This window comes from Lepus europaeus, chromosome 9 (genome assembly GCF_033115175.1).
Source record: "Lepus europaeus isolate LE1 chromosome 9, mLepTim1.pri, whole genome shotgun sequence".
In the NCBI taxonomy this organism is placed as follows: Eukaryota; Metazoa; Chordata; class Mammalia; order Lagomorpha; family Leporidae; genus Lepus; species Lepus europaeus.
The window spans coordinates 119,073,424-119,361,781 of NC_084835.1; the positions used below are offsets into that span (position 1 = coordinate 119,073,424).

Below are 288,358 nucleotides of genomic sequence, written 5' to 3' on the forward strand. Positions count from 1 at the left end.
TCCTAGGGTGATTCCTGATGCCATAAACAAGAGTGTCATTTTGTTAAGTCAACAACAGGAGTCACTGTGCACTTACTCCTCATGTAGGATCTCTGTCCTTAATGTGCTGTACATTGTGATTTAATGCTATAACTAGTACTCCAACAGTATTTTTCACTTTGTGTTGCTATGTGGGTGCAAACTGTTGAAATCTTTACTTAATATATGCTAAACTGATATTCTTTATATAAAGAGAATTGAAAAATGAATCTTGATGTGAATGGAAGGGGAGAGGGATCGAGAAAAGGGTTGTGGGTGGGAGGGAAGTTATGTGGGGGGAAAGCCATTGTAATCCATAAGCTGTACTTTGGAAATTTATACTCATTAAATAAAAGTTAAAAAAAAAAAAGAAACGTTTACCTAGTTGGTGCTGTGATCACCCTGGTAAGGAGACTTTTATCCTATACCTAAGCAGAAAAGAAAGAAGTCTTCAAGCATAAATTTTGTTTCCCATTTAAAACTCTGTGGCAATACAGCCATCTACTTCTTCCCTAAGAACCAATTTTGCATAAGAGTGACACAAAATGGGCTTCGGTACACATGCCATTTATCAACCTATAAACAATGCCTTTAACATAAAACAAAATCCTTTATTTGGATGCACACATTGCCAAAAACCATATAGACTATTATAAGATTTATGATGGCTATCACAGTATTCTTTTTTTTTTTCTGGCATCCACTTTAGTGCATTAGCTTTGAAAAGAAGCTGGCTTGAATTGTGAATATGACTTCAACAATAAAAGCAAAGAAATCCATAGTGTAGCTGCTTTCTTGTATATCAATACACAAGTGCATACATATTGAACCATGTCCTGTTGCTTTTAGGTAGCTGAAGGTTCATCATAAGTTCAAACAAAACGCGAAAAATGCTGTCTGAAAAATTTAGGTGTTTGTAAATTGCGGAGTATTGGTTTACACAGTGCAAAAAAATGGGAACAAATAACCTAGTGCTATATTTTTATTACATTGAAACAAGAAGTGTGAATTTTAAATATAGTTTAATAATGAAACTTAAATATTAGGCATAGTGTTGGAAACTCAATATTTGAATTTCAAGCAAACCTTTAATGCATGTTTTTAAAAATTAAGACATTATATTATTATGAGTTAGTAAGAAATTAAAAGAAATTAATACTTGAGAAATGGAGCTGGACTCCCAGAAATATAATTCATACTTTGTAATATTCTTGCATCAAACATGACATTTAAACTCTTTGGTTCAGATATAGGTATTTGAAATTATAAAATTATGGCACTTTGTTTGACCACCCCATATTGCCATTTATTCAATAGATGAGGAGCCAAAAAAAAAAAAAAAAAAATCAAAAAACACAGGCTTCTTGTCCTCTACTTGAAATTAATAAATCAATCACCAAAGACTGGAAGTATATCTCAAAATAGTCAGAAGGCTTAGAAAACATTATCTTATCTAATTACATTTCAATATCATGATGATCAGTTTCAACATTAAAATGCTATTATTAATCTTCATAATACTACTTGCATAGGCAACACTCTCTTATCATTTTGCAGTTGTGAATCCAAAATATAAGGGTAAATGAATTAATCCAGGTCAGAACGAATTATAGATTTTAGCATTGAGAATAAAATTCTGATCCATCTGATATTCAAAACCATAGTATAGGCCAGCGCCACGGCTCAATAGGCTAATCCTCCATCTGAGGCGCCGGCACACCGGGTTCTAGTCCCGGTTGGGGCACCGGATTCTATCCTGGTTGCCCCTCTTCCAGGCCAGCTCTCTGCTATGGCCCGGGAGTGCAGTGGAGGATGGCCCAAGTACTTGGGCCCTGCACCCCGTGGGAGACCAGGATAAGTACCTGGCTCCTGGCTTGGGATCAGCGTGATGCACCGGCCGCAGTGTGCCGGCTGCTGCGGCCATTGGAGGGTGAACCAACAGCAAAAGGAAGACCTTTCTCTCTGTCTCTCTCTCTCACTGTCCACTCTGCCTGTCAAAAAAAAAAAATAGTATATTGGAACTCATAAATTAAAATACTAAGATGACAAAAATTGAGTTGATGACAAGAAAATTAAGCGTTCATTTTGTACTGGAACAGTAAAATTGTACTAGAACAGTAAAATTTGGGCATGTTACATGAAGAACAATAATCATAAATTTTAGAGGCTTGTTTTAGAAATGGCATCTTCCCTCAGAGTAAGAATATCTAATTAATTTTGTATAAAAACCTACGTCACTTAATTTAACAAAATATGCTATATTAAAACTTTTGCTAACATTTATCATGGAACTTCAACTTGTGTCCAGGATCTAGCCTAATTTCTGCCACACAGTAGTTGCTCAATTAGTGTTAAAAAAACCCTCAGACATCATATTTGAAGAATGATCTATACTTCAACGCGGACATTCATATTTTGGTTTACTACTTATTTGTTTTTAACTGTAAAAACACATCAGTTCCTTTAAAATTCATATTTGCAGCAGAATCATACATTAATATATTTTAGATAATCAACCACTAAACACCAAATGTGCTAATATTTTGTCAAAAATGCCACTTTTATTTTGAATTTTCCCATAAAATGCTTTTTTCTATATTTAGAGGTAACAATGTAGTAGAGTCAAAAGTTATGATTACAGTGTAATTATGACAATGCTGAGATATATATAGGGCAAGCATTTGGTGCAGAGGTTAAAAGGCTGTTTGGGTAGCCTTCATCCCAAATCAGAGTCCCTGTGTTCAGTCTCAGCTCTGATTCTGATTTCAGTTACCTGCTAATGCACACCAGGGAGGCAGTAGGTGGTGTCCCAAGTAATTGGGTCTCTGCCACTGATGCAGGAGACTTGTGTTGAATTCTTGGCTTCTGGCTTTAGCCTGGTTCCTTCATAGCTGTTACAGGAGTTTGCAAAGTGAAGTAGCAAATAGAAGGTCTCTGGTTTTCAGTCCCTCTGTTTCTTTCTGATTTCAAATAAATTTAAATGAATATATAACAATTTTAAACAGAATCATATATGAATTTTGTGTGAACATTGAATTCTGGAAATTTAAGTCTTCTATTAAAAAGTAAACTCTAGGCTATTATTTTTATAACCTGAACTTTACTTCTATGATTCAATTAAATTAAACTTTGTGAAAAATGAGTGTTAAATAATAATGGATCATTATCAGGAGAAAATGATTTTGGGAAAATAGATGATTTTAATAAATTAAATGGAAATTCATCTTGTAAATTTATAATACTGCATAATAATAAATATGGTGATATGCAGTTATACATCAATACAAGATATTTTTACATGAGGTTTTGGACTAAAAAACATGGAAGTAATAATGAAGTTCAACAACACGTCATGGCAGGATTGGCACTGTGCTTTTCTCACATTAAAAACAGTAAAAATCAAATGTATCAAAAATTTGAATGAATTAACCTTTTTTGTGAACAACAGAAAGTATGACACATTTCCTTGTAAATATCTAAATCAATACCTTAATGTCTCAGTCTAAAAGAAGCATGGTACTTAATTTCAATAAATATAATTCATTTTCTAATATACTTTCTCTATTATAATATCCCCTCCTGCTTTTTTTCCCAACTGCTGAGACACATTAAGTAGTAACTATTGTGCTGCATTTTGAAATTAAAAAGATTCATGCTTTTCTAATTAAAAACATTAATCAATGTATAATACAATTTCTCCATAGAAGGCATCAGGCTCCACACACTGGACAAATTACTGATTATAGGAGTAGTGTAGTAGGCACACAGATGAGCTTGGAGCAACTTGAAAGAAGAGAATGTAAGACCACTCTTCTAAATTGGAAAAACAGACCACAGCAAACAAACAACAAAATATAATGAGGATCTTTCAAAGGGGCACAGGACCCAGTAGAAAAGGTTCCAAATGACCACGGCTGGGCCTATTTAGAAACAAAATAAATAAAGTAGTCTTGGGCTGTATCTCAGGGTAGGACATAAATAGCCATGCCGTCAACTAGCATAAACAAGTGCTTGAAGAGAATAGATGAGGGAGAGAGAAATTTCCCATGCAGAAGCATTCTCGATAATTGATGTACATACTCCAGCTTCCAGTCGGGGTTTGTCAATGACCAGTCTTGACCTGAACAGTGATTTCCTTTCAAGAGGAGTGTGCAAAGGATAAAGAATGTGCAACTCTAGAGAAAGTGGAAAGGCACTGTGTGAAGACTCAAGCCAGCAGTGTGCCCTCCAGGAAAAAAGGGTGGCAATGACCTTGTCCAGTGTTGGGAGGATCACCAGGAAAAGCTCAGCTGAAAGAAATTTTAAAGAATACTTCATCGCTTCCCTTCAATACTGTTCATCAGAAATAAGCATAATTTGAAAATCTATCACAGCAAGGGATGGGGGGGGCAGTCTGAGGGGACATCACCAAAGAACTGTAATATGATATCCCAAGTAGAATCAAAAAGGGCAAAAAAGGAAATCAAAAAGGAAAAAAAAAAAAAGGGCATTAAGTTAAAAACAAAATTTCTAAAAAAATTTTTTTTCAATTGATTCATAGGCTTTTATTGGGGTTCTGCTCCTGTGTGAGGTTCACCGGTCCCAACAGAGCGGGGGCTGGGGAAGTCGCACGTCAGAGATTGGGAGAGCTCCTTTTATAGATTCAGGGCATGGGAGTTAAAGGTTGAGGTGGGTCTGATCCTCATTGGTTGACCTTTAGGCACCCACAGGGACCTTGACAAGGACTTTCTTCCCCAGAAGTAGGTCTCTCCATTCCCGAAAGTGTAGGCCTTCCCTCCTTGCAGATCCCAAAGCTGCCATCCCGACCCTTTGATGATAGGAAAGGGGATGACGATGAGTCTCTCTGGCTACTTCCTGCTGACTGGGGGCGTGTCTACAGGGGCCCGCTGGGGGTATCTTGGGGCTCCACAGGGACAGGCATGTATGGATGGAGAAGCATCTGGTTGACTGCCTGGTTGCTGAAGGCCTTGGTTCATTCCATTATCACCTGCTGTAAACATTTAAACAGACACTGTATTTATAAGTCAGGGTGAGAATAGTAACCAATGATCCTAAGAGTGGCGTTAATGAAAGGATTTCATAGAGGAGAGGAAATGAGGGGGATCTCTGGACCCTTGTGAGGATTGTTTGATGGATGTGGCTTAAATCTGATCCCAGCCAAGACTGGGAGAAAGGCCACTCAACTTTTGCAGGTAGAGGGGTTTGTCTGTAGAGAAATTCTAAATAATCATACAACGTTAAGTGGAGGAGAGGACCATCAGTACACACAGGTTGGGAGTAGAGTCAACTAAGTTTTCTTTTTTTTTTTTTTGACAGGCAGAGTGGACAGTGAGAGAGAGAGAGACAGAGAGAAAGGTCTTCCTTTTGCCGTTGGTTCACCCTCCAATGGCTGCCACGGTAGCGCACTGCGGCCGGCGCACCACGCTGATCCGATGGCAGGAGCCAGGTGCTTCTCCTGGTCTCCCATGGGGTGCAGGGCCCAAGCACTTGGGACATCCTCCACTGCACTCCCTGGCCACAGCAGAGAGCTGGCCTGGAAGAGGGGCAACCGGGACAGGATCGGTGCCCCGACCGGGACTAGAACCCTGTGTGCTGGCGCTGCAAGGCGGAGAATTAGCCTAGTGAGCCGCGGCGCCGGCTCAACTAAGTTTTCTGATTGAGAGGCAAATAGAACCTGACACAAAGGGCTTGATAATAATCTGGTGGGCTTTAGGCCTTGTAAGTTAAGAGGCCCAGACCTATCTATCTCTTCACATGGGGTATATCCTAAGGGAGGTGTGAACCTCCTTGTGGAAGGCACTCTGTTGACTTCCATTACCTAACTGGCCTGGGAGGAGAGCTGGCCAGGTGAAGGCAGGTGGTATCTCTAACAGGAAATTTACAGTTCTGCCTGCAGCGTTGCTGACCCTGCTTGGCTGTCTCCTCTCAGCAGCAGTGGTCACCTTGAAAGCTGGGCCGAGTGAAGGGCTCTTCAGCTTAGAGCCAATAAGATCTGTGGCTCTGACCTGGGCATCCTTCGACTCCAGGGCAGGTCCATTTCCAGTAATCCAACTCTTGGCTGGCAGAGCTGCCAGGGCTCTTCACAAGCTGACTTCTGCTGAAACCCAGGCTTACCACATTGAAAGCCACTGCAGTGGACTGGCCTGTTGGGTCTCCTTGAGGGCAGATCACTGTACAGAACAGCCATTAATAGGCTGCCACCAATCTTTCCATTTCTGATGCCCAGCTTTCTTTTCCTCCTGGTTTGTGTTAAAGCAGACCAGAGGATGCAAGTCAAGGGGGTGCCAGTCCCAGATCACTTACTGACAATAGCAATATCAAATGAAAACTTAGAAAGCAGTTTCAATCATTAGATAACAAATATAGCAGTGTCAATTAAACTTTAACTGTTTTTTAATTTACCAATTGATTCGAATTACTTTCTGCTCTTAGTAACCTCAGATAACCATGCTTTCAGTTGGTACCTATAAAACATTATTGGCTTCATTTGTTTATAGCACCATCCCAAAGTACTGAATACAATAGAAGTGGCTGGAAAAGTCCATCAAAACCTGTAAGAGGACAGCTAAGCACAGAACCAACAACGCTTTAGTTTTATGAGCAGCAAATCTGATATATAAAACTGTGGATGACAAAAGGCTTTCAGTTGCCACGTTTAAAATTATAAACTTATTATAAACTCAACAAGAGGCATGTGCTTACTTCACATAGGATTTTACAGAACATTTAACTCTTTAGGCCTCTGTAGCTTTCTCATTAAGATTCAAGATTTCTTTCTTTCATAACCTTCTGTGACTTTCACACACCCTCTTTAACTTACTTGAAACATTCCTTCATTTCCATTCCAGTCTAGAGTAAACTAGCCATCAGGATGAAGTCAATCTTACAAACCTTGTCCTTTTTTTTATTTAAAATAACTCTTTTCTTTTAACCTTCCTTACCAAATGCACATTTCTATACTTGTGATGTTTTTCATCTGCCAATTTCCTTGATTTATGTTTTGAAATAACCTGTTAAAAATCTCAAAATTAAGACATTTTTAAATAAGGTAACACATTAAGTTTCAGCCTGAGTTACTCCAAGCAATATTGAACTCTTTTCATAGATAGTTTATAAACTAACCCCAAAAAATTTTTTATAGAATGTTACCTAATTTAAATTAGCAGTTACACCTAAATGACCTAAGATGCCGACATGATATATCTCTACTTGAATTTATTTAAAATTAAAATTGCATTCATCTAAAACAAGTACTAATTACCCATTGCTGTTTCATTGAGTATTGATTACCCAGAAACCTGTAAAAATAAATTGTAAAAATAAGTTCAGCAAGTTACAAAGCAATATTTTCAAAGGTAGTGATCTTTTTAGATTCAAAGAAAGGAAACCAGAGGAGGAGGCTAGAAAGTCACGTGTCAGGAACAGGTGCTTTTAAAACTTTGCTGGAGGGTGGCCTGGGAAGCAGGAGCAGTGAATCCCACTAGGATTTTAAAAAATTATAATTTAAAAAAATATAATTTTAAAAAATATAATTTTAAAAAATTATGCTCTAAATAAAGCGTGGGCCTTTGCTAATGATAATTTATCAGCATTGGTTCATTAACCATGACAAATGTACCATACCACTGCAAGATGCTAGTAATAAGGCAAACTGGCTGTGGAGAGTATGGGAATCTCCATCCTAGTTTGCAGTTTTTCTGGAAGCCTAAGAAATTCTCAAACATTGTTTATTTAAAAAATAAGTATCCGGGTGAGATTTTTTAGAGCAATAGCACTGTTTTTCTCAAATTCATATGTACTGTAAAGACATTAGAATAGGTAAAACAATTTTCGAGGTGAGAAAGAATTAAGTGGAGGAATCAATTTACCTGATGTCCAGATTTGCCTATAATATAGCCGGAATAACCAAAAGCATTTACAGAGAGGGCAGGCACTTAGATAGATGAAGCAAAAGAGAGAACTCAGAACCACAAAAATATGCCCAATTGATATTTGACAAAGTTTCAAAAGCAATTCAACATGGGAAGGACCAACTTTTCAAAAAATGGTATAGAAGCAATTAGACATTCATTGCCAAAATATTAAATTTCCACCTAAGTCTCATCATGCAAAAATTAATGCATAGATTTATATATATATAAATCACACATTTAGATTCATGATATAAAACCATAAAATCTTTCAAGAAAAAATCTTGGAAATTAAGACTAAGAAGTGCTCATATTCCTAAAAACAAAAGCAAGATCCATAAAAGAAATAATGTATTGGATTTTGTTAAAACTGGAAAAAAAATACTCAGCAAAGTCTCTCTTAAAAGGCAGAACATAGGCTGGCGCCATGGCTCACTTGGCTAATCCTCTGCCTGTGGCTCCGGCACCCTGGGTTCTTGTCCCGGATGGGGAGCTGGGTACTAGTCCTGGTTGCTCTTCTTCTAGTCCAGCTCTCTGCTGTGGCCCAGGAGGACAGTGGAGGATGGCTCAAGTGCTTGGGTTCCTGCACTCGCATGGGAGACTGGGAGGAAGTACCCAGCTCCTGGCTTCGGATCAGCGTAGTGCCGGAGTGAACCAATGGAAGGAAGACCTCTCTCTCTCTCTCTCTCTCTCTCTCTCTCTCATTGTCTATAACTCTCTCTCTCTCACTGTCTAACTCTGCCTGGCCAAAAAAAAAAAAAAAAAAAAAAAAAAGAAAGAAAGCCAGAAAATAGAAACTACAGATGGGAGAAAATTTTTTTGAAACAAATCAGTATCTAGAAAATATAAAGAACTCCAAAAACTCAACCTTAAGGAAATCCATTGGTCTCATTTGAAAATAAGTCAGACGTCAAGATATACTTTACTAAGGAGAATGCACAGATGACAAATAAATAGATGAAAAGATGTTCAACAATGTTAGCCACTATTCCTTTATTTTGATATTAATTTTATATGAGAGAAGAATCACTTAATGAAAGTGACAGAGACTGGTGTTTCCTAAATGATAATGAGTAACAGTCTCATCAAATCTAAACCTTAGAGATGTTTAATTATATCAGTAACATTTTAATTTGTTTGTTTACATTATACAAAATAAGGCATCACAATATTATGAATGATTTAATATCAGTACTTTGGTGAGGAAAAACCAAGAAAATATGTTTTTGAAGAAAACAGGATTGGATTAGCAAATGTGAACCAATTCAGAGATCTTAGTATCAAGCTTTAGTACATAAATTCAAGGAGGCAAGCAATCACAGAATGTCATTCCAAAGGTCAAAAATCAAGGGAGGAAACAAATCAAATTACAGATGTAGTTATTGTAGGTCTTGTTTTTTTTTTTGTATGTCTTATACACCTCCATTCTATTAACTTCTCTATCTGGAAAATGAATGAGATAGCCTTTTGCTTTTCTTCCTTGTAACATTTTGATGTAGGACAAGGAACCCAGACTAAACAATTTGCTTGTCATTTGGGAACTGACTATCCAAATATAGCTTCACTGAAGGCTATATTATTTTAAATGATTTAAAATAAGATTTTAAAAAGATGAGATAAAATTTTGATATAATATTAGAGTGGATACCATTTGTTTGTTATATCTATCAAATACTATCTTAAAATTTATAATTCACATTACATTTATTTATTTACTTACTTATTTTAAAGCTAAAGAGGCAGACAGAGAAATCTTTCTACTGGTTCTCTTGCCTAATACTTGCAACAGTAGGGACTGGAGCCACACCAAAGCTAAGAGCCTGAAACTCAATGGAGGTGTCCCACATGGGTGGTAGGACCTCCACTTGAGCCTTCAGTTGTTGCCTCCTCTGGTATTCATTAGATGGAAGTTAGAATAAAAGCACAGCTGGGACTAGAAATCTAGTGATCTGATATGGGATGCAGGCATCTCAAACAGTGTCTTAACTACCGCATTAAATGCTTACAACTGCACCACATTTATTTATTTATTTATTTTCCCCCAAAGCCGTTTATTTAATGAGTACAAATTTCATAAGTACAACTTTAGGAATATAATGATTCTTCCCCTCATACCCGCCCTCCAGTCCGCCATCCCATTCTCCATTAAGAAAAAAACAATAACAACTACAAAAAAAAAAAAAAAAAAAGAAAGAAAACCTGTTCCTTGACAGTCAAGACAAGGGCTGTTCAAGTTATTGCTTCTCCAAGTGTCAATTTTACTTCTAAATATTTCCTTTTAGGTGTCCTACTAGTTATCACAGATCAGGGAGAACATACGGTGTTTGTCCCTTTGGGACTGAATTATATCACTAAATATGATGTTTTCCAGATTTCACCATTGTGTTGTAAATGACCGGATTTCATTTTTTTTAACCTCTGTTTAGTATTCCATAGAGTACATATCCCATAATTTATCCAGTCTTCAGTTGATGAGCAGTTAGGTTGATTCCATGTTTCAGCTACTGTGAATTGAGCTGCAATGAATATGGAGGTGCAGATAACTCTTTTATTTGCTGATTTTATTTCTGTTGAGTAAATTTCCAGTAGTGGGATGGCTGGGTCAATGACACATCTATCTTCAGATTTTTGAGCTATCTTCAAACTGATTTCTACAGTGGTTTCACCAGTATACATTCCCACCAACAGTGGATTAGGGTACCTTTTTCCCCACATCCTCACCAGGATTTGGTGTTCGTTGATGTCTGTATGAAAGCCATTCTTACAGGAGTGATGTCAAACTTCATTGTGGTTTTGATTTGCATTTCCCTGATGGCTAGTGATACTGGGCATTTTTTCATGTGTCTGTTAGTCATTTGGATTTTCTCTTTTGAAAAATGTCTATTTAAGTCCTTTGCCCAATTCTTAACTGGGTTTTTTGTTTTGTTGTTGTAGAGGTCTTTTTTTATTTTAAGATTTATTTTATTTGAAAAACGGAGTTACAGAGAGAGGTAGATACAGAGAGAGAGGTCTTCCATCCACTGGTTCACTCTCTAGATGGTCACAACAGCCAGAGCTGTGCTGATCTGAAGCCAGGAGCCAGGAGCTTCTTCCGGGTCTCCCAAGTAGGTGCAGGGGCCCAAGGACTTGTGCCATCTTCTACTGCTTTCCCAGGCCATAGAAGAGAGCTGGATCAGAAGAGGAGCAGCCAGGACTAGAACCGGCACCCCTATGGAATGCTGGCACTTAAGGCCAAGGCTTTAACCTGTGCTGGCCGCTGTGGAGTCTCTTGATCTCTTTGCATATTCTGGTTATTAATCCTTTATCAGTTCCATTGTTTGTAAATAATTTACCCCATTCTGTCGGTTGCCTCTTCACTCTCCTGAGTGTTTCTTTTTCAGTACAGAAGCTTCTCAATTTGATGTAATCCCATTTGTTGATTTTGGTTTTGATTGCCTGTACCTCTGGGGTCTTTTCCAAGAACTCTTTGCCTGTGTCAATGTTTTGCAGGGTTTCCACAATGTTCTCTAGCAATTTTTTCTCGGATTGGTATGTTTGCTATTTGGCATTTGTGGGGATACTTACTGGTTTCTTCTTTGATTTTTTTGCTGTAGTGGCTTTTATCTTTGGACTATGTCCGACTGGATTAGTGGACTGTCTGCTTTCAGGGAATAACTAGAGGTTTGTGGTGGGAGTGGCCAGGGAGCTCTTTTCAGTGCTCCAGGGTGAAGGGCATGTCTGAGGTGACACAATCAGGTTTGGAATGGTAAATCTCCTATTTTTATTTTTTTTTTAAATCAGATGGGAGGTTTCTTCTTGTCTGTTGGTGTAGACTCAGCTGAGCTCCTCTCCTCGAAGGATACCAGTCCTGGGCACTAGCCCCAGTATATCATTAGTCCACTCTGCCACAAGGATCACACAAAGATTCTGTGCAGTCCTCAGTATAAGCTCAGATTCCCCAGCAACGTCTCTGGCCAGGTAACCAGGGAGCCCTGATCATGTGGCATCTCCCACAGTGACTGCCCAGTGTCCTAGTCACACCCTAAGTCCTCCACATAGCCTCAGTGTTTTCACAGCCCCAGCACACAAATCTGCCACAGTCACAGGCAAACAGCCTCCAGTTTGTTCTCCCTACCAGACTCAGGAGTCTCTACTTGGCTCACTGCAGCCATTATGTATATCCAAAATGGTGCCTGCTCTCTGTCAGCTTGTTACAGGGTGACTTTGGATGATGAGCAGAGAGAGATAAACATGCCCTGCCCCCCTTTTTTTTCTTCTCTAGTTGGTGGACACACTATCCCCCATTGGGCTACAAGTCAGATTCCTTCTAGGCTCTTCCTGTAGCTTTTTCTCCAGTGGCTTGGGCGACTACAGTTTGTTCTCATTTTGCTCTCCAACACTGGTGCAGAGGCTCTCAGCTGCTGGGTTTCTAACTTGTGGGCATATTCACCCTCCACATAGGTCCACTGTGTTCCTCCAATATACGTAGGGTTTCCTCTGCTGTTTTTTCCCCAACTCTTCCCTGAGACTGCACTCCTTCCACTTTTTAAAACTGTCTTAAAGTCTTGAGCAGCAACCGCCTTCCGCCATCTTAACCCAATCCCACTTTTTTTTAATTTCATTTATTTTGGAAGCAAAGAGAGACAGTGAGGGAAGACTCCCATCAGCTGACTCACTACCTGAATGCCACAGAAGTGAGAACTCAGTTCAGGTCACCCACATGGATATCAAGGAGTCAGTCACTTGAGCCATTACCACTGCCATCCATGAGCAGGAAGCTGGAAACAGCTGCAGAGCCAGGACTGGAATCCAGGCACTCCAAAATGGATATGTCTGCTACACTCCTGGAGCAAATCCTCACTCCTGTACCACACTTCATCCTCTTCTCTAAGTATTATGACAACATAATGGAAAAATCTGTAGGATGGAACATGTTTTCCTAGCAATATTAATTGCACTATAGAGCAGAGGAAAATAATTATCTGAGAATTAAAATGTAATCCTAAAAACAGACTTAAAAATATGTCTTTAACAATTAATAGCTTTTTTTAGGGGCTGGCGCTTTGTCTCAGCTGGTTAATGCCCTGGACTGAAGCACAGGCATCCCATATGGGCACTGGTTCGAGTCCTGGCTGCTCCTCTTCTGATCCAACTCTCTGCTATGGCCTGGGAAAGCAGTAGAAGATGTCCCAACTGCTTGGGCCCCTGCACTCACATGGGAGACCCGGAGGAAGCTCCTGACTTCGGATCAGCGCAGCTCCAGTTGTTGCGGCCATCTGGGGAGTGAACCATCAGGTAGAAGACCTCTCTGTCTCTACCACTCTCTGTAACTCTGTCTTTCAAATAAATAAAATAAATCTTTAAAAAAAAACAATTAATAGCTTTTACTCAGTATAATAGGATCAAAAACACATATTAAATACAATGACTACAATGGCATCACATGGAGGAACCAATAAATCAACTCCCATTGGAGGGTTATTGGCTTTAAACCAAGACTGTAGAGGCTAATATGAGTTGCTTCAGAATGAAAGACTATAAAAAACACTAGTATTTTCTTAGGATTTCTTATTTTTGCATAGCTATTATCTCCAGGTATATGGATCTAATATGCATGAGGTAAAGTTTCTAATTGCAGGACAAAAGAGAGAGAGAGAAGAGAGAACAAAGGCAAACGGTAGGTTTTAAACAGCATATTTAAAACAAAAATAATTGCTATAGAGCTGTGGCATACCTGGAAAAAGAAGCTTACAAAATTTCTTAAAATTTTGTCCTTTATTAAAATGATCTTGAAATGATTCTTGACTGGGCTGATGCAATGGTATATTTGAGAAACTCTATCAAAAGGAAGATATTCCTAAACCAAAGGTGATTTAGTGTGTGAGGAGCACAGGGACAATAGTGTGCAATGAGCATTTATGTGGGTAAGCAGGTGTGAAAAAATCCTCCAGGGAGCTGAGTGTCAGTGAAATGAAATAGCTCAGGCTCAGAGGACCTGTCTCCCCTCTGGGCCAACTTGTTTACTTGTCTGCTGGTGGTTGCCTGAACTTTTAAATTAGAATTTTGATGAAAAGAAATTTCCTGCCTTAAAACCATACTTTGCAATCAAAAAATGGACTCAAGAGAGCAGCTTTAAAATTTTATGAAGATATTTTTAAAAATCAGATTTATTCTATTGCATATTTCATTTTTCTCTTTGCTTTGCATCACTTAGGAGAAAATTAATTTTTGAAAATAAAAGTGGCCTCTAATGTCTTCCAAACTGTTTTCATTGTGCTTTATACAAATTAAGTCTGGTAAGTTAAACTGCAGTTGAGATTTAGTGGTGTTTAAACATTGCTAAGGACTGGAAGAATGCAGTCCATTTATCTCTTTTAAAAAGAGCAGTATGTCAGTTCTTTTTAAGAATATCCTCTATTCATTAAGAAATATTGTCTATGTATAGATACATATTTTGAGTACAAGAAAAAGCAGTATTAAAGAGAAAAATAATGTTCCTTATGTGCTTAAGTCATACTGAGATAGTAAAAAATGCATTTTTGGACTTTGTATACATTTGAATATGTAAACACAATATGGAAAAACATATGGAAAATAAAATACATTTACATAAAAGCACTAACAGACACTCCAAAAAATGGAGGAACAGGTGATGGTAGAAGAGTCTTGTAAATCTGGCACTTAAATTTCCAATCTCGTCTGACATTTATTCAATCACTGTTGCTGCAAATATCCATAGTTCTCAGTATGTGTTTATTGGGATTTTTGTTGTTGTTTGTTTGTTTGAGAGGCAGACAGAGAAGAAGTTTCCACCTGCAGATTCACTCCCCCCATGCCTATAATGACTTAAGCTGGGCCGGGGTGAAAGTTGGGTTCTGGAAATGCAACCCAGGTCACACATATTGAGTGGCAGGAACCAAATTATTTGAGTCATCATTGCTTCCTGCCAGGATCTTCTTTAGCACAAAAGTAAAATCAGGTGCACTGTGTCTCAACTGACAGACCAAACACCACCCAAGTTATTGTTACTGACACAAATTTTTTGGTGCATCACTGAGTATAGTTGTAATTTAGCTATCAAAACAATAGAGACAATTACATATATTAACTCACTTCCTGGAAACAAACAACAGAAGAAGACATTTCCATAATGTCTTCAAGCTCTAAAACAAAATGTACTGACTAAATTGAGAGATAAAATGTTATTAAAATTACAGCATGACAAAAAGGGACAGTACAGATGTAACAAGATAAAATTGAGTTAAAAATGAGAAAATATCAAACATTAAATAAACATGAAATCATAAGGAGAAAGAAAAGGTTTATCTTAGTCATAGAATGCTAAGGATTCCATGAGGACCCTCCAGGAAAAGCTAGGCCTGGCAATACAATCACCATCAGTAACTGTAAAAACAAACCGCTTATTATTTAAAAAGAACTATCATCAAATTTGAACAAGAATTTCTTCAATCTGAAAAGTACATCCTCCAAGAGGTACTGTGGTTAATATCATATTTAATGATGAACGTTTGAAGATATTCCTCTTCAAATAACTGACAAGCCAAAAGTCTCAGGTCTCCTCATGCCAACAATGTTGGGCTGGAAGAAACAGCTGCTAAGGTATGCAAAAGGAATATAAAATATCAAACATGAAAAAGGCTTGCATTGAGGCAGGCTGACCCTCCCAAGCAGTACCCAAGTATCTCAAACAAAGCTGAAGGAACTGAACGATGAGGTCAGTAGCCCCTCAGGATTCAACACTCACATTAATATATTTCTACGTTTTAACAATGGATACTCAACGATGAGATTTAGAGTAGTGCTTAACTTGTATTAAAATATGGAATAGAATTTTCTACAATTTATATGAATGATGTGTACTCTGAAAAAAGAATAAAACATTAAAATAAATTCAGGAAGAATTGAATTAGTGAAGAGATACACCTTATTAAAGAATTGAAAGACTCAATGCTCTTACGAACTCAATGATCTTCTGAATGATGTATAGGTTAAATATTATCTGTCTCAAACTATTTTTACAAATTTTCCAGCACATTTTGCATTTGTAGTGGGAACACAAAATACCTAAATATCTACAACATTAAAAAAAAAACTCACCAAAATGAAGATCTTGCATTGTTTGATTCTGAAAATAAAATGAAGTTTTAATAGTCGCTATAGTATAGTATTTGAGTAAAGATAGGCATATAAATAGGAAATAATGCATAATTCAGAAAGGTATTTTCACAAACAAATGAAGGTCAGGCTATTATCTTAAATCATGAAAAAACTTTAAATATATCACAGAGCAAAAACTAGACCTTAGATAATATTCTGTAAGAAAACTTAGGGGAAAATTTTGTGACCTTATGGTGAGCAAATATTTTGTAAATTCTATGTTTATAAAATCAGGGCATCTGGAAATGGGTGAAGAATTTCAGAATTGATACTGTTGCTCTTTGAAAGATGATGAAATTATAAAGATGATGATGATAAAATGGGAAAACAAAGTAAACAGTGGGAGGAATTCTTTGCAAACACTTATCAGGTAGAAGAATTCTATCTGTGATACATAGAGAATGATAAAAATAAAATATTTGAACAGATTATTTGTCAAAGAAATGACTTAGTACAAACATGCACATAGGAAGATGTACTTCATCAATATTCAGCAGAAATATGCATATTTTTTTCATCTTTTTTTTTAACTTTTATTTAATGAATATAAATTTCCAGTGTACAGCTTATGGATTACAATGGCTTCCCCCTCCCATAACTTCCCTCCCACCCGCAACCCTCCCCTCTCCCGTTCCCTCTCCCCTTCCTTTCACATCAAGGTTCATTTTCAATTCTCTTTATATACAGAAGATCAATTTAGTATAAAGATTTCAACAGTTTGCACCCACATAGAAACACAAAGTGAAACATACTGTTTGAGTACTAGTTATAGCATTAAATCAAAATGTACAGCACATTAAGGACAGAGATCCCACATGAGGAGCAAGTGCACAGTGGCTCCTGTTGTTGACCCAACAAATTGACACTCTAGTTTATGGCGCCAGTAACCACCCTAGGCTGTCGTCATGAGTTGCCAAGGCTATGGAAGCCTTCCAAGTTTGCCGACTCTGATCATATTTAGACAAGGTCATAAAAGACAGAGTGAGGATAGTAACCAATGATCCTAAGAGTGGCCTTAACCAGGTCTGAACAATTATACAGCATTAAGTGGGGAAGAGGACCATCAGTACACACAGGTTGGGAGTAGAGCCATTGGTGGTAGAGTAGAGGTTATGATTACAAAGGAATGAGGCCCAAGTGTGCTAGACAGGGTCTAGAACAAAGGACAGAGTCATTATTAGATGTGCTAAGAAAGGTGCTGTCTAAGCTACAATTAAGTTTTCTGATTGAGAGGCAAATAGAACCTGATAGAAGGGGCTTGATAATAATCTGTTAATATGCATATTAACTTCATCATCTAGAATGACTAATACATTAAACTAAACAAACAAAAAAGACGATGATTATTGGAAGTATGCAGATAAACTAAAACTCAACTACATTTATTTCCTCGAGAGAAATGTAATATACATTCCCATAAAGATGTGTACATCAATGTTTACAATAGCCCACTCATAGTAGGCACAAACTAGAAGCAACCCAGGTATCAACAGGTGAAGAGACAAACAAATTTAAGTTATTCCTATAAAGGAATATTAAGCAATAAAATTCAAAGAACAAATCAATATGAAACAACATAAATTAATCTCGAAAGTATTATGTTGTGTTAAATTCTAGCAAAAATAAAACTGCTCATATAGTGATCAGACATGTAAGTACCATGGCCTGTGCATAGAGGACTGACTGTAAAAGAATGAGAAAGAAGAGTTTTTGTAGAGTAACATTCATATTTTTCTTGATTGTCGTGATGATTTTCAATTATATTTGTCACAATCCATCAATGTATGCTTGCAATAAGGGAAAATTTTGTACATAAATTTAATCTCATTTAAAACAGAGTAAAACTGCACCTATTTTTTTAGGAGCATTCAAAAATTATTAGTTTTGTAAGCTAGGAAAAGCATTTGGAAATGTTTCTTTAACTTTCTCCTTCTTGTTCTTAGAAAGTTCTCATTTCCATTATGCTTTCCTAATATGCAATTTGGGTTTGGGTTTGGGTTTTTCTACTGACAACGAAATAAGAATAATCTACTCAATGCCAGGCTTATGTCTCAAAACAAAGTTACTGGGTCTCCGTATCTGCAAGAACACAGCCAGTGCCTCCAATCTTCTCCCCACTGGAGGCCACGTTTGATGCTTCAGTCCCAGCCCAGTGGGTGTGAGCTGGAGAGCCAGGCGGTGGACAGCCCACGAGCTCTAACAGCTGGACTTTCCACACTCCTAGCCTTTGAGGTCTGTGGTTGCTATGGCTACTGGCGTGACCAAATCTGAGTTTGCTGCTGCTAAAAAATGTCGAAGAATTATAAAATAGGGTTGAAATGATTAGATTCAAACATGGATTGTAAGTGGTCTTGCCATAAGAGAAGGTGACAATATTTATTCTGTAACAGATTCTTATGTAGGCAGAATAAGTAAATATCAAATATACTACACTGTATTTTGTTTTCTAATTTTTAAAGATCTTTCATTTAATAGAGGAGAAAATTAAGAAATGTGGTTCCAACAGTTAAAAAAAAAGTGATATGCTTAACATGATCAGATAACTGTACCTGGAATTTTATCAAACTGCCTTAATATTGTGTTTAAGATTTGGATTGATTATTTTTTTTAACTTTTATTTAATGAATATAAATTTCCAGTATACAGCTTATGGATTACAATGGCTTCCCCTTCCCATAATTTCCCTCCCACCCGCAACCCTCCCCTCTCCCACTCCCTCTCCCTTTCCATTCACATCAAGATTCATTTTCAATTCTATTTATATACCGAAGATCAATTTAGTATAAATACTTCAACAGTTTGCACCCACATAGAAACACAAAGTGGAACATACTGTTTGAGTACTAGTTATAGCATTAAATCAAAATGTACAGTACATTAAAGACAGAGATCCCACATCAGGAGCAAGCGCACAGTGGCTCCTGTTGTTGACCCAACAAATTGACACTCTAGTTTATGGCGCCAGTAACCACCCTAGGCTGTCGTCATGAGTTGCCAAGGCTATGGAAGCCTTCCAAGTTTGCCGACTCTGATCATATTTAGACAAGGTCATAAAAGACAGAGTGAGGATAGTAACCAATGATCCTAAGAGTGGCCTTAACCAGGTCTGAACAATTATACAGCATTAAGTGGGGAAGAGGACCATCAGTACACACAGGTTGGGAGTAGAGCCATTGGTGGTAGAGTAGAGGTTATGATTACAAAGGAATGAGGCCCAAATGGACTAGACAGGGTCTACAACAAAGGACAGAGTCATTATTAGAGGAGCTAAGAAAGGTGCTGTCTAAGCTACAAGTAATTTTTCTGATTGAGAGGCAAATAGAACCTGATAGAAGGGGCTTGATAATAATCTGTTGGGCTTTAGGCCTTGTAAGTTAAGAGGCCCAGACCTATCTATCTCTTCACATGGGGTATATCCTAAGGGAGGTGTGAACCTCCTAGGGGAAGGCACTCTGTTGACTTTCATTACTTGGCTGGCCTGGGAGGAGAGCTGGCCAGGTAAAGGCAGGGGGCATCTCTAACGAGAAATTTACAGTTCTGCCTGCAATGTTGCTGACCCTACTTGGCTGTCCCCTCAACTGCAGTGGTCACTTTGGAAGTTGGGCTGAGTGAAGGGCTTTTCAGCTTGGAGCCAATAAGATCTGTGGCTCTGACCTGGGCATCCTTCGATTCCAGGGCAGGTCCATTTCCAGTGATCCAACTCTTGGCAGAGCTGCCAGGGCTCTTCACAAGCTGACTTCTGCTGAAGCCCAGGCTTACCACATGAAAGCCACTGCAGTGGACTGGCCTGTTGGGTCTCCTTGAGGGCAGATCACTGTACAGATCAGCCATTAATAGGCCTGCCACCCATTGCTTCTGATGCCTAGCTTTCTTTTCCTCCTGGTTTGTGTTAAAGCAGACCAGAGGATGCAAGTCAAGGGAGTGCCCAAGTCCCATCTCTAATCTTCGGTGGCCTGAACTACAAGTCTATAGTCACAGGCATGTTCTGTAGTAGTTTTTCTAAGGTAGACAATGCCCATGAGGAAAATTCAAGCCCCAAACTTCTGAAGTCAAATTAATCATGCTTAACAAGTTCAACTGTCAGAAATCTGCACTCCTGTAATTATCTTCCAACCAGGAGAAAAATCTCTTGTCTGCTTTTTCTGACTTTCTGATTATTCTTGCTCATACCAAGAGCCTCAAATCCACTTTTGACTCACTTGACCTGCCCTTAGTTCTTTCATCCTTGGATCTTCATTTAACTTCTCCTTCTTTTCTATCCTTATTTTTTCCAGTCACTTTCCTAATCCAAGAGTTTACTTACAAAGGCTGGGATGATGAATATAGGTCTTCCAAGAGATAGTCTATTTAGAAGGACAATTAAATGAAGAAAAGTTCCCCCCAGCATCAATCTTTCCAGCTTACCATCTCTGGATGGATATTCCTATAACTGGCTTTTTGTCACTGAAAAATACAAATCCTCAAAAATTTTAGTGGTTCACCTTGCCGACAGATTCCAGTCTAAACACCTGGAGTGGTGTTCCAAGTGGCCAGTGTCCAGCTCCCAGTTTTCTCCCACTATACGCCTCTCTACCTCCACTCTAACCAGAGCTAGCTAATCATCTTCTTCTTTAATACTTTGTTCCGTGTGGATATATTCTTCCCAACTGAACGATAAACTTCTTCTAGACTAGTACTAAAGCTTTTCATACTATGATTCATCTAAGAACGACCAGCAGGTTGCCATGCTAATAGCCTGGCTGGAAACAGCTATTCTCTTTCTTGGATTGTACTAATTCCAGGAATCAGAGGATTATGTCTTCCATTACCAGGTCACTGATGCAGGATTGGAAGACCCACTCACCTGAAAAAAGTGGTCACATCACAGGGTGATGCTCTGGGAAATTTCCAAGAGTGTCATACCGCAGTGACCTGTTCTGTTGGACCTTAATGTCAAAGGTACAGTATACTTAGGAGAAGTTGACAGGCTTCTGTCCTGCTTCTCCTGCATCGCCACTGACTTCTTAATCACTAAATCCAGTAGGTAATTAATTTATAGCCTCTGTTTTACTGGGGCTCTGCTTGCACCTATTGTCATTTCTTCACTCCTCCTGGGTTCCCGCGCTGGCGAGATTCTGTGGCTCTGGCTCCTCTCCCGCCGCTGCTGCTCGGCTCGTCTCGGTTGGTTTTCCACGCGGTGGGTTCCCTGTAATTCCTCTGTGTCTCATCCACAAGATCCGGACGCGTTTCCTCTGCAGTTTTTTTCTTGAGTCTTTTCCTGAGGCTACAGTAATTCCACTTTTATGAAAGTTTATTTTCCCAAACTAAGGCACACGTCCTCAGTATCTGCCATCTTGGCTCCGCCCCTGGATTGATTATTTTTATAGAAATGTAATCATTTCATCATTTTAGCAAGCAAGACTCAAAACTAATCATTTGGATAACATTTGATATTCAATATTGATGTGATTCAAAAGTATTCTAGATGTATGAGTAAAATTTTCTTTTTTTTAACTTGCCATGATTACATCTTTCTATTACTAGGATACAAAATGAGTAACATTTTTAAACACAGACATCTAAGAACAAAAAATAAGAATAATTATATTTATAAATATACCAGCTTCTATACTAAGTAATCTATTCCAATCTCATGAATCCTCATGATATAATTATATATATATATATATGACATAATTCATTTATTGTATATACATATTTTTATGTTGGTGCAAACCTTGTGGAGTGTACTCTAGAAACTTAGGAGGGATATTTGTAAGGAAATGGAGTCCAACACAGAGAGGAGACAGGATACAAACTCATAGCCAGAAAGAATTTATTCAAAGAAAATAAATTCACAGAGGCGAGTGACCAACTGCCAGCACGCACACAGACCTAGCACACATGGCAGAGGGCCCAGTGTCTTAGGTGGGGGCTAAGGGTCCACAGGGGGTTGGGGTGGGGTGATAGATGGAGGTGAGTTTCTCCATAAGGGTTTGTCAAAGTTTCAGGTGGGCCTCCAAACCTAGAAAAGAATGCAAGGGGTGGGTGGGGAACAATACAGGGTGTGAGACTGAACTGGTTTCTTGAAAGAATTCAAGGATAAGCAGTAAAATAGAATTGTATCTGCTTTCAGGTAAGGAGCTAGAGTGGCTGAGGCTTATGTCCTTGTTCCATCCATATTCTACTACACACCTAGGCTGTGTGGTGTAGCCTGTTGCTTGTAGGCTATACCTATACAACATGTTGCTGTATTGAATTTGGAGGCAATTGAAATATAATGGTAAGTATTTTTGGGAATTCATAGGACTGAAGGTTGCTCAGGCTGAGGCAGAGACATGAATGGAAGAGAAGGCCTGGAATATTCCCATAGAGTAGTGTAGACTTTAGGCACTGTTCATTCAGGCCACACTGATCATCAAAAGTAAATTACTCTTTGTGTACTGTAAATTTTGACTTTATAAACATTTATTTTTTTTTCAATTTTTGATTCCTGCAATAACCGTTAACTGAAAACACAAAACATTGCACAAGCAATATGAAAATATTTTCTTTCTTTCTGTACTTATTCTATAAGCTTTTTTGTTCTTTTTATATTTTTGTTTTTGTTTTCTAGAAAAACAGAAACTCTTTTATCTGCCCATCATGAATTTGGTGTGCTGTGCTAGTTAGACATTTTATATGCATTTCTGTATTCAATTAAAATGCAGTTCTGTTTTTATGCTTTATGGTTTTGTGTTGTTGTCTGTGAGAGTAAGACTTTTACAACAGGGTTGGAGAATTTTTTCTTCAAAGGACCAAAGAGAATAAATATTTTAGGTGCCTGTTGTCATGGTCAGGCTTCTACTTCTGGCTCATTTTCTTCTTGATCCTCCTCTTCCACTTCCTCTTCCTTTTTTCTTCCTCTTACTTCTCTTCCTTTTCATTTTCTCATAATATATTAATATATGTAAAAAGAACAAAACAATCAATCATAGCCCTTGGGCAATATAAGAATTGATTCTAAACTGATTTGGTCCACAAGCCATAGTTTAACATCCTTTGCCTTCAACTACTTGGGTACTCACATGCCTAAGCATGAGATATCCAGATTAATTATCTCAATCTCTACCTTCAAGTCCATCCCAGTATTTCCTCAGTTTTATTGCCTATAACCATTTTTAGTAACAGTTTTTGAGCTTACAAGGACTCGGATTTGCAAGCAAAAAAGCCACACATGAATGAGTAGAAAAAGTGTTTTATTAAAAAAAAAGCAGATTATATTCATTATCAAGGAAGACTTGAATAAGAAACATAGAAACAATGCAACCAACAGATGCTAAATGCAGACAATCTTCTGTCATCAGTAAGTTTAAACTCTGCAGTTTATCTGAAATCAATCAGCAAGAGTGAGAGGATCACCACTAGGGTAGCACCTGAAGCCATCAACATTCATAGACTGGTTCATCAGAGCCCCTTTATTTTGTCAGTGGTTTTGATAAAGCTTGAGATTGGGCTTCTGATTATTCAAAATCAACTGACTGCTAAAACTGTAGGTGCTCTTACTATTAAGGTCATGGAACCTATCAGCCATTACTAACTAAATACTAAGAGACACATTCTTGAGATAAGTTGTGAGTGAATTTGGATCAATAACTTGTATAGCTTAGGGAAATCTTTCATGGAACTGTGTTTCAGTCAAAAACTCTGCCTTCTCACTCTTCCTTCAGCAAGTTTTAAAACTGGCTCAGCAGAAAGAATGGGCCATCAAAGAAGGCAGTGCCTTTCTCTGAAGGGAGGAGAGAACTTCCACTTTGACTATGGCCTTGCCTAAATAAGATCGAAGTTGGTGAACTCAAGAGGCTTCCATAGCCTTGGCAGTTCATGACAAGAGCCTCGGGTGATTATTGACATCATAAATAAGACTGTCAATTGGTAAAACAACAACAGGAGTCACTGTGCACCTGCTCCCCTTGTAGGACCTCTGCCCTTAATGTGTTGTAATATGAGATTTAATGGTAAAACTACTACTCAAACAGTACTCTATACTTTGTGTGTCTGTGTGGGTGCAGTCTGTTGAAATCTACTTAGTATATACTAAACTGATCTTCTGTATATAAAGATAATTGAAAATGAATCTTGATGTGAATGGGATGGGAGAGGGAGTGGGAGATGGGATGGTTGTGGGTGGGAGGGAGGTTATAGGGGGAAAAGCCGCTATAATTCAAAAGTTGTATTTTAGAAATTTAGATTTATTAAATAATAGTTTGAAAAGAAAAAAAAAAACAAACGGACAAAAAGAACTGGCTCAGGCACTTCTCAGTGGGAACATTGATGACACCAAGTGATGGATGCAGCACAGAGCTGGAATGGTCCAAGGGGCAGCCTATTGGTGACCTGGGAAACCCTCCCATGGGTGAGCAGACAACACCATAGTCGAAGGTGTGATGATTCAGGCATTGGAAAGATGTATAAGCAGCTGTAGCAAAAAGAATACAAGAATGGGATGGTTGTTGTTAAACTACATTGATATTGTGCAGAAAGATAACGCACAAGGAAGCAGCATTAAGAATCACTGGTCTTCTTTAGAAGAGCGCAATATGCAATCCTTACAGCTTGCAATGGAAGGGCAGACACTACTGAACAGCAGGCTCAATACCACATGGAGCTGCAGAGACACAGACAGGATCTGAATGATGACTAAAGAAGACATGTTACACTGAGCCCAAGAATCTGAGACTCCAAAATATGGGTTACAAACTCATGAATGGGTATTACTGATCATACTGGGTCTGTAAACACCTCAAATCTTCTGAATTTGCAGAGGTGACCTAGTGTTCCCCAGTAAGGGTTGGTATTCTATTTGATTGGAAGTTGGCTCTTTCAGGCCAATTACTGGGGATAAATACTATCATAATTTTATTGAAGATATTCTTTTTCCTGATAAGAAAAGTAGCTCATAAACTAAGTGAGTTGCAAGAATTAGAATGTATAGAGAGGAACATTTTGAAAAACACTGAGTGTGCTCAATCATGCAGATGGAATGTATGATTAAGTAGGAATATTTGAGGGAATTTTTACAGGACATAAGATTTAACACTCTGACAAAGAACCCAAGAGATGAGACAAATTTGCTTTTCTGCATCTTGTAGGACGTTGGAACAAGCAAAGAAAATACTCAGTAAACTGGATATACATGAGCTCCCTTAAGGAGGCTAGGGGTTGCAGACATACAGGAATGGATATGGCATTCAGGTTAGAAGTCATCATTAACCGAGAGCAATAATGACTTGCTAGGGAAAGGGGCACCAACATCCCTAAGTTCAGATCTGGCTCCCTTTACAGGACAAGGGTAGCAGAGGTGGTTTTACAGAAATGGGCTTATTATCACCTATGGATGTTGGAGTTCTGGAGCCAGTTGAAGCCAAATGTTAAGATTTAATCACCAAAAGCTAGAGAGCTGAAGTGAGCACAAGGACAGCAAGGTCAAAGGGAAGTCAAGAATGTTGCCTGTTATGAAACTGTGACATGCTTAGTAGACAAAAATCATCTTTAAGGGCAAAAAACCAATGTCAGTAAGCAAGGGTGCTGCTACACAGCTCTAATCATGAAAGGGGAGGAGAAGTGTAGCAGAGACCAAGGAAAATTACTCTGACAAAATATTACCATGCCTTACTATGTGTTCAAACACTTACCAATTGCTGGTTTCCATTCTCTGAGGAGCTGTCTACCCGAAACATTATGGCTCTGGAATAGGTTCACTGAGCACCATTTACCGTTGCCAGGGAAGGACTGTGATTGCTTTGCTCACTGTACCTTGGGCTGTGACAGCTTCTATCGTTTTCAGGTGTCCAGTGAGATAGAACCCTTGCACACAAAGGTTCTATATGAGGTAGGCTTATTATTAACCCAAAGGCAGCAAGGGGATGTGGAAGCCTAGGATTCACAGTGATTCAGTGCCCCAGAGTTCTGGAAAGCTGCCCAGGGGGATGCATGTGCCCCGCTTGCCTCAAGCTGAGGGACCCTAAAAAGCAGCTGTCCCTGGGCTTCACACTCAATTGCATATTATATTGGATATTACGTAGAATACATTTACTGGACTACAGGGCCTTCACTATACCATCAAGTTCTTGTGTATCTCAGGATATGGAATTCCCATAGTATGCAACCATTGTTATTGAGGTCTACAAGTCAGCAATGGGGAAGAACTGGGTGGTCCAAGGCCTCCTAGAGACAATTTTCCAGCCATGAAAAGATGATTATCCAAACCCACACCCAAAGGCTCATACAACCATGTACTCCAAGGAATATGCATTGGATAATGGAAAACATTCAGACATCTTAAGGACCATTGGAACAGGTTATACTGAAATTTATTCAGGGATACCCAAAGTATCAATTTGTCCTCCTTTACCATAGTAGTGGGATAAGGATATAACCTGGGGCTAAGACTACCAAGAGTTCAGGTATCTCAGCTGATTTCAAAGATTAAGTGAAAATAAATATAAATAAAGTAGTAAAGAATAAATACCAGTCACAGCTCCTAGACAAACTCCAATGATGGAACTGCAATATGTCCCAGTAACCTTGCAATTTCCAAGCCTATGTGGAGTGGTAGACCTTTGTGTTGTGATGGCTGGGGTGGGGCGCTGTTGGGTGATCCTGGCTGTCAATGAAATGTGCTGTGCTCATCAATCACCGGAATGATTGGTTTGCCAGTCTCATACTTTAATTTCAAACACTGTGATCTAAGTAAAATATTTCTCTTTGTAAAGTTAATTTTTTCAGATATTATAGTGATGAAAAGCTAAGTAATACATCTTCTCTCTTTCAGAGTCCAGAAGAGCATTGTGGTCTGAAAATTATCTCAGATTTTGTTTTCTTCTTTATTCTTTCCAAATGTCTACCACAAAAGAAATTTCTTGCACATCTGATCACATCTTGATGTCTGCATCTTGGAGGACATGATAACCTGCAATGATTTTGAACATCAAACATCTATTTTGTTGTAGTTATTTTTATTGTATTATATGTGAATTATCAGGCTGCTATTCTGATGTTAGAGAAAATCTTCATTCTATGTTTCATATAAGAACCGACTTTTGCTTCCAAATTTTCACCAGTTACCACCACCAAAGACTGAAGAAATTAACAAAGAAATATAGGCTACAGGAATTTTCAGTTAGGAGAAAAGAACTAAAGCACCTACCAGATTAAGCAAGTATCTTCATAACATTCTTAAGAGTACATTTCAATTCATTTTACAGAAATTTATTCAGGGATACCCAAAGTATCAATTTGTCCTCCTTTACCATAGTCGTGGGATAAGGATATCACCTGGGGCAAGATGACATTGTTTCCACTGAGAACCCGGTTGAGTTTGCAGAAGAGCACATCAATATTCCCTTGGAAACAGACATTCAGGAAGGTTTTTCATGGATGATGTTTCCTGAGGCTCAACTCTAAGCAATTTGGGGGACACTTTTGGAGTCATCATCAAATTAAAAATTAAAACAATACACACACATCTGTATTTTCTGTCTACCTCTTCAATTCTGTTGTTTTTTATTTTTTATTTTATTTTATTTTTGACAGGCAGAGTGGACAGTGAGAGAGAGAGACAGAGAGAAAGGTCTTCCTTTGCCATTGGTTCACCCCCCAATGGCTGCTGTGGCCAGCGAACTGTGGCCGGCACACCGCGCTGATCCGAAGCCAGGAGCCAGGCATTTCTCCTGGTCTCCCATGCAGGTGCAGGACTCAAGAACTTGGGCCATCCTCCACTGCACTCCAGGGCCACAGCAGAGAGCTGGCCTGGAAGAGGAGCAACCGGGATAGAATCCGGCACCCCAACCGGGACTAGAACCTGGGGTGCCGGCACCGCTGGCGGAGGATTAGCCTATTGAGATGCTGCACCGGCCTAATTCTGTTGTATTTTTTGAGTCTCTAAATGAAAACATTTAATGTAATCAATAATGCAAATTAATTATCCTTATAAACAGAGGATTGTGTTATCATTATGGATCCCCAAAACAAGCAAATATTATTCTCAATTCATTTTAACTATATCACTTGTATTGGAAATGTTTAGACACTTGAATATTATATTCCAGTAGTGAGCCTCTCTCTCTCTCTCTCTCTCTCTCTCTCTCTCTCTCTCCATCTCTGTGTATGCCTTTCACAAGAGGTACAAATAAACCAGAAAATGTACCAAAGCAAAAACTAGTGGGTGATAATGTTATTAACATATTGTATTTCTCCTTTCTGTCTCCAATCATTTTCTGTGTTTGCTGAGCCAGGGCACTAATGAGAAAGCACAGCTTCCGTTTTCAGAAGCTGTGTTGATAGACATGCACTGAGGATCCTCCTATTTGTTTTCACTTCTCTGGCTTTAAGCGCTAACTTTAATGCTATTGTGATGGTGTTACTATTGTTGCCTTTAGAAGTTAAGCTCACCCACCTACATCCCTTCAGAGAAGAAACTTTGTTGTGAGCACAGTGACTGAGGTCTCCAGAGAGAATCTTTATTATCTTGAATCCAAAGCGTTAGCCTGAATGGAATGCCTGGTCATTTATTAACTTGTAGAGAAAATTTGAGATAGAAAATATTTAGAAGAATGTCTATCTTATAATATTATTAATCTTAGAAGCACTAGTAATTCTAGCTTTAAATAATCCCAATGTAAAGAAAAAATGCATAAACACTTTTTTTAATGATTTATTTACTGGGGCTGACGATGTACCGTGGTAAGCTGTCTGCCTGCAGTGCCAACATCCCCATATGAGTGCCAGTTCAAGTCCTGGCAGCTCCATTTCCAATCTAGCTCTCTGCTAATGGACTGGGAAAGCAGTGAAAGATGGCTCAAGAGCTTGGGCCCATGCACCCGTATGGGAGTCCTCGAAGAAGCTCTTGGTTTCCAATTGATTGGTCCAGTTTTGGCCATTATGGTCATTTGGGGAGTGAGCCAGTGGATGAAAGACCTTTCTTTCCTTCTCTCCCTCTCTCTGTGACTCTGCCTCTCAAATAAATATATAAAATCTTCAAAATAATAAAAATAATTTATTTATTTGAAAGGTGGAGTTATAGGAGGGAGAGGCAGAGGCAGAGAGAGAGAGAGAGAGATCTTCCATTTGCTGGTTCACCTGCCGGATGGCTGCAACAAGCCAGTGCTGGGCCAGGCTGACACAGGGATCCAAGAGCTTCCTCGGAGTCTCCCACATGGGTGCAGGGGCCCATGCACTTGGGCCATCTTCCACTGCTCTCCTAGGCCATTAGCAGGGAGCTGGATCAGAAATAGAGCAGCTAGGACTTGAACCAGCACCCATATGGAATGCTGGCACTGCAGGTGGCTGCTTAACCTGCTATACCACAGTACTAGTCCCTATAAACACAATTTTTAACAGCTCTACTTTTCATAACAATTCAGATTATATTGCATTTTCAACATTGTTCAGTGTCTCAGATATATTCTGTGTTTTAATTAAAAACACACATAGCAAAGTATAGGGCAAAAACAGACTAGGCAAATTTAATAAGAATAAAGTTAGCAAATTACATTTTAACCTAATGATATCACATATTCCAAATCTGCTTTAAGAACTGTTTGATGCTTCTAATTAACTGGCCGTTAGTGACATCAATCCCCTGCCGGCTTTAATCATGACTCAAACTCGAAGAACCTGGAACACTAACTACTCTCCAGGGCACATAAATTACCTGAACATTCTCCTCTTCAGGTAAAGGCTGTGACAGCTGCTTAACAGCCCATTTTCTTGCCACCCTCAAGAGAACAAATGGAGGAAGTTTCTAAAATCCGAGATGGGAGTTCGGTAGCCAGACATTACCAAAGGATTTTTGTATCTGCTAAATTAAGTCAATTAAATTTAATGCAGACTTTCAAATTTTTTATGTTTAGAAATTACACTATGGCCAAATAGGGAAAATGCTGGTGAAAAATTCATAGCACATCATAGACAAAAAGAAAATATTGGTTCAAAATGCCTCAACCCATGAGAAGGAAAAGGACACACCTATCATCAGAGATTGAGATAGCTACGTCAACTGAAATATAGAAGGGCTTTTTCCAACATACCCTTCTCATCACATATTTTTAAAACTTTTTTATAATTTTGAGGCTTTTGTTGTTTATTCATACTCACCAAGACAGTTTATATTACTTGAGAAGATTGAAATTAATTTTATATACCAGTACTAAAGTTGTGAACTTTTCATTTTTCCTTCCTCTGAAAGAGTTTGCATTATCTCTGGTTTCCCAGGTGTAAATACTGGTAGCCTTCCTCATCTCTGATCCATATCTCACTAACTGATCATTAGTGAAAAATTCACTCCACTGATTGGTACTGTTTACACTGATTTCTACTTGCCAAGACATCTGAGATATTACTCTACTGTAAGCTAGCAAATTACCTATCAACAGTTTTATGAATACTGAGACAAGACACATGATGACAAGAGATAAAGGACTGTATTAACCACAGCAAAAGTGGTTGCCCAAGTATTGGAGGGATCACACTAGTTCCCCCAAACCCATTTACCACCTGGGCAGCACAAGGTAGCTAAGGACAGAAGCCACTGCCTGCACTGGCAGGATTTCAGAGGAATGCTGGAGCCTTGTTAACAGCCCACGAGATAAGTATGCCTGGGTAGAGGTGGGTAGAGGTACTTCCATCCAACCAGTTTGCTCAGTGAAATTACGGCTTTCAAGAATGGCACACAGGGAAAGAGGGGCATACCCAAGAAAGCTTGGAGAAATGTTTACAAGTCCAGGAAGGATTATTTCCCAATCCTGGTTCTTTTTTTTTTTTTTAACAGGCAGAGTGGACAGTAAGAGAGAGAGACAGAGAGAAAGGTCTTCCTTTGCCATTGGTTCACTCTCCAATGGCCACCCCGGGCGGTGCACTGCACTGATCCGAAGGCAGGAGCCAGGTGCTTCTCCTGGTCTCCCATATGGGTGCAGGGCCCAAGCACTTGGGCCATCCTCCACTGCACTCCCGGGCCATAGCAGAGAGCTGGACTGGAAGAGGGGCAACCGGGACAGAATCTGGTGCCCCGACTGGGACTAGAACCCAATGTGGCGGCGCCTCAGATGGAGGATTAGCCTATTGAGCCATGGCACCAGCTTCCAATCCTGGTTCTAAAATTCATATGGAATCAAAAAAGATCCCAAATAGCCAAATTAATCTTGAACAAAACAAATAAAGTTGGAGGCATCCCAACACCTGACTTCAAAGCATATTACAAGCTATATTAATTAACACAGCATTGTACTGGCATACAAACTGACACACAGATCAATAGAATAAATAGAGAGCTCAGAAATTAATCCATGTACATACATTTAACTGATTTTCTTTTATGAAATTGCCCAGACAATACCTTGGAGAAAGGACAATCAATTCAATTAATGGTGTTGGAAAAACTGGATATGTATTTATCTATATGATTGGAAAAACACATATATGATTAGATCAACATCTTTCACCATACACAAAAATCAACACATGATGGATCAAAGACATAAATTTGAAACCTGAGACTGTGAAGTTGCTGTAAGAAAATGTAGGGGACAAATTTCAAGACACTGGTGTTGGTGATAACTCATTGGATAAGAACATCAAAGCACGTGCAACTAAAGGAAAACCAGACAAATGGGATCATTTCAAACTCAGAAGGTTCTGCACATCAAGGGAAGCAATCAATACGGTGAGGAGATAACTGACAGAATGGGAAAATATTTGCCAGCTGTCTGACAAAGGTTTAATATCCAGAAAACTCAGCAACAACAAAGCAATCCCGTTAAGAAATGGAATGGGCAAAGCGGGGCTGGAGCTGTGGCATAGTAAGTAAAGCCTACAGTGCTGGCATCCCATGTGGACACCGGTTCAAGTACCGGCTGCTCCACTTCCAATCCCGCTCTCTGCTATGGTCTGGGAAAACAGTAGAAGATGGCCCAGGTCCTTGGGCCCCTGCACCCACATGTGAGACCCAGAAGAGTCTCCTGGCTCCTCTTTTTGGATTAGCACAGCTCTGGCTGTTGCAGCCATCTGGGGAGTGAACCAGCAGATGGAAGACCTCTCTCTCTATCTCTACTTCTCTCTGTAACTCTGTCTTTCAAATAAATAACATAAAATCTTTAAAAAAAGAATATTATTTAGCTATAAAAATTATTGCAATTATATCATTTGCATCTTGCAACTGGAGGACATCATGCTGAGTGAAATAAGTTGGACACCTAAAGATAAATACCACATGTTCTCCCTTATATGTAGGAGCCAAATATTAAACGAAAAAAAAAAACGAAATAAAGTAATGCCTATGTATATCAGTATTGCTGCAAATATAGTTTTATCAAACTGTGTTTTATATTTTTGTTAGACACATGGTTAAAAGTTACATAATATTATAGACTAAATATTTTGTGATTATTTTAAAACTTATTGTATGGAAATGGTCATGTTTTCATTTGATTATTATATTTAGTCTTACCTATGGTTGTGCTGAACCAGGGCCTTTTTTTATTTGTTGAACTCTTTATTTATTTAGTGAGGCATTAAAGATTTGGCTACAATGTTGAATCAAGATGCTATCTCAAACAGGAAGAAAAACAAGACAGAGAGCAAAGGAAAGAAAGAAGGAAAAAGAGTAAGAGAGCAGGGGGTGGAGGAAGGGAAGTACCATAGTTTTGGAGTTGAATCTATGAACTACATTAAATCTGTTACGTTTATGTTAATATCACAGTACAACAGCTAAAAAGGTGATGTCCATGCAGACCCCTGGTTTAGCTGTGGCTGTTTTAAATGTGGTAGACGCTTGCAGCTCTTGTGACTTGCCACACTCCTGGTCTTAGTAATGTGACTCCTGCACTTCTCAGTTCTTTCTGAAGTGTACTTTACATAACTTTTCCATTATAACCCTAAACTTTAGGAGGCTTAGTCAGTCTCATGAAATGGATAAATCTTCCAGTGTGCCCTGCCTTGTCCTAGTCTCCTCAAGCCCAGCACACCAAAAGGTGAACTTCCCCTCCACACTTCCTTAGAGAATCAGCCTTTACATGGTGTGAAGCCTGTGGCCACAGGGAGCTATTAGGGGACAAAAGGAGGAGACTAATCTATTAAACTGGGCAGCTCCAGACTGCATGCTGACATTACTGGATGGGATTTACAGGATGAGAGCAGAAATTAGGCAAAGATAGTACGTGATGTTTACTTTTTTTAAGAAAGTGTTTATTGAATGAATACAAATTTCATACGTACAGCTTTAGGGATATAGTGGTTCTTCCCCCGCTACCTGCCTTCCCACTGCCACTCCCATCCCACTTCCTAAAGTGGATATAGTTTTTGTTGGGATCATTCTAGTGGACAAAGGTTGGCAGGTGGTTTCTTATTCGTCAAGTTTATGTTTTGTTTGACTGCTTTCGTGGAGTTAGTTTGCTTAGCTAGGAATCTGGCACTGGAGCCACCTTAGTCTGATGACCTCTCGGTTGCTTTAGGAGACACAGGAGAATGCTTGTTGTTCACTTTATATTGAATAGTTCAACAATATTCTGCAGTCTCATTTAGAAGATGTCACCAGTCCATAAATGCCAAATCTATGTGTTCTGTACCTCTAAGCTAGAGAGCAGTATTTTCCCATGAAAATAAAACCTTGCAGATCATTTATAAAACTATTTGTTTAAAGCACGTTTCTGTATTTGTCAGGCAATATAGGAAAATGAAGATTTAGGACCTTATTTAAAGCAGACTTATAAGACTTCTGGGATCCATTGAAATATTGAGAGCCAGCCAGAAGTCAGCCTGCACTGCACACACCAGTAGCACCCTGGGGTGCATGGAGAGAAGGATACTGCTTCATGGGCTGTGAATGAGGAAACACCACAAACCCATAATTCATCTGTGCTTGTGACTCAGCACAGCCAAAAATAAATTATCTTATAAATAAAAACAGTGTTTTAATTAATAAAGTCTTATATTATTCTACCTGAAAAGTGAAGTGTTATTACTATTAAAACTATTATTGGAAATTATTTTTAAAAATAAAATATCAAATTGAGTTTGTTAAGTAACATAGTGAACCAACTGCTTCAATGATAAGCACTATTAAACAATTATTTTGTATTATTAATTTATTTCATTATAAAGTATGTAGTAAGATAATGTTAAAAAGGTAAAATACAAATCAAAATATTTATTATTATTATTAAATATTATTAAATATTACAAATCAAAATATTTCATGCCACTGAACTTTAAACACCTTCATTATTGTTTAACATTCACAATAATTCTAAAAGTTGACATTTTAATTTGCTTTATTTCTGCAATAATAAAATTTACATAAATACACATCATGCTGGTGCAATTTGCAGCCCCCACTGCCAACTGATGCCTCGGCATCCACTTCCCCATATACTGTACCTTGATTTTATGAGCACACTTTGCTGACACAAGCTGTAGCATTTGGCCTTCTTTGAAGTTAGATCTTGGACTATCACTAATTTTGTTCACTGGGATATGAAAAGAAACATTGTCCCAGGCTTTGCTTTTCCACTTCCTTTGGTTGTTGAACTGGAGCAGAAATATTAATAACCCAGTGATGGGAGAACAGTGTGGGTAGCCCCAGTGATGCCAGCCAACTTGGTGAGGCTGATGTCTTGTGCAGCAACACACAGATGGTTACAGGGGTCGAAATTTGTGTTTTGTATGAGGCACTGCATTTTGTGTTAGCTTTGTCACAAGAACTATTTCTATACCACAATTCATTGGCACAAAGCCCAATATCATAATTGGTTTGGGTTAGTCTGCTCATATTATCAGCCTGATAACAATTATGATTATCTTTAATATCTGTTAATTGTTGAGCTATTAGACAATCTATTATCAGTAACTTTTTACATTTTTCTTTCTAAGATTGATGTCATTGTTACATGCATTCCCCTGAAGTCACACAAGTTTACTCTATTCCCTGTAAATATTCTTACAATATAACATTTCTCTAAGTATTTCTACTAATTTGAACTTGGCATCTCTCTGATACTATGTTACTTCTTAGAGCTCTCTTGGATCAAAAGTATTATCTTTAATGAAACAGCCGTTCAGAATTCTCTCTTCCTGAAGTCGAAAAAGTTATGATATTACTGCAGCCACAGTTATGCCAATGTGTGAAATGCAATACAGGAAATGCACAATGTATGCATTAATGGGGGGAAATTTGTGCTAATTTCTTTTTGATTCAAAATACTCATTAGCATAGTGTAGGAGGTGGGAACAGCCATTAAAAGACTCTTTTTGGGATGGCCACCGCCCATGACAGAGTGCCTGAGTTCTTCTGCCAACTCCAGCTTTTTCTAAAATGCATACTTGTAGGCAGCAGGTAATGGCTCAAGTAGTTAGTTCCTTGCCAGCCACATGGGAAGCCCAGCCATGGTTGTTGTGGGCACTGGGGAGTGATGAGCCAACAAGATTATCTCTCTCTCTGTCTCTGTGTCTCTCTCTCTCTCTCTATCTATCTCCCTTTAAATATATGAAAAAATACATGAATATTTTAAAAACATTCATTAAGTAAGCATGGTTTAGATTAATCAAACCATAATAAAATATTACATCTAAACATGGCACACAAAAAATAAGCTAATAAGTCAGTTTCAAGTCCATTTTGAAACATGCAAGCTTTATGAGCGAAAGCTGTATGTTTCACGTCATTTAACCTCTAGGTTACATGAGTGGCTTTCACATAGAATTCCACAGTACTTTTGAACTGAACTAAATTGAACTGAATTGAATGGGACACCTGTTGTGTACTGAGATGCTTGGTACAGACACATTGTACCGTTGGATTATAACACTATACAATCATCTATCCATTTTTATCTACCAAATTCTGCTTTATGTGATGTGAAAAATAAGCATTTATTGCCTTAGTATAAGTATTAGATGGTAGCATGCCAGAAGTACAAATTGAGAACATAAAAGTGGGAAAAATGAATAAAGGCTAGAGTTAAGTCATTGAAGGCAACAGTCAACCAGGGTTGACATCATTGCCAGTTTAAGGGAAAATGGGATTATTTTCCTGATGAATCATTGATGGAAGTGTAGAAGTAGGAAGTTGAAGGGTGAAGGAGGACGTGGCAGATGCCCGGAAACAATGTGTGTGAAGAAAAGCTTAGCTGATGAGAGTCTCTTTTGTGGAACTCTATTTACCCTGAAATCAGATTTTTTTGAGTGTATAAATCTGACCCATGAAACACAAGGTTATAAATGATGTGAGTTGCATAGCACATCACTTCTCAGTGCAGCAGAATGTGAACTTCTCTGAGGGCCACCAGGAGACCTCGCTGAACAAAGAAAATTGACTTAGTTACTTAGTTATCTGGTCTTCAGTTTAAGAAGAAAAGTTACGTGGTTTATAGATGGAGGCTGAATAGAACAGTAAGACAAGATAGGCAGCAAATACTCCATCTTTAACCCCTATGTCCAAAGGAAGTTTGTTTTGAGGTTAAGCCTAATGCTTTTTTAATCCAGCAATTTATTTTAACAGCTTTATTGAAGTATAATTGAAGAAATATACAAATTTACTGTGTACAGATGGATGCTTTGGTACAATCATACCTTGTGAAGTGATCACCACAATGTTGACTAGTATATCCAGCGCCTCACATAGGTGTCATTGTCTTCTTCTTTTAAAATTCTCAGTTACTTATTTTACTGGAGGAGAAAGAGAGAAAGGAAAAGAGAGACCTCTTCCATTCTGGGTCACTCCACAAATACTTGTGAAGATTATCAGTGCTCCAGGGCTAGGCTGAAGTCAAAGTCAGGATCCTGGAACACAGCTCAGGTTTCTGGGGAAGATAGGAGGAATCTAGTTACCTGATCCATCATTGCTGCCTCCCAGGATCTGCCCCAGCAGGAATCTGGGAATTATCAAACCCAGACACTCCACTGTGGAACTCATGACTTACCAGCCTGCAAAATACCCACCTCATTGTTTTCCTTTCCTCTGTGTGGTGAAATCACCTAAAATCTTTTCTCTTAAAAAATTTCAAGTATGTCTTGGATAATTTAATCAGTGTTTGATAATTTTCATTGTAGAGATCTTCACTTCCTTGGTTGAGTTTACTCCTAAATATGATTTTTGTTATAGCTATTGTGAATGAGATTTCTTTCTTGATTTCTCTGTGAGCTCATCATTAGCATACAAAAAAACTACTGCAACTTAACTGAATTGGTTTATCAGTTCTTACAGTTTTTTGATGGAGTATTTAGGCCTTTGCATGTACAACATCATGTCGTTTGCAAACACAGATAATTTGAGTTCCTATTTTCCAATTTTGATGCCCTTCATTTCTTTCTCTTGCTAGAACTTCTCTTGCTAAAACTGCTCTTGCAGTTTTACTGCTCTTGCTAAAACTTCCAATACTATAATGAATAAGAATGGTGAAAGTGGACATCTTGTCTTGTTTCAGATCTGAGGGAAAAAGCATTTCCCCATTTGGTATGATATTGGCTGTTTGTGATATATAGCCTTTACAATTTTGAGGACTATTACTACTTTTTTTTTTTTGACAGGTAGAGTGGACAGTGAGAGAGAAAGAGAGATGGATTGGAAGAATCAATATCATTAAAATGTCTCTACTACCTAAAGCAAATCAGATTAAACACAATCCATATCAAAATACCAATGACATTCTTTTTTATTTTTTTTTGTAAAGATTATTTATTTGAAAGGCAGAGTTACAGAGAGGCAGAGGCAGAGAGAGAGAGAAAGTTTTTTCATCTACTGGTTCACTTCCCGGATGGCCAGAATACACTACCAAGCTATAGTAATTAAAACAGGTTGGTACTGGCATAAAAACCAATATATAGATCAATGGAACAGAATAAAGACTCCAGAAATTAATCCACTCATATACTGTCAACTGATTTTTGACAGAAATACTCAGACCGTATGGTGGAGTAAGGATACTCTCTTCAACAAATGTCACTGACAGAACTGGATGTTTATATGTATAATAATGAAATTAGAGCCATACAACACATACAAAAGTCAACTCAAGATGGATCAAAGACCTAAATTTAATATCTGAGACTATGAAGTTTCTGGAAGAAAATGTAGTGGAAATACTTCAAGACAATTGGTGTATGGGATGAGTTTTTGGACGAGACCCCCAAAGCACAGGCAACAAAAGCAAAACTAAACAAATGGAACTGTATCAAACTCTGAAGATTTTGCACCACAAAGGAAATGATCAATAGAGTGTAGAGACATCCAACAGAATGGGAAAACATATTTGCAAATCACCTAACAAAGGATTGGTATACTGAATATATCAGCAACTTAAAAAATTTAACAACAAAAGAAAAACAGCAAGGAATCCAGTTGAGAAATGCGCAAAGGATTTCAATAGACAGTTCTCAAAAGAAGAAATACATATGACCAACAAATATTTGGAACAATGTTCAACAAAGGTCACTAGCTATCAGGGAAATGCAAGTCAAAACCACAATGAGGGAACACCTTATCCCTGTCAGAATGGCTGAAGTCCAAAGCAGAGTTGCAAATGTTGGTCAGAGAGGAAAGAAATGGCCATCAAAGGAGGTACTTTTCTGGGAAGGGAGGAGAAAACCTCCACTTGGCTTATGGCCTTGTCTAAATACTGATGGAGTTTGTGGAATCAAAAGGCTTCCATAGCCTAGGCAGCTCATGTCAAGAGCCTCCGGTGGTCACTGATGTCATACAGAAGAGTGTTAATTGTTAAATTAACAAGAGTCACTGTGCACTAACACCCCAGGCAGAATCTCTGTCCTCAAAGAGTTGTATTATGAGAGTTAACTATAAAACTTGTTCTCAGTGGAAAAAAAAAATGTCAAGCACACAACAGAGTGTTGGGAATGATATTTAATCACACAGATGCGGACAACACTGAGAATGGAAGGGTAGGGCAGTTATCTACTTAGAACTGTGCCTATGGAATGCATTAAATATGTCCTGCTTACATTAATAAAAATCTTAAAAATACAACAAAAAATAAAAAGAAAAATTATGCTGAGACAGTGGCATGACTGGAACAAGCCCAAGAAATCAAAGCATAGTATCTCATGGGGTTTTTCTATTTCTGATTTTTTTTCCTTTATATTTAATATTTAAAACATGAAGTAGGGTCTGAGTGACACTCTTCTGCAGTTGATTGTTGTGAAATAGGATGTGACTTTTTTTTTAAAAAAAGATTTATTTATTTTTCTGAAAGTCAAAGTTTTATATATAGAGACATAAACAGGGATCTTCCATCTACTGGATCATTCCGCAAATGGCACTAGGCCAGGCTGAAGTGGAGCCAAGAGCTTCATCCAGCTCTCTGACATGGGCTCCGGGAGCCAACTTCTGTTTTTCCCAGGCCATCAACAGGAAGCAGGATGGGAAGTGGAGCAGCTGGGACACGACACATGGGATGCCAGCATCACAGGCAGCAGCTTTAACTGTTACACCACAATGCCAGCTCCAGGATATGATTTTAGTTAATGGTTTTAAATATTATTTTATTTTTGACAATTCCCTTTGATATTTGTGTTCTATGTTTTTAAAATCTCAGTAATATGTAGATTTACTATTATAATAAATGTTTGTTTAGTGTCATTGTGCTTAGTTCACTCATGTTCCCTTTTAACCTCTTCTGTACATGCCTATTTCTTCTCATTTTGATTGCTTTTTCATTTTCATTAAACAAATTTCTTGTTAAAGTGGGACATAGATATGCAAAGTTGCGTAATTTCTAAGAGGGTATATCAGTGGTGTTTGCATAGGAAACATCCCTGTGGAAAAATGTACCAAGAAAGATGAGGAAAGAAACCATTATCAATATCCCAGCAAATTCCACATGTGCTTTCATATGGTTTATCACCACCTCAACGATTACCATCTGTCTTTATCCACATAGATTAGCTTTGCAGTGTATGAATGAGATACATATAAGTGGAATTGCACCATATCTGTGTTTTGTGTCAAGCCTTTTAAAGTAAAATTAGGTGTGTCATATTGTTATAGGTAACATTATTTTGTACATAACAGTAGTTTGTGCATGGCTGTACTGCAATTCTTTGAGAAAGAAGTTCACCATTTTTTTTTATTGTATATTGGATGACAATTTAATAAATTTTGCATTTATTAGTATATACAATCTTTAAAAATTTTAAGAACAAATTTTAATTTTTTTTTGACAGGCAGAGTGGACAGTGAGAGAGAGAGAGAGAGACAGAGAGAAAGGTCTTCCTTTTCCGTTGGTTCATCCTCCAATGGTCGCTGTGGCTGGCCCACTGCGGCCGGCGCACTGCGCTGATCTGAAGCCAGGAGCCAGGTGCCTCCCCCAGCTTGGTCACTTAAGATAAATTTCCAGAAGAGATTTTTTACTCAAACACTGTAAAACAAGAAAGTTTGTAACTTGTTGAAACTTATTGCACCTCTCCATGAATTATATAGTGCAGGATTTCAATATAAAGTTCAAGGTTAGCAAAACTAATCCTAGCTTCTTGGTGTAGAGCTAGAAGAGGAGTTTTGTGATCCTATAATTTTCTTGTGTCTATGAGTTTTTATGACAGAAAAGTGTACATATTATGAAAATATATTATGATTCATGCATGTCTTTCTGTATATCTCATGCTTAATATAAAATCTATGAAACAGCTACTGTGGGTGGATCAGAGACCTTGTTTTGCCTCACTGAAAAATCATGGATGTGCATCTAATGAGAGTGCACCACATTAGCTTAGCATTTATGTGCTTGCATACACAAGGTAATGGTGAAAACATAGTTTGGTTATTCTGCAGCCCAATCACAGATAATTTGATTTGCTGACGTAACTAGCAAACTATCACACATATTCATGCATGAAGACAGGTGCACATAGCAAGGATACACATGTATGATCACATGCACACACAAAAACACACACATGCATGTTGTTTTTTCTGTAGTAAAAGCAACTTTTTAACCAAGTGAAAAAAATGCTACTAGGAGAAAAAGTAAAGATAAAAATTACCAGAATCAAATTAACTTCTCATCATGTTGCAAAGGAAGATAATCAACTTGATGTGAAATGGAATCTCTGAACTACTGAAAATAACAGGGAGAATTATAGGATTGAACATGACTAAAACATTTATCATGTTGCTAATAAAACCACTAGTGCAGAACACTATTTATAATAGCATCTAACCATGACAATTTATAGGCCTTCATTGTTCAATATAAATTATTTATAAGTAAAATGTTATTAGTTGGTTATTTATTTTTGTCCCTGACTCTCTTGAGGAATATGATGCTATGTGAGTTTGCTCATTAGAGTCTGTACTGCCTATTTCCTGAAGGCCCTGATGATAGCTGATTTACTCTTTCAGTCAAATTAGTGCACTGGGTCCTCTACGTAGTTAACATGAATATGTGTGCACAGATCCGAGGTTGCATCTGTATGTCTTTCTGATCACAAGTGCAGTGCTGGTAGCGAGTGGGAACTTGGGGAGGCAGGCAGGTTTAGATGAGGTCTTGGGGGCCCCAATAATGGGCTTGATGTCCATGTAAGAAGGGGCCAGAGCTCTTCTTCAACACACACACAGAGATAAAATATCAGTACCGGTTTATCCACACTTTCGTTTTCCAGATTTTAGTTACTCACAGCCAGTTATGGCCTGAAAATATTAAATGAAAGAATCCCAGATAAAAGTAATTAATAAATTTTAAATTGCACACTTGAGATGTGTGGTGAAATCTTGTGATTTTTTTTACATCCCACCCAAGAATGCGAATCATCCCTTTGTTAAATGTATCTACAGTATTTTAATGAGGCACATGTTGGACACTTGGTGGCCATCTCTGTGAACAGATTCCCTGTCACAGTATCACTGGGCTTGTGTTTAAGAACGGCTACTCTTAGGTAGTAGCCTGACCTGGTAAAAATGCCAGGGCCACTCACCTGTCTTCATCTCTTGATGAAAAGATTTTGCATTACCACACATCATCACAAGAAGAGGAAGTAAGGACAAGACTGACAAGGTAAGTTGAGAGAGAAAGAGATCACTTTCAGAAGCCTTTTAAAAAAGTATATTATTGTAATTATTCTATTATTAGTTATTATAGAGCTTTTACTGTGTCATTTATAAAAACATTTTTATCATAGATAATATATAGGAAAACAGTGTGTGTATATATTATAAATATTATATAATATTATATTTTATGTAATATAATATTATATATATGTGTGTATATACATATACATATGTATATATATATATATATTTTAGAGAGAGAGAGAGAGAGAGAGAGGTTGTTACAAATCACATTTTCAGGCATCCAGTAGGGGTCTTGGAGTAGATACCCTCTGGATAAAAGCAGAGAGGTAGTTGTAGGAGCATGGAATGAACAGGAAGTCATCTGCAAGTTGGAAAGAGTCTTCATCAGAAATTGAATCTGTTAGCACCTTGATTTTTTTATTCCTGAGTCTTTCAATCTTTGAAAAATAAACACCTGTTGTTATGACACTCAGTCTATATTTTGTTATAGTAGCCTGACCTAAGGTAGATCGATCTTTCAAAAATCAAAAAAGGAGTGTTTGAGCAGCAGGGCATGGTTTTAAATGACAAAAAAAGGATTGATAAAGATTATGCTATTTTAATTTTGGAATTTAGAGTCTGTATCCTATAATGAAATATGTCTTATAATCAAAATGATTTTTTAAAGTATGGGTTTAACAGGTATTTGAGGAAAAAAAGAATAAAGGTTTTTAAGACAAAGAAATACATTAAAGAGCAAAGAGGACTAAAGAACAGTATTTGGGCTTCCAGTTCTGAGCTCAGGAATATAGAGACATGGAAAATACCCCTCAATAGGGAGGGGGAGATAATGACCTTCTCAGACAAGCATGGAAATGAGGGAGCCCGTATCTGGCAGGCACATTTTGTACGAAATGTTTGAGAAATTTCTCCAGAGCACTGACTCAGACTTATCAGTCAGTGCAAACCACAAAGAGTGTTGGAAACGGAAAAATCAAAGGAAAAATATAATCCATTTATTCTAAGTTGCTTTAAAATATTATGATTTGAGGCTGGCGCTGTGGCTCAATAGGCTAATCCCCCGCCTTGCGGCACCGGCACACTGGGTTCTAGATCTGCTTTGGGCGCTGGATCCTGTCCCAGTTGCCCCTCTTCCAGGCCAGCTCTCTGCTGTGGCCAGGGAGTCCAGTGGAGGATGGCCCAAGTCCTTGGGCCCTGTGCCCGCATGGGAGACCAGGAGAAGCTCCTGGCTCCTGGCTTCAGATCAGCGAGATGCGCTGGCTGTAGCGCATGGGCCGCAGCGGCCATTGGAGGGTGAACCAACGGCAAAGGAAGACCTTTCTCTCTGTCTCTCACTGTCCACTCTGCCTGTCAAAAATTTAAAAAAAAAGTAAAAATAAAAATAAGCTTGATGTAATCCCATCTGTAAATTTTGGCTTTGATTGCATGTTCTTCTGGGTACTTTTCCAAGAAGTCTTTGCCTATGCTAATGAGATTCCCCAGTGTTCTTTTGTTGTTCACTTCTTGTGTTCAGTGCTCTTGTGCAGCAAGTGTTCTTGCTCCCGGTATCAGTTTTAGCACCTTTGTAAAAGATAAGTTGGGTGTAGCTGCATGGATTAATTTCTGGAGCTTCTATTCTGTTTCATTGTTTTACATGTCACTTTTTGTGCCACTATTAGGATGTTTTGATTATAACTGCCCTGTAGTATGTCTTGAAACCAGGTATTGTGATGCTTCCAACTTTGTTTCTGTTGTAAACGATTGCTTTAGATATTTGAGGCCTCTTGTGTTTCCATATGAATTTTAGCATCATATTTTCTAGATATGCAAAGAATGTCATTGGTATTTTGACTGGGATTGCATTGAGTCTGTAAATTTCTTTTTGTAGCCTGGACATTTTGATGATATTGATTCTTTCAAAGCATGAATATGAAAGGTTTTTGCATTTCTAATGTCTTCTTCTATTTCTTTCTTTAATATTTTGTAAATTACATTGTAGAGATCTTTGACATCCCCAGTTAAATTTATTCCAAGGTATATAATTCTTTTTGTAGCTATTGTGTATGGGATTGATCTTAAAGTTCTTTTTCAGGCATGGCATTGTCTGTGTATACAAAGGCTGCTGATTTTCCTGTGTTGAATTAATATCTTTCACTTTCCCAAACTCTTCTAGCGTTCCAATCATCTCTTAGTGGATTAGAGTTTTGGATCTCCTATATATAGAATCATGTCATTGGCAAATAGGGTTAGTTTGACTTCCTCCTTTTCAATTTATTTCCCTTTGATTATTTTTTCTTGCCTAATGGCTCTGGCTAAAACTTCCAGGACTATAATTAAATATCAATGGTGAGAGTGGGCATCATTTTTTTTTTTGTTCCGGGTCTTAGATCTAATACTTCCAACTTTTTCCCTTTCAATAGGATACCAGTTATGGGTTTGTCATAAATTGCCTTAGTGCTCTTTCTATATCCAATTTGCTTAAGGTTTTTATCATTAAAGGAGTCATATTTTATCAAAGGCATTCTCTGCATCTATTGAGATAACCATATAATTTTTGATCTTCAGTTTGTTACTGTGATATGTCACATTGATTTGTGAATGTTGAAACATCCCTGCATACCACAGATAAATCCCACTCGAACCTTGTGAATGACCCTTCTGATGTGTTGTTGGATTTGATTAGCTAGCATTTTGTTGAGGATTTTTGTATCTCTGTTCATCGGGGATATTGGTTTATAGTTTCTTTCTCTATTGTATCTTTTTCTGTTTTAGGGATTAAGGTGATGCAGGCTTCAAAGAAGGAGTTTGGGAGGATTCCTTCCCTTTCAGTTGTGTTGAATTGCTTGAGAAGAATTGGAATCAGTTCTTTAAATATCTGGTATGCCTCAGCAGTGATGCCTTCCAGGCCTGGGATATTCTTATTGTGAGGGTCTTTATTACTGATTCAATCTCCGTGTTGATTATTCACCTATTTAGGTTTACTATGTCTTCATGACTCAATCTACATAGGTTGGACATGTCCAGGAAACTATCCAATTCTTCTAGGTTTCCCAATTTGTTGGCATACCACTCTTTGTAGTAATATCAGATGATTCATTTTATTTCTGTTTTATCTGTTTCATCTGTGATTTTCTTTTTTTTTTTTTTTGACAGGCAGAGTGGACAGTGAGAGAGAGAGACAGAGAGAAAGGTCTTCCTCTTCCTGTTGGTTCACCCCCAAATGGCTGCTGTGGGCGGTCTGCTGCAGCCAACGCACTGCATGGATCCGAAGCCAGGAGCCAGGTGCTTCTCCTGGTCTCCCATTCGAGTGCAGGGCCCAAGGACTTGGGCCATCTTCCACTGCACTCCCGGGCCACAGCAGAGAGCTGGACAGGACTCAAGGATCAACCGGGACAGAATCTGGCACCCCGACTGGGCCTAGAACCCTGTTTTAACAGTTCTTATGCTAGTGTCTATTTTGTCTGGTTTAGGATGGCAACATCTATTCTTTTTGCTTTTGTTAGCATGAAATAACGTTTTCCATCCTTTCACTTTCAGTCTATGTGTATCTTTTTTGGTGAGATGTGTTCTTGTAAGCAGCAAATAGATTGCTCTTGTTTTTCACTATATTTGGCCCGGCTGTATCTTTTAACTGGTGAGTAGACGCCATTTACATTCAAAGTGACTATTGATACTATTGATAAGTAAGGACTTGACCCTGCAATTTTTCTGCAAATATTCCTATTGTTTATTTGGATTTCTTTTATAATTTTACTGCAAGATTTTATGCCTTCACATTCTTGCATAATGATGGCTCTTTCTGTGTTTCTCTGTGTAGCACATCCTTAAGCAACTTTTGTAAGGCTGGACAAATGGTAACAAATTATTACAATTACCGTTTGTTATGGAAGGTCTTTATCTACCTTCTTTCATAAATGAGAACTTTGCAGAGTACAGTATTCTTGGTTGACAGCTTTTTTCTCTTAAGCCTTGGACTGTGTCTCCCCATTCTCCTGTATCCTATAGGATTTCTGATGAGAAGTCAGCTGTGAGTCTAATTGGAGATCCTCTGAAAGTTATGTGGCATTTTTCTTATGCACATTTTAGATTCTTTTCTTTATGTCTTACTGTGGAAAGTTTGACTACAATGTATCATGATGAAGCTCTCTTCTGGTCATACTGTTCGGAGTTCTAAGTGTTTCCTTTACTTGAATATCCCTTTCTTTTCCCAAATTGGGGAATATTTCTATAATTATTTCACTAAATATTCTTCTAGTTCATTCTTTTTACACACTTTCAGAAACTCCTCATATCTGTATGTTGGGTCATTTGATAGTATTCAATAAATCTCCAAAACTGTTTTTAAATTTTCTATTTTTTCTTTTTTGCTATTATTTAAAGATTCTTTTTTTTTATTTTTTTCAACTTTTATTTAACAAATAAATTTCCAAAGTACAACTATGGATTATAGCAGCTTTTCCCATCATAACATCCTTCCCACTCGAAACTACCCCATCCCCCACTCACTCTCCCATCCCATTCTTCATCAAGATACATTTTCAATTATCTTTATATACAAAAGATCAACTTAGTATATACTTAGTAAAGATTTCAACAGTTTGCACCCACACAGATACACAAAGTGTGTATATGTATGCATGCATGTATGTATATATATATATATATGTATATATATATGTATATATATATAAAGTACTGTTTGAATAGTAGTTTTACCATTAATTCACATAGTACAACACATTAAGAACAGAGATCCTACATGGGGAGTAAGTGCAGTGACTCCTGTTGTTGATTTAACAATTTTACGACATCAGCAATCACCCTAGGCTCTTGTCATGTGCTGCTAAGGCTATGGAAGCCTCTTGAGTACACAAACTGCAATTTTACTTAGACAAGGCCATAGTCAATGTGGAAGTCATTTTTTTTTTTTTTTGCCACAGTATCGTAGCTTTCCATGCCTGAGAAACTCTCATGGGATTTTAGCCGGATCAGAATGCCTCAAGTGCTGATTCTGAGGCCAGAGTGCTGTTTAGGACATCTGCCATTCTATGAGTCTGCTGTGTATCTCACTTCCCATGTTGGATAGTTTTCTCCTTTTAAATTCTATCAGTTAGTATTAGCAGACACTAGTCTTGTTTATGTGAGCCCTTTGACTCTTAATCCTATCATTACGATCAATTATGAACTGAAACTTATCACTTTGACTAGTGAGATGGCAGTGGTACATGTCATATTGATGGGATTGAATTGGAATCCCCTGGCACATTTCTAGCTCTACCACTAAGGATAAGTCTGAGTGAGCATGTGTCAAACTGTACATCTCCTCCCTCTCTTATTCTCACTCTTATATTTAACAGGGATCAATTTTCAGTTAAATTTAAATGTCTAAGAATAACTGTGTGTTAATTAAAGAGTTCAACCAATGGTATTTAGTAGAACAAAAAATACTAAAAGGAATAAAAAACTAAGTTGTTCCTCGACAGGACAAGGGCTGATCAAGTCACTGTTTCTCATAGTGTCCGTTTCACTTCAAAAGGTTTTCTTTTTGGTGCTTGGTTAGTTGTCACCAATCAGGGAGAACTAACCTGGCTTATTTCACTCAGCATGATGTTCTCCAGATTCCTTAACTTTGTTGCAAATGACCAGATTTCATTTTTTTTTTTACTACTGTATAGTATTCTATAGAGTACATATATCATAATTTTTTTATTCAGTCTTCTGCTGATGGACGTTTAGGTGGATTCCAGGTCTTAGCTATTGTGAATTGTGCTGCAATAAACATTGAGGTGCAGACAGCTCTTTTATTTGCCAATTTAATTTCCTTTGCTTAAATTCCAAGGAGTGGGAGGGCTGGGTCATGTGGTAGTGTTATATTCAGGTTTCTGAGGAATCTCCAAACTGTCTTCCATAGTGGCTTAACCAGTTTGCATTCCCACCAACAGTGGATTTTTGTGAATTGATTTTATATCCTGCTACTTCTTCAAGGAGTTCCAATAGTCTCTTAGTAGAGTTATTTGGATCCCCTAAATAATCATATCATCTGCAAAGAGGGATGATTTGACTCTTTCCTTCCCAATTTGTATCCCTTTAATTTCTTTTTCTTGCCTAATAGCTCTGGCTAAGACTTCCAGAACTATATTGAATAGCAGTGGTGAGAGTGGGCATCCCTGTCTGGTACCAGATCTCAGTGGAAATGCTTCCAACTTTTCCCCATTCAATAGGATGCTGGCCGTGGGTTTTTCATAAATTGCTTTGATTGTATTGAGGAATGTTCCTTCCATACCCAGTTTGCTTAGAGTTTTCATCATGAAAGGGTGTTGTATTTTATCAAATGCTTTCTCTGCATCTATTGAGAGAATCATATGGTTTTTCTTCTGCAGTCTGTTAATGTGGTGTATCACACTGATTGATTTGTGAACGTTGAACCATCCCTGCATACCAGGGATAAATCCCACTTGGTCTGGGTGGATGAGCTTTCTGATGTGTTGTTGCATTCTATTGGCCAGAATTTTATTGAGGATTTTTGCATCTGTGTTCATCAGGGATATTGGTCTCTAATTTTCTTTCAATGCTGCATCTTTTCTGGCTTAGGAATTAAGGTGATGCTGGCTTCATAGAAAGAATTTGGGAGGATTCCCTCTCTTTCAATCGTTCTGAATAGTTTGAGAAGAATTGGAGGTAGTTCTTCTTTAATGTCTGGTAGAATTTAGCAGTAAATCCATCTGGTCCTGGGCCTTTGTTTCTTGGGAGGGACTTTATTACTGATTCAGTTTCTGACTTGGTTATGGGACTGTTTAAGTTTTCTATGTCTTCCTGGTTCAATTTAGGTGGGTTTTATATGTCCAGGAATCTATCTATTTCTGATAGATTTCCCTGTTTGCTGGCATAAGAGTCCTTGTAGTAATTTCTGATGACTCTTTTAATTTCTGTCGTGTCTGTCATTACATTCCCTTTTTCATCTCTGATTTTATTGATTTGAGTATTTTCTTTTTTTTTTTAGTTAGGTGGGCCAATGGGGTGTCATTTTTTTAATTTTATTTTTTTTAAAAAAACAGCTCTTCCTTTGGCTGATCTTTTGTAATCTTTTTTAATTCAATTTTGTTGATTTATTCTCTAATTTTGATTATTTCTCTTCTCCTATTAGTTTTGGGTCTGGTTTGCTACAGTTTTTCTAGATCCTTGAGATGAATTGATAGCTTATTTGTTTGGTGCCTTTCCAATTTCTTGATGTAGGCACCTATTGACATAAACTTTCCCTTAACACTGCTTTTGCTGTATCCCATAAGTTTTGATATGTTGTGTTGTTATCTTTATTTATTTTAAGAAAGATTTTTGATTTCTCTTTTGATTTCTGCTATGACCCAGTGTTTATTCAGGAGCATGTAGTTCAGTCTCCATGTGTTGCATATGCTCTAGGGATTCCCTAGTTGCTAATTTCCAGCGTCATCCCATTGTGATCTGAGAAGATGCATGGTATGATCTCGATTCTTTTAACTTTGCTGAGACTTGCTTTATAGCCTAGTATGTGGTCAATCCTAGAGTAAGTTCCATGTACTACTGAGAAGGATTGTATTCTTTAAGTGTAGGAAGAAAAGTTCTGTAGGCATCTGTTAGATCCATTTGGTCTATAGTGTTGATTAAGTCTGCTGTTTGCTTGATGATCTTCTGTTTCATTGATCTGTCTATTGCTGAAAGTGGAATATTGAAGTCCCCCAATAGTAGTGTGCATATATGTTTATAATAGTTACATCTTCCTGTTAATCATTATATAGTGCTCCACTTTGTCTCTCTTAACAGTTTTTGTGTTAAAGTTTATTTTGTCTGATATTAAGATGGCTATGGCAGCTCTTTTTCGGTTTCTATTGGCATGAAATATCTTTTTCTAACCTTTTGCTTTCAGGCTGATGCAACTTTGTTCATAAGATGTGTTCCTTGTAAGCAGCAAATTGATGGGTTTTGTTTTTCTTAATCCATTCAGCCAGTCTGTGTCTTTTAACTGGAGAGTTGAGGCCATTTACATTTAATGTGACTATTGATAAGTAGTGACTATGCCCTGCCATTTTTCCAAAGATATTTTTAATATATACTTAGATCTTCCTGTGATATTTTACTGAGAGATTTTCTTCCTTTACCTTCTTTTGTATTGATGGCTGTGTTTCTGTGTGTAGCACATCTTTAAACATCTTTTGCATGGCTGGGCAAGTGGTGACAAATTCTTTAAATTTCTGTTTGCTATGAAAGGTGTTTATTTCACCTTCATTTACAAAGGAGATCTTTGCAGGATATAATACTCTCGGATGGCAGTTTTTTTCTCTTAGTCCTTGGGCTATATCTCGCCATTCCCTCCTAGCCTGTAGGGTTTATTATGAGAAGTCTGCTATGAGTCTATTTGGAGATCCTGTGAGAGTAATCTGGCATTTTTCTCTTGCATATTTTAGAATCTTTTCTTTTTGTTTCACTGTGGTGAGTTTGATTACAATGTGTCATGGTGAGGGTCTCTATTGGTCATGTTTATTGAGGGTTCTATGTGCTTCCTGTACTTGGATGTCTCTTTCTCCAAACTGAGAGGTTTTCTGCTAGTATCTCTCTAAAAAGGCCTTCTAATCCTTTCTCTCTCTCCATGCCTTCAGGAACTCCTAGAACCCAAATGTTGGTTTTTTTTAATAGTATGCCATAGATTCCCAACAATATTTTTTTTAGATTTCTAATTTCCCCTTCTTTTCTTTGGTTTGACTGTATACTTTCCTGTGCTCTCTCTTCCAAGTCTGATATTCTCTCTTCTGCTTCACTGATGTGTTTCTAAGGCTCTCAACTGTGTTTTTCATTTGTTCTATTGAATTCTTCATTTCATTTTGATTTCTCTTCAATATCTCAATTTCATGTTCTATTAAATTCCTCATTTCATTTTGATTGCTTTGTAAGATTTAATTTTCATATTAGATATTTTCTGTCATGTCCTGCATGGATTACATTAGTTCATGCATTTGTTTTTGATTACTTCTAAATGTTCTTATCATAAATTTTTTGCATTCTTCTTCTTGAATTTCTTCTATCTCTTTATCTTCATAATCTCGTATTGGAGTGTCATGTTCTTTTGGGCGCATCATATTATCTTCCTTATTCTTGTTTCCTCTGTTTTTGGGTTTGTTGTTTGGCATTATGGAGATATTCTTTGGTTTCCTTCTTCTTTTTTTTTTTTTTCTCACTGCTGAGGCTTTTCTTGTTAAACTCTGACTCTAGATTAAGTGCACTGTCTAGTTTAGTGAATCTTTAGAGGCTTGTGGTGGGTGTGGCCAGAGAGCTCTGTTCAATTCTTCATGGTTAAGGGTGTGCCTAAGGTGTCACACCCACGTTTGGAGTGGTAAATCTTCTCTCTTTCTATCTCTCTTTATTTAATCAGAAGGGAAGCAATTACACTTAGTTGAGCTCTTCTCGATGGTGATCAGTGCATGAGTGCTAGTCTCCATGGTTATAAAATATTTGTCTGCTCTCTCCCAAGGACCACACAAAGGATCTGTGCAGTCCTCAGTGTAAGCTCAGATTCTCCTGCAATGTCTCTCACCGAGTAACCAGGGCCTCCTGAGCTTGTGGCACCTGTCATCAAGACTACTCACGTCTCAGCTACACCTTGAGTTCTTCCACAAACCCTCAGTTTTTGTTTTTTTTTTTTTCACAGTCCTGGTTCATAAGCTCTACACATTCACTAGGTCTTAGTCTCCTGTTATTACTCCCCACCAGAGTCAGGTTTTTCTGCTTGGCTGAGGGCAGGCACAGTCCCAAGCTGGCACAGCTGTTACATATGTCTAAGATGGCACGTGCTCTATTGGTTCGCACACGTTTGTAAGGTGAGTGGATAGAATCGTGTCCATACTGTCCCTTTTACTTTTTCTCTCCTCTAATTAGGCTGTGTACTTTCCCCCACAGGGCTTCAAGCCTGGTTCCCTCTAGGCTTTTCCTGCCGCTTTTCTGTCAATGTCTCAGGCTATTGCGGTTTCGTCTCACCTCTCTTTCCAGTGCTGGTGCAGGGACTCTCGCCAGCTGGGGTCCTGAGCTGTGGGCATCCGTGCCCTCCACGTAGATCCACCATGTACCTATAGTTCTGGAAGTGTTTCCTTTGCCTTTTTTCCCCTGACTCTTCCCTGAGACTACACTATCTCCACTTTTATTAAACTATCTTTTCCTGGACTAACACTGAATTCCCTCCCTATTCCACCATCTTGGAACCTCCTGTTTTGTTTTGTATGACTGAAATATTTCCAAATGGTTGTCTTGTAGCTTAGGTATACTTTGTTCTGCTTCACCAAATCTGTTGTTAATTGTTTTCAGCACATGTTTTTATTTCATCTATTGAATTCTTTATTTCTAATATCCCATTTTGATTTCTGTTTAAAATTTCAATTTCCCAGGAAAAGTTTTGATTCATGTCATGCACGGTTTTCTTTAGTTTGTGGATTTGTTTCTGACTGTTTTAAGTAAATCTACAATTAATCTTTCAAAGTCTTTTTGTAGTATTCCATCAGTCTGTTCATCTTCACATCCTAATATTGAATTGTTGTTATACCTTTGGGGAATGGGGTTCATGGTTTCTTCTTTATTCTTGTTTCTTGTATTTCTACATTTACTTTTAGGCATTTATGGAGATAATTTTTGTTTGTTTTTTGTCTCCTCTGATGGCTTTTATCTTTGAAGTACACAAAAATTTAAAAATTTGTGCAAGAAAAATTGGACACCCATATGTGTAATTATAATAATAAATTAAAATAAAATAACTTAGAATTATACCTCTGACCCTAATAAAAATTAGACTCAAATTAAAGCATAGATATAAATAGAAGCCACAAAATTTTAAAATTTTCAAAACAAGAATACAAACAAAGAATCGTGTCTTTGGAAACTTGCAATGGTTGGTGATATTTTAGATTTAACACCAAATGTAAATTCTAAAAAAAATTGATTAATTTACCTTTAAAGCTTCAATACTTGTGAATTATGAAAGATACTACATACACAATTAAAAAAAACAGCATAATTAGAGAAGTGTTTGGAAATAATTTACTTTATAAATAATTTGTATTCAGAATATTGACAATATCCTACTATACTCAATAAGTAAAATATGCAAGAAAATACAAAAATTTTGAACACTTTATTTGAAGATACACATATGTCATTTAAACATCTAAATTATGCTGCATTTCTTGATACATTATGTGAATACAAATAAAATCACAAGCAATATTAGCAGACATTTTTTCAAAGGCACAAAGTGATAAGATAATACAAAGTAGTAACAATATTATATAGCAGTAAAACATATAGATTGCTGGCCAGCGCTGCGGCTCACTAGGCTAATCCTCTGCCTTGCGGCGCTGGCACACCAGGTTCTAGTCCCAGTCGGGGCACCAATCCTGTCCCGGTTGCCCCTCTTCCAGGCCAGCTCTCTGCTGTGGGCAGGGAGTGCAGTGGAGGATGGCCCAAGTCCTTGGGCCCTAAACCCCATGGGAGACCAGGATAAGCACCTGGCTCCTGGCTTTGGATCAGCATGCTGCGGCCATTGGAGGGTGAACCAACGGCAAAAGGAAGACCTTTCTCTCTGTCTCTCTCTCACTGTCCACTCTGCCTGTCAAAAATGAAAAATAAATAAATAAAAAATTTAAAAAAACACATAGATTGCTGACAAGTATGAAAAAATTCTATAGAAATTTTACAATTACATTTTTCAATCTCTTAAAATGGTAAAAATATACTTTTTCATGCCTCATTTCTATGTATTGACCCAAATGTACTAGAAACATATTTTTCTTTCTTTTTTTTTAACTTTTATTTAATGAATATAAATTTCCAGTGTACAGCTTATGGATTACAATGGCTTCCCCACCCCATAACTTCCCTCCCACCCGCAACCCTCCCCTCTCCCGCTCCCTCTCCCCTTCCATTTGCATCAAGATTCATTTTCAATTCTCTTTATATACAGAAGATCAATTTAGTATAAAGATTTCAACAGTTTGCACCCACATAGAAACACAAAGTGAAACATACTGTTTGAGTACTAGTTATAGCATTAAATCACAATGTACAGCACATTAAGGACAGAGATCCCACATGAGGAGCAAGCGCACAGTGGCTCCTGTTGTTGACCCAACAAATTGACACTCTAGTTTATGGCGCCAGTAACCATCCTAGGCTGTCGTCATGAGTTGCCAAGGCTATGGAAGTCTTCCAAGTTTGCCGACTCTGATCATATTTAGACAAGGTCATAAAAGACAGGGTGAGGATAGTAACCAATGATCCTAAGAGTGGCATTTACCAGGTTTGAACAATTATACAGCATTAAGTGGGGAAGAGGACCATCAGTACACACAGGTTGGGAGTAGAGCCATTGGTGGTAGAGTAGAGGTTATGATTACAAAGGAATGAGGCCCAAGTGCACTAGACAGGGCCTAGAACAAAGGACAGAGTCATTATTAGAGGAGCTAAGAAAGGTGCTGTCTAAGCTACAATTAAGTTTTCTGATTGAGAGGCAAATAGAACCTGATAGATGGGGCTTGATAATAATCTGGTGGGCTTTAGGCCTTGTAAATTCAGAGGCCCAGACCTATCTATCTCTTCACATGGGGTATATCCTAAGGGAGGTGTGAACCTCCTAGGGGAAGGCACTCTGTTGACTTTCATTACTTGGCTGGCCTGGGAGGAGAGCTGGCCAGGTAAAGGCAGGTGGCATCTCTAACAAGAAATTTACAGTTCTGCCTGCAATGTTGCTGACCCTACTTGACCATCCCCTCAGCTGCAGTGGTCCCTTCGGAATTTGGGCTGAGTGAAGGGCTTTTCAGCTTAGAGCCAATAAGATCTGTGGCTCTGACCTGGGCATCCTTCGACTCCAGGGCAGGTCCATTTCCAGTGATCCAACTCTTGGCTGGCAGAGTTGCCAGGGCTCTTCACAAGCTGACTTCTGCTGAAGCCCAGGCTTACCACATTGAAAGCCACTGCAGTGGACTGGCCTGTTGGGTCTCCTTGAGGGCAGATCACTGTACAGATCAGCCATTAATAGGCCTGCCACCCATTGCTTCTGATGCCGAGCTTTCTTTTCCTCCTGGTTTGTGTTAAAGCAGACCAGAGCATGCAAGTCAAGGGAGTGCCCGTGTCCCATCTCTAATCTTCGGTGGCCTGAACTACAAGTCTATAGTCACAGGCATGTTCTGTAGTAGTTTTTCTAAGGTAGACAATGCCCATGAGGAAAATTATATTCTCACTTTAAAACTTTCTTTCCCTTTGGTCTGAAAGGGAGGTTTTTTCTACTTACTGTATACTTCGCTGATGGCGAAGTGAATCTAGCTATAAGATTATTATTTAAGTTCTTATTTTGGCTATGCTATTGCAGAAAAATGTTAGCCATCTCTTTTATAAGGTCTAAAGATTAAATTGTGCATCCTACAGATTCCTTCATAATAGAATTATTTTTCAAAGTACTATTTATGACAACTCTATGAGGGTACTTCAAAAAGTTCGTGGAAAAAGAAAGTAGACGATAACTTCATTTTGGTCTAAGAATTTTCGAATTCACACATAATGTTTTCATAACATGCATTTTCAATGAACTTTTTTAAGACCTCTCGAACTTACACTCACTAAACATTTGACAGAACCCAAATACCATTAAAGCGGCAAATGGATAACCAAACAATAGTATAGCAGTACAGTGAAACTCTGCTCACCAGTGAAAAGTATGGGGTCATTGAGTCACACAACATGGAAGATCTATAAATGCATCTTTTTTTTTTTTTTCAAGAGAAAGAAACAATACATGGGTGTGCATATGGTACAGCAGTTAAAATGCAACTTGGGACTCTCCCACCCCATAATGAAAAGCATAGGTTTAATCTTTTCTCCACTTTTGATTCCAGCTTCCTGCCAATGTGCAGTCCGGGAGGCAGCAGAGGGGACTCAAATACTTGGGTCTCTGCCACACCTGTGGGAGGTCTGGTTGAGTTCTGGGCTCTTGGTTTCAGTCTCATCCAGTTCCAGCTGTGGGCTTTTGGGGAGGGGATCAGAAATTTTAAAAAAAGTCTCTCTGTTGTGTCTCTGTTTTTCAAACCAAATGAAAATAAATAGGTAAATAAAAATTTAAAAAAACAAACCATAACCTAAATTAGATATACCATTGTAGTTCTATTTCTTTTTTTAAATTCATTTTTAAATTTTTATTGATATAAAGAGAACAGACTCATGTATTTCCTAGGTGCAGTTCTAAGAAGATAATCATACTTCCCTCCCTAAAAATTCCCTCCCTCAATCCCCCTCCTTCCTTCTTTTCTTTTTTTTTCTTTAATTTTTGCAAATACATACTCTCAATACACTCTATAATCATGGGTATAATTCACCACTAACCTTAATACTTAACAAGTCAAAAGGAGGAAGACCACAGTTCCACAGAAGTATAAACAAGGGCTAAAAGCTAACATTTTACTAGGCTTTCTCTTTTTTAAGTAAAGGATGTTTGCGTGGGATGGAAAACAGAGCACTAATGGCCATTTATTTATTTATTTATTTCAACCAACTTGTACTATTTAATATTTTGATGGAATACAATGCCATATGTCAACTGTCAACACATGTATACAACATGTACTGATCAAAGCAGGTAATCAGCATTTCTACTTCTTTATCACTTTTTTTTAAAAGATTTATCTACTCATTTGTAAAAGCATCAGAGACACAGAGAAGTCAGATGGCCGGGGGAAGAGAGAGAGAGTCTATCATCTGCTGGCTCCTTCTCTAATTGGCCACCAACAGTCAAGTCTGGGCAAAGCCAAAGTTAGGAGACCCTGAGACAACATTTGGGTCTCCTAATTGGGTGATAGGGACCCAAGCACTTGGTCCATCATCTGCTGCCTTCCCAGGTACATTAGTAGGAAGCTGGATCAGAAGCACAGCAGGTGAGACTGGAACCAGCACTCTCATATGTTATGTGGCCATCAGGTTCACCTGTGGCTGCCTAACATGTCAGATTGGGTTCTATCGTTTTCTTAAAGCTTGAAGCATTCAAGCTCCTCTCATGTAAAATACGTGAAATCTAGCGACGTATATCTCTTGAAAAACACAGAATGGTATGTGGTATAATTGTAGGCATTGGACAGATATTTTGGCCAATGGGAAAACAGAGAAAAAAAGGAAAGGAGAGAAAAAGGAATGGCGGGAGAGGGGGAGGGAGCAATGAGGGGAGAACAGGAGGAGGAACAGACTCTCCAGGGTCGTCAGTGTATCTTTATCACTGAGTTTGCTTTTCCATTGACCTTCTGGATTGCTATGAATAGGCTCTTAGGATGTAAAGCATTGTTTCCCAGTCAATTTAAAAGCGTACAAACATATGATAGTCATAGTTTTCAGTTTCTGCAGGTTCCTTGTCAATTTATTGCCCCCTCTCATCAGACCATTGAGGATAAAAACATTAATTGGGAAGGAAGTATTAGAGGCTGCAGTATCTCAACCTTTCTGAGTCTCTGTCCAACTCCTTTCAGCTTACGTTGCACACGTCTGTGATGCTGAGAAGGGCACAGGGTAGGTTGTAAGCACTGAAAACTGTAGAGATGTGTGTTTGCTTTCATTCTCTTCCTGGTGCTCATGCTTTGTTTCCCATTCCTGCACAAATGCATTAACACTACTTTTACTTTATTAGAATAATGGAAGGATGTAGTTGTCATATAGGATTGCTAATGGATGATATTGAATCACCTGCTTAACTAAGCAAAACTAAGTTTAACCCTACTGTTGTCTTTGTTTTTCTAATAATTTCACTGTACTCATTTTTTTCATTCATTTAATAATATATCTTGGGTAATGATTTACTCATTATCATTATAATGTTTAACAATATTTACGACGTGCCACAATCATCATAATGCTTTCCAGTGAATAAAGTCTAAGCAGACCTTTGGGGATCAGTTATTTTGGTCCTCATAAATTAGGTCTGCTAAAGTACAATATTTCAACCAAAAGTGGATATTTTTCTGTCAGTGAAATAAAAAAAAAAAGAATAGATGAGCTCACCTAATGGCAGGTGTGTTATTAATGCTCTAATATCTGTCAACACTGAGGAATGAGATAGCAGGAGTCTTTAAACTCACAACTCTCTTGGGTCTAAAAGTATTCAATAACTTACTCAGCTCAAACAATTTATTATTTTGAAACCTACTCCATAAGATGACAAGATTAAATTATTCAGTCAATATTGTAGTGTTGGCTTTTGTCATGGATATATTTAATTTAATAAAAACATTGAATGATCCATTTATCAAATAGTTACCATTTTATATGTTGCAATTGTTGACACCATCTGGTTTTTCCTGGTGTTAAGAACACTAATTAATTCATGACTATAATATATTATCCACAATAAATGTCCCTAGAGCTCTGGCAGGTTTAAAAAAAATGGTCAAATGTACATCTACTAATAACATTCATCTTTGTACTTAAGGACAATACATGTGATAATGTAGGGATTCTCCAATAGGCAGTGTCTGTAGAACAATTTTGTCATTGTTTATGCTTCACTATAGGCTCATAGCTGCTATGCATTTAATTCAATGTCTCCTATATGAACAATCCTGGGTCCCAGGGGGTAATTCTCTCCAATATTTAAGCTATTATGTATAGTATAGAAATATGTAAATTTAGAAAAACAGTATTTTATTTTGGGGTGCTCTCTGGAATTTAAAATAATTAAAATTGATTTTGTAGAAATATCTTTTATAATTTAAGTCTGTGTGTAATACAGACTCTTCCTTGTACTTTTTTCTTGAATCCCTGTACTATTTGGTCCTAGTGTTCTTAAAACAATTATCTTTGAAGTTTTCAAATTTTTTGAAATTTATGTATGATGGTGGCCATTTAATTTGCAGAGAATAGCTGCCTAGTCAAGTATTCCATTAAAACATATGTTTACAAATCTATTTCCTCTAAAATTTTAAATAGTTAAGGATTTTCATAAGTTCACTAGCAACAACTTTCCGCTACATGAAAAGAAGTAGCTTTCATATAGGTTCTGATAGATATATTCAAACTAAATTAAGGTGAAACCATAAAATTGCAAGTTATTTGGACATTTTGCATTGTATTCCAGAAGAATCTGAAGTACTTTAAATGAGGTAAATCTTCTAGTTTGCAAGTGGATATTTTCAATATCTCATCTTTCAGAGGAGCTTTATTTCACTTTCTCATAGACAGTGAGTAGGCTCCTGGTTGCTATTCTTATTGTTGTTCTAAATAAATGTTTGTTGAGCCTGATTTTTTAGTGTAGCTCAAGATCCCCATCCAAGATGACTTAATGCAGAGGTCAGTAAGGAGCCACATACATTCCCATGTGTGTGGTTTACAAACACTGTGAGAAATTTCTCTGAATAAACATGTCACCTTAGGAATATTTATATTTTCATCATATTTTTACCAGTCATTCAACATGTTAGTTGTTGAATTTTCCTAACAAATATTCTTTTCATCAAAATATTAGCCTATGTCCACAAGCCAGGTCCACCTCCTCACATGCACTCTAGATACCTTAGAAATATTTTCCCAGTGAATCATCTGTGCATCCAGTGATAAAAAGTAGAACATTCACCCATATGTTTTCCTCATACTGAGTGTAACTTTTCTCCAGTTTGATGTGTAAATGTCATTAAACGTGTAAAAATATACAAATAGTTGGAAACAACAATACAACTAGACAGGAAGAAATAAATACTTTGATTATAGAATGGCAGACATCAAACCCGAGGCAAGTTCCTGTTCTTGGTGGAGATGTGGGCAGAACTGCCACCAAGGTTATGGTGACTGATCACAAGGTAAGACTTTTGGGTGCTTGGGCTGTGGCCACTTAATAGGCTGGGTAATAGCAAGTAAGACCAGCCGAGGTTCTGGAAAATTCTGAAAGACAGGCTGTGGTGGACAACATATCGAAGGTTACAGAAATGTTTTTTGAGTAAAGTTTATCATATTTTGATTTTTTTCCATATTTTTCGATGTTTAATTTGGCTTAGCAAATTGCCTGTTTAGTGTAATAAAATGGAGTGATCTGAGCACTATAAAGATTGCTAATGATTTTCTCAGGTGGACTTCTCATTTAAAGTCACGTTACCATTATCTCTTATTGACTACAGAAAAGCAAAAATATTTCTCCCTTGTTACGAAATGCATGCAAACATCTAGGCCTAATCCTTTTTGGATTTTGCAGAAGGAAATCAATAAAAAAGATAGATAAAGAGTCAAATTATCCTGTCATCAAATGAAGCATTGACCTCTTTTAGTGAATATTTAAATTGTGGCATAAAATAGATCATAAAGGATTTGGTATATTATTTATATGGAGACAGCTTTCCTGTCTCATAAACTCTTACTCTGCTGAGTGCATTGGGAAGCAAAGAGGCATGGAAGAGGCACTAAGAGATATTAAGAGTGATTATTGATTCTGAAGTCCATTCTCAGTCCTGGTGTAGGGCTGCGCCTTCCTGATCGGATAGGTGTGGGGGTGACTCTCAAGGCTCTGATCTGGCCCCCCAGTCTTGGACTTGTCAATGAGATTCAGTAACACCTAACACATCTCTGTGTATTGATCATGTCACATAGAAACAGCTCCAGCAATGTGTGGCCAAATAGCATTGAGTTTTATCCATCCTGTGTCTGCTCAATGCCTTTGCCATTCAGTTGACTGCTCTTACAAAAATCATTTCAAAACACATCCTTGTCAATACAAGTTAGCATGTCAGAAACTAGAAACACTCTCAATGAAGTTGAAAATGGTAATGTCTGTAGATATACAACCTTTGCCCAATAATTTATACTCTTAAGTGCATGTTATGTCAGAGTGATAGACCACACCCACCCTTTTTCATGTTTTCTTCATACCACAGAGTTTCTGGATTTAAAAAAAAAGTGTTTTACTGGAAAGTTTGAGCAAAAAACAGAACAAAACAAAATCCATTATACTTTCTTCTTTGAATCAGATGTTCCTGATTAAAGGCCATTTTAGAAAGTTAAGTCAAGGCCGGCGCCGCGGCTCACTAGGCTAATCCTCCGCCTTGCGGCGCCGGCACACAGGGTTCTAGTCCCTGTCGGGGCACCGGATTCTGACCCGGTTGCCCCTCTTCCAGGCCAGTTCTCTGCTGTGGCCAGGGAGTGCAGTGGAGGATGGCCCAGGTGCTTGGGCCCTGCACCCCATGGGAGACCAGGAGAAGCACCTGGCTCCTGCCATCGGATCAGTGCGGTGGGCCGGACGCAGTGCACCAGCCGCGGTGGCCATTGGAGGGTGAACCAACGGCAAAAGGAAGACCTTTCTCTCTGTCTCTCTCTCTCACTGTCCACTCTGCCTGTAAAAAAAAAAAAAAAAAAGTCAAAGTTTTCAGTGTCACACCACGAAAACTGGCAAAAATGTCAGATATTTTAAATGATGTTTAATGTAATTAATTATACATCTTAATGCAACAATGAGAGTTCTACTATATGTCCTGCAAAATCAATATTAAACTACTCTTAGTATAGATAGATACATGATAGACAGACAATGTAGGGTATCGTGAGTTCCCATAGAATTATGAAGAGTTTACTACTCATAATTACATAGTAATTGGGCAGGTGTTTGGCATGGGGGTTAAGATGCCACTTTGGATACCTGCATTAGATGTTGGGGTGCCTGGATTGAGGGCACCTCTAATTCAGCTTCCTGCTATGCATACCCTGTTAAGGCAGCAGATGATGGGGTCAAGTACTTCAGTCCCTGGCACCCACATGGGAGGCTCCAAGTGAGTCTGTGTGTTTATTGAGTTAGGCCTAGCCCAGTCCTGGCTGTTGCAGGCATTTGAAGAAAGAACCAATACATGGAAGCTATCTGTCTGTGTGTCTTTCTCTCTTCCTGTACTTTTCATATAAATGAACAAACAAAAAATACATAAATAAATATTTTTGAAAGAATATATAAATTTATATTTGTATTCACTCATGTAAGTTTAGGGCTTTCCCCCAAAGTTGAAGGGGAACTATAGAACTTCTTTTTATTTATTTATTTATTTATTTATTTATTGACAGGCAGAGTGGACAGTGAAAGAGAGACAGAGAGAAAGGTCTTCCTTTTGCCATTGGTTCACCCTCCAATGGCCGCTGCGGTAGGCACGCTGCGGCTGGCGCACCGCGCTGATCCGATGGCAGGAGCCAGGTGCTTCTCCTGGTCTCCCATGTGGGTGCAGGGCCCAAGTACTTGGGCCATCCTCCACTGCACTCCCTGGCCACAGCAGAGAGCTGGCCTGGAAGAAGGGCAACCGGGACAGGATCGGTGCCCCGACCGGGACTAGAACCCTGTGTGTTGGCGCCGCAAGGCGGAGGATTAGCCTAGTGAGCCGCGGCGCCGGCCTATAGAACTTCTTATGACAACTAATAACCTAACCGATTGTTGCCAAATTACATTCTTGAACTACTTAATAAGTGTTAACTAGTTAACATGCTTGGGGAAGGGATAAATCATGTGTCATTCATAGCACTTACTACTTCCTATTTGCCATGCAAAGGGACCAAAGCTAGTGTTGGGAGGTGTGGAGAACAATTGCACTTTGGTTTCTTTCATGTCCATTTATGGATGAACATGGTAGAAAATTCAGAAAGAATTACATAAACTTTCTAGTGAGAATGTTTTAATAGTAACATAATTTTAAATAACATCTTCAAAGGCATCCAGTAAATTTTCAGTTAAGTAAATCTGATGATACTGTTAAGAGGTACCCAAACATTTATCTTGACTTTTTTCTTCTTCGGTTCTTTCTTTTCTCAGTTTCGATTATTGGTTTGTCTGAGGCAGAGTTGATGTGTTTAAAAAATCTAGCTAAAAGATTTGTATTACTGCTGAAAAAGAGCAATGACTATGAGATTTACGAAGAAGAGATTATATATGGGTCACAATTTTGAGCTTTTTAACCTGATGACTTGTTAAAAAGTCATAGAGTGTGTTTAATGAACAATTTGGAATATTTTGAGGAGTGTGTAGGAAAAAAAAAGTAGAAGGAAGAGGAGGACCTAGACAAGGAGGGAGGAGAGAGAAGAAGAAGGAAAAGGAGAAAGATGAGGAGGAGGAGGAGGGGGAAAAGAATAAGGAGGTGGAGAAGGAGAAGGAGTAGAGGAAGAGGGGGTGGAAGAGGAAGAGGAGGAGGAAGAGGAGGAAGAAGAAGAGAAGAGGAGAGAAAGGAACTCAGAATGGATGAAGTCCTAAAGAAATGCATTTTTGGTTTTTCTCAGGGGTACATCAATTTGACCATTGTAAACACCTGTTGAATTCTACCATATGTCCAGCTTTGAGCTAACTGCGGGTATAGGGAGAAGAATACACTGATACATTCCCAAAGAAGGTGGCAAAATAGTTCATGGTTAACTAAGGCCTGCGATTAGAGGCTGACATGGCAGACAATGGAACAAAGACTATAAGTTTTGTTGGCCTTTGCCAACAAATTTTACCATGGAAAATATTACAATCTTATTTTTGAAATGCGCTTTCCTCTCAATAAAATAAGATTTAAACTATAATAGTATGAGTTCTTGAAAATCTCCTTTCTGCCCTTTTTTCACCAATATAGTCTTTAGAACTAGTCTTGAACATTTTAAGAAAGTAAAAAAAAGGCCTAAATATTTTTAATTCAGTGTAATTTTCTTATATTCTCTTTCTTTAATCAATCATTCTTAAATGGATGTGTAATCAAAGAAGCTTCCCATAGTCCTATAATATAGTCATTTGTGGTTAACATTTGCATATTTTAAAAAACTGATCCGATAAATATTTAAAACCATGTTTCCTTAAAATAATGTTCAGTATTTTGGAAAAGTGTAGAGAAATGTATAATAATTTAATATGTAGCTTATGAGAGAGGATATGGGCAAACTTATTTTCATAGCAAGAATTAGAGGCAGTTCAAGTTGGAAATTGATTATATACATTATGTATGCCCATCCAAAGGAATCATATGCAGATTTTATGGAGATAGCTTATAAAATCATGGAGAGTTATGAAAAAATATTATCCTGCTATTGGGAAAAGTGTTTATAAAACAATATGTACACTGTTTGCAGTTTGTTAAAACATATCTAAGTATAGCATGTAATCAGATATAAACTGTGAAACTGAATATATAAAGGAGAAGTGCTAGATCAAAGGCAATAATAGATATTAGATATCTAATAATAATAATAATAGTGACATCTGACACACAGCCTACACAGCAATCACTCCAGAAATGTCAGGATTTGGCCAGTTGATTAGACTGTTTTCTGTTGATCCAGCACAATAGGTAAATCTGGGTACTTTATAAAGAAAAGAGCTGTAATCAGCTCTGGAGCCCTAAGACCGTGGCCAGGGCTTCTTCTTGGCCACCGTAGTGAGGCCTCCTTCTCATTCCTGATGGCAGATGTCCTCATGCTATGAGCAGGTGCAAGAGACAACAACCACGTCAAGAGATTGGAAGCCAGGGAGATCCTGTGCTCAGGCGTGCTATTTTCCAAGAACTTACGCGTTTTAGAACTAATTCTGTGAGAGTAGCATTGATTCTAAGGGCAGCAACTCCAAATAGCTAACAATTGCCTCCGTGCCCCAACTTTTCAAGGTTCCACCATTTCTCACTTTTCACCTTGCTACCTTAGAGACCCACCAAGCTTCCAGCCTAAGAGGTCCTGGTGTCAAAACACATCCAAATCACAGAGGTTTCCCCTAATTTTGCCCATTTCCAATTAAGCACCAAATAGAGAAACCCAATGTGCTCCTACACACTCACTACCTGCTCCTCCAGCTTCAGGACTCTATGCCACCCCCTCCAATCAGAGCCCACCTGAGCCCTCTGTTTTTACTATATGGTATTTCACTTTCTGCTTGCCTTTCGGTCTCTGTCAAAATACAAGTGTCTGGTTAACTCCTTTCACCATACTTTCAATGGCAAATTTAATGTTTTTAGCTCTCTGTAAGATTTACTCAGGAATCAATTAAAATGTTTGTAATATATTTAATATACAAAATATTTAAAACAGCATATCCTACAGTCTATACATTTTAACAGTACAATACAACCTGCTGTTTAGAAATCTTGCTATTTTCATATAAACAGAACTAATAATGTGTTTGCCAGTCACATCACAGCTTAAATTTGCTAAGTTTCTAAAAAGTAACAGGAATTATTTTTATGGGAAGATTCCAGGTAATAATGAAATGTCCAAGTTTTATTACAGTTATGATAAAATTCTATTTTTATTTGTTAAATTATTTTAGGTACTCTTCAGTAGATAAAATACTAATGATTGAATCAATAATACTATGTAAATTAGAATGTCAATATAATTCATATATATTATAAGCATGGTCTTTACTTCAGATTATACGTGTAAAAGGGATATTATAAATATATAACTCTCTAAAACTTATCCTTTATGCTTTAATAATTTTAAAGGTCATTCAAATTTTTCTGTCTGTCAACTCTTTGAAATCCTTCTATCTATCAAAGCTTATCTCCGATCAATAGTCTCACTTTGATATGTGAGCTAGGATGGACCTCATTTCTGTCTATATTTTTCACAGCTGTATTGCATCTTCACCAATATCTAATGAGCTAGAGAATAATATTTATAGATTTATGTTGGTTAATGCTGGATCGATTCCATATTATTATTAAATTTGTGTTCTTATTGTCTTAGCAAGAATTCCACCCAGGGTCAAGGTTAGTATTATGGCCCAAAGACAAGCTCCTAATTGTCTTCTTTGATTATATGTTTTGTGTTCAATTTAAGAAATCTAGGGATGTGACCAGTGTTTCCTTCTATAATGTAGACTTGTTGTAGGAAGTGGCTACCCAGCCAGGAACTAGATCTACTATTTGCGAATGCATGTAGCTCAGTATAAGATATTTAATTCTAGTCAATGAAATTCAAGTGGAAAAGAAGCATGCTTCTTCAAGGCTTGTTGGCATTGGATGAGTTGTTGCTTCCACTTCTGTAGACAGAAGGCATCTGTAGTGATCTCAGAAGCCACTTGTCAATAATGGGAAATCCTCTGCTATCCTGTGTGCATAGAGATGGAGCCAACATCTTCCATCCACAGTCCCCATCAATAACTGAATTACATGTGTGCATGGAAAAAAATTAAAAGTGACTGATATTTCAGAAATTAGCTTTTGTTTAATATGTTATTTAATTTAATTGATAAAAGGTTTCTTGTTCTCTTCAAAGGCATACGATGGAGGCAGCCATTTGGAAAAGCAATTAAGATTCTGCGTGGAATGTCTGCCTTCCATACTGGAGTGCTCATGTTCTAATCCAGCATCCTGCTAATGTGCACCCCGGGAGGCAGTGGGTGATTGGCAGGTGCTTGACTCCCCGCCATCCCTATGAGAGATCCATATTGCATTCCAGGTCCCTGAATTCAGCCTGGCACAGATCTGGCTTTTGCAGCATTTGAGGAGTGAATCAGTGGATGGAGATCTCTCTATGTATTTCCTTATGTCTCAGTCTGTCTCTATTTATCTGTCTTTCAAATAAAATTTAAATAAGTAAATAGATTTAAAGGCATATAGTAAAATACTAGTTCAAGGAGTTACTAAGTGAGTCTGGGAAAATAATCTAAACATGTATTTGATTCATAAGTATAGTAAATATAATTTACATAAATATGGATATGATCAAGAACTAATAGAATGTATTTTTATTCTCATTCCAATAACTTGAAGTTTTTATTTTCCCTTTAATATAAATGTAGAAAAGATGAGAAAAGGAGGCACATCTTTCTACTGGTTTCCTAAGGAATAAAGGAGTTTGTCACCACCACAAGTCTCGGCGGAGACTTACAGGCATGCAAAGGAGTGGCAGAGGTGCGATGTATATAAAGACCAGACCCCAGGCATGCTCTAATTACAAGAAGTCTTCAGTTGACCTTCTCTGGTTGGTCCTGAGACATGGTCAGGAACAAAAAATGAGGAAACCTGCAGTCCTTGACCCACTCCTGAGTATTCTGGAAAGTTAGAAGTTTGCATATACTTGAGAGCTTCTGAAGAATTTAACATTCTGCAGTCATGAATTATATGTTAATTACTTAAAAAGATTTCTTGAGGTTCCAGGGGCCTCCTCTATTCATAGTCAGATTGTTCCATCCTAGACATATTTGACTTCTTCCTTATTTGATGCTTATCTCTGGTAAAGGCCTTGACATCATGATGACACTCTATGTACCAAAAATTCTGCTACACAGAAAAAAGTAGGTGAAGAGGAATCTATTAAAATGTAGCTAAATCTACCAAGCTATCACCCAAACTTATCCAGTCTTCATTGGCAGCTAGAAATAAGAGAAGGCTTCAGATCCACATTTGAAGGATTTATGCCCAAATTTATCCTCCAACTTTCCCAGTAAAGATATCAAATGAATGATGATACTGATCTTTTTCAAGAGTTTAGGATTATCGGAAATTGTTTTTAGTAGTACCCAATTGTAATGGCATTTTGTAAGCAACACCAAGGGTTCATTGTAATGGTTCATTGTAATGATCCTTGCTTTGATTTTCAATGTGCCTCTGGATCTAAAAGACAATAAATACCCTTTGGCCATCATCTATGAAAACCATATGCCTGGGGCATTAAGAACCCAACTTAAACAATGTCCCTTCTTATATTTTTCAGCTGCTTGATCAAGATTTAATACATCTAAATTTTCCCTTTAATTCAATTCTATTACAAAATATAGATGATCTCCTATTTTGTTCATAGATCAGTGAAACCACTAAAAATGATTTGCTTTGACTCCATCTTGGCTCAAATAATAAGTAAAGTCCAAAGAAAATTATAATTTTGCCAAAATGCAGTCCATTATTCAGGCATGCCTTATACAAGGGAGAAGTACTCTTTCCTAATAAAGACCAACCAAACTTAGTTTTCAGAAAGACAATTCATAGAGTTGATAACGGGAATGACACCCTAAAATCTATACAAAATAATGGCCCCTTAAAGTTCCCCTTAAGCGCCATCTGGGGTACCACATATGCTACTGGAATTTGGGGTGCCATATGATATCACCATATGCTTACTAATAAATCCCCAATATTAATAAGCCCAAGAGGGTTCTTGCCTAATATCTAGAGAAGAATTCTAAATACCGGCATCAATAAACGAGGCAGCATGGTACATTTTAGGCTTTTATTTAGTGCGAAAGATGCATAGGAGAGTGAGAGCTTTATTAAGGGAGAGAGGTAAATCTGGGTTCATACCGAGCACCAGGAACTAGCTATGTGGAGGGGTATCTAGGCCAGGAAGCCTAGGACAGGTGGCCCCAAGGCCACGCGCCCTGGAGGTGCAGGGCTACAGCAAGCCCCTCCAGGCAACAGGCCAGGGAAGAAAAGGGCCAGGGCACACTGTGTCTCAGGCTTTTAACCCACTTCCAAAGGGGAGTGGTTAATTAACCTGATTGGCTGGTGGGCGCCTAGGTATGGCCAGGTAGGGGCATGAGGTCACACAGGGGCATGGTGAAGGTATGGTCTTCCAGCTCACAAACCTAATCGATTTTGACCTGTATGCCTGCCTACTTCAGAGTTTTCTTTTCTTTCTTTTTTTTTTTTTGCATTTACATTTTATGTCAATTCATACACAAATATCACAAATATACAGCCCGCTGGATGAGTATATGCATTTTGCCAGAAATTTGACAGCTGCTCTCAGTTGTACAATGAGTGCCTTTAAGAAAGAAACCAACCCCCTAATCAACACTTGAAGGAAAAAAAAAGTTATATTTACATTAAGGCAACAGTTTGGATACATTTATATTTCTTAATCTTGAATGAGAATAATATACAGAATGGTCTGAAACTAGAATGCTTAAAACTTTTTGCATAGTTGAGTGCAAACTTGATAGCCTGTATTTGTTATAACTTTCCAGGGTCAAATGGTGAAAATATAGCTTGGCCACAATCTATTTTAAATTCTGCTGCTAAAGGCAAATAACTATTTTGGCAAAATGAAAGTTGCTAAAAAACTCCTTACCTTAAACCTTTTTGCACTTGTTTCTGTCCATTCTGGCTACCCCCAACTAAGAAGCAAACAACTGAAAGAGTGCATTTCCTGCCTTATTATTCAAAAATGCTCTGCCTTTCCTAATAGGTTTAGGTTTGGTGGGGGTGGGGACAGACAGCCTCTATTTTCCCTCTCAGCCTTGAGCTTACTTTTTGGGGTTATTTTCCTAAATCTTTTGTAAAGCACAGACTAAAGAAAGAAGAGATTTCCAGATGCCCATCTGGCAAAAATCAAGTCTAACTAAAACCCTCTGTGCGGTGGCTAACATCCAGCTAATGCATCATCAACAAAGACCACCAAAGTACACATGGTATCTCGGTAATGGAGCAGTGTGTAGTTGGGCCTGTTCATGGTTGTTCAACGGTAAGTTCTATGTTGTCTATAACATGAATTCTCTAGTGTTCAGGGTACATCTCTGAACAAATAGTCCACATGCTACGAGCACCTGCGTTGTGACTGATATGACCAGCAATGAGTGTCAAAATGTTCTGGAATGCAACGCATCAGTATGAATGCATTAAGTGCATAAGAAACCCTCTGCTACAGATGGAAGAATGCTCAGGTTCAGTAGCCTCTGAGAAATGCAAATCAAAACCACAGAGAGGTTTCACCTCATCTGTTAGAATGGCTCCCATACAGAAATCAACGAATAACAAATACTGAGGAGGATGTGGGGGAAAAGGTACCCTAATCAAATGTGGGTGGGGATGTAAACTAGTGCAGCTGCTATGGAAGGCAGTGTGGAGAAACCTCAGATTTCTGAATTTTGTCTACTGTATGACCGAGCAATCATACTCCTGGGAATTTACCCAAAGGAAATGAAATCAGCATATGAAAAAGTTACCCATACCCCAGGGTTTACTGCAGCCCAATTCACAATAGCTAAGGCATGGAATCAACCAGATATCTATCAACTGATGACCGGATAAAAAATTATATATATATATATATATATATGTGTGTGTGTGTGTGTGTGTGTGTGTATCTTACATTTTGAGGGAGAGGGAGAGAGAGGAAGGAATACTCCTCAACGGTAAAAAAATGATGAAATTCTGTTTTGGCAACAAAAAGCTTGCAACTGTAAACCATTATGCTTAGTGAAATAAGCCAGTCCCCAAAAGACAAAAAAACATATGTTTCCCCTGCTCTGTGTTGACTAACAGAGTACTAAAATGTAATATGTAGTAGTGAAATTGACATTTTGAGTTTCGATGATTGTTTACAGCCCTTTTCTCTATTATTGAGGAACAGTGTTTTTTTCTTCTTCTATTTGGGGAGCTCTTTACTTAGCATAGGGTTAATATAATGAGTACAAAGTAAACTGAAAATAGATCATTGTAAAACCTGAGAGTGAATAAGGGAGGAAGGAGGAGGAAGGGTGGGGACGTGGGCGGGAGGGAGGGTCAGCGGGAAGTTTCGGTATGTTCCTAAATCTGTATATATGAAACACACGAATTTTGTTTACCTTAAATAAAAAAATAAAAATAAGCCTTCTGTTAAAGGAGTTCAACTTTGAGGCCTGAAAATGTGTTTTTCAACAACTCTAAGAGTGCCTGACAAATGTGTTTTTCAACAACTCTAAGAGTGCCTGACAACCAGAAATTTAGCTATCTATTTATGCATAAGCAACATGAACAATCCTCCAGGTTTTAACTCATCTTTTTGAGAATTATCGAAGAACAAATAAAGCTTTCTCTTCCTGAAGATTCAAAATACTTATACCTGTATTTTGAGGATGATAATAAAAAAGAAAAAGAAAAAGTTCTGCAAAACCTGATTGTGTTTCTGCTGAACTAAGTTAGGTCACCAGATCCCCTGGTTCTTCCCTTAGTTCAGATATTGCTGTAAGCTGGAAAAACACAGCACTTGACAGCCAACCTATCAACCCCTATAAGATGCTATAATTCTCTCCCTCTCTGTTCTCTCTATCTCACTGCAAAACCTGAATCTTGTCATTCATTTGCCCCTGCTAGTAGGGAAAATTCGCATCTGTTTTACTTCAGTTGTGAAGCCTTTTAACAAGCTCAGATTTACTGGCTACGTTCATCAGTAACCCTACCTAATATTTTAAAGTCCATTCCCATGAACTTTTTGAAATATTCTCACAGTACTCCAGCCTGCCGTTTTACTTCATCACCAGACTCCTTGAAATAATATTCCAATCCCATCAGATGCAGCCATGGAGAACTGTAGCTGATATTACTGCCATTTTCACCTGAGTATCTTTAACAAATCAACTGTGACTTTTTATTGTCCCTTTCTCCCAGAAAATTAACTAACACTTGCAATCTATAGGCCATGACTTGGGCAACTCTAATTTTGAATTCAACATCCATTTTAGGGCAAGGCACCATACTCAGTTGCCACATGACAAATACTAATAAAGATGCTAATATGCAACTTAGCTAACGTAAGTCTTCCATTCTGACCTCCATGTGCTCCCCACTAAGTTATATTTTGTTTGTGATAGGACATCTGGTCCTGTTTGCCTCAGACTAACATATTGTGTGCTTTAGGAATAGCACTGTGAGTTGTGTCTGTACATAGCAAACATAACGTTCGATGGACCAAGATCAGAAATTCTGAGATGAGAGCTCTAAAATGAGGTCACCTTGATTATTCAGATACTCTACCTGGGAGGATGACTGATCCATTATTTATGTGAACAATGAGAAGAGTGTTCCCAATGGGGGATCACACTTATGGAAAATAGTATAAGGAAGTTATCACATTACTGATGGCACCACCTCTGCCCTACTGGAATACAGATCAATCTCAAAACAGCATGAACAGTAGAGCATCATACATAGCTCTAGATTTCTCAATGGCTGGTCTTGGGAACATTTGTTCCAAGTAAATGCTTCTTCCTGTACTTGAATCAATAAAGCAGATACAGTGGTTAAGGTTACATATTTCCCAAGGAAAAGCTACTTGACTATTTAAGATACATCTTTATAGTCTTTTGAGTTTATCTCTTAGTCTAAGTTACACAATTGAAATTCTTGGTTATGAAGTATCTTATCTCTATTTTAATAAATCTTGTTTTTGTCATAGTCATCCTGATGTTGACCTATTATATTCTAACCTGAGTTTTAATGCAATCACCTTATCATCATTTAACGTGATGGTACAACAACAAAAAGGCTCATCAGATCTTGGGATACAATTAGCTATAGAAATAATTGATCAGTCCCTGTGAGTTAAAGATAGGTATCTTTAGCTTTCCTTGAATTGTCAATCTCTTGCAAGTGAGAAGCTGACCAATGAGAGAACTGAGAGAAAAGACACTGATACCCAATGGTTAAAATCTAGGTGATATTATATGTTTGTTTGTTTGGAGCCCAACATTGTGGTGTAGGAGGTTAGGTCTGTGCCTGCGATGTTAGCATCTCACATAGGTGCTGGTTAGAGACGCAGCTGCTCTACTTGTGATCCAGCTCCCTGCTAATGCACCGAGAAAGCAGTGGAGGATGGTCCAACTGCTTGGGCCACTGCACCAACGTGGTAGACTAGGAGGAAGCTCCTGGCTTCAGCCTGGCTCAGCCCTGGCCATTGTGGTTTGGGGAGTCAATCAGTGGATGGAAGATCTCTTTGTCTCAATATCTCTCTAATCTCCTCCTCTTTCTGTAACTCTGCCTGTCAAAAAAAGAAAAAAAAAATTAAAAATAAGAAGTTTTCTTTTGTGAATTATTAGCTCGTCTCATTCCTAACTTTCTAATGGATGGTTTGTCTTTTTTTTTTTTTTTTTTTTTTTTTGACAGGCAGAGTGGACAGTGAGAGAGAGAGATGGAGAGAAAGTTCTTCCTTTGCTGTTGGTTCACCCCCCAATGGCTGCTGCGGCCGGCGCACCGCGCTGATCCGAAGCCAGGAGCCAGGTGCTTCTCCTGGTCTCCCATGCGGGTGCAGGGCCCAGGGACTTGGGCCATCCTCCACTGCACTCCCGAGCCATAGCAGAGAGCTGAACTGGAAGAGGAGCAACTGGGACAGAATCCGGCACCCCGACCGGGACTAGAACCCGGTGTGCCGGCGCCACAGGTGGTGGATTAGCCCATTGAGCTGCGGTGCCGGCCGGTTTGTCATTTTTTTAAAAAAAAAGATTTATTTTATTTATTTGAAAGGCAGAGTTACAGAGAGAGAGAGAGGAAGAGATGGAAGGGTGGAAAAGAGAGAGAGAAGAGAGAGATGGATCTTCCATCTGCTGGTTCATTCTCCAAGTGGCTGCAGTGGCCTGGGCTGGGCCAAGTCAGAGCCAGGACCCAGGAGCCTCTTCTGCGTCTCTCACGTGGGTGAGGGGGCCCAGGCCTTTGGACTGTCCTCCACTGCTGCTGCAAGCACATTGCAGAGAGCTGTATTGGAAGTGGAGCAGTGAGAACTCGAACAGGGGCCCACAGGGGATGTTGGCATTGTAAGCAGTGGCTTAACCCACTATGTCACAATGCCAGTGCCTCTGTCTTCTTAAATAACAAGCTATTAACTTTTGTTAATTATATGATATTTCTTACAAATGTTCCATTTTAGATTACTGAATGCTTTTTTTAAAAATTAATTTTAATTACAAATATAAAATTCACCATTAAAAAAAGAAAAGAATCTATGTGACAACAGAACATCGACCCGGGATCTCTGTAGCACTCAGTAGAGAACAGTCGGGACGTGACCCAGCAGCAGCCAGATTTTCTGTTATTATCCACACTTTCAGCTCAGGACCTAACAGAAACAGATTTGACCCAAGCAAATCATTTGAACGCTTCTCCTACTTACCTTCCTCATGCCAATGTCCCCTTTCAGTAGGGGTCTGGACCTTCCCATTCTCCCACTATGAAGGTTTCCAGTCTTCTGGTGGCCTGTAAGTCTGCTATGTGCAAGTGAGAGTGACTACAGCAAATTCCAAACAAGTATGCTCTGTCCCCTTTGGAGAGTCTTCTGAAGCCACAAACAAAAAAATCAGTTTCAAATTCTAAAATTTAAAGGAGGTATTTGCTTTTTTTTTTTTTTTGTATTTTCACATTTTATGTATTAAATGTAGGTACATAGTGATACAATTAGAAAATTATTTTAAATGAATACACATCTGAGGTATACAACATTTAAGTTTTATTTTGGGGCTGGCGCTGTGGCATAGCGAGTAAAGCTGCCGCCTGAAGTGCCGGCATCCTATATGGGCGCCGATTTGAGTCCCAGCTGCTCCACCTCCAATCCAGCTCTCTGCTATGGCCTAGGAAAACAGCAGAAGATGGCCCAAGTCCTTGGGTGCCTGCACCTGTGTAGGAGACCTGGAAGAAGACACTGGCTCCTGTCTTTGGATCAGCCCCGCTCCAGCTATCATGGTCATCTGGGGAGTGAACCAACAGATGGAAGACCTCCCTCCTCTCTCTCTGCCTCTGCTTCTCTGTAACTCTGCTTCTCAAATAAATAAATAATTTTTTAAAAAAAGTTTTATTTAGTTGAGAGCAAAACTAGTTCATGTTTACCATATCCTTGTAGGCAGGATAAGACAAAAACTCTTTTCTGTAAGCCCATTCCTGTGTAACTTTTGAGACTGGTTTCAAGCAGAAGAAGGAAACTGCTACACAGGAATCAAGAAGGGGAACTCACGTTAAGAAAGGAAGTTTTAGCAGCAAAATAACAGAATCCTAGAGCAGAAATGTGGTCCAGAATCCACACAGCATGGAATATGACACACAGGAAAGCATCTCAAACCCATATTTCTCTCCACTTTTGCTTAAATTCGATCATGTTATCTGTTTTCCTGAGTAGATTGTTGAAACATAGTTGTAGTGTCTCAAGGCTAAATAAATAACCTAGCCAGATACTAGCAAAAACTCCACCCTATTAAAACTTCTAGACTTCAGATATGAAAGAATGTTTCTTTTAACAGTAGTATTTTATACCAATAATGTGTTTTCTGGAGTCTCTTAATATACATTATATTCACATATGTTCATATATATCATATTTATCTCTACTTATATTTTATTTCTAAATGTATAAATCCCCAAGTATATTGTTTATTCTGTTAGTGAGCTTTAAAAAATCTTTTTTTTTCAAAAATATATAACTCCAGTTCAAATTCTATATCTCTAGAAACAATTTGGTCTTTGTCATTGATTAATAAACCCATGACAATTATGTGAATTTGTGATAGCATCTGGAAATAAAGTGGTAACAGAAACAGCAATGAATTGGTCTTAGGTAAGAATTGGATAGTGTGTAAGACAGAATAATTGAAGAAAATCAAGTTTATTGAAAGCCACTACTTTCTAAACCACGAGTAAATGAAAAGAATTATGAAAATAGTTTATTAATTGTGTGAAATTTGCTGTCAACTGATAATATACTATGTCTAATTTCATCTCATAACACATGACATAAAATGTTCAGTATCCAGTCAGCAGGTGAGAATTGTTCTCTGAGAACAAATTTTACCTTTCCCACCAGTGTAACAATTCTCACTTCCTTTATTGCTAAGTGATAATTAATATTTTCAATCCAGACGGATTCATAAAAATATGACCTTCATTATCTTTCTTTCGGAAGTCATGAGATACAAATGCCTAGAGAAACAACACTGATCCTTGGCAAAAATTCTTGGAGGTACTTTTAAAAATTATATTGTTCTTTATAATTCTCCAAATATGACTGATTCATGTAATTGTCTTGTTTTAAAAATACATTAGTGAATTAGAGACTGGACTTGAGTAGAATTAAAATGTGTGTTCACTTTGGTGAATGAAGGAGAGTGAACAAATAATTCAGTTATTCTGCTTTCCAAAAACATAACTGCCATGCATCCCAAAGCTACTATTTTTATCATATACATCATTGGAGAGTGCAGTCTTGAACTTTATAATTTTATTTAAATATATATATATATATATACATATATATGTATGTAGATAGATAGATAGACATGTATATGTGAAATGACCACTGTGTAGGTTGATGATAGGCCTCAACTTCTGATGTATTTATCTGATCACAACAATAAGACGTTCTACACTATAATGTCATCACACATAATGTCATCACACAAATGGGACAGGGCACTACACTGCTCCTGAGGTCAGCTGGACCATACTGGGAATGGCATGGTGATGGCCCAAGTGATTGGGTGCTTCCCACCCATTTGGAAACCAGGATTGAGTTCCTTGCACCTGTCTTAGGCCTGGTTCAGCCCAGATCATTGCAGGCATTTGAGAACTTCACCAGTGGATGGGAGTGTACTCTCTCTTTATCTCAAACAGGTCTACAATAAAGTGACTTGTTAACATAATCTTGATTTTGATTATAGTGTGTACACACACCCATATGTGTGTGTGTATATATATATGTGTGTGTGTGTGTGTGTGTTTATATGTATACATATATGAAAAAGAATGAGACTCTGTACCATTGATGGTAGGTTTTTGCTACTACTTCAAAACCAGATATTTATTTTCCTAGGCAATGTAACCCCAGGAGTGTACACAGTAATAGTGACCCTCATTTCTTAGGGAATGTTCAAGAATTACCATCTACCCTAGAATGTCACTTGACGTAGATATCAGGTTGCTTTTACAGCACCCTGGTGGCTGGCTCTTCATTTATTTGAATGTAAAGCAGTGTTCATGTTGCCCCAGGGATGCATCCTGTATTGTACAATATTTCTCAGACTTCAATGAGCACACAAATCAACTGGAGACCTTGTTAAAATGCAGATGCTGATTCAGTGGGTCTGGAATGGGGCAGGAAATTATACATTTTTAAACAAACTACTCGGCGATGCCCAAGCTGCTTGTTGATTCTTGAATCACCATTTCAGCAGCAGCAAATTAGGCAAGGAAATGCTTGGTTGTCACCACAGCGACTGGGAGGTAGCATGGCTCTGCGTCCGTGAGAACTCACCATGCTCTGCACCCCTTTTCCAGTCACAGGGAGGCTGTAGCTATCTGGTCACACTACAGCGAGACAGTTGCTCCCATGTTTCCTTTACCGTGCTTCAGGCAGAGATCAGAGACAAAGAGAAACCAGTCTACTCAGCAGCCATTTGCTCCTCTCCGACTCTTTTTTAAAATATTTATTTATTTATTTGAAAGGCAGAGTTGGGGTGGGAGGGAGACAGAGAAAGAGAGATCTTCCATCTGCTTGGTTCAACTCCCAAATGGCCTCTGGTCAGAGCTGGGCTGATGCTAAACCAGGAGCCAGGAGTTTTATCTGGGTCTCCCACATGTGTGTCAGGGGCGCAAAGACGTGGGCTATTTCTGTTGCTTTCCCAGGCACATTAGCAGGCAGCTGGATTGGAAGTGGAGCAGCTGGACTCCAATCTTACCCGCTATGTCATATGTCATGATGCCGGCCCTTCTCTGACTTTTCTTTTCTTTTTTTTTTTGACAGGCAGAGTGGATAGTGAGAGAGAGAGACAGAGAGAAAGGTCTTCCTTTTTGCCGTTGGTTCATCCACCAATGGCCACTGCGGCCGGCGCATCGTGCTGATCCGAAGCCAGGAGCCAGGTGCTTCTCCTGGTCTCCCATGGGGTGCAGGGCCCAGGGACTTGGGCCATCCTCCACTGCCTTCCCGGGCCACAGCAGAGAGCTGGCCTGGAAGAGCTGGCCTTTTGCTTCCTATAGGTCTCCAATCACTTGTTGACTTTTTCTCTTTTATTTCCTTCAGTTTTTCCCTTCCTTTTTTCTTTTTTCTTTTTCTTCCCATTTGTAGACAACTATCTCCTCCTGGAAATAAATGATTGGGCTCAAAATACTCTTCAGTGGTTTGGTTTTTAAATATTTTGTTTATAAAAAGGAAACAAATTTCATGGATTTAATATATACAATTTTAAAAGCAAAATAATACTTCCCACCTTCCTTCCCTCACTTGCTCTGATCCTTCCTTCTCTTCCCTTTCTTAAGTTTCTTTTAATTTTTAATGATGACATACTTTAAATTTTCTTTATAATATAATTACAAGCTTAACTCTCCACTAAATAAAGAATTCAACAAGTGGTAAGTAGAGAAATCACTGTTCCTCGAAAGCATAGACAAGGGCTATAACCAATAATCAAAATCAGAATCAAATATCTGTACTCCATTTGGCAGCACATATAAAATCAAATGTCAATTTGGAAGAATCACCTGGGGAGAGACCATGATGGCAGAATAGGGAGGGTGCTTACTGCTCTAGTCTAGGGGAAGATCATTAAAAAAAAAAAAAAAAGTGGAAAGAGTCCAATCTCAGGAAAGAGTTAGGGAGAAAATGGCAGAGGAAACTCCATGCAAATTAGAGGACACTGTGGATCTATATGGAAGGTGTGGACACACACAACTCAGGACCCCAGAAGCCGAGAGCCTCTGCAACGGCTTTGAAGAGTGAGGTGAGACCAGACTACTGGTGCCCAAGCCACTGGTGATAAAGCTAACGGGAGACCCTGGCATGAGTCTGGCTTGGAGCCCTGTGGGAGACCGTGTACCTGCCAGCCTAGAGGGGAAAAAGCGGGTGGCACATTTCTCTCTCCCTGATCACCCGGCACTGGCGTCCTGGAACTAGCTGAGAGAGGGTAGGTGCCATTTTGGACACATGTAGCAGCTGTGTCAGTTGGTGTTCATGTGCCCAGCAACCAGCAGAGTGGAGATTCCTGAGTCTGGCTGGGAGGACTGACAGAGGGCTGGGCACTCATGGCTGTGGAAGGCTCATGTGACAGGATTGAGAAAACGCTGTGGCTGCATGGGAGAGCTCAGGGTGTGAGTGAGTCTTTGGGCAGTCACTGTGGGTGGCTCCACGTACTTAGGGCTCCATGATTGCCTGGTGAGGGTCAGTGCTGTGGATCCATGCTCACACCGAAGACTGCACAGATCATTTGTGTGGTTCTTGTGGCAGTGCAAATGAATGTTATACCCACTGGGGCTATAGCCCTGGCATTGGTCTCCTTGGAGGAGAGCGGGTGAGTGTGAGAACACACCAACAGAGCACATTAATCCTCCCCTCTGATTTAAAAAATGAAAAAGGAGAGATTTACCACACCCAATTTGGGTGTCACCTTGGACACTCCCCTCACCCTGGAGCACTGAAAAGTGCTCCCTGGCCATACCTAGCACACACCTCAGACATTGATTATATTGGACCATCTTCTCTCTTATTTTTTCCTTTTCTTATTATATAGCATTTGTGTGATTAGAGTGTTAAGTCTTAGTTCTTATTATCTTTGGACAGAAGATCGTATCAGTTATTTTAAATGAATTTTTCTCTGTCTTTTTTAGCTCAGTCCATAAGTGTGTTGTAGCCACAAAAGAAAATACTTGGGTTTGCATTACTTTAAATAGTTGAAAACCGAGGTTATAAGATGCATTGTACTGTACATTTTGATTTAATGCTATAACTAGTACTCAAACAGTATGTTTCACTTTGTGTTTCTATGTGGGTGCAAACTGTTGAAGTATTTTATACTAAATTGATCTTCTGTATATAAATAGAATTGAAAATGAATCTTGATGTGAATGGAAGGGGAGAGGGAGCGGGAGAGGGGAGGGTTGCGGGTAGGAGGGAAGTTATGGGAAGGGGAAGCCATTGTAATCCATAAGCTGTATACTGGAAATTTATATTCATTAAATAAAAGTTAAAAAAAAAAGATGCATTGTGTAATGAATTAGGTTTTTATTTCTAGAGGAAATTAGAAATGAAATACAGATTTGAACGACTTAAAGGATACAAAATGATAGTGTTTGTAAGCACTATGAGCCCTTTTGTGTTCGAGGCGTCCAAAACTCAAGCGTTCACTCGATTCCCTCCTGGTACCCTGCTTCACGCGTTTACAGTTATGTTGATGTTGCGAAACAGCCGAGGTAACGTGTTATTATATCTGTGTCCACTATTAATCCCATAGTTTTCCTAGTTAGCAAAAAGCAGTCCCAAAAATACTGTTAGTGTCTTTTTTCGTTAGTATTTTACCTGCTAATGATATTTTAGATACTTTTAATCATTTTCATGAGGTGTCTATACAACTTAAAACATCACATATTGCATTTGCACTAGTTAGTGAAGAGTAAGAAACAAAAAGCTGGCTTATTGAGACAATGGATGTTCCATTAGTTAACGTTCAAAATTTTTACTACAGAAATTTTGAGAGATAGTTGAGACCTGATGATATCTATTAAATGAGCTCCTGTGACACGGAGAGGAACCCCAGAAGCAGTGGAGGACACGTGAGGCATTTGCTTGCCCTGGTTGCAGTTGTGGTTGTACTTAAATACAGGTAGAGACACACTGACATTTTTGTTCCCCAATAATCTGGAGTAGTGTCCTGCACTATCTGTACTAAAATAACTATAAATCATGGAATCTTCAAAGAAGCAACTCTATGACTATACTCTATTGTGAGCCTTTGTACATCTAGGTAAAGTTTCCATGATACAGAGTATTTGGATGTACTATAATCAGGGCCAGCACTGTGGCATAGCAGGTAAAGCCAGCACCTGCGATGCCAGCATCTTATATGGGTGCTGCTTTGTATACCAGCCGCTCCCCTTCCAATCCAGCTCCCTGTTAACGCTCTGGGAAAAGCAGCAGCAGATGATCCTAGTGCCTAGGCCCCCGCTATCCACGTGGGAGACCTGAAAGAAGTTCCTGGCTCCCAGCTTTGGCCTGGCCCAGTCCCAGCTGTTGTGACCATCTGGGAAGTGAACTAGCAGATAGAAGATCTCTCTCTGTCTCTCCCACTCTCTGTAACTCTGACTTTCAAATAGATAAATAAATATTTTTTAAAAAATTTACTATTATAAGGAAGATGTCATGGCATTATTCCATGTGCTTAAATGATAACTTGAGTATTGAGTTTCAAGAAAAAAATATGAAATGAATAATTGTTTCTGCATTAGCTATAATGTTAAATTGACAAGTTGTAACATAAAGCATAAATCTGCATTTCTCAAATGTGAACCACAGTAGGCTAAAGCTCTTTGTGTAAACTATAAGTGCTACAAATAGTCTCAGCACTGAACATGTATTGATACCTCTCAAATGAATGCAACCTTTGATACAGATGTTTTGATATGCCCCAGAAAGTATCTGACTGTGAATTTTTTAATCAGTTTGCTAATGAAGATACTTCCTGTTTTTTGTTGTTGCTGTTCCATATTTTCATGTTTAAATTTGAATTTTTACATTTTTACTACTTTTAAGTACAATTTGTTCAATGGTTAAAACGGGGTTGTCAGTGAAGAAACTTAAAAGCAGCCTCATTCACGTAACTGCTTAAGTAAAAACTACATTTTGTGTTCTAAAATTATGTCAGTTTGGCTATTTACATTACTTTTTTTTGTACTCTGCATATTAGTTACCACAAATAATGGAAAACATGATATTTGTCTTTTTGGGAAATGCTTATTTCACTAAGCATCATATGACCCTTCTTGCAAAGTTTGCAAACACCCACAAAGGATAATGTATAATTTGATTTTCCCATCAGAGAGTACTCATCGACAGATTTTATTTTTCATTGCCTTCTTTAAATTCCCTTTTATATTAGGATCTGCTCGTTATGCCTATCATTCTCAGGTCCTGCAGGGCTATTTTAATCTAGCCCATTAAATTCTTTTTAATTTCCTCAAAGTAAACACAGCCAGGTGCCAACAGTTTTCAAAAATATTTTGCATTTAAGTAATTTGATGTTAAGCAGAAATGTTTTTCAGTTTTACTTAAGTCTTGGGGCTAACATATTTGGTTATAAATTCTTCTTGGTTTCTTTTTTTCTTTCTTTCTTTTTTTTTTTTTTTTTTTGACAGGCAGAGTGGACAGTGAGAGAGACAGAGAGAAAGGTCTTCCTTTTTGTCGTTGGTTCACCCTCCAATGGCCGCCGCGGCTGGCGCACCGCGCTGATCCGATGGCTTCTTTTGTCTGGTAAAATTTCATGATTCATCTTTCGATAACTTCTCTCACTTTTCTGTTAGTTTGTACCATTTCTTTGCCACTGCTCTTCCTTCCATAAGTTTGCTTTGAAGTAAGCCATAGCAGCTACTAATAGAAAGAGAAGTTTAAACTCAGCTCCATTATCTATTTTTGTAGTAACAGCAGCAGCTCCAGGCTTCTAGTGCCATTAGAAGGCAGTGAAGGTTACAAAGTGGCTGGCCATGTTTACTTTACATGTTATTGATGTTTACACACAGTGCTATTCCTGTTTTGTTGTTTTGTTTCCAGCTGACTCTTTGTTAATGATAGCAACCCTGGAAACTCTGCAACTTAATTATCAAGGTTGGTTTAAGTAGCCAGTTTTTAAAACAATTTTCCTGCATAAAGAATAAGCTCATTTTTATGTCGAAACTATATACTTGCATCTATTCTAAATGAGGTTTTCATTAATCTGTTTTAAAATCAAAATTTTAACTAGAATGAATCATTATGATTATGACATCACAATAAGAATACAGTAATTCTGATCACTCTCATAAATGGTAAATAGGAACTTGCAGAAATCATCTTATATATGTTAGTCCAAATCATTTATAACTAGTTGAAGAATGAGACATATTGGATGATAAGTAAGGTACGTAAGTTTCAAGTATATTGGGGCCTAGGTTGTGGTGTAGCGGTAAAGCTACTGCTTGCAATCCCAGCATCCTTTACAGGTGTTGGTTTGAATCCCGGCTGCTCCACTTCTGACCCAGCGCCCTGCTAATGAGCCTGGGAAAACAGTAGAAGATGGTCCAAGTGCTTGGGACTCTGCACCCACGTGGGAGACCTGGAGGAAGTTCCTGGCTCCTGGCTTCAGCCTGGCTACTTGACCATTGTGGCCACTTGGGGAGTGAACCAGCAGATGGAAGATCTCTCTCTCTCCTTTCTCTCTCTCTCTCTCTCTATCTCTCTCTCTCTCTCTCCCTCCCTCTCTGTAACCGTGCCTTTCAAATGAGTAAAAATAAATCTTTAAAAAATGATAAGCAGATCATCCCTGAGATGGTAAGTAACTTGTCATATTGCACAAGGAAAGATGAAGATGCTCTCTTTGCTTCCTAGCCATGAGCCGGGGAGGGAACTTTGCTTCTTGGAGCACTCTACATTGTGCCTACACAAAAGTATAAGTCCTGAGGAACAAAATTTCAAAGACACACCCTGCTCTTTCTTGTACATTTTTCCTCAATGGAAACACATTTTCTTACATCTCAAGTCAATGAAAATCTTTAAATACTGTTCAGATTTAGTGCTTTGTTTCTTAAATGGTATTGAGAAGAAATTGTAATAGCTGTGCAGTTGGTCCTAAGGTCCACAGATTTAAAAGTAACAGTTTCATTTACAAGTTTGCTTCATTTTCAAGCACATTGGATTTCTGGAAAGTCCAGTTTATCTGACAACTGTAAAACATTCAGTTAGCCATAAAAGATATCAGGTTCTAGGCCCACATATTTTCAGTGGTTTTAACTAAATTGACTTTCTTCAGGTTTACTGAATGATACGTAAGATCCTGTGAAATTTTTCTATGAGGATAGACTTGGTATCTTTGTATATTAATGACAACATCAGCAGCTCTCCCAAATATTGAAATCATAAAACTGTTCCCATTCAATTCTATAATTCCCTTAGGTTTCAGTTCATAACACATGAAAAAAAATTGGTAAAGTAGATGACTGCCTTCATCTTCAGACATCATCTGATGTCTCACTGGCTGGCTCACTGGATGCCGTTTCCACCCACGGTTGCTGGGTCTCCTGGACCTCTCAGTGGCTCCATCTCAGCCACGACTCCATCCTCTTTTTTGTGTACCCATCTATCCAAGGATGTTTTCCAAATATGCGCTCCAACTTCTCCCCCTCCTTTGGGTCTAGGTTCTGATGATCCTCTGTTGATTCTCATCTTCATCTTAACAAAGACCAACATATTTTAAAACAAATTCTGCTTCCAAACCTGCATATCCCTACAGGCTTTGGTCTATCAGAAAATGCCATTGTCCATCTGGCTGCTTCTTTCAGAAACACACACATTACATTGCTCTCTTGCTGTAGCCCTCATCATCCAAAATGACAAGACTTCAGCAAGTTCATGGAAATTAGAACCAAAAAACTCACTTTTTTTTTCTGGTGAAAATGTTTGAAAAATGTGCATACAAGTATATTGGCAATTCCTACCAGGTCAGTTTTTAAAATGTAATGAAATTTCACGTCTAACTTCTCTCTCATGGAAACCTCTATTTCACAGGACAATGAGCCCTCTTGTTCACTGAAGTCATTCTCTATGTTAGTTACACATTGCCATCTTTGTGCCTGAAGATTAAAAGATACCCTGCGGAAAAGTGAATGGTATTTTAATAATGAAAATCATACCTTTCCTCTCCTTTCCCTCAAAAATTTCCCAAGAGTTCTGCACACAATTGTTATAGGTAAGTTCCATGACCATAATCACTAAAGTCCCACATTATCTGGCCACTGCCTCTCACTCTGGCATCATTTTTATTACACTTAGCCATCTCCATGTATGAAAATCAGGAAAGAACTCCTGGAGGTGTTGCAGAATGTCTTCTTCTTCAGGATGCTTGCAGTAGAGACATTTTTATCATCGGTTTTACTATAGCTCAGATGGATTGCTCAGTTCTCCAATACCATTGGTTCAACAAGCTTTTTCCATATTGCACTGTGTACAATGCTTCTCTCTCTTTGCCCCTCCCCTTCTCTTTTTAAACAACAACAACAACAACAAAAGAACTTAAAGTGTATACAAATGAGCAGCAAACCTAATTTACACAAAGAAAACAATTTGACACTATTACCACATTTGTTATACAACCTGTTTCCCTGTTTTTGTGAAACAATGAATAAGCAAGATTGAATATATTATAGAGAACACACACTGTGATGTATTTTTTAATATAGGATCATTAGCTTGCGTTTTTAACCACTGGAATGATGTAAAGACAAAGATGTTCACTCTTTTGATTAAATGGTGTTCTTTTTTTTTTAATCACAGAAATGATGGGATATTTATCACTTTATTGGGTGAAATTATATATTATGGTAATGGTCTCCTAATACTGTGATCATGATACACGAGACAAGAAACTGGGAGTTGACTGCAGGAACTACAAACAATACTCAACTCATCACCATCAGGAGAAACAGGACGCTGGTCTATATTAGCAAGGAATAGAAGTTCAGCATCTTGCCCACAACCTTATGAGACTGAACAGAGGACCCAGCTTCAGTCGCGACCTCTGAGATAATAAATGCATAGTTTCAAACCACTAAATTTGTGATAAATCATTACAAAGCAATGCTAAGGTAATATACTAATGTTGAAATCTATCTTATAATATAAATTTAAATCTATAGAACATGGGAAACAGGAACGAGAGATGTCAAAGAATAAAATCATGATTGTAAAATTATTGATCAGAACTGTTAAGGCCTCCATAGAATCACTTGAAAAGCAGCACTAGGAAAAGAAATAAGATTTTTCTCTTCTCTGGTGGATGAAAAATTAGATCATAGCATAGCTAGAGGCATTTGTGCAAATTCACAGCCACTGTGTATTTGAAGGAGTTTGCGTTTCTCTATGTATGGATGGAAGTTTCGTTGGGATCAGACCAGGTCAAAGGATGGGTAAGGTGTTCTTTTCTCAAAAATAATGTACTTGTTATTTCTTTTGAAAGGATGAAAATAAAATCAGACAAAACTTTCAAACAGCCATGCTGTAATTTTAGACATCTAAATCGCTCTCCTGCTTCAGACAATGACAACCAAGCTAAACTCGAGAGTTTGGAAATAGGACTTTTGAATTTTACCCTTTCTGAAATTAATCTTGAAAACCTTTAATGACAACAGTGCAGCTGAACTATTTGTAGGCAACCACACATTGAAATGGTGTGATTTGCTGCAACGTGGGAGCTGGTTTCTACCATAATACAGTCTTCAGGTTTCTCAGAACTTTTCTTTTGTGAATCAACATTTACACCCTGTGATCTGATAGATATTAACATATAATAATATAAATGCTATTGTGTCTATGTGACATATAGAGCATTTGCACATCCTATGCTTACATGGACACAATGGGAGACTTTTAAAATTAAAAATATCAATTCATAGTGTTATTAAAACATTGAAATGAGATAAGAACTCCATAATGATTTTCCAAATCCAGTCTCAAGATAATTATTGCAAATGAAAATGTGTAACTTGAACTTCATGACAGTTCAGGTAATAAAATGAAAATAATGAGTTGCCAAGGTTTAATTTTAAGTAAATGGAGGCATTTCATTTATTTTATTTGGGATAAAGCTCATAGAGTTTTTAAAGACACAAATGCAATTATTAAGAACTTTTAAAAAACAAAAGATGATTTTAGCTTTCTTATAATTAATTATATTTCATTTTATTTCTGAAAGTACATAACAAAAAGGGTGGAAACATTGGAGTATGTCTAATTTCATGTATTTATCAGTCAATTCTTTCAATAACATTTGTGATGTTTTCTCTATGGACAACTTCAGATCAGGGTTATTGCTGCATAGAGTCATAATTGCAATTAGGGAGACTGAAAAAATCACACAAACAGTAGAAAGTAATACAATTTTGGGTAATAGTAAATAAAAAAGTCCCATGATATATGACAAAGAATGGCTAGAGTAAAATGAGCAAACCATGTGTCTGAGAAATCATTTAGCTGCGAGTGCCCTAATAAAGAAAAAAAACAACGTGTAGTACATAAGAAAACAGGAAGGTCTTCCTATCTGAGCCTAGAACCTGGATGGAGAGTGCAGGTTCAGAGGTCATTGGCGCCCATATCACATCTTCCCCAGGAATCACTTGGATGGTCACAGTAGACATGTAGAATATCTGATGCATATGCAGTGAAGGCAATGCCTTCCATTCTTAAATTTTTAAATTTCTTTATAATTTATTCTATTTCAATGGGAAGGTATGAGATAGATCTTCCATCTGCTGATTCACTCCCCAGATGTTCACAACAGCCGGGCTGGAGCAGCCTGGAATTCCATCTGGATCTCCCACAGGAGTGGCAGAAAACCGAAGAGTTGAGCCATCACCTGTTCCCTCCCAGGGAGCACATAGCAGAGAACTCCATCAGAACTGGAGGGGTTGGAACTCAAGTGAGGCTCTCCTCTATGGGATGCAGGCTTCCCAGCTGGTGTCTTGGCTGCCTCACCAAGTAGCCATCCCTGCCTGCAGTTCTGTAATAGTCTCTGCAAAGAAAGCCTAGGTGTCAGCCAGGTTGTCTGCATTCATCAGTGCCGAAGACAGCTGTTTACTGGTAGTAGAGATTTGGGCTGTTGCCACACTTGAGATGCATTTTAAAAACAAAACCAGCCCACAATTAACCTAGTGTATATTTTATGGAGAGCCAGGTTAGAGGAGTTGGAAGGTTCCAAACATAAATAAATGATATACAGATAGAAATTATAATCATTGTGGCATGATGAATACATAATGTAGAACTATCTGAAAATGACACATGATGTTCCATTTTTTTCTTTCTTTCTTTTTTTTTTTTTTTTTTTTGCCAGGCAGAGCTATACAGTGAGAGAGAGAGACGGAGGAGAGAGTTATAGACAGTGAGAGAGAGAGACAGAGACAAAAGTCTTCGTTCCGTTGGTTCACTCCCCTAATGGCCACCACGGCCGGCGCTGTGCAGATCCGATGCCAGGAGCCAGGTGCTTCCTCCTGGTATCCCATGGGGGTGCAGAGACCCAAGCACTTGTGTGCCCTCCTGGGCCACAGCTGAGAGCTGGACTGGAAGAGAAGCAACTGGGACTAGTACCCGGCACCCCAATTTGGACTAGACCCCGGGGTGCCGGTGCCACTGGCAGAGGATTAGCCAAGTGAGCCACAGAGCCAGCCATGTTTCATTAATACATACAATCATTGCATACAAATAAGAGTATATCTTAAAAAACATAAATCCTTATGTACTAAAAATTAAAATATACTCTCTCTCTCTCTCTCTCTCTATATATATATATATATATATATATTGTAAAGTGTATGTGTGAAGAAATAAATAAGACTACTTCGAGGGAGGGTGATAAGTAGGTCGAATAACATTGCTATTAAATAAAGTTATAAATATTATGGGAATAGCAAGAATTATATTAGTTGTCAACAAATTTGAAATGTCCATAAATCAATTTTGCTTTCGTTTACTAAAGGAGGAAGGCTGAAGTCACCAGTTATATTTGTGGAAGTGTCTATTTCTCCTTTGTCTTATAACCACTTTTATTTGATACATTGATGCTCTGGAGTTACTCATAAATAAGTTTTGACTTGCTTTGTTTTCCTGAGAAATTGACCCTTTGCTGTTGTGGACTAACTCTCAATATCACTGCTAATATTAATTATTCTGCAATCTAATTTGCCTTATTGACAGAAACAGTGATGTTCTCTTTAGATTAGTGAATACATAGTGTATCCTTTTCACACTGCCCTTTGAACATTTCTGATTTTCTTTTTCTTTTTAAAATATTTATTTATTTATTTGAAAGTCAGAGTTACACAGAGAGAGAAGGAGAGGCAGAGAGAGAGTGGTCTTCCATCTGCTGGTTCACTCCCCAGATGGCCGCAGCGGTCAGTGCTGTGCTTATCCAAAGCCAGGAGCCAGGAGATTCTTCCAGGTTTCCCACATGGGTGCAGGGGCCCAAGGACTTGGGCCATCTTCTACTGCTGTCCCAGGCCATAGCAGAAATCTGGATCAGAAGTGGAGCAGCCAGAGAGAAATCCAAGATGGCGGAATAGGAAGGGAGCACACTGATATTCTTCGGCAAGACACAGGTTAATAAAAGTGGAGATACTGCAGGGTCAAGGAAGAGTAGGGGAAGAAACAGCAGAGGAAACTCTTCCGGAACTAGTGATTCACAGTGGACCTGCGTGGAGAGCGTGGGAGCCCAAGTTCGGGACACCAGCAGCAGACTCAACGCACCAGCGCTGGAACGCGAGGTGAGCCGAACCTCCATAGCCCGAGACACCAGCGGGCAAGCGGAAAGAGGAGGCTAGAGGGAACGAGGCTTGAAACTCCGTGGGGAAAAGTTCACCAGGCTAACTAGAAGAGAGAGAGGGAAAAAAAAAAAGTGACCGAAACGGACACGAGTTTCTCTCTCTCCACTCACCCCTCAAGGGCGAGCAAGACAAAGAGCAGGCACCATTTTGGACATACGTCATAAGCAGGGCGACCTCAGGTCTGCACCGGCCCTGAGCCTAGCAGAAAAACCTGACTCTGGGGGGAGGGGTGAAATAACTGGAGATTAGCATCTAACTTGGCAACCCAGTGGGAGACTGCAGGAGAATTGGAGCCCACACCGAGGGCAGCAGAGATTCCCTGTGTGGTCCTTGGGAAAGAGCTTCCAATCTCTGGCTCCTGTGGGTATATCATTTGCCTGCTAACTACCTCCAATTACATTCAGCTGTGCGGAATTACTTCCCTTTTGAATCAACAAAAGAAAGAGACATTTACCACACCTAACCTGGGAGTGTCATCTTGACACACCCTCAACCCTGAGGAACCAAACACAGCTCTCAGTCCACACCCATCTCAAGCCTCTAAGGCTCCACCAAAAGCAGACAGTCCACTTAATCTAGAGTCATAGTATAACAAGAAAAAAAAACACCACAGTGAAGAAACCAAATATCTCCAACATGCCAAACAACAAACGCAAAAACCGAGGTAACAACAACAAGGAAGACACTATGACGCCCCCAAATGAAAAAGACACCCCAACTCAAGATTATGAAGATGATGAGATAGAAGAAATGCAAGAAGCGGATCTCAAAAAATTGATAAGAACATTAAGAAGTTCTCAAAAACAAATTCTTGAACTACAGAAATCCTTAAAGGACAAGATAGAAAATCTCTCTCGGGAAAGTGAAATATTAAGGAGGAATCAAAATGAAATGAAACAACTAGTGGAACAAGAAATGGTGATTGTGACGAGAAATCATAATGAAATGAAGAATTCAATAGATCAAATGACAAACACATTAGAGAGCCTTAAAAACAGAATGGGCGAAGCAGAAGAGAGAATATCAGACTTAGAAGACAGAGAACAGGAAAGGAAACAGGCAAACCAAAGAAAAGAAGAAGAAATTAGAAATCTAAAAAATATTGTCGGGAATCTACAGGATACTATTAAAAAATCTAACATTCGGGTTCTAGGAGTTCCTGAAGGCATGGAGAGGGAGAAAGGATTAGAAGGCATTTTCAGTGAGATACTAGCAGAAAATTTCCCAGGTTTGGAGGACAGAGGCATCTTAGTACAGGAAGCTTATAGAACCCCTAATAAACATGACCAAAAGAGATCCTCACCACGACACGTCATAATCAAACTCACCACAGTGAAACATAAAGAAAAGATTCTAAAAGGTGCAAGAGAGAATCGTCAGATTACTCTCAGAGGATCTCCAATTAGACTCACAGCAGACTTCTCATCAGAAACCCTACAAGCTAGAAGGGAATGGCGAGACATAGCCCAGGTACTAAGAGAGAAAAACTGCCAGCCCAGAATATTATATCCTGCAAAGCTCTCATTTGTGAATGAAGGTGAAATTAAGACTTTTCATAGCAAACAGAAACTGAAAGAATTTGTTGCCACTCATCCGGCCCTGCAAAAGATGCTTAAAGATGTCTTACACACAGAAACACAGAAACATGGTCACCAATATGAAAGAAGGTAAAGGAAGGAAACCTCACAGCAAAAGATCACAGGAAGCTCAATTTCTCTTTGACATAGAATTAAACTCTGATGCACTGTTAGAGCAATGTGTTAAAGTAATCTATTATGTTCTCTTGATGTCTGTTAAATTCTAATTGTTCAAAAACAGCTGAATTTTTATTAAGAGCTATGGGTTATTTAACTATGTGCTTATTTTCAAAGACTTGAATAATCACCTTGTAACAATGATCAAATTTGGTCTATGTTATGTCATGATTTTAAGGAATCTTAGTTCAACCAGATATTTTGGATTTTGATGTTGGTCTATTATGCTATGTTATATGTGTGTACATATTGTATGTCCACATGGGGAAATTTTATTAAGAGTTTTATTTTAAATGGCTTTTAGATAAGATTGTCCATAAATTTAAGCTGCTAAAATCAATCAAAGATACATTTTAATTTGTGTGACCTGAATCTGTGTATCATATGTTTTAAACTTGTTGGTAGAAAGAAACTAAAAACATTTTATATGGTTGTGCTTAAGTTTACTGGTTAAACAAACTACACCATCTTAGATATTTAAGAGGTGTTTTCAAATACATGATTCTTAAAATTTATAGAAGGCATTGGACCTTCTGGTAAATGTTTTATTAAGTTCTTATCTAAGGGTTGAAACGGTTTGCTAAGTATTCATGTAATATTGCTATTGTCAGCAAGTGATCTAGGACTTGCTCCCTCATTTCTCTATTCTAAGCCCAACTTGTTCTTTCATTTCTCTATTCTCTTCAAGGTAGGAAACTAATTCTATTATGAAGGAATCTTTAGGACGCACAATTTAATCTTTAGACCTTATAAGAGATGGCTAACATTTTTCTGTAATAGCATAGCCAAAATAAGAGCTTAAATAATAATCTCATAGCTAGATTCACATCGCCATCAGCGAAGTATACAGTAAGTAGAAAAAAAAAAAACCTCCCTTTCAGACCAAAGGGAAAGAAAGTTTTAAAGTGAGAATATAATTTTCCTCATGGGCATTGTCTACCTTAGAAAAACTACTACAGAACATGCCTGTGACTATAGACTTGTAGTTCAGGCCACCGAAGATTAGAGATGGGACATGGGCACTCCCTTGACTTGCATCCTCTGGTCTGCTTTAACACAAACCAGGAGGAAAAGAAAGCTAGGCATCAGAAGCAATGGGTGGCAGGCCTATTAATGGCTGATCTGTACAGTGATCTGCCCTCAAGGAGACCCAACAGGCCAGTCCACTGCAGTGGCTTTCAAAGTGGTAAGCCTGGGCTTCAGCAGAAGTCAGCTTGTGAAGAGCCCTGGCAGCTCTGCCAAGAGTTGGATCACTGGAAATGGACCTGCCCTGGAGTCGAAGGATGCCCAGGTCAGAGCCACAGATCTTATTGGCTCTAAGCTGAAAAGCCCTTCACTCAGCCCAACTTCCAAAGTGACCACTGCAGCTGAGGGGATGGCCAAGTAGGGTCAGCAACATTGTAGGCAGAACTGTAAATTTCTTGTTAGAGATGCCCCCTGCCTTTACCTGGCCAGCTCTCCTCCAAGGCCAGCCAAGTAATGAAAGTCAACAGAGTGCCTTCCCCTAGGAGGTTCACACCTCCCTTAGGATATACCCCATGTGAAGAGATAGATAGGTCTGGGCCTCTTAACTTACAAGGCCTAAAACCCACCAGATTATTATCAAGCCCCTTCTATCAGGTTCTATTTGCCTCTCAATCAGAAAACTTAATTGTAGCTTAGACAGCACCTTTCTTAGCTCCTCTAATAATGACTCTGTCCTTTGTTCTAGACCCTGTCTAGCACACTTGCGCCTCATTCCTTTGTAATCATAACCTCTACTCTACCACCAATGGCTCTACTCCCAACCTGTGTGTACTGATGGTCCTCTTCCCCACTTAATGCTGTATAATTGTTCAGACCTGGTAAATGCCACTCTTAGGATCATTGGTTACTATCCTCACTCTGTCTTTTATGACCTTGTCTAAATAGGATCAGAGTCAGGGAACTTGGAAGGCTTCCATAGCCTTGGCAACTCATGACGACAGCCTAGGGTGGTTACTGGTGCCATAAACTAAAGTGTCAATTTGTTGGGTCAACAACAGGAGCCACTGTGCGCTTGCTCCTGATGTGGGATCTCTGTCCTTAATGTACTGTACATTTTGATTTAATGCTATAACTAGTACTCAAACAGTATGTTTCACTTTGTGTTTCTATGTGGGTGCAAACTGTTGAAATCTTTACTTAATGTATACTAAATTAATCTTCTGTATATAAAGAGAATTGAAAATGAATCTTAATGTGAATGGAAGGGGAGAGGGAGCGGGAGAGGGGAGGGTTGCGGGTGGGAGGGAAATTATGGGAAGGGGAAGCCATTGTAATCCATAAGCTGTATACTGGAAATTTATATTCATCAAATAAAAGTTAAAAAAAAAAAAAAAGAAGTGGAGCAGCCAGGACTCGAACTAGCACCCATATGGGATGCTGGCTCTGGAGGTGGCAGCTTTACCTGCTACGCTACAGTGCTGGCCCCAAACATTTCTTTTTTTAAATATAAGCTATGAAGGCCAGTGTCATGGCATGGCATGGCATGTAAAGCTGTTGCTTGTGACATTGGCATCCCATATGTGTGCTGGTTCAAGTCCTGGTTGCTCTTCTTCTGAGCCAGCTTCCTGGAAATGGCCTGAGAAAGCAGTTGAAAATGGTTCAAGTGTTTGGGCCCTGCCACCCACATGGGAGACTTGGAAAAAACCCATGGCTCCTGACTTTGGACCGGCCCAGCTGCAGCAGTTTGGGCCATTTGGGGAGCAAAGCAGCAGATGGATGACCTCTGTCTCTCCCTCCTCTCTCTCTCTAAATCTCTCTTTCAAATAAATATTTAAAATATATACAAATTTGCCTTATTATAAAGAATATGAGTCTTATTTTTCATCAAATTCAAAATCTGTAAAAGAACATGTTTAATTGGTTTTGATTATATTCTTGAGATGGCTGATTGTGAATCTACCTTCTTTCTCAAAGCTTTCTAGATACTCAATTTGTTCTTTATTTCCTTTTCCACTTTTCCTTTCTGCATGTGGGATAATTCAGTTCTTCTATTATTCTACTTTATCTATTCTATTTGCTTATTAGTTATGTCTACTAAAAACCATGGTTGCCTTAGGCTTTACAGCATACATCTTTAATTTATGACTGTCAGCCTTCAAGTGTCTATATTTAGGCCAAATCTTTGAGTGATATACTCCCAATTTTTGCCCTCATTTTTTTTCTTTGTGTTGTTTCACTTTTATATAAACTATGAAGCCTCCATGCATTGTTCCTGCTTCAGTCAATATCTCTTAGAAACTAAAAAAACAAGATATCTCTCTAAACTTGCTTCCATTGAAAACACTTTTCAATCTCTTCATTAATGAATATAGATCTGAATTTCTTCCCAGCATCCTATTCTTCTGTATGAAGGACTTCTTTGAGAAATCTCAGGTAATGCAGGCACAGTTTTGTGTGGGAGTAAAAACCTTTGTCCTTCATTCTGAAACACATTCTGAGTATATAATTCCAACTTGTTATCACCCTTCCCCCAGTATTTTAAACATATCCCTCCATTATTTTGGAGCTTGTATATTTTCTGATGAGAATTGGGCTGTAATGTGTCTCTTTATGAATCTAGGTTTTCAGACATTAAGTAGGGTGAATACGGGTGATCTTTAGTTAATATTTGTGCTGCTTGCTCTACTTTTAGTTTCTTGAATCTGTAGTTTGATCTTGAATTTATTCTGTATTATTTTATTTCACTTTCTCTTTTCATGTTGGCCCAGTTATAAGATCTTAAATTTATTTGCTTGAAAAAAGAGATATAGATTTATAGAAAGAAGAGACAGAATAAACAGAGATTCTAAGACAGATATGAAGATAGATTACCTATCACTGCTTCAGTACTTAAAAGAGCAAGTGGTTGGTCTGGCCGAAGCCAGAAGCCAGAAACTCTATCCAGGTCTCTCTTGTGAGTGACAGGGATCCAAATACTTGAACCATAATCTGCTGCTGCCCAGCATGTACATTGGCAGGAAGTTGGAATCAGGAGCAGATCTGGGATTCCAACCCAAGCATTCCCATTTAGGGTGTGGGCATCCCAACTGCAGTGTCGTAACTGCTGTGTCAAATGCCCACCTCCAGATTGGTTTTTTAGTGTACCAGGTTTTATGCATGCTCTTTATGGCTTGTTGACCCACACTTTTTTTCTTTAACTTCTATTGACTAAATAAACTTGGAATTGTTGAATACTGGTTTGCATGTCCAAGGAAGTTTTCACAAGACTTTTTGCTTATTGCTCTTTTTATAATTTACATCAGTTACTGGAATATTTCATCTCTCCAAATACAAGATGCTTTAACATACCAATCATGGTATTTTACATTCTCAGGTTCTAGCCTACGAATTTTTTCTGCCAAGTGTGTGGTACTTTGTCATGAAGCCATAGAATAGTCTACTTCCATTGATTATTTTGTCTCTTGATAGTGTGAATTTCTGTTTCTTGCTTTGTGAATGACTTATCATTTCTTATGGATTGCTGGGCTTTGTGTAGAGAGCAGTGCTGCCTAGGTTTACAGTGAAAACGAACTTGCCTTTTCTTCCATTTAGTTGGTGGTTAGAAAGTAGTTAGACTGCATTTGATTTGTTATTATGGTTATGTTCAGCATTGACTTCAAATACCTCTAAGTGTATCTTACATTGGATATGTTTGAACATGTGAGTTTTAAAAGTGTTTCTACTCCAGTTGCCTTTGTACCGTAGTGCCATGGTATTTTTTTGCACTCATTTATCTTCCTTACATGTCAAAACAATTGCTCAATGCCTAATCTTTGCACACTTGGTGAGAAAGGCAAAATTGCTTTATATTGTTTAGTTTAAAATCTATATTTTGCTGTCTCACATATCTGGTTATCATAGTGCAACTTTCTTATCCATCCTGTCCTTTCTCCACAGAATAGCCAAGCTATTTCTTGCATACATGGTGGCACTTGTCTAGGAGAGCATGCCTTACACCTCCCCCAGGGTAGGAACCTCCTTCTTTGGTGGTAAGTGGTGTTTTTCTGCTCCTTTTCTCCAGCCATAATGGTCTTTACATGTGCTGTGTGAATAATATAGTCACCACCCCTTATTCAGTGGCTTAAGCATTTTGTTCTTAGGGGAGAAGCTGAGTGGAGCTTTGTGCTCCTACAGTGGCAGCTGTGCCTCATCTCCTGATCTGCTCCATCTCAGGAAGTATTTTCTTCTCTGGAAGTGCCCATCTTCCCCAGTCTTCCTCACTAACACTCACTGACAGCCAATGGAAAATGATCTGAGTATCAATGTTACTCCTTCTTGTAGCAGGTCCCCATGATTCTACACTGTTGTGCTAATCTCCACTTGACAGTTATTAATTCATTTAAACCTTTTTAAAATTTTATACATATGTTTTCATTTTATTTGAAAGGCAGGGAGATATTCTAACTACTGACTCGTGCAAAAGCTTGCAACAGACAGGGCTGGAGCAAGCTGAAAGCAGGACCCTGAAACTGCCTTTGGGATTCCCACCTGGGTGGCTGGGACACAAGTTCTTTTTTTTTTTTTTAAGATTTATTTATTTATTTGAAAGAGTTACACAGAGAGAGGAGAGGCAGAGAGAGAGAGAGGTCTTCCATCCGATGGTTCACTCCCCAGACGGCCACAATGGCTGGAGCAGCGCAGATCCGAAGCCAGGAGCCAGGAGCTTCTTCTGGGTCTCCCACTCGGGTGCAGGGGCCCTAGGACTTGGACCATCTTCTACTGCTTTCCCAGGCCATAGCAGAGAGCTGGATGGGAAGAGGAGCAGCCACTTCCTAAACCAGAGTCCACATGGGATGCTGGCACTTCAGGCCAGGGTGTTAATCCACTGTGCCACAGCGCCGGCCCCGGAACCCAAGTTCTTGATCCATCAGCTGTTGCCTCCTAGGATGAGCATTACAGGAAGCTGAATTGCAACTGAAGGAGCTGGAATTCAAGCCAGGAACTCCAACATGGAATGTGAATGTCCCGCACCGTGATCTAACCCCTGCGCCAAATGCTTACCCCTTTAATATTTTAGTGAGACTGTTTTTACCTCTTTTTTTTTTTTTTGACAGGCAGAGTGGACAGTAGAGGGAGACAGAGAGAAAGGTCTTCCTCCAATGGCCGCCGCGGTAGGCGCGCTACGGCCGGCGCACCGCGCTGTTCCAATGGCAGGAGCCAGGTGCTTCTCCTGGTCTCCCATGGGGTGCAGGGCCCAAGAACTTGGGCCATCCTCCACTGCACTCCCGGGCCACAGCAGAGAGCTGGCCTGGAAGAGGGGCAACCGGGACAGGATCGGTGCCCCGACCGGGACTAGAACCCGGTGTGCCAGCGCCGCAAGGCGGAAGATTAGCCTACTGAGCCACGGCGCTGGCCTGTTTTTACCTCTTAAGGACACCTGCTGTGTGCTCCTTCCCTGTTCTGCAACAGGTGACCCAGAGCTCAGCTGTAATTCTTGGACTGGCCCCATCCTCTGGATTTCACACTAAATGATTGCCTGGCAATCTCAGTGATCTAACGGGTCCATGAACAATTATTTTGTAGGTTATCATACTTTTATGGGGTTATGGTAAGACAATGCATTTCCAGCCTTGTCCTAGGTGTGAAGAAGTGTCCAGTAGGCAGAAGAAGACATTATGTCGATGTCAACAGATTTACGGCAATTGAGAAGTCAGATACACTAGGTATCACAATGAGCTGGGGCTGTGATTCCACATTGGAATATGTTCTCATAATTACCACATAAATCACCACGCTTGTCCCATCAGAGAGTTTAAGACAACCTAAGCAGCTAAGAAGCACAATGCTTCTCTCCTTTTTTGTCATGAGATGGAAGGAGTATGGAAACAGACTTCCTGGCTGAAGCTCTCAGTTAACTACCCAGTTGAATCTACAAGGTGGGAACTCAAAGGCTAGAGCTGGCTCCTGGACTATATATGATGTCTCAGTAATTCTGGTCTCTATATCAAGACACATAGCACTGAGAAATCCAACTGTTGTTTTGTAATTAAATTAGGAAATGTAGGATTAAGGCTTTCTGATACAAGAGTTTGTGTCCGCTGCCTAACAGAAAACAAAGCATTTTCTAGCAATACTTGTTCACTATAATAGTCATGCAATAGTACAATGAAAATAGAAAGGTTAATGGATATAATGAAAAGGGCTGAATTAGTGTGACTGAAAGCTAAATTAAGAAGCATATCAGCTACTTGTTAGAAAATAGTTATACTCAAAAACAAAGCCGGAGGCATCACAATACCAGATTTCAGGACATACTACAGGGCAGTTGTTATCAAAACAGCATGGTACTGGTACAGAAACAGATGGATAGACCAATGCAACAGAATAGAAACACCAGAAATCAATCCAAACATCTACAGCCAACTTATATTTGATCAAAGATCCAAAACTAATCCCTGGAATAAGGACAGCCTATTCAATAAACGGTGCTGGGAAAATTGGATTTCCATGTGCAGAAGCTTGAAGCAAGACCCATACCTTTCACCTTACACAAAAATTCACTCAACATGGATTAAAGACTTAAATCTACGACCCAAAACCATCAAATTATTAGAGAGCATTGGAGAAACCCTGCAAAATATAGGTACAGGCAAAGACTTCTTGGAAAAGAGCCCAGGCAGTCAAAACCAAAATTAACATTTGGGATTGCATCAAATTGAGAAGTTTCTGTACTTCAAAAGAAACAGTCAGGAAAGTGAAGAGGCAACCGACAGAATGGGAAAAAATATTTGCAAACTATACTACAGATAAAGGGTTGATAACCAGAATCTACAAAGAAATCAAGAAAATCCACAACAACAGAACAAACAACCCACTTAAGAGATGGGCCAAGGACCTCAATAGACATTTTTCGAAAGAGGAAATCCAAATGGCCAACAGACACATGAAAAAATGTTCAAGATCACTAGCAATCAGAGAAATGCAAATCAAAACCACAATGAGGTTTCATCTCACCCTGGTTAGAATGGCTCACATTCAGAAATCTACCAACAATAGATGCTGGAGAGGATGTGGGGAAAAAGGGACACTCACCCACTATTGGTGGGAATGCAAACTGGTTAAGCCACTATGGAAGTCAGTCTGGAGATTCCTCAGAAACCTGAACATAACCCTACCATACAACCCAGCCATCCCACTCCTTGGAATTTACCCAAAGGAAATTAATTTGGCTAATAAAAAAGCCATCTGCACATTAATGTTTATTGCATCTCAATTCACAATAGCTAAGACCTGGAACCAACCCAAATGCCCATCAACAGTAGACTGGATAAAGAAATTATGGGACATGTACTCTATAGAATACTATACAGCAGTAAGAAACAACAAAACCCAGTTATTTGCATTAAAATTGACGAATCTGGAAAACAAGCTGAGTGAAATAAGCCAGTAGCAAAGGGACAAATATCATTTGTTTTCCCTAATCGGTGACAACTGAGCACCAAAGGGGAAACCTGTTGAAGTGAAATGGACACTATAAGAAACAATGACCTGATCAGCTCTTGTCCTGACTCTAGATGTACAATGTAATACTTTATCCTTTTTAGTATTTGTTGTTGTTGTTGTTCTAGTACTAGTGGTTGAACTCTGTAATTAACACACAATTATTCTTAGGTGTTTAAATTTTAACTGAAAAGTGATCCCTGTTAAATTTCAGAGTGGAAAAAGAGAGAGAGGAGATGTACAATTTGGGACATGCACAATCAGACTTGCCTCAAATGATGGAGTTAGAAATGTGCCAGGGGATTCCAATACAATCCCATCAAGGTGGCATGTACCAATGCCATCTCACTAGTCCAAGTGATCAATTTCAGTTCACATTCGATGGCTCGGATAGGTCTAAGAATCAAAGGGATCACACAAACAAGACAAGTGTCTGCTAATACTAACTGATAGAATCAAAAAGGGAGAGAAAGATCCAACATGGGAAGTGGGATACACAGCAGACTCATAGAATGGCAGATGTCCTAAACAACACTCTGGCCTCAGAATCAGCCCTTAAGGCATTCGGATCTGGCTGAAGAGCCCATGAGAGTATTGTAGGCGTGGAAATCCAAGTCACTCTGGGAAAAAAAAAAAGAAGACCTAAATGAAAGATCTCTGTGAGTGAGATCCCAGTGGAAAGAACGGGGCCATCAAAGAAGGAGGTACCTTTCTCTGAAGGGAGGAGAGAACTTCCACTTTGACTATGACCCTATCGGAATAAGATCAAAGTCAGCGAACCCTAAAGGCTTCCATAGCCCTGGCAACTCATGACTAGAGCCTAGGGAGATTACTGACGCCATGAACAGGAGTGTCAAATTGTTAAGTCAGCAACAGAAGTCACTGTGTACTTACATCCCATGTGGGAACTGTCCTTAATGTGTTGTCTAATGTGCAGTGATGCTATATCTAGTACTGAAACAGTATTTTTACACTTTGTGTTTCTGCGTGGGTACAAACTGATGAGATCTTTACTAATTATATACTGAATCGATCTTCTGTATATAAAGATAATTGGAAATGAAAAAAAAAACCTGTTGTTAAATTGGAAATGGCATAGAAAATTAATTAATTTTTTAAAAAATATTATGTAGGATCTCTGTCTTTAATGTGCTGTACATTGTTATTTAATGCTATAACTAGTACTCCAACAGTATTTTTCTTTCACTTTGTGTTGCTATATGGGGGCAAATTGTTGAAATCGTTACCTAATATATACTAAACTGATCTTTTGTATATAAAGAGAATTGAAAATGAATCATGATGTGATTGAAAGGGGAGAGGGAGCGGGAAAGGGGAGGGTTGTGGGTGGGAGGGAAGTTTTGTGAGGGGGAAGCCATTGTAACCCATAAGCTGTACTTTGGAAATTTATATTCATTAAATAAAAGTTTAATTAAAAAAATGAAAAAAACAAACCTAAAAAAAGAGAAAATAGTTATACTAAACCAATTTGAGAAAGTTTGAAGGAGATATTTATTTCAGAATTTTGATGTGAATTGATATGTCATTGAACAATGGTACAAAGCACTTGATATTAACATATCTGCAGTATACAATATATCTTAAGATATTTATATGTTACATAAAAGTAAGAAAAAAACCATCATTTCCAAATATATATATATATATATATATATCTTAGAAACTCTTCAAATATTAGACCATTATATGTTCCTGGTACACTACTAGCCATAAAAAGTCAAGAGGATAGGTTAAGTAGGTTTGAAAATAGCACAGGACTAGCTGTTTGCCTAAGAGTTAAGATTTCCAATGGGGCTGGCTCTGTGGTGCAGTGGATTAATCCACCATCTGAAGTGCCAGCATTCCATATAGGCACAGGTTGGAGTCCCAGCTGCTCCATTTCAAATCCAGCTCTCTGCTATGGCCTGGGAAAGCAATACAAAGTCCTTGGGCCCCTGCGCCTGTGTGGGAGACCAAGAAGAAGCTCCTGGTTCCTGGCTTCGAATCAACACAGCTCCAGCCACTGTGGCCATCTGGGGAGTGAACCAACAGATGAAAGACCTCTCTCTTTCTCTCTCTCTCTCCAACTCTGCTTCTCTGTAACTATGCCTTTCAAATAAATAAATAAAGAAGAAGACTCTCAAATCCTATATCTGGGTTCCAAAGATGCCTTCAGCTCTTCATTCCAGCTTCTTGCTAGACCCCATGAGGTAGCAGATACATGGCTCCAGTGAGTGGATCTCTACCACCCACATGACAGACCTGAGTTGGGTTGCTGGCTCCCAGCTTTGGCCTCAGCTATCACGGGCATTTAAGGAGTGAACCAATGGATGGGAGTGGTCTTTGTTTGTTTCTCTATTTCTCTTTGTCTCCTCCCTCCCCCTTGCCTCTCAAAAATAAATCAACCATTGAAGAGGGAATCTAAATAATGTGGTTTAAGTACATTATTGTAAATGCTTTAGAAATTGTAGCTGCCATCGTAGTACAGCAGAATAAGCTGCCACTTGTGAGGGCAGCATCCCATATGGGAATGGTGCTTGAGTCCCAGCATCTCTGCTTCAGACCCAATTTCCTGCTAATACCCTTGGGAAGGCAGCAAATGTTGGCCCAAGTACATGGGCCCATGCCATCCGTATGAGAAACCAGGATGAAGTTCCTGGCTTTGGCCTGGCCAGATGGCAGTTGTAGCCATTTGGGGAATCAACCAGCAGGTAGAAAACCTCTCTCTTTCTTCTTCTTCTTCTCTCTCTCTCTCTGTCTCTCCCTCTCTCCCTCTCTCTCTCTCTGCTTTTCAAATAAGTAGGTAAATAAATAAATGAATATACCTTTTGAAAGCACAGTAATTTAGAAGATAAGGAGATAATCAAAGCATCAGTAGATGCTATTAGATGCTTTCCAGCTCAAATTAAAATGAAGAATAATTCAATTGAGAAATATATAATTCTAGATATTTGGCACATTTTTAAGACTAAGTGGCAATTTTCCATAGGTGGGAGATAAAATAGTCATGTGAAAATATTTTCACAAGACAAATAGACATATTTCCTAATTCAGTCATCAAATGTTTAAGAGCAACATTTTGACACATTCACTCATTATGCAAATACTAATCATGTGTACAATCTTTACTTAGTATATACTAACTTGATCTTCTGTGTATAAAGATAATTAAAAATGAATCTTGATGTGAATGGGCTGGGAGAAGGAGTGGGTGATGGGATGGTTGTGGGTGGGTGGGAGGTTATGGGGGGAAAAGCCACTATAATCCAAAAGTTGTACTTTGAAAATTTATATTTATTAAATAAAAGTTAAGAAAAATCATGTGTACAACATCAATCACTTTACCTGGTGTTGTACTAATAAAGATGCATAGAATTTGACAAGTCACACTGCAAATATAGATCATTTATATTTAACTGTTATTATTAGTTATTAACTATTAATATTAGCTACAATACAGGGACATATAAAGTTAAGTGCTTTTCTGAGAATTTGTGAATGACTTCTGTGTATTTTATCAGGAAGGTAAGATGCAGAGAATATATTTTGATGAGTCAATTATTCAATGCTTATGGTCTTATTTTATTAAGTGGCCATTTGAGAGCTTTATCAGAAAAGGGCTTACTTGTATACTTACGTGACACCCAGTTCTTAAGCAGTGGCAAGCTTTCCTAAGGAAGAGCAAAAGATGCATACCAAGTCCAGACACAGGCACAGTTTTCTCTGAAGGAGCCTTCTGTCCAACAGACCCAGTTTCCTAATGTTCTTCCCGCATGGCCACTCTCATGCAATGTGATGCCTTCAGGTTTCACAGCAACAGATGAGCACTCACACTGGGCAACACAACACAGCTCACAGGAAGCTGTTTAGGTTTGGGGCTTGGATTTTATACTCAGGCACACACTGAGAAAACCAAGTGACTTCCTTCCATTCTTCAGCCAGTGTTGTTCTCCTTTATAACTTTATTTACAAGCCATCTAGATAGATCGGGTACCTTGTGCTAAATTATTTGTAACTTAGGAACTTAATCTTGTATCTTCCTTTTGTTAAAGATCTTTGTTATCTAGTAACCATCAATTTTTCTTTCCAAAGGTACAAAAACCTAGGTGAATTAATAAAAAAACACTGAATGTAAGATTTGTATAATCCACAAAAATATTTGCTGTCTTTTGAAAAGAACAATCTCTTAATAATACCAGAACCACAATTTAAGTTCCATCTTATTCCAGTTTTGATGTATAATTTTAATATGTTTCATAACTAAGGCACTCTATTATAGCCAGTATAAGTAAACACACTTTCATGGTTTAGATATTAGAATAAGATTGGTACAATTAACAAAACAATAGTATGGATTGAAAGTATGCCAAAACAATAAAAGATGATAAGAGCAGATGACATATATGATCGATCAAAGTAAACTTTTAAAATAAAAAAATTGAGTGATTAAAGGTAGAATGTCATATTGTAAAAGCTCAAGGATATTTATTTTGATATTGAGAGATAACAGGTAAAATTGTCAGACAATTGGTAATTTTGTTAATAAGAATTTTTTTAAAAAGTTGAATTATAATTCACAAGTGGGTGCTTTTTGCCACCTTCATATTTATTCTATCAACAAATTAGTGCTAAACAATATCTAGCCAAAATAGTCAGCGTCTGCCTTCATGCAGCTTACTGTCTGGTTACTATAGAACTTTGATGCTGTAATTATTACAGTTTATATATGGAGCTTCTTCAGACTTCCATGATATTTTACAAATGATTATTTGAACCAGTTTCAAGCAAGTTGTTCTTTCCATAGTGAGTGCTGATGGCCTCGACATTGAAATGACATATAAACATTAACTAAGCCAAGAGGAATAAACAAGAGATTTTAAAGACACCTAGAACTGAAAGCAAGCCAGCAAGGTTGCAAGGATGGAAGTGAGTTACATGAGATGAGAGTAAGATGAACATTGCATAGGTATGGGAGCTATTACCGAGTATTTTTAATACACACAATTATGACGTAAGTATTTTTCTTCAATTTGTTTTTATTTGTCCAAAATGCACAGAGACAGAACAGAGACATACTGAGAGAGATATCGTCCATCTACTGGTTCATTCCCCAGATGCCCACAACAGCTGGGACTGGGACAGGCCAAAACCAGGATCTTGGAACGAGATTCAGGTCTCCCATGTGGGTGGCAAGGACCCAACTCTGAACCGCCACTTCTGAGTCCCTGGGTGTACATTAGCAGGAAGCTGGAATAAGAAAAATTTGTTTTGATAAGAAAATGACTTACTTAAATTTGACTTTGGGAATGAACACTCCTTATTAGTAAACCATCTGAATCAAGACTGGACACATATTTGGAAGTTGTGGTTCTCTGGGCACAACGTGTAGGTAAACTGACTCTAATGGTGGTGGTGGAAGTGGCGAGAAAAATGCATTTTGGAAACATTCAGAAGTGAATAGTGACATTATTTGCTGTTAATTTGAATACTATGTATATAGCTGAAAGGTGTTAAGGAAATGAAAGCTTCAAAGATGACACTAAAACTTTATATATATATGTGTGTGTGTGTGTGTGTGTATGTAATGGAGGGAGGGAGAGTAGGGAAGAGAGAGAGAGAGAGAGAGTGAGAGAGAGAGATATTCCATATTCTGGTTTACTCCCCAAATGTCCTCAGTAGCTGGGGCTAAGGCCAAAGCCAGCAGCTGGGTATGCAGCCCGGTTTTCCCATGTGGGTGGCAGGAACCCAATTACTTGAGCCATCACACATTGACTCCCAGGATCTGCACTGGCAGGAAACTGGATTCGGGGCCAGAGCTTGGGAGGAAATGCAGGTGATGCCATGTGGGGCATGAACATCTTAACCACCAGGCTAACCACCTACTCTACACTAAACTTTTAGATCGGATACTGGTTTGGATGGCAGTACTAATCTCTTAGCAACAGAGAATACCAGTTTTGTGGAGAAAAATTTTGAGATATATGTTCTTTTTTAAACTTTTCATTTCAGAATCATTTTAAATTTACAAAATACAAATTCTGGAGTTTTACAATGAGTTCCCATACATCATTTTATCAACAAATTACATTTGTCACACTCTATAAACCACACCCAATTTCGCCTACTGTGTTTAAATACAAATTCATTTTTCTCTCCCACTACTACAAGCCTCTTGTAATACATGTTCTGTGTTTATATTGATGGGTTTATTTTAGTACCCATATATGAGAGGGAACAAGCAACATTTATCTTTCTGTGTCTGCCTTAGTTCATTTAATCTGATGTCTCTGGTTCCATCCATTTTGCTGCAACTGATGGGACTTCTCTATTGTGTATATATACTACATTTTCTCTCTATTCATCTGATGGTAGAATCCTTGGTTCCATATCTTGGCTATTGTGAGCAGTGCTACAATAAACGTAGTGGAGCAGGTATTTTTTTGATACAATGACCTTATGTCTTTTGGATATATATGTGAGAATTATTGTGGGGAAGTTGAATGAAAAATCAGAAATTACAGGTAGGCAACTGGCTATATATGCGTGGGCCCTTTTATGCCATTGTTATTAAAGAGACATATAATATATACACTGTACATAAGTCTAACAGAAGCCAGATCACAGTGTTCACATGGGTGGGTGAGCTAAAATAATAAAATTTTCTGGAATGAACATTTTAGTAAAGCTTGATTTAAGTGATAGAATGCAACAGCTAAAGATGATAATGATATAAAGGTTGCATCATTAACTCAAATATTTATGCTATAGCATTTAAGATCAGATCAATAAAATAACAAGTTACTATAACAAAAGATCCCATTAAATTTTATTTAAATAATACAAATCAAATAATGTATGAAAAATATTTCCAAAATTGTATAAATATTTATAAGATGGATTTGTTTTGCAATGTTTGTGAAATGGGAAAATATATCACTAATTTCCTAAAGGAAATGTAAATAATCATAGGTTTTGAACAATTAAATGTGAAGGAATTGTTAAAATTGTATGGGCTTATTTATGTAATAAGTATATTCCTAGTAATATATAGTTTAAGAACAACATGGAAACTTTTTTTTTTCTTTTTTGTTTGACAGATAGAGTTAGACAGTGAGTAAGAGAGACAGAGAAAAAGGTCTTTCTTCCATTGGTTCACCCCCCAAATGGTCGCTATGGCTGGAGCTACACTGATGTGAAGCCAGGAACCAGGTGCTTCTTCCGGTCTCCCACGTGGGTACAGGTGCCCAAGCACTTGGGCCATCCTCCACTGCACTCCCGGGCCACAGCAGAGAGCTGGACTGGAATAGGAGCAACCGGGACTAGAACCCGGCACCCATATGGGATGCCAGCGCCGCAAGTGGAGGATTAACTGAACATGGAAACTTCATAATTTCTCTTTTACTGACATTTCTAAACATGTTACTCAAATGTTCTTTCTATTCCAAACATGTGCTCATGGGGTGGGTGTTTGGCCTAGCAGTTTAGATGCCATTTGGCGTGCCCATACCCCATATCAGGCTGGCTCGGTTTGAGCACTGACTCTGCTCTTGTTTCCAACTTCGTGTTAGTGTGTACCCTGAGAGGGAGAACGTGGGAGTCAAATACCTGGGTTCTTGCTGCCACGCTGGAGGACCAGATTGAGTTCCCAGCTCCTGGTTCAGGCCTGAGAAAGGCCTGGGCCAGTGCAAACATTTCAGGCAGCGAATCAGCATATGGCAAGCACTCTCAGTCTTTCTTTGTATGGCTTTTTCTGTTTCTCTGCCTCTCTAATTAAAAAAATAAAAATAAAAAAATGAATCATAAAGTCTAAACTGAAGCTATACATTATTGCTGAAAGTATCTTATGATTAAGTTTTATAGAAAGTTGTAAAATTAAAAAAGTAAGTAAGAAAGGAGTTAAATAGTTGTCATGAGTCTCCAAAATATTAACATGCACTTTATATGTTATAGATTTCCTAATAAAAATCTGCATGTATAGTTTGATGATAATATTTGTTTATTTTTCTTTTGAGTATCTTTAGTGCAGACTCTCAGGAATCAACCTCACTAGAACCAGCATGAAAACAAATGCATAGACAGATGAAAATAAAAGTGCAATTACAACACAAGTGCAAAAAATAAAAACAAGTGATATTTCCCTTCTGAGTATTTGTTAACAATGTTTGTAACAGTATGAAAACCATTAATTTCAGTAAGCATTGTTCTCATTCCACATAAGATGAAGGTTGGAAAAAACCACTAACATATCCCTTCCAACCCTTGATGAACATTAGAAGCCATTGGGTTTTTTGCACACATGGGAAGGGTTCACTGAAATAAATGCAGACATCAAGGATGTTTGAAGTGTTACTAGCCAAGGCAGATGGATTTTTGACTGATAATCAAGAAAAGTTGATGAACAGAAGGGCTGATGTGTAATAAATACATTTATTTTAAATCCATTGAATTGAAGGTTCTTGAAAAACATTAGTAGAGATGTCCAAAGATCAGCCACAAGTATTTTATCTCATAGGAATGAAATACACACACACACACAGACTCTCACACACATACATGCAGTTCCTTGGTGCAAAATGATTTGATAACTAAAAGAAAACTAATAAACAAATAAAATCCAAGTGTGATAGAAAAAACATAGTACATACACTTGAGGAAATAGATAAAAAAAAATGTGGCAGAAAGGATTTAAGATATAAGCAAAGACGAGCATTAGTCCGTGCTGATACACTGGAATAAAAGGAAAACTTGGAACTGTTCTGATCTCAGTCATTCACTGATAATCGTTCCCATGACTGATTCTACCAAGTCATGAGAACAGATGTTGCAGAAGTGTGGTAGGTAAACTTTGGGCAGTAGATGAGGAGCAGTGAACACAGCATGACCTTTGCTATAGGACATACTGATCTGATTAGGCAATAAATTTATACCTCTCATTTATTACTTTTTAAAGATTTATTTATTTATTTGAGAGGCAGAGTCACAGAGAGGGGGAGAAACACAGACAGAGGTCTTCCATCTTCTCATTCACTCCCCAAATGGACGCAATGGCCAGAGCTGGGCCAGGTCTCCCACGTGTAACAGGGGCCTGAGGATTGGGCCATCTTCTACTGCTTTCCTCGGCCATCGCAGAGAGCTGGATAGGAGGAGGAGCAACCAGAACTCAAACTGGCACCCATTTGGGATGTGGTGCCACAGGCAGAGGCTTAACCTACTATGCCACAGTGCCAGCCCCTAAACCTCTCATGAAATGAGAGGTTTTGAGACCTGAGGGTCCTAAGTACTCTACTAGATATTACAAAGATCCAATGATCAAGAAAATAGTTTTAAAGACTAATAGGCTTATGGTATATGGTAGAAAGAAACCTGCTGATCAATACATGTGTAAGACACATGAAAAACCAATGTGAAAAATGACACCTCCAATCGATGCTGATTGGCACCACTAATAAGGACCCAGGTTTCACAATGTATAACAGCAACACCCACACACGAGTCAGACCTTTCAATAGAAACTGAAAGCCTAAAAGAGCTAGAAGCAATATAGTAGAGGTTTATTTATGTTTGAAGACTTTACTAAATCGTTGCTATTTTTTGTGTATCAGACATCAGAAAAAAAGTGTTTCTGGTGCATACAAAAGCACCAACTGCATAGACCAAGTAAAAAGAAAATATTGATAAATATTTCAAATTAATATTAAATTATGTTTATTTTAAGTAGCACTTCAACAATACCGATAAAAACCTAAAATATGTCAGAAAACCACAAATTTTAATGGAGCACATTAAAAGCTCAAAAACTCACATATAGTAAAAAATATTCAACAAAAATGCTGTGCAAATAGTACCCAAACACACCTTGGTTAGTCAAGGCCCAGTGTCAGCCAGCACTCACCTGCATTACTCAGGCTATATTACTCTCTTGAGGAGGATGGCATGGGGTAGTTACTAAAATTACATATGCAAGAGAATGTTGCTGAAATCCTAGCAATGAGGACAAACACAGACAATGATTTTCCTGTTTCTGTGGTCGAGCCACACTGCCAGCCCTGGTACCCGGACACCTCAGACCAGGTCCCTCTAAAGGATTCTATGTGAGGAGTCCTGTGGGAGATCTTAATACTTTGAAAGTCCTTCTTCCAATTATTCACAAAATGAACTCCCTCACATTCTTCATGTTGTTGCTGATACGTCACTTTTTTATTAGAACACAATCTAAGCACATTTATACATTAGATATAAAATATATTTTAAATATAAGAAAGTTTAACTGAAAACTCAAGACCAAATAAAGCATCAAGGGTGGTCTGCTTAACTTGAACAAGAGAACTAGTTTCAGACAAGCTTAGTTTTCTTATATTTTTCAATAGTCAATGAGACATTTTCCTCACTTCCTGACCGAAGTCATAGTCTATATCACAGTTCAAACTGCTTTTCATTTCTTAACAAAGAGGATGCTCCGTGAAACTGTTTATCATCACCAGGCTTTGGCTTTCTGTATTACTGGTTTTTCAATTCATTTATAAGGTAAGACACATAAGGCACAGCAATAATAAATGATAATTACATTGTTTTGCAGAAGGATGTCTGTCTGAGATTTCAAACATCAGACATGCAATATTTGTCACAATGATGAAATACCTTATTGCTTTAAAGAAGGGACATCTTGTGTTATAAAAGTAGTTTAATGCTTGAAATATTTCCCTCTTACTATGTCTCAGTGCACAGAACGTTTGAAGTACCTTTTTCTCTTTTGTATGGTGGAATCGCTAGCAAATTGCATGCTCTGAGGCCATTTACACTCCCCAGAAAAGCCTTCAATGAGAGTGTGCAGCTTGTGAAGACAGTAACTAAAGTCACTTCCCTTGACCAGCAGGTGACCCTGCGCACCTGCACACTGTTCCAAGGAGGAAGATAAAACCAGAGAATTCTTTTGATTGCTGTTCACCAGCCATATTAAAAGTGAAAGACAACAACAACAAAAAGAAATATTTTGAAACGCTTTGCAACTAAACAGAAACTTTACAAGTTACTTTTGGCAAAAAAAAAAAAAATGTACTATACCTTACTTTCCTACAAATGTAGCTTTGTCAAACTTTGTTTTATAACTGCTCAAACAAATGGCTAAGAATTATATGCTACTGTAACTTTAATGACATATGATTTTTAAAACCTACTGAATATAAGTGAAATTGAATCTTTTCATGTGAATATTATTTATAGCCCGTGCCTATATTTTGGTTGAATTATGGTCATTTTACTTTTTACTTGTTGACCTCTTTATGCGAAAAGCAGTAGGTCTTTAACTATACTATAATTAAAATATATTATTTCCAAAATTATTAAAGGAGAGAGAGAGGAAGGAAGGGAAGAAGGAAGGGGGGGGGAGGGAGCTGAGGGAGGAAGGGCAGTGTTATATTTGTTGAATTGTATCTATGAACCACATTGAATCTGCTCTTAATAACCTGACAGAAAAGATAACAAAAATTCAAAATTAATTTTTGGATGTCAACAATAATTTAAAAAGCTGACTCCTTGACGAGGTGATAAAATCAGTTTCCTACACTAACACAATATTCTTAAAAACATATTTTGAATGCCCCAAATCTTTAATATCCAATTTAGAGACACATCCTATAACTATTGATACCATTTTGACGTTTTGCTTTTCTGCATATTTTTGATGAACATCAAAAATTTTGTCGGTTCCTACTTAAAATCCATTTTCACCTTGAGTGAAGTAAGAGTAGTGGTGGGTGGGTGTTAGCTGCTGTATACAAAAGGGGAACAGAGAAGTAAACCAGGAACAAACTGATTTTTCTCACAAAACTGATATCACAGTCTAGGAATTTATATGATAAAAGTTTTAGCTTTTGAATTAAATCATCTTTATTCTGGAGCTTTAAAATAACATTGTTTAAAGCTAATCATTGTACATGTTTATAGGGTATATTATGGTATTTCATCACATGTGTACAACATGCACTGAGCTTATCTGGACAATGAATGTTTATCTCCTCATCACTATGCATAGTCTCCCATTGCAGCAAAATAGGTAGATCTAGAGGACATCATGCTAAGTGAAACAAGTCACACAGAGAGAGACAAACACTGCATGTTCTTTCTCATATGTGGAAGCTAGAATCTGCCAGTTAGAATGCAGAATATTGATTTCCAGAGACTGTGAAAGGTGGAAAGGAGGAGAAAGAGTGAGGTTGGATGACAAGTGTCAATGCACAGTTAAGTGAAGGAATAAGTTCCAATGTTCCACAGTGCAGTGGGGTGACCACTGTTCACAAACTTATGTATTTTATTTAAATATATGAAAAGCATTGTGTATGAACCCATGTGCATTTGAATATGTACATTATGGACATCTTACTTACAAAAATAGTAGTATGGCTCTCATAACCTATGTTGTACATACATCACTCATTTTTGGCTACATACAACTTCATGAAATGGCTTTATAATATTGAATTGTCTTCAGATTAAAATCTGAATGGATGGGATAACCAGATTTTTAAAAAGCTGAATTTTAAAATCAATGAATGAGGGGCTGGAGCTGAGGCACAGTGTGCTATGTCTCTGCCTGCAGCGCTGGCATCACCAGTTCAAGTCCCGGCTGCTCCTCTTCCAGTCCAACTCTCTGCTACAGCCTGGGAAAGCAGTGGAAGATGCCCCAAGTACTTGGGACTCTGCACCCAACTGGGAGACATGGAAGGAGCTTCTAGTTCCTGGCTTTGAATCAGCACAGCTCTGGCTGCTGTGGCTATTTGGGGAGTGATCCAGGGGATAGAAGACCTCGTTCTCTCTGTCTCTATCTCTGTCTGTCTGTAACTGCATCTCAAATAAAAAAAAAAATTAAAAAAACAAAAAAGAAAAATCAGTGAATTAAAAGATTTGAGTAAAATACTTTTCTTACAGTAAGTCACAGAGAAAAAATTTGTAAACAATAACAAAAACAAAAAACCCTGGCAAAAGGGTGGGAAATGGAGAAAAAATAAGTTTGAATGCACATCTAATCAGAAGCCAAGGACAGAGCAGAACAGATAGTAATGCCAATATTCAAATGCACAAGGGCTAGTACTTTCTGGCAGGGAAGAAGTGGAGAATTTACTAAATAAGAATAAACCAAGCAGAGTCACAGAAAGACAAAAATGATGTGTGTCTATAGCAGATATTCAGCAATAATAGTATTAAAAGATAAAACATACTAGTGCTTTGTTAAAACTAGTTTTAAAATATTGAATGAATATATATTTTACTAGCCATAAAGATATAATTATTAAATAATGATGTTGATTGTACAATATTATATAATGACAAAACAGTAATGATATATGCAATAATATGAGATGCAATTATGCATTAATTTCTCAATATACAACATGTTTCTATTTTGCTAACAATCACATCTTAGGGAGGATTTTTTATATCCCATAACCATAGAGAGTTTTGGCTGCTATTCAGTCTCAAGGGGTCCAGACTCAGTAGTTGCACTTGGAGCTGGCATCGTGGCACAGTGGGTTAAGCCATGGTTTCTGACCTCGGCATCCCATTTTGGACCGCCTATTTGAGTCCTGGCTGTTCAAGTGCAGACCCAGCTCCCTGCCAACGTGCCTGGGAAAGCAGTGGAATAGGCTTCAAGCACATGAAGCTCCGGCACCTACTTGGGAGATCTGGATGGTGTCCAGGCCCCTGGCTCCGGCCTGAACAAGGCCGACCTTTGTGACCGTTTGGGGAGTGAATCAGCAGATGAAAGATCTCTCTCCCTCTCTCCACCTCTCTACCACTCTGCCTTCCAAAGAAATGAATCTTTATATCATTATATTCCTAGAATCTTATCTATGGATTACATTGAATCTGTTCTCATTGTAGTAATGTCACAGTAACAGGAAAAAAGTGAAGTATCAGATGGTAAAAAAAGATTGCTCTGTGTTTCAGATTTTTGTTATTTATTTTAAATAATTCCGTAATTGTTTTTATAAATACTGTAAGGAAATATTTAAATAAATTGTGGTGCCACATTTTTGGTCCAAATTATTAAACTTTCATAATATATTTTCAGAGTATAAGAAAATACCTAAAAATAATTAGTTTTCCTGAGTACATGTAATGAATTCTGTCATATGCATTTTCTCGTATTTTCCTCTAGTTTTGGCAGTTATTTAAGAGTTTTATTTTATTGTTTATCTTTACCACAGTAAGCTTCTATTTGGATCTTCTCTGATTAAAAATGTATGTGTGGCTTTCACATAGCAATGGTTGATGACAATTAATTATCTATTTCAAAATAGCTACAAGAGAGGGTTTAGGATGTTCTCAACAAAAAATATAAGTGTTTGTGGTGACTGAAATGGCAAATATGTGAATCTGATCATTGCACATTATACATATATTAAAATGTTACACTGGACTACCATAAATATGTAGCTATCATGACTTAATTGAAGTTAAAACATATTTTAAAAATGTTGTGCTTAGGGAAGTATCTGCTATTGTGAACAAGTCAGGCGGAGCTGCCTGCACCTTGTGCTGGGGAAATGAGCAGAGTGAGGCTGGAATGCAGTCTGTGAACTTGTGCCACTTGTATGAGCTACACCCCGCCCCCAGGAACTCCACGCCATCATTGTCTGCCTTCCTTTTTTGCATGAGCACTCCCTATGCAAGTGGTCAGCAAGACACTTAGACACTTAGTGAAGTCTGTACTTCTTGGTTTTTACAAAATATGGTGATTTTATTTTCCTAAATTTTTTTAGTGCTACAAAGCCAATCTCTCTCTCTCTTCTCTCTAGACATCCAGCCCAGGGATTATTTGTTGTTTGTGATAACGAAGCAGTTGTGCACTTTCTCCTCTGACTTAGTATTGGATACTATACGTTGTGTGAATAAAATCATAGAGATATTTGCTGCTTCCCTGCCTACCTCTTTCCTCAGGGATCACGAGAAGATGAGAAGATGCATGACGGGGTTCTCCAGGAGTGCACTCACCCTCTCCACACAGCACGATGCCCATGACCTGAAAGGATGTTATTCTGTAAGGAGACTCCTCCCCCAGAACCATCCAAATGCACTTAGAATGTCCAGCCATTCTTACATAGTTTTGCATCTATGCTCTATTTCAATCTTCCTGTAGTATGATATGTTTCAGTTGTGTAGATTTTATGACGTGAGTGATATTAGTTTAGGTGAGTGCAATTGATATTCTAGTAAAACAACAAATCTAAAATAAAATCTATTAAATTCATTTGCTGCAACTAATGAGAAATGCAAGCATTTTCATGCAATGCTCATTTTCTTCCCTGCACCTCCCCTGCAGCACCTCTATGTATGTTTTAGTGTAACCATCTGTTTCAGAACTCATTGGAGTCCACATGACACCTATTACTTAGATTTATAAGACAGGTAATATTTAGCCAAATTAGCAATCAGAATGCCTGAATGTTTTAACATCATTTATAATTAACTGCTGGGTGTAATAACAAATAGGAACAGCAGCTGCAACAAAACTCCGATTAGGCAGTCAAAACAGGGAATAATTCAAATTTATGGAAGGCCCCAAACTCATCTTCAAGCCATGGAATAAGATCTCAATAATAACTCAACTAGTCCACTGCACACGAACATCCTAAAGTTTGACATAGGCGGAGAATATTTTTAACAATGATGCTATCTCTAAAATTATCCTGAATAATCCTTGAATTTTTGGAATGAGATTTAAACCTGGAGTTTCCTTATCCCTGGGTTGAAATCTAGAATCCACAACACAAATTCTGTTCAGTCACTATGGTTCTGAAGTATTTCTAGTCCTTTTTTGTTTGCTTGCTTTCAGTATATCTAGATCAGTGAAAGATGATAAAAATCCTGTTCCCAATAACAGCCCAAGTGGGAAAGCGTCATGTTGCTGACATCAGTGTACAGCTCTTCATGAAATACTTAATTTCACACATGACGAAACTGAGGCCCGGAAAGAAAAGAAGATCGTTCCCAAGCAAGTTGTTCAGAAATCAGTACCACGTCTGGGAATAAAAATAGGCTTCTCAACTAATATGCTGGTTTTTCAACCATCACTGTTGAATTTTTTTAAAGAATAATTTCATCGTTGTAAAATCCAATGTAGACTACAGAAAAGAAGAACAAATAATTTCTTTTCTTTTTAAGTTTTAATTTTATTTATCTGAAAGGCCAAGTTACAAGGGGAGAGGGAGAAGGGGAAAGAGGGAGGGAGAGGGAAGGAAGGAGGGGGAGAGAGAGAGAGAGAGAGAGAGAGAGAGAGAATTCCATTCACTTGTTCACTCTTTGAATGATTGCAACAATCAGACTGGGCCAGGCCAAAGCCAGGAGCCTGAAATTCCTTCTAGGTGTCTCACATGGGTGGCAGGGGCCCAAGTACTTGGGGCATCTTTTCTGCTTTCTCAGACCATTAGCAAGGAGCTGAATAGAAAGTGGAGCAGCCAGGACTCTAACCAGCTCTCACATAGGATGCAGGCATCACAGGTGATGACTTGACCTGCTACACCACAGTAATGTCCATTTATTATGAATTTTTGATGCTAAGTCTGTTCCCTTACATTTCTCGTTCACTTAGAGGAATTCTTCTTCAATACTACTTGTGTCTGACACAACTATCAGTCAGCAAGGGTTGTTAGTTAGGAGTCTTTGGACTGAGCCCTATCTGAAGCCACTACATAGGCCAATTTATTCCCCTAGCTTAACAGTGTTGAGGGAAGACTAGGTAAATAAGATGTAATGTATATGCCAATGAAATATTATTCTGCTTTAAAGAGAGAAGCAACTTTTGCAGTAAACCTGGAGGACATTGTGTTAAGTGAATTAAGCCAGCCACAGAAGAATAAATTCTGTATAAGTTATATATCTCCATGTATGATGTACCTGCAATAAGTTTTTATAAATAGAGAGTAGCATAGTGTTTTCCAGGAGTCAGGGAGGTGCCAGTGGATATAGTTTCTGTGGATATACTGTACAACTTTGCACCTGTAGTTAGTAATATTGCATTGTACACTTACAAATTCATTGAAAGAGCAGAGGCCAAGTTAACTGTTCTGACCACAATAATAAAAAAAGATAAGAAGGGAACTAAGTAACTAGCAACTGTTTTTCTGATATCTTGTTCAAGACTTGCAGTTTTAGAAAAGAATTTGTTGTTTAGTTTGATATTCAGAGTTACACACAGAGAGAGGGAAAGACAGAGAGAGATCTCCCATGCACTTATTCACTGCCCAGATAATCTCAACCAATACTGGGCCAACTAGAAGCCAAATGCTTCATCTGGACCTCCCATGGGGTTGGCAGAGTCCCAAACATTTGGACTATCTTCCACTGCATGTTTCACACCATTAGCAGGGAGTTGGATCAGAACATCCAGTATATGAACCAGTGCATGCATGGGTTGCCAGTATTGGTGGTGCCAGCCTTCCCTGCTAGGCCACAGTGCTGGCCCCAAGGTTTACTTTAACATAATGGGTAGAGGGTGGACGTTTCCATGAGGCTCTGTTTGAAATAAGATTGACCATAAATTGATGGTTGTTTAACTCGGGAAATGTCATGTGGGGTTCAGTGGAAGTTTTCTTCACTTGTGCACAGGTTTCCATGGTAAAGGTTCAAAGCAAAATCAATCTCATCCATTGAAAAACAATAAATAAATATGTATTGCTCTCTTGGTTATATATTTGGATAAATTAATACATTTCAACTCCTGTTTCAAACTTATAAACTCATTGTCATTAGACTGTGATTCTAGATGTGAAAAGTAAAAGAAGATAATTAGGAAAACAACTTCTTGCCTTACATAATAGCTTACTTTAATATTATGTAGTTTGTGTTTCCCTGCCGCTCTGCTACTAAGTGTATAATTTTAGCCCATGGTCTTCAGTTTCACTGTTTTTTCTTCCTACTATAATCCTTTCTTGAGCTTCATTAATGAATTTTCATTTCATTTATTGTACTTTCAGATCAGAATCTCTGTGTGGCTCATGTTTCAAGGAGGGTCTCTAGAAACAACTCATCACCACCACACTCAGTGGATAAACGGATGAACAAGTAATTCAGTGAGAACACGATGAAGCAATTGCAGGAAACAGGGTGTTTACTTTATGTTTCAAACCCAAATTAATCTTATCATACAAAAGGCATATAAAAAAGATTGTTCCCAGGAGAGATCTACCATAGACAAAGAAAATACACAAAAATCAGATGGAGGTCTAGAGAAGAATGGGAGTGCAGTGCATTCTAGCAATTTTCATTAACTGGTGAGGCCAAATTGCCTCACAAGAAATACTGAAGGGAGTCCTTCAGCCTAAAATGAAAGGGCACTAGAGGGTCCCAGGAAAAACAAAGTGTGCCAGTAAAAGTCACCACACAGGTATTACTCAAGATACATTGCACGTATCTTGTTTGTAATTTTTTATTGTCACGTATCTATTGTTAGTCTTCCTTATCCAGGCAGCATGTAGAGCGCAGTAAATTTGTACAAAGTATTTAAGTTAAATTAATACTAATGTGCACTAGATAGCTCTAAATTCAGATGGTCTTTCCACCTTTACCATAACAGATGAGTTCACACAATCTAGAGGCACAGAATAATAAAACAGTGTGGTAAATGACAAGATAGATGTACAAATGGAGCGCCGAGTCCTGCATTGAACCTAAATCAGCATCCAGGGGTTGATGGCCAATCCAGATTCTAGGTAGATGAGGCCAGAATATTCCCAGATTAAGGGGCTGAGGCATGGATACAAGAGTGGATAAAGACTTCACACAGAGTTAAGCAGCTGGGAACTCACTAATCCTGCACAGTAACACACAGAGGGCTTGTTTAGGAGGCTAGAGACAACAAAGCACAGAAGATCATTTAAGGGTGGAGAATAACCGTCCTGCTTTGAATTGACCATTTTTATATTTCTAAAAGTAGAGAGTTTATTTTATAGCATCACACCACGTTTGAATCTCAGCGAATAAAGCCTTGGGTTCACTGTATCCCTTTTTTTTTTTTTTTTTGACAGGCAGAGTTAGACAGTGAGAGAGAGAGAGAGAGAGAAAGGTCTTCCTTCCGTTGGTTCATTCCCAAAATGGCTGCTATGGCTGGCGCGCTGTGCAGATCCAAAGCCAGGAGCCAGGTGCTTCCTCCTGGTCTCCCATGCGGGTGCAGGACCTACGCACTTGGGCCATCCTCCACTGCCTTCTCAGGCCACAGCAGAGAGCTGGACTTGAAGAGGAGCAACCGGGACAGAATCTGGCGCCCCAACTGGGACTAGAACCCAGAGTGCCGGCACCGCAGGTGGAGGATTAGCCTAGTGAGCCATGGCACCGGCCCAGAGATAGTTTTGTAAAGCTTTGTTATATACCTTTGTCAAACCAATGGTTAAAACTGTTCTTGTGCTCTCTCTGTCTCTCTCTCTCACTGTCCACTCTGCCTGTCAAAAAAAAAAAAAAAACAAAACAAAAAACACCTGTTCTTGTTTATAGCTGCTGGCTATATTCCCAATAAACTGGAGTCTTTCTGCTTTTTATTCGTTAAACATCTTATTTGATGAAGTATGAAACTTTTTTAATATAATGTAAATTTAAAATATGTTGTCTCAGAAACAAAAAAAAGAAAAGGAGAAGGAAGCAGCATAGAAAAGAGGGAGGGGGAGAGAAAGAAGAAAGGAGGAATTGTCCTTAGAATTGTTTCTAGGGCCAGCACTGTACCATAGCGGGTTAAAACCAGGTCTGCAGTGCTGGCATCCCATATGGGCACTGGTTCGAGTCCTGGCTGCTCCACTTCCACTCCAGCTCTCTGCTTTGGTCTGGGGAAGCAGTAGAAGTTTGCCCAAGTCCCTGGGTCCCTGCACCAGTGTGGGAGACCCAGAAGAAGCTCCTGGCCCTAGCTTCAGATCAGCTTAGCTCCGGCCATTGCAGTCACTGGGGAGTGAACCAGTGGATGGATGACTTTCTTTCTCTCTCTCTCTCTACCTCTCTCTCTCTCTCTTCCCCTCTCATCCTCTGCCTCTCTATAACTCTGCCTTTCAAATAAATATATAAATCTTTAAAAAAAAGAATTGTTTCTACAAATCACATTGAATCTATTAGAAATTAAAATTTAAATATAAAATTAAAAAAGAGAAAATTAAACTGACTTATCATAAATGAATAATTCAATATGTCAAATAAAAAATTAGAGAGCCTTAGAAACAGACTCAGTGAAGCAGAAGAAAGAATATCTTGGGGCTGGCGCTGTGGCATAGTTGGTAAAGCTGCCACCTACAGTGCCGGCATCCCATATGGGCACTGGTTTGAGACCTGGCTGCTCCACTTACGATCCATCTCTCTGCTGTGGCCTGGGAAAGCAGTAGAAGATGGCCCATGTCCTTGGGCTCCTGTACCCTATGAGAGACCTGGAAGTAGCTCCTGGCTCCTGGCTTCAGGTCAGCACAGCTCCAGCTGTTGTGGCCATTTGGGGAGTAAACCAGCAGATGGGATACTTTCTCTCTCTCTCTCTCTCTCTTCCTTTCTGTAACTCTCTTTCAAATAAATAAATAAATCTTTAAAAGCAAGGATAGCTGATATGAAGACAAATCTCAAAATGTTTTAGTCATACAAAAACAAAGGAAAATATAGAAAAATGGAAAACAGTGCTCAAAAATCTATGGGAAACCACCAAATAACAAAATGTGTGTGTCTTAGGAGCTACTGGAGGTATGGAAAAATTAAATAGCTTAGAAGAATTACCCAGTGAAATAATAGCAGAAAGTGTGCATAATTTGGACAGATATGGACATCCAATTACAGAAAGCGTAAAGAATTTCTAAGAGACATGAACAGAGAAGATTTTCACCACAACACCTTAGAGTCAATCTTTCAAAAACAAATCATAAAAAGGATCCTAAAATGTGCAAGAGAGAAATGTCAGATAACCTTTAAAGGACTCTAGTTAGATTGACAGCATATTGCTCATCAGAAATCCTAGGAGATAATGGAGAGACATAGTCCAAATCCTAAAAGAAAAATTAAATGTCAACCCAGAATACTGTACTCAATAAAGCTCTCACTTACAAATGAAGGTGCAATGAATGATTTTCTAAAACAAACAGAAATTGTAAGAATTTTTCGCCACCTGGTGAATTTTACAAATCATAATTAACGATGCACTACACACACAGAAACAAAGAAAAAGACTCCAGGCTGGTGCCATGGCTTAACAGGCTAATCCTCCGCCTTGCGGCGCCGGCACACCGGGTTCTAGTCCCGGTTGGGGCGCCGGATTCTATCCCGGTTGCCCCTCTTCCAGGCCAGCTCTCTGCTATGGCCCGGGAAGGCAGTGGAGGATGGCCCAAGTCCTTGGGTCCTGTACCTGCATGTGAGACCAGGAGAAGCACCTGGCTCCTGGTTTTGGATCGGCGCGATGTGCCAGCCACAGCGGCCATTGGAGGGTGAACCAACGGCAAAAAGAAAGACCTTTCTCTCTGTCTCTCACTATCCACTCTGCCTGTCAAAAAAAAAAAAAAAAAAAAAAAGAAAGAAAAAGACTCCAGAAGCCCAGGCAAATAAAGCCTAAATAGACAAGTGGGATTACATCAAGCTAAGAAGTTTCTGCAATGCAAAGGAAACTCAGTGAAGTGAAGAGGCAACCAGCATGTGGGAAAGAATGTTTGCAAACTATGAAACTGACAAGACATTAATATCCAGAATCAGTAAAGAGCCCATGAGACTCAAGGACATCAAAACAAACAATCCAGTCAAGAAATGGGCAAAGAAAATGAACAGGCATTTTTCAAATGCTGAAAATGCTCAGGATAACTAACCATCAACTAACCATCAGAAACCACAATGGAGTTTTACCTCACCCACTTAGAATGGCTCCCATATAATCAAAAAACAAAACATACTAGTCAGAATTTGTAGAAAAAAGGTATCCAAATCAACAGTTGGGGGGAATGTAAACTAGTACAATCACTGTGGAAGACAGTATGGCGACTGGAATCTGAATATATGACTCAGCCATCTCATTCCTGGAAATTTACCCACATGAAATGAAATCAGCATATGAAAGAGTTGTCTGTGCCCCCTTTTTTATAGCAGTTCAATTCACAATAGCTAAGAAATTAAATCAACCCTGATGTCAATCAACAGATCTCTGGATAAAGAAAATGTGGTATATTTACATTATAGAATACTACTCAACAATAAAAAAATAATGAATAATTTATTTTGCAATAAAGTGGATGCAATTTGAAATTATTGTGCTTAGTGAAATGAACCAGTCCCCCAAATACAAATATCATATTTTTTTCTGGTATGTGGCAGTTAATATAGAATACCAAAAAATGTATGGGAATGAAATCATTATTGTCATTTTTAGCCCTTGTCTATACTCTGTGGAACTCTGGTCCTCCTACTTCTTACTTGATGAGCATTATGATTAGTGGCAAATTAAGCTTGTAAATATAGAGTGGATTGAAATACGTATTTGAAGAAACTGATGAAGAGAGAGAACTGAGGGGAGTCGGTGGAACAGGAGAGTGATGGAAGTTTAGTTTTCTTCTTGGACCTGTACCTACTGAATGCATGGAATCTGCTCAATTTATATCAATAAAAACTTATTTAAAAAAGAATAAAAGCTAAAATCAAAGAACCATGCTGTCAAACTGGAAACCAAAATGTGAAAGATGAAGCACTATAGAATATCATTTCTAGTCTTGTGATTCAGGTTGGTGAAAGACGTGCTTAAAATAAAACTGTAAATCGAATTGGATTATAGCAAATAATTCACCTCAAATTATATAGCTAAAATAATTAAAAGAGAAAATCAAAGCCAGAGGTATCACAATACCAGATTTTAAAACAGACAATGGGGCAGTTATAATCAAACAGCCAGGTATTGGCACAAGAAAAGACATATGGACTATGGAACATATTAGAAACCTCAGACATTAATCCACACAGAAATAATTTTTTAGAAGTTGTCTTCTCTATTTGACACTAGCTGCAGAGGAGATTGTGTCTGCTGAATTAACACTCTCACACAGCACAAGCCTAAACTGAAACCCCACGGTGAGCTAACTGAGAATGGCTTCATGATCACAAGTTGCATTTAAGATGGCAAACCTATAAGAATTATTTTAGTGAAAAGCCAAGGAAAACCAGTCCTAGGCAATGAGTGTCAGTCAGTTTTATAATAGCTAGTTAAAACTCTAAACTTTCTGTTTAAACTCACTTGCCATCTCATTTTGAAGACATGCACATGCATTTACTGAGACAAGCAACTTGCAAACATGATTCCATCATAGCTATGTAGTTTAAGAAGGAATTTGTGAACTAAATTAACCTGGTGTGTGGTGTGTATGTGTGGCTGTGTGGTGTATGAGTGTGTGTGGAGTGTTTGGTGTGTGGTGTGTGTGGTACATGTGTGTGCATGTGTGTGGTGCATGTGGTACATATGTGTGGTGTGTGTGTGTTAAGACATCTCTTCTGAGCACTGAAACATGCAATGCAGGACTACCTATGGAAGCCTGGGAAACACTGTTCAGCACATGGAAGTTTCATCTATAAAACTGAACGTGAACATTCTTTCAATTATCCATGGCTGTGACAAGCCATCCCAAAACTTAGTTTTCAAATGATGTATTACTTATGTTCCACACACAGATGTGTTGCATAGGCTAAGTTGGGGGGTTCTAATGCTATGATTTCAGTTATATTTCCATTGATGGGAGCCAGTGCTGTGACTCAGGAGGTTGGGTCCCACCTGTGAATGCCAGAATCGCATGTGGGCACTGGTTCAGATCCTGGCTGCTCCACTTCTGATCCAAGTTCCTACTAATGCACGTGGGAATGCAGGGGAAGATTGTCCAAGTGCTTGGACTCCCACACTCACATGAGGGACCAGGAGGAGGTTCCTAGCTCCTAGCTTTGGCCTGACAAGCCCAGGCTGTTGTGGTCAGTTGAGGAATGGACTAGTGGATGACAGACTTCTTCTCTGTCTCCCAATCTTTCTCTCTTTGTAACTCTACCTTGCCTTTCAAATAAAAAGAAAATAAATCTTAAAAAAAAAAGGAATTGCAATTGATGGCAGCTAAGGCTGGAGCTATCTGAAGGCATGACTGGTGTGGGCATTAAGGAAAGACTTCTACTTATGTTTGTGCCTCATTGACTGGAGTAGGGAAGATGTTGTGTGTCTCCTCTTGCAATGTGTATTTTCAAACAGCATGGAAGTCAAAAGATGGTCAGTTGTTTCACAATGGCAGTTTACTCCTACCAGATCTAATGTTCCACAGAGTCAGGATAAAAACTTATTACCTTAATAGCAAGCCTTGTAAGTCACTTTCTATAATACTTTCCACATTTTATTAGTAACACAAAGGCAAGCCAGAACCAACAAGGAAGATGAGCTGCACCGAAATGTGGGTTTCCCTGCAGAGTCATTGTTGAAGGCTACCTGCAGACATGAAAACCATGTGAAAGGTGGAGCATTAGACACCTTTGAGGGTAGGAGAAGGAGGAAACACTTAGGATATTAAAAAAAAAACAAAAAAACAAAAAAAACAAGCAGTGGTAGACTAAACACAGATATTAACTACAGGGAATTGTAGTAGTAGGATAAAGGAGACTTGACAAGAAAACCAAAAGATTATTGTTATGACTGAAAACAGAGACAAAGAAATCTCCCAGGAAGGATCTAAGCTCTGGGTTTGGGAGACTAAGTGATGAGGCAGTAATAAATGCAACTTAAGGTAGGGAAGGCAGTGAGAGCACACAAATCCTTCTGTTTGTTTTCTAATAAAGTCTGGTATCAAATGCCCGAGGTACTATTGAAAAGATGCTGTGGATTGGTTAAACTCTACCTTCTTTACCAGAGTTGTGATTCTGTTGTTTCAAATGGCAAAGTGAGTATAGCTCACCTTTATTTCATTTTCTTACATGCACTGGTGATGGGAATAATCAATATACAATATGAAAAAATAACCTGTAAAACATTCTACGTTAAATACATAGTATCTATCTATTATATATTTTTACTTTGGACTAAATTTTAAAAATAAATCCTTGTAAATATCTCTTCATTTAAAAGTCTAAAGCAAAATAACATAATCTATTCAACAGACCACATTTCATGATTAAAAGACTTTCGCTTAATTTTTTAAAAAAAGCTGTATTATCACATAGGTCTGTTTTGTCATTTATTTACTTTTTAAAATTATTTATTTGAAAGGCAAAGAGACAGAGAGAAAAAGAAAAAGAGAGAGAGAGAGAGAGAGAGAGAGAGAGAGAGAGAAAGAGAAAGGTTTTCCATCTGCTGCTTCATTCCCCAGATGGTTTCAAAAGCCGGGGTAGGCTGGCTGAGGCCAGGAGCCAGGAGCTCCAGTCACCATCTTCTGTCTCTCTGGTGTATTGTCAGGAATCTGAATTGGAAGCAGAGAAGCTGGTACTACATATGAGATGTTGATGTAACAGGCAGTGGCTTAACCCACTGTGCCATGACACCAGCCCCATTTTTTCTGAGTTTGTTTTTTAAAATTTTTAAATTTTTTTTAAAATTTATTTGAAGGTAGAGTTATAGACAGTGAGAGAGAGAGAGACAGACAGAGAGAAAGGTCTTCTTCCAATGGTTCACTCCCCAAATGGCCGCTACAGCCGGCGCTGTGCCTATCTGAAGCTAGAAGCCAGGCACTTCCTCTTGGTCTCCTATGTGGGTGCAGGGGCCCAAGCACTTGGGCCATCCTCCACTGCTCTCCCGGGCCACAGCAGAGAGCTGGACTGGAAGAGGAGCAACCAGGACTAGAACCTGGCACCCATATGGGATGCTGGCACCGCAGGTGGAGGATTAACCAAGTGAGCCACCGCACCAGCCCTCTGAGTTTGTTTTAAAAAGTCAAGCCTATTCCCTTTGTTCCAAATGTGGTAGTTTACCTACTTTAATGAAGCATGGAAGGAGTAGTGATGTCTCTATGGATTGCAGTGATATTTAAATGAGCTTCATTTACTTCATGAAGTAGTATTTATTCTGGGCTGAGATTTTTAAGGGTGAAAATAATGCCATAAACAAATACCAGGGGAAAGGCATTCAACAGGAGGAGCAACTGTCAAAGTCAGAGATGTTACAGCTCCCACCCATGAGGGAGAAAAAGAAAGCGGGTGAGCCTGAGCACAGCCTGCAGAGGGAGAGTTGTGCAAAATGAGATCAATTCATGCCCCTTCCTCTGGCTTCCTCTCAGTTCTCCCAGTGCATCTGTTGTAATTTCTTCATCCGGGATTGTGAGTCTGTGTCACCTTATTCAGATGCAAGCCTTCACAGAACAGAATGTATGGTCTACTATTTCCATTATGGATTTTGAATGAAGAACGTCTGGCAAATAGTATGCTCAGTGTTTAATTGATGAATGTATATTTGAAGATCACATTATATATATATATATACTTATACGTTTACATTTATATATACATATATGTGCGTGTGGTATATGTGCATGTTTAGATATATTCATATTTAAGTAATCTTATTCCACACATGTTTTTCTTATTTCTAGATGTTTAATATAAAAGATAAAACATGTTGACCAACAACTAATAATATTTTGATGGATATATGTCAAAGCAGTTTCATAAATTGCCTTGTTCTTTTAAATTTAAGAACACAATATTGCTTTGTCAATTCTTACCTAAGAAAAATGCCTGTTACTATGGAATATGGATTTATTAAAACTGATCAGTGATCTCTTTGTTCTTTCCCCATCTCTATTATTCCTAGACTCCCTACTACACCAGAATTTATAATGAAATCTTACCTGGGTTCTTCTAGAAGCAATTGTTCCCTTAGTAGCAGCAATAGCTGGAAAAGAATTAAAGGTATCCAATAACCAAAGTCATCTGATTACGTATGATAACTCACTATGACTAAAAGAGTTGGATTACCCCAGCAACCTTAGACCAATTCTTTTATATTAGATTTACTCCCTTGATTTTCCCCCATTATGTTTCGGGGGTTCAAATGTCTCCATACTCCTTAAGTCTAGAACCATTCCCGTACTGCAAACTCCAATATGCAACTGCCTGGTCGACATGGATGCATGATCCGTAACAACCATCCTAAGCTAAAGATAGCAATTCTCTGGCCCTCATAGTCCCCCGACTTGTCTCCAAGTGTGTTCCAAGGTCAGTGTTCCCATTGCAGGAAATGGCATACTCATTTTTACAGTTGTGCAGGAAAACACACACACACACAGACACCACTATCTTAAACTAGCTTTTGAGTTCATTCTCTACTCTGCCATATAGCATTACTCAATGAATACTGCTGAATCTAACCCAAAATGTACTCAGAATTGATTCTGTGAGCGTATATACACGTCAGGTGCTGCTACCTTGGGTTTAGTCTCCGTGATCACCTGCTGACCAAACTAAGTCCTGTCCTGTGGTGTGGCTCCACAGCTGCCCTTGGCTACAGCCAGGCATCAGAGGGATCTCACTATGGAGGAAGTCAGATGAAGACATTTCTCTGCTTAGGTACTCTCTGATGTTGTCTCATACCTTATTTTGTTTAAAAATCAGAGTTATACAGTCCTAGAGTCCTTACACAATCCCTTCCTCCCCCACCTCCCTCATCCCTTCTACCCTTACTCCCCAGCTTCCAGATGAGGCAGGGAGGGGAAATCCTCTCCCACTTCCTATGCTTCACCCTACTCCAGGATCAAATGCTTCTCCCTCAATTGTACAGTCTGTACTTTTTCATTTTTTTAATCCCTAAAATTTATCTTCTGACCTCCGTTCCATGCCTTTATTTACCCATCTCCCCTTCTTCAGAGTGTAACTTCCATGAGAGTTTGGATTTTGTGTTTCATCTGGAGAACTTAGCAGTGAAAATGGTCCAAAGCAGGAACTATAACAATTTATAATAATGTAATTCACTTAAGTTTGTTCAAAAACACCACCCTTGTGGTGCTGATCTATGGTGACACTGAAATGTATGTCGTTTTTGTTCTAGTCTACTTATGATTTCTTCTTAATAGCCTGACAGTGTCTGACACAATTTGTAATTTTTGTTGCATACCTTGGAAGTAGAGTCTCAGGTGGTTTTTCTGATGGCATATTTGGGACAGTAAAGTTGGTCCCTTGGTGATTATAATAGGTTTTGTTCCCTAAAGGCAGAGTACTGCAAATCTGTTCCTTCTACCTAGTCTAACATATTTCAAGTAAAATATCCATGAGAATCTATCCACACCCAGCAGGTGGGAACATTTAGTTTACATTATCGAAATTCCTGTAGCTGCGACACTTGGCCTCAATAAACAGTGGTTTATGTCACCAGTTTTGCCACAATGGCTGAGGCCAGCTGTGATTCCTCACAGAGCCAGACACCTGCAGCCTCTATTTTCTGTTACTCTCAAAATTTGCTAGCTTGTGTTCAGTGGATATAATGTAAAGTGTCACGTGATGCAGAGATGGCCTAAAAAATCTCATTACCAACATTTGAGAACCTGTGGAATAGCACATCCTAAATTATGTGATTGGACTTTTAATTTCACTTAAATAAAGTGTATATTTATTTTCTCCCAATAGAATCATCTCTTTATTTTACTGATTACTCTGTTGTAATAACATCAAGGAAATGGTGTGATGGGTTAAATATGTTTACATTCTAGTCTTCCTTTGAATATTCTTCTCCTTTTTGTTGGATAAACTCACCTTTCTAGTGAAAGGTAAGGAGACCTAATTTGAATGTGCAACTGCATTAGAGCTTTCTACACTGGAACATATCTACCTGAGTGAGTTTAACATCTTCTTGAAGATGGGTGACTCCCAGAACAGGGAGTGAAATCCCAGACTATATAACAGATAAATATTATATTTTAAGCAATTACAAGGTGGAATATTGCAACATTGTCATCCTTAAAATATTGTTCCTGATTACAGCTTACAATGAGAATTGTTATTGCTTTAATATATGAGTGCAGAAATTGAGATGAAAAGTGGCTGAAAACTGTTATTTCAATTTGTGAAAGATATAAAAAATGCAGTATTTGATCTAAAGAAAGTAGATTCACTTCTGAAAAGGCACTAAGCATTTTGTCAATATCAGCATCCAGTGATTTTTTTTGTACTTTCAGTATTACAGATTTTCAGTTTGTGTTTTTAATTTGTCAAAAAGAGTATCAAAGCATATTCATAGGCATGATTTACAGTGTTACTGTTCTAAAATATGGGATATTTATTCTTGATTTCATAATTACATATTTTGTTAATATAAATTCATTTATTACAGGTATAAATTTATTATTCATGGGCTCATTGACTCTGGAAGATTTATATTATAAATGTAACTTGAACAAGTTCCTCCTCTTATCTCAGAGCTCCTTTAACATGATTTTTTGTTTCATTCTGTTTTTAATTAGCAAAAAAATTGTACACATTTATGAGGTAGCATGTGTTTTTAACACAAAAATTTATTATGACCAGAAAATTTATTGTGTTATATATTCCATCAAATATGAATATTTTATAGTATACTTACTGTGAAATAGGAATTGAACAAATTAATCCATATTTATTAACTGAATATTTTATGATTCTAAATTATTTAACATTTGGTCCATTATTTTATTGACATCTTGAACAAGCAAGTCATAAAACATAAATTTCCAATTTGTTAGGTCTCTTTAAATTTTATGGAAATTACCTTACCCTGTCCTTGAACATTAAAGTAATAGTAGAAATCTGATAGCATTGTTTGCCTTTTGAGGATCAGAGGTATTAAAGTATTAAATAAATTTAATAAATATTAAGAATATTTTAAGAACTGATATTACTCATAACAATATTATATTTTATGGCTGGAAAAATTTTAATGATTCTTGTGTCCATGTGTGTATGTTAAATTGAGGTGGTATAGGTAATAATTGATATTGGACACAAAAATTTACAGATGATCTAAGCAACTTCTAATAGCATTTTATCAAATTAAAGCTTTTTTGTTCAATATGGCGTATCCATTGTGTCTGTTGTGAATTTTTGATCACTCCTTCTTAGAGACTGATAACTTATGTTCTTACAGTCACATAAGCACCTGATCTTTACATGAACAATGGGATTCCATGTGCCAGATTCTGCAAGCCTCCACATGCCCTAAACAAATGTCTATGCATTAATGCCTCACAATGGTGATGTAAATAATATAAAAATGGCATTATGTGGTCAATAACACAGCAACATATGTATTGAATGAAATACTACAGTAAATGCTTTACAGTTCACTTCAGTTGCTAGAACAGACACCAATGGATAATAAAGGAACATTCAAATGAATGCCATATGGTCATTGGAAGAGGGACAAGTGCTAGCACAGTGCCCTAAAGCAAGATAACACACTTTGAAAATACAAACTGAAACCATGTGGGCTGTGTAGGGATTGCTTCAGCAAGGCTTATTATCTAAACGGATCTTTAAATGTTCTTGGTTAGCAAATTTCGAGTTATATATGGGATAATTATAACATGTTTGTTAAAATCAAAGATCATCAACCCAAAGTTTACTTGAACATTTGCAAAAATACAAACACTGCTCATATAAATTGTGAGTTAGAATAACTGCTCAGGACAGTTATTATGACACATGCTGTCTATAGTTTCCAAAATTCACAAAACAAATGTTTATTTTTAACTATGGTAGAGTAATCTCATCAATAAAGAAGCTTAAAATTTTATAATTCAGCTTACTATCAATTTAAAAAAAAACTCTTATCCTACTATAGTGAATGTCTTTCAATATTTGTTTTTCAGTATTTAGGAAAAATACAATGATATGTCAATGTCATGATGGATATCGCAACGTAAAATAATGAGTAAATACATAATTAAAATCACATGCAATTTCCCCTGAATTCAAAAGTGTGTTTTTATTCAAGTTTAGGCTGTAGTTTATGAAGCATTTTAAATTTCATCGTGATTGTATTCATAATCAGCAGAGTAATTTGGTGTTTCTCACTGTCTGGTTCTGACAACTTTTCTTTCATTGTTTATACATTCTGCTTTGTTAATGGCACTCAACGATGCTTCAGTGGGATCTGCTAAGTATTTTGTCATCATTCTATTTTTTAATCTCTATTTTTGAGGATAATTATAGTTTCTCCAGCAGTTGCAAGAAATAATGCATTGAGACAATTATACTATTCACAACAATTGCCCTAATTGTATTACTTTCCAAATGATAGTAGAGTATCACAACTGGGAAAATGGCATTAATATCATTCATTCATCTTATTCATAGCTTACCAGTCTTATGTGCAGTATTCATTCTGTAGTCACACTTCCCTTCTCATTCCCTTGAAACTGCTAATACAGTCTCCATCTCTAGTTTTGTCATTTCAAGAAAGTTAAGTAAGTGGAATTATACAGGATGAAGACTTCAAAGGTTGCTCTTTTCACTTAAGATCCTGATAATTAAAGTATTATCACAAATATGATTTTTTAAAAATTTTTTGACAGGCAGAGTGGACAGTGAGAGAGAGAGAGACAGAGAGAAAGGTCTTCCTTTTGCCGTTGGTTCACCCTTCAATGGTCTCCGCGGCTGGCGCGCTGTGGCCTGCGCACCGCGCTGATCCAATGGCAGGAGCCAGGTGCTTTATCCTGCTCTCCCATGGGGTGCAGGGCCCAAGCACTTGGGCCATCCTCCACTGCACTCCCAAGCCACAGCAGAGAGCTGGCCTGGAAGAGGGGCAACTGGGACAGAATCCGGCACCCCGACCGGGACTAGAACCTGGTGTGCCGGCGCCACAAGGCGGAGGATTAGCCTAGTGAGCCGCGGCGCCGGCCAGAAATATGATCTTTTATTTTGCAGAATAGTTTTTATGGCATGGGTATTCAACACATTCTTTTGTTTAAGATTTACTTTTTTTATTTGTTTGTATGTCAGAATTACAGAGGGAGAGAGACAGAAAGGGAGAGAAAGAGGGAGAGAGGGAGCTTGTCCATCTGTTGATTCACTTCCCAAATGGACCATGCAGAAGCCAGGAGCCAGGAACTCCATTTGGGTCACCAACATGAGTGACAGGGACCTACGCACACTTGGCCCATCTTTCATAGCTATTCCCAGGTGCATTAGTAGAGTTGGATCTGAAGCAGAGTAGCTAGTACTCCAGCTGGCACCCATATGGATGCTGGAGTTACAGGTGGAGGTTTACCCTGATACACCAAACCATTGACCTATCCACAAATTGTTTAAGCATTCTTCAACTGAAGAACTATGAATTGTGTTCAGTTGTGTAGGGAACTGCCATCCACCATCCCAGAGTGACTATCATTTCACAGTACCTGAAGCAGTGTACGAATGCTAAAGTTTCTCTACATTCTCGCATCTTGTGGCATTGCGATGACTTTTTAAATCCTAGCTGTTCTAATAGGTGTGATATCTCATTGCCCTGCTACTGTTGCATGTGCCTATAAATTAACAACATCGAACACGTCATCTGAAGGAGAGTAGTCCACAAAGCTCAGGGTAAAGACACAATTAAAATATAAGCTTAATTTTGGTGTGAAACTGTTTTATGAATGCAAATTCTGAAAAACTATGCATGGATTTTTGCAGCAATTTAACACATACTTTCAATCCCATGAACTTCTGAAGTCCCCATTTTTATACTCTCAAGTGAAATGCCTCTTTATGTCTTTTCTTCATTTTCTCTCTGGATTTTTGTGGGATATTTTTGCATTTGAATTTTGAGAGTTGTTCATGTGTGGTAGATAATACAGCATTATTCAGCTAGTGGTTTGCAAATATTTTCTCAGCTTCTTTTTATTCTACTAACAGGGCATACTTTTAAACTGATGAAACCCAACTTATCTATTTTACCTTCATGCAGTGTGCTATTGAGGTCAAGTCTAATAACTCTTTGCCCAGTCCTAGAGTTGAAGAAATGCTGCTGTTTGAAATACAAATATGATATGTTTTCTCTGAATTTTCAAAGCTAATATATAGAAGAAACCTTAATTTAAGTACACAAAATTGACGTCTTGTGATTTGATTATTGTTTATAGTCCTTGTCTACAGTCCTATGAAACAGTGATCTTTCTACTTTTTTCTTGGTGAACTCTTTATTTAGTTGAGGATTAAGCTTGTGATTATAAAATAAAATAAAGAATGCTATTGCAAAATAACAGCCCAACCGTGGCTGTTGTGGGCATTTAAGGAGTGAACCAGCAGAAGGAAGATCTCAATAAAAAATAAATACATGAACAATAAGACAAAGAAACCAGCCTCCCTACCCAATCACTTGAACACGCAGCACCATCAATAGTGAGAAAGGCACCATTGTTTACTATGTGTCTCAGGGCTGTGCATATTGGATCTAAGTCCCCATTCTGGCATTTTCCTAACAGAGATAACAAATGAATACATAGAGCATATATCTTTTTGAAGAAACAAGATTTCTGTGGACTGAGATGGCTCAGGCATAACCTTTTATTTCATAATATATATCAGGCAGGAGGTAAAGTAATAGTGTAGCCAAAGAAGCAGATATGATTATGATTATTTTGACTTAATCCTTTGTTAGCAGAGTTCTGAGAAATACCAGATCCATTCTTCCTGCCAAAGAATTCTGCATGTGAATTCAACAAATTACCATATGTACTCTCATGCATGTTCCAGAAATATTGCATCATCCCAAATTCTTTCTATACACACAGCCAAACGTATTAAGAATCCCCTTAGCTAGCTATGCAATATGCTCCCTCTTCTCATTTACGTTGTATGTGAAATTCTGATATGTTGTTTGTTTCAGGCTGATCATTCCTGCTTTATACGGAGACACCTTTTGTTACTTGCTCAGAGTGGCTTAAGCTTCTGAAAGATTGTTAATTGAATGCACCATGCCCTGACACCTCATATTCCAACACATTTCAAGAGAATACTCCAGTGCAAGAAAGTCTTTCACCTCCTCTCAGGATACATTATGTGGGTGGCATAGACAACAGTTCAGTATTGTGCTCTCCATACCTTATAAAAATCCAGAGCAATTTTCCCCCACTTTCTATTGTCAGACTGACGAATTTCCTAGCAAGAACAGTGGAGTGAGCGCTGAACACCAATGTAATTCTTTCATTCTGCTGTGATCAACAGCAGCTACTCTCTGATACCAACCCTCGATTTAAGGTGAGTTTAACATGTGTTTCTTGCCATAGGGAATCTCTTCCTGGGTTCTTCATACAAATGCATGCATGTCCTTCTACCCTAAGGCCCCAGTAGGTCTGCTGAGATGGTGTTCTGGGGGGTAGTGTTTATGCTGGAATCTCAGAAGGACAGACAGAGTAAAACACAGAGCATACAAATCACAATGGAAATGCTGTGGATTCACCTGGAAGGTTTTCAAAGAGACTGCGACCAGACCTGGGGCTGCCAAGCCCTTCCTCAGACCTTCCTCAGCATGTTTGCCCTTCTCCTATCATCGGCCACTTTGGATATCACCTCCCTGTGCTCCTTCTCTGGGGTACGCAGCTCATCTCTTCAAACCCAGGGCCAGCTCCCAGATTCTCCTGCCTGAGAGAATTTAACTCCAGGGATATGTATGTTTTCCAAGTGCTAGGAAAACACCACCTTTTTAAAAATTGGTCAGCAGACACAGAACAATTGCAATTATATGACCAAACTATTAGAGAAATAAGCAAGTGTATATAATTGGAAATATACTCATAAAAGATACTAAACATCACATGAAAAGGAAGGACATGGCTAAAAGTAAGTTATAGGCATTTTAAATGCTGGGATTAATATTAGAATTTAGCTTACTTTATGAAATGACATGATATACTAGAAATCCCTATGCTCATGAGTTATAAAAATGCATTTTTATAAAAAACAAGTATAAAGGAATGCCTGCATTTAAATTTTCTCCTCTTTTCCTTACACATGATTATAGCAATTTCCTTTGAAAATGTTATTTTTAGTTCATGTTACTCTAATCCTCTGTTTTAAAGTTATTTCAGTAAAATCCTTAGTGAATGAATTCTGGCTCTACCTATGACTAGGATGCTTTTTTGGGGCTTATTCAAATCTCAGAAGCATTGAATTCCTGCTTCTCCTTAATTTACTCCCGTCACTGTCATTCATCGCAGCACCTCTGCTTCAACTCAATTTGTGCTCTGTCCTATGCAATGTGTGGTGCACATCTGCAGAACCCAAATGACTGGATGTCACCTCACCTCAATTAACTGTTCTACCTCCCGCCCTGGCAAACAGGGAAAGCAAGAGACGCCCAATCACACACTCACGCTTCCTCTGCCAAGGGCATGGGTCTGGCTCCTATGTCACTGTGCTCGGACAGAGGGAAACGACGTGTACGCACTCCAGGTGCCTTGCCTCCCGGGGGGCACTGGAACCTTCTGCCCCAGTGTCCGTCTGTTACAGTGGAGGTGTAATGTATGCCTGACAATTAAATGTCTCCTGTCCCCCTGAATATTCAAACCTGAGAAAACTGCTAAAGAGGCTCTTCCTCAGTACCTTGAGTTCATGTAGTTTGTGTGATCAGCACTGTTTCAGAAAAACGTCTTTACCACAGTTGCATGTTTCTGTGGTGGCTTCTCCATCCAGCTCATTTCACAGATGAATGAGAAAATAAGATAGACTACTTGAGTTATCTAACATATGGTGTACAATGGCCTGCACCTTCGAGAAAGAATATTTTCATAGTGCCTAAACTTTCTCTAAGAAAATGAGACCTAGCAGAGTGCCTTTGCAGGTAACGTCAACATAGAGCCTGGGATGTATGTTGAGCTGGTATCACAGCCCAGCCTCCTCTCCGTCAGTGAGATCTGCAAGATATCCAGGACCAAAGAATATTCTTTACTCTTCTGGCATCAGTGGTGGTTAATGAACTCAGGAGTTTATTTCCTAATGACTGTCAGAAGACGTGTGAGAGAACTTCAAAACGCCCATAGGAAACGGGATTAAAAAGCCAGGTTTATTTTGGGAAATAATTTTGAAATCTATACAATCTATACAATTTTCCAAAATATGCATTTTCTGTATCTATATCTATATCTATATCTATATCTATATCTATATCTATATCTATATCTATTCAGGGTAAAAGAGGAAAGGGGAATCCTATGAAATATGCCTGTAATGATGATATCGTTACTAATACAGTTTGTCATGTATCATACAAGAAATTTTAGATTTGATGAGGCTGATTTATGGGAAGCCAATATTCTTAGGAAAAGATGAAATTTCTTCCTTTAATGTAACAATTTCCCATATGAGGCTAAAGAGCATATTAGAATATGTTCCATTTGCACAAAATGTATTTGGTGAAAGACTACAAGGCAAACCAAATATCTAACCTTCTGACAGTGAAGGGGAGCTGGAAGCTTGCATGCTGCATTTCTATTCCTTGCTGTTTTTAAGCATGGCACAAATTTTGATATCAGCATTTTGAACCTGTTATTTATTACAGATTCAGGAATGTGCCCTGTGTCTGCCTGCTGTCTGGCACTGAGCCAGTTGATGATGAGGTGTTATACAATTTAAAATAGCCTAAGGAGGCCTCCTGGCAAAGCTTGGAGTTCATTCTCTCTCTCTCTCTCTGTGTATTTCTCATTATATTTTATTTTTGAAAATCTACATTAAAATGCAGTTAGATAGAGTTATATATTGGAGTGAAGCACAACACCATGATGGTTGTACATGCTATTTAGGACTGCACGCTTTTGAATGTAATGATAGTTATTTTCCTGTCAACTGCCATTTTACAGGAAAATATTAATCTCAACATGAGATGTATTCATTGTCTTGAGGGAGGTGAAATTTACAAAACTCCATAATAATGGTTCCACACAGGAGACATCTTCAGTCTGTGTCTCATGAGGGAAGATGGGACTGGGAACAAACCCAGATTCGTGGACTGTCTCTCATGCAGCAGTCACTTTCCTAGACACTGCCTTTTATATCACACCTGTCAGTAGAAAATGATATACACAAATTTATTAAATTACCAAGCACCTTAAGTCAAATCTGTTAAAACATTTTTACATGATTTTTAAAAATACCATTATGAATTGTTTCTTGGTGTCATTCAAATTACCATCGATGATAAACACTTTACAAACAGGAAAAGAAACACATAGAATACAGAAAATTAATATTTTCTGCTCAAAGTATGGCCTTCCATACATGCAAAAGTATATACGGATATTTTATTCACACAAATATTTTTAAGTAAAATGAAGACACAAAGCACTCTCCCTCACCTGCTCTCTCTTAATTTGATATTTGAATAGAGGTAATAATAACCTGGCTTATGAATTTGTTTATGCTAATCCTTTTTAAAGTTTAAAATGGCATTTGATGGATATTAAAAAAGTTTTTTGCATAATAATGCGCCATTTTCTTCACAGAAGGCAGAATATTTAGTGAGAATATTGGAATTGAGTAGACAGTAAGACAGATAAATAACAATTAAAATTCATCTTCCACACACTAACAATTTATATATCAAACCAATGTCACAACTGAATTTATAAATAAAGTCTTCAAAACAGCATCATTAGTCGGATAAAGCAATCATATAATTCCTTTAAAATAAATCTTGGTAAAGTAGCTGGACACAATATCCTTTCAATGACAATATTTTGTGGAAAGCGAAAAACATTTTTCCAAAATCAAGTCTATTAAACATATATATAAACATATATAGATATATGATATCTTCTCAAAGTGATTCACAAAGTAAAATAAACTTTGAGATAATAAAAGCAAATTCAAACAATAATATCTCAATGAAAATCTCCTTATGGTTATTTATCATGGTGATTAGCATTACCTTCTACAGTATAGTTATCAAAATTACTTGATTTGTTTTATATAGCATGCTGATTGTTTCTTGAACTCTGACCCTAGCTTTGCTATATATCATGAAATAGTTGAATTGACACAGCATGATGCAATATCCAATAGTAGTTTGCAAAGATATGTCTTTCTATAATTTACTAATTTTTATTTATGTGAATAAATAATGTTTATATTCTCCAATGGAAGTGAGAAAAACAGGAACAGAGAGAAAAAGAAAGAGAACATAAAAGAGAGAGATGATAGAGAGCTTTCATCTATTGGCTTATGACCAATTGTTCACAGCATTTGGAGTAAGCCAGGTGGCAGCCAACACTCAATCTTAGTCTCTCACATGCATGGCAGGAACCCATGTACTTGAACCATTACCTGCTGTCTCTCAGAATGTGCATCCACAGGAACCTTGATTGGAAGTGGAGGTGGAACCTGAACCTAGCCTCTCCAATACGGGATTCTAGCAGTCCACGTGGTGACATAACTTTCTGCACCAAAACACCTGTCCACAGAAAAGATTATAAATGATACTCAGTAGTTTTACCAAATACCTTTGGGGTTACAGAAAACACTTTATTAGAGGAAAAATTTATAACAGAATATTTTCATTTTTAGATTAAAAAGAAATTCATTCTTTACTTTCTTAGAGATGCACCACCATTGTTGCACTGGGCTCTGAGAGAGACTGGATCTGTGAGCCGGAGGAGAAACACCTGAAAACCAGTTCCTGACTTGAAGATTAAGTCCCAAGTTTTGCAGTGTATATATGTGAGAAGTCTCTTAATCATGTTCTCATCAGTTTACCTTCTTGCTCCTAACTTTCTCACAGTCACATGTGCACAACTGTTACCAATTTTTTCATACTTCTCAACAGTACTGGTACATTTCATGCTTGTTTTCAACGGGAGCTCATCTTGCACGTATTTAATATATTTTGTTATTTTATGATATCATTTCATTCCAGCTTTTTCCAAAATGATCCAAATCAGTTACATGTAGTTGACTTACTAAGGACCCTTGACTGTTCACCTTGTCAAACTGTATAAAAATGCTAGTGTTTTGAAGACGTAACATGGACATCTGCCTCCAATATTTCACCCTTTAATGATTGAAATGGATAACTTTATAACTGTATAAAACTAAAAAAGCTTTATAGCATCAAATAAAATATGCACCACTGATTTCTTAAGAGAGATTGACTCATTTTGGAGTGTCTTGTGGCAGGGAATACTGGCCGAATGAAGGAGATATTGATGGTAAAGATGCTACTAATAACGGCTCATCCCTGTGTCATGCTTGTGATATGTCTGGTTTTCTGATTTCTTCATGCACTCAGTATATAAAACTATGATGAACCAAATGTGGATAGAATGTGACATGTGTTGACTTATTCCTCTCCCTGCAAATCTGTTCCTACTGCAAACCCAAGCCCTTCTCATTTCAACCTGTAGTGTTCTCATTGTCTAAGGGGTGTGAGCATTCTGGAGATGGGGGCTGTCCTGGTGGGAATGGAAGTGCCTACAAGTCTCAAGCAGCCACTGGTTCCCAAGCTGAGCACACCAGCGTGCAGCAAGTCCTCCAGTGCAGTAACAGAACTGGAAGAGTTCAGCAGATTCCTGGGCATTAGGGGCTGCTGGTTGCATAACTTCCCTTGATCATCCAAAGACCTTTCTGTGACGTCATCCAACACTGAACGATATTCTGGGGCATGTTAAGTTATATTATTTAATTCTGATGCCAACCCTCTGAGATAATTACCTACATTACCCTTCTTATGTGTACATGAAAGGAAGTGCAAGAAGAAAGTAGAATTTTTTGCCCAAGGTAAAGCAGTGATTCTATGGCACAGCAAGTTCAGTATCAATGCTTTCAAGCTTTAACTATTGATAAGATGATTATACAAATTAAAAATGTGAAGAAAGAAATGGATGGAATCTATATGTGAAATAAACTATGGATCATTAGAAAATAAAATGACTTAATCCTCCTTTAAATACAAATCCAGGTTTACAACTGATGTAAATCCATACATACAATCCACTGAATAATTTTAGTATTAAAGCAGAGGTGCCAACACAATTAAATTCCAAACTTTAAAAATGCTTCATTACTGCATTATGCCTTAAGATCTATAGGTGCAGGTGTCTCACAGCATCAAGAAGTGACAATTACCTAAATTTAGTGGAGCACAAAGACTGTCAAATATAAGAAGTCAGATTCATGGATGTTGCAGAAGACTGAACTTATAATTCATTTGACAAATTTTGGACCTTGGCAACGATTAGCTTCACTACCTAGACAAGTGGTGGAAGACTGTGCAATGGCCTCTAGAACTTCTCAGAAGCAGCCATCCAAAGGGAGTCTAATAATTGCAAAACATCCCAGAGCCAACACTTGGCTGGATTTCATTGCAGTGTATCCCCTATGGCTGCTCTCTTGGATCAACCTACAGTGTAGACCATGAAAGAAGGAGCTGGCAGAAGGAGGCTGAGCTGGAGCAACCCTAGATGTCTGACCTCGGAGAATCGGAACTCCTGGCATCATTAAAAACATTCATAATTTATCAGTCAAATGGTTAAGGGGAAAAAATAAACTTGGAAGCTTTCCTTACTTTCCAATCCCCTCCTTCCAGGGGGGACTGAAATTAAAAGAGATGTGCCACAAATTGGAGCATCAGAAAGTGTGGAATAGGGAAATTGTTCTCCATCAGGGAGAAGAGGAGGCACAAACTTGGGTCTCTGTGCAGCGTTTTCTTGACTCTGGGAGCTGGAGAGCAGCCTGTCGTTCTCAAACAGGAATCATCATTGGCACTCTGATATCTTGAGCTTTAAGGATCTGCAGAAATCTGTTTCCTTTTCTTTCCTTTTAAATTGAAACAAAGAAAATGCTATTATATATTATTAACTGCTTGGAGAATCACACTTTTTTTTTCTAATAAAACTATCATTTTTCCAGATTCAAACATTCTTCTGATTAATATTGAAAACATCATAGTTCCAACTTAACAATGCAACAAAAAGGAAAGTTAAAATGTTTTTTAAAAGTACATTTACAGGGCTGGTAAAGCCACTGCCTGTGGTCATGGCATCCTGTATTGGTGCTGATTCAAGTCCTAGCTGCTCCACTTCCCATCCAGTTCCCTGCTTATGCATACGGGAGGGCAGCAGAGGAGGGCCCAGGTAATTGGAGCCCTGCACCCACATGGAAGACCTGGATGATGCTTCAGATTGCCCCTTCTCTGGTCGTTGCAATCATCTGGGGGGTGAACCAGTGGATGGAGGATCTCTCTGCCTTTGCCACTCTCTCTTTGTCTCTTCCTCTCTCTCTCTCTCTCTCTCTCTTTCTCTATAACTCTACCTTTCAAATAAATAAATCAATCTTTAAAAAAGTACATTTACAGAAAAGGCTATTCTTCTGCCTGATGCTGACACTGCAGATGTGACTTTGGGTGCTGACACAGTAATGCAGTGGTTTCCTTTGGCATGCAGTGTCCTCACTGGTGCTTCCTATCCCTACCTCAAAGCACAGGGAAGATGAGAAAGGCAGCATGGTCAGCCTGCCTTACTGGCCTGTCCATCGGTGTCTTGTCAAAATTGACACTTTACCATGAAAGAACAGAGGAGGGACTTTCCTTAACAGCAGGTGGCTAGGAAGCGCCCAGCTGCCAATATTGCCCTTCTGATTTCCAGCCTCCCTCATCATTTTCAAACCATCTCTTTCTCAGAATAGGAAGCAGTGAGAATACTGCATGGATACAGCAGTTCACATAATCTTGTATTTTCACTTTTCAAATAAGTCACTTCTAGTTATCAAACTGTAAAGATTGGATAAAATAGTCCTATAGAGTGAGGAATTGGATGTACTAACTTAATTGATAATAGAAGACTAAATAATAAAAGTTATTTGAAATAATACTTCATGAAGAATAAAAATGAAAGAGTATCTCTTTGAACTTCCACAATAACATTGTAGTACAATGCCATAAATTTACATTTCTTATGATGAATGAGAGAATTGGGTTATTTAACTAGCTAACCCCAAATCATGAGATACTATAGGGAAGTATCAATGTTTTAAGTCTTACCTGATTTCATATATACAAGAGGTTCCACTGTAACATTTATCTCTCTTTGCTATATGGTAATATACGTACTGCATCTGATATGTGCATGCTTCTCTCATAAACAGAAATTTTATAGACATAAATTCATACACAAATTATGTTGAAATTCATAATTCATCAGTTAGATGGTTAAGGGCAAGGTTAAACTTGGAGATTTCCTTACTTTCCACAACTTCCCAGCACTGAGATTAAATGGAATGTTTCACAAATTGTAGCATCATAAAGATTGAAATAGACAAAATGTCAAGAGAAAGAAAAAGCACAAATTTAGGCCTACATTCATTTATCTGTATGTATATATATTTAACTTCCATATATGAGAAAATATGCAGTACTTGTCTTCCTGTATCTGTTTACCCATTCACAAAAACTGGAATTTAGTTTTACTCTAGTTTCATAGCATTACAAATAATGTTGTTATGAAACATTGTATATAAATATTTCTCTAAACAAATGTTACAACATCCCTAGGGTACATTTTTGTAGTGCACAGTGTAATCTCAAGGAAGTAAAATCTATCCTTTGTCTCTTTTATTAAATTACTTTACTCATTACATTTATGTTCAGATTTTCTACTCCTTCTTGAGTCAATTTTGGTGATTTGCACCAAGCAGGTTTATCAATTGTCGCCATACATTGTGCATACTTTCTCTCACAGTTATTTTACTTTTTTGCAGGGTTGGTGGGTTGGTGCAGATGTCCATGTTTTTGTTTTTTACTTTGGTAACTTCTTCTTCTCTCTCTCTCTCTCTCTTTTTTTCATTTTATTGAAGACTAGGTCTTCTATATGGGTGCAGGGATCCAATTACCTGGTTTTATTACTCATTTCCCATAACTCACTTTGGTTTCACTGAATTCTTTATTTCTTTGCTAGTTTTTTATTTCATTGCTTTCTGCAATGCATTTATTCATTTAACTATTCTGTTTCACCTGTCTTCTTCCTCCAATATTTTCCTCATAAACTAACACTATTACATTCAACAATTTCCACATGCACTACATATACAGAGAAAGCAATCTTTGTCTTAAAACCAAAGTGTGTATTTCCTTTTCTATAGATTTATTCATTTATTTCAAAGTCAGATCTACAGAGGGAGAGAGAGAGAGAGAGAGAGACAGACAGAGAGAGAGAGAGAGAGAGAGAGAGAAAATCTTCCATCTGCTGGTTCACTCCCCAGATGGCTGCAAAGGTCTGGCCAAAGCCAGGAACCAGGAGTTTCATCTAGATCTTGCATGTGGGTGACAAGGGGCCTAAACACTTGGCCCATTTTCCATTGCTTTTCCTAAGCCAATGTCATGGAGCAGGATAGGAACTAGAGCAGACGGGACACCTATATGGGATGCCTGAGTTGCAGGTGGCCCCTTTATCCAGTACGCCACAACACCAGCCCCAGAGAATATATTTTGAAATATATGTTTTATTTCATTTAAACAATGAAGTGGGTCTGGTACAGTGACATAATGGGCTAAGCCTCTGCTTATGGCACAGGTATCCCATATGGGCACCGGGCCATGTCCTGGCTGCTCCTCTTCTGATCCATATCTCTGCTTATAGCTTGGGAAAGCAGTGGAGGATGGCCTGAGTGCTTTGGCCCCTGCATCCATGTGGGGGACCAGAGGAAGCTCCCGGCTCCTGGTTTTGGATCAGTTTAGCTCCATCTGTTGTGGCCCTTTGAGGAGTGAACCAGCATATGGAAGAACTTTCTGTTCCCTGCCTCTCTGTGTAATTCTACCTCTCAAATAAATAAGTAAAGAAGCAATGAAGAGAATATGGAGCCAAAAGGAGCCCTCATACTTAACAAAGTGATAGTAGCAGGATAACATATCAGTGAGAAAAAAAATAACTAAATCCTACTACAATTGAAGATCTTTAATTTTAAGAGTTTAAATACTTCACCATTCTTCACTGTCATACATTCCAAGTGGATTTGGATTAAAATCCTTAATATAAAAAGCAAATTTAATATGTTAGAAAAATGTGTTAGTAACTATATTCAAGACCATACACTAGGAAAAGGTTTCATTCACAGACACAAGAAAGCACAAAATTAAACAGTTAATACATTGTTGGATCACAAAACATTTAGTTTTTCATTTGTAAACACCACTGTTCATATCATTTGAATCAATTGGTTGTTGAGCTATTATCAAGATATAATGTTAAATGCCTGCATAATCAAAAATGTGTCTTTACTGTCTTCTTTCTTAATTGTTAAAATGTTCAATTTTCCCATGTAAAGAATTAATGAAAATGGTGTATTGGCTTTTACAGTATATGAAAATGAGTTTTAAGAAATTAACATACAGTCATTTTTATTTTAAAGTAGGTTATGTGCCCAGCATTTTCTTGAGTGTTTCATTGGTTCCTGTAAATTTTAATGTGTAATACGTTTTGATGAGAATGAGAGTAAATGCATCTCTTAATGATAAGGATGAATTTACACATTCTGAGAGGTCTTCATTATACAAACACTGACTGTGCTTACACAAACCAAGATATAGCTATGACATCACACGGCATCACATAAATCATGGGATCCTACCAAAATGTTTATCAGCAATAATTAAATAAGTGATAATTGATTTCCAATTAAGATTAAGTAGAAGATATTTGAACAATCACTTAAAAATATTCAAACAAGAAGTAGTATTGTTAGACAGAGTATATGTAATATATAAAGTGCATTAAAATAAGTTCTCAGTTACATGTTTAAATGCAACTAAATAGCACTAGATAAGTTGTTAGCAGTTAGTAAAAGACCCAAATCCTTATATATTTTTTAAGATTACTTGTAAACACTAGAGGATGTTTAATACCATTTGAATTTTCAGTTTATACTTATTCTCAAGGTGTGCATTAGTTAAATTGCTACCCTCTTAGGTAGCCACTGCATTGACTATAATAACTAGAAATACTGCCGAGAACTCTTTGAAAGGCTTCTAATATTGGAAAGCCCCTGTATCCACAGTTATGGTTTCTCACTATACTCTTTCATAAGGCTACCTTGCTCATTTACAAACTGAAAAATGTACATATTGAGCCTTTTAACAGAGGCAACTGTATCCTATGGATATTTATGTATGGGAAACTACTAAAACAATTCAAGAATAGCTGGTGATCTTAACATTCTGTAGCTAGGTTGTCAGAATGGGTAAATCTGCTTCCACAGGTGCCTTAATGTATCTGCTTAGAGGAAGACTGATACTCAGATTCCAAATCAGACTGTTCCCTGAATCAGGGCACAAACACAGTGACTGCACCCTTGTAGACACTCAGGGCAATTCTGAGTATATTTGTAGCTATGGTTCTGTGATGATACAAACCTTGATGATCTTTCTTGTATGATGTATTTATGCACTAAAGCGAAAGCCATCAGCTTAGATGGGATTCAGTTAAAGGTTTGGAGAAAATGAGCTTTCCTAGATTGACCAGTTGGGCCCTGAAACCAGAGGCAAGCATTCCCGTGAGAGTGAGACAGAAAGAGGCTTGATCTCCAGAATAACTGAGGTGGAGATAGAGCCACAGACTGGATACAGGTGAACACAGGCCACAGTACTGGGCAGCCACTAGAAGCTACACGGCACTCAGCACATTCTCCTCTCACCTGTAATAGGGAATATGGCCTGGCTGACACCTTGGTTCAGAAATCAGACTCTGTGGTTACCACAGAATAAGTTTGTCTTGTTTTAAGTTAACTCTGTGTTAATTTTTTGTGGCAGCCCTAAGAAACTAAGTAACCGTAGAAAGTGATGCGGTTCCTGGAAAGATAGTTATTAAAATGCTCTGAGTGGATGCATGACTCAGAAATGGATATTCAGCGATTATGCATCTAATACAAGCAAAATGTCAGGTCCGTTTTGTTTTGTTATGTGGTGGAGGAAAATATAAAACTCATCTATGTATCTTAATAAATAATCTCATATGCATTTTTGGGGTTGGGATCTGTAATATGTGATCACTACATTCATTCTCATAGAATAAAATACTCACTTCATACTTGCACTGCACCCTTGGTAGGATTAGTTGCCAGAGTGTTTTCTCAACTTGTAAAATAATTAAAGTGCAGGTGGAAAAGTTTCCTGCAACAAAACATGGGAAACTTCCCTTGCTGATTTCAATTCTACTTGTGGGAGTGAGCACTTTATGTTTAGATTTAATTTTGTTTTATTATAGGTTTTTCACACGGGATGAACATCCTAATTTATTATTCTATGTAATCATAGAGATATTTTGTCCTAAGAGAAAATATTGAAAGTGTTTGGCAAAATTAGATTATGTTTAAAAAATAAAAGAATACATTTATTAGAGCACTTAAAATACTAAATTAATACATACATGATTTGTAATTCCCCCTAATATATAGTATTGAAAAGGTAAGAAGAAAGCCTGCAAAAGTTTGGGACTCCATTAAGCAAACACATATTTGCATTATAGGAATTCCAGAGGAAGAAAAGATGGAGAAAGACACAGAAAGCATCTTTTATGAAATGATAAATAAAACTTCTCAAGTCTTAGAAAAAGATAAGGACATGGGGATCCATGAAGCTCAAAGAACCCCAATAGACACAATCGAAAGAGGTCCTCTACAAGGCACATTGATTTTGAGCTGTCCAAAGTCAAAGAAAAAAAGAGAATTCTTAGAGCAGCAAGGGTAACATGCCAAGACACATATAAGGGAATTCCTACTAGGCTATCCACAGATTTTTTAGCAGAAACCTTGCAGGCCAAGAGAGAATGTTGAAAGAAGAAAAAAAAAAAAAAACCTACTAGTCAAGAATTCTAGGCCCTGGAAGGCTAACCTTCATACATGAAGAAAAAGTCAAATCTTTCTCAGATAAGCAGAAACTAAGGAACTTCATCATTACTAGACCAGCCTTACAAGAAGTGCTTAAGGAAGCAGCAGAACAATAATTATCCTCATGAAAACCCACAAAAGTATAAATTCATTGATGGAGTAGATACACAAATGAGAAAGAAAGGAATCAAACCTTATCATTGCAGAGTCATCAAAGCACAAAGTTTAAAAATAACAGAGGAAGAAAATAACAGGGTACTCAAGAAAGCCAGACAACAGAGAACAGAAGATATAAGTAGTTTGTTACTTATTAATAATAGCCTTTAGTGTAAATGGGTAAATATCCTAGTTAAGGAATATAGACTGAATGATTGAGAACAAAGACTCAACTGTATGCTGCCTACAAGAAAGTCACTTCAGAAACACATTAAATAATGATAATAGAATTAGTTCAGAAAGGATATAACCATTTGAAGCACATATATACACTCTGGACACAACCAAACACGTAAATAAAATATACTCACGTCTAGAGAAAAGTAGAGACTCCACAATAGAAGGCAGGGAGGGCCCAGCGCTATGGCATAGCAGGTTATGCCACCACTTGCAGTGCTGGCATCCCACATGGGTGTTGGTTTGAAACCTGGTTGCTCCACTTCCAATCCAGCTCTCTGCTATGACCTGGGAAAGCAGTAAAGGATGGCCCGAGTCCTTGGGCTCCTGCACCCTTGTGGGAGATCTGGAAGAAACTCCTGGCTCCTGGCTTCGGATCAGCGCAGCTCCGGCAGTTGCGGCCAATTGGGGAGTGAACCAGCAGATGAAGATGCCGTTCTCTGCTTCTCCTTCTCTGTGTAACTCTGACTTTCAAATAAACAAATAAATCTTTAAAAAAAATATGGCAGGGACCTCAACATCTCACTTGTCAATGGACAGGTTATCCAGAGAGAAAGTCAGCAATGAAACATGGGAGTTAATTCGCTATAGACCAAATGGACTTAACATCTGTGGGACAGTGCTTCCCATAGCTACAGAATATACATTTTTTATCTTCAGGTTAGATCCTATATAAGGCCGCAAAACAAGGATCAGCAGATTTTAAAAACTGAAATCATATTTTCTCAGACCAGAGTGCAATAAAATTAGTAATCAACTAGAGGGACTGTGGAAACTAGAAAAATGTATGGAAATTGAACCACATACTTCTGTCATATCAGTGCATTCCTTTTACCATTCTTATCAACAATGACAGGGAGTGCTACAAAGAGCAATTAAGTGATAAAGAAAGGAGGACATCCAATTTGGAAAGGAAAAAGCCATATTGTCCCTGTTTGCAGTTGATTTGATCCTATATATAGAAAAACTAAAACCTTCACCAAAAATGAAAAAAAAAATAATAAAATGAAAATTCTGTTAAAATTGACATGATTTAAGTGAAAGTACAAGAAACAAGATCAGCTTGGAAAAATCAGTAGCATTTCAATACTCTATTAGTAACAAAACAGATGGAAAACAAACCAAGAATGCAGTCCCTTCACAATAAAAGTGAGAAATACCTTGGAATAAATTAAAACAAGGAGGTAGAAGAGATTGAAGAGACCACTAAAAATGTAAAGTCATCCCATGGTCGTGGAATTGAAGAACTAATATTTTTAAATGTCCATACTACTCAAAATTAGTCTATGGATTCAGTGCAATCCCTGTCACAATACCAATGACATTCTTCACAGAAATAGAATGGGAAAAATATTTGAAAGTTGTTCAGCTGGTGAGATGAAAAAATTCAACCCAAAAAACACCACCCATCAAATCCAATTTAAAAAGTGGGCAAATGCGGGAGTGCAGTGGAGGATGGCCCAAGTGCTTGGGCCCTGCACCCCATGGGAGACCAGGAGAAGCACCTGGCTCCTGGCTTCGGATCAGCGTGGTGCGTCGGCCGCGGCAGCCATTGGAGGGTGAACCAACGGCAAAAAGGAAGACCTTTCTCTCTGTCTCTCTCTCTCTCACTGTCCACTCTGCCTGTCAAAAATTAAAAAAAAAAAAAAGTGGGAAAATGATCTGAGTAGATATGTCTCAAAAGAAATACAAAAATGGACAACAAGACTATGAAATCATCAGGGAAAGGGAAATTGAAACTGGAATGAAATACTATCACACCTGAATTAGGATGGCTATTAACAAAAAAAGGACAACTGATGCTGGCAAGATTGTAGAGATATGGGAACCCTCACACACTGTTAATGGGAGTGTAAATCAGTGTAGCCCTGTGGAAAGCAGTATGGAGTTTCTTCAAAAATCTAGAACTAGAACTGCCACATGATCCAACAATCCCACGGTGGAGATATATATCCCACGGTGTGAGATATATATATATATATATATATATATATATATATATATATATATATTCTGGATAAGCTAGGATGTCGAAGAGATGGCTTTACTCCTGTGTTCTTTGAAGCACTGTTCATAACAGCCAAGTGTAGAGTCAACCTTAGGTGCTCCATTGGTGAATGAATGAATAAAGAGCACTTACACAAACCAGAATAGTACTTAGCCATAAAAAATGATGCAGTCCTGTTATTTGCAGCAACAGATGAGCCAGGAGTACATTGTGTTAAGTGAAACAAGTTATCTCAGAAAGAAAACTACCACATGTTCCCTCTTAGATGTGAAAGCTTAGAAAATTGATCTCACAGAAGTAGAGAGTAGAATAGTGATTACCAGAGGCTGGGAAGGGGAGCAGGGAACATGGGTGCAAGGGTGAAGTTGGGTGAGAGCACCTACTTATGATGACCTGAAGCACAGTGAAGTCACTGATTGAATAGTTGTCTGTCAAAATAGCTAATAGGATTCTGCATGTTCCCAACACAATTGATCAACCTTTGAGGTGACGGGTATGCTAATTATGCTGATCATTGCATGTTGTATACACACACTGAAGTACCACACTCTACCGCCAAGAATGTTTAATTATATATGTCAATTATGAATATATATATACATATATATATACATATATATATATGTATATGCTTTTTAAAAAAGAAAACTCCCAGTTTCGGCATACTACTCATCCTGTTTGTTCATGTATACTAATGTGTCCAAATATTCACAATTTTGGGGCTGGTGCTGTGGCGTAGTAGGTAAAGCCACTGCCTGCAGTGCCAGCATCCCATATGGGTGCCCATTCAAATCCAGCTACTCCACTTCCAATCCAGCTCCCTGCTATGGCCTAGGAAAGCAGTAGAAGATGGCCCAAGTCCTTAACTCCCTGCACTGCATGGAAAGCCCCAAAGAAAATCCTGGCTCCTGGCTTCAGATCGGCCCAGCTCTGGCTGTTGCAGCCAATTGGGGAAGAGGAAGACCTCTCTCTCTCTCTATCTCCCTGCCATTCCTTCTCTTTCTGTGTAACTCTTTCAAATAAATAAATAAATCTTTTAAAAATATTCACATTTTTTCCATGTATTTGTGTCTACATTAAGCTAAGCAGAGCTATTCTACCATCACCCACTTCCATTGCTTGTTTCTAAATAAAAAATTGGGATTCTTTCACTCACTTTTCTTTTTGTGTGCTATAATAATATAAAGAAGCTTTGAGATTCTTATATACTGTAATCTGCAAAATAGATAATAGAATGTATTTTAATGTTGTCACCATCAAAAATGATGTTGGTGAGGTGATTGTGTGCTAGCTTGATTGAACCTTTCTACAATGTGGACATAGATCAAAACGACTCAGTGTTCCCCCCCATTAACTTATAGAATCCCACTTTGCCAATTAAAATAAGCAAACTACCAAGTAAATAGATAAATAGGAAACAAATAAAACCTGGTGGTGCAAATAAACTGCTAGCTCATATTCTGAGTGGCACAACTGTGACACATCTACAAACTCAAATATGAGAGCTTTTCAGAATCACTTTACTGTATATAGATTTTTACCTTCATGTTACATGTACGTCTTAGTAAATTAATCAGCTTTTTCATTATCCTCGACCCTTTTTCACCTTGGATTATAATGTTTACCTTTATTCTAATCAACCTGCGTGCTTATATTTAAAGTTCATCTGTTATGGATAGCGTGTCTTGTATTTTTTTTTTATTTTTCTGTTGCAATATTATTTTAAAGGAAAAGTTAAAAAATACATTTAAAACATAAAAGACCCTGTCTTACATCACTGCCATAAGCACAGACTTCATCTTCCAACCATCAGTCCTCTTCACTTTCATTATCTTTGTACCTTTGGGAAAATAGCCTTTTTTTCTTGTTGAACTCCAGGTGCAAGTACTTTGGCTTCCAGCCAGTATTTTTAGTGACTTGGGCCACATCATGAAATTGTCTGCTTGGCATCCCTTTGAATAGGAGATTTAAAAAGTGATCAGTTATTATCTCACATTGGAAAATAAGGACAAGAAAGAAATTGTCTGTTTCATTTGAACTGAAACAACTTCACTGAAAAATAAAAGCAAGCAATACATGTTGTCTTAATCATAAAGCAGCATGACTTTTTTATAATAACACAATCTAATAATTTCGACCTTTAAACCATTTATCAGTAATTGAATTGATAAATTTGAGTATCAACTTGTGGTATCCAACCTCATAAGGTAAGCAAGCATATGTTTATTGTTTATAAGTTCAGTATAAATAGATCATTTTCATATTGTGCTTGCTATGGGACTCATTTGGGGTGTGTGTGTGTTTTGTGGATTAATGGACCATTTAACATGAGTCTTTTTTAGTTTTTTGTTAGAGTTATTTATGCAATTGCAGGGTAGCTTTAGCATTTCACATATGCATATTTATCTAATAACAAACTGACTTTCACTTACATTTATTACATCTGTGCAATAGAATAACTTTATGGCATGATACTTTGATGTCTCATCCTGATTTTTGAGCTATTCATATGTGTTTAAATTCTACATATATTGTGACTTTACACTCCATTGTTAATGTTTATGTCTAAACTTTGAACTTTTTTTTTAAAGCTATAGAAATGAAAAATCAAGCAATGGTATTAAGTAGAACAAAAAATAATAAAAGGAATAAGATAGTAAGTTGTTCCTGGACAGTCAGGACAATGGCTGATCAAGTCATTGTTTCTCATAGTGTCCATTTCACTTCAACAGGTTTCCTTTTAGGTGCTCAGTTAGTTGTCACCGATCAGGGAGAACATATGATATTTGTCCCTTTGCTACTGGCTTATTTCACTCAGCTTGTTTTCCAGATTCCTCAATTTTAATGCAAATAACCAGATTTCATTGTTTTTTACTGCTGTATAGTATTCTACAGAGTACACATCCCATAATTTCATTATCCAGTCTTCTGTTGATGGGCATTTAGGTTGATTCCATGTCTTAGCTATTGTGAATTGAGCTGCAATAAACATTGAGGTGCAGACAGCTCTTTTATTTGCCAATTTAATTTCTTTTGGGTACATTCCAAGGAGTAGGATGGCTGGGTTGTATGGTAGGGTTATATTCAGGTTTCTGAGGAATCTCCAAACTGTCTTCCACAGTGGTTTTACTAGTTTGCATTCCCACCAATAGTGGATTAGGGTGCTTTTCCCCACAGCCTCGCCAGCATCTGTTGTTAGTTGATTTCTGTATGTAAGCCATTTTAACTGGGGTGAGGTGAAACCTCATTGTAGTTTTGATTTGCATTTCCCCGATGGCTAGTGATCGTTAATTAACACACAATTATTCTAAGGCATTTAAAAGTGAATCCTGTACCAATGTACCAATGTACCAGTGTACCATGTACCAATGCCACCTTACTAATCAAAGTGATCTGGATTATTTCACAGCATTATGCCCTCCAGTTCTGTTCATTTTGCAGACAATGACAAAATTTCATTTTTTGGGCTAAATAATATGTAATTGGGTGTATTTTGTGTGTCTATCTGTATGTATGTTTACATATTTCATTTTCTTAATTCTTTCATTTGATGATATACACCTTGAAGGATTCTATATCTCAGCTATCATGACTAATGTTGCAATAAACACAGTGAAGTAGGTATCTCTTTGATACAATTATTTCATATCTTTCAGATAAATATCTAGTAGTAGAATCACTATATCATTATGGCAGTTCTATTTCTAGTTTTTTTAAGAAAAGTCCATAGAGTTGTCTTTATTGGCTCCACTAATTCACATTCCCAGAAACAGTAACTAAGATTTCCCTTGATCCAAATCCTTGTCAACATTTGTTACTTTTGGTAATTTTGACAATAGTCCTTATTCCAGGGCAAGATAATATATCATTTATATTTTGAATTGCATTTTCACAATCGCAAGATATGTTGAACTTTTGTACATTTTTTGGCCATGTGTGTTTCTTTTCTGAGATTTTTCTAATCAGGGATTTTGCCCATTTCATAACTTGATTGTTTCTTTTTTGTTAAGCTTTTTGAGTTTGTGATATATATTCTGGATATTAATGCTTTGTCAAATAAGTAGTTTGTAATTATTTTGTTCCCATTCTATGGACATCTCATCATTTTTCCCTTTGCTATGCAGAGTCCCCTAAAGGTGATAGAATCTCATTTATCTTGTTTTGCTTTTGCTGCCTGAATTTTTTAGGTTTGCATCCCTAGAAATCATTGCTGCCACCAATATCTTGAAGTGTATCCCATGTTTTTTTTTATAACAATTTCATAGTTTAAGTTCTTATATTTATGTCTTTGATTTATCTTTGGTGACTTTTTATATGGTGAGAGATAGGTATGTACTTTCATTCTTCTACATATGTATTTCCAGTTTTGCTTGCTCTATTTATTGAAAAGACTATTTACTCCTCCAATGTATTTTCTTGGCACTCTTGTCAGAAATCATTGACTACAATATGTGTAGTGACTTCTGATTTCTCTATTCAGTTGTATTGACCGACTTGTCAGTTTTATGTCACTGCCATGCTGTTTTAATTACTACAACTTATCGTATAGTTTGAAATCCAGTATTATGATGCCACCAGCTTTATTTTATTTTATTTTATTTTTATTTTATCTCTTTGCTCAGGATTGTTTTAACCATTCAGAATCTTTTGTAGTTCCATATAAATTTTAGGGCTTCCTCCTAATTTAAGTTTGTAAAGAATGTAATTGGTATTTTGATAGGAATTGCATTAGATCTGCATATTTTTTGAGTAATGTGGACATTTAAATGATATAACTCGAGGTATGTTTTCCCTACACCTAGACTGTTGAAGTTTTATCATGAAGAGATGGTGAATCTTATTAAATGCTTTTTTTTGCATCTCTTGAAATGACCATAGATTTTTATTCTTCATTCATTGCATTGACATAATTTATTACACTTATTATTGGTGAATGTTGAAGCATCCTTGCATTCCCTGGATAAATCTCACTTGATTGTAATGTATAATCCTTCTAGTTTAGTGTTCAATTTGGTTTGCTAAAATATTGTTGAGAATTTTTACATCTATATTCATCAAGTGTACTAGTCTGCAGTCTTGTTTTTCTATTGTATCTTTGATTTTGGTATCAGAGTAATTCTGGACTCATAAAAGAGAGTTGACAGAGTCCCATCCTAATTTTTTTGTTTAACATTGATTTATAGTAATATGATTATACTATAACTTGCTCTGTTTTTTGTTGTTGTTGTTGTTGCTGCTGCTGTTGTTGTTGTTGTTGTTTCTTAGCCATGGATTTATTGAACTAATTGAAATTTTGGTGTATAGTTTAATATATTGATCATTATTTTTCAAATGTATTTCTTTTTTAATATTTATTTAGTTATTTGAAAGGCAGAGTTACAGAGAGGCAAAGTGAGAGAAACAGTGAGAGAGAGCGATGTCTTCCACCTGCTGATTCACTCCCTAGTTGGCTGCATTGGCCCCTGCTGTGCCGATCCAAAGCCAGGAGCTTTTTTGGGGTCTTCCTTGTGGGTGCAGGGACCCAAGGACTTGGGCCATCTTCTACAGCTTTCCCATGCCATAGCAGAGAGCTGGATCAGAAGTGGAGCAACTGGGACTCAAACCAGAACCCATAGGAGATGCCGGCAATGCCAGTGGTGGCTTTCCTTGCTATGCCACATCACTGGCTCTCAAATGTATTTTTAATATCCCTTTGAGTGTCTACTTAAATGTATATATACAAATGCATAGATAGATAATGTTTTATTTCACTATGTCTTCAAGATCTATAGTTTTTTAATGCATTTTTTCATCTAGTATAAATTCATCCAATGTGTTTTTACTTATTTTTCATTCACTTTTATGCATTCTAGTATCATGAATGTATGAGTAGTACGTATCTTCCTCAATGGCTTTAATAGGCAGTTGTAAACTGTGAGAAAGGTGCAGAATAAAAGGTAAATTCAGGTAACTTAAGAAAAACATCAGTAACTGTCACCCCTCCCACACACAGTTATGCGAAGGTAAATGATAGTCAACTCAAATTTAACAGTAAAGTTTTGCCAAGTATTTTAGAAGTCATGGGTAATATAAATTCTTCTACTTTCTGATGCCCAATATCCTGTAATAGTCAAAAATCAAAAATGATTTAAGAACACAGAAATAGACAATTGCAAGTTTCCTCCAACTAAATAAATCAAATTACTGTGTATGGTCTGCCCTTTATATCTACAAGTTCTACATCTGCTCATCCAACAGTTGAGCAGATAAAAATAAAAAATACCCACCTCTGTACTAAGCATGTACAGCTGTCTCCTCGGCATCGTCCACTAGACATTACAGTATAACTGATTTCAAGGAATTTATATCACAAACAGGGATTACAAATAATGCAGAGATGTTTTAAAATACACGGGAGGATGTTTATTCATTATTTACTGAATGCTACATATACTGCACCATTTAATACTAAACTTGAGCATCTGTAGTTTTTGGTATCCACAGTGGCTCTCATAGCAATTCCTCATGGGTATCAGGATGACTCAATCTGGAATATGATTATAATTCTTACTAGATTCCACCCTTTCTATCATTGTTCCTGATCTTCATCTTGTTCTCCTGGAAAAGTTTCCTGGTGTATTCAACACTTGAAAGATCTCCAAGCACAACTGCATTTAGTAATTTCCTGTTACTTGTGGAGATATCACATCAGGTATGGCAGGAGGGTCCTGCTGGAGATAAGATCACACCGAAAAACATGTGCATGGGTCACAGCAAAAGCCAGAGTGCGCTCAGGTGCTGATGTCAGTGAAACGAGTTGTGGACTTCAGGTGCTTCTGGTGAATGTCTATTTGCTCATGGACTGTGAATTTTGCATCAGGAAGCACAGAGGTAGTGGAATTTTCAAACTGTAAATACTCGTCTATTATTCTTTCAAATTTCTTTTAAAAATATTTGGTGTGACTTTTTTGGGAATAATTTCTACCTTTAAATTATTCAGAAACCATGTAAAACCATGTCTAGTAACCCTGAAACCCACATAAAATAAAATAACAAAGCAAAGACCTCTTGAGATGTGGTGTATAAAATTGTATTTTGCTGTTGTTGATCATTTATTTGGGAAAGAACAATGCTCCCATTAATACCTCCTAAATAATACGTACAAATTAACATCAGGATAGGAATAGAGATCTTAAATTTAAATATGCTATGCAGAAAGTGAAATGGTTAAAGTTTTGTTTTTCAAATCCATGAATATTGTCAGCAGGTGGATAGATATAGATACACAAAATCACCAACCCAACTCAATTATTTAATGTAACTTCAACAGAGGAAGTCATGATTTCCATACAGCCCAAGGCAAGTTCTAACATAAATTAAGATTGTGTTTTCCACAGAGCAGGTAAGTGCCAAATCCACTTGGTTTAATGAATGATGACCAAAAAGCAGCTTCAGGAGTAGAGGGTTCTCAGCTCTTCACAGGCATGTGTGAAGGTATCTCAACATCAAGGCACCAGTCAGCAAGTTCCTCTAAGCTGGAGGCCGGCACGGAAGCCATGTTGTGTTCCAACATCACAGACACTAGTAGACACAACATCTGAACTGAAGCAGGGCATGTTAGCTGAGCCCAGTACTGACACCCAGGCATAAGTTCATGTAAATTTATCCCCACATATCTGCGACAGAAGGCTGGATAACTGACTGCACATTAAAATGTCTGTTGCAGAATGGATCTCACTGCTCCTCTCTTTTGGTTTTCTTTCCTATTATATCCTCAACTTGATTTCTAAAGTTATAAAGAAAAATTCTCTGAGTTTATTCACAACCTCATAGCTTCCTAAGTGGGGACTGATTGTTCTATGAGAAGATAATTGAAAATGAATTTTTTTTTTAAGTGGGAGGTAAAATAGCAAGGTAGCAAGGTTTATTAGGGAAGGGACATCGGTAAGGCAGATGGGCACCTCTCCAGACAGGGCCTGAGAGACTGGGTGGGTGGGAGGGCGGGGCAAGGAGCGAGATTACATGTTGAGTGGAGAGATTACACCTGGCCAGGCCAGGCGAGCGGCTCAGCAGAAAGGCAGAGGCTGAGCACACAGTCCAGTTGAGGCTGGGGGTTTTTAAGGAGATGGGTCTTGCTTCCCCACCTCTGCTTCTCTTGGAACAAAGGGCTTTTTGAATGTAAATAGAAAAACTTCTCTCTTGAAGGTCTGACACAAAGGAATTTATGGATGCAAATGTTAGACAGGAGGAAGGGAGCAGAGTGTTTGAGATGCAGATACTGGGCTGCACCTGGGAGATTGTGGAAGATTGTCAGACAGAAGGGGTGGGAACCTCCACCTGGCAGGTTATCAGGTAGAAGGGGGCAGGGCAGGATTCGAACTCTGGGCTGCCCCTGAAACACCATTGGGATGACCTTGAGATGCAGCATACACTGGACATAGATGTCTTCTCTTTAGGCCTGTTACACACACATAAGTTCATAACTGACTTCCTACCTAACATTCCCCCCTAAAGAGGTAATACCCAAAATTCTTCTTTGGGATTATGGATGGAGTTCCGTTTTCTGTAACTTCTTCAAAGCTGGCATATGGGCGCCGGGGGGATTTGGGTATTTCCTCTTGCTATCTGTCTTATGGTGTGCAACAGTCGCCTTGGAAAGACTGTCCTGCTCGGTCCAAAGGGCTGCTTAGGTCATTCAGTGGAATGAGCTGGAAGCCTTGTCTGGTGGCCATTTGGAGTTTGACAGCTTTTAGTCTGTTAGAGACAAAATGAACAAGTGTATTAAAAACACAGGGTCCAAAGAGAAACAGCAAGATTACAGAAGTTATTGGGCCAAGGAGAGGAAATAGCCAGGATTTCCATGACCAGATGTCAATTTTGATGTGAATGGAAAGGGAGCAGAGAGGGGAGGGGTGCGGGTGGGAGAGAGGTTATGGGCGGGGGGGAAGCCATTGTAATCCATAAGTTGTACATTGGAAATTTATATTCATTAAATAAAAGTTTAAAAAATTTGAAAAATTGACATACATAATTGTTGATAAATAGAATATATACTCTGGAGAGAATATCATTAAATCTAGATAAAAATAGAAACTCTTGAAATTGAGAAATTTTCAAATTTAGAACAAGGAATCTTGTGAATTATTAAATATTTTATATGTTTCTAGAAACAGTATAAAACAGTTTAAAATTTATATGCTTAATATAAATAACTCAGTGCAAAGATGTATTCAAAAGTTAATATGAGTGAATAAGAGAACTAGCATCTAATAAATTGTATTTACTATGTCAGTTCCTTAACATTTCATGTTTCTTTAAGGATATTAAAGAGAAAAATTCTAAAATTATAGGCACAATTAAAAATAAAAGTATACTATTACTAAGATAAATGCTTAAAATTTGTAGGAATAATTATTAAAATTCTAGCTTCTAAGATCAAACACACACACACACACTGAAGTGCATACATATTCATGAACATATGTATAACACCACAGAAGGAGAAATGTTTCTAAGCTAAGAAAATATCCAGGAAATATGTTCATAATTTTAATTTATCAGTTAAGAATGGTGAAAATGATTTAGCACTTAACACACTGCTTGGGTGTCTACATCCCATATCAAAGTACCTGGGTTGGAGTTTTAGGTCCAATCTCAATCCTAACTTCCTTCTAATCTACACCCTGGAAATCAATAGGTGATGACTCAAGGATTTGGGTTCCTGCCACCGATGTGGGATGAATTCCAGCCTCTTGGCTTCAGCCCTTCCCACATCCAGCTGTCATAGGCATCAGGAAGTGGAGCAGCAGAAGGAAGAGTCCCCCATCCCACCCACACACCCACACCCATACTCGCCCCTCTCTCTTTCTGTCTCCCTCTCCTTTTCAAGAAAATAAAAATAAATAATTGTTTTTAATGGCAAAATACAAGTCATATATTTAATGAGAAAATATAAATCATTAATGCCATCAGAGAATTATCTATTTTGTAAAGCTGGTAGCAGGCAGCGTAACAGTTGTAGCTCAGCATTGTTGAGTGTAAGTAAGCCTAACTTTTGTGTGCCCTCTGGGGTCCTGTCATCCAGGATGGTGGCATGAAGTATGGAGTTCCAGGTAGCACGTATAATTGTCCAAAATCTTAAGGAAGAATACCTGAATTCAGGTCCAGCAGAGAAGAAAAGAAAGATACATAGAGTCCTACAGCCTCCTGTGGGTACTGAGAGAAAGCAGGTGTCAGTCTGACACGTGGGAGTGCATGCTTGAATACCAGGGGTTCTGCTAGCCCAACCACTCTGTGAACAGTGAGCTGCATTTGTTCTAGATGACGTGCGAGGAATGGGGTGTGAAAGACCAACTTCGCTGAGAGGAGAAGCAGATAGGGAGCACCGGAAACTGTCAGGTGCAGATCCATGAATAAGACAGCGCTGAAAAGATGCCTGCCTGCCCGAGATGCATGACTGCGCCCCTTGGAGAGAGCAGCCACAGCTTTCCAGGGAAGCATTCTCTGTGGAGGAAGAGGATAACAAGGAGGAAGCAGCGCGTGGACTGATCCGCAGATTGGACAAGCCAGCCTAGGAGCAAAGTGAGGCTGCCCCTAGACAGGGACCAGAGCAGCTCTGTACCTGCAGGCGCTGAAGATCCCAGCCACAGATCCTATTTACTGAGGTGCCTTGAAATTCTAGAAGCTCAGAAAAGAAGCTACATCCACCGATTCAAAGGGCCCTTAATGACAAGGACTGACTTAAAAGGGTGGCACTGCTGTCCCCTGACCTTCAGGACAGAGGTTGGTATACATGTTTTATACCTCAAAGGTTTGGAAAAGGAGATTCAAGAAAGTTAAATGAGTTTCTTTTAGCAGATTATAGGCCAGGCCTTCACACACCAATGCTGAGTCTGCTTCTATGACACAATTTCAAACAAAGGAGGTTCTTGGGAGACTTCTCATTATTTTTAACTTTCATTTCCTCTACAGCACACATAAGGGTATAACTGGTATGTGAACATTTATCTGTATATAATTAGGGTGTTTCTAGTACTTACACACACTTCAAATACTTTGCCATTGCAATTTAAATATTTCAGATTTATAAAATAAATAAAATAAATGGAAAAATGAATTTAAAAATTACAAAATATACCATTGTGTGAAATTTTCCTTGTGTAAAGGAAATAAATTCACCTCATCTTGTGATTACAAAATGATAAACCTTTTCTATGAAATTGTGGCTTTTCACTGTTAAAGTATTTCTGTCCCCCCCAACTACTCTAAAAGACAACAAAATGACCAAGTAAACAGAACAGTCAAAGGAAACATTTTGTCAAGTACACATGCACAGTTTTATTAAATTGACTTCAATGGAATCTCCAAAAGTGAGTGTCACTGGAAAGGTGTCAAGAATTATAAAACCGTATCTTAAATTACCTTCCTTAATGTAAATGAAGTTAATGAAGCATTTCTTGAAAATGGGAAGTACACAATTTAAAAGTGAAAGAAATATGCCAATAATAAAAAGGGTGATTCTTCAGCAGATGCTTAATTAAGTGGATATCAAATTAAATTTAATATGGAAATAAGTCAAAACCCCATTAAGCTAAAGCAAAAAAATTAACGACAGTACCTTGGTCTAGTTGCAGAATCATGTAATCTTGAGGTTATAATAAAGGGTTAAAACATACATTCATACACAGGTATAACTTTTTTTACAAACTGAGATTGAATAATTAAAAAACGTATTGAATGTACTGCCTTGATAAATATTCAAGCCAAGGTAGGTGCTGGTAAGCCTTGGAGAGGAGAGTATGCTCCAAATTGCAACGCCTTTTCAATGCATCTTTAGAAAGAGCTAGTATGCCTTCACAGGAACCTGCTCATATGTTTCAACATAAAATATATTATGGACAGAAAAACATTGCCAAGTATGTGTTTATTTGTAAGGTACTGTGTTCATTTAGCTGTTTTTAACAAAGCTAATATTTCCTTTAACAACATAGAAACGTATTTCTCTCATTGAGCATTTCAGATAGTAGGTCAACTACAGGGGTCCCAATCTACTTTGGCTGTGCTTCTCTGGACCATCTAAGCATGCAAATAGAACCAAATGCACCCTCCTTCCCATCACATCTGTTCAGCTACCGGCAGCAAAAGCTAAAGTTAACTTCAGGCCACAGCTTTCAGAAAGGGCACAGCCTGGCAGTTGTACAGAGAACACTTCTGCATATATTGAAATTATCCGTCAGAGGACCAAGAGGGCCACAGCTCACTAAGGAGGTGGCTGGGTATCCATCTGCCCCACTAAATGCAGGGATCTTCTTAATAAAGAATAAGTGATAATAACAGTCCTTTCAAGAGACTGGCAGTCTCACTGTGCTTAATCAACTTGCTAGAATATGCTAGGATTGCATTTTTTCACCTTCAGAATTTGGGAAAATTGCAGCAATAGGATAATAATTCAGGGGAGGCATTTAGGGTTGCAGTAAAAGATATTGCCTGCCCCTATCTTATACAAGACTGTCTAAGTTGGAGTCCAAGCTGCAATTCCAGTTCGTAATTCTGGATAATCCACGTCTTGGGAGGGGTGGCTCAAATAGTTATGTCACAGTTACCCATGTGGGAAGCCTGGTATGAATTTCTACCCTGGCTTAGCTCTGGCTGTTGCAGCCAGATGGGTGAGCTCTCAACTTTCTTTGTCTCTTTGCCTTTCAAACAATTAAAATAAAGAGAGAAAAGAAAAAGAAACAGTATAACACACAGTATAAAATAAAATTATAAATTTATTTATTTAGAGCCATTGAGGAACAATAATGTATGCTTTCTGTGGACATCATTAATTACCAAAGTCAGGCAGGATATCTCCAAAGATGTATGCTCAGGCCACACAAGAATGACTTCTCCATCAGATTAAATCTCACTAGGCTGACACCATCCGTGTGCACAGTGATTACCTATATTTTGTGTGTATTGTGCCCATACAATCTAAACCCCTGCTTATTTCAGGAAATACACAGGTCAAAGCAAGAAAAGCAGAAGCTGTTGCTGTGGACTTGTTTCTGTACCTGGGGCTCTTACTTAAGCCAAGTGAACTCAGAAACAGTTCTTCTAACTGACTTGGAAAAGGAACCACAGCCAGTCACAGAAACCCAGCCAGACAATTGCTGAAAAAGAGTGAAAAAAACATGGAAATGTGTAGAACTAAAAGCACAAATGGACAGAGGCAGTAAACTCTGAGGAAACCCAGATGGAATGTACCGATGTCAGTATCCTGGTTGTGACTTGGAAAGAAATGGGGAAGAGTGCACGCTGGGCCTTCCTGTTATTCCCTATACCTGTATGCAAATCTGCAAGTTCCTCAAAAATTTCAGGTAAAAATTGCTATACCAAAAGTCTAATAAAAATATTTCTCTTATCACTACTCAACCATATTTACATAAGGAAAATGCTCCCTAACTTCAGTGAGAAAATTTTTGAGTAAAAAAAAAAGCATTAAGTTATGTTTAAAATAGTAGAAGAGTAGTTTGTAAAACAAAAAGGTGGACCTGTAATATTTTATATATTATACAAGTAGTGTATACCCCAAAGATACGAAACTCTGTTATAGAGATTAGTACAAAGATGACCCAATTAAAATAATTTACCTTCTTGGGATTTTATTGCATCTTAATAAAGTTGCTTTTTTGGTCTTATTTGCAGAGCACAGTTATTTAGCAAAGGATTTGTCATAGTATTTTATTATCATGCATCTGTGCTATACCCTAATTACCCTGCACTTTTTTTGTAATGAATTTGCATGACCTCCTAAGGCAATGCATTGCTAAGAAAAATAATGTATTAGTAAAAATAATTTGTGACATCAGAATCAATGCCCCCCTAGCTTTACATACCTGGACAGGTTGTGTAACTTTTCCTGTCCATAAGTAGAAGTAGATAAAGTCATTCGAGTACAAAATCCATTTAAACACACACACACACACACACACCCCAACACCTTCACCATGAAGAAGCAGGTAATCCAGAGGTCTGTGACTCTAACGTGGCCACATTGGAAGGCTTGGAAAACAACTAAAATAAATATATGTGTTATCATTTTCCATGGTCTTATATATCCATCTTTATCCCAATATTTATGGAAAAATTAGATTTCACTTTCACAGAGAGATTGTTTCTTCATTAGGATAAACTCAAATGGCTGAATTCCAGTAGCACCTGTCAGACCCTTCACAGCCTCTAGTAACATCAAAACCAAACCAACGCAAACAGAACGCAGCAGAGGCAGAGATTTCACTATGTCTTGCCCATCCCAGAATAGGGGTGCACAAAATGATGTTGACAGAAGGAACAGTGCTTGTTTGGTGGTCAGTATCCAGCTTTCATTTTGATAGAGAAGACCTAGAGAGGGAGATACGGAGATACAGCTTCTATCCACTGGTTCATGCTGAAAATGCTCACAACAGGCTGACACCGTGGCTCACTAGGCTAATCCTCTGCCTGCAACGCCGGCACCCAGGTTCTAGTCCCAGTTGGGGCGCTGGATTCTGTCCCGGTTGCCCCTCTTCCAGGCCAGCTCTCTGCTGTGGCCCGGGAGTGCAGTGGAGGATGGCCCAGGTCCTTGGGTCCTGCACCCCATGGGAGACCAGGAGGAAGCACCTGGATCCTGGCTTCAGATTGGCACAGCGCACAGGCTGTAGAAGGAAGACCTTTCTCTCTGTCTCTCTCTCTCTCACTGTCTAACTCTGCCTGTCCAAAAAAATTAAAATAAATAAAATGCTTACAATGGCTTCAGCTGGGCCAGAGTCAAAGCTGAGAACAGGGTGGCAGGGGCCATCTGAGACTTCACTGCTTTGCCTTCTTTTCTGTCTCTTGTGGTAGCTCAACACTGCCCCTGTATAAAATACCATCTTAGGTCTTTCTGGAGTCTTTCTTCTCAACCCGTTATCTATACATGATCTATGTGACTAACTTTCTGAGCTATAGTTTTGTTTCAGATCTGTTCTCTCAGTTGGGATCTTTATTTATAACTGTAAGGTATATTTCCCTGGTATTTTAATTCAAAATAATTTAAGTACAGTCTATTCAATTATTTTCCCTCTTATCATTTCAGTGTTTATTTCTGAAATATGGGAGCAGTGTTCTTGTATAATCCCAATACAGCTAATAAACATCAGAACAACTAACCCCCATGAAAAATACAATCCTGTAACTTACAGTTCATTTTCAGATTCCATTAATTTTTCAATAATTCCCTTTACAAATATTTATATTTATGGTACTGAATTGACATGTTGATGGCAATAAGTTAAGAGCTATTTTTTAGTTTTATATAATCTGGATCAATTGCTCAGGATATTGGGGGTTCCTGCATATTAATATTTTGAAGAATGTAGAGTACTTCCTTTGATCAGTTACTTTCCATTCAGATTTGGATGATATTTATCATCTTGGTTAAATGCAAGCTACAATTTTGATATGGACATGATTGAAGTGATGTTGCATTCATGGTGCATTCCATTGGGAGAATACAATGTCAGTTTCTTCTAATATTGATTACCCAGGCCAAAGGCAGAAGCCAGGAAATCACTCAGACATGACCTGTTGCCTCCCAAGAAGTTAACTAGTAGGAATGCTGCAATTGAAGCAAAGCCAGGACTCAGAGTCAGGACTCAAATTCAGAGTGTGGGCATCTCAAATGGTATCTTAATACCTGCTTTCATTATTTGCATTAGATCCATACGAAAAAGATATCTATCCCTCTTTCTGTCAGCCCCTCTCTCTGTAACTCTGCCTTTCAAATAAAATAAATAAATCTATTGTTTTTTTAAAAGAAGGGGGCATTGTGGCACAACAGGTTAAGCTGCTGCCTGCAATGCCAGCATCCCATATGGGCACCAGTTTGAGTTCTGGCCACTCCACTTCTGACCTACCTTCCCGCTAATGCATCGGGAAAGTAGTGGAAGATGGCCCAAGTTCCTAGGCCCCTGGACCCATGTGAGGCACCCGGATGTTGCAACCATTTGGGGAGTGAACCAACAGATGGAAGATCCCTCTCTCTGACAACCAGTTAAAGAGAATTAGCACAGCTACTGGCCTTAACCCCTGATAAGTCCCCCTCTGTAATTTGGCACTGGAAATGTTGGTCCTTTTCTGCCTCAGTTTCTTTTCATGGAAACTCATCCAGTGCATGAGCTGCAGTAAGGTCTTGGAGTAATTGAATATTTCTGGCTGGGGTGGCTTGCTGGTGTTGCCTGTAGTTCAATGATCAGATGCAGACTCTACACCCATGAGAGTATTTCACTAAAATCTGAATATCCTTCTCCCTCCCCTGCCTCTCTCCCTCTCCCTGTTTCTCTCCCTCTCCCTCTCCCACTATGCATCTCTCCCTGTCTCCCTCTCTCCCTCCCTCTTTCTCCCCCCTGCCCCTCTTCACTCAGTATCACATGTCAGGAAAGGGTGGATGCCTCCCAGTACAGGTGTGAGAGAGAGGCCTTAATCCATTAACCCTTTTTAACCTGAAAGATTGCATTTTCCTTCCTTCTCTGCAGTTTATATTTTGTTGACGACTTTTTCACCCATATTTTGACATGAGGCCCAGAGACCCAACAGACATTTATCCAACTTAAGCAGGCCTGACTCAAAGCCCTGGCTTAAACTTCCAAACAAGCAGTCTTCAATTTTATGTAACAGAGAGAAAAGAAATGGCTTTAAGGTTACTGACCCAGCTTAAGGGACCAGCTCAGCAGCCTAGGGATATCTGGGTTAAGAACTTGGTCTTGGACTCTGGGAAAAAAAAAAAAAAGAAGAAGACTTAAATGAAAGATCTCTGGGTGTGAGATCCCAGTGGAAAGAACGGGGACATCAAAGGAGGTACCTTTCTCTGAAGGGAGAAGAGAACTTCCACTTTGACTATGACCCTGTCGGAATAAGATCGAAGTCGGCGAACCCTAAAGGCTTCCATAGCCTTGGCAACTCATGAGTAGAGCCTAGGGAGATTACTGACGCCATAAACAAGAGTGTCAAATTGTTAAATCAACAACAGGAGTCACTGTGTACTTATGTCTCATGTGGGATCTGTCCTTAATGTGTTGTCCAATGTGAAGTGATGCTATAACTAGTACTGAAACAGTATTTTTTTTAACTTTTATTTAATGAATGTAAATTTCCAGTGTACAGGTTATGGATTACAATGGCTTCCCCCTCCCATAACTTCCCTCCCACCCACAACCCTCCCCTCTCCCACTCCCTCTCCCCTTCCATTTGCATCAAGATTCATTTTCAATTCTCTTTATATACAGAAGATCAATTTAGTGTAAAGATTTCAACAGTTTGCACCCACATAGAAACACAAAGTGAAACATACTGTTTGAGTACTAGTTATAGCATTAAATCAAAATGTACAGCACATTAAGAACAGAGATACCACATGAGGAGCAAGTGCACAGTGGCTCCTGTTGTTGACCCAACAAATTGACACTCTAGTTTATGGCACCAGTAACCATCCTAGGCTGTCGTCATGAGTTGCCAAGGCTATGGAAGCCTTCCAAGTTTGCCACTCTGATCATATTTAGACAAGGTCATAAAAGACAGAGTGAGGATAGTAACCAATGATCCTAAGAGTGGCATTAACCAGGTCTGAACAATTATACAGCATTAAGTGGGGAAGAGGACCATCAGTACACACAGGTTGGGAGTAGAGCCATTGGTGGTAGAGTAGAGGTTATGATTACAAAGGAATGAGGCCCAAGTGCACTAGACAGGGCCTAGAACAAAGGACAGAGTCATTATTAGAGGAGCTAAGAAAGGTGCTGTCTAAGCTACAAGTAATTTTTCTGATTGAGAGGCAAATAGAACCTGATAGAAGGGGCTTGATAATAATCTGTTGGGCTTTAGGCCTTGTAAATTCAGAGGCCCAGACCTATCTATCTCTTCACATGGGGTATATCCTAAGGGAGGTGTGAACCTCATAAGGGAAGGCACTCTGTTGACTTTCATTACTTGGCTGGCCTTGGAGGAGAGCTGGCCAGGTAAAGGCAGGTGGCATCTCTAACAAGAAATTTACAGTTCTGCCTGCAATGTTGCTGACCCTACTTGACCATCCCCTCAGCTGCAGTGGTCACGTTGGAAGTTGGGCTGAGTGAAGGGCTTTTCAGCTTAGAGCCAATAAGATCTGTGGCTCTGACCTGGGCATCCTTCGAGTCCAGGGCAGGTCCATTTCCAGTGATCCAACTCTTGGCAGAGCTGCCAGGGCTCTTCACAAGCTGACTTCTGCTGAACCCCAGGCTTACCACATTGAAAGCCACTGCAGTGGACTGGCCTGAAACAGTATTTTTACACTGTGTTTCTGTGTGGGTGGAAACTGATGAAATCTTTACTTAGTATATACTGAATCGATCTTCTGTATATAAAGATAATTGAAAATGAAAAAAAAAACTGGTGTTAAATTGGAAATTGCATACAAAATTAATCAATTTTTTAAAAAAATATCATGTAGGATCTCTGTCTTTAATGTGCTGTACACTGTTATTTAATGCTATAACTAGTACTCCAACAGTATTTTTTCACTTTGTGTTGCTATGTGGGGGCAAACTGTTGAAATCTTTACTTAATATATACTAAACTGATCTTTTGTATATAAAGAGAATTGAAAATGAATCATGATGTGAATGGAAGGGGAGAGGGAGCGGGAAAGGGGAGGGTTGCGGGTGGGAGGGAAGTTATGGGGTAAGGGAAAGCCATTGTAATCCATAAGCTGTACTTTGGAAATTTATATTCATTAAATAAAAGTTTAAAAAAAAAAAAAAAAAAAAAAAAAAACCTTGGTCTTGGTAGTCAAAGCATAACCAGACGACTGCCTCCAAGTGGTCACTGTTATCACTCTCCTAAGCCCTGTAGCCACCACACTGACCCTGGGACAAGATCAAATGGTGTACACCTCCATGCTGTAAAAGGCTTGTAAGCCTCTAAAGGAAGAAACTAACAATTGCCTTTTAAAAAATTGGGCATCATTGCTGGGGGACCCTGCAGTCCAGCTCAAGACTGGCTCCTCTCTAAATCCGAACTCTTTTCTCCCAGAGAGTATATAGATTTTCCCCGAGACAGCAGATATATAGATTGTGCATTTGCATCTATACTAGAATGCATGTATAAATACAAATACATGAGTTTATATGATATGTTAATGCATATCTATACAGTGATAACATAAACAGATATATTCATAATATCATAATTAATAGAAATCTATGTAAATGAATATATAAAACTCTTCTTGAGAAAAGTTTTAAAAGGTCTGTTTATACTAAGAGAATAGATTTTATATGTACAATTTTCAGCCCATAATGATACTTCAAAATGTCAGGGTTTTATAGTTTGCATGGCTGAGTAGTATTCCATGATGTATATACTCACCACATTTTTTTCCCAGTCATCAGCTGATGGACGTCTGGGTTGATTCCATAGCATACCAATTGTGAATTGAGCTGCTATAAACATGGAGATACAGATAACTTTTATATATGCTTATTTCATTTCCTTTGGGTAAATTCACAGCAGTGGAATGGCTAGGTCATATGATATATCAATTTACCAATTTCTGAGGAATCTCCATTCTGTCTTCCACAATGGTTGTACTAGTTTGCATTCCCACCAGCAGCAGTGTATTAGGGTATATTTTCTTCACATCTTTCCCAGTATTTTTTTTTTATCTTGGATGCAAACCATTCTAACTGCAGTCAAGTAAAACCTCATTGTGGATTTTATTTGCATTTCCCTTAAGGCTAGTTATCTTGGGCATTTTTCATGTGTCTGTTGGCAATGTGTATTTTATCCTTTGAAAAATGCTTGCTCATGTTCTTTGCCCATTTCTAGACTGGGTTGCTTGTTTTGTTTTTGTTGCATTTCTTGAGCTCATTTTGTACTTTAGATATTAATATTTTATCAGAAGAATAGTTTGCAGTTGCCTCTTCACTTTATTGAGTGTTTCCTTTGTGTGCACAAGCGTCTTAGGTTAATATAATCATTTTTCTATTTTTGCTTTTATTGTCTATGCTTCTTTGGTAGCTGTTATTATAACATAGGTATCAATACAAAGCTAAATATTTTTATATTTTATAATAGCAGGCCTCGTATTTCATTGCCCAAGAAACTTGGGTTCACCTTTTTGACCATGGAGTCATTGTTGATTGGAGTAGACAAGAAAAGATGCTCAGAGTGGATCATGTTAGATATTATCACAGCTATCTTTGTCATTGTTTGCCTCTGTTGATGTCATTGCAACAAATGTAATCATCCTTCCAAAATCTTCAGATGCGCCTGTTAACTGTGCTTATCCTCATAGCTATCTCCCCATCTTGATCCCAGGGTTGCAGCTGTGGGAATCATTTTCTGTGTTCATAAGTTCATTCGTTTTGTTATGGGAAAATGTTCATTAATCAATGGTTTGCCCCATCCTCCTTCCCATAAATACACAAAGCTGCCTCAAAAAGTTCATGGAAAATGGAATAAATATCAGCTATTTTGAAGCAGAAAGTTTTGACATCCTGGTTTGAGAACAACACAGTGCAAACATGCATGGAAATACCCTCACATACTTTACAGATGTTCACAGCTTTATGTGTCTATTAAAATTTAAAAAGTAGTTTTGAAATCTAGGCATAGTTATTTGTAAAGCAAGTTTTTTCATGAACTCTTGTATTTTTCAGCAAAGTCAGGCTTTATACTCCTTCCCCACCTGCCCATCTATGTTTTTTTTCTCTGTTACTAAGAAGCCAGGTTACAGGCAGTCAGAATTACCCACAGTGCTTTCATGGGAGGAACTCACATTTTTCCAGGCTGCAGATTTGTCCCAGCGTCGCCATGCTTGACATTTGTAAGGACAAAAGGGTTCCTGTGGAAGCTCTCAAATCTGTTTTACTACTTCCCAACAGCAGGCTTTCCCTGTTTTGCCTGCCTAGTAGTCCCAGGTAGGGTCTGTGCAAACAGTTGTCTCAGGTAGCGTGAAGTGTCTTTAAGTTCCCTATTGTGCTTTATCCACAATATCAAGGGTGGTTTCCAAACAAGTAGATTATTTTTTATGTTTTCCTCACTTATTAGCTTAACGTTTACTCAAAAATGACTGCATTAAGATAGAAAATAAATGAATCCATGCTCAATATTCAGATGTAGGAAGAACACTGATACGGTTCCTCAGAGTTTGTAAATTTACAAAAAAAGAATCTATACATTATTAATTAATGAAACATAAGAAACACTGGGTTGAGATATGTCAATATGCAAAAAAGCCAGAAAATTGTTTCAGTTTGGTCCCATTCAATTTATATATAGGTTTTAAATATAAGACAGTTGTGCATATAAGTACTTTTTAGAAATAAGACAACTTAGAATAGCAGTGTAATGTTTATATGAGATGATAAAATATTCTGTTAATGTTAACTTGCATTTCAAATCACCAGGTATTTTAAATTTAGCATAAGCACTTCTTAAGCTTTTTAGAATTCTGGCTGGTTCTATTTAATATAATACTTTTTCTATATTCCTATTCAAAGTTTGTTGGCAAAAGTTAACACTATAGATTTAAGGATCAATGATAGTAAGAGAAAGGGTGCTTATATGATTGTTTGGCATCAAATTCATCTAAATCATTACAGTCACTGTTTGAAGTTGGCATAAAATTGGATTGGATTACAAAACTCTTTATAAACTCTAAGACTTGTTTATTTTAGATTATATCATTTTGAATTTTAAATCTAAAGTAACATTCCATTTTTTGAATAAACTTTTAGCTTGTTGGAATATTAAGTTGAATGTTTCACTCACTATTAGAAATTGAAGGGAAAATTACTTTGTACATAATGAGAACTCAGTCTCCAAATTTAGAACATCATGCATGTACTCATTATTAGCTAAGCAGCTAATGTGGACATTATCAAACAAGTTGATATTACCATTACAACATTAAAATAAATTTTAAAATAAATTATTTTTGATATGAAAAATATGTCTATTAATGTTTCATAATATAAGAATAATTATGTAGTGAAATTTTTGCTTCTTTGGGTTTCATTATTTTTATAAAATATTCTGAATGTACACTGTGGCTTAAGGAGTTTTTCCCTTTGATGCAAAATCATGTAAAGTTTAATGTAGTCTTTAAAAAGAAAGAAAAAAATTTCACCCTTTGGCACCTCAGCACCTACAGTGTCTGCTGCTTCATCATGTTATTAAATCTAAAACTTCGGCATAATGTTTAATATCAAATATTTATTTTGTGGATGTTGATTTAATGAAGTAAAATACTTGTCACATCTAAGCTCTTAGTTGAGTGATATCCAAATATATAATAGGGATTATTTATGTCAAGAACAAGGTAAAGCACTAGGAACTAAACAGTAGAAGAACGTGAAGAAGACGGGAAGGATGAAAAAGCAATACAAATTTATTGCATGGGCTGAAAAAAATATGTAATGTATACACTAAGGGGAAATATACTATGTAAATTAAATAATGCTTACATACATATTTTAATAAATATCCAGTGGAGTTAATGTTTAAAATCAGAAGCAGTTGTTTATTTTATAAAGTGTATCTTGCTTTTATTTTAAAATTGTAACTTATTTATGGATTTTTTTACTTGTGTAGCAGTATTATTCCACCACTTGGGAAAGTAGGCAACTTTATGTCTATACTGAGCTTTGTCTCTAATCACCGTTGCCTCCTCTTCAGGTTTCAGTCCTTAGGTTGATTCCTTTAGCAAGATTGAAATGAGGGATGGACTTCTTTATGTTCTATGGTACAAAGATGCCTTATCTGTCCAAACTTGAGAGGAAGAGCATTCCAAACCAGCTTGCTTCTTTTCTGTAAGGCATAAAGCAGCATTTCCCTAAATTGTCCGTTCCATGTTTGATTTCTCTTGAATTTTACTCTTGTCTTCCAAGAAACAAGAAGTAGGACATGGCCCCAGGCTCTATGGAAAATTTTAGTCAGGTGAAAATCACAAGAACTAACAAGATGCATAAAAGCAGTGCTTTTAACAAAAGATCTATTTATTTGTTTGAATAGTTACAGAGGGAGAGGGAGAAGGGGAGAGACAGAGATCTTCCATCTGTTGTTTCACTCTCCAGATGGTGTCTACAGGAGCCAGGAGTTTCTTCCAGGTATCCCACATATGTGCAGGGGCCTGAGCACTTGGGCCATTCTCTGATGCTCTCCCAGGCACATTAGCATGGAACTGGATAGGAAGTAGAACAGGTGGGACTGAAACCGGTACCCATATTGGATGCCAACATCACAGGGGGTGGCTTAACCCACCAATAATACAACACTGGCCCCAAACAGCAGTAGGAAAGGAAGGGCTTATACCCCTATTTTGAAGATAAGACATATTTTTATCATATTGACAAATTTTCTTGTGTCTGATTATCTCAGTCTGAGCCTGTATCAAAGCTCTTCCTGGATACTGGGCCATTGCTGTTGAAGGGCTGCCACTGAGCATCAGTGCATTTTGAGTTGAAGTGCAGGGTTGGGTCCCTCAATAATTGTGGCAAATTTTAATTGTGCCCCTTTTGTTCACTAATTTTTATACCATTGATGATGCTTTTCACACTCAATAATTTACAAGAACTAAATGGAATTATGCTAGATAGTATGCTATTCAATAAATATTACTATACTTATACAATAAATAAGCGAAAATAGCTAATATATACAAAAATTGTGTTTATCAGTTTGAATTTGTGTTTATATGTCTCATTCACCATAGTAAGCCCCACAGTAGGAAACCTCAATTCCCTCACACAGTAAGGAATCTGTGCTTTCTTCTTGTATGATTTGAATAAAATAAGCCATTGCTACCAGGAAACAGATTGAATTTTTAGTTACTAAGAAGAGTAGATTTTCTATATAAGATGGTAGGTTCTCATAATTTTCCTTGACCTATAATAAAACATAATAACATCAATTTAAATTGATAACTAAATGACATAGATAGTATTATTTCTGTGCTTAGTATGCTTTCAAATTTTTAGGGACTTTGGAGATTTTGATTTTATATTTAAAAGGTTAATTTGATGGTATTAAGCTGGATATGATTAAACTAAGATGAAATGTCATAATCTGATGCAAATTATTTTTAAAAGCTTCAAATATAGTGTTTCATAACTATTGCATAAAGTTGCAGCAAATGTAAATGGATGCTATTTTTGCAAGGCATTAAATACTATTAATCCTGAATAATAGAGGTAAAGGATCTTAACTTTCTCTTTTCAGTTTCTATGTTGAGTTTAAAACCAGGAGTCAAAAGTATTCTTTTTTTTTTTTTTTCTCAATATGAAACCTGAAACCAAGGATTGCACTGTCCCACATTTACTGATTTTTTTAAAAAAAAATTTTTCTTATGAAATTAAAACTTGTGGAATGTACTATTTCTATTTGCCCTTAGGCCAACCACTTTTAACAACTGATAATGGAGCATTTTGTCTCTCCAGACCTTGGGTTCCTATTTCTTTCTTCCATTTTTTCCGACCTACACGAGTATTGTAACATATAAAATTTCTGCTAATATTCAGGATAATCCTCCTCCCAGTAGTTAATAAACAGGTTTCCTTTTATGTCTTCTTTATGAATTTAATTTCTGGACATTTTACTTTCATATAATTCCCAAACTATTTTGTTTTACACAGAGGAGACTGTGGCAATGCTAGCATAGAGCTCATACTTTGAACACTTTATTCTTTGGTTTAAAATATTTCTTCAATACTTACTGATTCTTGGGCTATCAGCTAGTTGTTTCATCTTACTAAATACTAACTCTTTCATTGGTAAGAGAATATTTATGTAACAGAGTTATCAAAGAATTATTAAGAATAGAGGATATCAGAATCCTGTCTGCGACACAGTCATGACTCAAATATCATTATTCCTTGTAATGATTAAGAAATAGACATGTAATACATATGGCTATGATATGAAATAACTGAATTTTTGAATGTTGCAAACTTTACCTGTTATTTCCCTGGACACTATTGGAAATCACTGACCCTGTTTCTTATAAAATATTTACATGTTTTCTCTCTTTCTCTCTCTCTCTCTCTTTTTTTTTTTTTTTTTTTTTTTTTTTTTTTTTTTTTTTTTTTTACTTATTTGATAGCTAGAGTTAGACAGACAGAGAGTAAGGTCTTCCTTCCATTGGTTCACCCCCCAATTGGCCGCTACGGCCAGCGCTGTGCCGATCCAAAGCCAGGAGCCAAGTGCTTTTTCCTGGTCTCCCATGCGGGTGCAGGCGTCCAAGCACTTGGGCCACAGCAGAAAGCTGGACAGGAACAGGAGCAGCTGAGACAAGAACCCGGTGCCCATATGTGATGCTGGCGCGGCAGGCGGATGATTAGCCAAGTGAGACATGGCGCTGGCCCCCTCCCTCCTTTTTTTTTTTTTTAACTTTTATTTAATAAATATAAATTTCAAAAGTACAACTTTTGGATTATAGTGGCTTTTTCTCCCCATAACCACCGTCCCAACTGCAACCATCCTATCTCCCACTCCTTCTCCCATCCCATTCACATCAATTCATTTTCAATTATCTTTATATACAGAAGATCAATTTAGTATATACTAAGTAAAGATTTCAACAGTTTGCACACACACAGATACACAAAGTGAAAAACACTGTTTGAGTACTTGTTATACCATTAATTCACATAGTAAAACACATTAAAGACAGAGATCCTACATGGAGATTAAGAACACAGTGACTCATGTTCTTGATTTCACAATTCAAACTCTTATTTACGGTGTCGGTAATCACCTGAAGCTCTTGTCATGAGTTGCCAAGGCTATGGAATCCTCTTGAGTTTGCCAACTCTGATCATATTTAAACAAGGCCAGAGTCAAAGTGGAAGTTCTCTCCTCCCTTCAGGGAAAGGTACCTCCTTCTTCGATGGCCTGTTCTTTCCACTGGTATCTCACTCACAGAGATCTTTCATTTTGGTCATTTTTTTTTTTTCTTTTTGCCCCCGTGCCTTGGCTTTATGTCTGAAATACTCTCATGGGTTCTTCAGCCAGATCCAAATGCATTAAGGGCTGATTCTGAGGCCAGAGTGCTGTTTAGGACATCTGCCATTCTATGAGTCTGCTGTGTATCCCACTTCCCATGTTGGATTGTTCTTTTTAATTCTACCAGTTAGTATTAGCAGACACTAGTCTTGTTTATGTGATCCCTTTGACACTTAATTATATCATTATGATCAGTTATGAACTGAAACTGATCGCTTTGACTAGTGAGATGGCATTGGTACATGCTACATTGATGGGATTGAATTGGAATCCCCTGGCACATTTCTAACTCCACCATTAGGGGTAAGACTGATTGAGCATCTGCCGAACTGTGCATCTCCTCCCTCTCTTATTCCCACTCTTATATTTAACAAGGATCACTTTTCAGTTAAATTTAAATGCCTGAGAATAATTGTGTGCTAATTGAAGAATTCGACCAATGGTATTAAGTAGAATTAAAAAATACTAAAAAATATAAAGTAGTAAGTTGTTCCTCGACAGTCAGGACAATGGCTGATCCAGTCACTGTTTCTCATAGTGTCCATTTCACTTCAACAGGTTTCCTTTTAGGTGCTCAGTTAGTTGTCACCGATCAGGGAGAACATATGATAGTTGTCCCTTTGCTACTGGCTTATTTCACTCAGCTTGTTTTCCAGATTCCTCCATTTTGTTGCAAATGACCGGATTTCATTTTTTTTTTTTTTTTACTGTTGCATTCTACAGAGTACACGTACATAATTTCATTATCCAGTCTTCTGTTCATGGGCATTTAGGTTGATTCCACAACTTAGCTATTGTGAATTGAGCTGCAATAAACATTGAGATGCAGACAACTCTTTTATTTGCCAATTTAATTTCCTTTGGGTAAATTCCAAGGAGTGGAATGGCTGGGTTGTATGGTAGGGTTATATTCAGGTTTCTGAAGAATCTCCACATTGACATCCAAAGTGCCTTTACCAGTTTGCATTCCCACCAACAGTGGGGTACTGTCCCTTTTTCCCCACAGCCTCGCCAGCATCTGTTGTTAGTTGATTTCTATATGTAAGCCATTCTAACCAGGGTGAGGTGAAACCTCATTGTGGTTTTGATTTGCATTTCCCTGATTGCTAGTGATCCTGAACATTTTTCATGTGTCTGTTGGCCGTTTGTATTTTGTTTTGAAAAATGTCTATTGAGGTCCTTGGCCCATCTCTTAAGTGGCTTGTTTGTTTTGTTGTTGTGGAGTTTCTTGATCTCTTTGTAGTTTCTGGATATTAATCCTTTATCGGTTGCATAGTTTGCAAATATTGTTTGCCAATCTGTTGGTTGTCTCTTCACTTTTCTGACTGTTTCTTTTGCAGTACAGGAACTTCTCAATTTGATGCAATCCCAAATGTTAATTTTGGCTTTGACTGCGTGTGCCTCCAGGGTCTTTTCCAAGAAGTCTTCGCCTGTACCTGTATCTTGCAGGGTTTCTCTGACGTTCTCTAATTATTTATGGTTTCGGGTCATAAATATAGATCTTTAATCCATGTTGAGTGGATTTTAGTGTAAGGTGTAAGGTAGGGGTCTTGATTCATGCTTCTGCATGTGGAAATCCAGTTTTCCTAGCAACATTTATTGAATAGACTGTCCTTGCTCCAGGAATTGGTTTTAGATCCTTGATCAAATATAAGTTGGCTGTAGATGTTTGGGTTGATTTCTGGTGTTTCTGTTCAGTTCCATTGGTCTATCCATCTGTTTCTGTACCAGACCCATGCTGTTTTGATTACAACTTCTCTGTAGTGTGTCCTGGAATCTGGTATTGTGATACCTCCGGCTTTATTTTTGTTGTACAGTATTGCTTTAGATATTCAAGGTCTCCTGTGCCTCCATATGAATTTCAGTATTATTTTTTTTCCAGATCTGAGAAGAATGTCTAGAATTTGGATTGGTATCACATTGAATCTTTAAATTGTTTGTGGGAGAATGGACTTTTTTTAAAGCTTTTATTTAGTAAATATGATTTTCCAAAGTACAGCTTATGGATTATAATGGCTTCCCCCCCCATAACTTCCCTCCCACCCTCACCCTCCCATCTCCCACTCCCTCTCCCATTCCATTCACATCAAGATTCATTTTCAATTATCTTTATATGCAGAACATCAATTTAGTATATATTAAGTAAAGATTGCCTCAGTTTGCACCCGCACAGAACATAAAGTGTAAAATACTGTTTGAGTACTAGTTATAGCATTATTTCACATTGGACAACACATTAAGGACAGAGATCCCGCATGAGGAGTAAGTACACAGTGACTCCTGTTTTTGACTTAACAATTTGACAGTCTTGTTTATGGCGTCAGAAATCTCCCTAGGCTCTAGTCATGAGTTGACAAGGCATGTCACACTGAGACTACTCACATCTCAGCCACACTGTGAGTTCTCCCACACACACCCTCATTTTTTTTTTTTTTTTCACAGTCCCACATTCACTAGGTCTTAGTCTCCTGTTACTACTCCCAGCCAGAGTCAAGTTTTTCTGTTTGGCTGAGGGCAGGGACAGCCCTGAGCTGGCGCAGCTGTTACATATGTCCAAAATGGCGTCTGCTCCATTGTCTTGCTGGCCTTTGTAAGGTGAGTGGAGAGAGAGAATCGTGTCCGGACCACCCTTTTTGTTTTTTTCTCTCCTCTACTTAGGCTGTGTACTTTCCCCCATGGGGCTTCAAGCCTCGTTCCCTCTAGGCTCTTCTTGCCACTTTTCCACCAGTGTCTCAGGCTACAGTGGTTTCAACTCTCCTCCGTTTCCAGCGCTGGTGGAGAGGGAGAGGTTTTTCGGCAGCTGGGCTCCCGAGCCATGGGCACCCGTGTCCTCCACATAGATCCACCATGTCCCTCTAATTCTGGAGGAGTTCCCTCTGCAGTCTGTTTCCCAAATACTTCCCTGAGATTTCACAATCTCCACTTTTTTAAAACTATCTTTTCCTGGACTATCAGTGAGTTCCCTCCCTGTTCCACCATCTTGGAGCCCTGTTCATATTTACATTTTTTTTTTTATCACTAGGGATAAGCAAAACAGGCCAGCACAGAGGCTCACTAGACTAATCCTCTGCCTATGGCACTGGCACCCCGGTTCTAGTCCCAGTCGGGGCATCAGATTCTGTCTTGGTTGCTCCTCTTCCAGTCCAGCTCTCTGCTGTGGCCTGGGAAGGCAGTGGAGGATGGCAAGTGATTAGGACCTGCACCTGCATGGGACCAGGAGGAAGTGCCTGGCTCCCGGCTTCGGATTGGCTCAGCAGTCATTTTTTTTTTTTTTGGGGGGGGGGAGTGAACCAAAGGAAGGAAGACCTTTCTCTCTGTCTCTTTCTCTCTTACTATCTAACTCTGCCTGTCAAAAAATTTAAAAAAAAAAAAATAAATAATTAATTTATTTTTAGAAATAAGCAAAACCAGAGGAATGAAGATTTAGTATAGGCTACACATTAAAATGGTAGTCTTTATGCCTTTTTTAATGTCATATTAGTTAAAATGCATAAGTTTTATAAGTGTTAAGTGAGATTTCACCTTTCTACCTCCCACAAGTCACATATTATATGAGAGCAAATATTCACTAGAAGTTAAGTTTCTTTTTTCTTTTTGCAAGGAAGATTTCATTTTTTTAAAAATTTTATTTAATGAACATAAATTTCCAAAGTACAGCTTATGGATTACAATAGCTTCCCCACCCCAATAACTTCCCTCCCACCCACAACACTCCCCTCTCCCACTCCCTATCCTCTTCCATTCACATCAAGATTAATTTTCAATCATCTTTACATACAGAAGATCAATTTAGCATATATTTAAGTAAAGATTTCAACAGTTTGCACCCACACAGAAACACAAAGTGTAAAATACTATTTGAGTACTAGTTATAGCATTAATTAAACACCTAAGAATAATTGTGTATTAATTACAGAGTTCAACCAATAGTTAAGTAGAACATAAAAAATGCTAAAAGGGTAAAATATTAAGTTCTATTTTTTTTCTCTTTTTTGTTTGTTATATAGTTATTTTTTATTTAATAAATGTGAATTTACAAAATACAACTTTTGTATTGTTGTGGCTTCCCCTCCGCAACCTCCCTCCCTCCCATGGCCCTCTCCTCTCCCACTCCCTCTCCCTTCCTGCCCTTCATCGAGTTTCATTTTCAATTACCTAGAAGTTAAGTTTCATGCTAGCAACAAATAAATTCATTTCTTTATGTCAATGTATGTAAAAAGAAATCATAGATTTTAGAAATAGCCTGACATTATAATAGAATGCTTGAGAAATTTCGATATAGAGTGTTTGCAAATAACATAGCAAATGTAACTAGTTTCCATTGAATATTCAATATGCTGAACACGTCCAAATTTTATCTTTATACTGAGCTTCTCCCTTGAACTCCAGACTGAAGAATCCAATTCTGTATTCAACCTCTTTACTCAAATGTGCAATGGGCCACGCAAGTCTCACCTGCCTCATTGTGCTTTCTCTGACCATTGCTGGTGCACCATACCGTTAGATCATTTCTGACTGCTATCACTGCCTCACACCATTTCTAAACTGGATCATGACTACAGCTCCGCCATCTTCATTCAGAGCAAAGCCAAACTCCATGTGATGGTCCCTGGGCTCCTACATGCTCTGGCCAAGCCCTAGCCCTCTCTGACTTCTGCTACTCAACTCACTTCCTCTATAGCAACGGATCCACATAACCAGTTATGTCCAGATTGCACATTGTTTCCATTTCAAGGACTTTGTATATAATATTTTAACCTAGTTTGCTGTTCCCCAGGAATCTACATGACTTTATGCCTCACATTAGTTGCACTTTGTTCAAATAATACTGATCTAATGAGTCTTTGATCATCTACTGCAATCCTAACCTCACTATCAAGTTCCAAGTCACCCTCTTTGCTTTGTTTGTCTCAAATCACTTAATAACATCTAATTTACCTTAACTATATTTTGTTATTATCTATCTCTCCATTAAAATGAAATTCAAAGAGAATGGGGATTTTTGCGTCATCAGTTGCAGTATACTCTGGTATTGAAAAGTTAGAAGCTTAGTAGATAGTGGTTGAATGAGCAAATACAAATCACGGAATGATAGAGAAATATTCAAATGTTAAAACAGTTATCTTATTCTGATAGCTCAGGAAGCAAAGGTGACTTGTGAGGGTGTCATTTTAACAGACAGAGCAAGTATTTCCTACAAGTTTAACGGTGTGGTTTCCCTCTGCCTCTCCTCCCCTCCTTTCTTTCTTTTCCTTCCTCTTCCTTTTCCTGCTCCCTTTCTTATCATGTTAGTATGTAAAGTGCTAAACCAGAATCTCACCTAAATTAGTAGATGTTGTGGGCAGGGACTGGGTGTGGGGCAGGGGGGTGGGAGGTATTGCTATCATGTACTTCAATAGAAGAAGTTCTCAACATGCACTTTGTGAATTCTAGGGATTCCTGGTACCTTGTGCTCACATACCTTTTTGAGATATTTTCTGGCCATAGAAGACAGCTCAAGAAGGTTCAGTGGTGCAGGCTCTGTCCTCAACTCTCCTTTCTCTGGGATAGCCTTCCCTTCACTTTGTTTCCTTCCCCTCCTTCTCTTATTTTCTCTGATCTAACAATATCCCTTTGAAAACCACTGACAATTTCTCCAAAGTACATTAAAAACATTAAATAAATTAATGAAGATTTGATCACATACATTTTTCTGGTCAAAATATGATAGAGTTTTAAACAATGTAATATTTTTATGAAATTAAGACAATTTGTTCAGCATAGTGATGAGATTGTATTCACAAAGCTTAAAATGTATTAAAAACAGGGTAACATTCCATCACTGTGATCCCAAAATATGTGTTGTCATAGCACATAGCCAGTGGATCCTCGAAGCAGAGTCAATGCAAGTGGCAGAGGTAGCTATGCTCACATTAGGCTATCAGAGAAAGATTATCCAGAAGTATTTGAGAACAGAGGAGAAAGTACCCATTACCTTGTCGCTCTATGGTATTTTCACTATTTTAGTGTTTTAACCAAAATAAATATTTTATTATTAGCTATTTTGATAAGTGCACATGACTTCAGGATATGTTTCAGTATTAATATTTGATTATATACCATGTATTATAAAAACTTTATCTAAAGCCTGAGTTACACACCAAAGAGATAAAAATCTCATCTCTTTAAAAAATATTATACAAATAAAAAATAAAAATCTTATCTTTTTACACTTAATTTTATGAGTCTATCATGAAGAATATTACATACAAAGTAATAGATAATAAGCTTCAATTTATAAGAACAAGGCAAAAATATGCAAAGTAAATTTTCCTCTCCATTTGATTTTTTTATTATTACAAGGAGTTGACATGAGTGTCTAGGTATTTGAATAAAGCTTTACAATCCCTTCCATATTGCTAGGAACAACAACCATAAATTGTAGACTCAAAAACCAAACCACCGATGATTATATTAGGTGTTACAAATGGTAACTTAATCTGCTTTCTCTAAGTACAATACCTTTCCAGAATCCACTTACAAATAACTTTCTTTTATTTTGATGTTACTTAACTTTTAAGGTCTCCATTGACTCATTAGAAATAAAGGAAAAGTTTGCCATTTTTGCTGAGTAGATTGAATAAAATACCACATCATAAAACTAAGTAATAAAATTACTAGATATATAACTATAAAATAAAGCAACGTAAACTGTGAATGGTTGGTTTAGTGTCTCAAGAGAAAATAAAAGAAATAAAACTATAAACATAGACTTACATATAATTTAAACTGCTACTGCTGTGGAACTGAAATCATATACACACTCATACACACTCTTGAGAATGTAATTAGAAAACAGCTCTGAAGGCATTTGTCTGGTGTTTCACCTGCCATACCATAAGCTTTTTCCATGAGCCAAAAATAAATAACCTAAACCTTTTACAATAGCTGTCACTACAAAGCTAAACAAAGTCACCATTCATCTTGCTCATAGTCATCTTACCCTTTAGCACATGTGTTCTTTCAACAAATTTATTGGCCTTATGAATAAAGATTAGCACTCCCCTGTTCAGCTCTGTTGGGAAGAACATTATTCTACTGTAAATGGACATAAAATTCAGCTTAATGAATACTTGTAAAAGGGAAAAAGCTCATTCTTGAACTAAGCTTTCTGAATACAATACGGCCTTTGTTTTCTGAGGTATATTTAACAAATGTTTTATATTCATCAGCACCTTCATCTGGAAAAATGGTTGATGTTGTATATCTCATGCATATGTACAGCTGAAAATAAAAACAAAGGGGGAAATCAGTTATAATATTGTTATAGGATTAGTAACTTAATTTGATTATATTTATGATTGCAAATATATCTATATGCATCTTGTCATTATTTATTTTTATTCTTATGCTCTAATTATAATAGTTTCTAAACACTTATAGAAATCTACAGATGTGTGACACATGAACAATTATAATCAGCTCCCCTTCTCTTAATTCCAGGAATGAAGTTATACCCTCAATTATGCAACTGAAAATATTTTAGGTTGTTGTTAAGGATGCTTCATGCTGATACACAATTTTCTATAAAATAAAATACTTATATCTCATTTAATGCATTATTTTATGAATATTAAATGAGAAAATAATCAGAATAGTTCTTCATAAATGTTTATTATTATGCAAAGATTTTTGAAATCGACACTTTTATATTTTTTTCATTTTTAAATGTTTCTATTTGGAAAACAACAGACATATAGGTATGCATATATACATATGATACTGTGATGTTTAATTACAGGTATAAACTTTATAAAGTCTAATCATAGTAAATACCTTTACCCTTTCAACTTTTCACCTTTTTTTATGATGAAAACATTCAACAATCCCATGTTCTAGACTTTTTATAGTGAAATATACAGTAAATGAACATTTCCTGTAGCTACCTCACTGTGAAATACAAGCCTGAAACTTCTTATCCTTTCTAGCTATAATACTGGACTCATCAATCAACCTTTCCCAACCCCTTCCTCCCTACTCTCCTCTCCAATCTCTGCAAACCACAATGAACTTCTGTGAGATCACACATTTTGATAGGAATTCTTATATCAGTGAGATATGATATCTGTCTTTCCATGCTTGCTTATTTTATTGAACATAATGACCTCCACGTGTATCCATGTTGCTGCGAATGACAATATTGTTTAATTTTTTTTATGTTGAGTCATATTCCATGGTGTATACCTAGCACATTTTCTTTATCCATTCATCAGCTGACAGAGACTTAGAATTTTTTCTGTTTCCTGGCTATTGTGAATAGTGCTGCAATAAACATAGGAATGAAATGTATCTTAAGCACACGCATTTCATTTCTCTTGGATATATATCCATAAGTGGGATTGTGGGATTCTCTAGTTTTTTTGAGAAACCTCTGTATTGTTTTTCAGAATTACTTCCAACAATGCATAAGGTTCCCTTTTTTCACATCCTCATCAGTGCTTGTTACCTTTTGTCTTTTGGTAACTGCCATTCTTACTAGAGAGGTGAATCTCATTGAGGCCTGGATTTGCATTTCCCTGGTGATTATTGATGGTGAGCATTGTTTTTTTCATGTACCTATTGGCCATTTGTATGTCTTCCTTTGAGAAGATGTCTGTTTAAATCTATTGATCATTTTTAAGCTATTATGTTTTGTGCCTTTGTTTTTGTTTTCCTATTGGTTGTCTCTTTGTTTTTGTTTTCCTATTGGTTTCTGGATATTAATTTCTTGTGAGATTTATACTTGTAGATATGTTCTCCTATTTGTAGGTTGTTTCTTGCTCTGTTGATTGGGTCCTTTTCTGTGCTAAAACTTTTTCATTTGAAGAAATCCCATTTGTCTGTTTATGTTTTCATTTCCCCCTTTTTCAGTATCTGATTCAGATAATGTCCATTTCAGAGTCCTGAAGTGTTTTCCTAATATTTTCTTCAAATAGTCTCAAAGTTTCAGACCTCATACTTAAGTAGTTTACCCATTTTAAGATGACTTTTGTACATGGTGAGAAATAGAGATCTAATTTCATGTGTATATCCAGTTTACTCAGAGTTTACTTGAAAGACCAGCATCCTTCCAATGCATGGTTTTTAGCACTTTGTCAACAATCAGTTAGCTGTCTGTCGGTTTGCTGGTTTACTGCTAGGGTCTCTATTCTGTTCTTTTAATCTATGGGTCTGTTTTTATGCCAATATCAATATGCCGATTTAATTACTAGAGCTTTGTAATGCACTTCCAAGTCAGGTAGTATAATGCCTCACGCTTTGCACTTTTTGCTCAGGACTTTGACTTTTTGGGTTCTTTGTGGTTCTATACAAATTTCAGTGTTTTTTATTTTTTTTCTAGTTCTGTAAAAAATGTCATTGGGATTTTGATAGAAATTGCAGTGAATTCACAAATCTCTTTGGGTAGTATGCTGATTTTTGGAAGTACTCTCATATGCATCTGTACCTTGTAAAATATAAAATTCTAGAATTTTAAATCTGTATACTCTTGTTGTTGTAACAAACACATTTATATTAGAGCAACACCAAAAATAACAATTAATCTAATATACATAATATCTTTTAAATGCTATATAGAAATCACATAGAAGGTAAGCCTTTGACTACCTGAGATTTTAATTCCCAAGAGCCAGTTTTGAATAAAATTTCATTTTCAATAAATATTCCTTCATCTAAGTTTATTTTTGAAGTTAATTAATAATTTTAAAATTTTTATTATTTATTTCTTAGGATTGCTTATAATTCAGGAAACCAGTAGACTGTCAGTCTCTGTTGTGCTATACCATGGCAAGGAAATGAACTCATGTAGATACATGTGATCTCTTCAATTGTTTATGCCTGGAATACAACATGAATTTAGGATATGGTTACAAAGGTTATGCACACTTATTGATAAAAATTATGCACACAATTTGCAGTCCAATTTTAGTATTAGGCACAAGAAATTCTAGCTAGTGTTTCAAAAAAATCACAGAAAGTAGAATTAAATGTTATATTTAGGGGCAGTTTTAGCATACTGGGTTAAGCCCATTCCTGGGATGCCTGAAACCCATATCAGAGTGCTGGCTCATGACCTGCTATGCTTCCCATCCAGTTTCTTGCTAATGCTTCCTGGGAAGTAGTAGATGATGGCCCCAGTACTCGCCCCTACTATCCACATCCAAGACCTGGATGGAGTCCTGTACACAAGGATTCAACCTGGCCCTGCTAAGTCTGCTGCTGGCATCTGGGGAGGGAACAAAGGAAGGGAAGATATCTCATTTCTCTATATGCATTTATCTCCACATCCTCCCCTTCTAGTAGATGAAAAGGAATAAACATTTTTTAAAACATAACTTTATTTTGATCTGCATAGATGTTTTGGTGCAGAAAATTTAGGGATCCATTCATACAAATGTTTTCAAAAAGTTCATTGAGTATACAAATTATGAAAAATATGCACAGTTTTTCAAAATTTTCCCCAAAATAAACCCCAAATTTAATTCTATCCCCCATAAATTTTTGATCACTCCCAAACATCATAATGCACATATTCTGTAAATGGGTTTTCAGGCTAAGCTTTTGAGCTTAAAGTCAGGAGACAATTGAAAATATGAAAGTAATTTTCTTCAGCTTTCAGTGGCTGTCACGATTAATGAAGGAGCAAAAGTAGGAAGGATTTGATTTTCCAATATATGCTTTATATTTTTATGATGGGTCAGTGGATTTTTATTGTTCCTTTAAGAATTTTATGGCTGCAGGACTTTACAGCAGATTTCTTCTCTAATGCTCACACCAAGGAAAGACGTGAACTGAGAAGTCATATACTCTTGGCCTAGTTCAGAATTTGAGGTGTGTTAAACAGCTTGCCTGAGAACAGAGAGAATGACAAATCGGTGGTACCTGGTAGCTCCTTTCTCGCAGGTAGAGATAGGGGTTGGAATTAAATTTAAGGAGACCTCTGCAATAGTTTCAGATCATTTCCTTACAATTGCACTCCACATTTTCAGAAATGGAAATCTCTATTTTAAACAGTGTTACAATGACAATGCTACTTGAGTCTGCAGAATTATGAGGTGGCCAGAAATGTTATCTAGCTTTTCTTTTAATTGGAAACAACTTTACCCAAATAGATGTCACTGAGTACATAACTAGAAATATTTGGATTTCTGCATTTTTAATTTCTGACATTTCAAGAAACTACACAGGATATGTTGAAAAGATTCCTGAAAGCTTGGGAGCAATTTAAGGTCTTTTTCAAGGTTCCCATGCATCACTTGAATTACCTATATATTTTTATCTGTTACCTATTGTATCTGAGGATAATTTATGTTGCTCTACATTTGTCAACATCAATTTCATTTGCCACAGGCCAGCCTATTTAAGTAGCAAATTCTAAGTATCTTAGAATATACTAGATGTAATTTGAAACCCACTACTTAATAACTTTTCCCTGCTAATCTCCAAGTTGAAACACTAAGACATATTAAGAAAAGGCTAAGTTTCTCATTTCTTTAATTATAATAAAACTAAAAATGGAATGTTAAAGAACTGCAGTTTATAGAAGAACATCTTTGAGGAATAGCTACAGTTTTACATTTTTTAGAGTTAGCAATCAAGTTTTTTTAAAATTTGAAATTTGCAAAATTATTTTCAAAATATTAGATCTTGGAAGAAATGATAGGTAGTTAATATTTACAAATGACATCAGTTTGGTAAAATAACAATTGACAAGTCTTGGGAAGTAACTCTATAAATAAATGGAATGCATTATCAGTAATACCAATAAGATTTTACATTTAAAGTTCATTTCAACTACAATTAAAAAGCAGAAGTAAAATAATTTCTATTGGGGGAGAAATTTTAACTGAACATAGAGTAAAATTGGTAGCAAAATTATCTGAAAATACAGATTAAGAAATTTTGATCACATGCAAATTAGAATCCAAAGGAATTGATTAATGATTGTGAGATTAATTTTTATGAAATGTGCTAGTAGTATAATACGTTTATGCAAATACCTCAGTTGCAATTTAAAGCTATGTTTAAAATATTGGAACTGTGATTGTTATTGTATGACACAGGGGGAACCCATATTGATAGAATGTTCTTGGAATGATCTCAAGCAAATTCCTTTAAAAGAGGATTCATAAAAATACTTGATCATTTTGTAAGAATTGACAAATAACCAGAGAATGGAATATTGTACATATACGCAATATACAAAGGTTTCTTTAAAAGTTCATGAAAATGCATATTAGGAAAAAACTGCACATTTCAAAAAAATTTTGACAAAAATAAACTTCTCTTTTAATTCCATTTTTTCCCACAAACTTTTGAAGTATCCTTGCATAATTTTTGGTGACTAGTTATGCATTTCAAGGAGTATTAAATTTTGATCATAGGTGAACAAAAACAGGTTATAGCATACACTTTTCTAAGATAATTGAAAGTAGGAGTTGAACAGATATTTTTTTACCTTCAAGTTCATGGAGGTGATATTCATAAAGCCGAAGGATGGAAGCAAACCAAGAGTCCATGGACAGAAATGGGTGTGTGTGTGTGTGTGTTTCAATGTGTACATGATTATTGTCAGCATATGTGAATTTTATTCAATCTTAAATGTAAGGGGATTCTGGCTAAAGCATGGATGAAAATTTTGGGCATCGTTCTGTGTGCGATAAGGCAGTCACACACAGCAGATCAAATGTGTGATCCCTGAGGACCTGGAGCAGTCAAATTCACAAAAGGCTGAAGTAGAATAGAGGGTGCCAGGAAGAGTTAGAGGAGAAGGGAGATTTGTTTAATGGCACAGAGTTTCACTTATACACAATAAAAAGTTCTCAATATGACTGGTGATCATGATTACACAGCAATGACTGTACACTTACTGTCAATCCACTTACTGTCAATGACCTGCATATTTTTAATGGTTAAATGAAGATATATCTTCAATATACCCTACCACAATGTAAAAACAAATGTTATCTATCTATCTATCTATCTAATCTATCTAGCTGGATCACTTTACTTCATATTGGCTTAATGTTTGTATGCTATTTTATTAGATGCTATGCCAATTTCACTTTGTATTATTGTAGTTGAATTTTCAAAGCACAGATGAGAATACAACACATAAATTAAAATTATTAAAGTTTAATTTAATCCAATGGATTGTGACTGTAATGAGAAACCTTGATACATCAGTTGTCATGGATAGATATGATAATTGGATGGCTTAGAATGCTGTTTTTTAACCTCATTCTTTCATAAATGCTTATTAGTAAACAGAATGTAAATATATAAGAAAATTCACAGAATATATAACAGCATTAAATTTTTGAAATTCTTGTGACATTTTCTGAAATCCTCGATATGTCACATATTAATTTTAAAGGATGTAAATTTTAAAATCGACTACTATTCAAATATTACTAATTTTATATTATTTAAATTGTATTTTACCCACATATTCTTAACACATGTATTAGGATATTATGATATATCTAATAGCATTTACTCTTGATTTCAAGACTTTATAAATATATTTATGGCAACATGGTTAAAGAAAAAAAATTGATCTAAGGATGTCAATGATGATGCCAGAAACTACAATCTTTTTTCAATCTGATCAATTTATTGACCTCTTAATTATTTAATATATGATATTCAGAATGATGTCTGTTTGTAAAATATTAAGGAACTTAGATACTTCTGTCATATCTGATGTTAAAATCCACCCAGATATGTTAAATAATTATTTGTAAAACATCTTAAGAACATATTAGAGCATACGATAGAGAGTATATGCAATTACTCTAACAAAGTTGGTGGTAAACATAAAGAGGAAACTAGCAAATAATACTGTTATGTATCAGCTTATTCTTTGTCCAACATATAATATGTTTATAAGGAAATAATTAATATTCTTTTGTATTTTACATATGGCAAACTTACTGTTTATGTTTAGTTGAGTGTAGTAAAATTCATCTGCGGTTGGACAATCCCTAGCACATAAATAATTATTTCACTAGAGCATTTTATCTCCTATAGCAGTTTATCCACTGAATCCAAATAAAAGTCTGAGTTGCTGCTGACTCGTTTGCTTTCTCTTTATTCATCTTCATTTGAAAATATATAGATTTAAATTTTCTTCTCTTTATTTACTACAGTTATTCTCTCTTCTTTTTCTTCTTTATTCTCACTGAAGATAGGAAACAAAGAAACTGTTTCATATGTATACAAAGTGATAGATATCCTGAGTAGAAATGTAAAAACTAAAGTTTATTTTAAGCAAGGGAATTCAGCATCATTTTGACCCATAGTGAGTCTACACTAGGCCTGCAGTGCTATATTATAAAGTAGGTCAGCAACTCTGCATACTCCAGAGCATTGCCTAACCAGCAGGCACTGGAAGTAACAAGTCTCCACAAGCTACTTGGAGGCACAGCTAAATTGTTCACCACTTACATTGTTTCAACTGTTAGGTGAGCCAAAATTTACAAAGCAGACATAATAGTGATCACTGTATTGTCAGGAAAATTGTAAAAGATGGCTGACTTCTATATTCAATCCCATTGAATAGCCCCATTGTGTCACTGGTTTCCACTGTGGCTATGTAAGGAGTTGGACAGCTTAAAGAATTTTACAGTGACTCTAACATTATTAATTGCAAAGTGTATGTTTCAGTAGCATGGTGTGCACTTGCTACATTGTGTGACAAACACATCTGTCAAGGTCCACATATGCTAATCATCCCTCAAGAAAATCCTATTTCCATGAAGTCCACTCCCGTGTTTCTCTCTTCTTAATCTCTGGAAACTACCTGTATGCTTTATACTTTAGGGATGTACCTATTGTGAATATTTCCCTCCAGTAAAAACATAGAATATGTAACCTTTCATGTATGCATTATTTCATTTAATGTAAAATGTTGGCAATTGTATACATTGTAGCATGTCTCAGCAATTCTCACCTTGGCTGGTGATCATCACAATATCTGCTGACCAACAGATACACAAACTTCAACCCTGTCCTGGAAAACTGTGTGGATCAACTCAACAAGCAGGCTCACTCAACACCAGAAGATCGCCCACGATTTGTGAAGGAGACAGTTACAGTGTCAGTGATAATCTCTGCACCAGTTACAACAACCAGGGCTCTAGCGTGTCCCAACTCTTCTCTCTTTCATTTCCTTGTTCCTTCTTCTTTTTTTTTTTTTTTTCAGTTGTTGAGACTAGCACAGACTTGAAGACCTAGGCAAGAGCAGACTTACTATGAAGCGCAAATCAATGTGAACAATCAGGGTGGAAGAAATGGGAGTTCATGGATGGGAATACCGTCTTCCCATCACCCAACTGATTCTAGCACAACCATGCTTAACAGATCCTTGCACTGCTGGTCCTACTCCTTTCAGGAACACTATGGTTTGTGTCTGTTGTGAATTTGATGGCAGGGCAGCATGGATGTCAGGACTATTAATGAACCTGGAAGGATGCCTCAGCCAAAGGAGAGAGGGAAAAGATAAATACTCAGGCCTCCTTTATCCAGTGGAGAATTTTGAGACAAATTCTGCACAGTCCGTGACTTTCCAATGGAATTGAACCCCAATTGCCCACAGAGGATTCTAGCTCATTAACACATACTTTGCCACATTTTCCTCTTTGTCTCTTTTCTACACAATTCTGTTTCTTGGATGTGAATTGCCTTCCAAAGTGAATACTTGCACCAAAATGCCTGTCCCTTGGTTTCTTTCACCTTAACCCACACTGAGGGAAGGCTTGATGTATATCTTTACCTCTCAAAAAGGTCATAGTCTTGTCTTGTGCCAACTATTTTTTTTTTCTTTTCACAAAGGTGCTTCTTCAAAGAATATTTCCAAGAAACAGTGTCAGAATCCTCACCAATGTTGTTATACTTTTTGCAACAGAAAAGTAACTTAATGAAAAAGTGCTTGCTATCTGATGATCTTTTTTGAAAATATATTGTCATATTATTTGAAGAAGGGAGAGAGAGAGAGAGAGAGAGAGAGAGAGAGAGAGAACGCTAGATCATTTATCTGTAGATTCACTCCCTAAATAACCATAACAGCCAGGGATGTTAGTCCTAAGTCAGTAGTCAGAAACTCCATCCTGTTCTGCAACTTGAGTGACAGAGTCCTTGGACCATCATTGGCTGCCTTCTGTGGTTCAGTAGCAAACTTGAAGAGAAGTGGAGTAGCCAGGACTACTACTTTCAGATATGGGACACTGGTGACACAAGCAAGAGTGTAACACAAGGCACCATAATACCAGCCCTGTTATATTTCTTAAGCCCCTTTTATTGTAAATCATCTTATTCTGCAACACACACACACACACACACTTGATTTATTAGAGAAAACAGGACTTTTTCCCATTGCATTATCTCAAATTCTTATTTGCTTGATTGCTTTCTTTGGAATTCTTCTTTACTTTTCTTCTGTATTTTTTAAAGATATATTTATTTGAAATGCAGAGTTACAGAGAGGCAGAGGCAGAGAGAGAGAGAGAGAGAGAGAGAAAGAAAGAAAGAGGTCTTTCATCTGTTGGTTCACTCCCCAAATAGTTGCAATGGTCGGAGCTGGGATGATCTGAAGCCAGGAGCTAGGAGCTAGGAGCTTCTTTCAGGTCTCCCATGTGAGTGTAGGGGTCCAAGGACTTGGGCAATCTTCTACTGCTTTCCCAGGCCATAACAGAGAGATGGATCAGAAGGGAAGCAGCTGGGACTCTAATCAGTGCCCATATGGGATGCCAGCACTACAAACTGTGGCTTTACCCACAGCACCACAACACCAGCACATCTGTATTTTTAATTTTTTTTATCTCTTTAGTCCAAGTGGTGTTGTAATTGGTGTTAAGCATTCTCCATTACATCATTTAGGTGTGAAATAATGTAAAAGTATTGCAATTTTATTGACAGTAAGACAATTGGTACATTTAATTCATGTCACTCTGATGTCTCCATTGTAAAATTCCCAGTGACAATTACACCTCATTCTTATTAAAAATTTTGATGGTCACTATATAGATATACACTTCACTAGGTATTGGGTAAATGGTGTCTCCAATGTTCTTATTTGCTTGGAATTGTTTAGTTGGAAATATTTTGTATATAAATCTTCCCCTAACCAAGCATGTAGCTATTTAAAACATTACATATATGTAAAATACATATATAGAAAATGTATAACACAAATGCTTAGATGTGCAGGAATTGGAGCTTTTCATATTTTAGAAGGAATATAACAGTATGTAGCTTCTTTAGATAACATTATACATGTTGCTCAAATTTTTAAAACAGACTTATCATATGATCCAGTGATACCAGTTCTTTATACAAAAGAATCAAATCACCATCTCAAAGGGTTAAATGCACTCCCACATTCATTGAGGTTTTTTTTTACAGTATCCAAGAAAAAATCCAAATATCCATTAGCTGATGCCTCGATAAAGAAAAAGTTGTACATACAAATAATGAAATAGGGCTTAGTCTTAAAAAAATCATTTGTGATAAAATAATGAACCAGAAGTATGTTATATACTTAAGTAGTGAGTTATTGAAGGATAAATACTGCATCTAACCTGTTGGATGAGACCTCCTAAAATATTGAAATGTGCAGAAGAAAACAGAATGATGGTTATCAGGTGGTAAGGTGAGGGGAATGTGGGTACTTGTAGATCAATGGACATAAAGTTATGGTTATACTAGATGAATATATTCCAGAGGTCTGCTGTATAACGCAGTGTCTCTTATGACAATGAGGTATTGTGCACTTTAACATTGAGAGAGTATATCTCATTAAGGGTTCTATCAAAAACACAAAATACAAAGAGGTAAAAAGAAAGTTTTGATACTGATGGTAACATGAAAAAACTTCCAAACCTATATGAATATTTATGTGAATTTTTTTGTGTACCATAATAAAGTTTTAAGATCTCTTTGTGATTCTTTTTCTATTTAGAATTGTAAAGAAATCTTGCTGAATGTTTGGCTAAAATTTTATTTTAAACAAAGACCTTATTTGTTTACTTGAGATGCAGAGTTACAGAGAGAGGGGGAGACAGAGAGAAAGGCCTTTCATCCACTGGTTTACTCCCCAAATGGTTGCAATGGCCACAGCTAAGACTAAGCCCTATTTCATTATTTGTATGTACAACTTTTTCTTTATCCAGGCATGGATATTTGGATTTTTTCTTGGATACTGTAAAAAAAAACCTCAATGAATGTGGGAGTGCATTTAACCCTTTGAGATGGTGATTTGATTCTTTTGTTTAAAGAACTGGTATCACTGGATCATATGATAAGTCTGTTTTAAAAATTTGAGCAACATGTATAATGTTATCTACAGAAGCTACATACTGTTATATTCCTTCTAAAATATGATCTAAACCCAGGAGCCAGGGACTTCTTCCAGGTCTCCCACACATGTGCAGGGGCCCACGCACTTGGTTCGTCTTCCAAAGCATTCCCAGGTCATAATGGAGAGCTGGATTGGAAGAGCAGAAGCTGGGACAGGTACCAGTGCCCATACTGATGCCAGCACCACAGGCAGAGGCTTAGCCTACTATACCGTAGTGTCGACTGCTAAACATTTCTTGGAATAATTTACTTTGTGTGTTTTTGTCTGTCAACTTAATAATGTTTAGATTAATTTCTCTCAGCTTTGTTTTAAAATATAACATGTTGGGTGGTTATCAATGAATTGCAAAAACTTTATACCCAAAGAGTAAAATTAAAATAAATGAGGAAAGCCTATCAGATTTGCACTATTAAACTATGGTAGGAATAAACTAATTTCAAATTCACTTGTCATATAGAATAGAAAATAAGGCTGGCTCTTTTTTCTTTCTGTATGCATTAGTAAATTCAGTATCATAAAGTAAACAGGAAAAGGGAGAAGAAAAAGTTCAACTGATTATAGTATTGAGCCATCAATATACCCACAGTATGTGTGTTTTACATAAGTTGATTGTTTAATATTTCCATTTGGGTTGCTATTTGCTGAGTGATATTTAAAATTTCAGGATCATACTCAGTCACAGATACTACTGAAATGCACCTGTAGCACCAGTGCTTCTTACAGGCAGACTTTTCATTTTGGAGCTAAAATGGTTCAATGCCGCAGACTTCTAGGAGTAAAGAAATCAATCCCTGTGTTGGTTCTATAGCAGAGGCACTTGGGATTTATCTGACAAGTGATGAGCTCTCAGCCATTTTTTGGGCTGTTCCCCTACAGCACTATTCACAGTTTTCAATAGGAATTCTGGCCAATTGCAGCAAAAGGAGGAAGAAAAGGAGCAGGCGAAAAATAGAAGTCAAATGTTAAAAAATAAAAGTAACAATGAATGTGAACTCTGTGACCTCAAATAAAAGGGGGGAAATGTACAAAGTATGGTGCTGAACAAAGCCTTGCTGGAATAAAGAAAAGTTTTGGTTCTCTGCCTGTGCAGCTTGCTTAATATATCCAATTTAACTATGGATACTTTTTCAGTGTGTTCTTTATTTCACTACAGTGTTATATCCACATCAGCGTTACCCACTATCTCACAGCATTTGCAAATCAACTAAGTATTCCAAAGCATATTCTGATAATCTGAATTATAAAATGTACTTAACATTTCCAGAATAGAGTAAATTACAAATTTCAAAGGGTTTTCAAGGACTTATAAGAAATATAAGAAGAAAAAAAACTCTCCTAATTTCACTTTAGCCATGTCCACTTAATATTATCTTCTCTGTTTTATATGTAAATATATCTTCAAAATTGGTGAAACATACAAAACATTTAATTTTGAAGAGATCTGCAATAACCACCACATTCACATTTATGCTTATTATAGTAATTATTTCTTTGATCAATGAAGTTTAATTTTTGACATGTAACAAAGAAATCAAAATCATGATTTTCATCTTTTTCATTGAGTCATGTTGGATACTTTTAAAAAGTACAAACCTTATAAAATTCAATACTTTTCACTTATTTGTACAGCATGTCACCAATACTCAAGTGACAAAAAAAATACCCAGCATTGCTTAAAAATATTCTCATTCCCCTTTTGGCCACAGCACCTCCAGGTTTCCATGACTGGGGAACACTGAGGTTTATGTCACAGTATGCTAGCCGTGCCTGATGTTGAGCTTCATATAAATGGGAAAGTTTGTCTGTACTTTGTGAAGTCCTTCTCTATTTTTGTGGAAGTCAACATCTTTTGAAAATTATAAATGGCAGTATTAACTTTCTTCTGGTCTTTATATAAAGTGTTTACATACGCTCAATTAAAACATACTACATTGCACAGCTTGTTGCACTCATGAATCAGTCACCCAAACCAAGATAACGAGTGTGTCAACCACCTACAAAAGTGTCACTGACCGCCTTGCAGTCATCTGCTGTCGCCTGCTCATCACAGTCATCGCTAGGAAACCACCTTGCTTCCTTTGACCATGGGTTATTTGCACTGTATAGTATTTTGCATAATGGAATCATAATTTTTATATGGCTTCTTCACATAGGGTAATAACTTTGAGAAACATCCTTATTGTTGTATTTTGTTACAATATGCAATTTGTTAATTGTATTGTTGAGAAGCATTCCAATTTACTCATACACTAAAATTCATATATCTATTCATCTACTAATCAGAATTGGATTCTCAAGTTTTTGACTATTGCAAATAAAACTGCTTTGAACATTCAAATATGTATTTTTTTCACAGTAATTTCCTTTGGATAAACACCTACGAGTGGATTGACTGGAGCATATGTATCCATATATTTAATTATTAACTAACTTCCTATTTTCCATGTGGCTCTAGTTTATGGATTCTTAATGGAGAATGATAATGATTCATGTAATGGGCTTATTTACCACCCACGTATCTTTTTGTCTGAGGTATCTATTTAAGTATTTTACTGTCCTTAACTGAGCTTTTTGCCTTCTTGTTATGGATTTGTGAGAATTATGTTGGCAGGGTGGATGCATGTACTTGACAGATATACAAATATCTTCCATGGATGAGCTTTTCATGTTTCAAAATGTCCCAAGAAAAGAAGGTTTTAATTGCTGTGAAGGCCAGTTTTTTGTTTTGTTTTGTTTTTACTACGTGATCCTGGCTTTTATTAACTACTTAAAACATCTGAGCAAACCTCATGCACTTTTTGTCACTTCTGCCTGCTTTATATCATTTCATTGTTTGTTCGTAATTGAATATGAGAGTTTTCCATACAGTATGAATGTAATTCTTTTATAATTATCTCACAGTGTCTTAGATTGTGATCATGGTTGAACTAATTTATGAAACTAATGTGGAAATATGAACTGCACACTTCAAATTGGTGGATTTCATGGTGTGTAAATTATATCTCAATATAGATATTTAATTCTTATTCATTCTATTAACAACATCTTAATAGAGCAGAAATTCTCAATTTTCATGTAAATGTTCACTTATTTTAACAGATCATGTGCTTTTGTTTTCATTTCTATGAAACATTTACATAATCCAATGACATAGAAATTGCTTTATGATGTTATTTGTCTCATTATTTTTAAAATTTGTAGATAAAATTATATGCTTTGAACATATGATATGATATTGAGAAGTATATATATGTATATATATATATATATATCAGAATAAACTGATCTGATTAATACATGCATTGCCTAACATAGGTGTTTTGTGGTGAGAAAACTTTACATCCATTCAGCACTTTTCACAAATGCAATATATTATTAACAGTAGTCATCATATTATATCATAGATTTTATTCCTCTTATTTGACTGGAATTTTGCAAATGTACATTGAGGTCTTTGGTCTGGTTTGAGTTTATTTTATATATAATGTGAGGTGTAGATTTAATTTTATTTTCTTGCATGTCAATATGTAGTTGTCTCTGCGACATTTGTTGCAAAGATTATTTATTCTCAACTGAATTACCTTTGCATCATTCTTGAAAATCAATTAATTGTGCAAATATGAGTCCAATTCTGAACTTCCCATTCTGTTCCGCTAATACACTTGAAAATAATGATAACACTACTATGTTCTCTTGAAATGTAACTGGATAATAAACCTTGAATCAAGTTTTGTAATTTTTCAAGATTTGTTCTTCATTTTCAAAACTATTTTGACTCCAGGAACCTTTACATTCCCATTATTTTTCTTTACGATTTATTTATTTATTTGAAGTCATAGTTACAGAGAGAGAGAGAGAGTAAAAAAACAGAGAGAGATAGATCTTCCATTGGCTGGTTCACTCCCCAGATGGCCACAAATGCCAGGACTGGCCCAGGCTGAAGTCAGGAACCAGGAGTTTCATCCATATCTTCCTTATGGGTAGCAGGGGCCCAAACACTTGTGCCAGCTTCCTCTACTTTTCCCAAGCCATGAGCAGGGACCTGGCTCAGAAGTGGACAGCCAGGACTTGAACTCGTGTCCATGTGGGATGCCATCATTGCAGGTCCCAGCTTTATCAGCTATGCCACAATGCTGGCCCTGCCCATTAGTTTTAAAATCACTTTTTTCAATAAAAGTTTATGGGATTTTGATTGGGATTACATAAATGCTATAATTTGAAAAGAATTTATATTTGAACAATATATGAGCAATATTCAAAAGGTTCATGGAAAACATGCATTATGACCAAAAAAAATTGGATTTCAAAACCTTTTTCAACAAAATGAACTAATACTAACTTTTTATAGAATATTTAAATTGGGAAGTTATTATGGCTCAGTGAATTAAACTCCAGCTTGGAATCAAGCATTCCATATTGGATTGACAGTCTGAGTCCCAGGAAATAGGAAGCTGGATACCCAGGTAGCGTCTGAACCTCTATGCCGCCCATGGTTACATTTTACAGGTGTCTCCTCTCTAATGCCTGAAGCATCCCTTTCTGTGAGTCACAGGAGTCTTGTTTTCTCCCCTGATAGACTCGAGAATCTGGCTGCTGGTTGTAGCTTGCTTACATCCTAGAGTGCTGATTGCTCCTAGGGAATCTTTGTTCCAGCTGCTTGTGGCAGGTTTCTACACCCTGCTTTTGCTGCGCGGTATTGGTGGCCGACTGCCCACTGAATGTAGACCCACTCTGGCCTTCCCAGACCAGCAGCCTTCTCTGCCACAGCTACCATTTCTACAAAAAAGATCTAAACTCCTTCTTTGAGAGTAAACTCCTTCCCAGATTGTCTCCTTTTTGTGTCCTCTCCTTCAACCTACATAGAAAAAGTGGATTTCAAAAACTTTTATCGAATCATATAGAGTATTCCATATAGTCCCTATATGGCAGAGATTAATAATTCATTGTATTAAATTTCCAATTTGGATTTTTTAATTAGTTCTGTCTGTGGTTGGACACAAATTAGCATAGAATTGCAAACAATACCCTTGAATCAAGGAACTTCTGAATGACAAGAATTTCAGTTGTGTGTTGGGACACTGGCTCTGCCAGGCCTGCTGTGCATTTGGGGGACTTCACTCTGTATCATTTTGTTGATGCTTTGTTCACCTCAGAGTTTCACCCACAGATGTACTGATCAGGACTCAGCTGAAAACCCTGCAGAAAATTGCAGATCTGCAGGCTGCTCCCTCCACTACCCTGCAACCTCCTCTTGCCTTCCAGCGCTCTTCACTCCACCCCTCAAAACAGGAAAAGTGCAGGGCTCTCAGCACAGGGCAAGCAGCCTGGCACTTCCTCCAGGCAGCAGCCGCACCAGGCATGGGCTCCGCTTGTCCACTTCCCATCGCCTGAGCGTCATGCATCTTCATTAATCCATCCTTCCCCTGGGATGCTGCTTCCTGATTACTCGTGTTTTTAGAAGCTCTCCTCCCAGGATTACATCTTAATTTACGCCAACGTGAACACAAACACTCAATTCCACTGTCAGATAGAATTATCAACTCAAAAGTATCCCTTCAAACGTCTCCATCTGTGAAAAATCTGTGAATAGCCTTTGCTGGATGCTTGCTTTAGCTCCCAAACTCACCCTAACCAAAAGGAAACTGCATTATGTCCTTAAACTCCTCAGGTTGGAACTGGTTTTGCATTTGTCAGGTTCTTGTCCTATGGTCTGCTTTAAGATTTTATTCCTGCTTGAAATAAAAATATATAGAAATATGTAGAAAAACTCAGGAAAATCTGTGATTTTGCCACATTTTAAGTATGAAGTGCATCATATTTAATACTTTCTCCATTTGTCTTCCCCTGTAACCTTGTGAGGGCTTATCAAGCTCTTGGGACCCACACATTTTTCTCTTCATAGACTCACCTTACTTCAGCCAGAACGTCAGTCCATGAGCACAGGAAGAGAAGGAAAGGAGCATATTTAAAAATAGTTAATATTTCTTATTAACAGTCTCAGTATCCAAAGCCCATTATTAACCTAGCCAGTAGCTCTCTCTCTCTCTCTCTCTCTCTCTCTCTCTCACACACACACACACACACACACACACACACCCACACCCATAATGCTTTAATGGTAGGGAAAGTTTTCAGTGGAGGCCTGAAAATTTCAAATTCTAGAAGAGTGATGCTTGTATTATGTAACTGCTGCTGCGTAACAATTTACCTTAAAGGGGCAGCGTAAAACAACACACTGGAACCCCGGCACAAGGAGATTCTGTTGTGTTCATCCCAGTCTCTCAGAAAGCTGTGGTCAAGTTTCCCTGCAGGGCTGCATCTCCCACGAAGGCTCAAGGAAGGGCAGAGCCACTTCAAGACTGTGCATGGGGAGGTGGGTAGGACTCATTCAGGAACTGAAGGTGGCCTGAGGGCAATGCTTTCCCACATAGTATAGACAAAGGTTCCCACAGTTCCTTGCTGTGTGGGTGTCCTCCTCATATCTAGCAAGAGAAACTGTTGGCTAACAGGGTGGCAGTCACATTCTTAGGCTACCCCAGCCCAAGCTTCCTTCCATCAGCTTTGCCGTACTTTTGTTGGTGAGGAAACAGCCACCAAGGAAAAGTTCACCAAGACACCAAATCATGTTTAAACTGTAAGTATATCCAATTCTCATATGTTAATTAACAAAAAAATGAAACAGGATGTCAGCCTGCTGTTATTTGGATAGAAGGAAAGCCAGTTGCTGTCTCTTGTGACAGTCCAGGAATCTAAATAATAGTTTCTGTAATAATTGGCCCCAAGTGGCCAGGGATTGCTTAATGACTGACAACGTTCCAACTTAGTGCCTACTATAAAAAAGCAGAATAAGCATTCTTAACCTGTGCAATAGGATGCCCCATTTCTAATTAGCCTGGCTACTTTTCCAGACCAACGTCCTGAAGTCAGACTCAAAGCGGTCTCTTTATTTCCACCTTGAAGTAATTCCAGTCTTCTGACTGCTTTGATTCTCTGCCAAAATATAGATAGCGATGCCTGACTCCTTTGCTAAAATGAGCTCAGAATGAATGGCTGTGGCTTTTCTCACTTGGTCAGTCTTCATTTATTTCGACAATGTATTTAAGAGGAGAGGTAATTACCCGGGGTGTGGATCCAAGGCTGTGGGAGTCAGAGGGGCACCTGAACACCTGAGCTTAACACACATACTTAAGCAGACATTGAAAGTATCCATACATCACAGATGGAGGGTGGATTTATTTATTTATTTGTGCTTCCATTGATTTTGGCTAGTAGGGTTTGTGAATGACATATTTTATGTTTATAATTTTAAAACAATGGTGCAAGTGATTTTCTTTATCCTGCACCCAAGGATTGCTTGAGAGTCTTCCCTGATGTGAGATGAGAATAATGATGTATTCAGTGGGTCTCAGTTCCCACATACATTTTGCTCTGAACCTCTTACCACATTGAAAATGACACTTTCACAGGATTTCCCAGAGAAGCAAGTATTTTTTTCATCCATTGTTCAACCTAAGGTCTGTTCCAAAATTTGGGTATTCACTCTTCTCAATTTTTCTATTCCATGTTGACCTTGAACTTTTTTAGAAAATAGAACTCTGAGGAGTGGGCATTTGGATGCAGCAGATTAATCTGCTATTTGGGATGCCCACATCCCAACTTGAAGTACTTGGGGTCAAGTCCTGCCTCTGCTTCTAACAGCAGCTTTCTGGTAATGTTCTTAGGAGACAGCAAATAATGACCTGAGTACTTGGAATCCTTCCACACGTGTGGAAGACTCATAGATGGAATTCCATGCTCCTGGCTTCAGGCTGGCCAAGCCCTGGCTGTTGAGGGCATTTTGGATAATAGAACTGAATGATGAAAAGTCTCTTATCTCTCTCTCTCTCTCTTCCTGTCATTCTATCTTTCCAATAAATAATAATTGATAAAGTAATTTCACAGATTTTTACAGAGTATATCTTTTGAATAGAAATACATTTCAAGTATGAGTAAACACAAAACAATTAGTCATGATAATAATAGCTTTCAAAATAGGAAATCAATTAATCATCAGTTGATCAATGTGTCTGGTCCTTGGTAATCGTTGTCCTCAACAACATCACTACCCACTGAGATGAGCGTTCTGCTGTTCTCTACACACTCAGACCAGTCAGTCAATCAAACCCTCTCCCTGCACATGGTTCCTCATGTGTAACTCATCATGCTTTGTGTCTACATTGGACTTCACCACATTTTACATTCAGGCGGATGACTGCCATTCTGCCAGGGTCACTCCACAGTTAGTGCAAAGAAAGAAAACACAAGTGTAGTTGGGTAGGAAAAATCTAAGTTCCATAAACAGAAATGCTCTTAAGCATGTATGAGATGGAGAGATTAAGCAACACAGTCATTGTGTCAGATAGTGTGATTATGCAAATATCCACACTAAAAAAACAATGTATGTGGGCTTCAGAAGAACACTTGCTGTCATCCCACTGGGGTCAGCAGGCGATGTTAGCTACTGTTGTATCCATGTAAGCATTTGCCTTAATGAGACCTGGCTCTACAGTTACTAAGCCAGGGTTCGGTTCCTAAATTATTCCCCAGGTATCCTCACAACATTGCCTCATCAATCAGAGTCCTCGTCTGTGCCTCCTTTCCTTGAAATCTGAAGTAACTTCACCATATATTCACCTGATGTGAAACAAAAGACAAACCAAGAACATATGAAGAACAAAGGACAAGAATGCAAACCTGATCTCCTTTGGCTACATTTTAGATTGAAAAATACAAATAAGGAAGAAGGTTGCCTTTGTACATGCTATATTTTTCTGATTTATTTTAGCTACTTTAATTACCAGGCTTTTCCTTCATCATTAATAATGGGGAAACCATCGATGGAGTCTGTGTATTTATATGTTATTATTCCACCCTGCCACGTTTCCTGAAGAGGGTATATTAGAATGAATAATGCCAGGGAGTAAATATTTCATAAAACATACCTTCCCAAGAGGATCTCTACTTTCTATTATGCATAAAGCTTCTCAGTAGATCATTTTTAATGAACTAAATGAGTCTCCTTTTATGGAAGAAACAAAATTTAACCTTAATATTGACTGTAAGGTGATAGCTAATTTACTACAATAGTATATACATTTCTCTATCTCATGTTTTAATGTTTATGTCTACATTATTTTCCCTTTTGAAAAATCAGATTTATTTGTTGAAAGACATGAGTTTTTGAGAAATACTTTTGAATTACCAATAATCCATTACTACAAAATATTTATGTCAATTTATATTCCCACTGGATTACTCATCAGCTCATTTCTGATTATTATTGATTTTTTTTCAGTTTTTACTTTTGGCGTTTTCATAGCAAAAATATGTCAATAATTTTAATATTTATTTATCATTTTTGATCATTAATGAAATTTGATTTCCTCTAGTCTCCTTGTTTGGAAAATTTCTTTTTTTATTCATTTATTTGAAAGGGAGAGTGAGAGAGAGGACAGAGAAAGAAAGAGATCTTCCATCTGGTGATAGATTTCCCATATATACACATTGGTCAGGTCTGGGCCAGGCGGAAGCCAAGAGCCAGGATCCTTGAACTCTATCTGGGTATGCTATGCACTTGGGACATTCTCTGCTGCTTTTCCTGACATTTTAGCAAGGACCTGGATAAGATGTGCAGCCCGGATTTGAACTAGCACCTGAATATGAGTGTCTACAGGCAGAGACTTAACTCGCTGTGCCACAACGTTGGCCCCCTGAACAATTGTTCTTTGTGAGGTCTTGCATACTGGTGGTGTACTCATTTTCCTGTGAAAATTTTTCTTCTTTTCTGATTAGCTATTAAATATTCTATTAAAATGATTATTCAGGGATATTGAGTTGATGCTTACATCTCTAGTCTTCCATTTCTTTTCCTCATTTTTATCCTTTATATTTTATATTACATTTGGATATTTATGAGAAATAAAAACTTGTGCATTAAACTTTTTTGCTATGAAATCTACCAACGTGAGGTATTGTGTGCCCCTGATATTATCAGTTGTTTTGTACTTGTTGTCTTGTTTGCATGCTCTAACGAGAGAGTATTTTACCACAATTACTCTAGGACTGACTTATGTTTATACACCTAGATTATTTCTGTTCATAAAATATTCAATATGCATAAATATTTAGTAACATGAGATTTCTTATTTAACTTGTTCATTAGGTCTCAAGTTATCTGTCATTTCTCCTCTATTTCAAAATTCCTGTGTCAATTATAAAGAACTCATTGGCCTCTGCTGGGATAAATGATTAAATGACCACATATATAGCAGTTACAGTTAAGAGGATTCATTTCAATATCTCAATTACGTGGAGACTTGTGGCTATCCCTGTACCAAGGACAAAGTTTTCTTTATTGGCAAGTCCAGCCTACATAACAGTGATCCAGCAAAGGAACATGGCCGACTGAGCAAAAACAAAAGCAAAAGAAAGTAAAACACAAAAACAAGACCTGGGAAGAATGAACATGTGTATTAACAACATATAGCCACTTCTCTCCATTCCCTCCAAGGCCACAGAAGCGTTCTTCATGGCATTTTATTTGAATGGCTCATGCTCTCTCCTGAATGATCTCACTGCTTTCTGTCTTGTACTTTCTGTACCACTTTAACACACTAGTACTCTGATCCCATTTTTAACAGCACAGATTTAATAATGATTTTAGTTATTTAAGAGGTCCCCATTGTTTTAAGACAGCATTCTAACCCCTATACTGGGAAGAGCAGTTATGAACTTCTCTCCTCTGCAACACAGCTCAAAGTCAAATTATGTCAACATTCCTGGATTTATTAGGATGGGACCAGATGTCTCTCACCTGTTGACAGGAACAGGATTCTCCACCAAAAATACTTTAAATGCAACTTATTTCCCCACCCCAGTATTCTGAATTGAACTTCAGGACAACATTTATCACAGTCTATTATGTTGGTTTGTCCCTATTCTTCTTCCAAATGTGTATTTCCTGAGGACAGGGTGTGCATTGTTCATCGTTGAGACAAATGTAGACTATTCATCCAAGAGTAAGGACTCAGAGCATCTTTGTTGAGGTAATGATGGATGTACAAGTGCAGGAAGACACCGTGAGCAGAGAACATCCTATCCATGACTGGAGTTTCCATGAAGGCACTTCTGCAGACCTTCATTAAGCCTCTCCTCCTCCCTTTTATTTATTTATTTTTTTTTTACTTTCCACTAAAAATAATCATTTAGTTGATTAGTGAAATTAAAGAGAAGATAAACAGACTATTGCATTCGTCCTCAAATCCTGATGTCCAAGTTATGATTGGAGTATTTGTTCGGGATGTGCTTTTACACCTGCTCTCTCCAGAGCAGTTTCTTATCTGCTTCCAAGGACTGCTCAGCTCTCCTGCTAGGTGGATAAAAACTAAACGACCTTATCGCACAATATCCTGCTTTCCACTGTTGCCAATTAAAGCTGACTTCTGTCCATCCATCTGATCATGTGCTGGTCTTTCAATTTGTTGTGAACTCAATATAGAAGGAAGGGAATTATTTTACTAGACTCAAATTCAAACAACACTCTTTGAAATTTTTCTACGTTTGATAAAATTTTATTAATATTCACACAACATTTTCATAAGCAAGTGTATATAAGGTAGTGTGTTTTGCTGCCATATTTTCATGCCAATGACAGAAATCAATTAGGAGTTACTGGAAATTGATAACTGCAGAAAAGACTATACACCTGAAATCGGACAAGACTCTCTAAATTTTATACTGGAATGTGGCTCCTTAAAGTTCCCTAGAAATACTATCCGGGGTGCCACATGTACTACTGGAATTTGGGGTACCATACAATTTCACCATGGGCTTATTACTAAATCCCCGATATTAATAAGCCCAAAAGGGTTCTTGCTTAATATTTAGAGAAGAATTCTAAATACCGGCACAGATAAACAAAGCAGCATGGTACATTTTAAGCTTTTATTTAGTGAGTAAGATGCATAGGAGAATGAGAGCTTTATTTAAGAGAGAGAGGTGAATGGGGGTTCATACCAAGCACCAGGAACCAGCCACTAGGATGAGCATCTAGGCCAGGAAGCCTAGAGCACATGGCCAGGAGGCCACATGCCCTGGAGGCGTGGGACTACAGCAAGCCCCTTCCTAGGAAGAGGCCAGGGAAAAAGAGCCGGGCCGGGGCCGGCACACTGTGGCCCGGCTTTTAACCCACTTCCAAAGGGGAGTGGTTAATTAACCTGATTGGCTGGTGGGCACCCAGGTGTGGCCAGGTAGGGGAATGAGGCCACACAGGGGCATGTCAAAGGCATCAGGTAGGGGCATGAGGTCACACAGGGGCGTGGCGAAGGTGTGGTCTTCCAGTTCACAAATCTGATCAATTTCAACCTGTATGCCTGCCTACTTCACACCTATTAGATGAAGTTTGAGAATTACTTAAGTCCTCTTGTTACACAGTTCTGCAGAAGAAAAAGCTGACACACTAAGGGGTAAAGTGACAAGTTAGCATAAGGATCCAGGAGCAATTCACTTACTTTCCCTCACTCTCTTGATTGTAGAGGGCCTCTCAGAAGTGCATTTGCTGTGGATTCACTTTTATGTCTACACCACCAAGTTGCCCTCTCACATAAAATGCAAACAGCATGCTTAATGTAGAAGTAAATGAAAATGAGCAGCAGTATTATTTACCAGAAACTGATTTAGTTTGTAGAAATAATGCAAAAAGGGTACACTACCACTCATGGAAATGAACGTCCCCTCAACCTTTTACAGCAAATTTGCAAACAAAAAGAACAAATATTAAAGGAAAATAAGTTAATTTACTATACAACTATATATTCATATACTTATATGTGTAAAATGAAGAAAATCATCCACAATAATATTTTCAATAATAAATTTGAATATTTTAGGGTGTATATATTTTATGGACATAGGTCCAGCATGATAAACAAGGGGACAGTCAGCAAAATTTCTGTGGGAGATATTTTAGTAATTCAGGGCAGCAGGCTCAAAATGTTAATACTTTGCATCAACATGTTTACTCTTAGATCTCTGTAGACTGGAGCTTGGTTGACCCAATCGGTGTGTGTCTGTGCTTACTTGCCAGCATTGGCTGTGGTCTGGTCTACTTCCTCTATGTCCTCATTTATTTGGACCAGTGACTCTCCTGGTCATGTTCCTGTGTCAGAGAGAGATACAAGAGGAAAAAACAAAATAACTGAAACATATTTCAAATTACTATTTTCCTCATTTTATGTCTTTTAATGACATTAATCAGGGGCCATCGTGTAGCATAGCAGGTAAAGCCACTACCTGTGATGCCAGCATCCCATATGAGCACTAGTTCGAGCCCCAGCTGCTCCACTTCTGATTCAGCTCCCTACTAATGCACCTGAGAAAGCAGTGGAAGATGACTGAAGTCCTTGTGCCCCTGCACTCAGTTGTAGACCCATAAGAAGCTACTGGCTCCTGGCTTCAATCTGGCCCAACTCCAGTTGTTGATGCTATTTGGAGGAGTGAACCAACAGATGGAAGATACGTCTCTCTTTCTCGAATTCTGCCTTTCAAATAAATTAAGTGAATCTTAAAAAAAAACATGTTATTAAAAATTAATCAGAGAAAAGTCATGTGCCTAGCTTCTATTCTTGTGGGAGTAACTCCACAGTTACATGACAAGAAATTAAAGAATAGCAAATAATAATGTTGTCTACCATAGTTGTATATCTGGAGTGGGAGGAAATGAACTGATCTTATTCTTACATGTTTTTTCAAAGGGATATTGATTAGTAAATGCCATAAGATTAAAAGGTAGTGCGTACTGGGGTTAGATGCCAACCTGATCTCTATGATTCCCAAATTCAGGCTTTCACTACTTACATGTATTATTTCTCTACTCACATTTAAAGGCATATGTTTTCCCACTCTACTATAATTAGAAACATATTACCTGCTTATATATATTACCTGCTTTTATATATATATATACATATATATATATATATATTCTTCTGAAAGATATAACATGTTTTCTTAATTTTTATGGTTGATATAGATATTTTGGAGTATTATTGCAATGGTTTCAGTACTCCTTAGTATCTTGTCTTTTATTTTTTACCTTTTTTGAGCTATCTTGCCTTTTAAGAAAAATATCATTGTTTCAGGAGGCTGAAATCAAGGTATGAAAATCACCTTCTGGAAAATGCTTCAAATGCCTCTGTTACAAGTCTACCGAGAGTCAAGTCAGTTTTTTTTTGAGTAGTTAAGAGAGTCCATGTGTATTTTTATGGCACAGCTCCTAACAGGAAGCGATGAATCATCACAGCCACTTCACTGGGTTGTGAACATTAGGTAGCAACAATAGTTTTTAAGACCAGAGTTGGATACACCTGATTCTAAACCCAGCCCATGCTTTACTCTGTTGCTCAGGAGCTATTTACGTCTCTGTCCTATGAAAAGCATACAGTGCGAATGCTAATACTTATCCCTGATGACTCTCCTTATGCAAAGTAGCTGTCACAGAACACATTTAATTGGTCATATTAAACCAAAATCTTCCTTGACATTTAGGAAAAAATCATAAAATCAGAAATTCAAAATTATCTGCTTCATATGATTATATATTTATATGGTAGCTATTTCTCTTGCATTTTACTACTGAATACTATAATGTAGTCCATATATAATTTGATGCTTAAACCGAATAAAAAGCAAATAATAGGGAGCACTCCATCAGAATGAAAATCAAAATGCTAAACATGAGCAAACATGAATTAAAAAATGAGGGACAAAAAGATTCAATCAATGGACAGCTGTTCAGTGAATGGACACAAGATGACTAAATAAAAATCAGTCACCATTTTAAATGTTTATGTACTTATTTTCATCTTCTTGAAAGAGTAAGAGAAAGAGAGAGAGGGATCTCTTCCTTTCCCTCATTCACTCCACAAATTCTTGCAACAGCCTAGCAATGCCAGACTGAAACCAGGAGCTTAGAACTCCATCAGGGTTACCCATCACCTAATGCTTCCCAGGATACATTAGCAAAAAGCTGGAACCAAAGCAGAGTAGCTGGAGCTCAAACTGGCAGTCCACAGTGGGATGAGAATGTCTCAAGTGCAAGCTTGCCAGCTGTATCACAACACCCATCTCAGTTATTATATTTTAACAACAGGACAAAAAATAATGTCTCATGGGAACAAAAGTTGTCGAAGTAGAAGAGTCCAAATGATGATGCAATTTGAATGCAAAATGAAAACCAAAACAACGTGGCCTCACTTCACAAAGCAAAGTAGTCACCAGAACCTCACCAGCTTCCTAGGCCAGACTCGAAGCCACTGGGGACCGTGGAATTCTTCCTCAGTCAAAGCCATCAATGCTCGGGGCTATGGCAGCTGCCCCTCTTCTTCATCTTCTTCTTCTTTTTTAAATATTTACTTATTTATATGAAAGTCAGTTATAGAGAAGGAGAGGCAGAGGCAGAGAGAGAGAGCAAGATCCTCCATCTGCTGGTACACTCCCCAAATAGCTGCAGTGGCCAAAGCTGGGCCGATCCACAACCAGGAGCCCTGAGTTTCCTCCACTGCTTTCCTAGGAGCATCAGCAGAGAGCTAGACTTAAGTGAAGCAGCCAGGACTCAAAGCCACAGCCACGTGCAATGCCAGTGCTGCAGGCAGCGGCCTCACTCACTATGCCACAGTGCTGGCCTACTTGTTCTCTTCTTTCCCTGCGAAGGTGGCACTTCCCATCTGGGACCCAGTCATATCGATGGCGTCTGTGAGTCTGTCCTCCTTCCTCACCACTCCACAGAGTCTCTGTTTTGTTCTGTCCATTCGCCACTGAACACATCTCTCAGTCCCCTGGGAACACGGTCCTTCCTTTTGTTTTTCTGGTACCTTTCTGTGCCTGGGCCAGTGCTGCTTCTCGTTATCCAGCCATCTTGGATCTCTATAATACTTTCTGTCATGCCCAGAATGCTTGCTTTCTTTCCACACCTCCACTAACCACACATTACCATCATAACACACTAAAACATGGTTCTTTTTGAACACTCATTTGATGAATATTGGCTTTGAATATTCTTCTCTATATCAAGTAACTATTGCACATTTTTATTTTGTGAAATGTCTTCTCCCTGTTTGCCATATGGGTGTCATTCTTTTTTAATGTGTTAGCAATATTTTCTGTGTAAGAATCTATCTAGCTTTCCCATCTTGCAAGGTGGAGGGTGAATAAGCTCCAGGTCCAAAGCTGGACACCAAGAAGCAATCTCCAGCCAAGAGGGCAGATAATGCCAGCAGCAAAGTTAAAAAGAACCTCAAGAGTAAAAGGCCCAAGAAGAAAAAGCCCCATTTCAGCCTAAACCCGGTGCTCTTGAGACGGCTTGGCAGACACTCCTGTTGTGCCAAGTATTCCAGGAAGGCCTTGTACAAGGGGAAGCAGGCAGCTCCCAAATCCAAGTTTGAAAAGAAGGAGAAGGTTCTTGCTACTGTCACAAAACCAGGACAAGAATGGTGGCTTCTCCAATGTCTCCACACCATCTCACCAACGATGCTCCTGGAAAACTTGATCTATGGCAAAAAGCCCTTCCGTCAGCACGTGAGGAATCTGCAGCCCAGTGTCACCCTGGGGACATTCTGATCTTCCCTGGGAGCCACAGAGGCAACAGGGTGGTTTCTCCGAAGCAGCTGAGCGATGGTTTGCTGCTGTGACTGGACCTCTTTCCCTTGATTGGGTTCCTCTGTGTAGAACATACCAAAAAGCTCTCATCACTACCTCCACAAAAATCGATATTGCAGTGTGAAAATCCCAAAGCATCTCAATGACGCTTATTTCAAGAAGTAGCTGTGGAGGCCCAGACACCAGAAAGGTGAGCTCTTCACCACGGAGAAAGAGAATTATGAGATAACAGAACAACTCAAGGTTGATCAAAATTCTGTGGGTTCACAAATGTTGCCACAAATCCAGGCTGTTCCTCAGCTCCAGCACCATGTACCACCTGGTTTGCTCTAACGAGTAGAATTTACCCTCACAAATGGGTAGTCTGAATTTCATACAAGAATCTCACTAACTAACAACAGCAATAAAAACAAACAACAGAATCCATCTAGGGAGCTGGTGCTGTTGGCATAGAAGGTTAAGCCTCACTTGCAGGGCTGGCAGGTTCTCTCTCTCTCTCTCTCTCTTTCAAATAAATGAATTAATAAATATTGTTTAAAAAAACTGAATACACTTAGGGGTGGGCGTTGTGGCACATTGTGTTAAGCTAACACCTACAGCACCCACCATCCCATATCGGTGTCATTTTGAGTCCCAGCTGTTCAATTTCTGATCCAGCTCACTGCTAATGAACCTGGGAAAGCAGTGAAATATGGCCCAAGTTCTTGAGCCTCTACCACCCATGTGGGAGACCAGGATGGAGTTCCTGGCTCCTGTCTTCAGCCTGGCCCAGCACAGGCCTTTGTGGCCATTTGCTCAGTGAATTAGCAGATAGAAGATCGCTCTGTAACTCTGCCTTTCAAACAAATAAATAAACCTTATTTAAAAATGAATCCATCTATCATTTCTCTTTGACATGAGAGAGAAATTTTTTTCAAAAATGACCCTGGTCTTTTATATTTATTGCAAAATTTAAGAAATATTTAAAAATGTTGTTATCAATGCTAGATTTGAAATTTATCACTATGTGTTCAGCTAAGGTTGCTCAATAACCTTAAATATGATACTCTGGTTTCTCTTCAGATCATATAAACCTTACCAATAACCTTAAATATGGTTATACTTCAAATTATTTAATTATTTAATCATGTGGCTTTCACTGAGATCCATTTAAATTTAAGAAAAACATGCTTAAAATATATCATCTTGAAACAAAGATGCATTGACTCATTTATGCTAATCTTTTACCCCGTTGTACACTCTCATCTGATTATGTATAGTCAATATATGTCCCTATGTTTATTTTCATTTACAATATTTGTATAACTGTGATTGAGTAGAATTTTTATTCTGTATGAAAAAGTCACTTATTTTGTAAGTAGAATAATTATTGAATTATTTCATGTTAATATTGTCATCATCAATTTAAAATATGCATTTCTTTTATATTGTTTGCCTAATTGAACTGATCAGAAATTTCTGGATATTACTGATTGTTTTTAAGGGTTAGGGAAACCATGTTTTCATTCATCTCTCATTGGCATGCTTCTCTTTCCTCACTATCCACATTTTGCGCCTTGGTCAACACTTACATCGTGCTGAGAAAGAATTCCTCTGTTCTTGGCCCATAGATTTTTTTTGTCAGTTCTGCTTTTTCAGTAAAAATTTATGTATGTTTTCTATTTTGACCACTTAGCATTATAAAATATATTTAGTTAATTTCCTAATTCTAAACAATTCCTACCTTTCCAAGATAAATCATACTTTGGGTGCATTATTCATGTGATATTTTATTTGATTCTATGTGTTGATGTTTTATTTATAGCTTTGTATCAATATTTATGAGTAAAATATTCCTTCCACTCCATCCTTACCAGTATAGCACTGCTTTATAAATGTACTGAAAGTTATCTTTTCCTTTTCTTTCATTGAACCATTAAAAACCATAGGTGAATTAAATTAACTACACCATTTAATTTGGAAGAACTCACACATAGAACCGTCTAGGTGTGGAGAGATTGAGGGAAGAAGCTGAGTGAAAGTGTGCTAATTGTTTCAAGACTTGTACTTACTTGTACTTTTAATATCTTCTTGATCTATTTTCCTCCAGTATCACCTTTTATCTTGTATATTTAGTAAGAAAATAATATATGTCTATCTGTTCTTGGTTAAAACAAGCTCAGAGCAAGTGCTAATCACTCTTCTGAATTCTCAGAGTAACTATGAGATGAAAAATCTCTCTTCCCTCAGGGAACTTACATTCCAGATCATCACGGTAGATAAGCAAGAAAATACCAGAGCAAAGGAAATCAACATAGAGTGGTGGAGAGTGACCTCAGAACATTACATTAAGAAGGGTGTTCAGGAAATCTGTTCCAACGAGGAGATATTGGAGCAAATCACTAAGAGTAGGTGAAGCAAAACATCTCAGTGAAGAAAAGATGTTGAAAATAATTTTCCAATGAGCAGGAAAAATTGCTAGTCCATCCATAAAAAAAAAATGACATTGGATATCCTGAGAATCAATGTGAATAATTCATCCAGTAAAAGGGCATCTGTCATTTCACTACATCCTACCCAATGGATATTCCAGGGTTGCTGGACCTCTCATTCCTGCAAACACGTATTTAAATAAGACATATCACTACTGCATACCAGAGTAATAAATTGCATACTCACACATTTGGCCCTACACTGTTCACATTGTTTGTAAATACTCCAACCATAACCAGTTTTAAACATATTGGTTACACAGAACAACTATTGTATTGCTTCATTCACTTTTCTTTTGAAGTAACTTACATTGCTTATGAGTAAATATCCTCGGGTTATAATTTTGCAATAGCAACCTACTATGAGATGTTGAGTACTAAATTATTCCATTGACAATTCTTTGGTTTAACATCATGATATAGTTCCCAGAGTACTATTCTACCTTTACCATGTGGCCACACAATGAGGTTGAAATATGTGTTGAAAACCAGAACTCGTCAGGCGCCATGGCTCAATAGGCTAATCCTCCGCCTAGCAGCACCTGCACACCGGTTTCTATTCCCGGTCGGGGTGCCAGATTCTGTCCCGGTTGCCCCTCTTCCAGGCCAGCTCTCTGCTGTGGCCCGGGAGTGCAGTGGAGGATGGCCCAAGTGCTTGGGCCCTGCACCCCATGGGAGACCAGGAGAAGCACCTGGCTCCTGGCTTCGGATCAGTGCAGTGTGCCAGCCACAGCGTGCTGGCCACAGCGGCCATTGGAGGGTGAACCAACAGCAAAAAAAGGAAGACCTTTCTCTCTGTCTCTCTCTCTCACTGTCCACTCTGCCTGTCAAAAAAAAAAAAAAAAAAAAGAAAGAAAGAAAGAAAGAAAGAAAGAAAGAAAGAAAGAAAGAAAGAAAGAAAGAAAATATAAAAAAAAGAAAAACTCATCTATTTTTAGAACCCTTTATATTCTAATTGGCTTACATACTACCAGTTAAACTAAGCACCCTCAGTAGTAAGAATTCTATAAGAAAACAATTTATACATTGATATTATCTAGAAAATAGGAGTCTTTGGATAATATGTTTACAACTATATATAATATATATATATGGCTATATATTTACATATATGGGATTATATTATTATATGAGTTTTTTATGGTTGGCTTTTAAACTTTTGAAGCTGTTCAAACTCTTTCTGGACTATATTTATTCATGTCATCATATTCACTTTTTCTCATATTATTTTGCATTATTGCAGTTGAGATGTGTTGAAAGAGAATGCATGTGTTTTTCATGTATGTGTATGTATGTGTGTGTGAGAGAGTATGAGTAATGGAATGTAATATAAGGTAGAAAAAGGAACTTAACCTACTTTTAACTGTATTTCAAAACCACTTGAGAATACACAAAAACATCATTCATTATATTGTTATTGGAACGTTAGGCGAATTATATTTCATGTGATTTTGATGCTGTTCCTTCTGATAAGCCGTAATTCATTAATAAACCTAACAAGATCTTACCATCATAGGTGATGAAAGTAATGAGTTAGACAGTCATTAACTGTGAACACACTTTTGTACTTTTAATGAAATAGAAGGATCAATGGAAATCCAACATAGCGACTCTTGGGTGGATATACTGCTTATGAGCTTTAGATTGAAAATATAAAACATAAAAAGAAAAGGTGCAAAGAATCATTTCACCCTGTTATTCATGCATGTCTAATGCCATTTACACTTCCATTTGCTTGATGGAGTTGTTCATTTTTTTTATTTCCTGTTTGGGTGGAAGGAGTACCACAGCCTCCACAACGTGTCCTGGGAGCAGAGAATGAGAACAGCAGTTGGAGGCAGGCAACTCCTGTCACACTGGATATTGTCAGTGCCAGATATTTTAGCAAAGAATTATTTCTGACTAATTTCTTTTCTAGAGAGACTCTTTTATTAATTATCTTTTGTCTGTCCTGCAGTGAAGTGCAAACATTTAAAAATGGCCTTGAGGAGTGTTTGCAGTTAATTAGAGTATATTTGGCTCCTGAGTGGATCTTTCTCCTACCTGCTCAAGGCCAGATGTCATTGCAAAAGAGCTGCATGCTAGGAACTGTATCCCAGACTCAAAAACAATGGCATCTATCTCCCTCCATTTGTGAAGAGAAAGAATAGTTGTTTTTTATTTTTTTAATCAAGCAGAGCTAAAGATAAATCAATATTTTCTTATTTTGCCAAATCTTGAAATATTTGTGCCTTAGGTAAAAAATGTGTTCCTGGTGTAGACAGACAGGTGCTTTTTAAAAATAAGGTTGTATTTATGATAAAACTATAAAAGCCATCGTATTTGCAAACCTAATTTACTTTTTGTCCAGGTTGAGGCTCCCTATTATCTTCTTTATCCGAGTGAGGGAAATGCTTGCCATGCTTTGCTTTCATATTTTCATCTGCGGAAAAAGATCAAAAGGTGGAAAAAAACCTACTTGCACCAGACACACGGTTGTGTGGCATGTAACTCTCCAACAAATAGCTATTTGCTATCAAAATGAAATTGAATTGAGGTGATTCAATAAGGTTTAGTCTTCATCACTCACTGAAAACTTCTTCCATGTTTTAGTCACTGCTTTTTCTGTTCATTCTTTTCGCTGTGTGCTTAGCCATAGGAACCATGAACCCGATAGAGACAGGAAGAAAATCCTCAGGTCATCGTTCAGAGAGCTGATGAGCACAATCTTGTGGGACCCAGTGCAGCCCCCTCAGCCCAGAGCTACTTTACATTTTTACCTATAACTCATTCAGGGGGCTCTGCTTTGACTTTTAGAGATTGTCACATCAAATTTGCTTGGAATAATTTACTGAGGCCTGGCTTTTGCTATAAGTGAGAAGGGAAGCAAACTTTGAGAAAGGACTTTGAGTTCATCTGATTGACAGATGGGAGAGAGGTTCGAGATAATCATTTTCTCAGTCTTCGATGACAGCATAGATGGAGATGTCACTAAGGGAAACGGGAGACAATGGAGAACTGTGTGCTGCAGAGGTGATGTGGAGAAGGTGAGAACATATTTGAAACTGCAGACTCATTTTGTGATCTACTATTTCCTATGCCTATGAGAAAACGGGCTATGTCCATTAGGAATTTCCATCGCATAAGTGATAATTTGCTTTTAACTTTTTTTTTAACTTTTATTTAATGAATATAAATTTCCAGTGTACAGCTTATGGATTACAATGGCTTCCCCCTCCCATAACTTCCCTCCCACCCGCAACCCTCCCCTCTCCTACTCCCTCTCTCCTTCCATTCACATCAAGATTCATTTTCAATTCTCTTTATATACAGAAGATCAATTTAGTATAAAGATTTCAACAGTTTGCACCCACATAGAAACACAAAGTGAAACATACTGTTTGAGTACTAGTTATAGCATTGAATTACAATGTACAGCACATTAAGGACAGAGATCCCAGGTGAGGAGCAAGTGCACAGTGGCTCCTGTTGTTGACCCAACAAATTGACACTCTAGTTTATGGTGCCAGTAACCACCCTAGGCTGTCGTCATGAGTTGCCAAGGCTATGGAAGCCTTCCAAGTTTGCTGACTCTGATCATATTTAGACAAGGTCATAAAAGACAGAGTGTCTTTTTTCCTTCTTCCTGATACTCTAAAAGTAATATCAAGCTCCACCTAGCAAATATCTGAGGAGAAAAATACCTGGAGCGATGCTTCCTCAAAACATCACGTCCTCCCTCCTGAAACAGCCTGGCACTCCTGCTGCTACTCTCCTTGATGTCTGAGCATTCGGGGTGATATTTCAGCAGCAGGAAAACAGTGTGCACAGTGGCCACACTGGTCATCCTCTGTCCTCTTCACCTGGGGATTGTGCAGCTGGGAGCAGCATGGTCTATTCACTCTTTAGCGAAATCTACCATTCCTTTATCCTCCTTGTGCCAAAATCGCAGTTTCAAATAGCAGCTGATGAAATTTGAAAGTCATTTTTCATGCATAAAGACTAGTTTCAAACTTTACTATTATCTTTATGTGCTGTTTCAAGAAAATTAGCTGCGGGACTGTAAGCTAATCACTGATTTTCGGTGTGGGTTACAGATAATGTGCACTATCATTTCTGAGCAAAGGATCCTAGAAAGTTCTTGGGAGCAAATTCTGCTACAGGCATGTGTGTAGAAGAAAAGAAAAGTGCGTCAAAATCTGAACACATTGGTTCATCATTTTCATTTCACTCATTTGAGATGTTTGTGAGAAAATATTCCAAGCATTGTAATATTTTCTACCCTCATCTTAGAATGATGACACAAAAAAAGATGTTAGGATGAGTACAAGTTGGGTGTCACCAGGTGGTAGAACATGTGACGGACAAGGAAGTCTTTGCTACAGAAATGCAGGAAGGAGTCTCTCTCACTTTTCTGTTTCAGTTGTATCGAATGTAATGGCCAGCACCAGAATGAATTGATTATAGCTCTGAACTCAGCTTCATAGGAATAAGGTAAGGGCACTGGTGGGCCTGTTTTGTTCTGCAGGCTCTTGGGGGAGATCTATTCACTGTCCTATTCTAGCTTCTAGAGGTTGCCCCCATTCCAAGGCTGGAGGCTTCTCTAAGAAGCTGCACGCATCATGTGGCCCAGGGCTTCTCTTAGAGGCTGCCCTCACCAGAAGCTCATAGCCTCTTCCTGTATCTCCAAAACCACACACATGGCCTAGTCCCTCCTCTCTGACCTCTATTTCCACCTTAACATCGTTGCTGTCTGACTCTGATCCTCCAGCCTCCCTCTTATAAGAATGCTCAATATCACACTGGGCCCACAGACAATTCAGGGTAATTCCATCAAGTCCTTGGTTCAATCACATCAACAAGATCTCTTTCTCCCTATCAGGTAACCTACTTGCAGGCTCCAAAACGTAGACTTCTGTAGGGGAAGGAAGGTTTATTCAGCCAACCAGGTTTATGGACATTGCTAATGTTTGAAAGGAGTATTTTCTTACAAAATTATAGTGTCTATTTTTATTATGAGATATTTATCAGAGAAAAATCAGGGAAAATGTGCATGTGCTACAACCAAGGTTATTGAAATCTTAACATTTGACACATTGACTCAAAATCTTTTTTTTTTTTACAATTTTTCATTTATTTATTTGGAAGGCAGAGAGAGACATAGACAAAGTTTATTTCCCATATAACTGCAATATTTGGGAACCAGGAATACAATCATGATCTCTAATGACCTGGATAGCTGTCTAGGAGTTTATATCCTTTGGGTTATGAGGAACTTTATTTGCAAACATGTCAGTTAGTGACCAATGACCTCCTTGCAGTCAGATAGTTGGTATCTGGAGCTGTAGATCATGCTTTGCTTTTGGTTCCTCTGTCTTGTGTTTGAGTGGTGGAGGGCATTTTGTTCTGGGCATATATCACACATCAGGCTTGAGTCTCCCTCTACACATCAGGCTGAGTTTCCTGGACTGTTTGACCCAGGCTCTCTATCTCAGACTAAAGCTAACTGCCTCCAGTCTCTATCAATTCCCCTCTAAAGAGGTAACCCTAACTGTAATTAGGGAAAGAAAGAAGAAAGAAAGAAAGAAAGAAAGAAAGAAAGAAAGAAAGAAAGAAAGAAAGAAAGAAAGAAAGAAAGAAAGAAAGAAAGAAAGAGAAAGAAAGAAAGAAATTGTTTCCCCACTGGTCAAGGTGGAGCATCATTTGTTGTTGAATTACCCCAATGGGAGAAGAAATAAAATGGGTAAACCAGTGGATTATAAGAGGAATGAACAGCAGAGCTGTGAGGATAATGGCAAGAATCCTTAAGAAGGGAAACGACCAGGAAATCCTTGGAAATTGGTGGCCAGGATGTGTTGTTAACTTTCCTTGTTGAGAGTATGTAGTTAGGGGTCAATTTTTAGATCAGTGTGATGTTAGTTTCCAGCTGTTCTAAGTTGCTGATTTAAGTTCAACAGGTTTTATTAATTATAGTGCAAATGCCTCCCTGTTTCTCTGGTAGGTAGTCTAAGACAAGGCGATTTTCCATGACCACTCCTGTCAAAGAGTCTAGTGAGCGAGATAGCCCAGTATGGGGTGGCTTCCATACTTTGGAAAGCCTTTTCTAGTGACTGTGTCAGGGCCTGAAGAATCGACTCATGACATGTAAATTCTCCCCAGGGAGTGAGATCTGCAATAGAATATCTGCTCTGGCAATGATGGTTTTTCATGATAGGTGATAGGTTTTGACATTTTGTAAGATGAGTTTGCTTCTCGGGGTGAATATCCCCAAGGTGCATTCTCCTCCCACATGAGATTATCTAGGTGAGAAAAAACCAGTATCTCCTAGGTTTGTAATCCATCACTCAGGTGCCACGTAGCCAGACAAGTGTATGAGGGGTGTAGTGTTGGCAATTCCCTTTTGATGTCCCTTATAGTGTGTTATTTCTACTTCTGGCAGGAAGAAAATCTGAAGACAATGGCCTGCTAATCTCCTGGTGATACTTAATAGGAGATCTATTGATTGTGAGAAAGTGCCTCTCCTTCCAAATAACGGCATGAGCATGTATAAAAAAACAGGCACAATTCGAGTCTGTGAGTCTATATAGATATTAGCATTCTCATCCTTGTTCAGGTGTAGGGCCCTCATCAGGACTATTGGCACTGACAGTTGGGCTCTTGTAAATGAGAGGAGAGAAGAACTCTCAATGGCCCCTTCTAGGGTAACTGTTGTATATCTCATTTTGTGAGTTTCTTGTTCAAAGGCTTGCTTCGACATTTCTTCCCTCACCCTTCTACTCTCATCCATCTTCATCTTACACAGTATTTGAATCCCACAAACCTTCTACAACATATTTATTCTCTCATTTCTTCTTTCTACCCAAAACATTTCCTTTCCATCAAAATGCACTTTCTTAACTTTCTGTCACTAAGAATACATTCTAATGCATATAATTTCCTCGACAACTTTCTTTCCCACTCATTGCTTCCGTAGGATAAAATCTGGCCTAGATACTTCATTAACGGCTGGCAGAGTTGGGCCTTAGACTTTGAAACTCTCTTCCTAGACTTAGCCCCTCTCCTCTAGGAAGTTGAGAACAGCCTTACCATCCTCTCAGAGCACAGAGAATAACATCCACGTATTGCAGGGCAATGGCATGAAAATTGGAGCTCCCATCACTTCTTTCTCTGCTGCTTTGGAGGCTAAATAGCCCCTCCTTAATTTCCTTAGTTCCCACTGCTACCCTCAGCTTTGCTTATCTAGTCCAGCCTCTCTCTTAGTAAACCAGACACCCAAATGCTGACCTCCACTTTGTCTCTCCATAAGATTCCCGGAGAGTTTGCTGGACCTACTCATATCCAGATCCCCTTTTCACTGTAGGATCTTAAACAGATAAAGGAATAAATAGGAAAATTTTCAGATGACACTGATGATGTGTCTTCTAAAATGTGTCCTAGGGCCGGCATTGTGGCTCACTAGGTTAATCCTCCACCTGCGGTGCTGGCATCCAGTAGGGGCACCGGGCTCTAGTCCTGGTTGCTCCTCTTCCAGTCCAGATCTATGCTGTAGCCTGGGAAGGCAGTGGAGGATGGTCCAAGTGCTTGGGCCCCTGCATCCGCATGGGAGACCAGGAGGAAGCACCTGGCTCCTAGCTTCAGATCAGCGTAGCTCCAGCCATAGCAGTCATTTGAGGTGTGAACCAACAGAAGGAAGACCTTTCTCTCTGTTTCTCTGTCTCTCACTGTCTAACTATCTGTCAAACAAAAAAAAAAGTCTTAAAAATTGTGTCCTAGTTTCTTTGACCTCACTTGGAGGAATGAAATGCTACTCCTAAACCAAACTTTAGCATAACCAAAAGTCAAGCTGCTCTCCCAGCTGCAGAAATTCTTGTGTGTGGACTTTATGTGAAATTTGCTTCCTCACCTGACCATGGAAGCCAAGGACCCTGCAGGAAAACAGGCTGCTCCTCATGAGGAGCCTTTCCCAAAATGGAAATCAGATGACCAGGTCAGCAAATGAGAACAGAAGCAATTGATTGCTTCTGCCCTAGAGGGATTGGGCAGACCAGAACCAAGCCCCTGAACTACACCAAGCTACCTATGATAGACCAAGGCCCCAGGAAGTCTACCTCAGCCTTTCTAGAGTAGCCAAGAGAGATTCTGGTCAAGCACAGCTCCTTATCAGCTAACTGTGTAGAAAGACAGGCAATCTTAAAAGATAAGTTCATTACTCAATCATTCTCAGATATAAGAGGAGGGCTATTGGATCCAAGAGTACACTAGAAAATCTCCTAAAGACCACCATTTTGGTTTTTTATAATTGGAACCAAGAGGAGACTCAACAATGGGAGGTAAGAGACAAGAAAAATTTCACAGATCTGGTAGTGGCTTTACGTACACACCAACATGAGGACCCCCAGGAGTCTCCAAAATGCTATAGTGTGGTCAGACAGGACACTTCAAAATGGAATGTCTATATCCTTGTCATCAAAGAAAGTCCACCTGGCACTGCCCTATTTGTATGGGGATAATTGGGTGGGGTGTGCATGTGCAATTGCTCCCATAGAACAAATCCTCTCTGCTTGGTCCCCTCCTCAGATAACTCAACAGGACCAAAATGGCCCAGGGCTTCTCCTGTAGACTCCTACCACCCAGACAATTATCACTCAAGAGACCCAGATAATTCTAACAGTACAATGGAGAGAAGTAGGTTGCCTCCTAGACACTGGAGTCTCCTTTTCAGTCCTTCTCTCCAACCCTTTTTCCTTTATTATGACTGTGAGTGTTTCTAAGGAAACTTCTTAGTTGGCTATCTCACTCAGTTCATAAAGTATAGCTGGGATAATTTTTTCTATATACTTTCTTTTTTTAAAAAAAGATTTATTTATTATTTGAAAATCAGAGTTACATAGAGAAATAAGGAGAGGCAGAGAGAGAGAGAGAGAGGTTTTCCATATGATGGTTCACTCTCCAATTGGCTGCAACAGCCAGAACTGCTCTGATCCAAAGCCAGGAGCCAGCTCCTTCAGGTCTCCCATGTGGGTGCAGGGGCCCAAGGACTTGGGTCATCTTCCACTGCTTTCTCAGGCCAGAATAGAGAGCTGGATCAGAAGTGGAACAACCAGAACTCAAGCAGGCACGCATATGGGATGCCAGCACTGCAGGCAGTGGCTTTACCTGCTACACCACAGCACTGGCCCCTGCATCCCTTCCTGATCATACCAGGAAACTTCACAAGGGGGTATTTAACCTCTATAGCAGGAGGGAAAGAAGTGGTGGGAACTCTGACAGTGGCCAGGAGAGCTGGATCCACCTTGCAAAGTTGACAGAGTTCAGGTTTATCTGGGAGGAAAACAAACGTCCAGACATAGGGGACCTCAGACCAAAACCCTGCTCTGCAGCAGAACAACTCTAACTACTGGATAGTGCTGTGAACGATTCTTCCCTCCAGGGCCCAGGTTTCTGCATCTTCTAGATTGTATCTGGTCCATTCTTACAAAATTGGAACAGGCATTCTTTCTCCATTGTTGGGGGGAGTTGTCATGGAATCCCAGTGTCTGAGAATGAACTCCAAGGGAGTGCATGCCCCATGATCCATCTTAAATGAGAGGACAAAACCAAGTTAATCTCTAAGTTTCTGCCCCTACCCACTTGAGGCATCCCTCCAGTTCCTTTCCTGTTAAAGCAGAGCATCCTGGAACCCACAGAAAGGAGAGGTCAGAGAACAGGAGTAGATGCACGTACCTGTGCCTCCACGCTTCCCATGTATCCCTGAGATCCAAAATACTCAGATTTTGTGTTTGGTTAACTGTACTGATCTTTATGCCTGGATTTGTAACTAAGTCTTCCAAATGTCCTCTCTACAAGGGACATAAGGACAATAGAGTGTGAGGATGGGGCAAGGCCCTGGTGCCAGGTGGAGCTTGGAAGGATTTCCTGTCTCAGAGGGACCCCAGTGGACAAAGAGAGGAAGCCCCAGCCGGAGACCTCACGTACATGTGCAAGGAAGTGATATTGGTATTAGGGGAAATGCAAAGGGGGTCCTTCAGAATGGAGAGACTCTGCCAAGCAGCAATAGAGAGCATGGGCAAGGACAAGGTACCAGATGTCAGGAAGGTTGTAGTGGACCCTGTGGAGGAGGACACTAGAGGGGACCGAATTCACAGAGTGGACATTGGAAGGGAACTTCAAGGGAGAAGTGAAGTTGACAGCAAAAGAGGAGCTGTTGGGAAGATTCAAACTGATCATTGAAGATCAGGCACAGGAAAGAAGGGACAGTGGTCAGGCAGAGAGGGTGACCTAAGACATAATATATTTAAGGCAAAGCAACACGAAAGAGAAAAGAGAAGAGTACAGATTTCAGCCCATTACCCTAACAGGAGTCAGAGTCTGGATCTGATCAGGTGGCCTCCAGGTGACACAGGGCGCTACCCCAGCCAGAAGCCTCAGTTACTCCAAGACCTTATACTAATATCACACACTGGATAGATTTCCACAAAACAGAACTGAGACAGGCTATGAACAACATTTCTAGTGCCAAAAGTCAAAGACGGGGGGCGGCTCTGTGGCACAGCAGGTTAATCTTCTGCCTGCGGGGCCGGCATCTCACGTGGCCACTGATTCTAGTCTTGGCTGCTCCTCTTCCAATCCAGCTCTCTGCTATGGCCTGGGAAAGCTGTGGAAGATGGCCCAAGTCCTTGGGCCCCTGCACCCTCATGAGATACTTTGCAGGAACATGAACACAGAAGGGCAAGCAGAGGAGCAAGTTTATGAAAGCCATGAGGAAGCTCTCACCTAAGGGAGGGGACGGGCAGGGAGGCTGCCATTAGGGGGCATTGCCTGTGAGTTTATATCCCTTATGAGGAAGTTTGTACAAGATTTTGCAAATGTGCCATTTAATAATCAGTGGCCTTCTCCTTGTGGGGTTGTCAATCTTTGGCACTGGATGGGTCCAGGCAAATCCTATTTTGTTTTTGGCCCCTCTATCTTATTTTGGGGTAGTTGGGGAAGTTGTTCTTCATGTCAGACTTGAGTCTCCTGGACCCTTTGTCCCTGGCTCTCTTCCTCAGACCTCAGCTGATTCTCTCCTGCCTCTATCAGTGATAAACCCTGAATACTCCTTCTAGTTTTTATACACATTTTATTCAAGTAAACATCTAGGTACATTTACTGACACCTTGATCCCCTAAACTGTCACATTTAACTCATTATTACCTTAATTCAATCCAATCTAATGGGCAATGATGTTCTGAGGCTCAGGTACAGATCTCATAAGGCTCAGTGAACTTGTCCTTCTCCCACAAGTGTTAATTACATTTCAGACACCTTTGAGTTTTGGACCCTTTAATATACATGGATTTGAACCCGTGCAGGGAGCCCAAGAATTTCTCAGACTTTCTATGAGATCACTGCCAAGACTAGCCTCATCTTTGCCACACACGCTGCAGATTTCTCTCTCCCAGCAGTGGCTCTCTGTGCAGTTATTCCACTCAAGACTCAGTCTCTTGAGCATGTTAAAGCACAGGCAGAAGTGAGTTCACCTCACTGTGGTTGATCCCTCACCAAAGTCTATCACAGTTGCAGTCTCACCTCTATTCAATGCTTTCAAAGAGCTGAGTTTCTATATTGTATGGCTTTCCAAGCTCCAGCTGTGGATGCTGGTGTGTCCATGCTGCTCCCTCTTAACTGGAGAGGAAGATATACATGTTAACTCACACTGTCTTCTTTTATCTTATGCTCTTCGTTTTTATACCACACCTGAAAGTTATTTAAATAGAAGGATACAAAGTAGGGTTTTATGTCCTACTTTACAGAGTAACTTATCCTAACAATAGCCGATTTTTATCTGGTACAAAATGTCACCATCAATAAATCTTATAAAGTTGTTTACTTTAAAATGCAGTGAATTTGAGATAGATAGTTTAGCAGTTCAGAGACCAGTTAGAACACCTGTATCCCACAGCACAGTGCTTGGCTTTGATTCCCAGCTGTTCCTGACTCTAACTTCCTGATGATGTAGACCTTAGAGGGCTGTGGTTATGGCACAAATAATCACGTTCCTGCCAACACACAGAAGACCTGGATTCAGCTCGGTGTTCTGACTTTAACTCCTGGTCCAGCCGCTGTGTGGCAGGCATTTGAGGAGTGAACTGGCAAATTGGAATGTTCTCTCTCTCTCTGCCTCTCAAAAAAGCAGGTAACAAATTATTATTCGTGTTAACATGTTTATCAATACATCCAATTTTGTCTTAGGATGCACCGGAGACTTTGTTGTTTTTCTTATTAGAGAATGTGTCTTAGTAATGAGCTTCAATACACAGTATCAAACAGCATGAGTATATCCTAGAGGTTCAAGAACTACCTTTAAATGAGGTAGATTTTTTTGTCTTTTTTGCAGCATCATTTAATAAATGATTACTTAAAATATTTTAAATAGTTTTTTTCTTTATCTGTGCTTTTACTTACCTGCAAAATAATAAGATTTTGATCTGAGCCTGAAAGTTAATTCCTGATATAACAATGAACAAGCTATGCATTCACTTGTTTGTTTCAGAGAACTCTCAAAAAGCTCAAATTGCTTTTCCCTCACCTAAAATCAGTCAAGTTTAGGGTCAACGTCTGCAGCATAATTTTGGGAATAATAAATTCATCACGAAGTTTTCAGAATTACATGAAGTCAAATTTTAAAATTTCAAACACAGTACATAGGAATGCCTCAGTAAGTGCTTATGTGTGGCCCGATTCTGTTGCGGCAGATAGCAGCTGTAATCACTCTGCTTCGTGTCTCATGACAATGAAGAATTAGGAACATGGACAAAGAAGAGTGTGCAAAGCAGAACCACTTTATTGAAAAAAGCAGAGAAATCAAAAACAAAAGCAAAAGCTCCCAGAAGTGCTGAGAAGCATCCCTGAAGAAGGGAATTACTGAAGGCTGATTATCCAGGGGATTTTATAAGCTGGAAAGAGGGACGTTCGCATGATTGGTCCAGGAGAGGCTATAAGAAATGATGGTCTTGATTGGTTAATTGAGTGAAAGATTCCAATTAAGACTCAATAAACACAACAGAAAGCACAAGAAACTTTCCTCCGAGATGCATTAAACTCTCATAGTCTAGGTCAGTTACACTAGCAGAAAAATCCTTCATTGCAAAAACTGGCATGTGACATCAGCATCCTTCACAGAAGCTGCTTGTTTGACTTTCTCAGGTCCTCTGAGAATCACCTCTAGATGGTGGGGAGGGGCCTCCTGGTCCCTGTCTACCTAGCAGGAGTCTAGCTCTCTATCAATGTGTCTCAAGAGGGAGAGTAAGAGGATAGCAACATCTCCGTGCTTTCCATGGTGAAGATGCACACTCTTTGTATTAAATGAAGAGATGGGAGAAAAAGAACAAATCAATGTTATATACACACACATTTACAGACTATAGGTAGCATTCAATTTCTAGTCTTCCCAGTCCGAACCAACCTGCTTATTTTCAGAGACAACTCTTGAAATTTATCCTTTTACCACCATACCTACAACAGCAGTGATTGTAAGATAATTTGATTCATGAAAATGAAAATAGAAATGTATCTGATTTTTGTTCTATTAAAACATCTGTGGATGAAAATGTAATAATAGTGATTTTTTTTTAATTCAGAGGAAAGTGTTGTTTTTTAAAAGAAAGGGAAGAGAAGTACTTTTTATTTTTGTAAAATCAGAGGCATTCTTTTAAAAAACTTAATTTCAGTCTACCATTCTTTATTTTTTAAAGATGTATGTATTTGAGAGAGTGGCAAAATGGCAGAATAGGAAGGGAGCACACTGATAGTCCGGGAAGAGACAGTTTAATAAATGTGGAGATACTGCAGGTTCAAGGAAGAGTAGGGGAAGAAACAGCAGAGGAAACTCTTCTGGAACTAGTGATTCATGGTGGAACTGCGTGGAGGGCATGGGAGCCCACAGCTCAGGACAACAGCGGCAGAATCAACGCACCAGCACTGGAACACGGGGTGAGCTAAACCTCAATAGCCTGAGACACTGGCGGAAAAGTGGAAAGAGGAGCCTAGAGGGAACGAGGCTTGAAACCCTGTGGGGAAAAGTTCACCAGCCTAACTAGAAGAGAGAGGAAGAAAAAAAAGGGGGGGGGACCGGTACAGACACGAGTTTCTCTCTCTCTGCTCACCTCTCAAAGGCGAGCAAGACAAAGAGCAGGCACCATTTTGGACATATGTCATAAGCGGCGCGACCTCAGGGCTGCACCTGCCCTCAGCCAAACAGAAAAACCTAACTCTGGGTGGGGGTGGGGGGTTTGAAATAACAGGAGATTAGGACCTAGTGAATGTGTGGTGCTAATGAACTGAGACTGAAAAAAGAGATGATGGGTGAGAGAACTCACGGAATTCTCGTGAGTACTCTCCAGAGACGCTACAATTTGGTAACCTTGGCAACCCAGTGGGAGACTGCAGGAGAATTTGAGCCCACACTGAGGGCAGCACAGATTCCCTGTGTGGTCCTTGGGAAAGAGCTTCAGATCTCTGGCTCCTGTGGGTATATCATTCACCTGCTAACTACCTTCAATTCCGCTCAGCTGTGAGGAATTACTTCCCTTCTAAAGCAAAAAAGAAAAAAAAAAAAAGAAAAAGAAAGAGAGAGATTTACCATGCCTAACCTGGGAGTGTTACCTTTGGCACACCCTTAACCCTAAGGAACCAAACAGAACTCTCAGGCCACACCCATCTCAAGCCTCTAAGGCTCCATCAAGAGCAGACAGTCCACTTAATACAGTCATAGAATAACAAGAAAAAAACACCACAGCGAAGGAAGAAGAATCCAAAGAATATCTCTTCAAAGCCAAGCAACAAATGCAGAAACCAAGGAAACAAGAACAAGGAAGACATTATGACACCCCCAAATGAGCAAGACACCCCAAGCCAAGATTATGAAGATGATGAGATGGAAGAAATGCAAGATACCGATTTCAAAAAATTTATGATAAGAACATTTAGAAGTTTTCAAAAACAAATGCCTGAGCTACAGAAATCCTTACTGGACAGGATAGAAAATCTCCTTCGAGAAAATGAAATCTTAAGGAGGAATCAAAATGAAATGCAGAAACTAGTAGAACATGAAACTGTGATAGTGAAGAGAAATCAAAATGAAATGAAGAACTCAATAGATCAAATGACAAACACACTAGAGAGCCTTAAAAACAGACTCAGTGAAACAGAAGAGAAAATATCAGACTTAGAAGACAGAGCACAGGAAAGTATACAGCCAAACCAAAGAAAAGAAGAAGAAATTAGAAATCTAAAAAATATTCTCGGGAATCTACAGGATACTATTAAAAACCCAACATTCGGGTTCTAGGAGTTCCTGAAGGCATTGAGAGAGAGAAAGGATTAGAAGGCCTTTTTAGTGAGATACTTGCAGAGAACTTCCCGGGTTTGGAGAAGGACAGAGACATCCTAGTTCAGGAAACTCATAGAACCCCTAGTAAACATGACCAAAAGAGATCCTTCAGGAGTTCCTGAAGGCATTGAGAGAGAAAGGATTAGAAGGCCTTTTTAGTGAGATACTTGCAGAGAACTTCCTGGGTTTGGAGAAGGACAGAGACATCCTAGTTCAGGAAGCTCATAGAACCCCTAGTAAACATGACCAAAAGAGATCCTCACCACGACATGTTGTAATCAAACTCACCACAGTGAAACACAAAGAAAAAGATTCTACAATGTGCAAGAAAGAAATGTCAGATTACTCTCAGAGGATCTCCAATTAGACTGACAGCTGACTTCTCATCAGAAACCCTACAGGCTAGAAGGGAATGGCAAGACATAGCCCAGGTACTAAGAGAGAAAAACTGCCAGCCCAGAATATTATATCCTGCAAAGCTCTCATTTGTGAATGAAGGTGAAATAAAGACCTTTCATAGCAAACAGAAATTGAAAGAATTTGTTGCCACTCGTCCAGCCTTGCAAAGGATGCTTAAAGATGTGTTACACACGGAAACACAGAAACATGGTCATCAATATGAAAGAAGGTAAAGGAAGGAAAACTCACAGCAAAAGATCACAGGAAGTTCAAAGCATATATTAGAAAATATATTTGGGAAATGAGAGGGCAAAGTTACTATTTATGAATAGTCACATTGAACGTTAATGGCCTGAATTCTCCAGTTAAAAGACACCGATTGGCTGATTGGGTTAAGGAACAAAACCCATCTATTTGCTGCTCACAAGAAGCACATCTTTCCAACAAAGAGGCATACAGCCTGAAAGTGAAAGGCTGTAAAAAGATACACCATGCCAACAGAAATGAAAAAAGAGGGGGCGTAGCTATCTTAATATCAGACAAAATAAACTTTAACACAAAAACTGTTAAGAGAGACAAAGAGGGGCACTATATAATGATTAAGGGACCAATCAACAGGAAGATATGATTATCAATGTATATGCACCTAATTACGGGGCACCAGTTTATTTAAAATATTTGTTAAGGGACTTAAAGGGAGACCTAGACTCCAATACAATAGTACTGGAGGACTTCAATACTCCACTCTCAGACATAGACAGATCAACAGGAGAGAAGATCAACAAGGAGAGAGTAGATTTAAACAGCACTATAGCACAAATGGATCTAACAGATATCTACAGAACTTTTCATCCTACACATAAAGAATTTACATTCTTCTCAGCAGTACATGGAATCTACCCTAGGATTGACCACATATTAGGCCATAAAGCAAGTCTCAGCAAATTCAAAAGAATTAGAATCATACGATGCAGCTTCTCAGACCATAAAGGAATGAAGTTGGAAATTAGCAACTCGGGAATCCCTAGAGCATATGCAAAAACATGGAGATTGAACAACATGCCCCTGAATGAACACTGGGTCATAGAAGAAATCAAAAGAAATCAAAAACTTTTTGGAAGTAAATGAGGATAACAGCACAACATACCAAAAATTATAGGATACAGCAAAAGCAGTGTTAAGAGGAAAGTTTATAACGATAGGTGCCTACATCAAAAAATTGGAAAGGCACCAAATAAATGAGCTTTCAATTCATCTCAAGGATCTAGAAAATCTGCAGCAAACCAGAACCAAATATAGTAGGAGAAGATAAATCATTAAAATCAGAGAAGAAATCAATAGGATTCAATCCAAAAAAAAAATTACAAAAAATCATCAAAACGAGGAGCTGGTTTTTTGAAAACAGAAACAAAATTGACACCCCATTGGCCCAACTAACTAAAAGAAGAGAAAAGACCCAAATTAATAAAAATCAGAGATGAAAAAGGAAACGTAACAGCAGACACCACAGAAACAAAAAGAATCATCAGAAATTACTAGAAGGACTTGTATGCCAACAAACAGGGAAATCTATCAAAAATGGATACATTCCTGGACACAGACAACCTACCTAAATTGAACCAGGAAGACATAGAAAATCTAAACAGACCCATAACTATGACAGAAATTGAAACAGTAATAAAGGCCCTCCCAACAAAGAAAAGCCCAGGAACAGATGGATACACTGCTGAATTCTACCAGACATTTAAAGAAGAATTAACTCAAATTCTCCTCAAACTATTCAGAGCAATCGAAAAAGAGGGAATCATCCCCAAATTCTTTCTATGAAGCCAGCATCACCTTAATTCCTAAGCCGGAAAAAGATGCAGCATTGAAAGAGAATTAGAGACCAATATCCCTGATGAACATAGATGCAAAAATACTCAATAAAATTCTGGCCAATAGAATGCAACAACACATCAGAAAGATCATCCACCCAGACCAAGTGGGATTTATCCCTGGTATGCAGGGATGGTTCAATGTTCAAAAATCAATCAATGTGATACACCACATTACAGACTGCAGAAGAAAAACCATATGATTCTCTCAATAGATGCAGAGAAAGCATTTGATAAAATACAACACCCTTTCATGATGAAAACTCTAAGCAAACTGGTTATAGAAGGAACATTCCTCAATACAATCAAAGCAATTTATGAAAATCCCACGGCCAGTATCCTATTGAATGGGGAAAAGTTGGAAGCATTTCCACTGAGATCTGGTACCAGACAGGGATGCCCACTCTCACCACTGCTATTCAATATAGTTCTGGAAGTTTTATCCAGAGCTATTTGGCAAGAAAAAGAAATTAAAGGGATACAAATTGGGAAGGAAAAAGACAAACAATCCCTCTTTGTAAATGATATGATTCTTTATTTAGGGGATCCAAAGAACTCTACTAAGAGACTATTGGAACTCATAGAAGAGTTTGGCAAAATAGCAGGATACAAAATCAATGCACACAAATCAACAGCCTTTGTATACACAGGCAATGGCACTGCTGAGAAAGAACTTCTAAGATCAATCCCATTGAGCATAGCTAAAAAGCAATCAAATACCTTGGAATAAACTTAACCAAGGACATTAAAGATCTATACGATGAGATTTGCAAAATCTTAAATAAATAGAAGAGGATACCAAAAAATGGAAAAATCTTCCATGCTTAAGGATTGGAAGAATCAATATCATCAAAATGTCCATTCTCCCAAAAACAATTTGTAGATTCAATGTGCTAGTAATCAAAATACCTAAGACATTCTTCTCATATCTGGAAAAAATGATGCTGAAATTCATATGGAGACACAGGAGACCTCAAATCACTAAAGCAATCTTGTATGACAAAAACAAAGCCAGAGGCATCACAATACCAGATTTCAGGTCATTCTACAGTGCAGTTGTTATCAAAACAGCATGGTACTGGTACAGAAATAGATGGATAGACCAATGGAATAGAATAGAAACACCAGAAATAAGTCCAACATCTACAGCCAAGTTATATTTGATCAAGGATCCAAAACCAATCCCTGGAATAAGGACAGTCTATTCAATAAATGGTGCTTGGAAAACTAGATTTCCATGTGCAGAAGTATGAAGCAAGACCCCTACTTATCGCCTTACACAAAAGTCCACTTAACATGAATTAAAGACTTAAATCTACGACCCGACACCATCAAATTATTAGAGAGCATTGGAGAAACCCTGGAAGATATCGGTACCGGCAAAGACTTCTTGGAAAAGACCTCGGAGGCACAGGCAGTTAAAGCCAAATTTAACATTTGGGATTGCCTCAAATTGAGAAGTTTCTGTACTTAAAAAGCAATAATCAGGAAAGTGAAGAGGCAACCGACAGAATTGGAAAAAATATTTGCAAACTATGCAACAGATAAAGGGCTGATAACCAGAATCTATAAAGAGATCAAGAAACTCCACAACATCAAAACAAACAACCCACTTAAGTGATGGGCCAAGGACCTCAATAGACATTTTTCGAAAGAGGAAATCCAAATGGCCAACAGACACATGAAAAAATGTTCAGGATCACTAGCAATTAGGGAAATGCAAATCAAAACCACAATGAGGTTTCACCTCATCCCGGTTAGAATGGCTCACATTCAGAAATCTACCAACAATAGATGCTGGCAAGGATGTGGGGAAAAAGGGACACTAACCCACTGTTGGTGGAAATGCAAAGTGGTTAAGCCACTATGGAAGTCAGTCTGGAGAGTCCTCAGAAACCTGAATATAACCCTACCATACAACCCAGCCATTCCACTCCTTGGAATTTACCTAAAGGATATTAAATTGGCAAACAAAAAAGCTGTCTGCACATTAATGTTTATTGCAACTCAATTCACAATAGCTAAGACCTGGAACTAACCCAAATGCCCATCAACAGTAGACTGGATAAAGAAATTATGGGACATGTACTCTATAGAATACTATACAGCAGTCAAAAACAATGAAATCCGGTCATTTGCAACAAAATGGAGGAATCTGAAAAACATTATGCTAAGTGAAATAAGCCAGTCCCAAAGGGACAAATATTATATGTTCTCCCTGATCAGCATCAACTAACTGAGCACCAAAGGGGAAACCTGTTAAAGTGAAATGGATGCTATGAGAAACAGTGACTTCATTAACCCTTTTCCTGACTGTTGATGTACAATTTAATACTTTATCCCTTTTAGTAATTTTTTGTACTAGTACTATTTGTTGAACTCTGTAATTAGCACACAATTATTCTTAAGTGTTTAAGTTTAACTGAAAAGTGATCCCTGTTAAATATAAGAGTGGGAATAAGACAGGGAGGATATGTACAGTTCAGCACATGCTCAATCGGACTTGCCCCAAATGATGGAGTTAGAAATGTGCCAGGGGATCCAGTACAATCCTATCAAGGTGGCAGTTACCAATGCCATCTCACTAGTCCAAGTGATCAATTTCAGTTCACAATTGACCATAATGATAGGTCTAAGAGTCAAAGGGATCACACAAAGAAGACTAGTGTCTGCTAATACTAACTGATAGAATCAAAAAGGGAGAGAACAATCCAACATGGAAAGTGGGATACACAGCACTCATAGAATGGCAGATGTTAAACAGCACTCTGGCCTCAGAATCAGCCCTTAAGGCATTCGGATCTGGCTGAAGAGCCCATGAGAGTATTTCAGGCATGGAAAGCCAAGACACTCTGAAAAAAAAAAAAGAAGAAGACCTAAATGAATGATCTCTGCGACTGAGATCCCAGTGGAAAGAACGTGGCCATCAAAGAAGGAGGTACCTTTCTCTGAAGGGAAGAGAGAACTTCCACTTTGGCTGTGACCCTGTCTGAATCAGATCGAAGTCGGCGAACTGAAAAGAGAGAGATAACAAGAGAGAGATCCTCCCTCTGCTGGTTCACTCTCCAAATGGCTGTAAAGGCTGGGGCTGGGCCAGGTCAAATCTGGAAGTCAGGAGCTTCATCTGGGTCTCCCACATGGGTACAGGGGCCCAAAGACTTGCATAGTCTTCCACTGCTTTCCCAGGTGCATTAGCAGAGAGTTGGATCAGAAGTAGAGCAGCTGGGACTTGAACCAGTACCTATCTTGGATGCCAGCACTGCAGGTGAAGGTTTAACCTTCTACTCCCCAGTGCAACCCCCACCTTTCTTCTTAATGGTCTTCAAAAAATTCACAGTAAATGTGTATTATGAAAAACCTATGTGTTGATTTAAAACAAATTTGTACCAAAATAAACATTTTAATTTACTTTTCCATGAATCTTGAAGAACAATTGTGTAACTATTGCCAACTGATCATTTTTCCTTTGTAAATTGCAACTATACAATCTATGGCAGTATATAGAGAAAGAGGGAATGGAAAGGTGTAGGTTAATGAGTAGAAGGTTGCGGTTGGGTAGGAATAATAAATAATAAATTCTATTGCACAGCGTGGCTGGGCTAACAATACTGTTATAAACATTTGAAGATAGCAGAAGAGAGGGTTTTGAATGTCGTCACTGAAAGAAACAATGTATGTTTGATCTGATGGATATGCTCATCTCCCTGATTGGATCATTTCACATTGTACACCTGCCTTGAAACATGCTTTTTTATCCAGTAAATATGCACAATTATGTGCCAACTAAAAATAAAATCAAACTTTAATAATAAGCCATATGAATTTTTCCCATCCCACCCTTCATATTCAGTTTTTCTTTAAATCATGCTCACACTACCAACTTCTTCACTCACAGGTGTAACTTTCTTGAGTGAGCCACCATCTGAAGAAGTTAAAGTCACGGTGTAGTTAACAAAAGGTTACCTCTGTTACATCCATTATTCTTTCAAAATATGTTCACTTTGTATAAAATATGTGCAACCTCCATGAATTTTTTGATGGTTAGGAAACAACGAACAGCCTTATATTCATTTTTTAAAATTTAGGTTTATTTTAGAAATTGTGCAGTTTAACACATTTAAACTCTTTGTTCTTTGCTCGTTTTTAGACCTCTCCTGCTACTCCAGCCTGTGAGGCCTTCCCTTGCCTACTGCCTGTGGATCTTATGATGGTCCAATAGGTGAAGGGAAGAGGGAGAGTGGAGGCACAGACAAGCATTCTTGTTTTTTTTTTTAAGAAAAAAAAAGATTTATTTTATTTATTTGAAAGACAGAGTTACAGAGAGAGAGAGAGAGGTCTTCTATCTGCTGGTTCACTCTTTAATTGGCCGCAACGGCTGGAGCTACACTGATCTGAAGCCAGGAGCCAGGTACTTCTTCCCGGTCTCCCACATGGGTGCAGGGACCCAAGGACTTGGGCCATCTTCTACTGCTTTCTCAGGCCATAGCAGATATCTGGATCGAAAGAGGAGCAGCCGGGACTAGAACCGGCACCCACATGGGATGCCAGCAATTTTGGCCAGGGCTTTAACCTGCTGCGCCACAGCGCCGGCCCCCAGACAAGCATTCTTGGCTTCATGGTTCTGTGTTTCCCACAAGTGAATGAAGGTCAAGGTGAAATCTCTCTCTTCTGGTGCACATCTGTGTTTGTCAAAAACATCTGACACTGGACTCTTGTCACCTTTGACTTCTAAGTAGTCTTCATGCCACTGATTCCAAAATGATTCCTTGGTATTTGCCTCTGAGGCCACCTGACACCCCCTGCCTACACTTTCAGAGCACCCTGTTTTGTGTGGGAGCCACAGCCTGTGAGTGTGAGAGCTTTCCTATGAAATAGCACTCTCCAGGCAAGCTGGCCAAGCTCTGAGGCAGGAATCCATGTCTTGAGACTGCCTGTGTGAGTCACATTGCAGGACGTTGACTCCTCCATGGTGTAGAGAACAGAACAACTGTAACTATGGATTACCTCACTCAGTTCATCCAAATAATTCTCCCCTGGCAAAGGTGTGGGTGTGGAGCAAAAACAGAAATAAACCTATCTACAAATCCTCATTCTCAACACTGTACATAACTGCTTGAGGGGAACCAATTGTTTAGATCTGGAATTTTAAAATGTCTTTTATGAATTTCCTACATGGGCATATTATTGCTTCCACACTGATGTCTGAATCTATATCAGGAAGTCTAATTTCAACATCCTACGCACTGAGACATAGACATATCTCATGGGACCCTTTTATGTTTCCTGTAACCCAAGCAAAACAAAGTCATATATCACAAGTAATCCTATCTGTATAATATTCACAGTGCACGGAAAGCAAATGTAAACAAGTAAGTGTCATGTAGGTCTCTGGAAAAGTAAGTTCACATAAAACTTAAAACATTGCATCTAGAGCCTGTGTTATGGCAGAGTGGGTAAAGCCGCCACCTGCAACACAGGCATCCCTCATGGCGCCAATTTGAGTCCTGGCCACTCTGCTTCTAATAACCTGGGAAAAACAGCACAAGATGGCCCAAGTGCTTGGGCTCCTGCCACCCATGTGGGAGAACTGGAAGAAGCTCCTGTTTCTGGATTTGGTCTGGCCCAGCCCCAGCCATTGCAACCATTTGGGGAGTGAACCAGCAGATGCAAGGCTTTCCTCTCTGTGTCTTTCTCCCTCTCTGTGACTCTGACATTCAAATAAATCTCTTTAATAGTTGCATATAGAAACTTGATTTATAATTCTAGCATGCCAGAAATGTAAATTTATTTTATTTTCATTTGGAATGTTTAAAAGTAGTCAGTTATTCTATTATGCCTACTGGATGACGTACCACACCTTCTTTTGTTACCTTTGGAATCAGATAACTACTTGCATGTGACATGCTTCACCATTAAAGCAAAAAAAATGGACCTATCAGGGAGAAAGGGTACCGAGTCGCCTTTCATGAAAGTGAATACTTTACAGTTTACTAGAGATTTTGATACCTGTGGGAATCTTGGGATCCATTCCTTGCCAGCGCTAAGAGAGAACTACACACTGGGCACTAGTTTTCAGCAAAATTTCAAAGGTAATTTGAGTAATAACAAAGTGCTGAGCATGTGGAGCACATTTCAAATGTGAAGATAAAACCACAAGTCAGCCATTGTATCCCCGATAGATTCAGAAATACTTAGGAAACACACGCGGTGATTGTTTCACTGTGCCCTTCATTACCCCTGAATCAGGTGAGTGATGCAACAGATGACATAATCTGTCAATCAAACAACTTTCAAACCTCACATCAGCACATGGAGGAGCTAGCTAAAAATAATATGGCAAAACACTCTGAAGCAGAGAATGGATATTGTCTACTGTGAATATCTAAATTATGCCACAATAGGACAGAATACATAAAATGTTAGAGACAGAAAAATCTCGCATAAAAAAAAGTAATGAGCATGTGTTGTAGCAAAGCAGGTAAAGCCACTGCCTGTGACACTGGCATCCCATACGGGCACCCGTTCCTGTCCCAGCTGCTCCACTTCGGATCCAGTTCCCTGCTAATGGCCTGGAAGAGTAGTTGGAAGACATCCCAAGTGTTTGGGCCCCTGCCATTAATGTGGGACTGAGATGAAGTTCCTGGTACCTGGCTTCAGGGTGGCTCAGCCCCTGCAGTTGCAGCCATCTGTTGAGTGAACCAACAGATGGAAGATTTCTGTCTGTTTTCCCCCTCTCTCTGGAACTCTTTCAAGTTAAATAAAAAAAAAATCTTAAAAAAAAGAAAGCAAGGAGCATTTTTTTGAATTATATTTATTCCATTAAATTGAAAAACATGTAGTTAAAATGTTATTATTCATTTTCTGAAGGAAATTGATGAATGAATAGATTTCAAGAAGAAACTTATTAGAGAATAGGAAGGAACATGAAATAATCTTTAAAATTTAAGGGCTTAGGGCTAATAAAAATGCACAGAATTAACAAAAATAACTAAAATTGGGTGAAAGTAAATTAAAAAAGCTGGTGAAAACAAAGTAATTGGCATAAAACTGAGTTTGAAAAAATTCACAAAGTATAAATAAAAAGAAAATAAATAGATATATTTTAGATATGGATGTGTAATTCTTAGTGCTAGAGAGTTAGCAAACAGGATATTAATTTTCCTAAAGAATACGGTATAGTATGTTAAATGGAACTTATATAAAAATATAAAAAAGTCTCTTTAACCATGGAAGGTCTGAATCTATGGATAGAAAGAACATACAACATACAGTTTAAATTATTTATTCTTAATACTCATTTAAATATATATATTGATTGAACTTAGACAATAAAGAAAAATCCTGTGGGTTTAATGTGAGAATTAACTGGCCACCTATTATGCAAACAAGGCTGCTTCATTTTACCTCAACATCAGTTTCCAGAGGAAAACCGCAACATGTACTGAAATAATTCTGAGTAAAAAAGAGTATAACCCAAGAATTCTAAATCCTTAGAGTAACACACATCAGTGAAACAAAAAATACAGACATCACAGTGTGCATTCCAGTGTATTTTTTTCTGAAAAAAAAAAAAAGGTTGTATTTCATAACCTAGGAGCAGATAATTGCATGAAATTTTATCTATAGATTATATCTCAATAAAGAAAAAATGTGTATCACAATTCCATTATCCCGTAATTGACAAGTTTTTATATTCTATTTGACATTGTAATTTAGATGTTTCAAGGCTTTTCAGACTTCAGGTTTATAACCAGAACTAGAGTTTCCTCTTTAAATGTTATGTGCCCCTGCTCATTACATAAATAACACCCAACTCATTTCTCCATCCTAAGTGCAGGACTTGTCCCATGCTGCTCCATGTCCATTAGTGTTTCCTGGCTGCTCTGGCTCCACCAGACAGGCTCAATGCTCCCCCTTCCTCACCTTGAACATGAATATCCTCTGTATTCTCAGCTGCGGCACAACACCTGCTTCTACAATCACATCACTGTAATACAAAATAATTATCTGAAGACGCACATTTTATATTCCAATTAAACTACTTGATGTCTTAAGAAATCGTCATATCATCAAGGAGAGGGGAGAATAATTCAAACTCCCTATCTTGGTTTATGAATAATTACAACATCTGGAACCTTTCAAACACCCAGCTTAATCTCATACAACTTCCTCCCTTGCCCACTATGCAGACCCATTCTTAACCTCATTCTATTTCTTGCCCCAAGCCCTTCTGCACCAAACACTGTGTAAAGTGTTTGCACAGTATGAATTACATAAAGGAATCTCCCTCTTTAACTCATTCTTAGCTGCAAGATGCAGATGTCTAGGCTATTGTTGTCTAAGGTGCCCACATTCCATATCAAGCATCTGAGTTCTATACCTGAAACCTTTTCCTGACTCAAGCTTCCTCCTAATGCAGACCCTGGGAAGCAGAAGTGATCACACAAATAAGTGGGTTCCTGCAACCCAAATGAGACACCTGGATGGAGTTCCCAGCTCCGGGATTCAGGTTGGCCCAATCCAGGAGATGGCAAGCATTTAAGGAAGGAACCAGCAGATGGGAGCATGCTCTATCTCTTCCTCTTTCTCTCTCTGTCTCTCCACTCCTTAAATAAATAAAAATTAAAACCTCTCTAAAACTTTACTTTGAAAATAAAGTATAATTCCACTACAATTGATAAGTAAAGTGCCTGCATCATTTAGCACTCTAACCAGGACAACTTTAAAGCTGAAAAGGTATTCATATTTAAGTCAGAAAATAGACATAAAACTGCATTGTTCTTAGCATTCTGAGTTTATGTTTTCTCTTTTTCTGGGAGTTACTCTGCAAATTCTATTTTTGGACAAATCTTGTATTCCTATGTGGATGATTTCTGGGATGATCAAAAAATGCTCTTACAGTGGGTATCTGGTGCAATGGTTTAAAATGCTGCTTTGGACTCAACATTCCATTTCGTAGTGCCTGGGTTCCAGTCCCAGCTCAGTTTTGAATTCCAGCTTCCTGACGATGTGCCTTGGGAGGCAGCAGATGACAACTTAAATAATTGGGTTCCTACCATGCCCATGGAAGACCCTAGTTGACTTCTGGGCTCCAGGCAGGTAGCTTGGTCTGGTGCCAGCTATTGTAGGTATTTAGAAGTGGACCAGGAGACAGAAGATCTTTCCTTCTCTTTCTGTATGTCTCTATGTCTGTCTCTGTCTCTCTACCCTTCAAATGAAATTAAACTAAAAATTAAAAACAAAAAGTTAACTTAAAAGTACCCTATTTGTTTAAATTCTATGTGTCTGTTTCTAATTTCTAAACTCTCCTTTTTATGTAAATCCTTCTTACTGATTAGAAAAATTTCCCATTGGCATGTTTAAAATCCCAAGATTGGCCTAGTCTTCTTGTTTTTTTTATAACCCAAAATAAATTTTAAAAAGTCTCAAGGAAGTTTTTGAGATTGTTTTGATCTTTCAGACAAAACCAGGGCAGATTCTGGTTATCTGACAAATAGAAACAGATGCACTTGCAGATTGTTGTTAGTAATAGCTAATGTGGAAAAGGAGTATGCAATCATTTAAAGGAAAGTTTGTGACAATGCCCTCCTTTTGATCACTGGAAATAAGCATATGAATGATTTAGGCATGTAAACAAGTTTGACTACTTATTGTCTATAAACTATTTTCAAAGTGAATTACTGTAGAATATATTTTTAAAAGTAGTATATTTCCATTGTTTTTGGTGAAAAGAATGGCACAATTTCTCTTATCTGGATCCATTTTCCTAGCACATACCTTATTTGTGTTTTTTGCTGACTGATTTAAAAAAAACTCACTTGCTTCAAAACAAAAAGAAACCTCAACAACAACAACAAAAAAGTTTATGTCATTTTACTGAAGTTTTGAAAGCAATGGGTTATGTACACTTGTGAAGCTTTGAAGTGAGTAACAATTATCTTCCAAAGTGGGTGAAAAAGTACTAAACATAAAAAAAATGCAGCTTAAAATTACATCTCATGGATGTGAGTAAAAGAGAGAAGTAAAGCTAAGGAAACAAATAAGCCAATATTACATCCTGCTGCAGTCCCCATAGTGGGCTGCGTGATATTTCTTCATGAATAAAGATGGAGTAAACCACATTTGTAGCATAATAAGAAAAGGTAATTAGTGTCATCTATTCACCACTGTTAGAATTTGACTAGAGCAATTTGATTACGTTTATCACATTCTAAAGTTTGAGTAAGTTTTTCAGCTCTGTAATCCAGTTAGTGGTGAAGTGTGGAGAATATAAGTCAGCTTCCCCGTATGATTGATGAGCACCTACTCAGAAGGATATGATTGCAAAAAATAAAAATAAAGCACACCCAAAAAAACAACAAGGAAAAAACTGTTATATAGATACTGCCTATTGGTTTTAAAGTAAATCTCATCTAAATCAGTTTGCATCTGTAGCAAGACTTAGATAAAACTAGCTCTGCTTCTTCCAAAACCAATGCAAAAGAGAATGTGTATGTGGTAGAAGGTCTCTATAAGTCTACAGAGAAGGAAAATAAATAATATTTAGTGTAAAACTATTAGTAGATCTTGTTAAATATCAAATTAATTTACCTTTACACTGAAATAAACTAAAATATCAAGCTTTACCATATATTAACAATAAGTTAATTGAAACATTAAAGCAGAGTCTCTTTTTGATAGTGTTTAACACACTGAACTGCTAATAGGAAAAGCTGATTTCGGTCTCACATATCAACATTTTCTGGTCAAAGAGTCTATTAATGAAGTGTTGCTTCACAATTGATAGAATATAATCGCATGAAGTTCAGAAATACTTTTTAAAAATTTATTTTATTTATTTGAAAGGCAGAGTTACACAAAGGAAGAGAGAGAGAGAGAGAGAGAGAGAGAGAGAGAGAGGTCTTCCATCTGCTGGTTCACTCCCCAAATGGCCTCAATAGCTGGAGCTGGGCTCATCCAATCTGAAGCCAGGAGCCAGGAGCTTCGTCGGTGTCTCCCACATTTGTGCAAGGGTACAAGGACTTGGGCTATGTTCTACTGCTTTCCCAGGCCTTAGCAGAGAGCTGGATCAGCAGCGGAGCAGCTGGGCTCAAACCAGACTCCATATGGGATGCCGCTCTGCAGGCGGTGGCTTTACCCGATGTGCCACAGCGCTGGCCCCAAGAAATATTTTATTTTAAATAATTTAAAGACCATAGTCTTCTAAGACTGTCATCAGCAGGAGAACAAGGAGTCCATTCGGTCAGAAGGAAAAGCTTAATAGATGGTGGTGATTGGTCCAGTGGCAAGAGGATCTGTCAGAAGACAACAGAAATAGGCAGCAGCTCTGAAAGATGAGCTAGCAACAATGAGGGACTGGTGAAAGATGAACTGAAGACAAAGAGATGCCTCAGGAAGGAACAAGCTGATGCTCACACCCAGGGGAGGAGCTTGGTGCACCTCAAGATTGCCCAAGTGCCATGGGGCTTGACGTTCACTACTTCTGTTTTTATTTTAAAAGACTATTTCAACTGTGCCACCTATCTGTGGTTTCATGCCCATGCTCAGTACAGGGATTTGAATGATAAACTTCCCACTAGATTAGCTCTTAAGGCTGGGCTTAACATCTGGAGCCAGGTTTGGGGACCCAGTTTTTACATCACTGGTGAAGAACTGCTCTGCCAATATGAAGTAAGTCAAATGGCGTTCCTTCATAATGTGAATAATTGACCTGGGCATTATTTGTTTCATTGCTTTCTGTAGTATTTTCCATTTCAGATTGAAAGTAAAGAAGTACTTCTGGAGAAAAAAAAAGAATGAATTAAAATAATAACATATAGAGATAGTCCCAAGAACACCAGCTGCTCAGAGTGATCTATGGGAATGGGAAAAGAAGATATGGAAAATGTGAGGATGGGAAGGATCTGAAGCCATCAGACTGCCGGAGTGAATCATAAAAGACTGGACAAGGAGAGAATAAACAAGAAAAGTGAGAAACGGGAAAGAGAACCGACTCCAGAGCAACAGCAGCCCTGAGGATCCAGTGAGAGAAGACCTGAGTGTGTCACAGGTGCCAGCACTGCCCTGGGACATAGCTGGAACTAACGGAAACTGGACTCAAAGACTTGTTTTCTCAGAGGAACACACAAGAAACACAAAAATGACACGTAAGGTGATGGAATTCACATCAGTTACCTGTGTTAAAACCAAAGTTGCTTTTTCCTTTTGCATATTGCCATATCGTTAGAACCATGCAATATGCAGCCTTTTCATGTTGGTTTATTTCACTTAGTAAAACATGCACGCCTTTTCATAACTCAATGGCTCATTCCTTTTGAACACTGAGTAATATTTCTTTGAGCACAGTTTGTTTATCCCTTTAGCTTCTGAAGAACAGCCTAGTGGTTTTGAAGTTTTGGGCATCATCTGGATATATCACGAGATGCTTCTCAACCCATGACAGATTTTTGTTGTTCTAATAAACTCAACTTAATGTGAAAGTATTGTAATGCAGACCCTGGGAGGCAACAGTGATGGCTCACGTAGTTGGATTCCTGCCACCCATGTGCGAGACTTTGATTGAGTTTCCATTACTCAGCTTCTACGTGTCCCGGCTCAAGCTGTTTAGGACATTTGAGGAGTGAATCAGGTGATGAGACCTCTCTCTCTGCCTTTAGATTAATAAATGGTTTTTTAAATTCAGCTAATAAACCTAGCGGAACACGGAAACTTAGCAGAATACACCACACTATAGAGGACTGAGAGCTCATTATTGTGATTGTGTGACTGACAGGGAGTGAGTACATTACCACTGCCCAGCCCCATGAGGAAGTATCCTGCCATAGATTGTCCGTCTGGGAAAAGTGATTGAATGAACATCACTTTCACTTTCATACTAGCATAAAGATGAAAAATTATAAATTGACCACCATAAGTTGGGGACCATCTGTATACAAAACTGTTTGATTTGTGGGTGATAGGGTCAAAGTATTTTTTAGTTTTGTAGGAGACTGCCAAACTGTTCTCCAAAGTGGTAGTACCCGTTTGCATTCCCATGATCAGTGAGAGTTCCCTATGTTCCATATCCTTGCTGTAGATGATGTTGGTGTTTTGGATTTAGGGCATTTTATTAAGTCATATAATAATACATCATTTTGTTTATAAGAAATTCTCTAATGACATATCACGTTGAACATCTCTTCACATGCTTACTTGACATTTGTATATCTTCATTAGTGAGGTGTATATTCCTGTCTTTGTCAGTTAATTGGGTTGTACATTGTCTTATAGCTGATTTCTGAGTATTCTTTGTAATTTGGGGATACCAGTTTTAATTAAAGATTTATTTGAAAGACACACACACACACACTCACACACAGAGAAATACTGAGAGGTCTTCCATATGTGGGCTCACTCCCCAAATGGCTGCTACAGCTAGGGCTGGGCTAGGCATAGGCCAGGTACCAGGAACTGCACCTGGGTCTTCAATGTGGCTGTCAGGAACCACAAATTTCTGAGCCATCATCCACTGCTTCCCAGACACATCAGCAGGAAATTGGATTGGCAGCACAGTACATGGGACTCGAACTGCCTCTCCAATATGGGATGCAGGTTTCCCAAGCAACACAATGCCAGACCTGGATACCATGTCCTTTATCAGACTATTCTTTTGCAGAGATATTTTCCAAGTCTTCTCATTCCCTTGACATTGCTATTTTCTTTTTTGTTTTACAGAGCAGAATTCTTCAATTTTAATTGAATACACCTTACCAATTGTTTCTTTCATGATTCATGCTGTTTGTGTTGAACATGAAAGTCAAAGGCATACCCAAGATATCTAGGTTTTCTCTTATGTTATCATTCAGTCATTTTACAGTTTTGTTTTTTACGTCTAGGTCTATGATATATTTGAGTTAATGTTTATAAAGGATGCAAGGTATTAATTGTTCCAGCATAATAAATTGAAAAGACTATCTTGGTTCCAATGATCACTTTGGTATTTTACAAAAATCAGTTGAATGTATTTATACGGGTATATTTCCAGATTCTCTTTTTTTTTTTTTCCATTTGTCTATTTGCTCATTTTCCTCAAATACTATACTACCTTGATTATTGTAGCTTTATACCAAGTTCTGAAATTGGGAAGCTCCACCCTTCAACTTTGTTCATTTCCTCTAATATTGAGTTATTTGTGTGTTCTAGGTTGTTTTTCCCTTTCCATTAGAATTGTTTGTCAATATCCACAAAGTGCTTGCTGGTACCTGATTGAGAGTATACTTAATCTACAGATCATGTTGGTAAGAACTGACATCTTGACAATGTTGAGTCTTTTCCTATGTGAACATGAAACAACTTCTATTATTGCTTCATTGTTACCTTACAGAAAAGTTTTGTAATTTCCTCAGAGAGATCCTGAATATACCTTATTTTATCTATATCTAGAGTTTAATTGTTTTGGTGATCATATGAAGGGCAATTTGTTTTTTATTTCAAATTCCACTTATTCTTTGCTGGTACAGTATTTCACTTTTATATATTAATCTTTATATAGTTTCTACAATTTTTGTAGAATTGTTTAATAGTTTCAGAAGCTTCTCTTTTGCACTTTCTGCATAGTCAATCATGCCTTCTTACTATAAAGACAGTTTAGTTCCTTCTTGTCTGTCTGCTTATACTTGCTGTAATAGTACAGTTTTGAAAAGCCGTGGTGACAGGGTGACTGTTCCTTACTTTAGCAAGACAAGTGTTTCATAAAATAAAGTATGATGTTAGCTACTGGGTGTTTTGTAGATTTTCTTTATCTGTTCTTTAGTTATTTCCCTCTATTCTTAGTTTGCTTAAAGTTTATAGCATAAACTAGTATAGGATTTTGTCAAATGCTTTTCTGTATGTGCTAATATGAATATGTGATGCTTCTTCTTTGGCCTGTTGATATGAGGAATTATAGTAAATAATATGAATGTGTAATATGCCTTGTATATGTGGCATGAATCTTGTTTTCTGTGATAGAATCATTTTTACACATTCTTGGATTCAATTTGCTAATATTTTGTTGTAGATTTTTTGTGTTTTCACTCATGAGATGTTCATTTGTAATTTTCTTATAATAATTAGTCTGATTTTGGTATTAGAGTAAATTTGGCTTCATTGAATGACTTGGTAAGTAGCTCCTCTGTTTCTGTCTTCTTGAAGAAATAATATAATTTCTAACCTAAATGTTTGGTCAAAATTACTAGTGAATTTATTGAGCTCTGGTGCTCTCTGGAAAACAATTAATAATTGATTAAATTTTAATGGGAACTATTTGTTCTTGTGTGAGCTTGGGATGATTATGTCTTTAAAGTAATAAGTCCACTTCATTTCAGCTGTCAAATTTCTAGATACAGATTTGTTAAGTCTTTCTTTCTTATTTTTTTAAAATATTTTTTCTATTTTTAATTTTTTAACTGACATAGAAATTGTACGCATTTATTATATTACTTAATGTCCAGCAGATATACATAAGGGCACTTCTTTTTATTTATGATATTATTAATTTGTGTCCTATTTATATGCTCTTAGACAGACCAGCTTGAGATTTACCTATTCTATGTGGCATTTTAGAGAAAAGCTTCTGGCTTTGTTTGTTTCCCCCTACTGATCCCCTATTTTCTTTTTATTTTTTTATTTTTTTTATTTTTTGACAGGCAGAGTGGACAGTGAGAGAGAGACAGAGAGAAAGGTCTTCCTTTTTGCCATTAGTTCACCCTCCAATGGCCGCCACGGTTGGCGCGCTGCGGCCGATCCAATGGCAGGAGCCAGGTGCTTCTCCTGGTCTCCCATGGGGTGCAGGGCCCAAGGACTTGGGCCATCCTCCACTGCGCTCCCTGGCCACAGCAGAGAGCTGGCCTGGAAGAGGGGCAACCGGGACAGGATCGGTGCCCTGACCGGGACTAGAACCCGGTGTGCCTGCGCCGCAAGGCGGAGGATTAGCCTAGTGAGCCGCGGCGCCGGCCTGATCCCCTATTTTCAATTCCATTGATCTCTGCTTTAATTATTACTTAAAATTCAATAAATAACACATAATGTGATCTTTTAAATTTTTTCCTTAAAATGTTTTTAACATATTTATAAAAGTTGTACATTTATATGGCTTACCATATGGTAATGTGGCACATATATACATGTGTAATGTCCAAACAGGGTAATTCTTTCCTCAAAGATATAGCATTTCTGTAAGGTAAAATCATCCAAAACCATTTTTTATTTTATTTTCTTTTTATATGGAGTTATACGGTATACATTATCATTATCTATAATTACCCTATGGTGCTATAGGACCCCAGAATTACTTACTCCTATCTAGACATAATGAGGAACTAGTAACAGACCTTTTTCCATGCATGATATTTGTATAAAAATAGATCCACAGATCGGTGGAAATCCAAGTCATAAACCCACACTTCTCAAGATGAGTGATTTTTGACAAAGGTGCTAAGAACACGCATTGGAAAAGATGACATTCATAATAAATTGTGCTGAGATGGTTGGATCTCCACATGCAGAAGAATGAAACAAGAACCTTACATCTCATCATGGTAGAAAATTAACTCAAAATGATTTAAAGCCATAGGTTGAAGACTTGAAATTTTGAAACTTCACTAGAAGGAAATATGGAAGTGACACTTAAGAAAACTGGAACATAGAAGGATTTTCTGAATCACACCAACAAAGCACAGGAAATCAAAGTGCAAACAGGCAATGCAATTATCCAAAACTAAAGAGCTTCTGTACAATACAGGAAATGGTCAACAGTTGAGAAATAACCTATTTTTTTCTTTTCAACTTAATTTAATAAATATAAATTTCCAAAGTACAACTTTTTTTTTTTATTAAACTTTTATTTAATGAATATAAATTTCCAAAGTATAGCTTATGGGTTACAATGGCTTCCCCCTCCCAAAACTTTCCTCCCACCCACAACCCTCCCCCCTCCCGCTCCCTCTCCCCTTCCTATCACATCATGATTCATTTTCAATTCTCTTTGTATACAAAAGGTCAGTTTAGTATATATTAGGTAACGATTTCAACAGTTTGCCCCCCATATAGTAACACAAAGTGAAAAGAAAAGAAAAAAAAAATACTGTTGGAGCACTAGTTATAGCATTAAATAAGGGTGTACAGCACATTAAAGACAGAGATCCTACATAATATATATTTTTTTAAATTAATTAATTTTCTATGCCATTTCCAATTTAACACCAGGTTTGTTTTTTTTTTTTTTCATTTCCAATTATCTCTATATACAGAAGATCGATTCAGTATGTAATTAGTAAAGATCTCATCAGTTTGTACCCACGCAGAAACACAAAGTGTAAAAATACTGTTTCAGTACTAGTTATAGCATCACTGCACATTAGACAATACATTAAGGACAGATCCCACAGGGGATGTAAGTACACAGTGACTCCTGTTGCTGATTTAACAATTTGACACTCCTGTTCATGGCGTCAGTAATCTCCCTAGGCTCTAGTCATGAGTTGCCAGGGCTATGGAAGCCTTTAGAGTTTGCTGACTTTGATCTTGTTCCGATAGGGTCACAGTCAAAGTGGAAGTTCTCTCCTCCCTTCAGAGAAAGGTACCTCCTTCTTTGATGGCCCCGTTCTTTCCACTGGGATCTCACTAACAGAGATCTTTCATTTAGGTCTTCTTCTTTTTTTCTTTTCCATGGTATCTTGGCTTTCCATGCCTACAATACTCTCATGGGCTCTTCAGCCAGATCCGAATTCCTTAAGGGCTGATTCTGAGGCCAGAGTGTTGTTTAGGACATCTGCCATTCTATGAGTCTGCTGTGTATCCCAATTCCCATGTTGGATCTTTCTCTCCTTTTTTGATTCTATCAGTTAGTATTAGCAGACACTTGTCTTGTTTGTGTGATCCCTTTGATTTTTAGACTTGTCTAAGCCATCGAATGTGAACTGAAATTGATCACTTGGACTAGCGAGGTGGCATTGGTACATGCCACCTTGATGGGATTGTATTGGAATCCCCTGGCACATTTCTAGCTCCTTCATTTGGGGCAAGACTGATTGTGCATGTCCCAAACTGTGCATCTCCTCCCTCTCTTTTTCCACTCTTTTTTTTTTAACTTTTATTTAATGAATATAAATTTCCAAAGTATAGCTTATGGGTTACAATGGCTTCCCCCCTCCCATAACTTCCCTCCCGCCCGCAACCCTCCCCTTTCCCGCTCCCTTTCCCCTTCCATTCATGTAAAGATTCATTTTCAATTCTCTTTGTACACAGAAGATCAGTTTAGTATATATTAGGTAAAGATTTCAACATTTTGCCCATATAGCAACATAAAGTGAAAAAACTACCATTGGATTACTAATTATAGCATTAAATAGCAATGTACAGCACATTAAAGACAGAGATCCTACATAATTTTTTTTTCAAATTAATTAATTTTCTATGCCATTTCCATTTTAACACCAGGTTGTTTTTTTTTTTTCATTTCCAATTCTCTTTATATACAGAAGATCACTTCAGTATATAATTAGTAAAGACCTCATCAGTTTGTGCCCACACAGAAACACAAAGTATAAAAATACTGTTTCAGTACTAGTTATAGCATCACTTGGCTTTAGACGACACATTAGGGACAGATCCCACATGGGGTGTAAGTACACAGTGACTCCTGTTGCTGACTTAACAATTTGACACTCCTGTTCATGGCATCAGTAATCTCCCTAGGCTCTAGTCATGAGTTGCCAGGGCTATGGAAGCCTTTAGAGTTCGCTGACTTTGATCTTATTCCGATAGGGTCATAGTCAAAGTGGAGGTTCTCTCCTCCCTTCGGAGAAGGGTACCTCCTTCTTTGATGGCCCCGTTCTTTCCACTGGGATCTCACTCACAGAGATCATTCATTTAGGTCTCTCTCTTTTTTTTTTTTTCCATGATATCTGCTATACTCTCATGGGCTCTTCAGCCAGATCTGAATGCCTTGAGGGCTGATTCTGAGGCCAGAGTGTTGTTTAGGGCATCTGCCATCCTATAAGTCTGCTGTGTATCCCACTTCCCATGTTGGATCTTTCTCTCTTTTTCCACTCTTAAATTTAGCAGGGATCACTTTTCAGTTAAAATTTAAACACCTAAGAATAATTGTGTGTTATTTACAGAGTTTAACCACTAGTACTAGAACAACTACTACAACAACAAATACTAAAAAGGATAAAGTATTACATTGTACATCTAGAGTCAGGACAAAAGCTGATCAGGTCATTGTTTCTTATAGTGTCCATTTACTTCAGCAGGTTTCCCCTTTGGTGCTCAGTTAGTTGTCGCCGATCAGGGAAAACACATAATATTTGTCTCTTTGGGACTGGCTTAATTCACTCAGCATGATGTTTTCCAGATCCCTCCATCTTGTTTCAAATGACTGGGTTTCATTGTTCCTTACTGCTGTATAGTATTCTATGGAGTACACGTCCCATAATTTCTTTATCCAGTCTACTGTTGATGGGCATTTGGGTTGGTTCCAGGTCTTAGCTATTGTGAATTGAGCTGCAATAAACATTAATGTGCAGATGGCTTTTTTATTAGCCAAATTAATTTCCTTTGGGTAAATTCCAAGGAGTGGGATGGCTGGGTTGTATGGTAGGGTTACGTTCAAGTTTCTGAGGAATCTCCAGACTGACTTCCACAGTGGCTTAACCAGTTTGCATTCCCACCAACAGTGGGTTAGTGTCCCTTTTTCCCCACATCCTCTCCAGCATCTGTTGTTGGTAGATTTCTGGATGTGAGCCATTCTCACCGGGGTGAGGTGAAACCTCATTGTGGTTTTGATTTGCATTTCTCTGATTGCTGGTGATCTTGAACATTTTTTCATGTGTCTGTTGGCCATTTGGATTTCCTCTTTTGTAAAATGTCTATTGAGGTCCTTGGCCCATCTCTTAAGTGGGTTGTTTGTTCTGTTGTTGTGGAGTTTCTTGATTTCTTTATAGATTCTGGTTATCGACCCTTTATCTGTAGTGTAGTTTGCAAATATTTTCTCCCATTCTGTCGGTTGCCTCTTCACTTTCCTGACTGTTTCTTTTGAAGTACAGAAACTTCTCAATTTGAGGCAATCCCAAATGTTAATTTTGGTTTTGACTGCCTGTGCTCCTGGGGTCTTTTCCAAGAAGTCTTTGCCTGTACCTATATCTTGCGGGGTTTCTCCAATGCTCTCTAATAATTTGATGGTTTCGGGCCGTAGATTTAAGTCTTTAATCCACGTTGAGTGAATTTTTGTGTAAGGTGAAAGGTATGGGTCTTGCTTCAAGCTTCTGCACATGGAAATCCAATTTTCCCAGCACCATTTATTGAATAGACTGTCCTTATTCCAGGGATTAGTTTTGGATCTTTGATCAAATATAAGTTGGCTGTAGATGTTTGGATTGTTTTCTGGTGTTTCTATTCTGTTCCATTGGTCTATCCATCTGTTTCTGTACCAGTACCATGCTGTTTTGATAACAACTGCCCTGTAGTATGCCCTGAAATCTGGGATTGTGATGCCTCCGGCTTTGTTTTTGTTGTACAAGATTGCTTTGGCTATTCGAGGTCTTCTGTGTCTCCATATGAATTTCAGCATCATTTTTTCCAGATCTGAGAAGAAGGCCTTTGGTATCTTGATTGGTATTGCATTGAATGTATAAATTGCTTTTGGGAGAATAGACATTTTGATGATATTGATTCTTCCAATCCATGAGCATGGAAGATTTCTCCATTTTGTGGTATCCTCTTCTATTTCTTTCTTTAAGGTTTTGTAGTTTTCATCATAGAGATCTTTAACGTCCTTGGTTAAGTTTATTCCAAGGTATTTGATTGTTTTTGTAGCTATTGTGAATGGGATTGATTTTAGAAGTTCTTCCTCAGCCGTGGCATTGCCTGTGTATACAAAGGCTGTTGATTTTTGTGGATTGATTTTATATCCTGCTACTTTGCCAAACTCTTCGATGAGTTCCAATAGTCTCTTAGTAGAGTTCTTTGGGTTCCCTAAATACAGAATCATATCATCTGCAAAGAGGGATAATTTGAGTTCTTCCTTCCCGATTTGTATCCCTTTAATTTCTTTTTCTTGCCAAATAGCTCTGGCTAAAACTTCCAGAACTATATTGAATAGCAGTGGTGAGAGTGGGCATCCCTGTCTGGTACCAGATCTCAGCGGAAATGCTTCCAACTTTTCCCCATTCAATAGGATGTTGGCCGTGGGTTTTTCATATATTGCTTTGATTGTATTGAGGAATGTTCCTTCTATACCCAGTTTGCTTAGAATTTTCATCATGAAAGGGTGTTGTATTTTATCAAATGCTTTCTCTGCATCTATTGAGAGAATCATATGGTTTTTCTTCTGCAGCCTGTTAATGTAGTGTATTATGTTGATTGTTTTGCGGATGTTGAACCATCCTTGCATACCAGGGATAAATCCCACTTGGTCTGGGTGGATGATCTTTCTGATGTGTTGTTGCATTCTATTGGCCAGAAGTTTATTGAGGATTTTGCATCTATGTTCATCAGGGATATTGGTCTGTAATTCTCTTTCAATGCTGCATCTTTTTCCGGCTTAGGAATTAAGGTGATGCTGGCTTCATAGAAAGAATTTGGGAGGATTCCCTCTTTTTCGATTGCTCTGAATAGTTTGAGAAGAATTGGAGTTAGTTCTTCTCTAAATGTCTGGTAGAACTCAGCAGTGAATCCATCTGGCCCTGGGCTTTTCTTTGTTGGGAGGGCCTTTATTACTGTTTCAATTTCTGTCTCAGTTATGGGTCTGTTTATGTTTTCTATGTCTTCCTGGCTCAATTTAGGTAGTTTGTATGTGTCCAAGAATCTGTCCATTTCTGATAGATTTCCCTGTTTGCTGGCATACAGGTCCTTGTAGTAATTTCTGATGATTCTTTTTATTTCTGTGGTGTCTGTTGTTATGTTTCCTTTTTCATCTCTGATCCTATTGATTTGGGTCTTTTCTCTTCTTTTTTTAGTTAGTTGGGCCAATGGGGTGTCAATTTTGTTTATTTTTTCTAAAAACCAGCTCCTCGTTTGGCTGATTTTTTGTAATGTTTTTTTGGATTCAATCCTGTTGATTTCTTCTTTGATTTTAATTATTTCCCTTCTTCTATTGGGTTTGGGTTTGGTTTGCTGCAGATTTTCTAGATCCTTGAGATGACTTGAAAGCTCATCTATTTGGTGCCTCTCCAATTTCTTGATGTAGGCACCTATTGATATAAACATTCAGGTAAGTGAAAAGGCAACTGACAGAATGGGCAGAATGGGAGAAAATATTTGCAAATGATGACTGACAAAGCGTTAACTTGCAGACCTTATAAAGAGCTCAAGAAACCCAACAATAACAAAACTGTCTAAATTAAGAAATGGGTATTTTCCCAGGCAAGAAATTTAAATGGCTATCAGACATATGAAAAATGCTCAGGATCACTAGTCATCAGGGAAATGCAAACCAAGACCACAGTGAGGTTTCACCTCACCCCCAAAGAACGGCTCTCATAAAAATATCAACAAACAACAAATGCTGGTGAGCGTGTGAGGAGAAGGGAAACTTAATCCACTGTTGGCGGAAATGTAAACTGGTACAGCTACTGTGGAAGACAGTATGGAGATATCTCAGATAGCTGAATATGGATTTACCATATGACACAGCCATCTCACTCCTGGGAATTTATCCAAAGGAAATGAAAACAGCTTATGAAAGAGTGATCTGTACCTCTATGTTCATTTCAGCTCAATTTACAATAGCTAAGATATGGACTCAACCCAAATGTCCATCGATTGAAGACTGGATAAATATTTTATGTATATATATATATATATATATATATATATATATGTCTGTATATGTCTGGAATGCTATACAGTACTAAAAAATTGGAATGCTATCATATGCAATAAAATGGATGCAAGTGGAAACCATTATACTTAGTGAAAAAAGCCAGTCAAAAAATAAAAATAGATGATGATCTTTCTGATCTGTGGTAACTAATAGAATATGTAAATTGTGATGTATAGGAGTGTATCAGCCACTTTGAGAGGTAATGGTTTTGAATAGCCCTTGCCTTGACTGTTGAGAAACAATGTTTTTCTTGTTTGCTTTTGTTCTTTGCTTGATATTTTTCTTCATTATAATTGATGAGCTCTCTACTTAGTGTAGGGTTAATCTTATGTGCAGAACCTTAACTGAAAATTGATCTCTGTAAAATGTAAGAATGGGAAAGGAAGGGGGAGGAGGAGGAAGAAAGTTGGAAGTATGGCTGGGAAAGAGGTGAGGGGGGAAGAATCATCATTTTCACAAATCTGTATATATTAAATTCATGAAGTCATATTCCTTAAACAAGATTAAAAGGAAATAAAAAATCATTGGAGAAACCATTTTGTTAGAGAACACTACAGATGAGAAAAGCCCATAATATAAATTTCACACTCATAACAATGCAAGGACATCGATTTAGATGACTTATCCTCCAAGTCCTCCAGTTTCAGGTTTCTATCAATAAATATATTCTGAACATAAACTACTTCTTAGGAAACAGTTGGGAAGACATATTGAAAATTTATTTTCCAGGTTGCTTATGTCACAGTGTTGGGATTCCTAAGTAAAGGCCAACCTTCTCTGAATACACTCCAACTTGTACTAGCAAATCAATACTAAAATTTAGCCTTTCTGTTACAGATATTTTTAGTTAAATGCACTAGAAAATTACAGGTGCTAACTGCACTCTACAGGAATCTGATATTGCTGACTCCATGAAAAGCACTCTGGATAATTATCACTAAAGAGAAAAAAAAATCAACATAGAGAGGCCCAGTCACAGCTGCTCCATCATGGTGTTAATCTACTCAGAAACACAAATATGCTCTTCTTTAGCATTTACATTTTTAAAAGATTTTAAGTTGCAGAAAAGTTGCAGAAACAATACACAGACCTGCTTTACATTCAGGATGACTTTCTGATGTGATATCTATTTTCTTTTATTGCCTCAGTGTATAATAAGAACAGTGCTTCCTTGGATAGCCAGAGGTCAACTTTTAACTTAAATAGTGTTTATAATGCTTCATATATATATATATATATATATATATATATATATATGTAGAACCTGATTTTATTTCTCTCATTTACCTACAAACAACATTTTTATGTTCAGGATACAATATGGTGTTTGTGTGATAACTCTTCATGACTTATGTAGCTAAACTTCAATCTCACACATGACAAATATGATGGTATGCTTTTCTAAGTGTATCATATCCAGAGGCATGGAATATTGATTTAACCCAGGAGGTCTGGATTTATCATTTGATAAATGCCTTTTCACTATAAAGAATGCATTAACAAAAATTTTTAACATTAAATTCCATTTTTCTGAGGAGATATTTCAAAACTATGAAATTGTTCTAATCTAATAAATCTTGCTCACCATTCTTAGTTTAGTAGATAATTCTTATCTCAATCCATGGTTACTAGCATAGTTTGCAAATGGTTCTGGTCTCCAATGTTCTTGATCATTTGTATGACGGCTAAGAGTTCTTAGAATGAGTGTTTCAAAAAAAGAAAAAAATGACATCCAGTCATTTGCAACAAAATAGAGGAATCTGGAAAATATCATGCAGAGTGAAATAAGCCAGTCCCAAAGGGACAAATATCATATGTTCTCCCTGGTCAGTGACAACTAACCAAGCACCTAAAAGGAAACCTGTTGAAGTGAAATGGACACCACGAGAAAGAATGACTTAATCAGCCATTGTCCTGACTGTCCAGGAACAACTTACTATTTTATTCCTTTTAGTATTTTTTGATCTACTTAATACCATTGGTTGAACTCTGTAATTAACATACAATTATTCTTAGGTGTTTAAATTTAACTGAAAAGTAATCTCTGTTAAATATAAGAGTGGGAATAAGAGAGGGAGGAGATGTACAGTTCAGCAGATGCTCAATCGGACTTACCCTAATGGTAGAGTTAGAAATGTGCCAGGACAGGGCCGGCGCCGCGGCTCACTAGGCTAATCCTCCGCCTTGCGGCGCCGGCACACCGGGTTCTAGTCCCGGTCAGGGCACCGATCCTGTCCTGGTTGCCCCTCTTCCAGGCCAGCTCTCTGCTGTGGCCAGGGAGTGCAGTGGAGGATGGCCCAAGTGCTTGGGCCCTGCACCCCATGGGAGACCAGGATAAGCACCTGGCTCCTGCCATCGGATCAGCGCGGTGCGCCGGCCGCAGCGCACTACCGCGGCGGCCATTGGAGGGTGAACCAACGGCAAAAGGAAGACCTTTCTCTCTGTCTCTCTCTCACTATCCACTCTGCCTGTCAAAAATAAAAATAAAAAAAAAAATAAAAAAATAAAAGAAATGTGCCAGGACATTCTAATTCAATCCCATCAAAGTGGCATGAACCAATGTCATCTCACTAGTCAAACTGATCAGTTTCAGTTCATAATTAATCATAATGATGGGATTAAGGGCCAAAGGGATCACATAAACAAGACTAGTGTCTGCTAATAATAACTTTTAGAATTAAAAAGGAGAGAATGATCCAACATGGGAAGCGGGATACACTGCAGACTCATAGAATGGCAGATGTCCTAAACAGCACATTCTGGCCTCAGAATCAACCTTAAGGCATTTGGCTCTGGCTAAAAAGCCCATGAGAGTGTTTCAGACATGGAAAGCCAAAAAACTCTGGAAAAAAACAAACAAACAAACAAACAAACACCTAAATAAAAGATCTCTGTGAGTGAGATCCCAGTGGAAAGAATGGGCCATCAAAGAAGGAGGTACCTTTCTCTGAAGGGAGGAGAGAACTTCCACTTTGACTATGACCTTGTCTAAATAAGATCAGAGTTGGCAAACTCAAGAGGCTTCCATAGCCTTGGCAACTCATGACAAGAGCCTTGGGTGATTACTGATGCCATAAATGAGTGTCAATTGTTAAATCAACAACAGGACTCACTGTGCACTTACTCCCCATGTAGGATCTCTGTCTTTAATGTGTTGTACTATGTGAATTGACAGTATAACTATTACTCAAACAGTACTTTATACTTTGTGTTTCTGTGTGGGTGCAAACTGTTGAAATCTTAGTATATACTAAATTGATCTTCTTAATATAAAGATAAAAATGAATCTTAATGTAAATGGGATGGGAGGGGCAGCAGGAGATGAGATGATTGAGGGTGGGAGGGATATTATGGGAGGGAAAAAGCTGCTATAATCCAAAAGTTGTACTTTGGAAATTTATATTAATTAAATAAAAGTTTAAAAAAAAGAATGAGTGTTCCAAGGAGGAGGAAGCTGCTCACATAACATCAGGAGCTGGAAAGCAGAGTAGTGACATATCCACTGCACTTCTTCCACGTAGGTACAGTTAATTTTCAAAGACAAAATAAAATATGAAGAAAATAAACCTTTGGTTGGTTGATACACTCAATTTTGCGTATGTTCCCTTCTCTCTCATTTAGTTATTAATTCATTTTATCTTCAAATAGATATGGACTTGGAGATTTCAATTTTCTACAATACAATTATAATATAGAATTATTTATTTACACACTCAAATTGTCCCGGGCAGGCCACACAGAACACCTTACCTCATCTCATTGGTCTTTTCGATGAGTCTTAATTATTCCTTGTGAAAAGCTTTAATCTCTGACATAAAGTATTCTAGAATTCTCTTGTTTTTTTCCAACATAAGCCTAGAAATAAGACATTTTCAAGGTAGAACTGGTTCTTTAAGTAGATAATGCCATTTACAAACTGAGATATAATTGTTAAGTTTACTAAATACTAACCCTTTCTAATAGACTTTTAAATATGCTCATAGTAACACACATATGCACCTATACAGTTTTCTACATGTATAGGTCTAGGTATAATCCAAATCTAGTTTAAACCGAAGAGCATACTCTATTACTTCAGATCAAATAGGTTTATTCCAGCAAGGCTCATTTCCACTTTTGAAACTCTTCTCTAACAGTGAGAAAGCTGGCATGCATTATCTCAATGCACTTCCTTTCAGCTCTCTCACCTTGAATTTAACTAAACTTCCACTTGTGTCAATTAAAATGTTGGTCTTGAATGACAGAAAGTGGAGAGGAATATGTAGAGGAACAGAAAAGTAGCGAGTGGATGAAATTGGGAAGACAATCAATCTGAAAGGTTTTGAAGGACTGTTATCATTCTCAAATACTTTAATCCTTGAAATCACACATCATTCTGATTTGTCTCTGGCTCCACGCGTGACTTAACTGAATGGATTCATTCTCAACATTTACATTAAGGAATATGAGCTGGAAGATCATGAGGTCTTCTTTTGCTAAATGAATCTAAAATTTATAATTTCATGTGATCCATAACTTCCCCAAAATATAGAAAAAAAAATCACAAGTTGTTTTTTTTTTTTTAATTTTGTTAAAGTTATGTGAGTTTCATGTATTTCATATATACAGATTTACGGGGTAAGGAATGTGTCTCATTTCATCATTGTTCCTGTCAACTTTAAGTAATGAAGAATGTGATGAGTGTTCCAGGTTCTGTCTCTCCTTTAATTTAGCCAGTATATGTTTGCACAAATACCTACAATGACATACATTAATGGAAGATTGTGAAACAATTACATTAACCATAGAAGCATCATGAGTTTGCCCTGTGTAAACAATGAGGAAGTATGGGTGGAAGGCGGTGCTTTTTCTGTCTTCAATTATCAAAGGTAAAAAGTGTGAAAGAGCTTGACAGTTTTGACTGAATCTATCCAGACTTTAGTCATCTGTCCGTTTGCTACTAAAATATTTCAACAAATGAATTATAATAAGGCACAAATAGGCAAAATTTCCTGTCATGTTTATTTCACTCGAACCTGGCCTGAAGGTTTCTCAGGTAACACAAAATGTTGGGCAAAGCCAAGTACCTCAAAACTGGGAGAAAAAGAATAACAACGCTTTATACTGTCTTGGCATTCTGTGTTCTAATGTCTTAATTATATTATTTTTTTTTTGCTACCTGAATCTTATAAACTATAAGAATAAGTCCACATGTGGAATCCTGTGATATGATTTGTGGGAGTGCTGTCCTGCTTCTGTAGCTTCCTAACTATTCTCAGGAGCTGAATCCATCGTTTGGTGATTGAGTTAATATGTCAAGAATAATGGTGACATATTGATTACTTTGGTATAGTAATATTTTAAGTAAAACAATGCTTTAGATATAACATTTAACATAAAGCTTACATGTTAGGTAATTTTTTTATTTATTTGAGAGGTAGAGTTAGAGACAGTGAGAAGGAGAGACAGAGAGAAAGGTCTTCCGCCTGTTGGTTCACTCCCCAAATGGCCGCAAGGACCGGAGCTGTGCCGATCCAAAGCCAGGAGCCAGGAGCTTCTTCCTGATCACCCATGCAGGTGAAGGGGCCCAGGCACTTGAGCCATCTTGTACTGCTTTCCCAGGCCATAGCAGAGAGCTGGATTGGAAGAGGAGCAGCTGGGACCAGAACCGGCGCTCATTTTGGATGCCGGCGCCGCAGGCGGAGGATTAACCTACTGCGCCACGGCACTGGCCCTATGTTAGATAACTTAAAAGTGTGTTTTTGCTAATCAGTGTCTAGATCTGCCAGATTTATACATGTCTGGAATCCTGTGTATTCAGTGTCTAGGTCTACCGGATACATGCACAGGAATCCTGTGAATTGGGTGCTCTGTTCTTGCCTCGATGAGGAGAAAACTTACAAAATAAGCTGGGAGATGGGAGCAGGTGTTTCCTACAGTGGTTAAGATGCCACTTGAGATGCCCTCATCCCAAATCAGAGCGCCTGGTTTCAGGTCCTGATTCACCATTTGCAATCCAGACTCCCGCTAATGTACTCTTTAGTAAGCAGCAGGTGATGGTTCAAGTACTTGTATCCCTGCTGGCCGCATGAGAGACTCAGATTGAGTTTTGGGCTCCTGGTTTCAGCCAGACCTTATTGTTGTGGACATTTGGGGAGTAAACAAGCATATAGGAGGTTTTCTCTTTCTGTATCTCCACCTTTCAAGTGAAGTGAAATGTATCTTTACAAAATATGTGGCTGTGTACTTTTGTTAAATTGTAGAGGATTATTTAAAAGTAATAACTTACTCCAAAACTCAGTCTTATCTTCAGTTTCTGCATTTCTTTTTAAGAAAAGCACTACACTGCAAGTGATTTCAAGGGAACCAAGTTTCCATTTTGCAAAGTATAAATATTTTGTGAAAAAAAGAAAGTGTTGAATTAATTTAGTCTGTTTGTTGACACACAATTGAATGAAATTATGTTTCTTTTAATCCTAAGTATTTTTGAGTCTTGGAAATAGTAGAATTCTGGGGTACTGATGATAAGGTCTATTTTTGTGCTCTTTTAGGTTTGCAATATTCCTGTAAAAATCCCTTGTCACTGAAAGTAATCCATGACAATTTTTTATAGCCTTAAAGCATGAGCAAAGCCCACTAAAATATTTGAAAAAAGCCGACAGTAATTTTAGTAGAGGAATTAGTTCAATGTTACTTCTCAGTTTTTTAGCTTTCAACTGGTTAGAAAAGCACATGTCAGTTAAACAAGAACTTTGCTTTTGGAGATTTGGAATGCACTTGTTTTGCAGGATGAGAAGTTTTACTCATAGTTTATAAATGGGGAAAGTCCTTACACTCTCCATATGATCAGTGGTTCTGTCCCTTTTCATTTATCTCAGTTCATGTTAGTAATATGACTTACTCTTGTTTTCCTACTGGCATCTGTTTTCTTCTTTCCTTTATTCAAACATTCTCAGTATTTTCCTCTACTTGCAACTCTTGTTTCCCCTTTAAAACAAGGCGAGAGTACCTCATGGGGAGAAACTAGCTGAGTCACTGAAGAAGACAGAAGAGTTGCTCAATGAATTGGATGAGAAGGTGTGCAGGCTAAATCTAATACTTCATATGCATGTCTTCCTACAGAAGCCATGCTGCCAGGGCAGCTGCAGTTCATTTCAAACGGATCCAAGGAGACTTAGCCTGGTCAGGTGAAAATTAGATTTCAGTATTTTTGGTGGGTATGGTGTGGACAAGATTTGTAGATTGACGTGTGTGGGATAGGTCAGCTATCACTTTACACTCTCAGGGTGCTCTGAAAACCGGACAGTTGTGTTTCCAAGTTTACCACTCACTTCATGCTATTATCACTGTCTTCATGCTGTGCTATTCAGCTATCTTTATTGAAAATGCAAGATTTCCTCAAAATGGCTTGAAAGGGAGCACATTGATTAAGAGGTGTCAAGAGAGACTTCATGCTCAGAGATTGCATGGCATCCAGTCCTTTGTTCGAACATACTTTGTTTTTGAGCACTGCAAATTTAGCATTTTAACAGAGCCCAATTAAGAGAAATCCTAATGATACCCTAAGAAAGGTAGAATAATTAGATGGAAGGAAATTACTTCTTTAACAAGTTTCAAATTTAATAATAAGGTTAGAAAGAAGTTTTACAAAGGACAATATTTGATAATAAATTTATCAGTAATATGTATTTAATAAATTACTAGAGAATAATTAGAGGATCAGTTTAAAGGAAATACTTAATATGTCTAATCATCCTCAAAAACTAAATAATGTTCATTTAGGAACAGTTTCCAGTGATACAACAATATGGGAAAAGTATATAGGTTTTATAAAATATGAGAGACAACAATCACCCCATTACTCCACTTTTTTCCCGAGGAAGAAGAGGGTTCAGAGTCACTGCCACTATGAAGTTCAAAGATAGCTAACTTCAATAAAATTCCTAAATTTTACATTTCATTTTTCAGTCTCTGTGTACTTTACATTAGATCTCAGAGAGAATAGTAGTATATGGAAGGGTAAGATTTCATGGTTTTAGCAAAAAAGAAAAAAAAAAGAAGAAGAAGAAGAAGAAAAAAAAAGAAAAAGAAAAAGAAAAGCCCCAAATTTAAGTTTCTTTGGTTTAATGTTGATTAGACACATTGTTCTGTGACTTAGAAAAATCTAAGTAGTACAATTTAGAGGTTGACTTATGGACTTAATACATCTATACAGGTCCAAAATAACTCAATTTTGCCCTAACAGTCAACTTATCTGCTCTATAATTTTTTTACTCAGTTTTCTTCTCATATTCAAGCACCACTTTAATTTTCTTCTTTTGATTTATAATTACTGTGACTGCTTCCTCCTAAATCACATTTTTATTCTCTACCATCTATCAAGCCAAGGTTACATTACTTGAACATTGTATAAGCTAACCAGACTTTGGCCACCAAGCTTTCTTTCTCACAAATTGTCTCTCTATGTGGAAGAGTTCAGTTCACTCCATCCAAAGGAAATTAGATAAAATTTTCACAGATCTCAAATGTATGTTCTGTTAAACTTCATGGATGGTATTTTATTTCCTGAATGTTGTAAGTGTTTGATCTTGTTTAGAACTAATTTTACATGAACAAAAGACTCTCACAAGGTCAGAGCTCCACCAATTTATTTCTTAAAGGGCTCCATCTTTTATAGATTTCGGAAAGCATTCGAATTATACCATGTAGAATACTAGTTTCCAACGCTTATTGTAACAAAACACAGTATTCTAGGCATCCAAACCAGCAGCTATGTTTGCCTCAGTCTTACACAGGCCATCTCGGACATCAAGGAATCTGGTGAGCTAGTGGTTCCTTTTGAGGATTTTGAGAAAAACCGGTTCCATACACCTCTCCCAGCTATGGGGGTTTATCTACTAGAGTTTACTGAATATAAATGTTTGATGTTCTTGGCTCATGATACCATAACTCAAGAGTTGACACAGTATTCTGCTTTGTATATGTGTCCTGATTATTTCCCATGCAGACTTCAGTTGGGTTAATCAGGGGCCCACCTAATGGCATTATGAGCTAATGTGAATTAATCGGCACTGACCATACTGACAAATGAATTCATACTCTGAGGTACCAAAAATAGGGGCTTTCACGTGGATTTTTGAGATACAAAATTCAAACCATCATATGTGTCATCTGTCACCATCTGCTTCAAGTAACCAAAGTCCTGTTTTCCCATAAGCATCTGAGCTTTTCCGGAGTCTGGAGACCTCAGACAGCTGGTGAGCTCAGACATGCTCATAGTCAAGCCAGTATTGTTCTTTTAATAAGTATGAGTGCAATGCTGCTTCCGTATCTCAATTTCTCAGTGAAATAGAAACTGAAGTTTGCCATTTCCATCTCTCAGAATGGGCTTTGAGCCCTCTGAATGTTTATAAAAATCTTATTCTATACTTTAATGTTTTCACCTTTGTAATGAATCATTCATTCACTGATTTACTGTCATTTATGTGAATTTAGGTGTGAGATTTATACAGTCCAAGGAAAGAAACTTTACCTAAAATGTCTTGGCATTTATCCGGATCAGTTGTCATCTAGTAGATACTCAATAAACATGTAACATATAAAATAAAGGAAAATAATACATAGGAAAAAAAAAGAAGAGACGGCAAAAATTGTATTTAAATGTTCATATAATTAGATTATATAACTGCCAAAAGGTCTTTCTAAAATATGACATTGTTTCCAATTAGTTAGAAAAAGAAAAGAAAAAGCAATCAAAACAGAAAGGGCAGGTTAGTTTGCAGAAATTTTAATGTAACCAAAGCCAGTAAAACTGCAGAATTTTATTGTCTTTTAAAAGAAAATCTTCAGGATTTTTTAATCTTCAGGATAATTCTGCCTGATCTTGTAAGCACATGATCTGTATACCCCATCAAGAGGTCATTGGGTGACATATATATTATATGTATGTGTGTGTACATGTGTGTGTACATATATTATATATATGTGTGTGTGTTTGTACATATGTATATATGTGTGTGTGTGTTTGTGAGTGTGTGTGTGTGTGTTCGTGATTTTCTAATGTGAGAAAAGTATTAGAGAGGCACCTGACACACTTCAGAATATTTCCAGTGATTTACCTCTCTGGGAAGCATCGTGATTTAGTACCACTGTCACAGAGAGAGCATCTCTGTGACCACCAACACAGTGCAATTTGATATCATGACCAGAAATGTCAGCACTGGCAAATGTCTCTCTTCAAGCACTAGAACATTTTTGTGTGAGTTCCCCACAGAGCTATTTTCTAAATTGTCTGAAAACGTATAGTGGAACTGACTGAAAAGAAGAACAACTGTGTTCCTTACCCTTGTGTGTGGCAAGAAGAAAGACTTGCTTCTCAGAAGATGAGTCTTGGGAAGTGCAAAGGGGAGAACAAATTTATAATTTGCATTTTGTCTAGGTGCCCTCAGCTGAATTTCCTTTTCACAATTGCTTTTAGACTTTCAAAGCCCCTTATTTCTTTGCTATCAGCATATTTAGAGTTCTTGCTGGTGAAGACATGATATTTGAGAAAGACAAAATGCATTTATTTCATAAGTGTGGTATATGGGAAGCTTGAGATTCTGCACCAGGGAGACCCTGAGTGTTTTGGATCACTGTCAATCAGAATGCTCCTTTACTGCTGATGTCTCAGAGTCTGCAAGATGACCCTAACATATTTATGGTCAGAAACGGGTTGTATTTTATACAGGAACATAAGAGGCCAGGAAGGATTGAGGACAGGTGTTTTGTGATGTTATGAATGGCTGCACTTTGCAGTGGCCAAATTCTATATCATGTATTACAGCTTTTGTTTTGCAGAGATCCATAAATGGTTGGCTGGAGGAGATGGCCAATATTTAAATGTCTTGCCATGTTCAAATTACCTCCATCTCTCCTTAATGATATCTCAGAAAAATGTAATTTTATGTAATAAAGTCCCAGGTGAATGAAATTCAATTAAAAATTTGTCATTAGTCAAAGTGTCTGGTGAATCCCTTCTTAGGAAGAAGAATTATTAAGAATGGAAGACACCTTGATAAATTTTTAAATATTTACATAATTAAGAGACATCCCAGTTTTTTTTTTTTTCATACAATTTGTTGAACTCTTTTACTTAGTAAAGGGTTAACTTTACAATCATTATGTAAACTGAAAGTAGATCTTTGTGAAAATTGAGAGTGGGGCCGGCGCCATGGCTCAATAGGCTAATTTTCCGCCTGCGGCGCTGGCACACTGGGTTCTAGTCCCAGTCGGGGTGCTGGATTCTGTCCCGGTTGCCCCTCTTCCAGTCCAGCTCTCTGCTATGGCCCAGGAGTGCAGTGGAGGATGGCCCAAGTGTTTGGGCCCTGCACTGCATGGGAGACCAGGAGAAGCACCTGGCTCCTGGCTTCAAATCAGCACCATGAGCAGGCCGCAGCACGCTAGCTGCAGCGGCCATTGGAGGGTGAACCAACAGCAAAGGAAGACCTTTCTCTCTCTCTCTCTCACTGTCTACTCTGCCTGTCAAAAAAAAAAAAAAATAGAAAAAAAGAATGGGGACAGGAGAGAGAGGAGAAAGAAGGGTTAGAGCACGGGCTGGAGGAAGGGTAGAGTGGAAATTTCCACCATGTTAATACAGACACTGGTCTACACAGATGCAGGCACACTCATACGATGCCCATAGGTGGGCATAACCTGAGTGGGGTGAGGGGCTAGGATTGGAAAAAGATCATGTAACTGTGTGCTGATATTTCATGATCAATACAACTCATGGTCAATAGCGTAGAACTTTAATGCTTGGAGCCGACACACTTCCTGGCACCTGTGCTTCCATTTCTTCACATTACAGTCATAAAATTTTCCAGTTACTGCTAAAAATTTTGGAATTTTGATTTGTGAATTACTTGAGGTAAGTCAAGTGCCCCAGCATTCCTCCGCTATTATTACAAGGGTCCTGGCCCTTCTCTTGGGGGAAACTTCACTCTCTTAGATACTGGTCACATTCTTTTTTGTCCAACAGTTAGAAAACTTAATTGGATATATCATGTGAACCCTTGCATTAAGGTTATTTAAAGTTTTCTATGTTATTTCAGAGCATTTTTTTCAGGCCCAGCTACCTGCAAATAGACTAAAAGAATAACTACACAGAATTGGTACTCCCTTATTAATTAACTGGCAGAACTGAAGTGATGGGGAACAATACAAGACGTTTACTTCCTTTAACTTTACTTCATTTAGCTACAGAACTAAAACGCTGATAATATGTTTTACTGTAGGAATAAATAAGTTTCAGTGGGTTCACAATAATATCGATCGTGATTTTACTTTCAGCCACTACTTAAATAAATTTGATATATATAACATAGCAGAAATTGTTTCTTTTATTGATTTTTGAGCATCCTTAGATTTTGGACTCATTCTGACTATCAGCCAAGTAATGTGAGTATTACTTGGATTTTCAGTTGATGATGATTTTGCAAATTTAGCTTCTGTTATCACCCACAGTCAGTGAAACAGGTCTCATTTTCCTACACAGAGCTTAAATAATATTATATTTTAAGACGTTTTACATCCTATCCTGTTTTAATGTGTTAAGGATTTTCCTTTTTTTTTTTTTAAGATTTATTACACAGAAAAGAAGAGGCAGAGACAGAGAGAGAGAGAGGTCTTCCATTCGCTGGTTCACTCTCCAATTGGTCGCAACAGCTGGAGCTGTGCGGTTCCGAAGCCAGAAGCCAGGAGCTTCCTCTGGGCCTTCCCATGCAGGTGCAGAGGCCCAGGGACTTTAGCCATAGCAGAGAGCTGGATTGGAAGTAGAGTAGCCAGGACATGAACTGGCACCCACATGGGATGCTGGCACTGGGGGTGGCGGCTTTACCCGCTACACCACAGCTCTGGCTCCAGTTAAGTATTTTCAAACATCCAAGGTGGGTTGTATAAATTTCCTTCAATGAACAATGGAAGAAATATAAAAATACCTCTTTAAATTAATGTGTAGTGAAAATTGAATCAAAAATATTCTCAGTATTCACCAGCAAAAGAAAAATGCTGAAGACAAAATTGGAAGCACTTGATTTAATATATGTATTTCAAAATTCTATTGACCAGTGAGGATTGACTGTGCCCACGGAGTGCCTTTGTTTACATGGTAATATCTTTTCTAGCTACTTCCCTTGGTACACTTGGCAAAAGCAGACACCCCAGCCTGCAAGAGGACTGCTGTGCTTGTGGGGAACTGTGTACCGTGACTGCTAACACCTGCTTTGATATGTTTCCCACCTATGTCCTCTCTACTCTGCCAATTCATGTGACGCTCTGGGGCTGTAATCAAGAGCTGATACAGCTCAGACTGCTCCAGAGTAGACCCCTGACCTTGCTGTCCCTGGAACTCCTGGGGCCACTCCAGTGGAGATGAGCAGTTTTTCCTTTCAGAAGAACAATAATCTTACTCCTGAAAATATTCCATCAGCCCTACCACCTGCCTGTTTTATTTTCTAAATCATAATACTCTGTGCTCATTAGCAACACAGAATGCCAGGACAGAATGTTCGTATCACAAATTCTTTGAATTGTTGACTCTAAGGATTCCAGTCTATCACACAGTATTCAAATTAGAATGATGCTTTTATTTTTATATCTCGCAATCTAAACACTTCCAAATTACAGATAATTTCATGACAAATAAAAATATTTCATAAATAAACTATGTTTTCTTTCACAGGGATCTACCATTCAGAATAAATGAAAGGGTTTCCTGGCAAGAAATAACCAATCAGAATATGAGCTTCCTTTCCAGACATGAAATAATTCTTTCATGTTTTCTTAGTTTATTGACCCTTATTTTTCCACCCAGTGTTGGTTAATAATTGAGGATTGTTGCCTAGTTATTTTTTCCCAAAACAAGGATAAATAGTACCAACTCTACTTTCACCAAAACATGAACGCTTTATACCAAAAAAAAAAAAAAAATGTTACCTGGGTTGCGCTGTTCGTATAAACTGCACCCACAACTTTACAGAACTTTAGCACTTGAATTTAAAATAATTACTCCAAAAATGATGCATGGTTTAAAAAGCACAACTGACTTCTTCTTAAGAAAAGTACGATACCCTCTGGCTCCAACTTGCCATAGCTTGACTTGTCTTCTGTTGATGGAGAATGATGAAATAATGATTTTAGTCTGCATGTTTTGGCTCCTGGCGCCTCAAGTCCTTAACATGATATCAGTTAATCACTAGTTTCAGTTTTTCATGTTGAATTATTAGTGCATGTGTATATTAGATCAATGTTAACATTTTTCCAGAGCAATAATGTGAAAGTAAGGAGGATGTCTCTCATTAAGAGACTTTAAGTATTGCTTTGCAAATTATTTGGTCCACAATAATAAATTGATGCATATACAATATTAATAATTTTCATTGATGTCCTCAAGTAGTTAATATAAAAATACAGCATTAAAACCATACTTTATTGCCACCAGCAAATTAGGAAAACTCTGTCTTTGTTAATATTTTGTATTACCCATCATTTTTTTAAAAAGTACTTTAATTAAATTAATTTAAAGATAAAAACTTCTTCCCATGATTTGACTTTTAGAGTCAAAAAATGTATTCAACTCATTTTTTCCATTGTTCGCCATTTCGTTCTAGAAAGGATTTTTGTCTTTTTAATAAAGTCTGTTTCTTTGCCTGTGTTATCAATGGAGAACAAAGACTAATTATTTTATTAGCCATGTGTACTCTAAGTCTTTTGACAAAAGACATCTCCCCTTTACCCATGGGTTTTGCAGTCTGGACATTTATGAAATGTTTGAAGTTTTAGTTATAATTGCATACACTATGTGAAGCCATTCAGTGAATTAAATCTGGTTGAGTAACTACCTGTCCCAGTGATACACCAGTAACCAAAATGGAATGTTGAAGCAAGATGTGTCTGAGTTAGACATTGCACATGAGATCCACAGGGAGACATCCATTTGAACAGATATCCACGCACCTTCACAAAAGCTGTGGAACCAGTTGAGAGAGCACAGTGTCTGGATTTATATGATAATAAGAAAAGTCTCCTTGAAGAAAGCAGGAAAGAGTTACCCTTTGCAACCCTCCACTGGTTCCATACAGCACAGCACGGAGGACAGCTCTTGCTCGGGAGAGGCAGAGGGAGTGAATCATGCTTAGATTTGAAGGCCAGTAGCAGGCCCACTGTGATAAAATTCAGTCAGGCAGGCAGGCAGCAAGGAGACCATCCCCATCACCTCTTCCCCAACCTAGGCCAGAAAACCAGATTGTCTCGAGCCAGTCTGGGAAGCAAAGAGGCTGCCTTTACCACCTCTCCTGGAACCCTCCACACAAACCAAGGCTAGTTAAGTCCAAAAATAGGCAGAGCCTAAGGTCTCCACCCTCAGGCCAGCAGAAGGCAGAGTTTTGTTCTGATGGTCCAGACTTAGACGGGAAGTATCACCGCTGGCCTAAATGCACCCCTCGAATTCACAGGGCTGGGTGACAGGCAGTCCGTGTTTGCAAAAGCTGGGTACCAGCCAGGGTACCCAGGGCCTTGCCTTTTTCTTTCTTTTTCAGGATGGGGAAGAGAGAAAGAAGCCACAAGACTGTGTCTTGGGATACAGAGCAGGGCTGGCAAAGCCCCACACTGAGAAGCGTCTAATGGTCCTTGGTGCTTGGCAAGTATCTGTGGGTGTTGTCTCTGGACTTGCCCAAATATCAGGTTGAAAGCTGCACCCTGGCGGAGCAGACTTCTTTTGGCATCTAGCACTGCAAGCCTCATGATCCCGGTGTGCATCCCAAATATTTCACAGGGCCCAGTGACTCTGAGACCCAGATGTGGCCCACCTGATGCCTGCATACTTTGTTAGATCAAATCAGTGATGATTAAAGTCTCCTATCAAAGGAAAACTCAACACCAGATTCTTAACTGCAGAATTCTATCAGACATTTAAAAAATCAGCAGAAATTCTTCTTAAATTATTTTTAAAAACAAGAAAGTAGAGAATTCTTTCAGTTTATGTAGCTATCATTACCTCAACAACCAAACCAGATGAGTACAAAACACAAAAAGAAAGCCCAGACCGATATCCTTGACGAACATAACTACAAATAGTCTCCATGATAAAAATCAAAACAAGTCCAATAAACATTGAAAGGATTATTCACTATGACCAAGTGGGGTTCATTCCAGGAATGCAAGTATGTTTCATCAGACAAAAATCAGGAAACAGTTTACAGCATAATATGTACAGTAAGCATAATATAGCATGTCAACAGAATTAAGGAAAACATATAATCATCTCAGCATATGCAGAAAAAGCATTTGATAGTGTTCAGCATCCCTTCATGATAAATATTTTGAACAAATTGGGTATAGAAGAAATATTCCTCAAAATAATAAAGGCTGATATAGCAAGTCAAAAGCTAACATAATACTGAGCGGGATAAAGCTAAGGCTTTCTTTACAGATCTGGAGCAGGTAAAGGATACCAACCTCTCTGATTCACTATAGTAGGAGAGGACCTTGATGGCAAAGAAGTTTCTGAGCAAAGTACTTGGAGCTGGTGAGGGGATTCTACAAAGATAAGTTAGGATCAGGGTGCTGCAGTCTGGGAAATCCTGGTCCAAAACTCTAAGACAAGAGTATTCCTGATATGTTCCAGAAGAAACGTGGGGTCAGTGTACCTGAGCGTAGTTCTCGAATTTGCAAATAGCAGCTGAGATGTAGAGAGGGGACACAGGCCTCGTAGAGCACTGTGACTCTGAATTTTCTCTGAAACAAAACAGGGACCCACTAGAGCATTGTACAGAAAAGGGCTTATACAACCTGTTTGACATGATGAATTTTTGCCTGGTATATTGGGGCTAGCACTCTTGTAGAAAGAAAGAGAAGAAGCAGAGATACTGACACTTGTCACCTGTTTTAGTAATTCCGATGATGTTTTGTTGTGTTGCTTTATTTCCCGGAAAAATTGAGAAAAGTAGAAGATTCACCTTTCATGCAATCATCTGTAGTCTTTGGGTAAAAGACAAACTGATTTTTGTTCTTAAATAATGGTGTCTTAAACATGAGTGTCTTTCGAAAAATTCATGGAACATGGAATTTAAGAAATGTATTGTGGTGCAAAAACTTTGAAATCCATGAGATGAGTTGGCTTCAAGTTTTTATGAACAAGGTGTATGATGAAAAAACTACGTATAAGTTTCAAAATTTTGGACTAACTACCTTACATTTTATGTTCCCTTTCCATGAATACTTTGTAGTACTCTTATAAAGCAGTAGTAAGAGACAAAAATTATTTTTGGAAATATGAAAATCATAAAATTATGGGAGGTTTTAAATAATTGAGAAATTATTTTAAAGATGTTCAGTATATCTGGTGTCTATAAATAAAATTATATCAGTGTGATAAAATTTCAAGGACACATTTTCTGTTGCTTTCCTTACATGAGAATTAAGCATACTAAGATGCATATATATTGAGTCAATGTAGAGTCTACTAAAATTTCTTTGAAACATTTAGTAATTCTATTGAATCAAACTGCAACCAACAAGTGTGTAGCAGCAAATCATTTGATAGGACTGAGGAAAAGGGATTGGCTTTCCTAATCCACTGTGAGATGTAAGCAGCAGAGTAGAAGTTGTTACTTGAGATACGAAATCGGGGGAAAGGATTAGCTTCTTAGCATCTCATCATTCCAGAAGTGGGGATCTGTCATGTGAAAAGCGGGATATAGCACAATCCACACTGAATCCATTTGAATCCACTTCTCTCAGTAAGTCATCTCGAGTGAGAACTGATTTTCCGAAGTTCTATTTGGTCTCCTTTCCTAAGGAAATTTATAAGCATAAAGTTAGAAATGATGCAGCTTGCATTACCCAAATGTTGTCAACTGAGATCAGTTTGTGGTGTTTGAGTTGGCATGAGGGCTGGAATAGAGGGCTCATGCTGACCTCACATGTGTTAGGTGCTTTGGTGGCAACCGCTGGAATGCTGGGTTAAGCTGTAGCTCTTACACTGACTCCAAACTCTGGCTTCCCCTGCATTGCATGGGGTTCTGGTCTCATAGACAGGACGTTTCAAAACACACCATTATAAACTCAAACATTATGATCTAACTTCAAAGGTCTAGGAATGTAAACTCAAGTAAGTAATAGAGTAACTAAAAGGTAACATAGAAGGGTGAAATAGACATTTTCAGATTTGATGATTATTTATAGCCCTTGTCTCTACTGTTAAGGATCACTGTTTTTTTTTTTTTTTTTAATTTTTTTTGTCTCCACACCATTTGTTGAACTGTTTGCTTAGTGTAGGGTTAATCTTATGAGTATAAAGTAAACTAAAAATAAATCATTGTAAAAATTAAGAGTGGGAATAGGAGGAGGAGGATGAAGAATGGTGGGAGTGTGGACTGGTGGCAGGTAGGGTAGGAAACTTCACTATGTTCCTGAATCTGTATATAGAAAATACATGAAATATATACCTTAAATAATTTTTTAAAAGCTCGCTAGTAAGTAGAAAAAAAGAGAGGTTGTATTTATAATAGACATTAGCTGCATAGGACCTTTCATATGATGAGTTCAAAGCATAGTACTGTTAAAAGTTAAATATGTACTTATTCTTTTTAATAAATATTATTGAGTCCCTACTATGTTCCAGTTTATATTTGACTCTGAGGGTATTAAAATAAATAATATTTGGAACTCACAAAAAAAAAGAATGTAAATTCAGCCACATGTCCATCTATTGGCCAAAGAAGAGGCTATATCTATCTATTTCAGATATAAGCAGAAGAAATAAAACTTGAGCACTTTATGGGAAGAATAAAAATATATATGCAATCACTTTTAATACCCTACAGTGTGGTCACAAATAATGTACATTCCTCCCATGTGCAAAGTACATTTGCCTTCTCGAAAGCCCTCAGCAGTCTTACACCTCAGTCTAGGACCATAGTGTGTTAGTAAGATCCATACATAGAGGAGACACAATGCTTGCAAGTACTTCACAGACTATAGTCTACTTCCACTCTATTTAAAGTTCGTCCATCACTGTAGTCTACTTCTCTCTCTTCAAAGGCTGTGAACTGACAAGTTATATTCCCAACAATGCCCTATATCCAGTGAAGAGATGGACATGGGATTGCTTTAACAGACCCTCTCTTTCACAAAAGGAAAGTCACAAGGAATCTAGCCATGGTTGATCAACAGCAAGGCTTTAGTCAAGTGATGTCGAAGTTCTTGTGTCAGGACTCAGCCATGATTCTGAAAAGGATTCACTGTGGCTTTTTATTCTTGCTCCTCAGTCAGGCTTTTCTATACAAAAATAAACAAGTAAGCAAAACAAACATTGTTGTAACTGACAGACTGTTCAATCAACTACACAGCCATGGAAGTCTGGGTGTCCAAATTTGTTTCCCTTGGTGCTCTCTCTTGACCCTGTAAACTCAAGCTGTTATAATTTTCAAACTTTGTGTGCCTTATTGGTACATTTGTTTCAATATAAGAACTTCACCACTTCTAGGCAAGTGTACAAATACAGTGGGAAAATTTCTTTAGCACTGTTGAGATGCTGTGGGTCTACTGAAAAGGGCTTATAAGCATTCATGCATGGCCTTAAAGACTCTTGGAAGGCACAGTAGGGCATTCTGAGATCTTCACAAAGGGTCTTACAGATAATTCTTGGGAATTATGGTCTGAAGCCATTTCTGATTTTGAAAAATATTTTAGAGAGAAAGGGGATGATAAACTGTTTTATTTTCAAATGTCATTAAGTCTTAGCCTCTTTATGCTTCCTCTAAATTCTCCAACAAACCTACAGAGTTCATTCTTTAGCTTATCTCTCTCCCCTCCATTTGGTACTCTATACTTTTTTTTTTTTTTTTTTGGAAAGCTATCTACCCAAATGCATAGGTTTAGAACGCATTTTTTTCCTAATTTCTCTAGCACTAATGGTGATAATAATGACAGTCTTTCAAATACTATGCAATGGGTTCTGTTTTGCTCCAGACTTCAATAAAATTCCCCTCACCCTCTGGTTGTCCAAGTTTTCTCAGGGTCTTTCCAGAATTCTCCATGCCTCTCCTCGATACTCTACCAGCTTCCCTGGATCCCAAAGCCAATGCCTTATATGGCATGATTCTATCAGTAATGCATCCCATTTCTGGGTACCAAATTCTTTTTTTTTTTTGTCATTTTCAATTCTTTTTATATACAGAAGATCAATTTAGTATATATTAAGTAAAGATTTCAACAGTTTGCACCCACATAGAAACACAAAGTGAAACATACTGTTTGAGTACTAGTTATAGCATCAAATCAAAATGTACAGCACATTAAGGACAGAGATCCCACATGAGGAGCAAGTGCACAGTGGCTCTTGTTGTTGACCCAACAGATTGACACTCTAGTTTATGGCGCCAGTAACCACCCTAGGCTGTCATCATGAGTTGCCAAGGCTATGGAAGCCTTCCAAGTTCCCCGACTCTGATCATATTTAGACAAGGTCATAAAAGACAGGGTGAGGATAGTAACCAGTGATCCTAAGAGTGGCATTAACCAGGTCAGAACAATTATACAGCATTAAGTGGGGAAGAGGACCATCAGTACACACAGGTTGGGAGTAGAGCCATTGGTGGTAGAGTAGAGGATATGATTACAAAGGAATGAGGCCCAAGTACGCTAGACAGGGTCTAGAACAAAGGACAGAGTCATTATTAGAGGAGCTAAGAAAGGTGCTGTCTAAGCTACAATTAAGTTTTCTGATTGAGAGGCAAATAGAACCTGACAGAAGGGGCTGGATAATAATCTGGTGGGCTTTAGGCCTTGTAAGTTAAGAGGCCCAGACCTATCTATCTCTTCACATGGGGTACATCCTAAGGGAGGTGTGAACCTCCTAGGGGAAGGCACTCTGTTGACTTTCATTACTTGGCTGGCCTGGGAGGAGAGCTGGTCAGGTAAAGGCAGGTGGCATTTCTAACTAGTTCTACCTGCAATGTTGCTGACCCTACTTGGCCGTCCCCTCAGCTGCAGTGGTCACTTTCGAAGCTGGGCCGAGTGAAGGGCTCTTCAGCTTAGAGCCAATAAGATCTGTGGCTCTGACCTGGGCATCCTTCAAGTCCAGGGCAGGTCCATTTCCAGTGATCCAACTCTTGGCAGAGCTGCCTGGGCTCTTCACAAGTTGAATTCTGTTGAAGCCCAGGCTTATCTGGGTACCAAATTCTATAACATATAGCTGTTGATAAAAAAAAAATCATATATTTCCAGATGGAAAATAGTAACTTTATTATATCTCTTGATTTTATAAGGCATGATTTGAGCTAGTATCAGGTGGAAAAATCTGTTCAAGGTTGAATCAGCTGATGTCTCATGATATTTCTTCACTGACTAACCTTAGGAGTTCTTATAAAGGCCATTGATCCCATGCATTTATAATATTCTTCATTGCAAGTGTCTATCTTCAATTTGATGCTCCGCTGCTTTAAAATGTTATCACTTGCCTGGAATTGCCCGGTCATCCCCAGGTGGTATTTCATCAGAGAGGGACAGTACCTTTTACTTTGATGTAATCATGGACCCTTGGTCAGAGGGAATGATGTTGAGGAATCTACATCAATAAATCTAACGTTTTTGAAATCCTCAGAGAGTTCTGTTGGCTGGGACACTGAGATAAGAAATGCATGTTTCTATCTGGAATACATGTCAACTCCAAGTCAGGGTCAACTACTCTCCCGTCCAGGATGGGACCAGCTTCCACTAAGTGATTGTTTGGTACCACAGTGGGACAGTGTCATATCATCAGGTTAGCAACGGACTACACTGTTGTCACTGTGGACACTCAGTCTTTCTGGAACACATATTTTGGGGCCCATCTATAGTCTACACTTCAGCCAGTGTGATTTCTACATCATTAGTAAATTACGAATGTAGTATTATGGTGGAAGAGAGGAGAGGCTGATTTGTCACGATTCGCCAGTTATTTCTAAAAATTTCCCATACGGTGGCTTTTTTTGGTCATATAATATAAAGCTATGTATATTTTGGACCCACAAGCATACATAAATACACACAATTCCTTATCCACCTTTCTTACATAGATTTTCCGATCTTTGTACTTCTAAGCACCTGCTCAATTGTTTTAAGTCCAGAGCATTTCCTACTTCCCACAAATATAGGTCTGTTGTTTTTGAAAACACTTCTATTTCTACCCAAAGTAGAAAACCAGTGTTCCACTAAAACTCCCCTTATAGGAAGAATATTTTTCTCTCTGTTTTATTAGAATAACTCCAAAATAGAGCAGCATTTAACAGCCTCCCATACTCGACATAAAATATAAAAAGAACATATTTTGAATATATCAACATGATACATTAAAATCATCTGAAATACATAAAATGTTATTTATTATACCCCCATAGTAAGGAAGAAGGAATTTAGATGAAACAGACTATCGACCTTAATACATATTTCTAAGAAAAATGTAATTCTTCCACTTGGAATTTTTTTTTAATTTTTAAAAGTTAATTTAGAATTTATATAAAGTAAATCATAAATACTGTGATAACAGGTTAATGATATGTGTGAATCCAAAGGCTAAAACCCTGCACAGACACCAGAGTCTATTTTATAAAGATTTATTTATTTATTTATTTGAATTTTGGAGTTACATCTACAGATGGTTGCAATAACTAGGGCTGGCCAGATTAAAGCCAGGAGTCAGGAGCTTCTTCTGGGTCTCCCACATGGATACAGGGACCCAAACACTTAAGCCATCTTCTGCTGTTTTTCCAGGCCATTAGCAAGGAGCTGGATCAGAAGTGAAGCAGCTTGGACATGCCCCCGCACACATATGGGATGCCGACATCACAGGAGGCATCTTTACCCACAAGGACACAATGTCGGCCTCACCCAGGGTCTTTTGAAGAACTTCTATCATGTCATTATCCTACTCTACTGCAAACCCACTCACCTAAGAACTCAGTTGATTTTATCCTCTTTTGTCAGGTTCATCTCCCATTTTGTGTCCAACCCTATGACTTGGTGGGTCGGACAGAGCCCAACTCACATTGGCTACTTTTGCTGCATGGTCACTTGATGCATCACAGTACTATACCTTAATTTAAATAGGGGCTGCTTCCGGCCTGAACGCTTTAATAAAATCACTTTTAATGGAATATCCTTCATCCAGAAACCTGGGGTTTACCTGGTAACCTTCCTGCTCAGATTTGTCACCAACTCCATCTGGCATATTTTCCAACCATGTCTACCTCAGTAATGTAAAAAATTTCTGGATGCAAGGTCAAGGTGTCTGAGTTGAACTCCTACTGCAACATGGACTTGTTGCAAACTTTTGTCCTTCCTCGATCCTCTCTCAAGAGGGACAAGCTTCTTTATCACCTCATGAATGATTCAAGAAATATTGACAAGGTGGAATATATTGTTTTATAATCAAAATTGTTCTACCAAGAATAGATCTTTCTGTATAAATCAACCACTCATACTTTATTTAAGGGTACTGCCCTTGCCTTCACCAGACTGCTGCACTATTTCATGAACTAACAGTCACCTTGAAGTCTGTAAGATTGTTCTCCTGGCACTTTGTGATTAATTTTTTCTAATTTGTTTGGCATCATTGATAGAATAAACCAAGGCAAAATTCTGTGGAGAGATCACCAGCCGGAAGACGCTTTCTTGCAACTAATCTCTCCTTCATCCAACATTATTTTCTATCACATTGATTCACCATTCACAGAATTAATTTTCATATTATTTCCTGAATCCTGCTGGTATCTGCTAGCTAGGTCCCACAGTATCTTTAAATTATTTATTTTATTATTTATTTATTGACAGGGCAGAGTGATAGACAGGGAGAGACAAAGAAGAGAGAGAGGTATTCCATTCGCTGATTTGCTCTCCAAATACTTTTAAGCAGCAGGCTTGGACCAGGCTAAAGCCAGTTGTCAGGAACCAGGAAACCCAGTGATTGGGCCATCTTCTGCTGCCTCTCAGATGCATTAGCGGGAAGCTGAATCAGAGCCAGAGTAGCTAAAACTCAGGCTAGCACTGAGAAGCGATTTGGATGTCCCAAGTCCTGGCTTAAATCACTTCACCATAGTTCCCTGTAAGAGCTTAAGAAATAGTACATTTCCCTAAACACTTGATTATCTTGCTGGATGTGAAGGAAGTTGGTGAAAGGGCACCACAAACCACACCAAACACTGGAGTTAAAGGAAAGTTTTAATTGTTGGGGGGGGGGGGGTGCAAAGAGCAGGGACCTGACAAGGCTGCATCTTCGTGCACAAGACAAACAGAAACCTATACTAGGAGGACAGATCTTATTATAACTTAGCAGAGATAAGGAAGCACGCACAGCAAATTCCAGTAGGTGGGATGAAGGCAACACGTATGATTGGCCCATTTGGTCACATGATTTTTGGTAAGCCAGGCTGGACTTAGGAAATTGAAACTTATTTAAGAGAAACTGAAACTTATTGTGTAAGACGGCAACTGGGCAAGAGCCTAAGATGGTGCCTGAGGCTTAAGGTGGTGTCTCAGACAAGATGGCGTGGTTTGACCAACAGTTGGGGGTGTGTCCTGAATGGGGCATGGATAGTATTTCAAGTAAGAGATATTTCATTTTCTTCCATTAGGGCTAGGATTGGGAGAAGCGGGCATCAGCACTTAACAGAGAGAAACTGTATAGGCCAAACAGATTCTAGGAAATCTTTGGATTCAATACTGTAAGATGATTTAACTGAGATACTTTTACAGCTCTCACATGTTATCCTTTGCAATTTTTTTATATCCTTAAATATAGGGTTTTTATAAAGGTAAGAGTTGTACCTTCTTAATTTTGTAAAAAAAATATTAGGGAAAAAGGAAATGGTCAGGAAAACACAGATCTTTGTTGAGAAAAATTAAAGTACAACTGAAAAAAGGAAGATATTTATCTCATTCATGAAGGTATATTAAAGGATAAATACTGATGAAATACCAGTTTTATAAACAAATCTATAGATTATACACACTACTGGAAAAAAGGGGGGGTTTTCTTGGGTAGAAATTTAAAAAAATAATTCTAAATTGTATATGGAAAAGGCAGAATTGTCAAGACAATTGTAAAAGAATAAGAATTAGAGGAGCTCCAAGATGGTGGAATAGGAAGGGAGCACACTGATAGGGAAAAGACAGTTTAATAAAAGTGGAGATACTATAGTTTCAGGGAAGAGTTAGGGAAAAAACAGCAGAGGAAACTTCCAGAATTAGCAAGACCCAGTGGACCTACGTGGCGGGCACAGGCACCCATGGCTCGAGACCCTAGCCGCCAAGTCTACGCACCAGCCCTGGAAAGGGAGGTGAGATGAAACCACAGTAGCCCGAGACACTGACTGAAAAGTGGCAGGAAGAGCCTAGAGGGAACAAGGCTTGAAGCCCTGTGGGGGAAAGTACACCAGTCTAACTGGAGGAGATAAAAAATAAAATAAAAGGGACTGGTATGGACACAATTCTCTCTCTCCACTCACCTTACAGAGTCAGGGGATACAATAGAGCAGGTGCCATTTTGGACATATGTATCAGCTGTGCCAGCTCAGGGCTGTGCCTGCCCTCAGCCAAGCAGAAAAACCTGATTCTGGTGGGGAGAAATAACAGGAGATTAAGACCTAGTGAATGTGTGGAGCTTATGAACCAGGACTGTGGAAAAAAAAAAAAAACTGCAGGTGTGTGGGAGAACCCACAGTGTGGCTGAGATATAAGTAGCCTTGCTGGGAGATGACACAAACTCAGTAGCCTTGACTACTTGGTGAGAGACATTGCAGGGGAATCTGAGCTTACACTGCACAGATCCTTTGTGTGGTCCTTGAGACAGAGGAGAAAAATATTATACCCACTGGTGCTAGTGCTCAAGCACTGATAGCCATCAAGGAGGAGAGCTCAGCTTAGAGGAATTACTTCCCTTCTGAATAAAAAAAAAAATAGAGAGAAGAACTAGGTGTGATCTCCAATTAGACTCAAACCTAGGTTTGTCACCTTTGGTACACCCTAAATCCTGAACGGAGCTCTCTCTGACCACACCCACCACAAGCCTCTAGAGATTCAACAAAAGCAGACAGTCCATTGAATCTAGAGTCATAGTATAATGAGAAAAGCCATCACAGCAAGGAAAAAAAAAAGAAGAAAGCAAAAAATATCTCCACAATGTCAAACAATAAACACAGAAACCGAGAAAACAAGAACAGGATATTATGATGCCCCCAAATGAACATGACACTCCAATACAAGATTATGAAGATAATGAGAGAAAAGAAATGCAAGATACAGATTTCAAAAATTTATGATAAGAACATGTAGAAGTTATCAAAAACAAATGCATAAACTACAGAAATCCATACAGGACAGGACAGAAAATTTCTCATGAAAATGAAATCCTAAGGAGGAATCAATATGAAAGGAGGAATTTATTAGAACATGAAATTGAGATATTGAAGAGAAATCAAAATGAAATGAACATTTCAATGGAACAAATGAAAAACACATGTGAGGCCTTAAAAACATAATCAGTGAGTAGAAGAGAGAATCAGTAATACAGTCCCTCCCAAGAAAGAAAAGCCCAGAACCGGATGGTTTCACTGCTGAATTCTACCAGACATTTAAAGAAGAACTAACTCTAATTCTTCTCAAATTATTCAGAGCAATCAAAAAGAGGGAATCATCCCCAAATTCTTTCTATGAAGACAGCATCACCTTAATTCCAAAGCCTGAAAAAGATGCAGCATTGAAAGAGTATTACAGACCAATTTCCCTGATGAACACAGATGTAAACATCTTCAATAAAATTCTGGCCAATAGAATGCAACAACATATCAGAAAGATCATCCACCCAGACCAAGTGGGATTTATCCCTGGTATGCAGGGATGGTTCAATGTTCAAAAATCAATCAATGTGATACACCACATTAACAAACTGAAGAAGAAAAACCATATGATTCTCTCAATAGATGTAGAATGAACATTTGTTAAAATACAACACCCCCTTTCCTGATGAAAACTCTAAGCAAACTGGTTATAGAAGGAACATTCCTCAATACAATCAAAGCAACTTATGAAAAACCCACAGCCAGCATCCTATTGAATGGGGAAAAGTTGGAAGCATTTGCACTGAAATCTGGTACCAGACAGGGATGCCAACTCTCACCACTGCTATTCAATATGGTACTGGAAGTTTCAGTCAAAGCCATTAGGCAAGAAAGAGAAATTAAAGAGATACAAATTGGGAAGGAAAAAGACAAGAAGTTCCTCTTTGTAAATTATATGATTTTTTATTTAGGGGATCCAAAGAACTCTACTAAGAGACTATTGGAACTCATATAAGAGTTTGACAAGTAGCAGCATATAAAATCAATGCAGTAAAATCAACAGCCTTTGTATACACAGGCAATGGCACGGCTGAGAAAGAACTTCTAAGATCAATCCCATTGAGCATAGATAAAAAACAATCAATTACCTTGGAATAAACTTAACCAAGGACGTTAAAGATCTGTACGATGAGATTTGCAATATCTTAAATAAAGAAATAGAAGAGGAGTCCAAAAAATGGAAAAATCTTCCATGCTCATGGATTGGAAGAATCAATGTCATCAAAATGTCCATTCTCAGAAAAACAATTTATAGATCAATGTGATACCAATCGAAATTCTAAAGACATTCTTCTCAGATCTGGAAAAAATGATGCTGAAATTCATATAGAGGCACAGGAGACCTTGAATAGCTAAAGCAATCTTATACAACAAAAACAAAGCCAGAGGCATCCCAATACCAGATTTCAGGACATACTACAGGGCAGTTGATATCAAAACAGCATGGTACTGTTACAGAAACAGATGGATAGACCAATTGAACCGAACAGAAACATCAGAAATCAGCCCAAACATCTACAGCCAACTTATATTTGATCAAGGATCTAAAACCAATTCCTGCAGCAAGGACAATCTATTCAACAAATGGTGCTGGGAAAACTAGATTTCCCCATGCAGAAGCATGTAACAAGACCACTACCTTACACCTTACAAAAAATCCACCCAACATAGATTAAAGATCTAAATCTATGTCTGATACATAAATCATTAGAAAACATTGCAGAAACCTTGCAAGATATAGGCACAGGAAAAGACTTCTCAGAAAAGACCCCTGAGGAACAGGCAGTCAAAGCCAAAATTAACTATTGGGATTGCATCAAATTGAGAAGTTTCTGTACTGCAAAAAAAAGTGAGGAGAGTGAAGAGGCAACCAACAGAATGGAAAAAAAAATTTGCAAACTATGCAACAGATAAAGGTTTGATAACCAGAATCTACAAAGAGATCAAGAAACTCCACAACATCAAAACAAACAACCCACTTAAGAGATGGGCCAAGGACCTCAATAGACAATTTTTTTTTTTTTTATTTGACAGGCAGAGTGGACAGTGAGAGAGAGAGAGACAGAGAGAAAGGCCTTCCTTTTGCCGTTGGTTCACCCTCCAATGGCCGCTGCAGCTGGTGCGCTGCAGCCAGCGTACCACGCTGATCCGATGGCAGGAGCCAGGTGCTTCTCCTGGTCTCCCATGGGGTGCAAGGCCCAAGGACTTGGGCCATCCTCCACTGCACTCCCTGGCCACAGCAGAGAGCTGGCCTGGAAGAGGGGCAACCAGGACAGAATCCGGCGCCCCAACCGGGACAAGAACCCTGTGTCCCGGCGCCGCAAGGCGGAGGATTAGCCTGTTGAGCCACGGCGCCGGCCAATAGACAATTTTCAAAAGAGGAAATCCAAATGGCCAACAGACACATGAAAAAAAATGTTCAGGATCACTAGCCATCAGGGAAATGCAAATCAAAACTACAATGAGGTTTCACCTCACCCCAGTTAGAATGGCTCACATTCAGAAATTTACCAACAACAGATGCTGGCGAGGATGTGGGGAACAAGGGACACTAACCCACTGTTGGTGGGAATGCAAACTGGTAAAGCCACTATGGAAGTCAGTCTGGAGATTCCTCAGAAACCTGAATATAACCCTACTATACAACCTAGCCATTCCACTTCTTGGAATTTCCCCAAAGGAGATTAAATTGCAAACAAAAAAGCTGTCTGCACCTCAATGTTTATTGCAGCTCAATTAGCAATAGCTAAGACACGGAATCAACCCAAATGCCCATCAACAGTAGACTGAATAAAGAAATAAAGAAATTATTGAATATGTACTCAATTGAATACTACACAGCAGTAAAAAAAAATGAAATCTGTTCATTTGCAACAAAATGGAGGAATCTGGAAAACATCATGCTGGGTGAATTAAGCCAGTCAAAAAGGGACAAATACCATATGTTCTCCCTGATTGGTGACAACTAACCGAGCACCTAAAAGGAAACCTGTTGAAGTGAAATGGACACAAAGAGAAACAGTTACTTGATCAGCCCTTGTCCTGACTGTTGATGTACAACTTAACACTTTATTCATTTTAGTATTTTTTGTTCTACATAAAACTATTGGTTGAACTCTTTAATTAACACACAACTATTCTTAGGTGTTGAAATTTAACCGAAAAGTGATCCCTATAAAATATAAGAGAGGAAATTGATGTACAGTTCAGCACATGCTCAATCGGACTTGCCCCTAACGGTAGAGCTAGAAATGTACCAGGACATTCCAATTCAATCCCATCAAAGTGGCATGAACCATTGTCAGCTCACTAGTTAAAGTGATCAGTATCAGTTCATACTTGATCATACTGATAGGATTAAGAGTCAAAGGGATCACATACACAAGACTAGTGTCTGCTAATAGTAACTGATAGAGTTAAAAAGGAGAGAATGATCCAATATGAAAAGTGGGATACACAGCAGACTCATAGAATGGCAGATGTCCTATACAGCACTCTGGCTTCAAAATCGGCCCTTAATGCATTCAGATATGGCTAAAAAGCCCATGAGAGTATTTCAGGCATGAAAGCCAAGACACTCTGGAAAAAAATGACCTAAATAAAAGATCTCTGTGAGTGAGACCTCAGCAGAAAGAACAGGCCATCAAAGGAGGTAACTTTCTCTGAAGGGAGAAGAGAATTTCTACTTTGACTATGACCTTTTCTACATAAGATTGGAGTTGGCAAACTCAAGAAGCTTCCATAGCCTTGGCAACTCATGACAAGAGCCTCAGATGATTATTGATGTCATTAATAAGAGTGTCAATTGTTAATCAACAACAGGAGTCACTGTGCACTTACTCACCATGTAGGATCTTTGTGCTTAATGTGCTGTAGTATGTGAATTAATGGTATAATTAGTACTAGCAGTATTTTATACTTTGTGTTTCTGTGTGGGTGCAAACTGTTGAAATCTTAGTATATACTAATTTGATCTTCTGAATATAAAGATAATTGAAAATGAATCTTGATGTGAATATGATGGGAGAGGCAGCGGGAGATGGGATGGTTGTGGGTTGGAAGGATGTTATGGGGGGAAAAAGCCACTATAATCCAAAAGTTGTAATTTGAAAATTTATATTTATTAAATAAAAGTTAAAAAATAAAAAATAAAAAAGAATAATAATGAAATAGATCAGCTGAAATGATTTTATTTCCAGATGACAATCAAGCTACTTTGTCTAGAGCAGGTAGTATTGGATTAAAGTTAGTCAATAGATCAATGAAACAGAATAGGATTTCTGAACATTGACTCTCAAATCTGTGAATAGTTCTTTTACATTTTTACTTTTTTTACATCTTGTAAAACTTTGCTTTTACATGTCCAAAGGCAACTCAGTGGGAAAAGAATTGTAGTTTCAGTAAATTCTTTAGAAAAGCAAAATTTGTACATTAAAATGAACTTTGATATATATATATATATATACATATATAGAAAGAGAATCATAAACTTTAATGTAAAATATAAATATTTTGAAAAGAAAAAAAACAGAATCATGAGTTAAATGACTATCTGATATCTAGTATCAAAAGCATAATTAATGGAAAAGATATAATAAATTAGACTTTAAGAAAACTTACATTTATTCCTTCAAAAGATAAAGAAAACACCTGATTGACTCTGCAGGAAATATTTATAAGGCACATGTATGATAAAAGAGCTAAATCTGCAATATATAAAATTCAGTAACAAGAAAGAAAATAACCCTGCTATATTATGGATGACAAATTTGAACAGTTATTTTACCAAAGTCCTAAAAAGGCAAATAAAACCTAGTTATATGTCTTAACATTATTAGTAATTAAAGGTGTGAGATTGAAAACTACTAAATCTGCATGAAAACAGCTAAAATTATGAAGAGAAAATATACCAGATGTGGGAAAGGATTTGCAGGCACTGGAACTTGTACATGGATGTTGATTGTGGAAAATTCAATGACCTCTGTGGAAAACAGCTTGGCAATTGCTGTAAAAATCCATACATTTACCTACCATGAACCAGTCACTCCACTCCTATGTACCTAAGTGTAATGAAAGCAAATGAAACACAAAGACTTGGGCATAAATTTTTAATGTGGTTTATTTGTAATAGCAAAACCTGGAAATAACAAATTTCCATCAAAAAGAGAGCAGAGCTAACAGGGTATAATAGACCTATATGGCATAATATTACTTACTATTGAATATCATGAATGAATTTCAAATAACTTTACCCTATGAAAGACACAAACAAAAATGGGAGCTCTATAATTCCAATAACATTTTTTCAACATAGAAAATAATTTGCATTGACATAGATTTATTTTCCAGAAGTGGAATGAAAGGAAGAGTTTGGAGCAGTCATTTTGGCGTAGCATATATAAAGCCACCTTCTGAGAAACCGGCATCCCATGTGGGTGCTGGTTTGAGACCCAGCTGTTCTGCTTTTGATGCAGCTCTCCGCTAATGTGCCTGGGAAAGCAGCCGAAGATCACCCCAGTGCTTGGCCCCCTACACCCAGAAGAAGCTCCTGACTCCTGGCTTCAGCCTGGCCCAGCCGAACCATTGAGGCCATTTGGGGTGTGAACCAATGGATGAAAGGTGTCTCTCTCTATATATGTGTGTGTGTCTCTTCTTCTTTGTGTAACTCTGACTTTCAAGTAAATAAATAAAGCTTTATAAAAAAATTGACTGTGATTGACGTACAGGGGCACAAGGAAATATTTTTGAGAAATGGGTATTTCCGTTCACTTGTGTATTGTGCTACATGAGTAGGTGTGATGTTCCTGTGTGTGGAGCATCAGTTGTGCCTAAGTAGAGTTGTTTAAAACTTAGAATAAATCAGAAACCACAAAAATAGTCTGCACATGAATCATTTTATATTTCACAAAAAATATTACAGTTATCTCTTTAATGTCTAATTCAAGAGCTGTCCTTTGGAGAGATTTGTATTAACTGATTACTCCAGATTCTACTTAATTTTTTACAGAAACTACTGTATCTTCTTGCATTCATAGTTAATAAGCTTATAAGATATTCAATTCAATTTCAAAATAGCAATAACAAAGTCAGCTGACATAATAGGTTTTCAATAAGAACAGCTAAATCTTAGAAAGCATCAAACTAAGCTGTTAGGTTCAAAAATATATACCCACGAAGATACTTACATGCTAAAAGTAGTCAGAGGAATTGGGAAGCTTATTTTCCATTCAGATTGAAGGTAAATCAGTAAGAAATTTAAATAGAATATAATTGCAATATATTATAGCATATTATGGCATAAGTCTCATTAATTCTAGTCTTAACACCAGCATTAAAATATTGACTTACTGAATTGACTCCTTTATCATTATGTGAATATAATGACATTTCTTGTCTCCTTTCACTGCTCCTAATTGAGTTTATTTTATCTGATACAAGTACATCTACAACTGCGTTTTTTCAGATCCTTTTTGCATGTTGTACTACTTTAATCCCTTCTCTTTTAGTATATGCATGTCCTTAAAAGTGAAGGGAATTTCTTGTAAGCAGCATGTGATGCAACACTTGTTTCTATTGTTCACTACTCATATTCACATTTTTGTTTTGGAACATGAAAATTAATTCATCATTCTGATCCAGTATTCAAAGAAAATGCCCAGTTCTCTTTTCCCACATAGGCATTCCATAGTTATTATTTGGAACACATCCAGTCAGCTGAAAGAATTAAAAACTGGACTGTCATACTTGGAAATGAAGGCGGTATGATATTCAATTTTTAACATGATATCTCAAAGCCACAGATAATCATGTACATTAATATAAAACTATAAAAGTAAAATCATTTCCTGTATCAATTCATTACTTAAAATATAAGTATGCTTTATGCTTTGTACAAATTAACGTTAATGATTAATTCATTTCAATGATTATACCACATTGAAAAGAAGCAAAAAAAAATCACCATACTCCTTTAAATAAAAAAGCATATTCCAGTGCTTTTCTACTATTTCCAGTTTTCCAATAAAGGAGTTGCCAGGGGAACCTCATGCTAAACAAAAACTCTGTCAAATATCATCATTAAAGTAAGCTAATGTCACCCGTGGGACTGCTCTCTTGGAGGCTCTGTTCATTACCTTCCAAATCTGTGAAGTTATCATGTCCGGGGTTTCTTTGGAATACTGACATAAAAAGAAACAATTGTAATTTCTAAGAGTGTCCGTGAAAAATACGCTCCCCTCCCCCAAAAAGCTCTGTTCTGAGAAAGGACCAATTACAGTTGCATCTCATTCCCTCAAGAATCTAAAATATGTGCAGTTGCTTATCAGTTGTTTTCAAAAGGAAAGAAAACATTTTGAAACTAAATTCAAGCAGCCTCTTCTGTAACTATGGGATACCATTACCTGATGACAGGCAGCAAAGGAAAAGATGCAAAATATGAAAAAAATTTTTTTTCTCATTTCATTAACTATTCCTGCGGCTTGCATTGTCTTAGAGAAAAATGCTGAGTCGTAGGAAACGATAATGATAATCTGCTCCCCTCCCCTAGGAAGAGAGAAAGCTTGTCCTAATGTTCTACAGCTTGAATAGTGGACCTAGAAATGGAGGGAGAAACAAGCTGGTGTAAGCTTTAGAGAGGGCGTTGTTAGGACCCAAGGTTCAGGTTATCAGGTTCATATTTTCTGTATCATTCTATCTATATTTCTATAAATGTTCCTTTTCAGTCACTTTTTTAAAATTTATTTTGCTGAATAGTAATCTCACTTGGGACCCTAATATAATATAATGACCCTAAGTTAAAAACTAATGACTGATTAATAGTAGGAAGATGCTATTAATATTATTAACATGATTACTAACATTAAATTCAACAAAGAAGAGGTTATTCAGAATGTCCTTTCTCAATTTTTGGCTGAATGATTTAGAATTATTCAGCTAGAATTATTTAAGTGATGGAACTACCATATTAACTTAGGAGATCTCTCTACTCCATAGCAAAGCACTAAATGATAGTACACACAGACTGAGCGTTTTGTAGGGAAATGGTGTCTCTGTGGAAAGGCAAGTACAATTATTCTGATCCAGCACATTCAAACACCATTATATCATCCCTCTTTATCGCACATAATAAAAAAATTCAGTGCAGAAGAGTTTCAGACCCTAGAAAATCACAGTGATGCTAAAATAGCTTTTTTGCTACCAGAGCATTTCCTTAGTCTCATCACTGCTTTGTAATTCACTTCCCTCACTGTTAGCTGGAAAACTGAAGAATGGCATCTCAGAAATTCGCATGGAGTGGGAATTCCCATTTTTTCCATGTAATATTTGAACATGGTTAAACTTCTCTGATTTTGACAGGGTCGTTTTAAAGTAATATTATAGAAATCGCAGAATGAGAGAATGAGGAATTGTGAGACTCGTTATTCAGACAAGGACCGTAAGCTACACACTGCAGCTAACAGAGAACACTGGAGGTGCAAGTGTGAAGGCACAGGGAACAGCACTGGAGAACACTTAGTCCCAGCCCAGCACCACTGCTGTACTCACTTCCGGGGACGCCAAGGACAGAATCAAAACTCAATTCTTCTCAGATACTTGAGAATAGACACTGACATTTTAAAGAAACTTACATTTTTTTAAGATTTTTATGTATTTTTAAATTTAGGTTAACTATAAATGTAAATGAAAATTTCCAAAGAGCAGTTAGAGACTTTTTTTTAATAAAATAAATACTTCTACTTTACTTTTTTTTTTTTTTTTTTTTTTTGACAGGCAGAGTGGATAGTGAGAGAGACAGAGAGAAAGGTCTTCCTTTTTGCTGTTGGTTCACCCTCCAATGGCTGCTGTGGCCTGCGCATCTCGCTGATCCAAAGCCAGGAGCCAGGTGCCTCTCCTGGTCTCCCATGCGGGTACAGGGCCCAAGGACTTGGGCCATCCTCCACTGCCCTCCCGGGCCATAGCAGAGAGCTGGCCTGGAAGAGGGGCAACCGGGATAGAATCCGGCGCCCCAACCGGGACTAGAACCCCGTGTGCTGGTGCCGCAAGGCGGAGGATTAGCCTGTTAAGCCATGGCGCCGGCCTACTTCTTATTTACTTTCAAAGAATAATTCTACTCTCCATAGAAAGTATGGGAAAACATGTCAGGCAAAATGAATGGTAATGTGCATTATTCTAGTTTTGATTTAATGGATGTTTTATATTTTATCACAACATTTGTTTCACTAAAACCATCTACAGAGGGAGGCTGCTAGTTCGTAATCACAATGATTTGCACCATCCTCATTGATGTTTCCTTTGGAATAATTGCTTGCAAATAACTCTTTTAGCTGGGAGTTGTTGTATTACTGCTAATGGGCCACTTGGCCCATCCACCGCTCTGTTCTTATCAGAACTATGGTCTATTCTGAACAAAAAAACTGTTGAAAGTTTCTGATGGGCAGATTTGTGATTTAATATATTTTCATATAATTTTAAAGTTCAATTTATTTGCGCAAATAATATAT

At 38.0% G+C, this 288,358-nt stretch overlaps 1 pseudogene; it reads left to right on the forward strand.

Annotated features, from left to right (window-relative positions):
* The first annotated feature begins 57,306 nt into the window (after window positions 1-57,306).
* LOC133766394 (large ribosomal subunit protein eL6-like) lies at window positions 57,307-209,894 on the forward strand (annotated as a pseudogene).
* Window positions 209,895-288,358: the final 78,464 nt, after the last annotated feature.